The 288358-nt window shown below is 45.8% G+C and overlaps 3 protein-coding genes and 2 pseudogenes across 3 annotated transcripts in view; 1 reads left to right on the forward strand and 4 right to left on the reverse strand.

The window, feature by feature from the left end:
* Positions 1-7679: 7679 nt before the first annotated feature.
* Rbm20 (RNA binding motif protein 20) lies at positions 7680-177711 on the reverse strand. Its single transcript, XM_042689441.1, has 14 exons — positions 177527-177711; positions 59605-60694; positions 58275-58336; positions 56557-56651; positions 56130-56227; positions 41525-41665; positions 39419-39550; positions 30986-31065; positions 28726-29395; positions 22985-23089; positions 20812-21469; positions 19159-19293; positions 11685-11806; positions 7680-7991 (listed from the first exon to the last, which is right to left on the reverse strand). The coding sequence occupies exons 1-14, from the start codon at positions 177709-177711 to the stop codon at positions 7881-7883; spliced, it is 3684 nt and encodes a 1227-aa protein (XP_042545375.1). The 3' UTR covers positions 7680-7880.
* Positions 69166-69265, forward strand: LOC122116065 (annotated as a pseudogene).
* Positions 177712-204818: 27107 nt separating the features above from the next.
* Smc3 (structural maintenance of chromosomes 3) lies at positions 204819-248460 on the reverse strand. The gene is made up of 29 exons (XM_042689247.1): positions 248334-248460; positions 246480-246555; positions 241230-241268; positions 237341-237408; positions 235562-235633; positions 233262-233341; positions 232518-232596; positions 230957-231074; positions 229370-229545; positions 228123-228203; positions 227736-227900; positions 226814-226935; positions 225211-225424; positions 223982-224085; positions 223756-223855; positions 222633-222793; positions 221411-221552; positions 219278-219428; positions 218071-218223; positions 215724-215875; positions 214706-214864; positions 213278-213385; positions 210365-210473; positions 209343-209590; positions 209045-209257; positions 207858-208049; positions 207436-207613; positions 206657-206763; positions 204819-205223 (listed from the first exon to the last, which is right to left on the reverse strand). The coding sequence occupies exons 1-29, from the start codon at positions 248346-248348 to the stop codon at positions 205152-205154; spliced, it is 3654 nt and encodes a 1217-aa protein (XP_042545181.1). The 5' UTR covers positions 248349-248460; the 3' UTR covers positions 204819-205151.
* LOC122115745 lies at positions 242088-242556 on the reverse strand (annotated as a pseudogene).
* A 39137-nt stretch (positions 248461-287597) lies between the features above and the next one.
* Positions 287598-288358, reverse strand: part of Dusp5 (dual specificity phosphatase 5) — a 15428-nt gene continuing 14667 nt past the window's right edge. Inside the window, exon 4 of the mRNA XM_042689621.1 lies at positions 287598-288358. This exon is cut by the window's right edge and continues 60 nt beyond it. Within this exon, the coding sequence (XP_042545555.1) occupies positions 288012-288358 (347 nt within the window). The 3' untranslated portion in view covers positions 287598-288011.

Consider the following 288358-nt stretch of genomic DNA (forward strand, 5'->3'; position numbering starts at 1 on the left):
GTGTTGACACAACTGTCATAAACCCTGCTTTGTTCCCAGCTTAGCCTGGGAAGGTCCCAGGGAACTGGGTGGGCCAGGCTAGGTGGAGAAGCTGAGGAGAACATACAGGTTTGGGAAGCCAAGGAGATGAAGCTTACAGGAGGCCAGGCTCTGTGGCTAAGAAGAATCTGGCTAAGTTTGGGTCAACACAAGAAGAACTATCTAACTAATTGTGTCAGAGCCACCTCCCAGCCCTGGGTTCAATCAGAGGGCCAGGCAAAGCAAGAAAGGGGGTGGGTGGATGGGTGGGGTGCTCCTTGGCCCTGCTCTGAAGGCTTATCTTGCTTCTATAGCCAGGCAGTTAGGCCAGCCTGGTGATTGGACATTGTCCTGGGGCTCAGGCTCCTGTGGCTCCAGCATGTGTGGGGGATGAATAATGGGGTTGCTTAGTCCTCCAACTGTTCGTTCACCCTGGCCCAGTGGTGGGTGCACAGCAGCAGGACATGCTATCTGCCCTGGTAGACTCAATGACTGCTGGGGAGGCGCTTCTATAAACAAGTCACAGGGCCATATGAGGAGACCATAAAAGAGCCTCTGTATGCATGTCTGGAGTAGCCGGTAAAACCCCCTGGGACACAGTAGAAGAACAGAGACACTTGGGGGTGGGGGGCAGTCAGAGAGGATTTTCTGTTAGTTCTGTCTGCTCTCATCTGCCTGTGTTGTACCTTATCTGACTCCTTGGAAAGAGGTAGCAGGTAAAGACACAATCAAGTTTCACTCTGGAAGGAGAGATCAAAAGTACATAGCCAGCTAGGCACTGGTGATTCATGCCTGTAATCCTAGCTATTCAGGAGGCTGAGATCTAAGGATCATGGTTTGAAGCCAGCCTGGGCAGGAAAGTCAATGAGACTCTTATCTTCACTAACCTCCATAAAACCAGAAATAGTAGAGTGCTAGTCTTGACCCCCCCGCAAAAAACCTCAGGGACAGTGCCCAGGCCCTGAGTTCAAGCCCTATGACTGGCAAAAAGAAGTGCAAAGCACTGGCATTTAGGGCTATGATAAATCCCCTTTGATCATGCCCCTAGACCCCAAGCCCCCCAGAGAGCAAGGTGCTTTCCCTTTTCTCCCTTTCCCCCTGGAGATTCAGCTCCTTGGCTGAGTAGCAGGAAGTGCTCCTTTGCCCCCTTCTCCTTTGGCCTTCCTTCCTGTTTCCCCTGTGGGTGGGACCTTTTTTTTGTTTGTTTTTGATCTATTTTCTAGGAGACAAGGAATTACAAAGACTTATTTCTGGAATTCTTGGAGAGCTATGTTAGGCTACCCTTGGTGCACCCAGTAGCTAGAGGCAGAAACAAAGAATTACCCAGGACTGAACAAAGCAGGGCAGAGAAGTGAGTGGTTAGGAGCATGGTTTGAGTTATATGGACCCTGGTTTGAATACAGCCCTCCTGCTTATTGAGCAGCTCTTTCCATCTGAGTCTTAGCAAACCACTCTGAGCCTGACTTCCTCAGGTATGAATAGAGGCAGAAACGGCAGACCCTGACTCATAGCATTGTGAGGAGCCAAGGAACAGTGTCAATGCAGAGTACATCCAGGGGGTGGCTGGTGGTGGTCTCAGTTGTGGCTGATGGAGGGCAGAGAGAAAGTAGGTATGGACCCTCAGGTACCCTGACAATGGCATGGTACTAGTGACACCCCTATTCCCCATCCCTGCAGTCTCCCAGAGGACTGGTGGCTGTGCAGATCTCCGCATACAGGGATACAGTTTCATCTGTTCTTGAGGAGCCTTCCCAAGGACCATGAAATTCCATCCATTAATGAAAGCCAGCGAGGCAGCCCTAGAAGCCAAGACTTTGCCCAAGCAAATCCTGCCACCACATCCCTGCCCAACCCCAAATGAACCTCCTACCTCCCCAGCCATCTTCCACCGTCTCCATCTGCCATGAGGAGGTTGGTCCATTTTCTCTGTCTGTCAAACCTTGAGTCCCTTCTATCTTGAGTGCTTGAGACCATTTCTCTCTCCTGTAGGTACGCTCAGTAAAATAAACACCTGCTCAATTGTAGGAGTTGTTGTGGAAGGCCCCACTTGTCATCTAGGTAGTACTGCTCAGTGTGATCCATGTACACACCTATGTCGGATGCCCCAAAGGTTTGTTCAAATGCAGATGTCCAGGCCCTCCCAAGGCCCAGCTTCTCCATGGGAGGAAGCCAGGGATCTGTATTTCTTGTAAGTACTCTGGGTGATTCTGAGGCACACAGAGCAGGAAGAACAATGATTGGTCTTTTTTTTTTTTTTTTTTTACATTTCTTTTTTTTTTTTTTTGGTCCAGTCGTGGGGCCTGGGCGCTGTCCCTCAGCTCTTCAGCTCAAGGCTAGCGCTCTACCACTTGAGCCACAGCGCCACTTCCGGCTTTTTTCTTTTTGCTTATGTGGTGCTGAGGAATTGAACCCAGGGCCTCAGGCATGCAAGGCAAGCGCTCTACCACTGAGCTACCTTCTCAGCCCCAATGATTGGTCTTGATCCCCTTGCCAGGTACCAAACTTTAACTAAAACTACACCTGGATAATTCATGACCTAATCTAATTGAAGCAACTCCTCATATGGCCCTGGGATAGTGCCCAGCAGGTTTAGGGTAATAAGCTGGATTGCCTTCAGCAAGTCACTACCCTTCTCTGCTTTTTCTCTTGCAAAAGGAAGAATGAATCTAAGCACCAAGGCACAAGCCTATAGTCCCAGAATTCAAGAGGTTCAGGCAAAAGGATAGGCTTGAGCTTAGGAGTCTAAGGCCAGCCTGGGAAACAAAGTAACAGCTTGTCTTTTAAAATGAAGGATGGAGACTTGGAGGGTTCTGGGGATCATCCTATTCTTACAGGCTTGGATTTCTAATGGATGCAAGTACGTCCGTAGAGCCATCACAGTGCAGAAAGAGAATGTGGGTTCTGTCTGGATAAGCCCAGATGTCCCCACCTCTGCATAGGTAAACACCCACACTTGCTACTGATGTCCAAATAGGCATAGAGATGTTGGGCCAGAGTGGAGTCAAGGTCAATGTCCAAGTAGCCTGATCTGATTGGGCACCATGAGGAGCATCCCCAGTGTGGGTCATGGTAGATTCAGGCAGGGGCAGTCTTGAGCTGCCCCCTAGGAAGATGCCTGGGTCCAGGGAGGGTATCTGAAGGTCAGTGCTCCAACCCAGAGGACTGACTCAGAGCCAGGCTATGGGCTCCACAGGGCCAACAGAGAACAAACAGGAACATCCAGGAAAGGGGGAACAACTGTATCTCAGGGAAATCCCAGGCAGGCCCTCTCCACTGCACAGCAACTGGGGCTGCCAGCTTGCAGTGTGGGTGGTGTTTTCCAGGGTTGTGCTGCCTACATGTGCCCAACATGCTGGGACAGGGGATGCAGCATACATCCAGATTGCAGATGGCAGCTGTGGGAAAGGATGTTTCTCATCCTCTTGGATGGGAGCTGGAGACCTGAGCTCAACCTCATGATGGCCACCATGGGGTGGGGATTGGGGAGCGGTAACAGGCTCAACAGGAATTTCTTCACATCTATAATCTGTCTCTAGTAATTATAGACAGGCCAATTCTGCCCTCTAGGTCTAGCCTGCCCAGCCCCTCCTCATTACCAACAAGAGGATAGGGCCAGAAGAAGGTTCCAGGACATTCAAAGAACTGGCCAGCTGAGTCCAGGAGACAGACATTGTTTTGCTTGAAGAAACTCCCGCAGGGCTGGGAAGGTGGCTCAGTGGTAGAGTGCTTGCCTTGCATGTACGAGGCCCTGGGTTCGATTCCTCAGCACCACATAAGCAAAAAGAAAAAAGTCGGAAGTGGCGCTGTGGCTCAAGCGGTAGAGTGCTAGCCTTGAGCTGAAGAGCTGAGGGACAGTGCCCAGGGCCAGAGTTCAGGCCCCACGACCGGACCCCCCCCTCAAAAAAAAAGAAATTCCTGCAATGTGGAGGGCTGCTGCAGAGCACAGTTTGCAAGAACAGAGTTGGTGTTTTGCAACATGCCAAATGCACTCAGCAGCAGTTAACTCTGCAGGTGATGAATACCACAGCTCACTTTTATGTCCAAGAAAGCAGGCCTGAGGACAACAAGCTGCTAACAGGAACAAGGTTGGCTTCTGCTTGGACCTGCTGTGTCCAGCACAGCATCAGCCTATTCTAGATCTTCATGGTCACCAACAAGATAGACTGACCCTAGTATAAGACAACTGAGTTCAGTCACTAGAAGACCAGAGCGTAGAGAGCAAAGTTTGGGGGGTTCTAGGAAGCCTCCCTGGTCCAGTTCAAATATAATCTAACAGATCATTGCTTTGGACTGTCTTCGAATGGGAAATACTGATCCTAATGCTGCTGCTCACACTAACATCAAGTTTACCAAATTCTTTGGGAGTATAGACTGGATAGATTTGAAAAAGAAATCACTATTTTCTGTTGCCTGAAAGGGGCAACAGCCTTCACTTCTTCACTCTCATCCCAGAGCTACACCTGGAGAATCTCTGATTTCAGAACCAGAGTGGAAGCTGTGGAAGCTGTTTGGTTGTCTCTGGGCAACCCTACGGGGTGGGGAACATGCAGCCCTGGGGCCATAGAAGGCCTGAGGTATAATTTAGTACATGACGAGGCAGACACATCTGCTTCTCAGTGGCTTCCCACAGCCTGTCTGCCTGTATTGATCATTGATCATCTTGTTTGGCCCACACATGATGTTGTAAATATCTAAATGGCCTGTGGCAGAACAAAAAGCTTCCTCACCCTCAAGAGTCAGAGATGGATCGAATCCCAGTCTCTGGATTCTGATAACCCCTGGCCAAATGTTTAAAGACCCATGGCTGACACACGGCCACTCACTCACAAGTATTCAGATTGTCTTTATTAAAAATCTTTTTTTTTCCTTTTGTAAAAACAATTTGCAATCAGTTTACAGATCAGGAAAACGGGTGGCAATTTATGACAAATTCCAACACTTTACAAGTTCAGACTTAACTAGTATTTTTTTTTTTTTACTTTTCTCATAACCTTACAAAAAAAAATCTGGTCCAGTTCAAGTATAATCTAACAGATCACTGCCTCGGACCGTCCAAGAATGGGAAATCCTGACACTAATGGCTGCTGCTCACACCAACGTTGAGTTTACCGAATTCTCTGGGAGTACAGACTGGATAGATTTTAATACAGGTGTTTAAAATGAAAAGGAAATGACACAGCCTTCTGTTATAGTAACTCGGTACAAATGAATTTACTGTATAAGGTACCAACTGCTCTTGAGCAACTTTTTGGGGGAGATGCTTCGAAATAGCTGACAAAACTGAAAAAAATGCTTTAAAAAAAGAAATCAATATTTTCTGGGTTGTGTTTAATACTGCACTGTGTGTGAGACACACATAGGAATACAAAGTGCAAATCATGAGGTTGGTGAAGGGTCATGCCAATGGAATTATATAAAAATAAATATATATAAATATATATATGTACACATATACACACAGATATAGAATCTCAGATGAATTTTAAATGGAGGTTCACCAGAAAGCAGCCTCCTTTATCTCCCTCTTTGAGGGACTATCTCTGCTCTGGTTGTCCAGTTAAAGGCTACCAGTAAGGGCACCATTACTTTGCTTGGGAACTGGGCCATCTGGGTTTCCATGGAGACACTGCTGGGTGGGGTGGGGGTGGGGGGCCTGGGAGCGGCGATATGATCTGTTCCCACTTTGCTGAGGACTAAAGCTTCCGGCCTCTCTGATAATGGACAATTTCAGCCTCTGATGGAGAGGGCAGGATTTCCCCAGCAAGACCGAGTGAGGAGGCCAAACCGCCATTTCCAGAATTGTCTCCAATGGTAATAAAAACACCAAGGTCAAATTTTTCTAAGAAATAGAAGAAAGAAGACTTAGCTGGTGACCAGAATGCTGGGTTAAAACTTATAGGGTCCTCCATGGGGAGAGCCGAGGTTGGGTCATGATCTTCAGTCTTCTCTTTGAGATACAACCTTTCTGAAACCCTCTTACAATCTGCTGTGGGCTCAGGGGTCTTGCTTCTCCCAACCTTTCTTTGTGACACTTGTCCAAACTGGCCTGTCTTCATCTTCACAACTTGCTTTAACTCTTCTCTCTTGCAGGGTCTTGTCAGTTCTCTCCTCCTTGCTGGGGACCATGTACCTCAGGATATTCCTTCTGTACCTCAGTTTCCTCAGTGAAAAAAATGTCAGTGTTGATCTAGATAGTCTGTCTTTCTTCCATGAGTGAAGAGGCAAGAAGTGCAATATGAGCAGGGGGGGGAAAAAACCCAGTAACAAACCCACACGGTCCCTGCCCAGTCTACATGGCTGTGCTTAGAAACAACAGGTAGCTTTCAGGGGAGAGCTATCCACCTCCATCGGTTTAGTTCCCACAGCCTAAGTCATGGGCACCTTCAAGGAAGTATCTCAGCTCCCGTCTGACCTTCCTGGGCCCACTTCATGGCTTCAGCAGAGCCTATGTCTGCTGGCACCTTTGTTCCAAATTCGTCCCATGGAATATCAACCTGAGGCCCCCTAGAGCCCGTGTGGGGTCTGAAGGTACCTGCCTCATGGGGAATAAGGATTCTGTTCTTTACATCGTTTGACATTGATGTCTGCACATGTGGTCAGCTGGGGTGGCCCTCCATCGTCTGTGTGGTTGGAAAATGCCCACCTTCTCAAATGTCACTTCTCTCAACCCCACAGCCTCCTCTTCACTTCATTCCCCTGCCCCCCGCCCCCGACACACACACTGAGAGGGATCATTCTGAAACCGTCCCACTGTGAGTTCTACTGGACCCCAGCCTAGGGACATCAAGGGTGAGCTAGGTCAGATGTGGTTACAGTTCCTTGTGACGGAGTCTCTTGGGTCAATGTCTTGCATTCACCCTCAGCCCGCACCCGTGGCTGCTCTGGTTAGAGGAAGAAGTCATTGCTGTTCTCAATTTTATGTAAGGTGAATATACCAAAATCACCGCTCTGAATAGAACAAAGCCTGATACCTCCTGAAATCAAGAGGAAGAAAGGACTGTGGGAAAGCATTTATCAGAACTTCCACCATGAAATAGTCTTTCTTTTTTTTTCCTCCTCTCCACAAGATTAATTTGATAACTGAGAGGATGAAGGAGTTATTTTAAAACAGGGGCTCTTTGGCTGGAGATATGGCTCAGTGGTAGACTGTATGGGTAGCTTGTTCAGGGATCTAGGTTCAGTGCGTAGCACTATCAAAAAAATAAAAGCAACAAATGAAAGAATAAAGGACAAAAAGGAGAGGTCTGAAAGGTGGGGTACCACTGGAGGAAACTATTAAGGAAGCTATTCCTGCCTCTGCCGGTGTATTCTCTTTGATGGACCTTCTCAGGACTACAGGATCTGGCTCAGCTCCCCGGTGCACAACGTCCAGGGGACATGCAGACACTGTGCTGCTTCCTGTCTACTGTGTAGCTCTCCACACCCAGGGCTTTCCGTCAAACATTTCCTTATATGACTCAGCCAGGCCTGGCCTGCTATATCTCATCAAGAACTTAAACACTGTGAAAATCCCTGAGAAGTTGGATTTTATGAAATGAAAACGATCCATGGCACAGAAGGCAGGAGAGGGGGGAGGGTACAAGAAGAGAGGAGAACAAATTCAAAGATTATAGGAGGGGGAAAAAAAAACCCACAAAAAACAAAAACAAGCTCCAGGGAACTAAAGTTGGAGACCTTCATTCAGCTGAACATGCCAGGGTGACTTGACTCCTGGAGATACTTCAGGGGTATTTGAAAGTCTCTGGGAACAAACCCAAGCACTGCACCCTGCCTGGATTTTCTAGTTCTGTCCCTGGGGCTGGATGGGCCCCCACCTCAGCAGGCTTCCTCGCTACCTTCCAGTGACAGCAGGGACAGCAGCATCAGAGCTTTTTCCTTTCGAAATGTGGCACGATTCCGCTGTCCTCCGGCCTGGGGCTGCGGGCCCCCTCGGATTCCTTCAGACCCTCCTCGGCTAGCTGGGACAAGTACTTCTGTAGTGGAGAGAGGAACAAAGAAAGCAGAGAGATGTCAGTGGTGGCCTGGTGGGTAAAGAGAGCCACGGGGGATGCCTGAGTCCCCTCTCCTAATGCCTGCGCCCAGTGGGTGGGCACTCTCTACAGTCCTGGAGCTTCAGGACTCCCTTAGTTTACAGATAATATGGGTCTCTTGTAAAAAACAAATAACATACAGATGGCTCACAATAGCAACTACCTCCCCTCCCCCTTATTGGGCGCAAAGCTCTTCTTTAAGCGCCTGACTTACATAAGTTTAAGACAACTCTACCTGTGTTCCAGAAAGAGCTTGGTCTCTAGGCAGCATGTCCATGTGTAAAGGGCAGAGGGAGAGAGGCTGGAGGGCAGAAGGCCAGCACCAGCCCAGGGGGACATCAGAGGCCATTGGAGCGGGGTCCTAGAGGTCCCTCCAGGGGTGAAAAACGGGCCCGTTCCCCGTACAATTGGAAGCTGCCTTCACAACTCACACACACTGGTGGCTCAGGCTGGCCCCAGGGTATCTGGTGTCAACACAATGAGAGGGGACTAGGAAAGGCCTGGGCCCCAAACTGGGGTCCTTGGCTTGTCAGGGCCACAGGCAACAGAGCCGGAGTCCGAAGGGTTGGGTCCAGCCCTGTTGTTACGTGTACAAGCTCTGCCACCAGCTGACCTGGGTTCGAATCCCAGCGGTAAGTGAACTGAATAACCCTGGCCACCTGTGGAAGAAGGTGCCAGTGGAGCCCTGCGGGGCACTGCTGCGAAGCTGACAGCAAGCCGCTCAAAGCCTGGGCACAGACCCTGGCTCAGAACAAACACCTGGGGAATGGGGTCTTTCTCAGGAGCGGTGCCAGCCCTAGGCAGTGGAGGGAAGCCTCCCAACTGCTCTCAGCCTCCATTTTCGAATCTGGTCAATGGGGTCGAGCATGCCTTCCTCACCCCTTCCAAGATGAGGTCGTGGGAGGCTTTCAGGTGGGAGCAGCAAACTGGGAGAGGGGCCATGAGGATGTCTTGGGGCGAGGCTGCTGGGGGGAGGGCAGCGTGGCCTCTGCCTCTCTACTCAGGCAGGAGGGGAGAGCCAGTAGATGAGCATTTCCTTTTGGGCATTTCCTCTCCACCACCTACAACCAGGCAGGAGTCTACTTTCCTGTGCTTGCACCTGCTGTTCCAGATCACCCCGGGTGGGCTATCAGCACCTTGGCCACAGGCAGCCAGGCACAGCAGGGGTTGCATGGAGAGTCTGGAGAGGGGCCTTCCATCCGCTCTGCCTGCCAGGGTATCCTGACTCCCACCTCAGGGCCTCCTGGTGGGTGCTAACTTTACAAGTTGCCTGACTGGAGTCAGCCAGCACCTGCTGCTTGGGCTGAATTCCTGGCTTTTCACACGTGCAGTGTGGATGGAATGAGTGAGGCTGTGTGGACAGAGCTGTTCTGTCAGGGCCACCGACAGAAATCCTATCTGAGAATCCTGGGGTGGAGGCTCCTGGCTCCCCAACAGGTGTGCGAGGGAAACTTGACCTGGGCCTGGCTAGTGTGAGGGGCTTAGGCAATGTCTACACCCGATGTGTCTGGGGATCACAGGAGCGGTGCTGGGCTGGCTGGCTGTGAGGAGGGCACTCGGTCTGGGATTTGGTCCAGAGAACCAGAGCACAGTGCAGGACACAGCCCTGGAAAACAGACTGCTCTGGCGAGTCAGAACTCTTCCTGACCCTTGGTGTAGCGGTGACCTTGGTCTCCTTGGGGGCTGTACAATTTCACTAAGAATGCTGGGAAAGAGAAAAGAGGGTCTCAATGAAGTACTGGAACTTGTTTAAATACAGGTTCTTGGGCCCAGTCTAGAGAGAAGAAGTTTATAGATGGATTGTGTGTGTGTGTGTGTGTGGGGGGGGGAGGGTGTATCCAGGAAGCTGTTTCTTTTGTTGTTGTTTGTTTGTTTAGTTTTTTAAATGTGGCCGTGACAAAGCCAGTGATGAGTTAGGATTCCTTCCAGCTTGTTCTTCTATAGGCGATGATGTCTTCAGGCCAAACAGTTGTCCTCAGCTGGCTCTGTGGATCTCAGTCTGAACCCCTTGTTTCGGCCAAGTCAGACCTTCATCCCCCTCTACCCCCGCCCGCCCCCAAGGGCCTGTGGTTGCCAGGGTCACAGAACAGCTGCTCTCTAGAGGGAAATCTAGACGCTTAAATGACCTGAGTTTGGAAGCAGGCAGTGATAGCCTCTTACAAACGGTGACCCCGGCCATGTCATTATGGGTCTCAGTTTCCAAGACCAGCTTAGTGGAGTAAAAAGAGGCAAGTGATTAAGAATCAGGTGATCTGATCTGAGGCCGAGTAACTTACTATCTGCCTGGCCTTGGACCAATCAAACTGCTCTTCTCTGAGCCTCAGTTTCCTCAGTTATAAAACAAGAGAGTTTGTAAATTGATATGACAAATTGAAACCACTTTGTACAACCACTTAAAGACAAATTGCTGTTTAAATTTAAGAAAAAAAGTTAAATAAGAGAGTCATCCCATGTTTGAGTTTCTCAATTAGGGGTACACATTATAATCATGTAGAGAACTTTTCAAATTACATATTCTTACCCTCCCCACTCTACTAAGTATTTGACATGGTACATGTACTTCCAGAATGCTGAACAAGTATTTGTTCACATTCCTGGTTAAAACCACTCAAACAGTCACTCTAACAATTTAATTATAACATCAATGTCTGGCCTGCAATTGGGACATAGACACCACAGAGACTTGTTGAGTTGATCCATAGGATCAACATCTGGTTTGATTTTTATGTTTCCCCCTGGGCATCTGATCTACCTGCCCCTGTTAAGTTGCCTGTACCAGAAGTTAACCATGAAAACCATATTCAACCATACATTTTACAATTGATGGCACCTACTTTTCATTTCCAGAATTTGTTATCAAAAAATACTGTCAGCCGGGCACCAGTGGCTTACACCTGTAATCCTAGCTACTCAGGAGGGTGAGAGCTGAGGATCGCGGTTCAAAGCCAGCCTGGCCAGGAAATGCCATGAAACTCTTATCTCCAATAAAACTACCAAAAAATTGGATGTAGCACTGTGGCTCAAGGGGTAGAGTGCTAGCCTTGAGCTGAAGAGCTGAGGGACAGAGCTCAGGCCCAGAGTTCAAGCCCCATGACTGAGCCTACCCCAAAAGAATAGTATCATAGGTTGGAGATGTGGCTCAGCGGGAGAATGTATGTGTTTGGTATGCTTGAGTTTAATCCCAATCATGCCAAACATTAACAAAAATGAACATCCATTTATGAATGATGGCAACGTAGATTAGATGAATATAGTATACAACATTTTTTTTTCCTGATCCTGAGGCCCTGAATTCAGGGCCTGGATACTATCCCTGAGCCTCTTAGTGCTCAAGGCTAACACTCAGGCCACAGTGCCACTTCCAGCTTTTTCTGAGTAGTTTGTAGGAGAGAAGAGTCTCATGGACTTTTCTGTCTGGATGGCTTTGAACCACGACCCTGAGCCCACCAACAACGTATTTTTGTATGTGGTGTTTTATTATACCAAGCCACTTTATTATTTTATTTATTGCTTGTTGCCTATATTAGAATGGAAGCTAGAGTCACAGGCAAGTAAGACACCAGACTCTACATGTCTGGGGAGCCATGCAGGGTCAGCACGTTTAGGTCCACCCAAGTGAGGAAGGCTGACAGTTACCTGTAAGTTCCTGTAGTGGACAGCACTGCGACAATGGCTCACCTTCGCTGCCTCCTCACTGGTGTAGAACAGCCCACAGAGCTTGCAATAAAACCCAGTCCTGGGAACCACGAACTCCACACCTGGGGGGAGGAGGGATGAACAGGCAGTGTTACAGAGGCAGTGGGAGGCCCCTGTGGTCCAACCAGCCGGCAGAAGAGTTCCATCCCTCCCTGGCTGTTGACTTTGGCCAGGACCTAGCTTCTCCAAGCCTTACCTCAGTCTCCTCATTTGCACAACAGTCACAGAGATCAGTGGCTGCTTCATTCACAGGGGTAATTAGGAACGTAAAGGCTGTGCTCCGAGAGCAGGGCGGTGAGCACTTCATAATTAGATGTTCTGCCGTCAGAAAACAATTCGAATCTTGTTTGGAAACCCAGGTCCAGGCTCTCCTACCTCAACCTCAACTTCCAGGAAGAGGAGAAAAGTCAGGGCTTTCTTGTCCACCTGTCTTTGGGTTCCATTTCTCCATATCGTACCCCTCTCCGCAGTTTCGGTGATTAAGATTCTGGAAGCATTCTCTGATTTATTTTATAATTTCTTTCAGTAAAATAAAACTTGAAACTATATAAAATTGAGGAGAGAAAAAAAAAAAAAACCACCCAGAGCCACTGTAATCCAAATACTTCCTTCCAAAGAATATCTTGTGGGGCTCTCCTTATTTCTTGGCAGTTTTACTCATACCTTAAATGCTATTCCGTGTCCTTCCTTTTCCAGGTAATGATGTAGCATCCACGTGTCCCCGTCATCCTGCCCCCTGTATCTCTGGCCCATCACTTAGTAGCATTTCACTTATGATCTAGTGAATGTAACTCAGACTTCTAGGCCATTCTGATTCCAGGAGAGAGAAACAAGGCCTTCCGGACAGAGCGAGTTGGTGGTGACACAAAGCAGAGAGGAGAATTCATATCTGAAGCCACGGTGGCCAGGCCAGCCTCCACCAAGGTGTTTGGAAGGTTGGCTTAGGAAAGAACCTGGTCCTGAGAGGGTGTAGGTCAGATGCTAAGAACCTATATGATCTGGGAGTGACCCTCCAATGCACCCCCACCCCCCAGGATTTTCTTGCCTGAAAAATGGAGATACAAAGAACAAGTTCTCTGTATACAAGGTAGCTGGAAGTGATGAGAGAGGAGGGTGTGAGGGCCATGAAAGCCGGGCTGCCCTGGAGCTAAACCAGGGGAGTAAGGCCGAGATGCCCAGATCCCTCTTGCAAGTTGGGGGCATGCCCTGCATGGGTGTAGAGCACATTGGCTGGGTGGGGCTGCTCCCCTCTCCTGTAAGAGTAGGGGTGTGGGAACTCCTTGAAGGGCCTCTACCACAGAGGGAGGGCCCTGAGCTAGCCTGGGACCAAAGTCCTGGCTTCCGTCTCACCAGGAGCTTCATGCCTAGGAAACCCTGTCACGAGAAGCAGCCTAAACTTGTAATTAATAGTTGGATGGCTTCACTCTTTGCTCAGTGGCTCACGCCTGTAATCCTAGCTACTCAGGAGGCTGAGATCTGAGGATCAGGGTTCAAAGCCAACCCAAGCAGGAATGTCCCTGAGATTCTTATCTCCAATTAATCACCAGAAAACCAAAAGTGGCACTGTGGCTCAAAGAGATAAAGAGTACTAACCTTGAGTGAACGAGCTCAGGGACAGTGCCCAGGCCCTGAGTTCAAGCCTCATGACAAATATATATATATATATATACACACACATATATATGTATATATATATACATATACACACATACACACACACACACACATATACGTATACACACATACACACACATGTATATATTAATATGAAGAGGGATCTCTGAGGGAGGAACAGAGGCGGCCAGGAGGCCTGCCTGCAGCTACCACCACTGCACTGCGGTTTATGCCTAAGTGCCACAGAGCCTCCAGCAGTCCCCCAAAGTGAAAGTGTCTCACCCAGCAGAGGGGACCAGAGGGAGCAGAATGCCCTCCTCCTTCTCCCCCTCCTCCCACCTGACAGCCTCAGTCCCCTTTCTCACTGTTCCACAGGGAGCCCAGGCTACAACAACAACAAAAAAGCTCTGCAACTGAGCCCACCCACCAGAGAGAGGTGGGTGACTGAAGCCACATCCTCTCTCCTATACCAGACCTCGTAGTGTGAGAGCCCCAGAAGCCGAGCTGTAAGACAGGAAAGGATTGGGAGATTGGAAGGCCTTCTCTCAACATACTCTCAGAATGCTGAGAGTTTCCTGAAAACCTCAATCAGTCCCCGCTTGATAGGAATTCAGTTGGCAATTCTACCCCAAACTTTCTGGGAGCTTGGGGGACAGACAAAAGCCTATGCAAATGGTAAGTCATTTACAGCTTACCTCTACTTCCTAAGATAAGGAAGCCATTTATCACGAGAATAAGATTGTATCACATGATTGGTGCTTGTGACTTCAAGGATATTGATTAAGATTGTATCACATGATTGGTGCTGGTGACTTCCAGAATATTGATACCTGACTTTCTGTACTCTACTCAATAAATACTTGGAAAATGGACCTTGGGCACCTGAAGCTGGAGAAAGGCTTCAGGCACCTGGTGCTCTAACTTCAAGTCCATGGTCCGGTGTCCATTACTGCCTTGTCCCGGTGGCACTGGGTTGCGACACTGTAGGGTCAGCCAACTGATGGCACCAGGAATAAAACCCTGGGGTTTCCACTATTCTCCCAGACAAGGCCTCTTGGTCCCTGACCTGGGATCTCCCAACCACTCGTGGGGCACAGCTGCCTTAGGGGCGTCCACAATACAGGAAGCAGAGGCTGAGATTAGAGTTGTGGCCCGTTAGGACCAGAGCAGTTTAGTTCCCATTGATGGGCTTCAGGGAGAGATTTTTACATGAGTAAAGATCCCTGTTTCCATAACCAAAAGCTTGGGAAGTCAGGTGCTCAAGTCTTATGCCAGTAATCCTAGCTACTCAGGAGGCTGAGATCTGAGGATCATGCTTATCTAAAGATCATGGTTATCTAAGGATCATGGTTCAAAGCCAGCCTCAATTAACCACCAGAAATCCAGAAATGAAGTTGTGGTTCAAAGTGGTAGAATGCTACCCTTGAGCAAAAAAGAGCTCAGGGAAAATGCCCAGGCTCTGAGTTAAAAAAAAAAAAAAAAAAAAAAGCTTGGAAACCACAAGATACAGAAAAAATGGAACTTTAGGGTCAGCTATGTCTAGTGCTTTTATTTGTCATTTTATGTGTGTTTTCAAAAAATTTTTGTTTGGAAACCCATGTTTAATATGTCTTGACAGAAGCCAAGTGTGGGAGTGCTGGCTTTCTCTGCCTGCCGATCTCTCTCCAAGGCTGCCCCCAGAGAACCAGCTCCAACCTTTGGCAGCAAATCCACACACCCCCCCCCACCCCCCCAGTATCAGAAAACAAAAGCTTTGGAGAAAGAGAAGCAAAGGCAAGAAAATGCGCAAACAGCTCTTAACCCACACCAGAATACCTAGGGTTTGCTTCAGGCAGCCATGCCCACCATAGGGGTTTGGGGATGCCTCTAGAATGTGGGGACCTGGTTGGTGGCAGCATCCAGAATCACCATGCCAGTCTTAATGAGGCCAGAGACCCTCTCGTTTTCCAGCTTGTATTAAGTACAATCATTAAAGCTGCATTTGCCTACTAATAATAGCTCCTGGCCTGGGTAATTATGACTCTGTCATCTTAGTAAAGCCTGGGTGGGTAGGGGCGGGGGGTGGGGGTGGGGTGCACTCACTTTTTGCCAGCGAGGCTGTTTGGTTCTGGTAGGAACAGGCCTTGGCAGGTTCGTGTTGGCTAGGGTCACACAGAGCTGGCCTGAGTCACATGGGCAGTGCCCTTCCCCGGCCAGGCCCATTCCTAGTCCCCGAAAACAAGACTGGTATCCCTTTTCTCACAGTGAGGAGCCCAATCCTTAGCACCCGATTTTACCTCCCTACTCTTCACAGGGACAAAGCCGGAATATGGTCTCTGCCTCCTTGAAATCTGTCGGTAGTAACTGATTAGGAAGCATGAAAGCCATGGTGATAAGAAGCATCCTCAGTAAACATTCTGAGAACAACCAGTAAAAACAGACAACCCTCAGGAAGTACTCGTGACCGGAAGTCACCACAACTTCCCGCACACACATTCATTCCATCCTCAATAACCCTCCTGGGTCAGATTCTGTTACTCTCCCTGCCTTGTAGCAGAGATGAGATTTGAATCCATGGACTGAAGCCACAGCCTGTGCTCTTAACTTCGGCACTTTGGCACAAGAATTGTCTTTCTTGTGCTATGCTTCCGTCTGAATTCGGCAGAGTGGTCAGAATCTGACAGTGATCTTGAGAAATCTCTGGGCTTGAATTTGCTCACCTGGTAAACACAGGATAGAGCGGCACAGAGCACAGATTTTTCCTCCCAAGGGACCACTGAGCCAATAGTTCTCTGCCATAACTGAAGACGAGCTGATTTCAGTTGTAAACCACCTAAATGTCCCTCCCCAGGTAGATGACAGAATATGTGCTTCCCCAACCGCACAGTGAAGTACTAACAGTCAAAAGAATCAGACCATGCCTCTCAGTGAATGCTAAGCAGAAGTCAGGCAAAACCAGCACTACAGGATTCCCTTGCATATAAGATGCTAGAAAACACACAGAAAGACATCAGTGGCTACCTGGAGACTGAAGTGGAGGAAAGAAATCTGAGGAAACTGGGAAAGGGGCAATGAGCAAGGTTCACCATCTTGACGACCACTGCCGTCTTACAAAGATACACACACACATCAACACTGAACAAACGGCCCCTTTTAACTACGTGTATTCCAGGCTGGGAAGGTGGCTTAGTGGTAGAGTGCTTGACTAGCATGCATGAAGCCCTGGGTTCCATTCCTCAATACCACATACACAGAAAAAGCTAGAAGTGGCTCTATGGCTCAAATGGTGGAGAACTAGCCTTCCGCAAAAGGGCAGTGCCCAGGTCCTGAGGTCAAGCCCCAGGACTGGCAAAAATTTTTTTAAAAAAAACATGCATTTTATCATCAGATGGCTATGCCTTAGTGACACTGCTTAAAAAGCCAAAATGAGATGCCATTTTCCTCCTAACAGGTTGGCAAAGATGAAAATCCGATATCCTAAGTTGGCAAGGAGGTGAGGAATGGGAACTCCCTCTCAAGGTAGCAGTGAGGACTGCTAACATCATTTTGGAGTGCAATTTAGTAGCAATTATAAAGATTAAAAATGCAAATATATACAGTCCTGCAATACTGCATCCCCCTCCCCCAACCTGGCTAGCATCCTGTCTCACCAACACGCAATGGGAACTTAATAGACAAGCACCTGGGGAAGGAGCAGGGGACAGGGTGAGGACTGACTACCAGAATTTAAACCCAGACTCTAGTCTTTGGCAATCATTTGCTTGTGACTCTGCATCTCAGGTTTCTTTTCTGAAAAGCTGCCTGGTGCTGAGTGATAGTAAATGACAGTTCATCTGGTATGACATTTTCATAATGGAAAAGACAAATCAAGCTAACAACCTAAATCCTCACCAGGCGAGGAAAGGATCAACAAGTGTGGGTACAGGGTTTACGATGGGATATTTGCAGTGGTTGAAAGAGAACGTGTTCTCTGTGGGCTGACACAGCGAGCTCTTAAGAGTAGCCGTTAAGAAAGAAGTACTTACAGAAAATTAAAAATTAAAAGAAAAAAAGTACATCACAACAATATTCAGAGTGTGATCTTATTATTATTTTTTTTTTTTTGGAGGAGAGAAGCTCTCCCACATGACATGACAATGGCCATCTCTGGAGGCTGGGGTGGAGAGACAGACGAGGTACGACCTTCACTGAGTGTCTGTTTTTATTTGCACCTGGACTGAGCCCTAACTTAGAACCTTGCACTCTTGCTTGGCTTTTTCACTCAAGGCTGGTGTTCTACCTCTATACATATCTCCACTCCCAGTTTTTTTCTGGTTAATTGGAATAAGAGTCTCATGAATTTTTTCGGTTCCTGCTGGCATCATATTGTGATTCTCAGACTTCAGTGCCCGTGGTAGCTAGGATTACAGGTGTGAGTCACTAGCATCTGGCAATGACACCTTTCATATTGACTTTATATGACTCTTACTTTCTAAAGATTTCTTACAGTAATCTTTGACACTTTCTGTAATGGAACACAATACAAAAAGTCACAAATTACAAAGAAGCAGATTTCACTCTTAATTTCTGCTTGTGTCAATTAGATTCCAGGTTTTTGGAAGGCTGATACTTGTGTTATTATACTCCGCATTCTACCAGAATACTTAGCTCAGTGCTATGGGATTTAATAGATGCTCAATGACTAATCAAACGCACGAATGAACTGTTAATTCCTGGCTTCGCAATTCTGGTTTCAAAATGCCTATAGATGCCTCATAGTTCATTCCAAAATCGGTCTGTCTTTTCTCTTTTTTTCAATTTTTTTTATCTTGAAAGGTATAATACAGCAATTTGTCCCTTTAAAAAAAAATTGCAGCTCTCTAAATCTGACACTACAAATACCATACACTTGGACGAAAGAAACAGAACGGGTTTTGCTGTTGTTTTCAAAGGAGAAGGAAAAGACAAGAGAAACATGGTAGAAAGGGTAAGCCTCTCTTTGATTAGCTCTGTGAGTGGAGGCTCTGGGGTCAGCATGGCTGTGGGCTTGGCTTCTCACACTTCCTGTAACACTTCCCCAAGTGACACTCTCTGAAGCTCTCCCTGAGAGCAGCTTTGACCATTCCTTAATCTTGTTTTTTCCCAACCTTTAAGAGTCAATACAGAGATCAAAAGGTGGTATCAACTGGAATGAGAGTTGCTAGTCAGGTTAGTTAGTGGTGGTGGTTGAACTGGCCAGAAAACTTCCTTAAAAGTTCCTTTCCATGGTGCACTGAGACTCTGCTTCACTCTTCTGTCTGGAAGTGTGGGTGAGGCAGTGCTATTAGTGAACTCCCTCCCCAGTCCACTCTTAACACATCCGTCCTTGAAAAACCACTCATTGGGTCCAATTCTGTTTTACAGCTGAGAAGATTAAGGCTCAAGAAGGTATAATGATTTGGCTGAGGACATGTGGTCATCACGAATGGAATAAGAAGGACAAAGTCCCAGGTGTGTGTGTGTGTGTGTGTGTGTGTGTGTGTGTGTGTGTGTACTGATGCCTTTATCAACAGAGGTTGCAAAGCCTGCTGGGATCAGGGCTGGACTTAAAGTCTGTGTGGTCAGTAATCAGGCATTGGAGAGTGGCCAGCCTTTGTTTGCCTTGAGTCTAGTGTGGTTCAAGGTTTGTTTCCTTGAAGTATCTGGTCTATCCTGGGAAACTAAAATGACAAACTATAAAAATAGCCTCTTGCAAAATGACAACATTAAAAACAACAAACACAACGGAATGATGGAAAGCCTTCTCAAGCTCTGAGAAGTTGCTCGAGACCTGTAATTTCCTGGAGCTGAATATTTTACTTACCTAGAGGAATGCTAAGTTCACTGAACACATCCTCTGGCTCCCAGGAAGGCAAAGAAAGGGGTTCTTTAAGCTCCGCCTCAGTATATTCTGGTGATCTCACGCCCAGAGATTTCATTTCCGTGTACCTGGAGCTTTCTGCAAAACATGAACACCCCTCCCCCCGGGGGGAGGAAAAAAGGAAGAAGGAGAAGAATAATGAAGCACAGCATGTCTCAAAAGAGTCCCTGTAATTCTGTCCCCTGTACTGTGTGACTGGGACTTGTCCCTTGGACTGTTTAATCACATGGGGCTGGGGCTACCACTGCTAATTAGAACCAAAGCCCTATAATTAAAAGCATTTTCCACTGCCAAAAAAATGCCACACACAATAAAACTTGGCCCATCTTTGTACTTGGCCTGGGGGGGTTGGACAACTAATGCCTTCAGATGGGATGATCCACCCCTACTCTCCCAAACCGGTATCGCCCCATCTCTGCAGGCACAGAGATTGTTGAAGGGCAAAAATTGTGCTGACATCCACTGAGTCTGGCCAAGAAGACCATGCCATTCTCACCCCAGGCTCGCGGAGCGGGGTTATTAAATATGAACTCCAAACACTGGGTAAGCTAATAAACCACTAACACCAGCACATGTTGGGACCCATACTGCAAGACAGAAGGGGTTCCGTGAGAGCTAGGTGAAGATGGCGGGGATCCTTTCTTCTTGTCTGCTCCAGACAAGGCTGGACCTCAGGTATTACCCTACCCATGCCAGTCACCATGGAGATTCAGGTCCAGAGGGAATAACAGCTCAGGTCAGCTTGACATGGAGGAAACCCCAAGCCTCCAGGTCACTGCAGGCTTGGCTACCCCAAGGCTCTGGGTTGAGATGCTATTTTTTTTTTTCAGCCTTTTCTCTAGATGTTATGCCCCAGGACCTTTACTGCAACCTCAGTTTACGACACAAGCTTTCTATAAAATGAATCTCTAGTCCTTTTCACTGTGAGAATCATCAGAGCTACTCTCTCCCCTCCCTACACTAAGCCCTTGATGGATCTCAGATTCCACTTGGCAGAGAAGCCAGAGCTTAGCCTATTTTAAACTCTCTAGTTCATGATGTCACAGTACCCAGCATAGCCACAACATCACCTCCGGTGGAGGTGGAGTGGCTCCCGGGACAAGTCCCGTATCACTGTCAGACCCTGGAGAAAAATGGGACTGAGATGGTAAGAAGGGGAACAAGCCATTTTCCCCAGTGAGACCCTATAGTTTCCTTGCATGTACCCATTTTCCCCGACCTGATAAGGAAATAACCACCAGAGGGTCCCCTGCTGTCCAGGCCGGGGTGACTGCCTGATCCCAAGTTCTTTTGGCTGAAGCAAGAAGCTAATTGCAGTTGTCCGAGACCCTCAGAAAAGTCTATCCTTCGCTGAGTTTTGCTTCTCTGAATACATGCAGCTTCCTATCTGATTTCCTTCCCACCATTCCCTGAAAGCACAAAGAGCTTAGCCAGGCCGTTAGAGGCTGGCTTCCATGAATGCAGGACTTTCTGCATGGGCTTTCCACCAGTGGAAAACTCATGCATGCCTGTGCCAGTCTGCACATGCCCATACTTCTTCCTGGAAGCAGTGGTCCGATCCGCCCAGCCACCCCTGAGGAATGGGGAGGTAGTTACCCTCGGTCAACACGCCTTGGCAAGCCTGGCTTTGGAGGTTGCTTTCAGTGGGGGGGCCGGCTTTCTCCTCCACAGGACTGCCTTCACAAGCCCCATCTTCGGGAGACCCTCCGGCCTTGCAGTCATCGAGAAATGGGCTAGGCTGCCGAGCCCTCTCCTCTGCTGGCTGGGGGGAAGACATTTGCTGGGCTGCAGGGGCTAGGCGCACGTCTGAGCCCTCTGCTCCCTTTGCCTCCTTCTCGTAGCAATCTGAGTCCTCCAGTGAGAGGCCTGTCTCGCATTCAGCTGGCTTCCGCTCAGCATCCAGATTTAGGCCAGGCATCTCCACGTCCGTGTCACTGGGACAGCGCGTGGAAACAGAAGGCAGTTGTCCGGGCAGCTTGAGGCTGATGTCTGCAGTCCCATTCCCTATGGCCTCTCTCTCCTTGCTGAAAGCCTTGGGCAAGTCCAGGTCTAAGCTGGCCATCACACACGGACATATTTCCTGGCAGATTTTGTCTTTCTGGCTAATGGGCATAATTTCTTCCAGCTCTGGGATGTCTGGTTCCATGATAAAATCTTCTTCTTCTCCCACCTCATCCACTGTGACCAGCTCCTCCATGTTGGTGGGGTACCAACTCTCTCCTTCTGCCTCGCTTCCACTTTCCCAGTCTTGTTCCTGCATAAGAAGGCAGAAGGGATGTGAGAGGGTGGCCCAGAGCATTCGATCAGAGGCACACACCTACCCACAAAGAGCCCATGAAAGCAGAAGGATATTGACTGTTTTCTCTCTACCTGGGAAAGGTTTACTGGGTAACTAAAAGCTGTGAAGCATCTCAGCACCAGTGGCCTCACACCTATAATCCTAGCTACCCAGGTGGCTGAGATGTGAGGATTATGGGTCAAAACCAGCCTGGGCAGGAAAGTCTATGAGATTCTTTTTGTTTGTTTGTTTGTTTTTATTTTTGTTTTTGTCGGTTGTGGGGCCTGAACTCTGGGCCTGGGCGCTGTCCCTCAGCTCTTCAGCTCATGGCTAGCACTCTACTACTTGAGCCAAATGCCACTTCCAACTTTTTCTGCTTATGTGGTGCTCAGGAATCGAACCCAGCGCCTCATGCATGCAAGGCAAGCACTCTACCACTGAGCCACCTTCCCAGCCCTCTATGAGATTCTTATTTCTACTTAACCACCAAAATACCAGAAGTGGAACTGTGGCTTACATGGTTAGAGCATCAGAAAAAAAATTAAATATAAATTAAAAAAATAAAAGAGTTGTGAAGTCCCCAAGTCCCATATAATCAATTCATTGCCAGGGGGGTGTTCCAAAATGGCACAGGGTTTAGAATAATCCCTTAATGCTTAATCCACCATGTTTGAAATAGCTCAAAGAATTTTAAACTCTTGAGACATCACAGGTGTTCAATAAGTAGCTTTTGAGTGAATGAATGATCGAGTCACAAATGTGTACTTACTAGGGCAATTTCCTTGTATATGAAGGCATCAAAAGTCATAATGGCAAAATCCCTCACACAATACCTCCAAACACACTCCGCAGCAAGGGTGCAACTTTCAGCTTTACACCTGATCCCTCCAAAACTATCCCCTGGTGTTCCGGGCAGCTCTTCCGCTCAGCGGACACATCTAGATCAGCTTCTCCTGACCGGAAAGGCACGAAGCTGGCCGTGGTCCAAGGACATTTCTTTTTGCTGTAGAAGCCCAGCCTCGGAGAATGGTAGCTGCATTTTTCTTTTTTAATTAGGTATGGTGATCTTTATGAACACAGTACATGGCTTGTTAATCCTAGGGTCTGGGCTTGCTGAGGTCAGAGGCCCAGCTCAAGTACCGGAATCACTGCTCCCCACCCCCCTCAGGGACTGGCCTATTTTGGGAGCCTGGCTGAAGTCTGAGAGTTTTTCTGGGGGCACATGTTATGTCTTAGGAGCATAGCCAAGTTTGCTGGAGTGTGAGGCAGAGCCCAGACTTGTGGATCACCATCTCCCCAGCAGGGACTGTACACAGATCCCAGGCAAGGAAGTACTTGGGGTGGGGGAGGGCAGGGACCGCCCATTCATGGAACCCTGAGCAGACACCTTCCACACACAGTGGGTCAGAGCCAGGCAGGCTGAGGACACCTGTGACTTGGTTCCCCGACCGCTGAATGCGACAACACAGCTGGGGTGTGGAACCTGTTTACCTTCTGTGTCCTGGCGCCTTCTGGAAATGAGGACTCTGTCTCTTTCTCCTGATTGCCCACTGCTTGGGGACTTTCCTCTGTGCCTTCCCGTTGCTCTTTTCCAGCCTTACCAAAGGAAGAACAGAACAAACAACATCAAGAGTGAGCAGAGATAGAGAAGAGGGGAATGGCAGTGTCAAATGCATTTCTCACACATCATTTTCTTTTGTGTCCCAGGATCTCCGAGAGGGGCGGCTGCTGTGGCCACCCGCTTTACAAGTGGGAAAACTGGGGTTCAGAAGGTTAGGGAAGGCACTCATGGCTGCACACAGATGGAGGCATAGGCATGTCTTGAAAACTGGCTCAATGTCTCTAGAAATCCCTGGCCAAATGGGTATCTTTTGCAGTGAGGGTAGGTAGAGAAAACCAAGGGTGAACGCCCGGGGGCAGCCCATCATTCACATAGCCCCATCTTGACTATCGGGGGAAACATTAGTATTCTGGCTCTTTGTGGGTGGGAAGGGAGTTGTCACACAATCAGGGCCCTGCCACCCTCTCTTTTGCTCAGTCTCCATCCTAAAACACCAGCCTAGCTAGTACTCCATTTCTTCTCACCTTCCTTCTATTCTTCTACCAGTGAAGGACCCCAGGATAGTGCTCATGGCTGAGGAGCTGACCACCTGACAGCAGGTGTTGGTTAGAGACCCAGGGCTGCTCACCAGACTTAAAAACAGGGTGACCCATCTAATAGTCTGCAAGTCCTTCCTTGTGGCCTATTTTTGTAGTCTGTGAGCTAAGAATGCAATTCTGTAATTTTGAACAGTTAGATCTGAAATGTTTATATAAATACTGACCTCAAATGTTCAACTTTACCTCTTCCCTTATGTAGACTGAGTATTCTTCATCTGATCCTTTGTAGAAAAGGCTTGCCTGTCCCTGCTTTAGAAGTTTCTGGAATGTATGCTTCCATGACTTAAACTTCGATCATCAAACCAATGCCTCCCAGGTTTCCTTGGGGCAAGTTGCATTTTCCTGGCATTTTTGGCTGAAGTTGGTCTGAAGTAAAGGACACTAGTTCTAATTATCTATAAGCAGACACACCTCCTGACCAGACAAGCTTGCTGGAGTAGGAAGAAATCTGGAGCTAACTGGTTTAACTTGTTACTACTGGACAGAGACAGATAGTTCAAATCTTCTTTCCAGCTTCTAGATTCCACTGAAATGGAACACTTAGACATCAGAGGCTGTAGCTCCTACCATGCAGCCATCCACTTTGGTCTATTTTTAATCTTCCTGAACAAATGATCACTGTCCTCTTTTGTCAAAATAATCCATACCCACCAGGTACCTGTGGTTGATGCCTGTAATCCTTGCTACTTAGGCTGAGATTTGAGGATTGCGGTTCAAAGCCAACCTGGGTAAGAAAGTCTATGAGACTCTTATCTCCAGTTAACCACCAAAAAGCCAGATGGAGCTGTATGGCTCCAGTTAAGAGTGCCAACCTTGAATAGGAAAACCTAAGGGGCAGCACCCAGACCCTGAGTTCAAGCTCCAGTACCAGTGTGTACACCAGCACATGCACACACATGTGCACGCGCACGCGCACACACACACACACACACCCCACAAACAATTCCTGCAAACACATGCCTAGAGGAACACGATAAAAATATCTCCTATAGTTCAAGCTGGGAGAGGCAAGGACAATTTGGGGACCTGTCTGAAAGCTCTCCAACTAGGCAGAACTTTGCTTTTCCTCCCTGTAGCAAAGGAACAAGTATGTAACAGACAAATACAACAAAACACCCAACTCAGACTGTTTCAAGTAGGGCCTGGCCACAGCAAAACCTCCTCCTAACTGGTCTCTCCGGTCCCCACACATCTTTTTTCCTAAGGTGGTCAAAAGTGATCTTTCAAAACTATACAAACTATCCCATGCTTACTGTACTTTCCTGCTGAAACATTTCCTTTGCTTCCCCTTGCACCTAAGATACAGACAGGAAAGTCTTTAACCTGCCCACAAGGTCCTGCATGATGTAATACCTGTTGACAAATCAACCTCACCTTCCAACATGGGATGCTGGCTCTCTACTTCAGCTGCACTGGCTTCTAGCCATGTACAGGGCCTTTACACATGCTGTTCCTGCCATCTGATCTCCTTCCTTTCCACCCAGTAAATAGGTAAGCTTCCTTCAACTCTCAACCATGACAGACACTAACAGTGCCATACACCTTCCCTCTCTAGTTCATACAGATCTTCTATTGGAGAATGACTTGATTAGGACGTCTTTCCACTACAGTGTCAGACCAGAAACCCATTCAGTCTTACCTACAACTACTGCTGGTTGCTCCATGGATATTGTTCAATAAAATGGAATTGATCAGAGGGGATGGGGCTTGCTCCTGTCTCTGGCATGTGGGAACTCTGAGCTCAGAATCATATGCGTGCTGTATTTGGGGATTATTTTTCCTATTTCTTCCTCTTATGGGCTGTTTATACTAGGGGTTGCACCGTGTGGGCCCCTGGGCTGCATGGGACCCACAGACACAGTGTGGCCCAGTTTCTAAAGCAGATGATACCATACAGACCTGGGGTCTTGCTGTAGGAGGAGGGCAAACTGACAGCAGGGGACACATGTTCCCCTTCATCCCCACCACCCCTCACGTCGGGGCAAGATGGATGAGTACTTCTTTTCCATGTCTTCTTTATGCAATGACCTGACTTTTTTCCTGCTTCTCAGGGTGCTGTGGTCAGGGCTGGGCCTCCTGGATGGGCTTGGCTATTCTGAACACAGGGCAGCTCAGGAGCCTTTTGACCCTGACACTTCCTCCTGAGATCTCAGAGGGTCTCTAACAAGCACAGCTCACTAAAGTGCCACAGCTGCTAGATGGCCACACCCATTTCACAAATAAAAACATGCAGGCAGAGAACAGGGAGTGAGTGACACGATCGGAAGCCAGGCTCCTCAAGGGCAGAGGGTTTCCCCTGGAAGCCAGTAGGAGGCCCGCACCTCCCTGGCACCTTGGACATTTCAAAGTCCATAGGGCTGTAGGACTCCCTCGAATGCCAAATCTATAGCTGCTCAAGTCCCTCATATAACACAGCATGGTATTGTATATAATCTGTACACAACCTCTCAAACACTTTAGATCACCCATAGATAACGTGTAACACCCAATTACCACGTAGATGTTATACCATACTGTGTATTCCCCCTAATGAAGGCAACAAGAAACATCTATACATGTCCACTACAGATGTAATCTTTTTTCCCAACTATTTTCAATCCATGCTTAGTTGGCTCTAAAAACATGGAATCCATGGGTAGGGATGACTCTATCCACAGGCACATGTTTCTTAAAAACATCAACTGGGTCAGGTGCCAGTGGCTCACACCTGTAATTCTACTCAGGAGGCTGGAATTGGAGGATCATACCTCAAAGCCACCCAGAACAGGAATGTCTATGAGACTCTTATCTCCAATTAACCACAAAAAGCCACAAGGGGAGCTGTGGCTTAAGTGGTAGAGCACCAGCCTTGAGCACAAAAGCTCAGGGACAGGTGCAGAGTTCAAGTCCCAGGATTGGCCAAAAAAAAAAAAAATCTACTGGAAGTTGGGTGCTGATGGCTCGCTCATATCTATATATACTCCTAGCCACTTCAGAAGGCTAAGATCTGAGAATCACAGTTCAGAGCAGACAAATCCATGGAATTCCATGTAACCAGCAAACAAGCTGGAAGTGGAGTCATAGCTCAAGTGGCAGAATGCCAGCCATAAGTGAAAAAGCTGAATGAGAGTGCAAGACCCTCACTTCAGGCCCTAATACCAGAGGGGGTCCTCAGGGTCACATTTAAGTCTTTAGCAAGATCCGCAGGTCCTTCAGGAGCATCCCAGACCCCACTTCTGAATCTCATCTCCTGCTAGGCCAGTCAGGAAAATCAGGAGCAAAAGGGGCAAAAGATGACTAGGCATTCTTTCCATAGGAAGTCAGGCATTTGTGCTGTAGGCGCCTGTATCTTTCTGAACTGAGCTATTTTACAACTCTGTTATAAGCTGCAGAAAACTCACTGCTCATAAAGTAAATGATTCTTGTTCACAGAAGTGTAAATGAATTTTATTTGGTAGAAATGCAATGGTTTTCCTCAGGCATGGGCTGGGGGGGGGGGGGGCAGGGGGAGGCTGGGGGAAGGGAGGCCAGTTCTACAACCTTAGCAAATTCATCTCAGCATTCTTGGTTGCTTATGCAGCTTGTCTGCTCTTTGGAGTCTTTAAGTTCTTTTTACCATAATTACATCTTATAGTAGTAAGATGGAATTAATGAGTTGAATAAAATCTTTAACATTTTATTCACTATGTTCACACCAGTTGTAATTTTCCATTTTAAAAACATTATCCTTTACCCAGCCAGAGTGGCTCACTCATATAAACCCTAACTACTCAGGAGGCTGAGATCTAAGGATCTCAATTTGAAGACTCTTATCACCAATAAACTAACCCTTCTCCTCTGTCAGGAAAAAATTAAAAATCCAGAAGTAGAGCTGTGGCTCAAGTAACAAAGCACTAGCCTTGAGCAAAAGAAGCTCAGGGACAGCACCCAGGTCCTGAGTTCAGGCCCCAGGACTGGCACAAAAAAACAAAAACAAAAACAAAAGCAAAAACAAATGATCTTTTAATAAGCCCTAAAGATGCCCCCTTGTTGAGTATCTCCAGGTTCTTGAGTCTTTTGTTTTTGCTTTTGCCCTTGCTACTGCTTCTACCAAGAACCCCAACTGTCCTTTTCCAGCTCAAATGTGCACCCCCCCCCAGCTGTCTCCTCTGTTTAGACTCTGCACCCCTGGAGAAACTCATCTACTGCCAACTCCAACATGTTTCCATCTTAGTCCTGGGTCTGTGTAGTAACATGGGCTTGGTTTTCCATGTACCTAGTAAACTACCCTGCCAATTGTGACTTTACTCACGCATGTGGGTATAAAGGACATAGGAAGGACCGTGACTCTTCCAGGAAGAGAGTTCTGCTACTTCTTGAACTTTGTCATTGTCATCAACATCTGGGTCAGGCTACTAGAGGATCTGCATGGATTGTAGTTTCCTTATTTAGACCTCCCCATCTCCAAACCTTCACTAGCTCCTCCATACTTAAACATAAAGGCTTTGGCAAGAAGGAAGCAAAGCCCAGTTAGAAGACCAGGCTGGCACCAGGAATTCCACGGGCCACGCATCCTTTTAGACCCCGGTGTGCAAGGGCCAGCTGGCTGCCGTGTGTTATTATTAAAATGGAATGAAAGCCTGTGGGCACTATGTAGAGAAACACATCATGACTCTGTGTAACCTAGGGGGTGGGGCCCCTCTACTTTCCCACCTCTCGTGGGAGCTCTGGGATTGGTGGGTGCTTTTCACAGGAGGGGGGGCTGTGTGGCCCTCAGGTCTAATCTCCTTGGCAGACTCTGTGGGGTGCCACACCTCAGGGCCACTCCACCCTGGACAAACAGGACCAGGGAAGGCCTTCCCACCATGCCCTTCCCAGACATGTAGTAAAAGCAGCAAGGTGCCTTGGGATTTGAGGCTCTGCCATTTCCTGATCAGGTGTCCTCCAGCAAAGCTCGGTGCCTCAGTTTCCTCATCCGCTACAGTAACAGTGCCGGCCTTGTAAGATGTAAGTGACTCAGTGGGCACCTGGCACCTAGCCAACACGCAGCAAATGCTGAATAACGATTCAGCACCCGCCCCGCCGCAGCTGGGGAGAGGCCACTGGCGCATTACCTCATTCTCGGCCACTTTGCGGTCCTTTCTGCCATCAGCCCCTTCTTGGTCTGGGTCGGGCCTCTTGGTTTTGTTTTTCTCACTCTGCTTGGCCTTGCTGCCCTCGGGGGTCCTCGTGCCCTTGGGCGGCAGCTCCTCTTCTCTGCCCGAGTCGTCGGGGTGAGGGTGCCTGCTCTCCCGCATCCGGGCCTCGTCTTTCCTCCTGGACCTCCCAGGTACCTCCTGCTGCTGCTTCAGGTACTTGTCCAGCTTGGCTTTGGGCTCTTTCCGGTAGTAACCATCTTCTCGGCCCTTGTAGCCGGACACAGAGTGAAGGGGGCTGGGCGACCCGGGCCTCAGGTACTTTTCCCGGTGGCCCCTCCCTCCGTCCAGCCGCTCGTCCGACTCGGCCTTGTCCGTCTGTCGGGGGTAGTGCTTGCGATCGTGCCCCCACACGTCCATCCGGTCCCTCTTGTCCTCCCCGTTCTCTCTCCACGAGGCAGGGTCCCGCTCATCCTCCCTCCTGGCGTAAGGAGAGTGCTCCCATGAGTCCCGTCCGTTGCCCCAGTCGGCCCGGGAGGGGCCTGGAGGGCTGTGGGAAGAGCTGCAGGAGGTGAAGCTCGGAGTGTGGGACCTCGGGGACAGGGACCGGCTCACTGGGCTGCGAGACCGGGGCCGCTCCGGGCCGTATCTGCCAGGGAGCAAAGGAGCAGGGTTTAGAATGGACACCCCTGGGCATGCAACCCCGCACTGACACTCCCAGCCTCTCCTACAGATATGTGGGGCTGGACACTGCCATCACAACCAGCCAGAACACACGAGAGAGGTCTAGGCTGGGGGTCCGCCCTCCCCCCTGGCTCTGCTTCTAGAAACTTGGGAGAAGGACTGAATTGGTGTGGCTCTGCCTGGCCTTTCTTCCTGGAGGAAAGTAGCGCTCAGGCTTGGACTCTCCTCCTGTGGAGCTGTGGGGGTGGAGGTAGGGAGCTGTGGGGGAGGGGGGAGGGAGGGGTTTGGGTAGCCCTGGTTAGGCTGTTGAGTCCTAGGGTCCAATTTTTACCTCCTTACTTCTAAGACTTGAGGCTATTTCTTCACCTGGTCTCTATGAGAATATAGGGGACTACTTGCCCTCCAGTTCTCTCTCTCACTCGCTTCAGGTCTTAATCTGTGAAGAGCCTGGCCTGAGCAATGGGGGGGACAGGTGGGCAGGCTCAAAGACAAAGAAATCACCAAAACAATGGAAGACATTTAGACATTTAGGAAGACATTGAAGGGTTGGAAGAGACCTCAGAAATCTGACCTACTTAACCTTCAAAAAGCCCAGAGAAGAATTCTAACCTGTCTAAAGTTCAAGGTAAGATTCCCTAGTTCCCCCTCAGTATGGCCACCGCCAGGTGGAGGCCACTGAGCATCCCAATAACGATGATTTTAAAGAAACAAAAGACAAACAAAAATCCCCAAATTCCAGTCTCTCTGTCTGTCTTTGTCTCTGTCTCTGTCTCTCCCCCTCCCACAAAGGTCAGTTATTAGGCAGATCAAGTGATATCCTAAATCAACTGATTCCCTAAAATGAAGGGCATTTGCCTTTGGGCCTTAATCACAGAAAAATCATCTAGCCCTCAGGACCAAGAGATAGGGCTGTCTTCATAGTGAGGAACGGTCTGGCCTAGCCTCTCTACAGTAAGGTTAGAGCGCCCTCTGTGGCAGCCCTGGGGTAGAGTCACAGACTGGGGCCAGCAGCCCATTCCAGCTCTTTCCATCTTAGTGTTGCAGGACAGAGATCCTGGTCAACCTGTAGCCCCAGCTCTGCTGGGTCACAATCTTCATTTGGAAGAAGTTAAAAAAACTATTCAATGTTAAGAGTAAGTATTGAAATAACTTGGGTGGCTTTTTTTTTTTTTTTTTTTTTTTACCATTCATCCTACATTTACATTCAGCTTATAAAAACAGAAGAACTGGCTCTAAACAGAAACCAACCAGCCACACACACACACACACACACACACACACACACACACCCTTGTACACATGCATTTAGTAGAGGTAGACTTGCCCCAAAGAGCCAAACAGTAATCAGGTCTTTGTGCCTTTCCATGCTGAAGGAAAAGCCAGTTCCTGAGGTCAACCTGGGAACACTGCTGGACTGGGTGGGTGCCTCATTGGGAAATGGGGGGGAGGGGCACAGAGGTAAGTGCAGGGGATGGTGTGACATACATCCTCTGAGAATGAGAAATCACCAAGTGTTCAAACTGCCTAATACCTGCTCTGGACCCTAAAACCTCACCTGTCTGCTTCCCGGAACATGTCCCTCTCCCTCTGGGAATGGATGTCCTGGATGATGGCAGCCACAGTTTTCCCAGGTTTCTAGGCAAAGTCAGAGAGATCACCATCAGATCGAAGACAGCCTTGCAAACACCAGCTGCCACTTGGGTTCCCCACTGCCCCATCCACCAAGGAGGGAAAAGTGCCTTTTGCAGGGAGGGGGAAAAAAGTCTAATTCAAAGGATGAGAATTGTGGGCATAATGTGGGATAATGGAGGCCTGAGGGTCCAGAGAGAGGCACGCAGAGAGCTGGGTAAAAGCAGCAGCCTGGGCTCACCATGTGCTGAGGGTGAAGAGGGAGTTAGTCCCTCCCAACTTAAAAATAAATAGATAAAACATGTAAACCATGAAAAGAAGACAGGGAAGGAGGAAACGCAACAGACTTGGAAGGAGACTTGAAGGGCACTGAATTTGGTGTCCACCTTCCACAAGTGTATAAACAGACTCAGGGAGGCTGAGGCAGAGCTTCTGCCCTGTGTAACTCCAGCCATACTATGTTCCTACAGATGGAGACCTCTGAAGTTGTGCTGGATCCAAAGCCATAGGAATAGTGAAAGAGTGAGTACTGGAAGCCGTGGGTGGTAGTGTATGCTTACAATCCCAGCAGAAGACAAGAAGATGGGGGGTTTGAGAACAACGCTGGTAAAGTTAACAAGAGCCTAGCTCAAAAATATAACAAGCTGGGCACTAGTAGCTCATGCCTATAATCCTGTCTACTTAGGAGGCTGAGATCTGAAGATCACGGATGGAAGAAAGCTGGGGCAGGAAAGTCTGTGAGACTCTTATCTCCAATTAACCACCAGAAAACCAGAAGTGGAGCTGTGGCTCAAAGTGGTAGAGTGCTAGCCTTGAGCGAAAGAGCTCAGGAACAGTGCCCAGGCCCAGAGTTCAAGCCCCATGACCAACAAAAAAAAAAAAAGTTTTATGAACTCTGGAAAATAGAAACATGTTGCTGGAGGTATCATTTGTTTTTGCTTTTGTTGGTTTTTATGGGGGGAGGAAGTTGGTTATTGTTGCTGCTTTGAGTTAATCCCCAGCCCCCGGGTTGTTTTTTTTAATATTCTGAAAGCTTGTGCACATTGAACCTAGGATCAAGGTATGTTCTTCAGTCTTTGTTGTCCTAGCTAGTCTACCTGTTGCCACAGGTAGTGTGAGCCACAGCTAGCTATAGCTATGGGGCTCTGAGCTGGTCTCCTGAGTGATGTAAATCTCATCAAATGGACCTGATTCTTGATGGCTCCTGCTCAAAGAACTCACTGAATCCTAGTCGCTGCTATCGTATGACTCTGCAGATGGGGTCCGTGATGATGCCTAGCCATTGAATGACTCCTACGGTGTGAGGTTAATTTGTAAACTAAGTGGAAAAAAGCAAGGATAAAAAAGTGAAGAAATTTCTTTTTTTTTTGCGTCCAGTCGTGGGGCCTGAACTCTGGGCCTGGGCGCTGTCCCTCAGCTCTTCAGCTCAAGGCTAGCGCTCTACCACTTGAGCCATAGTGCCACATCCGGCTTTTTTCTTTTTGCTTATGTGGTGCTGGGGAATCGAACCCAGGGACTCAGGCATGCAAGGCAAGCGCTCTACCACTGAGCCACCTTCCCAGTCCCTGATTAAATTTCTTTTGCCTGCCTGCCTCTCTCCTTCCCTCCTGCCCTCCCTTCCCCTTTCTATCCCTTCATCTCTTTCCTTTGCTTACCCCTCTCTTCTCTGTCTCCATCTCCATCTCCATCTCCATCTCCGTCTCCGTCTCTGTCTCTGTCTCCATCTCCGTCTCCGTCTCCGTCTCCGTCTCCCTCTCCCCTTCTCCCCCTCGCCCCTCCCCTCTGGCTTGGAAAAAAAAAATCCCTGGGCTGAGAATGTGGCTTAATGGTAGAGTGCTTGCCTAGCATGCATGAAGCCCTGGGTTTGATTCCTCAGTACCACATAAACATAGAAAGCTGGAAATGGTGCTGTGGCTCAAGTGGTAGAGTGTTAGCCTTGAGCAGAAAAAAGCTCAAGGACAGTGCCCCGGCCCTGAGTTCAAGCCCCAGGACTGGCAAAAGGATTCCTTGATGTCTAGGTTCTGTCCTTCTAGAAAACTCTTATCCTCCTGATTGTTTCTTCTAGACCACACCCAGGAAAATCTGGGGTAAAAGGAAGAAGGTGACTTTCAGGGCCAAATGGAACAGATAACATTTTGCAGATCACCCAGCAAAGCCAATGTCAGGGCCAAAGGCATCCAAGAACACTTGGTCCTTTCTATACCTGTCATCACAGACACCTCCTCCAGGCCCACCCCTTTTGGGGTGCCCAGGAGTGGGGTAGAGCAGGCTCTCACCAGCCACCATAGATGAAAACATCCTCTAGTGACCTGCAAAAATTACAGCAATGCATTTAGAGGACTTTGGGGCCAGAAGAGACACTGCTTGGCTTAAACATCCCCCATTCCTTATTTCTTCAACACACAGCCTTCTCCTGGGGCCACTTCTAACCCAGTGCCATGTGAAGTTACTACTCTTCAGATCCAGGTGCCCATAGAGGTAGCCCTGGCACACTAATCTTCACACAGCCAGCACCCACACAGAGCCTTGCATAGAATGATACCTGTTCCAAGATGAATGGTGGTGAAATGGAGAGAGAACATTAACCTGCCGACAATCTGCAAGTATGACCTGCTACGGCTGGCGGGCTCAGACAGTGTCCCCTTCTCTAGATCACAGGGTCAATCTTCTCATTTCAGTGATGGTTGCAAATTATGTGGCACTCTATGGACCAAACACCCTGCTAGTTGTCATCTAAGGACAGGGTCAAAAGTGGCCAAAGATTTTTCAAAGTCCTAAGGAAAAAAAAATCCTATAATGTTAATGTTTATGATTCATGCTAATCCTGTAATATTAATGACAATGTTTCTGTCAGGCTAGCCTCTGCATCCTTCTGTTCATCTGTGTTGTTACGCAGATGTAAACCGAGTAGTGTGATGCTGACATTAGCTCAAAACCTAGGCTGGTGGCTGGGAAGGTGGCTCAGTGGTAAAGTGTTTGCCTTGCATACATGAGGCCCTGGGTTCGATTCCTCAGCACCACATAAGCAGAAAAAGCCAGAAGTGGCGCTGTGGCTCAAGTGGTAGAGTGCTAGCCTTGAGCTGAAGAGCTGAGGGACAGTGCCCAGGCCCAGAGCTCAGGCCCCATGACTGGCAAAAAAAAAAAAAAAAAAAAACCTAGGCTGGGTCTAGGATAAAATTTTGGGTGCCTTTAGTCACACAAAAGTGGAGCAAATGGTATACTCAACTCCATGAATGAATCCTTCAACAATTCTGCCCTGGCTTCTTGTATCTGCACCTCTACCTTCTTCCCCCACCCGCAAGACTATTTTGAGGCGAATCCCAGAGGCCATATCTTTTCACCCATTCTATGATGACATCGATGCTGCTCAACAACCACACAGGACCAGCCCAGCGCTCACTGCCAACACCTCCTGCTGCTTCTAAGACAGGGTGTGACTCGAAGCATCAAGGTGTCCTCAGAGAGGGAGGTACCAGGAGCTGAAATCTCAGCCCAGAAAGAGCAGCTCCACAACTGGCAGGGCCATCCAGGGTCAAGGCCTGTTGCCCGTGGGAGACTCACTTTCTCCACTTAAAGGTGGGATAATGATGCCCATCTGGCATGCCAGGGGACACGGCAGACTACGTAGCCGAAAAAGGAGCTGCTGAGGAATTTCATAGCCCATGACAGCTCTGCAGCTGCTGTGCATACCTCTAGAGTCTTAGAAAGATGCTACCTCTAGAGTCCTGGAGAGAAACTTTCCAGATGAGCCCAGAACTCAGAGCCAGGTGCTATCAAGGCATGCCCAATTGCTTCTGCCATTACCGAGGCTCCCAGCCTCTACATCTCCTCTCATCTGACTGCTTCCTGAAAACACCTTCTCTGTGATGCTATTTCTCCCTACCCCCCCAAAGCCCTGCTCAGAAATTCTCTGCCCTTACACTCCTGAGTCACATTCTTTTGCCACTGAACTTCTAGTAGCTCCCTTACTTAGGATATCATGTTTATATCTTCTAGGATTTTGCACAAAAGTAGCTTGTTTTTCAGTTGGATAGAGAACTCTCCTCAGAGGAGGGCCATGCATCGTATTCATCACAGCACTGATACCATGAGGTACACAATAGAAGACCCTCAACCATCCAATTTGCTGACTTAATCTTCCCAACTGAGAGCATCCCAGGACCAGAACAACCCTCTGCAGCTCGGAGGCTGGCCAGTCCAGTGGCCCAGAAACCAGGCCCTGTTCCTCGATCTTCATGTGAAGCTCTGAGCAGAAGAACCAGGAACATACCCCTAACAATTCCCTGGAGCAGTGGCTTAAATGTTAAAGACGTTACAGTGCTGTATGTATTGGAGAAGTCTCTATAAAACCACCCAGCAAATAGTCCAATCTTCTTGTCCAGTTTTGCAGGAAGGAAAACAATTATTTTTATTGCTCCCTCAGAGTTCTCTTCCTCATTCATTCTGCATGTTTACTGCACACCTATGATGTGAAAGGCTCTTCTCCAAGTGCTCTGAGGAACAGAATCCCGGACACAAAGACTAATGAGAGATATGCTATGGTCACAAGAATGGCAATCAAAAGGATGAAAAATGACATTAAAATCTACCCTCAGTCTGAACTTTGCCTGGTAAGGTTAGGGGAGAGAGGTGGTCAAACTTCTGCTCACCTCTGCCTATTCTACTCAGACAAGATGTGGTAGCCATTTGGTCCAGGTACACATATGAAGACAGTTTTTTGCCCTTCGCCTTTTCAGTAGCCATTTTTCTCTCTCCAGTAGCCATTCTCTCTCCTTCTAGTAGCAGCAGCTTCTCTCTCATCTTACTCAGCCACACCTTTGGCTGATTCTCCACCTCTAGCTCTGAGAATGGAGCAGGTGACACACGCTTAGCCAATCACAATGCAGCTTTCTCCTGGCTACTAAGATTGGCTCAGGGATGGGCACCTGTGTTAAGTTAGTCCAATCAGAATGATCTCTCAGAGATTCTATGAGAGCTACCAGGAAAAATCCTGGCTCTCTCTCATTGAAGGAGATGGAGACATGAGATTCCAGAACAACTGAAGAAACTGAAGATACCATGTCATCTAGAGAAGAGAACCTGGGGCTACTAAGGGCCATCCCAGGATCCCGCCCCCCCCCCCCAATAGCCAAGAGAGAAACCAAGTCTTAATGATCACTTTGTGTCCTGAATCCAGCCGTACCTGTAGCCAGAACGACTCCAGATTCCTCATTTATAATTGCCAATATTTTTTTTTTTTGCCTAAATCATTCGGCTTGAGATAAAATTCTATTACTTGGAGAATCAGGGATTATAAAGGATACATGTCTATGTAATTGATATATGCTGAAGGTCACAACTACACTGAGAGACAGTTTGAGAGCTTGGAGTGCAGAAAATTCCATAGCTACTAAAAATCAGAAAACAATGTGCTCTAAACCCTTGCTACTCAAAGTGTGCTTTAAGAACCAGAAGCACCAGCATTTCCTGGGAGCTTGTTAGAAATGCAGAATCACAGTCCTGCTCCAGACCTGCTGAATCAGAAAATAGGTTTTGACAAGAGCCTGGGGTGATGTACATGCACATTGAAGTTTGAGAAGCTCAGTTAGAATAGCATCTCTGCAGCTTCCTGCCTGGACCCAAGCAAATTACTTCATTTCTCTGCCCAATCCTTCCCTCCCCCACCTTTTTTTTTTCATGTGGTCAAAAAGATTCTAACAATGCAGTATAATGAAGGAGATGTAGTGCAAAAACCAACATAGTCACAGATTTTAATCTAGGCTCTTCTGGTAACCAGGACCTTGGGCAAGTTACTGAACTTCTATTAACTTCCATATCCTCATCTGTGAAACAGATAATAATACCTGTCAGACAGGACTGACGTCAAGATTAAAGTAGATAATGTATGTAAAGTGCTTGGGACATTACTTGTTCCAGAGTACCGGGACTCAATTAAAGGTACCAATTATTCCTGTACTCTCATAATTACTGTCATTATCACCCTACACACCTTTTGAGACCTAAAAGATATAGTATGAAAAAAATTGCTTAAATTGCTAAAGAACTGGAGCGATAGTGCTTAACTGATTGGTATGCTGAAGTTCACAGAGGTTAAGCAATGAAGCTCTCCCACAGAAAGGGGAGGGGATTGGGCTGCCACCACCAACCTTCCAATCTGGCACAAGTCACCTGGTTGTTGACAGTTCTTTGTTTACATGTCTCCTCTCGCCAGACGGTGCTTCTCACATGCTAGCTTTTTCTTTGTCTGTGAAACCCAGTCCACGGCCCACCTGCAGTGGCCAGGCACTCAGTGAACGTCTGTCTGCTGAATGCAAGCCTTGACCATTTGACCTCTTTAACCCATAGTTTTGCACCATCCCCGACTATCTCCATCGTAAGTAAGGCATTACCGTATCTTGGTGCTTTAAGAAACTGATTACTGCTGTTAATCCTAATTAGGATCTTAAAACAACATCCCATTTGAGAGACCAAAGCTCCACTGGGAACTCAGTGAAGAAATGCAATCCCAGCCCCAGGGGAGAATCCAGGAGAACAGGAATTGGCTGGGTATAGAATAGGGTGGGATCATCATTGGGAGGGGGAAAAAATGTCAGGGATCATTATCTTGCCCATGTAATTGTAACCCCTCTGTACAGTATTTTCACAATTAAAAAAAAGCAAAAAAAAGTCAGAGATTTTGAGGAAGAAGGAAAGAAAGAAAGAAAAAAAGAGAGAGGGGGGAGGGAAAGAAAGAAGGAAGGAAGGGAGTGAGGAAGGAAGGAAGGAAGGAAAGAGAGAAAGGAAGGAAAGGGAGGAGGAAAGAAAGAAAGAAAGAAAGAAAGAAAGAAAGAAAGAAAGAAAGAAAGAGGGAGGGAGGGAGGGAGGGAAGGAGGGAAGGAAGGAAGGAAGGAAGGAAGGAAGGAAGGAAGGAAGGAAGGAAGGAAGGCAGGCAGGCAGCCAGGCAGGCAGGCAGGCAGGCAGACTGGGAAGGTGGCTCAGTGATAGAGTGCTTATCTTGCATGCATGAGTCCCTGGGTTCGATTCCTCAGCACCACATAAAGGGAAAAAGCAGGAAGTGGCTCAAGTGGTAGAGTGCTAGCCTTGAGCTGAAGAGCTGAGGGACAGTGCCCAGGCCCAGAGTTCAAGCCCCATGACCGGGGAAGGAAGGAAGGAAGGAAGGAAGGAAGGAAGGAAGGAAAACTATGGTCCATATCTTTCTTCATCTGTGCCCTCCCTTCCTCCCTCAACAGCATGGATGAGCAATAGCAACTGAATGAGACAATAGCTAAATGAATGCTGAAAGTATTATTTCATCCTGTAAAGCTCAAAACCAGGCAAATCCCATTGTTTAGGGAGGTCTGAGTGAGAGGTGGAACCAGAGGAAAAGCATGGAAAGGGTTATCCTCAAATTCAGGAGAGTAAAGAGGAAAGGGTGGGGCATGAGGAGAGACTTTCAGAAGCTTCTGGATAATGGACATAGTTTATTTCTTTAGTGGTGGTTTTACAGGATGTGTGAGATCTCCCTCAATGTTACTTTTAAAGTTGTATAACTATTAACTAGTGTTCCAACTATTCTTTCTTTATAAAACAGAAAGAGAGAGAGGAGAGAGGGAGGGAGGAAAGGAAGGAAGGAAAGAAGGAAGGGAGGGAAAGATGGAGGGAGTAAGGAAAGGAGGGAAGGAGGGAGGGAGGGAGGAAGGAAAGAAGGGAGGAAGGAAAGAAGGGAGGAAGGAAAGAAGGGAGGAAGGAAAGAAGGGAGGAAGGAAGGAAGGGAGGAAGGAAGGAAGGAAGGAAGGAAGGAAGGAAGGAAGGCAGGCAGGCAGGCAGGCAAAAACAAAGTCCTGTTTTAATTATCTGAATTCATCTCTGAGTTCTAAGAGTGGTGAAGTCTGTTAAATGCTCCTTAGAAAGACTTGTATGTGGCTGAAGAGATAAATTGGAGGCGGGAGGAGTGAACAGGAGATCACAAGGGAAGGGAATGGAAGAAGAAAACATTATTGAAGGCCTGCATGGGTAGAAAAATTTTATGCTTAGAACTCTTCTCACGAGAAAGCAGCCACCTTTCTCTTTTTAATTCCTCCTTCAAAACTTCCCCTGTGAAATCCTCTCCTGTAAAAACCTTCCTGAGCAGCTCTTTGCATTTTTCATTCATTCAAACGAGGTATTTTCTTGTCATGTTGTAATAATTTGCCTTTCTAAGGGATAGACTCAAAGGCAGTAATTTTTTAAAATCGTTTTCTTTCCCCTTCCCCCCAAAGCAGTGATTTCTTAAAACTTTTCTTTTCCTCTTCCCAACAGTACTTAGGTCAGTGGCTGGCAAGTACAAGAACTCAGTGGAGGCCTTTTAAATGGCTGTTGAGTGAAGGAACACTTGCTTTACCTTCAGCTGCAATTCCTTGTATCTCTTGGACATCCTAATGAGCAGTTTCTCACCATTGATCACAGCAGATTTTTCTTGATAATACTGGACCATGGCCTGGGCAGCTTCTGTATAAGCCATCTCTAAAAAGGCCTAGGAAAGACAGGAAGAACATACATTAGACATGACATTAATGGTCGTTAACAAAATTCAGTACAAGTCATAATTCCATGTGGATGGAATCTCAAAGTTCAAGAGTAGGCAACACTAACTGATGGTGGCAGAAGTCGAGCTACCTTCAGGGGCTGGGGTGGGAAGCGGCATAAGGAAATCTGCTGCTGTTAAGGAAATGTCCTATATCATGACCTGGCTTTTAATTATATGGGTATATATTTGTAAAAAAAAATAATGGAGTTGTATCCCCAAGACTAGTGTACTTTATGCACTTGAGAGTATCTGGTTTATAACTCCATAAAAAGAAAAAAAAATCAGTACAAGGAAGAGCTCTCTTTGATCTCATCTGTTCAAAGAGACCTTTTTATTAACTTTGCCAAAAGAGCTCATTATAGGATGGCCCCTCTCTGGTCTCCATGGTTACCAAACATTATTCTTAATTATATATGTCCATCCTGGACTACATCATGCTATGCAAACTCCTCTGGGATGGGAGGATCCATTAACTCACAATTCCCAGGGTTGGGGGTAGGGGTGGGGACTCTTGCACTGTGGCCTTGGGCTGCTATTTGGTAGTGGTGACAGCAGGAGACACAGGCATATACCATAGTTATTTGAGCTCTCATCTGTCTTATAAAGAAAGAAATATATCAAAATTCTCAGGGACTCAAAAGCCATTAGGTTTGGAGGATGCCAGACTAAGAACTAGAGAAAGGAAACCCCTACTATATTTCCACAGCATTTGTCCTCCTTTTTTTAAATGTTCTGGCAAAACCCTTACATCATATATTGGATTTTCTGCTCTGTATGTCTAAAGAAGTTTCTTGGGTTTTTTTGTTGGTATTGTTTGTTTTTTTTGTTGTCGTGGGGCTTGAACTCTGGGCCTGGGCACTGTCCCTGTGCTCTTCAGCTCAAGGCGAGTGCTCTACTGCTTGAGCCACAGCACCACTTCTGATTTTCTAGTGGTTTATTGGAGAGAAGAGTCTCACGGACTTTCCTGCCCAGGCTGGCTTTGAACCACAATCCTCAGATCTCAGCCTCCTGAGTAGCTAGGATTACAGGCGTGAGCCACCGGCGCCCGGCTTTAAAGAAGTTTCTAAATAGACCGTTTTCGTCAGTTTCCCCAGTAGTTGTAGTGCTCAAGCCTTGGCAGTTCTTATGTCTTTGATTTGTCTGGCTTGCACTATACTGATGTGAACTGCTACTGGCCCTTCTGTGTTGAGAGGGAAAGTGACCTGGGACAGAGCAGCTCCCAGTGTGAGCCCTTCATTCTCCTTTTTCTTGAATGGAATGGACAAAGCTCACTATCCCTTCTCTCCTCCCATCTATTGGTTAATTTCATCTGCATGGTTTGTTTCCATATGGTCACAGTCATGTGACATGTGTTTAACTAAGAAGTCAATATTCTTTAGAATGGGGATTACCCAAGAGGCTGAAATCTGAGGGTTGAGAACCCAAGCAAAGCCAGGCAGGAAAGTCTGTGAGACTCTTATCTCCAATAACCACCAAAAAACTAGAAATGGAGCTGGCTCAAGTGGTGGAGCACTAGTCTTGGACCAAAAAAGCTCAAGGACAGTGCCTAGACCCTGAGTTCAAGCCCCAGATCTGAGTTCAAGCCCCAGTACCATCACCACCACCACCACAGTTCCCAGTTAGTTCTTGGCTAGCTCCAACCCAAAGCCATCAGGTGTGATAAATGAAGAAGAGAGACTACAGCAAGTTCAGGAGACCCTAATCCGTCGGGTTCTATTTTGGGGGTTAATTTCCTTCTCTATATTAATGAATACCTCATACCAAAGCGGCCCCCTCGCCTCAAGCAACTCACTCGACCTGTGCCCCGCTTACAAAGGGTAGAATGAAATGGGAGAAAACAAAAAACCGTTTGCCATGCCAACAAAAGCTATCTGTAGGTGATTGGACCTCTACCCCCTAGCTAAAAGATCCTAGACCTACCTGATTAGTTGACTTCATGAGGATGTAATTCGTGACCTTTCCAAAGGGCAGCCCCAGGTTAATGACGTCATTCTCTGTGCAGCTCCCTTCAGGGAGGTTGCAGATGTGTACCACGCGCCCGGCACCTTTCCGCTGTGCAAACTGATGGGACAGGGAACAGTGTCTGGTCAATAATGAGCGGAAAATCACCATACACAATATTGATGCAGGAAAGGATCCACTTTCAGATACCACAAAGTATCCATTTCATGCCATCTTTTTTTTTTTTGGTCAGTTGTGGGGCTTGAACTCTGGGCTTGGGTGTTGTCTCTCAGCTCTTCAGCTCAAGGCGAGTGCTCTACCACTTCAGCCACAGCGCCACTTCCAGTTTTCAAGTGGTTTATTGGAGATAAGAGTCTCACGGACTTTCCTGCCCAGGCTGGCTTAGAACCGCGGTCCTTAGATCTCAGCCTCCTGAGTAGCTAGGATTACAGGCGTGAGCCACCGGTGCCCGGCTCATGCCATCTTTTATGAAAAGAATTCACATTTCTAATGAGCAATGACATCCAGGGATGGAGAAGATGCAATGAATACGGCCTGTTTCTAAGCTGCTATGAAGAGTTCTGCTTTCTCAATATTAAATAAAGCTTAAAATACGCACAACCCATGGACCCGCCATTACACTTTTGGAAATCTACCTTACAGAACTAACATAACACCAATACATAAAGACTTGTATATAAAGACAATTATTGTATTACTTCATGGGATTCTAGAGACAGCCTATATTTCTAACAATAATGAAGCACTTGAGTAAACAATGGCTCAAGCGTACAATGGAAATCTTCATTAAAAGAAGCATTAAAGCCAGGTACCTCCATGGCTCTTGCCTGAAATGCTAGCTACTCAGGAGACTGAGATCTGAAGATTGAGGTTCAAAGCTAGTCTGGATAGGAAAGTCTGTGAGACTCCCATCTTCACTGAAAAAAAAAAACAGAAGTAGTGGTGTGGTTCAAGTGGTAGAACTCTAGCATTGAGCAAATCCAGCACTGAACAAAATATTCTAAAGGACACTGCCCACGCCCTGAGTTCAAGCCCTATTACCAAACAAACAAAAAACATTAAAAGAAGGAAACAAATATGCTTGTGCTGATTGGGGAGAATATTTAAGACAGACTAGTAAGTAAAAATCATGTTGCCAAGTCATTTTGAAACTATAAAATCTATGAGAAAGAGATAAACCAAGCATTATAAAAATTTTGACCTTAATGGAGGTAGGTGGCAGGTACCTTAGAGTTATATTAGCCTCTATAGTTTTGTGTGTTTCAATGTTTTGCTTTAGTAATGAAACATTTTAAAGGCTATGGGCACAGAGGAAAAAAGATGTGGACTATAGTTCTTTTCCTTCCTTCCTTCCTTCCTTCCTTCCTTCTTTTTCTTTCTTTCTTTCCTTCTTTCTTTCTTTCTTTCTTTCATTTCGTTGGTCATGGGGCTTGAACTCAGGGTCTGGGTGCTGTCCCTGAGCTCTTTTACTCAAGACTCGCACTCTATCACTTTGAGCCCCAGCTCCACTTCTAGTTTTTGAGTGGTTAATTGGAGATAAGAGTCTCATGGACTTTCCTACCCAGGCTGGCTTTGAACTGTGGTCCTCAGATCTCAGCCCCCTGAGTAAGTATGATTACAGGCATGATCCAGTGGTGCCCAGTAATTATAGTTCTTATCGGTCAGGGATAACTATTTTCACAGTACACAATAGAAAGGGAGCAAAAGGAGACACATTAAATCCATTTTGTATATATGTCATATAGTTTGGCTTATTTTTTTTTTTGGGGGGGGGGGGGATCCGGTTGTGGGGCCTGAACTCTAGGCCTGGGCGCTGTCCCTCAGCTCTTCAGCTCAATGCTAGCGCTTTATCGCTTGAGCCACAGCGCCACTTCTGGCTTTTTTCTTTTTGCTTATGTGGTGCTGAGGAATCAAACGCAGGGCCTCATGCATGCAAGGCAAGCGCTCTACCACTGAGCCACCTTCCCACCCCTGGCTTATTATTTTTTAAAATTCCAATAAACAAAAAAAGAGCATGGACATGTTTGTGGAAACCTAATACATATGCATAGATATTCATACCAAAGACCTATAGTTTAGAGATATAGGTTTGCCATTTTCTTAGTCTTGGAGCCCTGTTTTCCAAATCCAGCATGTTCAACAAATAAAAAAGAAGTTGTTCTGATCAAACTTTGGGGCCTGACGCGTGCTGCCATCCCCACAGGACAGTCTTGAAGAGATTTCTAAAGAACACAATTTGGAAGCCCAGACCAGGACCTAATCCTGGTCCTGGAGGAAGAAAGTATGGCCACTAGGTCTGGCCAAATGGTCATGGAATCTCCAGTCAGTTCAAGGATTAGTAACCAACTCAATGTGGGAAAGAAAGATGCAATTTTCTGAACCTGAAACTGATTCTAATAACATCATTCTAATAACATAGCCTACTTTTGCATAGTCACCATTTTCTACCCAAAATGACCTATACCATGTAATTATGGTTGATGTGGGTCTCATTCTGCTAAGGCCAAGAAGGGGCTGCCTGAGGTCTCCTCTCTAACAAGGGCTAGCATGTGGGCAACTCTACCACGAAAAGCCCTCATTTGTCTCCTCTGACTGAGAACAACGAGAGTCAAGAAGAATTTGTTTCCATGACTCAGCTCTGAATTGGAGAAATCCTGGGGCCTTTTTCAGGGGTCAAGTACTTTCTGGAAGGTGAATGTAGACCCAGTGTGGCTCGAGCAGAGCCTGCAACTGGAACCTCCACAGGCTGAGAGACTTGAGAGTCTGAGTCTCTGTAGGGAAGATGGAGCGGGGATGGAAGAGGTTCAAAGCCGGGCACTGGTGGCTCACACCTGTAATCCTATCCTAGGCTATTCAGGAGGCTGAGATCTGAGGATCACAGTTCAAAGCCAGCCCGGGCAGGAAAGTCTGTGAGACTCCAATTCACCAACAGAAAACCAGAAGTAGTGCTGTGGCTCAAAGTGGTAGAGCACTAGCCTTGAGCTGAAAAGCTCAGGGACAGAGCCCAGGCCCAGAGTTCAAGCCCCATGATCAGCCAAAAAAAAAAAAAAAAAAAAAGAGGCAGGATTTCTATCTCCCATGAGGGTGAGCTGTGCACATAAAAACACACAGCTGAGCTGTCAAACGCAGGGCAAAGCAGCTGGCTCTCTGCGTTGACTGCCCAGGCGGGCTGAGACTGGGCAATCTGCCTAGTCTCCTCTTAGTGTGACACGTTTCTATCCCATGTGACTTTGCTTGGTTGGTCTGGGTAACATGTGCTTGGACAACAGGGCAGACGCACAGGGCAGTTCTGAGCTGACCCCTCTCCTGGCCTGTCCAGTTACCCAGCTGCCAGGCACAAGGGCCCACACTTCTCTCATTGTCACCTCTAGCCTAAAAAGATGTCTCGGGGCCTTTATCTGAGCACAGCACAATAAACACAGCTGCCGAGTCACCAAAGAAGGAAATTATTCACACAGCAGACTTTGGTACCAGAGGTACTTCAAACTAATAGGTCCAAATCAAGGTTTCCACTCAAAATTTGGAGATATATTCCCAGAGCATCTTCCTTCCCCAGATTCTAGTCAGAAATAGAAGCTGACTTTTCTTTTCTTTCTTTCTTTCTTTTTTTGGGTCAGTCATGGGGCTAGAACTCTAGGTGTGGGCATTGTCCCTGAGCTTCTTCGGCTCAAGGTGAGTGCTCTACCACTTGAGCTACAGTGCCATTTCCAGTTTTTTGGTGGTTAACTGTAGATAAGTATCTAATGGACTTTCCCATTTGGGCTGTCTTTGAACCATGATCCCTCAGATCTCAGCCTCCTAAGTAGCTAGGATTACAGGTGTGAGTCACTGGTACCTGGCAGAAGCTGATTTTTATTGATTCCCTTGTCACCATTTATGAAGGTAACTGAGAATTTTAGTATTGTTCCACTTTGTTATCTTAATTTGGAGCTTACCAACTGGTGAACTGCAATTGGATTTTAGGTGTACCAAGATACAGATTCCTTGAGACTGGGGGCCAAGTACCTCCAGGCCCACAAGGGGCTTCTCCAGGGGCTCATTTTCTAAGTTAGTCATGCAATAAAAATCTTGGGGCTCACACATCATAAGAATCACTTGATTTGGGTTGGACCTGGCTTTAGGATATGTGGCAAATCCTACATCGTTTGAAAGAGAAGTGTTTTTTTAATGTGTTCAGTTCTTTTGCCAATATTTTTATTTGGGGAAGTTCAATCTAAATTCTTCCATCATTGCTCTGAAAATAGCCTTTTGTTGGGCTGGGAATGTGGCTTAGTGGTAGAGTGCTTGCCTAGCATGCATGAAGCCCTTGGTTCGATTCCTCAGTATCACATAAGCAGAAAAAGCTGGAAGAGTGTTGTGGCTTAAGTGGCAGAGTGCTAGCTTTGAGCAAAAGAAGCTAGCGGACAGTGCCCAGGCCCTGAGTTTAAGCCCCAGGACTGGCAAGAAAAAAAAAAACCAGACACACAAAAAGGAAATAGCCTTTTGTTGTTGAAGTCAATCAATACTCAAAACCATGTTTGAATCATAAAAGATGCAAAGTAATAGGTATTATCACTCTATTCTAGAAACAGCTTCCCTTATGTTCTTTGCCTATGTCTGTGCCTATTACCCTATGAGTACTGAATGAGGGAAAAGTTCTCTCCTTCCTCATTCAGGAGGGCAAGGAAGAGGGGAGGAGGGCACGGAGGAGGGGAGGGCATGGAGGAGGGGAGGAGGGCACGGAGGAGAGTGGAGGTTCGTGATGGAATATCTAAAGTTTGTTCCCAAGGCCCTGACAACACCTGAGTGCTTTTGAGAAATCAGTATGATGAGGACAAGACTACAGGGGTGTATAGCAGTGCCCAGCCTGAGGGCTGGCGGGGGAGGGGGGTGGGGGAGGGTAAGAGGAGTTACTCAAGTGACAGAGCATCAGCCTGGCATGTGCCTGGATTCTCTAACAAACCCAAAAGGTCTTTGAAGTTAATAATAAAGTGAGTCCCTTCTATGTGTAAGGAATATGTTCCAAGCCCCCAGTGAATGCCTGAAACCTCAAGGAGTTTCAAACCCTATCTATGCTATGCTTTTTTCTATGCATACCTACCTATGATAAAGTTCCATTTATGAATCAGGGACAATAAGAGATTAACAATAACTAGTCATAAGATAGAATAATTACAACACTAAATTGCTATAAACATTCTTTAGAGCATATCAAGCATTAGTTTCTGAAATTTTCCCTGTTAAAATGTTCAGACCTAAGTTGATCTGAAACTGCACAAGGCTATAAATTAGAGAGGAGATTGCTATATTGAAGTGGGCAGCCTGAACAATATTTTGGACATTCAAAAAGTTGAATGATATTATACTTCACTCCACTGATACGGTGTCAAATTACACCAAACATGGCCTAATGATGCTTCCATAATTTGAGTTCTTACAATTTAGTATGTACACAAATGGAAAGGCTAACTTAGGAGTATACTTTCGTAACAAATAGCTGACTCTTAGCCCATCATAGCAGGTGATTTTCAGTTCATCATAGGTAGCCAACTGATCAGACCCTTTGGAGCAGGGCAAACCTAAACCAATCCAACTATCCCTGCACCCCACTTCCTTGCCCAGTTCATAAATGCTACCTGGCCACATGGTGAACCATGGTTGGCTGTGTTCTGAAGGATGCCCAACGTATGAATCGTTCTTTTCTCAATTAAATTTAAGTCCTCTAAAGTTTTGCTTTGAATGTTGCTTAGCTCTCTTTGGTTGACCAGATGATCTGATGGAGGTGTCTGTGTCTTTGGCTAGTTAAAAATGGGTAGCTCATTAACTAGTCATTGATATAAATACTTTGGCAGATAACATCTTTCCAAACATTAAATGCTGGACAGTGGGTTCTTAAGGTAGGAGAAAATAATAGAGGAGAATTTGGACTATAAAAGCTTATAGCTTCCTGATGTAGTGGGAAGAACCTGAGCCAGTAAGTCAGAGGACCTGAGTTCAAATCCCAACCCAGCCACTGATTAGGTGCATACATAGTTTCTCTTTCTGGCTGTAGTTTTCCAATAGCTGGAATGAAGGAGGTAGCTGATGTGGCAAAAAGCTTTTATAGATAATAGAGTATTTGTCCTTATGTGGCATTAAGCTTTAAAATTCTACTCTTCCCAGAGGCCTTACCAAGCTAAACCCTAAGACATAGGAACAGCCATCATTGTCTCCAACTGTGCTCAGCTCACTAGGCATAAACAGGAAGCCTATGTCTTCCTACCCTTGACCCAGTGAGTTCTGTTTGCCCTTCCTCTCCATGATCTTCTGCTATACCCTCTACCTCCACAAGAACATTCACTTTTCAGAGTTTGGGTGGGATCTTATCTTTATAATGCCACAGGTAAACGCCAGAGTAAGCACTATGTTTATGAGCCACACTGCTCTCTGAGTGACCCTGCTGCCAGAAGAAGTTGAGATGGCAGATACATTGACGTGAACTGATGACACACAGGTCTGGAGACCTCTTGGAGGACAGACTCACATCCAAACCACAGGGACCAGAGCTATGGCAGAACTCAAACAGACTCAGCTCTATGCCCCTCCTCCCCAGTAGCTGGGTGTCCAATGCTCAGTTTCTCCAAGTCTGAGTTTGCTTGTCAGTAAGACCAGAAGAACAAAATCTGAGAAGATGCAATGGCACGTTGCAAGGTCAGCACTCTGGTACCATGTCTGGCATCCGGCAGTTTCCTATAAATAACTGCTCATCTCTTTCTTTCCAGAACAATTAAAGGACATGCTGTGGGGACCCTGGACTAGGAAAAACATTGGCAAGATTATGTAAGAGAAAGTCCATCTTAGGAACTTCTTGTTGAAATAGAGGTTAAAAACACAATGTCTTCAACCTATTCTAAAATAATGATTCAGGAACAGAATGACTAGATAGACAGATGGATATGGATAGATAGATGGACAAACAGGAGACACTGTGAAAGAATGATGAAATAAATAGAAAAGAATAGGTAATTCCCATATAGGAGTTTCTTATTCCTTTTTTGAGGTTTTGTTTTTTGTTTTGGCAACTTTTTCTACAGGTATGGGTGAATTATGTTAAAAGACATCAAAACTAAACTTTAAAAGATGTCCTCAGGGATGGAAAAGCAGTTGGATTTAAGCAGCATGGTAAGATCTCACCAACCTGAATTCTGACATGAGGCACTGATTGATGAGGTCAGCTCACACCTACCTGCCTGTCCTCCGGGGCTCTTGGCTTGGCCAGCAGAGCTCCCAGGAGTCACAACTGTGACAAGTGCACTTGAGACTTTCCAGCCCAAGGTCAGATCACTAAAAGAGCTAAGGTGTCAGGGTTGTAACCAAAGTCCTAATTACCAACCCAAAAGGAACTTTCTTTTCCTAGCTGGGGGGGGGGGGGGGGGGGGGGCGTACAGTCTCCCTGCAGGCCAGAACTAACCTCGAATGCCCCCTCGTGGGAGATCAGAGGCAGGGGATGCTCACTTAAAAACAGATGCTGCTTCTAATGGTTCATACGGTTGGGTCCCAGACCTCTCAACTCACCCACAAGTCTTTTATAGCTGGGTGGAAATATGAAAGGAGCAAACAGACTTGTCTATGAAGGTTTTCAGACCTTCCAGTGCCCTTTGGTGCTGGCTTTGTATATAACTTCAAAGAAGAGGCTGAGGTCAATAACGCAAGAGTTCTAGTAAGGATGTGGCTTAGGGCAACAGGCCTGCGGGTAAATGAGGTCTCAGCTACAGAGGGGAGACTTGATGGTCAGTAGACGATTTCTGTGCTCCAGCCTGACCTCTTTGGGTGACCTAATTTCACCTGGAAGAGCCTGTGAGCCTCTGCTGGCTGTAAGCTAGACACATCTAAGGACAGACATACGGCAAAGGTCTACTTCTGACAACGCTGATTCCAATCAATATGTAGATAGCAGATGCATGCAGATTCTAAAGCTAAGGATCTTGGATTGACTTGGAGAGCAGTCACAAAGATCCTTGTTGATGTTCTCAAATATTTGATAGAGCATATTAGTTTGACTTAAAAGTCAAGTAGCCACGCTCTTGTGGCTCACACCTGTAATCCTAGCTACTCAGGAGGCTGAGATTTGAAGGTCGTAGTTCAAAGCAAGCCTGGGCAGGAAAGTCCTTGAGATTCTTATCTCCAATAAACCACCAGAAAACAGGAAGTGGTGCTGTGGATCAAGTGGAAGAGTGCTTGGCTTGAGCTGAAGAGCTCAAGACAGTGCCCAGGCCCAGAGTTCAAGCCCTACGACTGACAAAAAAAAAAAAAAAAGTCAAGTATGACCTATGTCAAACTTGTGTGCAGATGGAGCTTTGGTGGCTCAATGCTGAGCAATTTTATCTCTGTAAACCTTATCCCTCGTGGAATGCTAAAACAGGAGCTCACAGGTATACATTCATCACTATAGATTATCTAAAGACACAGAAGTCCAGGAGGAAGACCATTGGTGGTTAATTAAGTTGTGGTCAATTTATGATTAAAAATCTGGTCTCACTGAAACAAATCTATTACAAACTTGATGGGTTGAGGTAAACACATATATGTTACAAAAATGAGACAGAGCTTTATGTTCTGATGTAGGAAGGTATCTAAAAGTCCATAAAAATATAAACAGAGAAAGCTAGCCATGTTTTCTACACTTGTTAATTCTAGCACTCAGGAGGCTGAGGCAAAAGGATCACAAGTTCTAGGCTCTTCTGAGCTCCCTAGAAAGACCTTGACTCAAAAAATAAAAGTCTGTATTGAGTGACCTTGTGTTAAGTGAAAACACTAAATTCCACAACAGATTAAGTGGCATTATCTTATTTTTACAAGTCATACATACATATATGTATACATGTATATATATGTAAGTCTTGTAAATACATTCAGTTTTCTCTACAAGGCAGAAATTTCCTACTTTTTATATCTGTTACTGTTAGAATAGTTTATACTGTGTGTGCATTACTTTTACAACAAGGAAGAAAATAATAAACAGTTGTAAAAAGAAAAAAATAAACCTCAAAAAATAAAATCCTTCCAGATGTTCTGTCTCTCCCTCTTTGAAACTTCAAAAGGCAGCTTCTTCTTAGGGCCAGCAGCAGTGAAAGAGGTAGAACCGTGCTGAGGAGAGGGAATAGACAACATCCAGCACATCAAAGACATCGGGAGACCAGAATGAATCCTCTGAGCCACGGACTCTAAAGGCCGGGTCAGACAGACAGATGTTCTAGAAACAGCTAGCTACTTATAACTTCGAACTCTGGCTCCCATAAGCATTGCTGTTACCCTGAGTCTCTGTTTCCTTATTGATACAAGTCCCTAAAGGTCCAGGGGAGTGCTGGGGAGAAAGAAACCACAAATACAATGAATAAACCTGGCACTTAGTGGCTTATACCTGCAAATCTGACCTACTCAGAAGGCTGAAATCTGAGGATCGTGGCTCAAAGCCTGCTTGGGCAGGAAAATTCATGAGATTCATTTCTCCAACTAACCACCAAAAGCCAGAGGTAGAGCTCTGGCTCAAGGGATACGGCACCAGCCTTGATCTTATAAGCTAAGTAGTGCCCAGTCCCTGCATTCGAGCCTCAGGGCTGCCCTCCCCCCACAAAAAAATAAACCACCACAAATGATGTGTATATCAGGCCAAACAGGCCCGATCTGTGGCATTGGAACTAAATAAACTCCTCAAAGGCTGTGAAAACAGCAAGGCGGTTTTTAGAGGGACAGTCACAGGCAAAGTGCACCTTAGGCAGGCACAAGGAAACTATTTACAGCCTGAGAAGGTCCCTAGGGGCCCTTCTAGAAACCTGACCACTCTGTTTATGACAAACCAGGCAGCCAAGGAGAAGCTGTCTGGACTCTGGCTAGTGACAGCAGCTTAAGTGAAAGGGAACACCCATCCCTGGGGACCCTGGGTGGGTTAGGTAGAAGGGTCTGGGGACACACGCAATTCATATACCGCTAGCAAACCTAGCACACAACTGTCGCTCCACCATGCCATCTCTGTTGGGAGAGGAAAGGCTCAGACTCCAGCAAAGACGAGGCAAGTTTAAATTTGACGCAGCTGTGGCCAGAAGGGGCTGATGGGGGTGACAGATGGCTTTTGTAGTCATTCCGGGGATGGTGGTCATTTGGGGTGTTGTTCTGCAGGCTCAGTTTCTGTGCCCTGAGGGGCTTGGTTCTCTGGCTTCAAAATAGGGTGCTTTTAACAGCAGTCAGGCTCCACAGACACCAGTGAGTGATCTCATGATGGTCCAGTCCTGACTGTGTCTGGTTTTCCTCCACAGAAATGTGCTGCTGAAGAGATGTTCATAAACGGGATCAGCCGGGAAAGGCCCTGGCAGGAGGCCAGAGCACGCTGGTGGAGGACTCACAGCAAAGCCCTCCATGGCGGGGAGATGCATTCTCCTCCTTTCGGATCTCTTTTCTGATTGAATTTTCACAAGTGCATGGTTTGTAAGCAGTCAAATGTATGCTACATCAACAAAGGGCATCGGAGCACACATCCACACATCGGCACCTGGCTACTCTCCTTTGGTAAGTAGCCAGCCCTTGGTGGATAGGACTGCACCTTGTAAGTCTGTATTTGTCCAGGGGATGGGGGGGGGGGGTGCATCAAAAAATGTCTCTGTGAGCTGGGCACTGGTGGCTCACACCTGTAATCCTAGCTACTCAGAAGGCTGAGATCTGAGGATCACAGTTCAAAGCCAGTCCAGCAGGAAAGTCCATGAGACTCTTATCTCCAATAAACCACTAGAAAACCAAAAGTGGCACTTGTGGCTCAAGTGGTAGAGTGCTTGCCTTGAGCTGAAGAGCTGAGGAACAGCAGAGTTCAGGCCCAGAGTTCAAGCCTCACAGCCGACAAAAAAAAAATGTTTCTGCAGGCCTCTCCCGCTGCTGATAGGGGCTTGTTAATAAGTTCTTCATTTCTCTGTCTCGAAGGACTTCAAATGGTTGCCAGGCATGAGTGGCTCACACCTGTAATCCTAGCAACTGAGGAGACTGAGATCTGAGGATTGAGGTTCAAAACCAGCCCAGGCAGAAAAATCTGTGAGACTCTTTATCTCCAATTAACTCCTAAAAGCTGGAAATGGAGCTGGGGGCTCAAGTGGTAGAGTTCCAGCCTTGAGCAAAATAAAGAGCAAAGACCAGGCTGAGTTCAAACTCCAGTACTGGAACCAAAACCAGACTTTGCGTGTCAATACTTTTGCATTTCAGGTTTTCCAAAGGAGAGATGTGCCTGCCTTCAACTCTATTTGTTAGAAATGGTGAACAGGACACCGAAACCTGAGAGGGAGAAGTGAATGAACAGGAAGCTGGGAACGGGTAAGGTAGGAGTTAGCAACAATGATCTCATGGTAGAAGAGTCAAGGCTTTGTCCTTAACCCCCAGATGCTCTGGGGCAGGTAGGTTCATGTGAGAAGAAAGACTTGACAAAACTTGTAATGATCAGCCCAGTCAAATGATCCATTTCCTATTCCACAGAATCTGGAGGAAATGCCCTCTAAGGGCTGAATTCATTTTGAAAGAGGCTATCCTGGTACAGAAGAAGGCCCATACCTGTGTGACTGGCCTTGTCCACTTGCTGTATGGTTGGAAAAGGTGAGGGAAGTCCCTGATGTTCTCAAGGAAGGCTCAGACCCTCCTCCTGGTGAGGGAGAAGGGACTAGAACTTGCTAAGGAGAAGCAGCCTATCAAGGAAGAGATCCCAGAAGTCTTCAAGGTGGGGTGACATGGCTCAATGTGGAGCCTGGCTGCCTGGGTTCAGATCTCCTCCATTCACCAGCTTTGTGACCTTAGGAATAGATTAAATCTCCCTAGCCCTCCCAATGGTATCCTGAGAATATTATCCACCTGATGGGGTTGATTCAATGAGCTAATAGGATACAAACATGCTAAGAACATAGTAAATATGGTAGACTTCCTAGCTATTATTATCATCCTATGATGCCTGCTAGCTCCCTGTGTACAGAGCTGAAGGTTTTTAACAATGTCTTCCAAAAATCCGCCCCTTCTGGCCATTTGGAGGAAGTAATGCTCAGAGCTTTTGGGTATTATTATGAATTGTCCCAGATGATCAATAACTTGCATCATCAAACGGCTAGTGCTTGTCTGGAACATACAAAGTTTGAAGTGCTTTCACAGGACTCTGATACAACTACAGAGACTAATAGATTCATGCACAAGTGCAACACTGACCCTGAGGCTCAGGCCCACGGTTAGCAGAAGAATCCAGCTTGGGCTGGAATGGATTTCCCCAGAACTCGCTGCAGCTAAAATGTCTAAAAGGCTCCATAACTCAGTAACAACCCCTGTAACTTCTATGGATGGAGACTGCTTACAAATCATTGTCCTTCACGTTGTCCATGTGATGCACAGAGGGGCAGGGCCACTCTGTGGTCCATCCTGAGCCTCACTCTCAGCCTCTGGTACTGGCCATTGAATCAGAAGACTGCCAGAAGACCACACAGATGCTCCGGAACTTTAAAACGTAATCAAAAAGGTAAGTGACGCATACCGGGTAAAGACCCAGTCATTTATCTTCCCAAAGTCCATTTTTCAGGAGTTATTCTCCCTGTGAAGTGAATGACCTGCCTGAGGCCACTCAGCATCCAGGCTCGAGAACTAGGACTTGAAGTTATGTGTCGTGACTCCAAGTCCAAGCACAGGGCCTCTGACTTGATGGTCAGCGCTGCAGGGAAGGGATGAGGTCTGGGATGGATTCCAGAGCTGTCCACCCCCTCCTCACCTGCCCCATCCAGTTCCTTGGTGCCAACGGTCATGTGCTGAGACCCCGGGAGCGAGTCTGTCCAAGCTCTGGCTGGGGCCATGCATCACGTGACGCTCAGGAGTCAAGCCTCCCTTATTTTAGTCATTGTCCCCTCCCCCTTACTGCTTAAAGGGTCCTTCCTCCTCCCCTCAAGATAGGGAACAAAAGCGCTCCAGGGTCCAAAGGGCCTGGAGACAGTGGGGAAGGGCTTGTGCCAGGAGATGAAAGGCAAGACATGAGGTCATGTCACTAGGGGCTCTGACCTTAAAAACAAAGGTCAGCCATTGTGCTCTCTTGGAATGGACCCAGGAACTGTTGTGGCCCTGGGCACAGCAGAGGGGGAACTCTTTCACCAACATAGGTGCTGCTAAACAGGTGTACTGTCTGTCTGTCTCTGTCTCTGTCTCTGTCTGTCTCTGTCTCTCTGTCTCTCTCTCTCAGCATTTCCACACAGTATGAGAGTGAACAGGCAGGAACTAGAAACCCAGGCTCCTGGTCCTTCCCCCTCCCCCCTCTCCCCTCCCCTCGCCCCAACTCTCTAGGACCTGGAAGCTACACTTTGCCAGCTTGCTTCTCCCCTCTCTGTGCACCCAGGCCCTGTGCATAGGGAGAGGACACAGCAGGAGAAGAGAGAAGGAGGTCACAGCTGATCTCAGCACACACGGGGAAAACACAGGCAGAGGCAGAAACACTCGAACAGGCAGGCGCCCCTGGCAGGGCTCAGTCCATGCAGTCCCAATAGTCAGGGCTGCCCAGTTCCCCTCCCACCTGCCTTCCCCCTACCTACAGGGTGGGAGGCTACAGACTGCAGGACTGAACACTGGAGAGAGAGAAAGGGAGTTGTTACAACTGGTGTAAAATGGGAGGGATGAGGCTTTAGGGCTGTGGAGGTCTAAAGTACATGCTAGATAGAGAAAAGAACAAAATGAAAAACAAAAACCAGTGCTGATTAGAAAGCACCAGCCATTTCCCAAAAGGACCAGCAACCTCTTTGTTGGCAAATACACTTTCATTCATTTTCTGGCTCTAGCTTCAGTATTAGCCTCTCACAGAAAGTGGTCCACTTCACCCAGCATGTTGGTTCACGTCTGTACTCTCAGCTACTAGGGAGGTAGACATTGGGAGGATCATGTTTCTAGGCCAGCCCAGGCAAACAAAACGAAACAAAAAACAAACAAACAAAAAAAACCAAGACCCTATTTTTAAAATATAGCTATAAGGGATGGGGGTATGGTTCCAGGGTAGAGCACCTGCCTAGCCAGCACGAAGGCCCTGAGTTCAAGCCCCAGTGGCACTAGTATAAGCAAAATGAAACAAAAATTTCAACAATACACCAAAAAAAATTTTAAGTAAAAGTTCAAAGATTAGAAAGCCAAAGATTAGAAAAAGCCAAAGATTAGAAAGTCAGTGTCTTCAATTTTAAGAATTTATGTCAATTCTCATCTGTTTCAAAACTAGTTAGACTACACAAAAGGACTTTTTTTTAAAAGTAGGGCTGGAACTGAAGGACCTTATACTCTCACTCAGCCTCCAGTCTGGCATTTTGCTGGTTAATTAGAGATGGAGTCTCATGGACTTTTCTTCCTAAAGTGGTTATGAATCAGTCCTTCAGGTCTCAGCCTGCTGAGCAGCCAGGATGATAGCCTTGAGCCACCTTACCCAGCTCTGAAACGATGCTTGACCTTTTCTAAATGACCCAAAGCCTGAGTTTTTTTTCCAAGTCTCCTCAGTCCCTCTCAGCCTGGACATACCAGGAATGCACAGGCTTTGGGGATGATAGAACATTGGAGGAAACACATTCATACTCACATTTGTCCCAGAGGAAGCCGAAGGAAATGTGGGATTCGACTGAGCAAAGGTCCTGGCTGGAATGGCTGCATACGATGTCCCAAGAGTCGAGGCATAATCTGAAGGGTAAGTGACACAGGCCAGGTGAGACGCCAGTCCTGAACTTTTCCTTGAGAGCTCAGGATTGGGATAGGGAAAGAGAGAACTGAAAAATTCTTCCGAACATATTTCTTCGTGATCGACACACTTCTACCTTGTGGCACACTGTGACGGGCAATGTTGTTTGGCTAAGGTGTCTCAGAGGACACTAAGGACAGACAGCAACGCCAAAGAACACGTGGGTGCCTGGTGACCATTTTGCCTTAGAAGGGCATGGGAGGGGCAAGGCCATAGAAGAAGTCCTGGGTTGGGGAAAGAGGACGGCCAGAGCCTGCGTGTCCTGACTCACCTTCATTCCCAGTGGGGCTGTAAAGAGCTGTGCTGTTGGGGGAGGTGCCCAGCGTCCCCTCTGCTGAAGAAGCGAGCACACACCGGATGCCAGCACTGGAGAGGGGAGAGACGCAGGAACCAGTGTCCCAGTAAGTTAAACCAAAAGAACGACTACAGGATTCAAAAGTTCCACCCCCAAGTACCCAGCCCAAATTAGTTGAAGACAGACATGCGCATGACTGCTCATCACCACACTATTCACTATGGCAAAAGGGGGAGACAACCTCCAAAGCCCATCAAAAGATGAACAGAGAAGCAAAGCGCATTATAAAGAAATAGTGGAATACTATTCAGCCATAAAAAGGTCACACATGCTACGGTGTAGGTTAAAAAAAACAAAAAACTCCAAGTAAAGCTTTTAAAAATGTAAATCATAAACGGCCACGTATTATATGATCCCACTTACATGACAAATTTATAAATAAACAAAAAGCAGATTGGTGGTTCCCAGGGGCTGGGGGAGGGGGATGGAGAGGCTGCTCAGTGAGGATGGGGTCTTCTCTGGAGGTGATTAAGAATGTTCTGGAACTAGGTACTATTTGTACAACCTTATGCCTGTATGACATACTACTAATTGTAAACTTTATCAAATGGTTGAAATGATGAGTGTTACATGAATTTTGCTACATAAAGGGGGGGGGGGAAGGGAAGCCTTTGTAATATATATATATATATATATATATATATATACATATATGCATGTATATATTTAACTGTGGTAAAATACAAATGCCATTAAATTTATCATCTTCACCACAGTATACAGTTCAGTGGCATTAGGTCTATTTTCACTGTGCAGCTATTGCCACTATCTGGCCTCAGAATTCTTCATCTTGCAAGACTGAACCTCTGTACCCATTGAACACCGGCCTCATCCAGCCTCCCAACTCCAGACATCCTTATTCTACTTCCTGTCTCTATGAGTTTGACCTCTGGAACTCCATTCCACAGGAATGGAATTATGTGCACCTTGTCCTTTTGGGACTGGCTTTATTTCACTTAACATGGTGGCCTGGAGGTTCAAGCATGTTGTGGTATGGCTCAGAGTTTCCTTCCTTTGGAAGTCTGAGTAGCTGTCTCTTAGGTGTTCTGACCATGTTCTGTTTAGCCATTCGCCTGTTGATGGTCCGTCTGTTGGCGCTTGTGAATAATGAGCGGAGGCCTTTTGAAGGCGCACATTTCAAAACATGGAGCCCTGGTTTTTTGTCACATCCCTGGGCTAGACCCTCTCTTCTCCAACTCCTCACTGGTCTTGGAGCCTGCCTTTGCCCCCTGTACCAGGGTCTTCTTCAGTGGGGCCTGACCAGATGGTTCCTTTGCTTGAGCCGGGAGTGGCTCCAGTCCCACTCCGAGTAACACTGTAAGTCTTCACAACAGAAGAGGGCCCGGGCCCTGGTGCTTCCAGGAGGCCCAGCCCCAGAGTGCATTCATTCACACACAGACTTCCTACCCTCATCCAGGGTGGCTTTCTGCTTAACATTTGCCACCAGAAATGCCATCTAGTTTACTCCTTGTGTGTGTGGTCTGTCACCCGCATTGAGTGCAAGCTCGGGGACTCTGCCTGTGTGGTTCTGTGGGGTTCCCACCTCCCGTGCAACACACATGGGTCACAAGGCAGCAGCTCTGGGGAAGCTGACTGTGCGCAGGCGTGGGCCTGTGCTCCGGGACAGCACTTACTTTTCAGAGAAGAGCAGGCATTTCTGAGTGTGCAGCTTCCCTTTCACGTGCAGCTCCCAGTCCTGGGTCAGGACAGAAAAGGAACCAAAGGAGAATGGAGTCCTTGGCGAGGCAGAGGATGGGGGCAGGGAGCCCAGGGCACCAAGGCCTGTTCCCACCCCCCCCCCGCCCCCCCCCCCCCCCCGCCACACACACCGCACCCAGCATTCCCCCTTTCCCTCTCCCTCCTCCACCTCCATCCCCCCACTCATTCCACCCATCCATCACCTGCACATCCTGTATGTCTTTGACAGCTGCCCAGACTTCAAAGTCCTTCTTCCCCCGTGAGGGGACCTCTGAGTCCAATTCCAACCTCCTGTCTCCCCCCCTCTTCTCCATGCTCTACCTACTTCTGTATCGAGTTCAGGTTCTGGATGGTGGACTCAAATGATTGTAAAACCTTATCAAAGGCTGGTGACAGACCTAGTTCCAGCCAGGCCGCACCGTGGGGTTCAGGTGTGGTGGTGTTCCCCACTGTGGGGCTACAGAGATGCTCCTGAACCAAGCACACCCATGGTATGACTCCCCTGAAGAAGAGGTTTTACTATGACTCTGGAACCATATGCGAGGGAAGGCAGGGCATCTCTCATAAGAGGATCAGAACCATGTTCGAATCTCTCCCCTGTCACTTTCTAGCCAGGTGGCCCAGCCCAACTCAGTGTATGCAGCTGGGCCTTCATTTTCTCACCTTCTAAGTGAGGTTAGTAACAGTATCTTCCTCCCAGAAGTGCTGTGAATTACTGCTAGCTGTTAAAAGGATAATTGCCTTGGAGTATTTCAGTGGTCACCCATACATTTCCAGGGGGACGTTATGCTCTGTTGGACTTGTGTTTGTAGCCGTGGGAAGCACTTTACAGACTTTGGGTAAAGGTGAGGTACCGTGAGGCCGGGCCTCCAAACTTCAGACCATGCAGCTGAAGCTTCTAGAATAATCTGTGTAGATCCCATGTCCTGGCCCTGACCCATGATCTCATGTCCTTCCCTCCCTGCATTTAAACTCAGTGTAACATACATGTTGGGAGGAACAGTAGCTCCTAGGGCTACAGCACAGGCAAAGCCTTCCCCAGGAGAGAGGAGACACGCTCCTGAGCCCCCTTCTCTGCCGATGAACCTCAATGCATTTCTCCAATGTAATACCTTTCACTGGGCTCGACTCCTTAGGATGGAAATCAGAGACTCTAATGGCAGAGTTCTGCTTCCTGCCCCACCCCCCAGTTTCAAGCACACAAGCAGTGAGAGTTGTTGGAGGGGGAGGCAAACTCAGCTCCGGGCCGGGCCTTGGATGACTCACCGTCAAGTCGAACACCTTCTTGTCGCAGAGGCTGCAGAGGTGCGGCAGGTGGGGCGGGGCCACGCCGTGGAAGTCGTTCAGTTCTTGAGCCTGCAGGGGCCCCACGGGGGGCAGCAGGGCCTGCTCCTCCTTGGCCCTCCGCCGGCCACCGCTGAAGCCTTGCTTGCTGTGGTTAAGCCGACCCCCGAAGGAGGGAGGGGTCCTGTCTGAAGTGGGCTCCTCGGGGTCATACAGTTCATAGGGCTGGCTGGAGGCTGGAGGCCACAGGTTGGGACCTGCTGTGAGATCGGGCGTGTTGGGACCAGGGAATCCGGGGGTGCTCTCCCACTGACTGTTTGCACCCCGTAGCAGCGCTCCTACCTCACCTTTCATGCCCGTGGGCTGCTCCCCTGGGAACCCACCTGCTAGGGGGGGCCCTTGGGCATTGGGTCCATAGAAGTCTTTGGAGAAGGCGGCTTGGCCATCTTGTCCGGGGTGGCTGTAGGGCCCTTCGTAGGCCACGCTGCCCGCGGCAGAGGCCGAGGCCGGCAGGAAGCCGGGCTGGCTGTCTGTCTCTGAGCCGTAAGCCTGGCTGGCGTTGGCTTTGCCATACTCATAGAACGCTGAGGGGGGCGGGGCGGGCCCAGCCTTGCCCATGCCCAGGATGACTGCCGGCTGGGCAGGGGTCTGAGGCATCACCCCGCTGAAAGGATGGACCACCACGGCGTTGGGGGGCTGGCTGGGGAGGCTCACAGAGGGTCCTGGGCCTCGTGGCTGGCTGGGAGGCGAAAAGGCGATGGCACTGGAAGGAAACCGAGCACTGGGGATGGTGGCAGCATGTTGGGGCACCCCGGCGTGGCTGTGGGGGCCGCTGAGCACAGACGGATGCCTCAGCTGGTTGAAGAGAGGCTGGGACATGGCCACTTTGGAGAGGACCTGGTTCAGGACGGTGGCGGCCGCAGTGTTGTTGGTGACCGCCGTCTGGGCCAACTTCAGCCGGTGGAGGGTGAGCTGGGCCTGCAGTTGGGCCAGCTGGAGGCTGGCAGGCGAAGGGAGCAGGGGGTTCGGGTTACTGACGGAGAAGGGGTTCTTGTCCAGGAGCTTGGCGGCACTGCAGGAAGACAAGAGGCCTAGATGCACCGCTGGTTTTCACTGTGGGGGGGGGTGGGGGGGGGGGGGGGGTAAGGGATTGCTTTCCTTTACCTGTGGCCCTCTCTCCTATACAAGGCCCTCCTACATGAGCTCTGCATCCAAGTGACTCACTCTGTAAACAGCTGTGCGCCTATATTTTTTTTTAAAAAAATCCAAAATTCTAGTAGAAAAATTATATGACAGGATGTTCAGGGGCTGGCCCTGATAATTAGGAATAAAAATTAAAACCATTACAAATAAGCATTTGCTTAGCAAAGTGGCCAATGTTAAAAACAACTGATAATGGCACTCCATGTTGGAGAACTCAAGTGGAAAAGACACACTGACAAGTAGCAGCCAGTGTTCCAATAGGCAGTCGAGCAACGAGCATTCATTGCAGCCAAGACTCTTGGACTCAAAAATTCAATTCTGCAAATCTATATTAAGCCAAAGTGCGATACCTGAAGACATTTAATACTACATTATCTAGGAGTCCAAAGATGAAAATATCCAAGAATGGGGAGCCAGGCTTGCTCTGAAGATTTATCATCTAAACAGATATCATCTAGTAACTGTTTACTATGGGTGCTTAAATTTTTGCTTCATTATGCAATTTATTGTTCACAAAAAGTATACCCAGCATGAAATCTAAGACCAAAAGAATCCCAACCTGCCAAAAATCTCCCCCTGGCTCTCTGCTCTTGCCACCTGACTCCAAGTCCTGGTTATAAAAGCAACCCCCCCCCAAAAAAAAAACACCAGAAAACAAAAAGTGAGCTATTTTAACAACATGAAATAATCCATCTGCTTCAAAGTTAAGCTTTACAAAAAAAGCAGGCTTCAAAACCCCACACTGACTGAATTGTATGTATATTTATGCCAAACACATTTTTGTCCTTGTCCTCATTTTACATCAAGAATAAAAAGCTTGCACAGACAAGCCGTGCAAGGGATAACTCATACAATTACAAATGAAGAAAAAATATCTAAAACTGGTCAGCTCTCATGGAATTTTATGGGCCTGTCATATGACTTGGGCTGGTTGGTTATGGTGCTTTCTCAACCAAATGAGAACACCTGGTCTGGAAAGTGCGACAGACTTTCCCAGAGAGTGGAGAGTATGTAGTTACCAGTTGAGGCCTTTGGGTAAGACCCTATTTTCTGGGTCTTAAGTTCCCGTTGGGGGAAGTGGGTATAATCAGGAAATGTGTGGGGGACATTGAAGAGCTACAAGTATCAGGTATTTGAATGGAGATTGGAACTGTGAAATTGGAAATGAGGAGTGCCATGCACCCTCAGTCTGCACCACCAGGGGGTGGGGTGGGGAAGTAAGGAGGAAAACACAGCTGGGACACTTTGCTTTCCGCTGTCACAAGCACTGAACAGTAAAAGGTCAACAAGAATGAAGAGAATGAGAGCCTGGAGGCAAGCTTGAGTGAGGAGGAGAGAAAGAAATGGGGAAAGTGCACGACAATGTGTCGCATACTTGTCCTGTCCCACTTTGGAGCTGCTTCGGGGAAAGAGTGCTTCAGCTGAGGTGCGCAGCAGGGAGGGGTGGCAGAGAGGCTAGGAAGGGAGCAGATCGACCGCTCACATTTGCTGCAGTGCGTCTGTGGGACAAGCTTGCTTAACCTGTGTTATCTCACTTGGTCTCCAGTGGCCTCCCGGGTGCAGTCATTTTCACCAGGACAGGAACCTCAGAGAGGTGCAGGTGACCTGCTTAATGGAAGTTTATTGTTGGTGAGCACAGGGGATCCAAACACCAGCCAGGCTTTGAAAAGAGAAGCAGCCTGGGGCGATGAAAGCAGGCAGCTTCTGGGCCCTTTTGAGTACATCCTCCTGGATGGCACGCCAGCACACCCACTCTCGGACACGTAAGAATGACTTTCTCAAAGGTGCAAGGCCTACGTGCCTCTGATCATATAAAACCACGTTTATCAAAATGAACCCCAGGAAATGGAAATAAGAGGTCTTTTCTTTGTTGTTGTTTTCTTTTTGTCTTGTTCGTCTTTGGGAGGGGCACAGAAATGGAGGGGCAAAGGGTGAACAAATGCAGCGGTGGTACTCACTAGACACTATGTGGGAAATGAACTCTACAACTTATGGGTGGAGATGGGAAGGAAAAACTGGGAGGGACATGAACTAAAAAGCATTACCTGACTTATATACATCAGCTTTATAATAACAATAATTTTTTAAAAAAAGAATGACGTCCTTACTCTTTCTCATTTATGTGAGAAATCAAGAACTTTGTAGGAGTCACTCAAGAGACAGCCAACAAGCTGAACTCCAGAACAGAGTAAGCTGGCTGAATGGTAAGGTACTGGGAAAGGAGAGGACCGTGGGCTAAAGATATGACAGGCATTGCTTGCTCTGGAGGACTGTGATGATAGCTAAGGCTTGGGGACCCTAGTGTGGCCGTAGGCCTGCAGAGGGAGGAGGCACTGACTACACAAGCAAAAATACAAAAGGAAGGGGAGGATGGTCCCATTCGCTGATAGAGTTCAACTTGGGTAGTATTAAGTAGCTGAGCTTTAGAAGGGCAATTAAGCTTAACTCAAAACCCTGCCCACACAGGGCCAACCCTTCCACCAGGTTTGTTCGCTGAGCAGACTGTCCTTACTAACAAGGCGATAATGAGGTGCCAATTTGGTGTCCATGACCAGAGTAAGACAAAGTCAGTTTTGTTTTCCCCAGAGAAGTCAGCTGTATTTTCTCAACTTGCCCTCTGGGCAGGAGGTTCTCTGGCTGGAGGTTCTCCTTCAGCTTTCGAAGCCCACACAAGGACGAGCCATCTTTCTAGCCAGGAAAAGCCAACCATGCTGGGTGTTTGTAGGTCAGTCATGGAAAACAAACGCTTTACAGGGTATGGCCAGGCTATAGAGGTTTTATTTATTCAGAGCCAGCATGACATAAGATGAATACCCAGATTTTCTTCCTGACATCCATTTTGCTGAGCAAATTCTTCTTGCCCCTCAACTTGATTCAAGCCTATGTAGAAGTCATTTCACATGAATCATCAAAGTTGAATAGCTCCTGTGAACCAGAATAAGGAGGAGGAAAAGGCCCACTCGCTTATTAAAGAAACAACAACGAAAAAACAGATTCTCAAATTCTTAGCCTTCAAGAGTTAATTCAGATGGAGATAGTGATCACATAGTACATCATCAGGGGCGATTTTCCTGTTTTGTTAGAAGTGAGTTCCCACACACCAAGCACACCCACACTCAAATCCAAGAACAAAACACATTTCAGAGCCAAATAAAAATGACTTTGCTACTCTTCCCGTTTGCATGAAAAGTCAAGCTCCACAAAAGTAGGGAGGCAACGTGAGTTTGTGTTTTTTCCACCAGCCTGCTTCTCACTTAAGGAGTACTTGAGGGACACTCATGAACAGAAGGAAGAAGGAAGTTAATGGCTTATCAGAATCCAGTGGTAGTGAAGTATGGACATCTCTTTCATGGATACACATTTCCATGGATAAGGGCCTTTGAACAATTCTAAAAAGAGACTCAAAATATGCCCAGAGAGCAAAAATATAGGTTTTGCTGTTGTATAGCTAAACATATAGAATAATTACCTAGCTAGGGTACCATCTATAATGCCCCATTCCAGTAGAGGAATTTCAATTTCTTCCTTTTCTTTTTTTCTCTTGTCAGTCATAGGGCTTGAACTCTGGGCCTGGGTGCTATCCTTGCACTCCTCAGCTCAAGGCCAGCCCTCTACCACTTGCGTCACAGCACCCCTTCTGGTTTTCTGATGGCTTCTTAGAGATAGAAGTCTCACAGACTTTCATGCCTGGGCTGGCTTTGAACCATGATCCTCAGATCTCAGCCTCCTGAGATCTAGGATTACAGGTGTGAGCCACCAGTACCTGGCTAGGAGTTTCAATTTCTTCTTCCTCTAGGTCTAGGCCTTAGAACTGAATAGATAATTGATCCACCAAAGGTGTCTAGGTATTCTCATCTGCAGAGTCTATGTTAACCTGGCAAGGAGGACTTTTCAGATGTGAGGACTTTTCAGATCTTGAGCTGCGAGGTTATCTACAATGTATGTAATCAGGTAGTCCCTATGTAATCATACCCATAGAGAGAAGCTGTAGGGATGGAAGTAGACTCTGGAGATGCTAGCTTGAAGACAGAGGAAGGGGGCAGTGCAGCCAATGGCATTGTAGGTAGCCTCTAGAAACTGATACAGCAAGAAACTGATCCCCCCACCCCCAGAGCTGTTAGAAAAACCACACTGTTGACACCTTCACTTTAGTCAAGTCAGACTGGTTTGGGGCTTATGGAACTATAAAGGAAAAAATTAGTGTTGACACAAGATACCGAACTTGTCGTGATTTGTTACAGCAGCAACAGGAAATAAATAGACTCCTCAGGGACATTAGATGCAAAAATTGCTTCTATTCAGAGAGGCAGTAATGAGAATGGGGCCTGGCTGGGTTTTGTGGTATGAACTGATCAGCCTCTAAGAGCTCTAGGGAGCACAGACCACCTGAAGAGCCCCGCCATGGAGGAGTTTAGAATGGCAGACTCCTGACAAATCAACTCATCCAACAGAGAGAAAATGATTCATCCCAAGCCACAAAGCAGGGTGGCAGCAAAAGGAGGATCCACACCATCCAATCCAACTTCCAGTGCCTGAGAAAACCACTTTGCCCCTGACAAGCACATCTCTCTCACCACTAAATGATCATGTCTACTCATATGGATTTGTGGTTCACCTCTCCATTCAGAGAGGTGGTAAATATGTTCAATGTGCAAGGCACTCATTGAACCCTAGGGAAACACTAAGGTGATGTTTCTTTCTAGAATCCCCTAAGCGGTAGAGGTGGTAACAGAAGAGATGCCCCTTGTTTAGGGAGGGGACAGGGGCAGGATCCTCTCCACCTCTCTTCTCCTAAACCACATGCAATGTGCTGTTTACAATCATGGAGTCAGAGCCGGGTTGGGGGGAGAAGGAAGAATAACGCAGTGTGTCACACAGCTGGGAACCCCACACAGAGAGAGAATATGGATCACACAGCTAATCTGAAGGTCCATCTGGGCTCACAGAAGGAACACCACACCCTGCGGGTGCTCTGATCGACCGAAGGCTCTCTGACTCAGGACTAACGTCTCAGCTCTGAGACATTGATTGTTACAAACAGTTCAGAGTATCATTCGATTACAAGCTGATTCTCCACTTGCTTCGTAAGTTTCCTTAACAAATTAAGGCAGTATTTAATCTCAGGAGTCTTGAAAACCTAAACTACAACTGGAAAGCGAACTTGTTATCTTCATAATGTTGGGAGATTTAAGGGCCACAGTTGAAAATGTGTCTAACGGTCGCATTCCATTGTGTGGAGAGGGTCAGGAATCTATTGTTCCCACTGGGAGAGCATGGCAGCTGCCCCAGTTTGATAGTGCTCACGGCTATTCATGTGCTTCAAGTGGGATGCAGTGATTGTCGGCCATAAGGAGTGGGGCAAAGTGGCTTTTGTTCACTTGGGGATGCTAGAAATGCAAAAATCATCCTGTCCCTAAAGGAAAGGGGTCTGTAGGGATCCCATCTCTGCTACAGAGACATTTCCCACACACACTTCGGGGTGGGGGGGCACCAAATGAGTGCTCAGGAATTTGTCTGTTCCACTCACATGGATGGAGCATCTGTCATAAGCTGTGGAAAGTCCAGGTGATAGGGACACCAGGATGGAAGGGGGGAAAAGAAATTACATGAGCCCATCGTGCTGTGTTCTGACCCCGGAGCTCACAACAGTGGGGCACAGCAGGAAGAGGTCACACTACAGGAGAGTTCAAGAAATGTGACAAATGACAAGAAAGACCACTCACGGGGTTCCCCCATCCTCTGGGCTTCTTAACCCAGCAGCAAATGGGCAAACGACTCAGCAGTGGGTGGCAGGTAGAGGATGAGCTGCTCTTACTGGATGTATGTGAGGCAGAGTGAGAAAGCTGCCTAAAGTTCCCACAGAATTTTTATCTGTAAAATGAAAATGGGAGCTGAGCACCGGGGCCTCATGCCTGTAAACCTAGAGACTCAGGAGATCCTCAGCTCTCAGCAGCCAGGGGAGGAAAGTTCCGTGAGATTCTTATCTCCAATTAACCACCCCTCCCCCCCCCCAATAAAAAGCCAGAAGTGGAGGTGTGGTTCCAGTGGTAGAGTGTCAGCCTTGGATGAAGACAGCAAAAGGACAGAGTCCAGGCCTGAGTTCAAGCACCAGTCCTGGCACACATGTGTACCCATGCACGTGCACTCCCATGCAGGGAAATAACAAACATCCAGGCAATGTGTCTCAGGCCCGGTCACAGTAATTGGATGAACGCTCCTTGGCATTCTGTTGGGGCTATCAGGACAGATATTCTGGGGCTATCATGTCCAGATGCTAAACAAGTTGTTAAAGTCACCACCTACCAAGAGGCTGCTTGAGAATAAAGCCAGCCGGAAGACACTGGCTTAGAGACAGACTCAGGCTGCTCCTGAGCATCTTGTGAGAGTACCCTGTGCCAGCTTCCCCTCTTCTGCACACAAACCAGTGTGTCTCCTTTATTCGCTTAGCAAAAAATAATAATGCTAAAAGAAGGCTGACCCACTTAAGCCATCTGCTTCTAATTCCCACAGCTCCTTGGTTCCCTGGTCTCCCCGCCCCCCCACCCATCCCCTCTGAAGCCTGAACACATTACAAGCACTGATTGTCAGGGGTCACTGCAGAAGAAACATGTACCTGCCCACCTGTTTCCTGTGCTCCTCCACCCACAAGGACACAAGGCCAGGGTGCACATGGGCATGGACACAGGGTGTGGACTGGGGCAACTGTTTGCTGGTTCTGGGATCCAGCTCTGGCCAAGCTGGTGTTCCCGTGAGCAGGAGAATTGGCACTTCGGCCTTTATAGGATGCAATTTCTATCCAACTGCACCACCTGGACACTTGATGATCCACTGATTATCTTCTCTAGGAGAAAGAGATCTTGATTGAAACTGAGAAGGCTCCTAGGCTCCTTTGCCTTCTCAGCAGGGGAAGGAGAAGGGCGGAGAGTGAGTAAGCGATGCCCATGGGCTGTGCGCTGCCCTGTAGGAATTCAGGGGGGGAACCAGGCTCCCTGGGTTGTGGGCTCAACCTGCTGCTGGTCAACTGTGTGACAGTGGATAAGAGACTTTGCCTCTCTGGGCATCTGTGGATCTATTTCTAAAAAGAAGTCACTACCTTCTCAGTTAGGGTATGAGTGTCACAGAAGAGCTGTCAAAATGCGCTGTAAACTACAAAGGTGCATTTTGCACAACGTTGTTGAAAAGAGGACATTTTCTGTGTGATCTGAACAAACACTCCCCTTTTAGAAAAAAGCCCTCTCCACACAAAGTGGCTTTTGGAGATAATCTCATTGCCATCGAGATTCAGGATAGAATGTACAATGCATGTGCAGCAGCTCAGTCATGCCAGCCGAGCACCCATCACAGTGATGTGATCGATGTGGTGATGATCGATCGTGTGCTGTGCTCCATAGATGGAGACTGTCCAGAGGCAGGGCTCTGGCTTCAGAGTTAGTACCAGTTTGGCCACTTATAAGCCAATGGCTGTGGGCCAATCCTCATCTTCTCTAGGCCTCAGGGTCCTCAGGAAGAAAGGTAGGGCAGCTGGATCTAAGGTCTAGACTTATCCCAAGAGTTGAGAGAGTGCATAATTATTCAGCCCAGTTCCAAGCACACAGGAAGCGGCCACTGCTACTATTACTGTTACCATGGGCATGATCATTGCCATTACATCACCCACATCACTGTCATCCACAGTGTGGGCTGCAGGGAGCTCTGCCAAGGCAGAAGAAGCTTCCTTAGAGATAGAGATAGATGATGACAGGAAACACAGAAATGTTAACAGGGAGAGAGAAGGAACAGAAGGTGAAAGGTGGACAATTACTGAGGGGAGGAAGCAGGCATAGAGTGGGGCTTTAGGAGAACAGATAGAGTGACAGTAGCTCCTGAGTGAATCATTTGAGTCAATACAGACTGAACAGTAAGCATGAAGGTCCACAGAATGAACGTGTGCAACTCAGCCACGGGCTCTTCCCTGGCAATCTTCAATCACCCCAAAGCAGAAGCCAAAAAGCCTAGAGCACCATAGTACCTGACCCTATCTAACCCAACCCAACTGAACATATTCACAATAGGCATAATGGCTTCCAAGATGACCAACTCAGGAATTTAAACCCACTCCCAGTTCAAGTCAGTTCACTTTTCAGGCTAAGTCATGAGTGTGCCATTTCTTCTTTTGTGCTAAGAAATAAAATGCAACCTAGGCAACAGGTCTCATGACCAGGCAGGTAAATGTTTTCCAGGTTGGGTTGTGCCTGCAAATAATGTGGCCAAATCAAATAGTGTGCAAAGCTCAGGGTCAGGTCTTTGCAGGTCCTGCTCAGGGAGCTGAATGATACCTAGATCATAAGTTCTCAACTCAATGTCATTTAGCAGCACATCTACAAACATTGGAATGATGCTGAGTTTAGCAGGGCCCCTGTGCAAAGAAGACATACTGATTCTTGAAGTATTTCATATTTTTTTTTAGCAATAGGGAGATAATAGTTCACTTTTTTTTTTCTATAATGGGGCTTGAACTCAGGACCTTGTGCTATTGCTTGGCTTTTTCACTCAAAGCTGTTACTCTACCACTTGAGCCACACTTTGATTTCTAGCTTTTTCCTAGTTAATTTGAGATAAGAGGTTCTAAGTTTCATCTGCCCAGGCTGGCTTTGAAGCTTAATCCTTGCATCTCAGCCTCTTGAGTAGCTAAGATGACAAGCGTGAGCCACTGACACCCAGTCACAATCTATTATTGAGACTCCACCTTACACCAGTTAGAATGTCCATAATCAAGAAATTTAACAGATGCTGGCTGGGATGTGACCAAAGGGGAACACTACTACACTGCTGGTAGGAGTACAAACTTGTTCAACCACTCTGGAAAGCAGTGTGGAGGTTCCTCAAAAGACTACACATAGAGCTCCCCTATGACCCAGCAATCCCACTTCTGGGAATCTACCCAAATGACCACAAACAAGGCTACACTAAAGCCACCAGTACGACCATGTTCATCGCAGCATTATTTGCCATAGCCAAGATATAGAATCAACCCAAATGTTCCTCAGTAGATGAATGGATCAAGAAAATCTTGTACAAATACACAATGGAATTCTATGCTTCCATCAGAAAAAATAATATGGTTCCATTCATAAGGAAGTGGAAAAACTTGGAAACAGTTATATTAACTGAAGTAAGCCAGACCCAAAGAAAAGCAAGTCGCATGATCTCCCTCATTTGTAAGAACTGGAATATGTATATGATATTCTTTTTTTAATATATATTTTATTATAAAGATACTGTACAGAGGGGCTACAGTTACATGAATAAGGTAATGAGTACATTTCTATTTTGGGTGGGGGGGGGGGGAGTTCCGGTCGTGGGGCCTGAACTCTGGGCCTGGGCGCTGTCCCTCAGCTCTTCAGCTCAAGGCTAGCGCTCTACCACTTGAGCCACAGCGCCACTTCTGGCTTTTTTCTTTTTGCTTATGTGGTGCTGAGGAATCGAACCCAGGGCCTCAGGCATGCAAGGCAAGCGCTATACCACTGAGCCACCTTCCCAGCCCTTTTTCTTTTTTGCTTATGTGGTGCTGAGGAATCGAACCCAGGGCCTCAGGCATGCAAGGCAAGCGCTCTACCACTGAGCCACCTTCCCAGCCCTATATGATATTCTTAACAGGGGATCTCAACAACCCAAGTACTTAGTGCAAGGGACTATATATAATAAAGTATATTAACGTAATCCGACTTATGGAAACAATAGGTTCTCATTAGACACTTTATATAGTTCGTTCTTTTTTCTCTAAAAAACAAAAGAACTAGAAGAAAGAGGCTTGAAGGCTACAAATACAAGATGATAGAAATAATTACCACAATTTGATCACTATACATTGTGCACATATACTGGACTATTACACTGTACTTCACCAATACAAACAATTATGTGTCTTAAATAAAGGGGGAAAAAAAACTCGTCTCAACTGTACCATAATGCTCTCAGAAGCTGGGTCAGGACACAAACCCCAGGGAGCAGTTCTTAGGCCAGGTTACAAAGATGCCAACGATGACCGAACTGCCATGTAGAGGCCGAAGTTCAAACCCTAGCTGGTTACCACAGATTTTAAGAGCAAGAAGGAGTTTTATAGATCATCCGACCCAATCATTCTACAGAAGGAAAAAAGAGAGTGCCAGGGAAGCTGATGGAAAAGGTACATCAACCCACACCTGGGCAGAGGAGACCTGAGCCTGGATCCTAGGCGGAGGAGACCTGAGCCTGGATCCTAGGCGGAGGAGACCTGAGCCTGGATCCTGGGCGGAGGAGACCTGAGCCTGGATCCTGGGCGGAGGAGACCTGAGCCTGGATCCTAGGCAGAGGAGACCTGAGCCTGGATCCTAGGCGGAGGAGACCTGAGCCTGGATCCTAGGCCTCTCAATCCCCAGAGCTGACGCAGTCACTGTCACGGAACATCCCACCAACATGCACCAGGGTGCTGCTCTCCCTGGAGGGCGGAAAGTGGTACGGCTCTTTCCGGGTGACAGTCATGCCACTGGAGCACCGCTGGCTGGTCCTCTGTGACTAATTTCGAGATGACTGGGTCAATGCCGCTAACCCGTGTTGGGCCTCCGCCATGACATTATCATAGGATGATTCATATTGCTGTGACAGCTCTTGAAATGATTCATTATAGCAATGATAATCCTGCCGTGTCTCTTTTGTTTCGTGTTTCTTGGTGGGTTATTAAGTGTTTTTACCTTATTACCTGGCTACCTGGTCTCCATACTGACAACATGGGAAGTAAAGTCAAATATGACTGCTTCCAGATTCTGTCACCAAGACTGAAACAGAGACCAGTGGGAGGAATGACCTGGGGTCATCCAGTGAATAAAGGCCTTCATGAAGAAGGTCTTTTAACTGTGGGGCCAATATTCTTGCCCCTCGTTATACAGTTGCTTAAAGGAGCTTCACAAACCAAATTCCTGGCCTTGCTTCCCATAGATAGGAGTGTGGTATCGCATCTGCAGCTCTGGGTGCTTGGTGCGCTGTACCACACCTACCAGGCAGGGTTTGATTATTGAGACCAAAAGAGACAGCGGGACAGCTAGTGGTTTTATAACTGACAAGCGGCAACCTGCCTTTCCTGCTAGAGCTGTTAGAAGGGCTCTGAATGTGCAAAAGAGAACCAGTAATGCTGCAAATGCAGAGATAGCATGTATCCCACGAGTGCCACAGTCTCTGAGTTCAACACCTTGTAACACCAAGTAGACCAACAGACAAAGCTTTTTGTTTTTTTTAAGGGCTGGAGGTATGGCTCAGGTAGAAGAGTGCTTGCCCACAATATTGAGACTAAAAGCACCAACTTCTACATCTAGAGCAAGGACCCTACACTCCTTTTCTTTCTTTGACCTTTCTTCTTTCCTTTTCCTTATTTTTTTTCAATGCTTAGGATAGAATCCAGGGCCTCATACATGGTAGGCAGGCACTCTACTACCTGAACCACACCCTCAACCCTTAAAAAAAATCTCTCTCCCTCTCCCTCTCCCCCATACTTGTTTCTAGGCCTTGAACACAGAGACTTGCACTTGCCAGCTCAAGCATTCCACCACGTAAGCCACTCTTCTAGTTCCTTTATTTTGTTAGTGAGAGAGAATCTCACTAACTTTGCCCAAGTTGGCCTCAAACTCATGATCCTCCTGCTTCTGCCTCCTGAGTAGCTACAACTACAGGTGTGTGCCACTATCCATTTTTCTTTAAAAAAAAAAAAAACCCTTTATTTTATAAAATGATGGTTCTAGAGGTTTAATTTTTTCCTTTTCCCATATTGTATTTCTTTTTTTAAATAAGTTTTTTATTGTGAAAATACTGTACAGAGAGGTTACAGTTACATGAGCAAGGTAATGAGTACATTTCTTATCCAGCATTGTTGCCTCCTCCTTTGTTTTTCCCCTCCCCTCCCTTCCTTCCCATCTCCACAATTACACTCCCCACCCCCACCTAAATTGTAAAGTTAGTTTTTCGACATAACATCTTGCACATTTCATTGTTGCAATGGATCATCCTGTATCCCTATTTAAACAATTTGTTTTTCCCTTCCCCTCCCCAAATTATACCAACATCAAATACAGAGAAAAAGGGGTTATACTATGGGGGGAGGGACATACAAAGCAACAACAACAAAAAATCACGTGGTTAGAGGTTTAAATTTGTTTTTAGTTATTTTTGTTATGAAGTTGAAGAATACAAAAATAGTACAAGAATAACAAATACCTACAAACTCATTGCCCCAAATGAACAAATGCTACTATGGTCATTTTTAACTCCGGTATTACTTCTCTCCTCTCTTCCCTCTTTTTTCCCTCTTATATATACATTCTCACATGCATATGATATATATATATATATCATATGCATATATATATGCACGCACACATACATAATTATACAGTCTTCTTTAAGATTCTATTCAGTCCACTTCTACGCTTAGCTCTCCAAAGAAATCTGTGTGTGATTTGTCTACCAATCTACACATCTGTGTGTATCTGATCCAATAGGTGAAAAGTATAAAAACAAGAGACTTTTTCTCTAGGGTGCATCCATAAAACAGCACATGGGGCTACTTTCAGCAGAGTTTCCCTAGAAGAGACAAAGGCCTGTCCTCCGGAGTGTCTTTCAGCACACCTAAGGACAGGAGGTGAGAGGCATCATTGATTAAATAAAATGTTGCTGAGCAAAATGAGACCAGCACTGGCCCAATGGCCATGATTTCTTCTCCGTGGGCCTGCAGGTCAGTTCTCTTCCCTGGATCTCAGGGAATTTTTTTTTTTTTTTTTTTGTAAAATGAGAAAGTTGGATGAAAGGCTTTCTGAGTGCCTCCTACCTTTGAAATCTGATGACGGTAAGGTTCAATTTCCTCCCGTGTCAGTCAAATGGAAATAGTGATGTCTGCTCTGCTCCCTACCAGTACAGGAGCTTTGCAAAGATCAAATGCCATGTACAGATGCTTTTCAAAGCATGTTAATAATTGTTAATAACAACTGTCATTATTATTATTACAAATCAAGCTACTTTTTAGCTTTGGGGGCTAGTTTTTAAAGACACTTGTTTTATGTGTATTGGGATGGGAGGGCTTGGTTTAAATGTCAGTCATGGTCCAGGCCAGCCAGAAGGAAGGAATTAATTTCTTCTACCCCTGCTGTCTTGGGCAGGCAGTTCTGCACAGACTCTAACACTATCCATGAAGATTTAGTGAGTGAACCACCAAAGCACCTCATTGTAAAAGATTCTCCCTGAGAAAGGTATTTCTAGACAAGCCCATGGCTTTCAGAGTGAAATGAGGCTAATTCCATGCAGGGCTGAAAACAGTTTGTCTGAAACCGAGATGTTCAGAATATCCCTATTGGTGAGAATTTCCCTGGGTTTGTTCAGGTTTCAGCTCTGGGGCTAGGGGTGTTTTTAGTGTGTGTGAGTGTGTGTGTGTGTGTACGTACGCACACATGTGCACACCTGTGCGTGTTTTCCATTTTCCCAGTAACATAAGATATGGTGACCTCTTAGCTAAGAACATTTTCTGTGGAACATTTGAGGCTTTTGAAATGGGAAAAGGGGAGCTTTTTTTGTATGTTTTTTATTGTAAAAATGCTGTACAGAGGGGTTACATGAGCAAGGTTATGAATATATTTTCTATTAAAAGGGGAGCTTTGTGAATCTTTTAAAAATGCCACACAAAGTTCTTTAGGAAGTCTAATTGCAATGTTTTAAACATACAACTGAATTATTTAGGAGGTCAACACTTCTTCCACTGGAAGATTGTATACACACAAACATGAATGTCTCTCCCTCTCCCTATACAACTTTCCCTAAAGGACTCCCGGCCTGCAAAATGCAGCAAATGTGCTCTCCTCCAGGAAGCCTTCTCTAACTCCTGCTCACCCAATGGGAGCTGGTATTCTCCTTTATGAGTTTCAGAATGCTCTGTTATTCTGCCAATCTCAACTCCACTCTCCCAACCCCTACAGTACCTTCTCACATAATTAGCTACATAATTGTTTGAATCCTCCCTTTTCCATGATCATTTGATCGTATAACTGGTAATACATAGACCCAGTAAGCACTGCTATCAGATACACCCTTGTTTCACATGTGCATATACAAATAGGACTTGTGTGTCACATTCTCAATTTGTTTCCCGGGCTAAATGGTTCATGTGTGAGTGTGTGTTGCTACAAAGCTTTGAAAGGTAAAGCTCTGAGGAGAATTCAGATTAGATTCAGTCTTTGAACATTGCTGAAATTATGTAAATAGTACCAACCACATCAAGTAGAAAATTCGAAAACATTCAACAAACAGACTTCTTGTCATATTTTTCCTTTTAACGAAATCTGGAGGGAAGCGCCACTTTAATGTGTGATCTCGGGAGACGTGACCAATCTACATGATTCTAAGAAGAAACACATGCGCCTAAACGGGCCCCTGTTCCCTGAACCCCTGCACAGTGTACTACTGACATTTATTTTACAGTAAATGCACAAGGATGGTTATAAAATCCAACTTAACTTCAATGCAAAGAAAACTACGATTTGAGAACAGACTTCTCAAGTTGGCTGGTCTTTTCCTCCAGGTGCTTGCTAACATGGGCTTTTTTTTCTTTTTTGGTCAGTCCTGGGGCTTGAACTCAGAGCTTGGGTGCTGTCCCTGAGCTTCTTTGTGCTCGAGGCTAGTGCTCTATACTTGACCTACAGTTCTACTTTTGGTGTTTTCTGAGTAGTTTGTTGAAGATAAGAGTCTCACAGACTTTCCTGCCAGGGCTGGCTTCCAACCACAACCCTCAGATCTCAGCCTCCTCAGTAGCTAGGATTACAAGTGTGAGTCACCCACACCCAGCTAATGTGGGCTTTTTAACTGATGTGAATGAGGCCAAATAAATACTAGGGAGAAGTCATGAAATTGAAGAGGCAGGACAGGACAATCATTGGGGTCCTACTCATCAGTAGAGCTGTTCCCCTCACCATTTAAGTGTTAATCTTCTCATCTGTAACATGAGAGGGTCGGACAAGACAATGTGTAAGGTTTCTTTAGGCCTTATTATTTCAGAATGATGAGTGTTTTCTTCAAGCAGTTATTTAGGACACCTCTAAAGGTTTGAATGATTTGGTACAGAGACAGATTTCAGAACTGAGAGGGCTCAGGGTCTGGGACCTGGGTGACTTTAGGGAGAAAAACATTCTACCTCCACAAAACTTAGCAGAACTGTTGTATATGGCAAAAGGAAACATGACAGTTGTAATTGTGGAGGGCACCGGAGACCTTCCTGGACCTTCCTAGACTAGGCTCATGCCTAGTTTCTGACCTAGGAGGACAAGGATAGAGTCTGAAATTCTGCATTCCCAACAGGTCCGGGTGATGCTGTTGCTGCACATTGAGAGCTGCTGGACCAGAACGTCTTGAGAATACTTTATGAAGGTGAGTTGGGAGGAATTTGGTCATATTCATTGGGTGTTTCCCCTTTTGCTTTAGTTATTTTTTTTGTAAATAATATTTCATGTTTATACCCATGTTGGTCTGGACCAATATTCTTACATTTATGCTTAGTTATATAGCTGGGGTGATGGGTATGTACCACCTTGCCAATTTTTTTTTTTTTGGTTGAGATGAGATCTTGTGAGCTTTTTTTGCTTCCAAATGGCGATAATCCTGATCTTTGTCTCCTGAGCAGCTCGGTTTACAGGCGTAACCAGCAACACCTGGGTTTTTAATGAGTACCTTCTGTCTATTAGCCACCATGTACACCAAAAGGGGGGGGGGTTCTCTTTCTATAGGGGTTTCAGACTCTACAAGAATAAGCTCAAAGTCGGGTGCCGGTGGCTCACGCCTGTAATCCTAGCTACTCAGGAGGCTGAGATCTGAGGATCATGGTTCAATGCCAGCCTGGGCAGGAAACTCTGTGAGACTCTTATCTCCAATAAACCACTAGAAAACTGGAAGTTTTCTTGCTTTGAGCTGAAGAGCGCAGGGAAAACGCCCAGGCCCAGAGTTCAAGCCCCACAACCAACAACAACAACAAAAAAAAGAATAAGCTTAAAGGATGCATAACCATGTTCCTTTATGAGCTGTAGTCAACATCTTCAACATCTGGGCTGGAATAAAAACGCTAAAGGTTCAGAAACCCTGAGGTAACTTGGCCAATTCACAGGCTCAGCATCATTTGATCAGGTTTGTTGGTGACTGCATCCACTCAGGCAGACAACAGGGGTCAGCCTCCAGAGGCTAAAGGGCCTATGTCTGAGCAACACCTCCATGATAAAAAACGTCAAGGCCCATAGTCATCCTACAAGGACTAGGATAGAAAGCAAACAACAGGTTTGTTTCTGTGTATTTTTTTAAGCCATCAGTATCACCAGATCTCAAACTCGGTGGCACTTTGGAAGTGTCTTCGGAAGTTTATTTTAAAAACCTGGAATCTTGGGGTTGGAGGCATGGTTCAGGTTGTAGAATGTCAGCCCATGAGCAAAAGCAAGTGTCAGAAACAAAGTTCTAGTCCTGATCTCAGACAAAAGAAAGAAGGAAAGAAAGAAAGAAAGAAAAAAAGAAAGAAAGGAAGAAAGGAAGAAAGATGGAAGGAAGGAAAGAAGGAAAGAAAGAAAGAAAGAAAGAAAGAAAGAAAGAAAGAAAGAAAGACAGAAAGAAGAAAGAAAGAAAGAAAGAAAGACAGAAAGAAAGAAAGGAAGGAAGGAAGGAAGGAAGGAAGGAAGAAAGAAAGAGAAAGGAAAAGAAAAGAAAAGAAAATCTTAGGCTTAGATCCTAACATAAACATTCTGAGCCAACATGATCACTGGAACAGCTCATAGGAGAACTATTGTGAAGCAAAGGCTGAGAATTACCCAGCCATAGAGGAATAGAATCAGTCTGGTGGGGGTTTGTTTTGTTTTGTTTTAATTTTGGGGTTTTGTTTCTTTGTGCCACTATTGGGGCTTGATCTCAGGATGAGTTCTGTCCCTTAGCTTTTTTGCTCAAGACTCTACCACTTGGAGCCCCAACGCCCACTACTAGCTTTTTTCTGATTAATTGGAAATAAAAATCTCATGGACTTTGCTGCCTGGAGAAGCTTTGAACTACAATCCTGAGATCTCAGCCTCCTGAGTAGCTGGGATTACTGGCGAGAGCTACGGGTGGCCACCTTGTTGTTTTTTTTTTTTTAATTTTTGATCCCACAAGCCATTTTTGTCACTCTATATGGCACAGCCATTTGTCTTAAATTATCCTTAAGAATAAACACTGAAATTTTTACAAGTTTGCCGAGGGTCACAGAGTAAGCAATCAATCAACATTTCTTAGTTATATCAATGGATGCTTCAAGAAATACAGTAAGATTTAGTGTGATTTTTTTTTTTTTTCTGGTGGCAACCCATTCCTACAGCACACATCTGCTTTCTGCTACAGAAAACCAGGTCAGGTTTGCTTTTGCCTTCTGAATTCTAATCATCTTAAGGCCCTCCTCCTCCTAACGTCTTTCAATTTCTCAGGCATCCAGCTAGCTCAATGCTGGGTAAATTTGGGGCACCGAAGGAGTACTTCATCCATGAACTTGAATGGATGAGTGTCTCTCTCCATGGGGAATGTAGACCTGGGCAGAAGGCAGTTTTGTAGAGAGAAGGAGCAGGTCGACCCTTGGCGGCATTGGGAATGTGTGCGGTGTAAATTCTTTACATTCCTAGGACTAAATGGGAACAACATCGAGGTTGGAACTTTATAAATAAGCCTTGTAATTTATTGTAAATAAGCCATTTGATTTATTGAGAACGTGTCCACTTTCCAAAGTGAGTGGAAGTTTCTGCTGCCTTAACACACACACCTTTCTGTGTTCTGCCAAAACAAAACCCAGGTGCCTGCAGGGCGGAGATTTCACAGGTTCTGGCTTTGCCTCTATCTTACAATGCTGTGGTCCTATGAAAACGACTGCAGAGTGGAGATTAAAAGAAAATAAAAAAATAAAAACAAGCAGCAACCGTTAGAGGGACAGGCCCAGCTCAGTGACAGTTGCACGTGCTGTTTGAGATATTTTCTCAGGATACCACAAAGTAAACCTGTGGTTAAGATCCAAGCAGACAGAGCACTGCCTTGGCAAAGGCCAGAATGGTTAAACCTTGAAGGCTGATTTTTTTTTCTACATAAAACTGTTCTTGGGTGTTTTTCCCTGCTACCCCATGCATTGCTAATTAGGAGCAGCCAAGGCTTGACATGTACACAGTCTTCTATGGTAAAATTGATTATTCTATTACTATGGAAAGTAAGGAAGTCATTTCGTTCAAAATATCAAATTCCACCAAAAAAAAAAATATCAGACATGGCAGCTGTTGGCGGATGGACGGTAGGGAGGGGCGGGTGTGTGTGAAAATACCAACTCTCTCCCCTTCAGTTTTCTGATATCTTTGCAAAAAATGTGCACAAATATCTGTTCAAAGGAAGAAAGGAAAATAAGGAAGGATTCTAATGCATACAAGGCAGAAACCAGTAGCCAAAGCTACATAATAACTTTTTAAGGTACTAAAAAAAAATTCCCCATGGTACATGATACATAGTGCAGGCCATTTTATGAGTAGGCTTGCTTTTGAACACTCACGGGCAGAAAGCTGCTATTCTTCTGAATTAATATCTCTGAATTAACATCAGATATAAAATGAGGTGAGCTGGGTCTGGTTGTTAGGAGATCGATCTAATTAAATATATCTTTGAACCTCACTCTAGCCTGGTTTATATGTTTACTTATCTCCTTGGAGACTATTAAAATTGTTTTGCTTAAAATAATAACAATAACATCAATCACCTTCCTTAGAGGTCCCTAACAGTTGCCAAAATCCACATCATGCCACCCCCAGAGGTACTTAGAAACAATTCAAAAGAGTTGTCCCTTGGTGAACTATGCCTGCCCGTGAATCTACCCCACGGCACTCTCCTCCCCACTCAGAATGAGACCCGAGAGGTCTCAGAAACACGTACATTCATTTTTCACCGTTCGCAAATCCCGTCAATTACATAGCCCCAAGCACCTCAACCGTAAGAGACCCCTATCGTTCGTTCATAAGGTCCGAGAGCGGCTCCTCACAGGCTCTCAGGTCTGGTGGCAATGCAAGCCGGTTTCCAGTGGCTAGCTACTCGACTTTTCTTTACAAAAGAGCTGAGTAGCCGGCGTAAAAAGCGCCATCTAGACTTCCTGACATTGGCTTCACCGATTTCACTGGGGTCACGAGGGGCTATTTTAGGTCACATGTTAAACTGCCCTTGGGAATCATGTATTAAAATTGTTTAAACAGGATGGGGGGGGGGTGGAGGTACCGACAAATCGCAGAATCATGCACAACCGTGAACCGCCAAGAAAGAAGGAGTGGTCAGAACTGCTGCCTGGACTGGAAGCCCCCTGCGCTCCCCCTCAGGCTGGGGAAAGGTAGGGTGATGTCATGCAGCCTTACCTTTCTGAAACAGACCAGGGCACCTGGCATGAGGCGCTGACCTACGGCCACCGAAGCCGGGAGTCATTTTGGGTGTTGCGCATGTGCCTTCCTAGAAAATTCCAACAACATTCTACCAGCTTTCTGCATGCCAATCATGACAAGCCTCCACTTAAACTCTGGAGTCTGGGAAGGGGTGGGGTGGAAGGGATGCAAGCAGGGAAGGGGGTAAGCGAAAGAGAAAGAGCGTCCGGCCACCGCATACCGGTCTGGAAGTGGGAGTCACATGGCGCCCAGAGCCATTCCTGCTGCATTACACATGCTGAGTGTAAATGGCAAACAATATCAGTCGATGTTTATGCCACATGTTCTCAGCCTCTTCACATATCAACACCCAGGCCAGCTCGGTAGAGAGAGGTCTCTTGAGAACACTTCTGAAGGAGGCAGTCTTAGGCTAATCTGGCCAGCCATTTCTAAGAAAATCCCAAAGCCTCCTAGCCTGGTTCCCCTTTTCTATTCCCGCCCCCAGTCCCCCTCTCACCCCAGTGGTGGTTGTTGGTGGTGATCGGTGTTTTATTTGCGCATGGTCTTTTTACTCTGAATTTCACAGGTGACAATTTGGTACCCAAGAACTAGTAGCGGCTCAGGCCTGAAATTCTAGCTATATTCTAGAGGCTGAGCTCTAAAGATGGCAGTTCAAAACCAGCCCAGGCAGAAATGTCTATGAGACTATGATCTCCAATTAAGCAGCAAAAACCTGCAAGTAGAGGTATGGCTCAAGTGGTAGAATACCAGTCTTGAGCAAAAGAGTCAAGTGAGAGAGAATACAAGGCCATGAGTCCAAGTCCTAGTACACACACACACACACACACACACACACACACACACACACACACACACACACACACACACACACACACACACACACAACCTTTAGTGTAGCTACATTCACTGATTCTCAGCCAGAGAGCTTCCTTACACTCCTGACTTTCTTTGCTGGCTTTTGTGGAACAGGAGGTAGGGTGAAAGGTTCCCTCACTTGTTTGCCCATAGTTAACCTCTCGGTGGGAAATAAAATAGATTCCCCTTTGCTCCTAGACTGCAGCTAGGGTGATATTGCCCCCCTAGGGAATGCTATAGACATTTTGTCAGAACTGAGGGGGAGGGGGTGACAACTAAAATCTAATGAGCAGAGACTAGATGTATCCAAAACAGCAACAATGCCACGATATGCTTGAAGACTAAGATTTCAACCAGTCTTGCAGAAAATACAACCCCCTCCTGAAGGAGAAGTCAGGAAGTTCCTCCCTGTGCAGACTTTACTGTGAAGACTTTCCTGGGGTTAAGGCATGGGTTAACCCCTTTGTATGATTTAATTGTGTACAGACCTTCTTCTTACTTTCCCAAGGGTCACTATTCTCTTGTCAATTCTTCACCCCCACTCCGCCCTCTTTTCAAGTTTCATACTTAATCCATCAAGCTAAATTAAATTTTCGTGAGAAATCCTAAATCAAAATACACCATCACCCAGAATACACTGCCAGGTGGCGTAAGGCAAATTTAGCATCCCAGTTTCGCTCATGTGGCCCAGTCTGACACTCATCTTCAATGTCTGGCGTTCACTATAACTCCCTCCAATGTGGTCAGTCAGGTGTATTTTCTATAAGCTCTCCTCCAAAGGGATTCTACATAGCTTAGTAATAAGCGCTTGTTGAGCTTGCTCTTTTAAAGGGAAGGAGGAAGGCACAGGCCATCTCCCCTCCCCGCCCCTCCCCGCCCCCCCGCCCCACACTGCCCATGTGTCCCCACATACAGGGCTCCCTCCTTGCTAGGACTGGCCTGGATTCAGTGTATAACATTTCTGCAACTCTCTAAAAAGTGGAAGCTAAAGCTTGTCTGCTGTCCCTGAACTGCCTGCTTCCAGTTGCCCACCAGAGACCCTGCCACCGCCTACCTGCCCCATGAGCTCCCAGGAGAGCCCAAGGCTCTGCTTCCTAATTTAGTCACAGCACACAGGCTGCCCCAAGCTCCCCTGGCTCTCAGCCACCACCCCAGCCCCAGACACCTAAAGGCGCCAGTCCCAGATCTCGACCCACGAGACTCAGCCAAGCTGGCCACAGTTGCATTTCTGCCTAGGCCTTGGGTCCCTCCCTGATCGATCAGGTTTCTCAGAGGAAAACGCAAGCTCGCTCTACTCATTGATGACATGTTTTGCTGTTTCTTAGTCTTTTCCTTGGGGGTGGGGCGGGATGGGGGGGTCTTTGTAATCTCCCTAAAGGGGGTGACTGGGGGGGTGCGGCCACAATGCCCACAGAAGTAAGATAACCAGCGCCTGGTTTGGAGTCTTACCTCTGCCTATCCAGTTCTGCAACAAAAACAGAAGGGGTTTGTTGTTGGTTGCTGGGTTTGGGAGGAGGTTGTTTTAGTTTTGTGAGACCCGATTTTATTATATAGTCCAGGCTGACTGGAACTTAGAATAAACACAGGACTGACCTTGACTTCTCAATCCTTCCTCCTCAGCCTCCCCAATGCTGGGATTGGATTATGGGAGAGAACCACCATGTTCAACTCTGAAGATTTTATGAATAAACATGATGTGGTAAGCTCTACAGAAGATTCTGAACTACAGAAGATTCTGAAGATGCTGAGGGGTTGTTTCCATTTGAAACATTTGCAACACGGCCCGGAGGCTTTCTTCGTTTCCTCCCCCAGCACTTTCCCCATGTATTCATAACAGAGAGTTTCCATTTTCTATGTCAAACACTGCATGGACATTGAAAAGGATTACATGCTGCGTTTTTATAGAGCAAGTCAGTAAATACAAGCACATGAAAGTAAAGGTTAAAGAGCTGAAACATGAAAAGTTGAAAAGAAGTATACTTCAATTGAAAAAGTTGTTTCTCTTGTTAGCCTGGTTAAGAACCAAGTCCTAGATGGGTGCTGGTGGCTCACGCCTGTAATCCTACTCAGGAGATTGAGATCTGAGGATCATGGTTCAAAGCCAGCCTGGGCAAGAAAAGTCTATGAGACTCTTATCTCTAATTAACCATCAGAAAAACAGATGTGGTGCTATGGGTCAAAGTGGTAGAAAGCTATCTTGAGCAAAAGATCTCAAGGACAGAACCAAGGCCCTGAGTTCAAGCCCCATGACCAACAAAAAAATGAAATAAAATCACTCCATGCACTGTTCATAGAGGCTCTAAATAAGTGAGTACCTCATCTGAAGAACCAGAGTTAGAGGGTGGAACATTTGAAACAAAGTTTGTTAGATTCCAAAGACTTTGTCTTTTCATTAAAACACCTCCCAATATACAAGGTAATTCATAAACAATATACTGACAGCAACACGAAATAATGGCTGTAGGTCGAGAGGTGCTCATAGTATAATGAAAGTAAGTCCAGTTGCTAGTCAAGCCCAGTGCAAAATGACAATGCAGGGCACTTATTTAAAACCTTCTGAGAATCCAAGATGGCTACAGCAGAGCATCAAACCAGTCAAGTACTGGGTCCTCATAAGTGTGAATCCTGGTATAACGTTGCATGCCTAGGCCAGACCTGAACGGAAAGGAAGAACTGAGCCAGGTTGAAGGGACCACCTACCTTTCTGGACAGTTACACTGAAACCCTGAGGCTGTCCACTGCATATTTAAGCCTATCTTGTTTCCTTTGGCAAGCTCTCTCTCATCTGCTCCAGAGCTACTATTAGGGCAGTAGCTGCAACTTGGGAGAAGCAGGAGGCACATCTTACAATGATGAATAGTACTATTTACTATGCTGTCACGATACAATAAAAGGAGATCATTCGGCCTCTACCCCGGGAACAGATTCTTCAGTACCTTCTGATATGATCTTCAATGGAAATGGAAAAGGATGTTAACTGCACCAAAATCACAGGGGTAAATGTGAAAGGGTGCCAGGAACCCGTGGCTTAGACCTATAATCCTAGCTACTCCGGAAGTGGAGGTCTGAGAATCAAAGTTCAAACCCAGCTTAGGCAGACAATTCCACAAGACTCTGATCTCTGTTTCACCAGGAAGAAGAAGAAGAAGAAGGAGGAGGAGGAGGAGGAGGAGGAGGAGGAGGAGGAGGAGGAGGGGGAGGAGGAGGGGGAGGAGGAGGAGGAGGAGGAGGAGGAGGAGGAGGAGGAGGAGGAGGAGGAGGAGGAGGAGGAGGAGGAAGAGGAAGAAGAAGAAGAAGAAGAAGAAGAAGAAGAAGAAGAAGAAGAAGAAGAAGAAGAAGAAGAAGCTGTAAGTGAAGGCAGGGCTCAAAGCATAGAGCACCAGCTATAAGCAGAAAGAAAAAAAAAAGCAAAAAACAAAAACCAGGCTGAGCAAGAGCCTGAGGCCTGAGTTCAAGCCCCAGTATGGGCACATGCACACACACACACACACACACACACACACACACACACACACACACACACACACACACACACGACACACACATGGAGGCCATGTGTGGGAGACAATGGCAAAGAAAGGTTGAACTAGTGCACATACTGGATGTACACCTTGGATATGAGCTGTGGGCAAGATTGGCTTCAGCGCCCTCACTGCATGCCCTCTAAACACCTACTGCTCAAAGCACTCAAGGCGCTAAGTCCACAGAACTTAAAGACACACTGTGCTGACACTGAAGAGTGATGTTTCCATCCTCTTACTATTTCCAGTTAAATTAAAACAGTGTGCACAATCTGAACACGTCTACATATATCCATGTGTGTCGCATATATGTGTGTATATGCATAGTACAGGCCTTTAAAAGGCAAAATACCCAATTGGTATGAAGAACACATTTTTAGAGAGCATATTTTTTTAAAAAGTGAACAGAAGCTGGATGCTAGTGGCCTGTGCCTGTCATCCTAGCTACTCAGGAGGCTGAGACCTGAAGATCATGGTTTGAAGCCAGCCTGGGCAGGAAATATCCATGAGACTCTTATCTCCAATTAACCACATAAAGCTGGAAGTGGAGTTGTGGCTCAAGTGGTAGGTAGAGCCCTAGCCTTGAGCACAAGCCTCAGGGACAGTGCCCAAGCCCAGATTTCAAACCTCAGGACCCAAACAAGGGGCGGGGGGGGGGGGGGGGGGGGAAGCCAGGCTCTAATGGCTCATGCACGCCTGTAAGCCTAGCTACTCAGGAGGCTGAGATCTGAAGATTGCAGGAAAAGTCCATGGCACTGTGGCTCAAGTGATAGAGCACTAGCCTTGAGCAAAAGGAGCGCCCAGGTTGAGTTCAAGCCCCAGGACTGTCAAAAAAAAAAAAAAAATGTGAACAGATAAAAAAGTGAACAGATAAGCTTCACACTTATGTTCCAAGAAGGCCTCAATGAAGGTACCAGAAACCGTACATTGCTCAGGTACATTTTATTACCTGACTTTAGCTTCCTGAGTCATGCCACCACATGGCATCTAGTTCCCCCCGCCCCCCCCCCAACCCCTTCCTTCCTGCTCTGGGTTGTAGGACTTGAACTTAGCCTAGGTACTGTCCCTGAACATTTTTTGCTCAAGACTTTGCATGCTCTACCGCTTTTAGCCTCAGCACTACTTCTGGTATTCTGGTGGTTAATTGGAGATGAGTCTCACAGACTTTCTTGCCTAGGATGGCTTTGAACTGAGATCCTTAGATCCCAGTCTCCTGAGTAGCTAGGATTACAGATGTGAACCACAAGCACTCGTCCTTCCTGCCTGCCTGCCTGCCTGCCTGCCTGCCTGCCTGCCTGCCTTCCTTCCTTCTTTTCTTCTTTCCTTATTTCCTTTCTGTCTTTATTTTTCAGTCCCTGTACTAGGCCTTGAAACCAGGGACTCTAGCTCTCACTTAGCTTTTTTGCTCAAGGCTGGCATTCTACCTCTTGACCCATACCTCCACTCCTGGCTTTTGGCTGGTTAATTGGAGGTAAGAGCCTCATAGACTTTTCTGCCTGGGGTGGCTTCAAACCTCGATCCTCAGATCTCAGCTTCTTAAGTAGCTAGGATTATAGGCGTGAGCCAGCAGCCCCAGCTGCCCTTTGCTCTTAACACCATCATCATCACTGGCCTGAATTAACTGCAACCATCAGCTAGTTCCAAAGGGGAAGGCAGGTTAACCACCCAACCCATGGAGGCAGGCTTAGCTATGTGGTCTCCAATTTAATATCTCAATCCTCTTCCCTCAGTTTCATATAACTTTGGGGGCAGTGCTGGGTAACTTGTTTTGTTTTTTTTCAAGTACAAAGGGAGTAGCAACTGAAGATGAAACCAGGCCAGTCCGGGATTAGAGGCTCTGTCGCTAGGCCTCCCCTAATCCCTACAACACTGAACCTCAGCACTGTTTTCTCCTGGGAATCTTCCAGGAGCTGAATTTCCACCCATGCTGGATGGAAAGGCTGGTCCAGGCCTTGGCTCTCTTTCTCCCTGGGCCAGTGGCAGTCTGAAATGGTCCAATCATTAGCTAAGAAATACAGAAGCTTCTCAGTCAGTGCATGTGTAACATATAAGGAAATCGCTGCAAGCATCCCTGGGACCTTTTTCTCCTTTTCTCTCCTCTTTTCTACTCAAGGGGAAACTCTCTTTAAACACCTGCTTCTCTTCAAAACCAGAGTCAACTATGTCATCTTACTGGGGTGATGGCCATTTTCTTTCAATTATGTTTTTATTATCTTTAAGTAGTTGTACAAAGGAGTTACCATCCAACACATCAGTTTATAAACATCTTTTCAGCATTCTCCCCCATCCATTCCAACTCAACCCTTCCCCTCAATTTTCCTAGTAACTATGTCCTCTTTAGCAATGGGAGGAAAAAGAAAAGTTAAATGAGGAAAGATGAGAGCTCAAGCCCTGAGATGGATGGGAGGCGGTAAAAGGAACACAAAGTGACTCTTGAAATGTGCCTCTACCATGGTCCAAGAAAATGCAAGTTAAGAACAAAGACAGGATTCATTCCCAGAATGAAAGTCTGTATCCTGAATGGACAAAGGCCAGCCACAACCAGGGAGGGGAGGAAACTAGTCTGGAGTGGTGAGTCAGACAATGTGGGCATGAGACCATTGTAGGAAAGGAAATGGGCTCTTTGTTGAGCAGGGCGTTTAATTCCCATCTGGCTAAGTGTTAGTGCTTTGTGGGTTCTCCTGGGGCCACAAAACAGAAGCAGGAAACATCAGTGAAGTTTGCAAACATAGATCTCACACTGGGTCTATAGCATGGCCATATCCTCAGGACCTTTGCACAACCTATTCTCTTTACTTGAGCTACACTTGCCAATAGGGAAGCTATCAAAACTGAACACAAGTTAAAACTCAAGTGTTCACACAGAAGTGTTCAAGAGCCACATGTGACTTGTGGCTACCATACTGGACAGCATGGAAGGAGACATCTTCAGCTTTTAGAGAAACCTGTGTCAGATCTTCATGTGACTGCCTCTTCCACTCAGCCCCCTCTGCTGCTTGTGGGCCACCTTGAATCTAGGAAGCTAAGATAGGACACATGCCACTCTCGTTTTCCTCTCCTTGTATAAACAAAACCAAGTCACATGATGGGATGGATCAATATTGGTGAATAAATGATTCACACTAGAGTTTATCTCATCTCTCTGGGGCTAGAGAGTACCAGCCATACCAAACAACTACAACTTATCTTCACACAGGCCACGGGCCTCGCAGGGAGAGCACATGTTGCAGGAGTGCTGAGGTAGGGCGGAGCTGGCCTAAAGCAACTCTGCCCCATTCTCCTCAGAACCCCACTGCCTTTCACACCCTCTATCCATCAGCCATCAGTGTGGTGTCCAGCATTTGGTGATCTGCCTTCCTTGATTCTGCAAAAACCAAGATGTCACCCTCCAGAGTAGTACACACACATACCAGCTTTCCTCCATCAGGCGTACAAAAGGAGGAATCTATGGGTAAGGTGTTGCTGTTTTAATACTTTGCAGACTCTGGGAGTTCTTTCTGGTGTCCTCAGACCTAGGAGATGAAGAGGAGGACCTACTCTAATAAGAGGTCCTACTTACTGTAGTAAAAATTTGAATGTCAGGAGTATGACCTTTGGATAAACCCCCATGGCCAAACACAAAGTATAAACATATACCACATGCCACCCATTACTGATCTTTCACAACAGGCTTAGTATAAAAGTCACCTTTGTTTGGGATCAAAACATTCAGCCACATAATCAGAGAACTAGAAAAGAGGGTGTGTTTGTAGAGGAGAATAAGAAGAAAGGGAGAGGGAGCGGGAGAGGGAGAAGAGGAGGCAGAATTCTGTGTTCTAGACCAATCTAGAAAGGAATTTTCTTTTTTTTTTTTTTTTTTGTCGGTCGTGGGGCTTGAACTCTGGGCCTGAGCGCTGTCCCTCAGCTCTTCAGCTCAAGGCAAGCGCTCTACCACTTGAGCTACAGCGCCACTTCCGGTTTTCTGGTGGTTTATTGGAGATAGGAGTCTCACGGTCTTTCCTGCCCGGGCTGGCTTTGAACCGCGATCCTCAGATCTCAGCCTCCTGAGTAGCTAGGATTACAGGCGTGAGCCACCAGCGCCCGGCTTTAGAAAGGAATTTTCATAGAGAACTTGGAGGCTGGGAGCTAACAGCTAACTTGTCAAGAAAAGGGTTAAGGGGGCAACTTGAAGAAGCTTTGACAGTATATCCTGTAATTCTTGCCAAGGAAAGCAATCTGATTCTAAGCTGTTTTCCCCTAAAGAATCTTTAGGACTTAACTGATCTTGTAGTGATATTAATGAAAGGAATAGGTGCCCAGACCTCATTTGCATACAAGCACCGAAGAACAATGAGTTTTGAGAGAACTGGCAAGGAGATTTGTCTTTCGTGCCAAAGCTTTATTAACTCAAATTCCAATATCCATCTTGAAACAATTTCTAGGAAACTGGGTCTGCTCCGATGCATACCTCCTCAATGAATCACAGGGTGAAGATGAAATCTGGGGTCAGGCAGCAGCATTGGTTCCCACTGCCAGGCTCTTTCCAGTGCATCTTCTGATGAACTCTGAAGGGGCACCTCCATCGGACCAAATGATGAGTCTTCCTGTGGGTGGAGAGCTCACCCTCACTGGCAGGGGCACAGATGTGGGAGAGATGAGCTTGAGGTTTGAGGAGAGAAGGCGCCGGCTATCCAGATCAGCCATGGGAAGGCAAGCATCACATCCGGGTTACACTCACCACCGGCCCCAGTAGCTCCTCTCATTATGACTTCCCAGCCCAGGGCAGACCAAGCATTCAAAGCACCACAATCCCCGCCGTGCTGCTTCCCGCCCTGAAGTCCCTGAAATGTCTTCTGAACCAACAACTGTTTCACAGACCTTCCTGGTGCTGATGATCACTTCAGGTGCTTCCTTCTAAATTTGGGATATAGGACCAAGCCGTCAGAAACTCATTAGCTGGGTCCTGGTGACTTATACCAATAATCCTAGCTACTTAGGAGGCTGAGATCCAAAGATCACCGTTCAAAGCCAGCCCAGGCATACAAATTTGTAAAATCTGTATCTCCAACTAGCCAGCAAAAAGCCAGCTGTTGAAATATGGCTCCATGGGCTGGGAAGGTGGCTCAGTGGTAGAGCGCTTGCCTTGCATGCATGAGGCCCTGAGTTCGATTCCTCATCACCACATGAGCAAAAAGAAAAAAGCCGGAAGTGGCCCTGTGGCTCAAGTGGTAGAATGCTAGCCTTGAGCTGAAGAGCTGAGGGACAGCGCCCAGGCCCAGAGTTCAGGCCCCACGACCGTACCCCCCCACCAAAAAAAAAAAAAAGAAAAAAGAAATATGGCTCCAATGGTAGAACTCCAGCCTTGGGCAGAAAAGCTAAGAACGAGCATAAGGCTCCAAGTTCAAGCCCCAGTGCATACATGAGAGACAGAGGGAGGGAGGAGAGAGGAGGTGGGGAGAGGAGGGGTGGGAGGGGAAGAGAGAGGAGAGAGGGGGAGAAGGGGAGAAGGAGAGAGTGGAAGGAAAAGAAGAGGAGAAGGGAGGAGGAAGGAGAGAGAAAAAGAGGGAGAAAAGAAGAATGAGGATGGGCAGGAGAGAGGGGAGGGGAGGAAGAGAGGAAGAGGGGAGGGGGAAGAGGGGAGGGGAAGAGGGAGGGAAGATGAACGGGAGAGGGGAGGAGAGAAGAGGGGAGAGGAGAGAAAAGGGGAGAAGAGAAGAGGGTAGAAAAGGAGGGAGGAGAAGAGGGGAAGGGAGGGAAGGGGAGGGGAGGGAAGGGAATTTGTTCTTGACATTTGGGATTTAACGTTTTAAAATCTGAACCCAGTACCAGCTGGCCAAAGCGTGATGTTCTGGGTAGGCCAAAGACTAGACTCACAAACCCAGGAGTGGCCCAGACTTATCCACTGGCATAGCCAAAGCCATGGGCCGAGTGGAGTCGCTGTCATTGTCACATCCCCACGTTGCAGTGTTAAGGATCTGAGCCCGGAGGAGACTGCTGACTAATGCTGTCGCTGCAGCCTGAAGCCGAGCCAGCTGCCCTCAGAGGCACCTTAGCCCCAGCAGGCTAGAGCTGGGCCACGTCAGAGAGGCTGAGGACCAGGCAAGGCTGGGAAGCCAGCATGAGGTGATTTTCCTTTGAGGTTACTTTTTTCAAGGCAAAGCCGAAAATGGCCACCCAACGAATTAGCTGCTCCTTGCAGAGAGGCTGAGCAGCCTCGTGTGAGCACTTTTCCATTTCATGTAAATGGTGAGCAGCAAAGGTCTCGGGTCTTTTCCCACCAACGTCTGCACCACGTGGTGACTAATCTAGAACAAGTAAGACTAAGAGCCCTACATGTCCTTGATCATTCTTCCCTGTAAGTTGCCGGACCTCCTAGGGACAAACACAGTTCAGTACACACGCATAAATTTACTCAGGAACTATGTCATCACTTCTTCTGTCAAGGGCTGGTTAACTGGGTTGGGTTTGTTGGATGCCTCTTCTTGCTGAAAACCACTCTGAAGGGGCTGGGGATACTTAGCTCAACGGCCAAATGCTTGCCCAGTATACACAGGGCTTGGCGATCGATCCCCAGTGATGCCCAGAAGAAAACCACTTTAGAGTCAAAGTGACAGCACGGTCCCTACCAGACCAGCGCGTGGGTGAAGTGAAAACCCAATGACTCTAGAAGAGGAGTTGATGCCAAAGCTATTTTTGACTTGGAGACATCGGAGAGGTGAGGATGACAGATGTCGCTGAGGTACCGAGCACGTCCAGTGTACAGGGGACAAGGGCGGCATTAAGCTGGACCCAAAGAGCTACCTCCGGGGCTTGAAAGCACCAGAATTCATCCGTCACTTCCAGCCCCTCCCCAGACCCAGGGTCCAAGGACAAACTGGAGTAGAGAAAGAGAAGCAAAGGAAAGCAGGGAAGAGCCGGGCACCAGTAGCTCACACCTGTAATCCTAGCTACTCAGGAGGCTGAGATCTGAGGATCATGGTTCAAAGCCAGCCTGGGCGGGAAAGTCCATGAGACTCTTATCTGCAATAAACCACCAGAAAACCGGAAGTGGCGCTGTAGCTCAAGTGGTAGAGCACTAGTCTTGAGCTGAAGAGCTGAGGGACAGCGCCCAGGCCCAGAGTTCAAACCCCACGACCGACACACACAAAAAAAGGGAGGGGGGTTAAAAAAAACAAACCACTCCTGGAAGACATGGCCAAAGGCTCATCCTCGAACTAATCTGTACCCCACGCATGTACAACACACATGGACAATGAAACTGGTTTGCAGTGACTCAAAAAAAAAAAAAAAAAAAAGGGGCTGGGAAGGTGGTTCAGTGGTAGACCGCTTGCCTTGCAGGCCTGAGGCCCTGGGTTCGATTCCTCAGCACTACATAAGCAAAAAGAAAAAAGCCGGAAGTGGCGCTGTGGCTCAAGTGGTAGAGCACTAGCCTTGAGCTGAAGAGCTGAAGGACAGCACCCAGGCCCAGAGTTCAGGCCCCACGACCGGATCCAAAAAAAAAAAAAAAGCCACCAGACAAAGAAGAGTATGTGTACACTAAGCGTTGGGAGATCTCCATAAATAATTTCTGAAGACCAATCACTAGCAGAATAAGAAAAGGAATCATCGGACATAGAAGGAAATAATACCAAATGAGTGAGAGCCAGTGTAAACAACAAAGGGCAGACTTAACTAGGTTTACACGTGCTAAGCACATGAAAAAGTAAACGATGAACTTGCAAATGTCCACAGGATACATGCCTATGGATGTGTGGGGAGGGAGTCTTGGAGGTGTAGTGAGACTCTGGGACCCCTGGGCATGGGAGCTCCCTGCTCATGGACACCTGGTGTTACTGCCTAGGTGTCTGCTTCATTTGTTAAACTCTGCACAGCTATGTGTTCTTACACACACACACACACACACACACACACACACATACACATATATCTCAGGTAAAATCATTTTTCAAAAACTGAAAGTTTATGCCCAAAGGAGTCTGGACATACACATACTTATCCAAACAAAAACCTGTGTGCTGGGAAGGTGGCTCAGTGGTAGAGCGCTTGCCTTGCATGCATGAGGCCCTGGGTTCAATTCCTAAGCACCATATAAGAAGAAATAGCTGGAAGTGGGTTGTGGCTCAAGTGGTAGAGAGCTAGCCTTGAGCTGAAGAGCTGAGGGACAGTGTCCAGGCCCAGAGATCAGGCCCCATGACCAGCAAAACAAACAAACAAAAAACCCTGTGTGGATGTTAATAGCAGTGTTATTAAGAATTGTAAAACCTGGAAGCAACTCAGATATCTTTCAGGAGGTGAATGGATACGTCTAACCAGAGGGCTGATATTTGGTTCTAACAAGAAAAGAGTGGCTGAGTCCTGGTGGCTCACAACTCCTACTTGGGAGGTGAAGAACAGGAGGTTGGTAGTTCAAAGCTAGCCTGGACAAAAGTTTGTAAGACCTTGATGCAAGCCCCAGCTAGTCCTGTCAGCTTCACTCCCTGGGAGGCCGAGAGACCTCATCTCAACAGAAAAGCCAAAAGGCTGGCCATGACGGTATGAATAGTGTGCCTGTCATCCTGGGTTCTGTGGGATATCTAAATAGGAGCACTGAAGTTCAGGCTGGCCCCAAGAAAGCAAGACCTGTCTCAAAAATAATCAGATCAAGGGGCTGGGATGTAGCTCAGTGGCAAAGCGCTTGCCTAGCAAGTGCAACGTCCTGGGTTTGATCCCAGTACCAAAAAAGAAAAAAAAAACAGATCAAAATGGGCTAGAAGTTTGGCTTAAGTGGTAGAGCACCTGCCTATGGTAAGCACAATGTCCTAAATTCAAGCCTCAAAAAAAGTAAAACAAAATTTAAAAAATTAATAAGAAAGTAATAGAAAGGAGTTATCAAGTGATGATAAGAATGGAAGGACTTTAAATGCGCATCACTAAGTGAAAGAAGCCACGTGGTTTATGGTTGCAATTCTGTAACATGCTGGAAAAGGCAACCCAAGGAGCTGAAATGATTTGTGTCTACCAGAGACTGGCAGAAAGAAAGGATAAGTAGGGGGCACAGAGATTACTTCATTTTTAGTTTTGTGCCAGTACTGAGGCTTGAACTCAGGGCCCCATGCTCTTACTGGGCTTTATTTACTCAGGGTTGGCACTCTACCACTTGAGCCACAGGTCTACTCCAGGCTCTTTGGTGGTTAATTAAAGATAAGAGTATCATGGATTTTTCTGCCTGGGCTGGCTTCAAACTGTGGTCCTCAAATCTCAGCTGCCTGAGGACCTAGGATTACAGGCCTGAGCCATCAACACCCACCTGTCTTAACAAAGAGGATTTTAGAGCAATGATATATTCCACCTGATTCTCTAATGATGAATAATTCAGTACTCATGTATCTAAAGCCAAAGATTGAACAAGAGTGAACCCTGGAATAAACCTGGTCTTGGGATGGTAATGGTGATGTGTCAGTGATGGCTCATCAATTCTGATAAATACATATGTCACTCTGCTTAGGGAAGGTTGGTGATGGAAGAAGCTATATGTTGTGGGGGGCAGGGGTGAGGAATCTCTCTACCTTTTCAGTTTTTGCTTCGAACCTAAAGATACTTTTTAAAAAAAAATAGTCTTTGAAGCCAGGCATCGGTGGCTCATGTTGTAATCCTAGCTACTCAGGAGGCTGATATCTGAAGATCGAAGTTCAAAGCCAGCCCAGGCAGAACCATCCATGGGATTCTTATCTCCAATTAACTACCAGAAAACGGGAAGTGGCACTATGGATCAAGTGCTAGCCTTGAGCTGAAGAGCTGAGGGACAGGCCCAGGCCTAGAGTTCAAGCCCCATGACCAACCAAAAATAAACAAAAACACTTGCTGTGGGAGAGCATTGGCTTACTCTGTCTCCCCTAATTTTCTTTCCAGAGTTCAACATCAATAGTTTCCCAGTTCTAACACTTCTACTCTATTAACTCTGTTTCCATTTAAACAACAGAAATCCACAGAAAGGTTCACTAGGGACTGCTTCATGTTAGAGCAACGGATATCTTCTATACGATTCTCTAATGACGAACACATCATTAGTCTACAGACAAGTATGTTATGAACCCATTCAATTTATAGGTGAGGCAACTGAAATCTAATGGAATTTAATGATTCGAGGCCACAAAGACTTTCTCTAGACAGTTAATTGGGAATAACCTTCCTGTTGATTCTTCAAAAAGAACAGGTTTGGTTTTTTTTTGTCCACCTCCCCCATTACCACCATCCTTCATGTATCACAATCACCTGAATGTTTTCTCAGTGTTGATGCAGTGACACAGCCCCAGAACCTCTGACTGCTTTGCCTATTTAAGAAAGACGCCAATGATCACACAGGGATTCGTGCCTGGAATCTGCAGTACTTTCCAGACACTTTCCTCTAAAACAGATGCCAGCCTGCAGTGGAAATGGCACCACAGTAGGGATTTTTAAAACGTGACCTGTAATTAGTTCTGGACTTGAGTGCTGCTTCACCATGAGATGCTTGTCCAAAAAGCAACGCTGCTAAAAAAATCAAAAACTTGTGTATCACACTAAGCAAGACAGAGAAGCACCCCACCCCCACCCCAGGCCACAGGACTGGGGAAAAATGAGGAGGAAGAGAGACATAAATAATAGCAGTAGGGCTGGGAAGTTGGCTTAGTGGTAGAGCGCTTGCCTTGCATGCCTGAGGCCCTGGGTTTGATTCCTCAGCACCACATAAGCAAAAAGAAAAAAGCCAGAAGTGGTGCTGTGGCTCAAGTGGTAGAGTGCTAGCCTTGAGCTGAAGAGCTGAGGGACAGTGCCCAGGCCCAGAGTTCAGGCCCCACGACCGGACCCAAAAACAAAACAAACAAAAAATAATAGCAGTAGTTGAAGACACAGACCTCCATTGGGTTTCCTAGAAACCAAATTTCCCTTCTTACATGTAATCTTAAAGAACCACTTAATTTATTGCTAATTTTCTGCATAATCTCCCAACAAGGTAAAACAACTGTCATAAGTACAAGGCTTGGTCACTGTGTCTAGCAAACGCTGGTGCTTTCCAAACCCTCCTGTTGATTTTTTGCTGTGCAGATCCCATTACTTCTGTGGTTTTGAAACTGAAGCCCCTCTCTTGGTGTATCTAAAGAATCCTTGTAATGGAATAAACAGTGGCAAAGTCACAAATGCATGAGCTGCATTTTGGGGTGACAGTTTTCAAAGAGTGTGGCCATTTTTATTACAAGTGTCCACATCATAAAGAATGACACTTTTTTTTTAACGTACCTCTACAACATACCTTACAAAACAATGAGTCACAGCAACATGAAAGACCTGAGTAATTTCTCAACTCAGTTTGCAGGGAGAAAAATCAGACAATAGACAGAGGAGATGGCTAAATAGGTGGGGGAAAACATCTCTTCTCCCAAGAAATGGAAAACAGAGGAAAAAATCAGTTTGCCATGATTGCTTGATGAGAGAAAGAGCGGAGTGGAGGAGTGGGTTGTGTTTCTGGGCCACAGAGAATGCCCTGCCTTCCTTCTCCCATTTCCTGGTTGTCCAGAAGACAGACTTAATTCACAGAGACATCCTGCACAGTTTGAAGAATCTGCACAAGCACAGCTACACACACACACACACACACACACACACACACACACACACACACACACACACACACACACACACACACACACACACACACACACACACACACACACACACACACACACACACACACACACACCATTTACCACAATGACAGAGACAACCCAGAACTTAGTTTTACACCCTGCTTGGACTCATAGCAGGAGAACTATAATTATACTCAGCCCCAGAGAATATAGTTTAAGAGACTCATCTGAAAATTTAATGTGAGGATCCGATTGGGGTGTAGAGAGCCTCTCTCTCAGGCCACCCTCCCCCCTCCTCTGTTATCAAAGCCATTCCAGCAGTTCCCTCCTTCACTCCGTTCCCACTGGGTCAGCCCAGATAAGAAAACTTGGTCAGGCAGGATTCTAAGACCTCTGTTTGCGAGAAGCATCTTGATCAAAACACTGGTAGCTCCCTAGAGACCCATCACCCCCATCCCCATCTTGCCAAACCCCAGTGTATTTCTTGGCTCCTTGTCAGCCCTCAGGACTCCACAGCAATCCAGGACAACAGTTGAGCTGGTTTTTCACCATCAGCAGACATAGTTCTAGCTAATTAAGAATCTCTGCTGAGCGGTTGTGAGTGTCCCTATCACGACAAAATGCCCAGATCTGCCTGACAAGGAAAAAAAGAGCAAAGTCTGGGACTTAAGTGAAGTCGGGCAGGGCTGGTTAAGTATTCAGTGCTTGATTACCTTCCTGAGCTTGGGAACTTTATGTTTGAGAAAGTGTACTTCCCTAGGCATCCTTCCTCCTCTGCTCCTCTAGCCATTGCACCTCTGCCACAGAGGGAGAAGGAAACAGGAGGCTCTGCAGGGAAGAGAACCTGCAGAGAGGCATGTGGGCCTGGGGGCGTGGCCATCTCCTCTCACAGCTGCATGGGCCGTCCCTGCACATGGGAGCGTGGCCATCTCCACTCACAGCTGCATGGGCCGTCCCTGCACATGGGGGCGTGGCCATCTCCACTCACACAGCTGCATGGGCCGTCCCTGCACATGGGGGCGTGGCCATCTCCACTCACAGCTGCATGGGCCGTCCCTGCACATGGGGGCGTGGCCATGTCCTCACACAGCTGCATGGGCCGACCCTGCACATGGGGGCGTGGCCATCTCCTCTCACAGCTGCATGGGCCGTCCCTGCACATGGGGGCGTGGCCATCTCCTCTCACAGCTGCATGGGCCGTCCCTGCACATGGGGGCGTGGCCATCTCCTCTCACAGCTGCATGGGCCGTCCCTACACATGGGGGCGTGGCCATCTCCACTCACACAGCTGCATGGGCCGTCCCTGCACATGGGGGCGTGGCCATCTCCTCTCACACAGCTGCATGGGCCGTCCCTGCACATGGGGGCGTGGCCATCTCCTCACACAGCTGCATGGGCCGTCCCTGCACACGGCCCGAGGGGTTGCTTTGTGTTTCCTTGAAAATAATTTTAAATACAAGAAAAACCAAAAATTAAAAAAATAAATAAGTTTAAATACAGGCCAGGGGTGTGACTCACTTGTAGAGCATTTGCCTAGCAGGTGCAAATACTTGGTGTTGATCCCCAAAATAATGAGTGAATAAAAATTAAAATTCATGTTTATAACAGGCACTCTTGTTCCCACCATCCAGAATCACCCAGTGTGGACGTTTTGCCATTTCTAGTACCCAAATGCTGTTTCCACCACTCAGATTCTCGCCTTGACTGTCCCTCTCCTTCTCCTCCATAGGCCAAGTGAACGCTGCTGGGTGGCGATCTTATACACTGCAGCTGAAATAATACTTTCACTTAGTTTTTAACTTACTTTAACCATCTTGTCACTTCTGAGTTGAGTTTTTCCATCCTTCCTTAACGAAGAGAAACATTTGTACTCTATTGTTAAACTTTGCATGGTTGTGTGTTTTTAATTGACACCCATTAGTTGTACACAAGGGGAGGGTTTCATTTTACTAAACCCTTTTGTGTACACAATGCATTCTGATCATAATCACCTTCTACCATTCTCCTTCCTCCACCTCTCAGTTCCCAACCCAGTCCCGTCTTCTACTTTCACACATGGATACAAAGCATTTTGTCTATATTCATTGACACTTCCTGCTTTGTTGACCTCATCAAATGTGGTAAGATTCTGGGGCAGCATTTGGGCAGATAGTTGTTTGACACGTGGTTTTTAAACCTCTGTGGGTGTCTATGTGCATGTGTGCATATGTATGCACACTTAACTTTATAGAGATGATAGCTTATTTAGCCAGCTCTGGGGTTTCAGAAGAAAAGCAGAAAGGTTCCAGCTTTTTCAAAAGTGCATTCTTTCAAGGAGGTGGGATGTGACTAGTCTCTGGAGACTCTTGAGCCTCTCGTGCCCGCCTTGTTTGTCTTGTAGGAGCAAGGACTGGCTGAGCAATTAATTGGCCCCCACATGAATCACTGAATTTTCTCAGCTATATCAGGAGCCGCTCCTTTGTGCAGAGCAGTGGCTCCAGAGGCGGGATACAGCGGCTGGCAGAGCCCGCATGGAAGGGCGCCACACACCCTGCCTCCCGCTTCTCCCAGGGAAGGCAATTCCTGGGAATGAGGCCAGCAAGGTCCCCAGGAGGCTGTGCACACAAACCCACCAGGCACTCCACTCAATCTAATGACAAAACGCCAGTCGGGGGGGGGGGGGGGGAGCAAGCCTCCAGCCCAGACTGGAGCCTTCTTATGCTCAAGGCTGCCCCATGACAGCTCCTGCTCCTGTGGCAGGGGCCCAGGACACTGGCTGAGCTGGGAATCGTGTTAACTGGCCAGTTTGGGGCACACTTGGCTGAGGTACACATTGGACAGATGGCTGGGGGGGCCATGGCTGGGAGGCACTGTCACCCCCACAAGAAGCTCTCCTCGGCCTTGTCCAAGCAAACAGCTGACGAAGCAGATACAGGAGCAATACTTTAGGGGAAAAATCTGAATGAGTGGAAGCAGTGACCCAACCCTCAACAGCACAGAGTGCAAAGGCCCAGCTGGGGGCACACACACCTTTCTTGAAGTCAGAAGACCTGGGCGCAAGCCTCGGTTTGGCCCTCGATTTCCTTATCATCATAAACAACCCTTTGATTTCTAAGCACCTCATCTGTCAAATGAGAATGTCTACTGCTGTCCTATGCCCATTCCTGTACAAGTCAAAGGATAAGGGACAATCTGGTAAGCTCCAGATTGAGAGGGGGAAAAAATCACAAAAAGCCAAAATCACTAATGCACGACATCGTAACTAGTCCAGAGATATACGGCTAGTAAGTGTGATTATAAATTTTTCACTAGAAATTTAAGAATCCATAGAGAACTACCCTCCACCTCTCATCGCGCCTAAATCCAGTAGACTCTGATACCTCCTTTGAGTGATCCAGGCCTCATGCCTTCCTTTTCTAGAAACATTCAGGGTACAAACGCCCTATGTCATCCTCCTCCTCCTTGGTACAGCTGGTTTTAACTCCTTGGCTGTCAAGCCTTCTCTGTCTTCAGGCAGGCTGACCCTGTGTGGAACCTGAAAATCACACTAGAGGCTGGCCATGCTTCTCAGTTTCCAGTTGTACCTTAGCTGAAGTGTTCCCATCTTCTGTGGATCAAGAAATCATAACAGTATCTGCTTTTGCTAGTTATTCAATCTCAGGAAGTGCCTTTTTTACCACAGAAAAACTAAACCTACAGCTACCCATTGTGTTCTTCTCATTGAAGAAAAAAAAAATAATCAAATAAAAATAGCAACCGGCATTTTCCCCATGTATTCATAACAGAAGGGTTCATTTCTCTACTTCAAACGCTGAATGGATATTGAAAGGTGTTACAAGCTGCATTTTAATAGAGCAAGTCAGTAAATACAAGCATGACAAGTTGAAGTGTTCTTCAGTTTAAAAGGTTTGTTTCTCTTGTCAGCCTGTTTAAGAATCAAGTCCTAGCCAGGTGCTGTGGCTCACACCTGTAATCGTAGCCACTCAGGAAGCTGAGATCTGAGGATTGCAGTTTGAAACCAGCCCAGGTAGGAAAGTCCATGAGACTCTTATCTACAATTAACCACCAGAAAACCAGAAGTGGAGCTGTGGCTCTTGAGCAAAAGAGCTCAGAGACAGTGTCCACGCCCTGAGTTCAAGCCCCACAACAGACACCCTCCCCCCAAAAAAGAATCAAGTCCTAGATTAAAAATCAAGTCCTGCCTTATAGCCTTGGATCCTGCCATCCTGAGTAATTTTCCTACATGTGGGAATGAAATTGCCTTCCTCCCAGACTTACAGTAAGGTGCAATCAAGGGGAAGTGCAGGAGAAACTTGGAACGGAGAAGAGGAAGGGAGTGGCATTCACAGGCACCTGCACTCTTGAGCGCCAGGCTCTGACACAGGGGAATGGCTGACCCAGCAGCTGCTCTGGGCCTAGAGGATCTGAAGAGGGTGAGAAGTCAGTGCCACTCATCCAGAAGAACCAGAGGGGGGAAAAGTTATTTTAAACCGAGGTTCAGCTCTCTTCTTCCAAATGATAGCACAAATACTAACAATAGGCGACTCGCTGGGTAGTATTTTTGAGGGCTTTTGGGGTAGGATTTTTTTTTTTTTTTTTTTGCTTACTATTCCAAAATAATTACAGGCTCACAAGAAGTCGCTGTGTTCTTATCATCCAGCTTTCCCTGATAGTTACACTTCATAAGATTCTCTCCTTTTTCTGCAATTTTGATGGCCATGATTTTAGTTGCCTGTGGTCAAGTGTGATCTGAAAATATTAGATAGAAAATTCCAGGAATGAAGCCGGGCGCTGGTGGCTCACGCCTGTAATCCTAGCTACTCAGGAGGCTGAGATCTGAGGATCGCGGTTCAAAGCCAGCCCGGGCAGGAAAAACCGTGAGACTCCTATCTCCAATAAACCACCAGAAAACCGGAAGTGGCGCTGTAGCTCAAGTGGTAGAGTGCTCGCCTTGAGCTGAAGAGCTGAGGGACAGCGCCCAGGCCCAGAGTTCAAGCCCCACGACCGACAAAAAAAAAAAAAAAGAAAGAAAATTCCAGGAATGAACAATTCATAAGTTGGGAACTGCACCATTCTGAGTGGCACAATGAAGTTTCCAAGCATCCTATTCCGTCTTGCCCAGAATGGGAATCAGCCTTTGGCCAACATAGCCACACTCTATGTACTACCTGTCCAGTAGTTCCCGGAAGCAGTCTCCTTTAGCAGCACTGTAGTATTCACATAACTCTTATTTGACTTAATAATGTCCCCAAAGCATAAAGACAGTGAGGCTGATTTATTTTTACTTTTTTGTCAGTCATGGGGCTTGAACTCTGGCTCTGTCCCTCTGCTCTTTGGCTCAGCATGAGCATTTTACCGTTCGAGCCACAGCACCACTTCTGGCTTTCTAGTGGTTTATTGCAGATAAGAGTCTCACGAACTTTCCTGCCTGGGCTGGCTTTGAACCGTGACCCTCAGATCTCAGCCTCCTGAGTAGCTAGGGCTACGGGCGTGAGCCACTGGCACCCAGCTTAATTTTTTTTTATTACAGTGTCTTCGATAACTGTTTCACTTTATTTCTAGTTATTATTGATCACAAGTAGGACAACATCATTTTGTTGCAACCAATATGTCATTTTTCCTTTCTCCTCCTTCCTCCTCCTCCTTTTCTTAAATGAGTTAGTTTAATATGAGGCGATACAGAATTCAGAGTAGCACACAGACCAAAGAGCAGACTGGTTGGGATTTACTTTAGATTCACAGAGGAGGGAGGAAAGGCTGTCAGACTACATACAATGAACTGCTGTATGATTCCCTTTTTTTTTTTTTTTTAAACAAACGTTTCTTCTTCATTGAACAATAGACTCCCGGACAACATCACTCTGTCTATGAGTAGGAGAAAAGTGTTGTGGCCTAGAATCCCGATGTTTAATGGGAATGGAATCAAGAGTCACTACCCATTCAGGCAGGGGTTACAGCTCACTTTTTGCCTGGTTTTGTAATCCCCCTGTGGCCAGGACACCTCCCTGTAGCCCCTGCACGTGCTTGCCCTTTGGCTTTTAACTGCTCAGGTTCTCTAGTGCTCCTCATTTTATCTCTGTTTGAAAACCTCCTCTTCCTCATCACCTCTGTGGCCACTTCTTGAGCTGTTTCGAGGCTTCCTCCTGCCAGACATGGGATGTGCCACCCCTTCCCCAGGCTTGATTCTCACAGCCAACATTTCTCTGTGACTGCTCCCGCCCACTGTGATGGGGTGACGGTAGGGGTAAAACCACAAATCCCTCTGGTGGTTTTAAGGACAGTTTCTGGTGGAACTTGGGGCTGGTCCTGAGCTACTCCAGGTCCACTGAGCAATGCCACCATCTGGTGGTCAAAGCAAGAACTGAAGAAAGCAGGGACAATGGGCTGCTCTTGGTGGGGGGTTGGAGTGATGAATTACCTTTTAAATCTACTCCAGGATGGGACACCTGCTTGGCTGTGAAACAGCACAGAAAGTGTGTTGGGTAACTTCTAAGCCAAAGGCCTTGGAGCTCCTGATGAGCAAGAGAGTAAGAGAGAATGAGAGAACAAAAGAGCAAGCAAGCAAGCAAACAAACGAGCAAGCGGGAGAAAAAGAGCACACACGTGTGTCATGAGAAGTAATAGTGAAGTCATTAAGTGGCAGGGTAGCTTGTAAGGCAGCAATTGTTAGCTCACAGACACCCTCAAATTTACATTTTTTAAAAGCTGCCCATGAGACCACAAGCTTTAAAGTTTACTATTACCATCTTTAGATTGAGGGAGGGCAGGGCATATATTAATCCTTCCTTCTGGCCACTGTTGACTAGTGCATGCACACTAAATGCTGCAGTCTGACTTCTCCGTGCATTTTCAGCCCTTGCCACATGCTCTCGTTCATTCATTCAGCAAACACTGGCTGAGCGTTTTGAAAGCGACAGTTACTAGAGCAGGTACTAAGGACTTGACATTGAATTCGCTATGACTACGCCAGAGAAGGTTGTGGCTGTTGGTGGTGCGTACATGAAAACCACCAAGTGGTGTCAGGTTTGAACAGAGGAGTGATTACCCCCGGGGCCAACGTCCTACATTAGTCAGGACCCAATGAAGGAAAGAGAAACCTCTCCAGACTTAGAACACAGGGATTTCATCTGTGGTGTCCATTGTACCAGTAAGGAGGCCATGGTACAAAGGTGGGGACATGAGCACAAGTACAGCCCTGCAAGATGCTTAGCCACGGATCTAAACCCAGAAGAGGAGAAGGATTCTAGCATCCTCCTTCCTCCACCTCCACACTCTAGCCAGCGTCGTATCTGCAGCCCTGCAGCAAAAGGCTTGCCTACTGAGGTAATGGGGAAACCAAGCATGGTGGGAGAGACAGGTCACTGCATGTCATCCTGCATTTCTCTGCCTTAGTTCCTCTACCCCCATCCCCATACTCAGAAGCAGGGCGATCCTTCATTCTGCTACAATTCTAGCTCTGCTGTATATAATATCAGAAGCCATCAGAGCACGGATGACATATCCCCATGGACCCTTCCCAAAGTAGAAGCTCAACAAACATAAATAAGAAATACTACTAGAGTGACGGGCAGAACACAAAAACAGAGCCCCTCCTGTGAATAGTAGAGTGAATAGATAGGGATTATGAGCTCCTCTGAGTCTTATGTTCTTAAAGGAGAGTCCTGAGTACCTAATCGTCACTGTGAGACTCAGAGATACTCTGCTGTACAATCGACAACCCAAAGGGTGTTGATTTCAAATCATTTCTACAGTCTTCCAAGCTCATCCCTCTTGCTTGCAGTCTTTGTTTCCTCATCTGTCAAATGGGGGTAATCATTTCTCATTTACAGTGTTGTTTAAGGATGAAGTTATACAATCCCCAGAGTCTCTGCTTGGGTGGTGTTAGCCATGGTTTACAAGGTGGTCAGAGCATTAGAACCACCTAGAAGCTTCATAGCGAGAACACAAGGAACCCTCAATAAATAGTAGCCACTGTTACTATTTTTACACCTTCAAGGAATAAGTCTGGAAATGAAAATGTTTCACACATTACCAACTGTTAATGTCATTGGAGATGTGTTGGAATTTGAGGGCATTTAAGGCTTTAAGTTCCAGGGCTGATGCTAAGTGGTTGGGGATTTGCTTAGCCACTTTACAGTCAGCTGAGACTCATCTCGCTGCCCAGATCGCCTCATGCTACTCAGGCCCTAGGCTGACCAGGGCTGTCACAGGGCTATCTGATCTTGACAAGATCTCTCTCCACACCTCAGAAGAATCTGGAAATTTCTCAAATAGGTTGAAGAGAAAAAAAGACAGAGGTTTTCAAGAGAGAAGAGAAAAGGGAAATAAGGCACATGCACGCACGTGTGTGCACACACAAACACACACACATACACGCTGAATACTAGAAGTTCTAGCTCCTCAGGAGGCTGAGATATAAGAATCACAGTTCAAAGCTATCCCAGGCAGACAAATCCAAGAAACCATTATCTCTAATTAACCAGCAAAAGAGCTGGAAATAGTCATTACTTAAGTGCTAGAGAACCAACCATGAGTGACAACGCTGAGCGAGAAGCCCTGAGTTCAAGCCCTGGTATTAGCGAAGGAAGGAAGGAAGGAAGGAGCAGCTCCCATGAGCTCAGACAGCTCAGCTGCCACTAGATGGGGGTATTTGGCTAAATCGGGTGGGAAACCTTGTAGATGTGTTTTGCAGTCACTATTTGGCCTTGTCCTAGAGAAAGGAAAGCGAAGGCCGAGGGATCCTTTTCAGCAACTGCTTGCCACACGAAGGTCAACAACAAGAGACGGGAACGGGGATGCTGGCACACTCAAGGAGGATGCGCAGATGTTCCTGAGGAGCAGAAATGAAGTATTCCCCTTGTTCCTCTGGGCCCTGGGAAGACAGGAAATGAAGGCTGAGTTTTCATTTCTCTTCACCGTCAGTTCTCTGGTCCACACCTTGGTCACTGGGTTCCACCATGAGAGAAGCAAAGGGCCAATGTGGAGGTATGGCTCTTCTTAGAGACATAACTGCACCTCCACATCAGACGGGCTCGTCTGCTCTGTTCTTGAGTGTACCTGGATTTCTTCCGCAATAGCTACATGTACATCGGTGAATTTGAAATGAAGTCAAACTGTTCCTTGGTTTGGTTTTGTTTAAAGCCTGGTCTACAAATTTCAGCAGGACCCAGGGTCACCATGCAACAGCTAGGATCCCCCGAGTTGCCACAAGTCTGCAGTAAGATCCAAGAATCTGCATTCCTAAACCGGGCACTGGTGGCTCACTCATGCCTGTAATCCTAGCTACTCAGGGCAGGAAGAGCCATGAGACTCTTATCTCCAATCAAATAAAATGAGGTTCACAGAGCTGTCCCCAGCTCGAGCTGCTCGGAGAGCAACGCTCGTGTGACAGCGAGAAGGTGGGTATCAAGCACCTCACACAGCAGCCCGTGACCACCCAGGCCTGTTCCCAGCTCATGCAGCCTCCCAGACCACTAGAAAGCCTAGCTTCCCCAGAGCTGGAAGTGAAGCACTATGATGAAGATGGAAATAAATACTTTGGGGCTTCAGTCCTTTGCTTAAGAACAGGTGGCTCATGTCTGTAATCCTAGCTACTCAGGAGGCTGATACCTAAGGATTGCAGTTTGAAGCCAGCCTGGGCAGGAAAGTCCATGAGACTTTCCTCCAATAAACCAGCAAAAAAAGCTTGAAAGTAGAGCTGTGACTCAAGTGATAGAGCACTAGCCTTGAGCAAAATACTTCAGGGACAGAATCCAGGCCCTGACTTCAAGCCCCAGGACTGCCCCCCCCCCCCTGGCCCCCGTCCCTCCCCAGAACCAGAAGAGTGTTTGCTTTCTGTAAGTTGAGCTTTGGGGCATTTTAAACATTTAGCAGAACCTCTACCACTACCCAGATGTTTCTCCAAGGATATTCTCCCAAGTTGAACCTAGCAGTCTTCTGTCTCCTGCTTCATAAGAGCTAATATGGCCAACCATTCATCTGTTAAACAATATCCCCTTAAGTGAATAACTTTAAGTTTCACACACATAAAGAGGTTATGCCTGTGCCCATCTTCCTAAGGAAGAAGATGAATGAAGGTAAGAAACAAGTAAGTCATCTTGGTCCAGGAGGAGGAGAAGGTTATAAACTCCCTCTCCCCACCCCAGTCAAGCCCTGGGTCAGGGGAGGGGTTTGGAGGGGACAGGCAGGGAACTGGGCTTACCTACTTTATATTTCATAGAATAGAAATAGAAATCTGCATTTATAGGTCTTGGAAATCTATAACCCAGCTCTGCAGGAAGGGTTTCCACTAGTTCTCCTCTGGATCTTGGCCAGCTTTCTCTTCCCAGATCTCGGCTTGACCAGAAGATCTTATGACCAAGCCAGTACTAACGCAGTCACCCAATCTGACCAATTATAATAATGGAGTTTGACTGATTTGAAACAAACAACCTCACAGGGGGCAGGGGGTGGGTAGTTTTCTCTCTACCAAACACACAAGCCTCATAATTGACAGGCCACAGTCCCACAAGAACCAAAAATATCCTAATCATCCATAATCAACATACTCCACTCCCACCCCAAAGCCAAGGCCATTAAACCCATTCCCACGAAACAGCTTTGTACAAAACTCTGAACAGCCTTCTGTCCAGCACGCTGGGGAGAGTCACAGCGGAGACTTCCTTCCTGCACCCTGGCCTTGCCCGTGAACCAGTGTCGGCTCAGCAGTTGCCCAGGAAATGCCAAGCTGCCTCAGCGTCCAAGTTCCCAGACAAGTCTGCGTTGCTGAGGATCAGGGGAGACTGGAAGCGGGTCAGGGCACTGGGAAGGGCGGGAGGGGAGACGCACAGCTGGGACTGGGAATGCCCGGAGAGACAGATGCCCAGCCCAGTGGGTGACGTGGCAGATGAATCATCCAGGGCACAAGGATCCTTGGGCTGCGACTGCTGTGACAGCCACACAGAACTCAGGCCAGGGTTCCATCTACTTGATCTCAGTTCGTTTTCACAATTCAGTTCTTCAGGTGATAATGATTCATCCCATTTTACAGATCAAAGTTGCCTAAAGTTATGGGGGGGGGTGGGGAGTGAGCAGCAGGAATGAATCTGCATCCGGATAAAGGAGGAGCCCTGGGGCTGGAGGAGGTGGGGACACTGGGTGTTTAGAGGAAAGCTGGTTGGTGCCACCCCCTTCTCCACAGGCCTGTCCATACTGCAGTCAGCACAAGGGCAGAGGGAGGACCGCTGGGAGTGGACCCCTGGACCGGCTAAGAGGCCTGGTTTTTACGTGTGCATCACTGGGGGCAGCGTGCGGTTGGCCCTGGAGTCTACCTGCAAGAGGCTCACGGTCCATCAGAAGAGATAGAGATTAACCACAACTGAGAAATGGGGAGTTGAAAAATGCTTCCAAGGACAGGGTGTGGAGTTCAACAGGAAGTTGCTGGGATCTGCAGGTAATATAGGCGTTTGCTAGATGAGGAAGGGCAGGAAGGGCGGAAGGTGGGGGCCGGCACCAGGGATTGAATGCAGACACTACGAGGCAGGAGAGAGCTTTGGGAATAATCAGTATCTCCTTGTAGACTATGTAGATGATTACTGGCAAGTCTCTAAAAAAGGATTGATGAGTATGCCTCACATGCCTTCTCTGTATTCCAGGTTCTGACTTTCTTACATACCTAAGCACAGCGCTGGCTGGAGACGTTGCTGGGTAGCTTCTGAGTAGCACAGGAGCAATAGTGAGCAGTGCTGGTACTAGCTCCAGCCGGTCCCCCCACCACCTGAACTATCAGGGCCCTGCCACATGCTTGATCTCAGGGGCGTCTGACAGCGGGCCTAGTAGGCAGCAGGACAGGGAAAGGATCTGCCCCCATCACCAGCCTGGGCGTGGCAAGGAACCACACTAACCAGGGATGGGGTCCAGCAGGCCCAAAGCTGACCACATCAACAGGGTGTCACTAAGGAGGTCAGCAGCAGCGGAAGAGGACTAAGAAGAACGGGAGGAGGAGGGATAGGAGGATGAAGAGGAGGAAAAGGAGGAGCAGGAGGAGAAGGAAAAGGAGGGGGATAGAGATGCCCAGGGCAGTGTCAGTCCTCAGCCCTGGCGACTCAGCCAGCCTCCTAGGACATTGCCTGCCTCACTGGTAAATTGGGATGATGACACTTGTCTTTATGAGGTTCAAGCAAGCCCACGTGAGCCTGACAGTTTAATGATACCCACAAATAAGCAGATTATCTGGCCAAAGCACCCTAATATTAGCTTCAAGCAGGCAACGTGATGGGCAATGCTGTCTTCCCAAGACACAGGCGTGAGTAGAGAGAGGAAGGAAGAAAACACAGAAGCCAGTCCCCTCCATCAGGGCAAGAAGTCCTGCTGTCTACCTCACAGCAGGTGCTTGCAGAAGCATCGTCCCTGTACCTGCGTGGGGAAGTGCCTCACCCCACCCAGACAGAGATCACAGCCTGACGTAAGCCAAGGGAAGGGATATGCCCACAATCCCAGGGCTTGAAGATCACCAGTCAGAGTTGAGGGGAGGGCAGTGGTGTTTACCTGGGTTATTTCTGAGGTAGGGTCTCGCTCTATATCTGGGCCAATCTGAGCTGCAATCTTCTTACTGGCGCTCCCCCTGAGGTGGGATAAAAGTGAAATAAGGATACTGGGTCTAACTGGCAACATGGTGAATGATCAGGAATTGGGTTTAACCAGTGCCATCTTGTCTTCTTGTCTTCTTAGTGGGTGAAGGTGAAATGTTCCCCACACACACATACACACATACACACACATACATGCTGCCCACAGGTGAATTCCTGGAGGCAGGGGCAGGGACTTAGACATTAGGTTACTGGACCTGTCAGTCCTGTGCTATGAATTCTGGCGACTCTGCCCCCTGACCTTAACTCTATTTAGTGCCCCCACGCCCACCCCCAGCTCAGCCACCATTTTGAACCATGCTTCATTCATGTCTCCTGGCTCTGCTCAGGTCACCATGGGGTGCCACTTCCACTCTCCAATGGAGCTGATCTGGTTTGTTGAGATTGTTTTCCTGCCTTTTCTTTGCTTTACTACCCTGGTGGCTCAGTTTTCTAACAGTGTTAAGTCTATTCCAGCCTGCAAGTTTTTTCTGGGGACATGTGATGGCTCATAGTCACTGGCCTTCTAATAAAGACTCCCAACTCAACCTCTCAAAATGTGGCTTCTCTGTGTCTTATATAATTAAATTCCCATGTAACAAAAGGTGTGTGCTACTGTGCTCAGCCATCGGCTGGGACTGGGTCTGGAGAACTTTTTGCCTTCTCCAGCCTCAAACTGTAATCCATTCATCTCTGCTTTCCTAGTAACTAAGATCCTTGGCTCCATTGTTTGTCAAACCTGAATTTGGTCTGTCTTTCTAGTAAATGGTATACCTGAGGGTGGCCGGGAGTTGGTGCTGGAGTAGAATAATTTGGGGAAGACTGAGGAGCTGAGAAAGGCCTTGCCAGACCGTGACCCCATCCCCAGCAGCACCCTGCAACGCTGGGGGCGCTGGCACCTGGGTTGTGACTCAGTGGCGCTAGCCTCATCTTCCAGGAGCCTCAGGCTGTCCTGAGACAGCGGAGGCAGGAGCAGAGGAGGCCCAGTTCCATGCACACTCCAGCCAGGGGAGGCCAGGGGAGCTCGCGAGTGCCAAGCAGGAGAGGTAGGACGTGCATGGGTGGATATGACATCTCGATCATGAGCAGCCACCCAGGACAGACACACAGCAGCTCCGAAACCCAAACCAGCCCCGGGGAGCAGGAGCCGGACTGCGGCGGCCCAGTGATGCAATACCTCTGGGACAGGACATTCCTCCGCGAGAGAGGCCTGCAGAGGGAGGAGAGGGAGGAGGGGCAGCCAACACACATCTGCCCCCAAGGCGGGGATGGTGTCTGCCCAGTGCCACCGCCTGCCAGGCCGGGCAGGAAGCAGGCAGCACACGCAGCAGATTCCGCTCCAGCCTCCCCACCAAGCTGTGGCTGTCAATCCCAGCACCCCCGTCCCCGGGAACCTCCTACACACACACCACCCCAGAACTGTGCCAGAAAACTAGAGGATTTAACACCCGCCCCCCCCCCCCCAAACCTGCCATGGGCTCTGTAGGCTCAGCGGCTCCCAATCACAGAGCCAAGGAAGGGAATACACCTAATATCCATGTTTATGTGCTTTGGTTGCATAATTTAAAAAACATAAGTCTGCTTCTATGTAACTGTTTTGTGGGGGTGGGGGGTTGCGCTGCCAGGATGTGAACTCAGGGTCTGTGTTTGGGAGATAGGCACTCTACCCCTTGAGCTATCCCCAACCCTTTTTTCAGTAGTAGTAGTAGTAGTAGATATTGTTGTTATCGTTGTTCATATTGGTAGTACCAGGGTTTGAACTCAGGGCCTCTTAACTCTTAGCTTGTTTGTCTGACTGGAGCTCTACCACATGAGCCACACCTCCAGCTTGGCTTTCTGCTGGTTATTTTGGAGATAGTCTCCCAGCCTTTCCTGCAGGGGCTGGCTTCAAACTGTAGTCCTCTGCATGTTAGCCTCCCAGTAACAGGGTTTTCTTTTTTTAAGGAAAGGTTTTTAACATCAAAATAACTGAGAAAACATAGTATTCTGAATATTAATAATCATGTGAGTTAATAGTAATATGAGTTCATCTGGCCCTCTTCAGGAAATAAGTTCTGAAGCCAGTTTTAATCATCTATGGATCATGCTGGGTGCTGGTGGCTCACACCTGTAATCCTAGCTACTCAAGAAGCTGAGATCTGAGGATCTCGGTTCAAAGCCAGCCCTGGCAGGAAACTCCATGAAACTCTCATCTCCAATAAACCACTCAGAAAACCAGAAGTGGTTTTCTGTGGTGCTGTGGTTCAAGTGGTAGAGCGCTTGCCTTGAGCTGAAGAGCTGAGGGACAGAGCCCAAGCCCAGAGTTCAGGCCCCACGACTGACAAGAGAAAAAAAAAAAAAATAGTAATCTATGGGTCCCTGCAAGGACTCACAGTTGGGTTTGCCACAGGTTCACCTGGCCTGGTGCTCCACATGTGTTTCTCAACCCATAGATTTTAATTGTATGGAGGACAGAGTCTGGGCCTAATTCCTAGCCATTCCTCCACCACCCCCACCTTGCCCTGCACACACTAGGAATACCATCAGGGGCTGCAAAGCCAAGTTCCCAAGGAGAATGCAGACAGCCAAGGTGGCCAGACCCTGCCCTGGTAAACCTGGTACACTTAGGTAGGTGCTTGACAAATGCTTTTTGGTGATAATGATGATCCTGCCGTCTGTGCCTGCTATTCTCACTCCTCAGATGATTCACACACAGCAAAAATATCTGCTTTGGCTACAAAGAAAGAATGTACCCTTGCTAAGTCTTCAAGTGCCGGACCGCTGGCAGGACAATAATGTGGCCCAGCACACCCAAGTCTGCAGGGGACTGCTGGGCACTTTGAGGTAGCTATTTGAAAGGAGAAGCCAAACATTCAAAGGAAGAACTGTGTGTGTGTGTGTGTGTGTGTGTGTGTGTGTGTGTGTGTGTGTGTGTGTGTGTGTGTGTGTGTGTGTGTGTGTGTGTGTGTACACACTGGGTTTTGAACTCAGGGCTGTGCTTATTCTTTTTTTTTTTTTTTTTTTGGGTCCAGTAGTGGGGCCTGAACTCTGGGCCTGGGCGCTGTCCCTCAGCTCTTCAGCTCAAGGCTAGTGCTCTACCACTTGAGCCACAGTGCCACTTCCAGCTTTTTTTTTTCTTTTTGCTTATGTGGTGCTGAGGAATCAAACCCAGGGCCTCATGCAAGGCAAGCACTCTACCACTGAGCCACCTTCCCAGCCCCTTATTCTTATTTTTTGATATAGAGTCTCCCTAACTTTTGGCCTCAAACCACAATCCCCTACCTGTGATCCTCCCATCTCCACCTCCCCTAAAGCAGGGATTACAGGTGTGAACCACCATCCATGCCCTCTTCTGATACTAGGCAACTGAATACCTTTTCTCCCCCTCACAGCTCTAAAAGGCTCCAATGATCCAGTGGTTCTGTGATCCCTCCTCTGCCTCCAACAGAATGGAAAAGATCCCAATAGGACTTGCAGCATAGCAGAAGCTAAGAGAGATGCAGCTCCAAAATACTTTCCAGCGCCCTTCTTCAACAAGCCACTTCTGCTTTTACAGCTCCAGCAACAAACAACTTCAGCTTGAACAGTCGGCACCCTGTGGGAGCTGTTGTTTTCCACGACGCCTGGGTGGTGATTTCTGAAACATGACTTCAGCTTTTGACCACTGCCACAGGAACAAAGGGACTCTGCACAAACACCAGAAAATGGGATCTATCTGTCTATCTGCCTGATCTCACCATATTTTTGGCAAAGAGGGGGAGAGAAGTCAGCTAACATGGCTTGGACCTTCCCTGTGTAACTTTGGCCTCATAATGCAACTTTCTCAGCCTCAGCTTCTGCAGAGTTGTTTAAAAGACTGCAAGTCTAGTATGTGCCAGATGCAAATTACTGGTGAGTTATGGTTTAGACACTGTAGAGGAGATAAATCTACAATTGAAACTTATCCCAATACTTGAGAAACATCAAAGAAAATATAGCTTTCTTGATGCCCACCTCAGAGGAAAGACCAGCATTTATACAATAGGGTAACAAACTCACTAGTAATCCATTCAAAAACATCTCTTCAAAGAAGACTTGAGAATGACCAATTAACCCACAAAAGATGCTCAACATCATTAGTCATTAGGGGAATACAAATTAAACTATACTGAAATTCTCCTTCATACAAGAATGGAGGGGGAAGAAAGAGAAGAGAGTGGAGAGGGAAAAGAGGAGAGAGACAGAGACTGAGACAGAGACAGAGACTGAGACAGAGAGACAGAAAAAGAGAGAAAGAACATTGCAGGAATAATAAACTAGAACCTTCCCTTTGCTAATGGCGTCCTGAGGGAGCAGCCACCTTGGAGAATGGTTTGGCTACCTCTGAAAACAGAGTTCCCCAATGACCCAGCAATCCCACTCCTAGGAATACACCCAAGAGAACGGAACATAAATCTTGCACATAAATGTCCAGAGCAGCATAATTCATTTGTATGAAATATCTAGATCAGGCAAAACCCTAGAGTCAGAGAAGAGAACTGTGATGATCAGGAAACAGAGGAAGGGCAGAAGAAAGGGACAGCTTATGCGTACACCATACCATGTGTGCGAATGATCTGGAAGTAGATAGTGACCCTCATGGGTCACTGCAGTTTAACAATCATGAGGAATATTGTCACTCTGCCAGGAGACATTGATAATAAAAGAGGCTGTGCACAAGGGGTGTGTGGAAAATCTGTGCATCCTCAGCTCTATTTTGCTATAAGCCTAAAAAATAAAGTCTACTACAAGTTAATTTTATTTATTTATTTTTTTTTGTCGGTTGTGGGGCTTGAACTCTGGGCCTGGGCGCTGTCCCTCAGCTCTTCAGCTCAAGGCGAGCACTCTACCACTTGAGCTACAGCGCCACTTCCGGTTTTCTGGTGGTTTATTGGAGATAGGAGTCTCACAGTCTCTCCTGCCCGGGCTGGCTTTGAACTGTGATCCTCAGATCTCAGCCTCCTGAGTAGCGAGGATTACAGGCATGAGCCACCAGCACCCAGCTACAAGTTAATTTTAAAGCTAGTTGTCAGTGGCTCATGCCAGTAATCCTACCTACTTGGGAAGCTGAGATCAGTAGATCACAGTTTGAGGGCAGCCCAGGCATACACTCAAGGTCCCTTCTCAACCGAAAGCTGGACACAGTGGTATATGCCTGTCAGCCTAGCTACAGGAAGAGTCTGAAATCAATAGGATCATGGTGCTAGGCCAGCCCCAGCAGACGAATAAAGAAGATCTATCTCAGCAGATGCTGGGCCTGATGACAAGCATCTATCATCCCAAGCTACAACAAGAAGCAAAAAAGCAGCAGATCATGGTCCAAGTTTGGGCCAAGGAAAGGAAAAAAGACCCTATCTCAAAAACAGCCAGCAAAAAGAAGGGTTAGAGAAATAGCTCAGCAATAGAGTATTTGCCTTGCAAGTTCAAGGCCCCAAATTCCTATGGGTGCAGCCCACTAAAGATGTCTTTTTTTTATTATTAATCTTATAGTAACAACTAAATTCTCTCAAAATACTGAGAGTCAAGAAGTTTCTAAAGAAGAAACACTGTCATCAAATGAAAGTTATTCTTGACACAATTAACTCCTCTAAATGATAACTTTACACATACACACATACACACACACATACACACACATACATTTCTCATGGAGGGTAGAGGGTGAGGCCTATCCAGCCCCACTCTCCCCCCCAACACGCCTCACCCCTACATAAAGGATCTGAGATTCATCGCCCTGAGCCTGCTCTCTGCTCCTGAGCTCGGGGTGGCAGGTGAGCAAAGAGGAGAGCTCGTAATCTGCTCATCACACCTATTTTTAGGTGTCCATTTTATGGCTTGGTGAAATGAGAAGACGGTGGGGAGAGTCAAATGCCAGGCTACATTAAGATGTTTCTTGAGCAGTAGAGAGATGCTTTCACAAGCAAAACCAGAGTCAGGAGCCGTGGGTTGTTTTTGAAGATGACACCAATTAGGGACGCTGCTGAAGAGCTTGCTGAGTTGTCCTTGCTGATCAGCCCGGGGATGACTGACAGCTGGGAGGACGCTGCCTGGACAGACCGAACTCAGACAGACAGTGACACACCCCGACCTGTGTGGGCCAAAGCAAACAGCTTTAATGAAAGAAGGCATCCACACTTCTCGCTCTGCAACTGAACCCGGCGGAGGTGGCAGAGATTCGAATATCAGGCTGGGCCTTCATCAGAAAAGGGCCATGTGTGACGTTGCTATACTCATTCAACAAACAAGAGAGTGACTTCTATATGTCAGCCATTGCACTAGGAGCTGGACGACACTTGGCAACTATCGAAACAGTTCCTCTTCTCACAGAAATCAGGGAAGAAAATATAATTGTATAATGGGTCAGGAAATGGTAAGCGCTAAGACAAACCCTGAAGAGGGAAAGGGGACCACGAAGTCCTGGGGGTCAGGAGGACTGCTGAAGACAGGGCCTGAGAAGGCCTGCGGCCCACGGAAGGAGCAGGCTCCCCACAACAGAAACAAAGGGCCCTGGGGCACCTGAGGAAGGGAGGTACCCAGGGAGAAGAGTACCAAAGAGAAGACAGGATACAGGGAGAAGGCCACAGCGGCCCTCACAGGCCACAGCACCAGCTCTGGACTATGTCTGAGTAATGTAAGAGGGTCCAGAGCAGTAAGAGCCCCTGAGAAGCCGGGAGCCAGAGGTTCACACCTGTAATCCTAGCTACTCAGGAGGCTGAGATCTGAGAATTGTGGTTCCAGCCTGGGCAGGAAAATCCATGAGACTCCAATTCACCACTAGAAAACCAGAAATGGTACTGGGACTCAAAGAGCGTTAGCCTCAAGCAAAAGAGCTCCCAGGCCGTGAGTTCAAGGCCCACAACCAAAAAGAAAAAGAGCCCATGAAAGAAATAGTTGGACCTGCAGTTTGGAAAAGTTACTCTGGCTGCCTGGCCGAGGTGATGGCAGGGGAGGTGTTGAGTTGAGTAGTCGTTGCATTCAGGAACCACTGAGATCCCCAGAGATGTGCAGATGGGCTGGATGTGGGAGAGAGGGGAGTAGCAGGATAACTCAGAGGTTGGGGGGAGGGGGGGCCTGTGGCCTTATGGTGAGTTCCACAGCTGTGCTGCCAAGTGTGGATAAGGCAGTGAGAGAGGGTAAGAAGAAGATGCCAGCAGTGGGGTGTGAAGTCTTAAACAGCCTCAGGAAGCAGCGGGTCACCTGATGGGAGCAAGCTAGACATAGGATTCTCAAACACGATGCCCAAACTCAGCACCAGAGACAGAGCCTGAAGGAGCTGTGGGGGTGAGGGGGTGGAGAGGAGGAACTCAAGTTGCAGAGTGCCAGCCCACCGAGTGCCAGCACACCGAGTGCAAAGCCCTGAGTTCAAACTCCAGGACCACTGATGCCTCCCAAACAAAAGACAAGACAAAATGAGAAAGAACTGTGAGGACCTGTATGAACAAAGCAGGCTCGCCCACACCACGAGTGGGAATGTGGGAGGCTTTTGTAGTCTGAATATTTGCATCCTCCAGGCCCTAAAATGTATGCTGCATCCTAGCCTTTGGGAGGTGACCACGTGATGAGTCTGTGCCCTTACGGAAGAGACACCAGACAGCTCCCTTCACGCCCCTCCAGAGACCAGGACCCCTGCAAGCCAGCAAGAGGATCCTCACTCCACATCAACTCTGCGAGAGCCTCTACCTGTGTGAAATAAATGTTGGTTGTTGACTAAGGCGCACACAGATAAGACAGAGAGTGAAGAGGAACTATACACACATATTCCCATAGACAAAAAAAAAAAAAAGACAAAACTAAAAGCAATATGTACAATAGCCTGGCATTGAGTTCTGTAATGTATAGTTTATTCAAGTCAATTAGAAAAAGACAACCACATTTTTGAAAAGCAAAGATTATGACTATGAATTAACAAAAGAGGAAATACAAGAGGTAGAGGCCCCCAAGAAGGACACCTCCTCCCCCCCTCCAGGCCTCCAGACAGAGGAACCCACAGACATGAACCCACAGACATGCACCCTCATGCTTTTCACTTTGGGATTCGAAAAGGAGTTTGCCTCCGGTGCAGGCAAGAGTATGGGAAAACAAACACTCCATGGACAGGAGTGCGAATCAGAGCAGGGAGACCACTTGGCAGAATCCATCAGTATGTTTTCTGTGTGTGTTGTGTGGTTCAGCCATTCTAATAAAGGCTCCACTCGTCTGTGACCTATGCCTCCATATGCATGCTAGAAAACACACACCCACTTCCTGCAGCGACACTGGTGAACAGAAACAAAGAGGCCGAGACCGCAAGTGTTGAAGCAAAGCTGCTCTCTCCTGGGCACACAGGAGAGATACATCCTGCCCCCCTTGGGTAAGGGGCACCTGGCATTGCTTCCAGCCAGAGCCCAGTGAGGGGAGGAGGCGCGCCTGGGGGCTGGAGGTATAGTTGCTGCTGTGACCCCCCTCCGTGCTCTTTGCCCTGTCTCCCAGTGTGAAAGGATCACATGAGCACATCTTATGCAGTTACATCCTGCGTCCCCCAGGGAATGCATGCAGCAGCTGCTCCAACATTCACCTCACCCATCTGTGGAGGAATGGGAACGAGGGAGAAATCATTTCTTATTAGATGATGAATCATGACTTCATAGGAAAGCTCTTAGTGAAGTGGCTACAAGGTGTATGGTGCACAAGGAAGTAACTGACTCAGCACTACAGGTGCTCCACCAATGCCTGGTGATACAATGTGTGAACAGCTGACACACACAAAAAAAAGTGCTGTGGTGGTGGCACCTGTCTGTAATCCCAGCTACTCCGGACACAGACACTTTGACACTAGGATCCCCCCCCCTATTCATTTCAATGAACAATCTGGACATGGTGGAAAGCATATGTGGTCCCAGCTATCAGGAAGCCTAAGTAGGGGGAGGGGGGGAGAAAGAAAAAAGAGGGCTGGAGGCATTGCTCAAACAGTACAGTACCTGCCTAGTAAGCACGTGGCCAAGTTCAAACTCCAATACTGTCAAAAATAAATAAAGGTGCTGCAGACAGCGAGGTGATAAGATGTGCAGATGATCCATTTGGGAGCTGATCAGCACAACACAATGGAACAAAGAAATATTAACACCATAATATATTTTTTGTTATTTAAGACCTTTATTAACAAGTGCTTACAGTTTGACTTAAAAAATCAAATTATAGACTTTAGGGTTAGGGTTAGGAAAAATGAAGTTCTTAAAAATCACAACTTGAGGGACTGGAAAGGTGGCTTAGGGGTAGAGTGCTTGCCTAGCATGCATGAAGCCCTGGGTTTCATTCCTCAGTACCACATACACAGAAAAAGCCAGAGGAAGCACTGTGGCTCATATGGTAGAGAGCTAGCCTTTGCAAAAGAAGCTCAGAGACAGTGCCCAGGCCCTGAGTTCAAGCCCCAAGACTGGCAAAAACAAAATCTCAACTTGAATATTAAAAAATTTTTAAATAAAAATCTCAATTTGACCAGACATGAAACCATTATATGGTGTATTGAGAAAAACTAGGCACACCATACTATCTTTTTAAAGTTGACTAGATGGCTGATAATTTCTTCAAGTTCATTAGGGAAGGTCCCTACAATAACCCTTTACTCTCCACTACCCCTCCACCAGAAACCAGAGTGGTCCCAACCAAGCCACCCAGAGCACCCAGCCTAGCAAGCTGGGAATCAATCCAGGTCAAGTGATGGGAAATGCTTCCTCTTTCTCTTCCCCAAGAAGCCCATTGGGAGATGGGCTGTGATGTCCCACTTCAACAGCCCACAGTTGGGCTGGGGACCACCAGGACGAACACCGGAGCCTGGCACTGTTAATCTGGTACACTGGTGCCTTCCACTTGGCTGGGCCACCCGCAGCTCCCTGCCGCTGCTCCTGCTCTCAGGGGGCTGCAGCTCCCCCAGACAGCTGCCAGCAGCTGCTCCCAGAAGCAGGCTGCCTCTCAACAAGCCCTGGGGGCCCAAGTTCCTGCTCTGAAGTAATCCGATCTTCCAGGGGTGCCTCACATCAGCAGCCTGGGGGATCCCCTGGAGTCTTGCAGGTCCTGAGGCCCTGGATGGCCACCCTGGCAAAGTTCAGCTTCAGACAGGGGGGAGCAGCACTGCCCCGGGGCCTTCTTTGTTGCTTCCAGGGTGTGGTGGACATCTGGCAAAGAACTCTTCTTTAGCAAAACCTGCCCGTGTCCATGGAAGACTGCAGCCATGGTTAGATTCTAGCTGCCCAGCACAGGCCCTGCCCCTCTTGAATTACAGAATACTTCTTTCCCTGGAGAGGATCTGCCATTCCTCAATCCCCAAATATGCCACAGCTCAAGTGTTCTTCTCAATGGGCTTGGCAGAGTTCCCACACTCTTCTTCCTGTGCACGATCTGTGCACAGGGTCGGGAGCGGACTCCAACCTGAGACAAGGCCTGCTGAACCAAATCCTCCCAGATAGAGGGGTTGCATCCCAATACCTTATGGGCTTGGGGGTGGGGGGAGGGGGGGAGGGCGGGGGTGGCAGGAATCCTGAGCCGCGTGCCTCGTTACAGCATCCATCTTCATGAGGAAGTGTTTCCATTCCCATTCCATTCCATTCCAGCGTGACAAGGCAGCCTTCGGAGTGCAAAAGGCTAACACAGAAATAATGAGCCCCAGGCTCTGGTTCTAGGCTTGCCCCTTAACTGCGGGGACACCCCAGATGCTGGGGAACCAGTCTCCATGAGGGATTTTGGAAAAAGGAAGCCCCATTTTTTTCCCCTAAAAGGGAAGAGGGAAGGTGGGATCAGCCTCTGCCTGAGAAAACTGCATTCTCCAAAATGTAAGCTCCTCAGCCCATCCGTGACAGAGGGGAAGGCTGGGGGGCTGGGGCTGAGGCGCAGAGAACAGAGAACTGAAAATGTGAAAACGGCTCTCACTGGGGCTACAACAGGGCAGTCCCGACATCCAGCTGTCCCCATCATCTGTGGATGGTAAGAATGCCCGTCTCATGGGGTGGTGAGGATGGACGAGTAAAGGCACTAGCTCACAGACCAGCACCAGGCTAAGAGCAGCCTGGGGGGGGGGGGGGGGGGGAGGGTGTTTTTGTTGGTTGTAGGGCTTGAACTCCAGGCCTAGGTGCTGTCCCTGAGGTATTTTTGCTCAAGGCTAGTGTTCTACCACTTTGAGCCATAGCACCACTTCAGGTTTTCTGGTGGTTAATTGGAGATAAGAGTTTCATGAACTTTCTTGCCCAGGCTGGCTTTGAACCACAATCCTCAGATCTCAGCTTCCTGAGTGGCTAGGATAGCAGGTGTGAGCCAATAGCTCCTGACTCTGGTTGTAGTTTTTTTTTAATTTAATTTTCTTTCTTTCTTTCTTTCCTTCTTTCTTTCTTTCTTTCCTTTCTTTTCTTTCTTTCTTTCTATATGGTACTAAGGAATCACACTCAGGGCCTCACGCATACATACATTCTACCTCTAAGCTGCATCCCCATCCCTCTGGTGCTAATTTAGTCTCACCTACATCTTCACAGTACTGGGACCCATGCTGCCCAGTACAACCACTCTGCCATACAAAAAACCACCTTCGATGCAAGAAGTCTTCACCATGTCAGAATCCGATCCAGCTGCTGGCATCTGTTTGTACTCAGCAGCTCATGATAGAGCTGAAGCAACCCCAGATGCCAAGGGGACCAAGCAGCACAGGAAGAATTTGGTCAACACCATGACTGTCCCACTTAAAACTTTGTAGCAATGATTCATTGAGACCCAAAATGTAATAGTGATGTGATGGAGGCTGGTTTGGGTGGGGGCTCGAGGAGACCCTCACCCTAGCCAGCTCTGCTACAGTAGTCACAGGAGTTGTAAGGGACTCAAGAGTGTTTGTTTGCTTGTTCATCTCTTAACTCAAAAGGATTTGACTGCTACTTTGAGTCTTTTAATTTTTGAGATTAATCTTCATCCTTAAAAATCATGTTTAAGATTTCCCAAGTAATGTTCATAGATGCACAGACCCACAGACAATGGCCACTGTGGGGCGGCCCTCTGGCAGGTAGACATTCAGTATCAAAATGCCAGGGGCGTCCCCTGGTTCTCTGACTCTTGGTCCCAGCGTTTAAATCCTGGCCATTTTACAAGCAGCAGGAGGGCATTAGTGGTGCCACATTGTCCAGCTGGGATGAGATGTCAACAAGGGTTTAAAATCTCAAGCTGTTTATCTCCCGTTGAACCTGACCCTGGCCTTGCGCTGGTTCAAAGGTGACTTGCTGGGTGAGCTGACAACAGAACATTTTTGGCCTGGCGTTGAAGTGTGAAGAAAGCATCCAAAAACCAAGAAGACAGAGAAGAAAAGAAAAAACTAAGCAAACAGCTATTGATAGCCAAGGACTTATGATGAAATAAAATTCCACCAGTGCCTCATCTAAACATTGGGTCCAGATTATCCCTAAACTTACAAACACTCACTGAAAGTTTCTGCCACCTGTAGCCCATCTTGCCCACCTTTGGGCACCCTGCAGCCCACTTCAAGTCCTTCTTGAACTTTACTAACTTTAATGGGACTTCCTTCAGGATCAGGAGTTTGCCAGCTCTCACGACCACCTCCTAAACTAAAGTCAGTTATGACAGTCTAGCTTGCCTGCCAGTGAAACACCAAATAAATGTTTATATTTTTTAAAGCTTCAAATCTATTGTCTTTGCCTTTAAAAGTCCTTACTCTGTTTTCTGAAAATGTTCGACTTTAGGGAAAAAATTGGCAGAATGGTAACAAGGCCAGGAAAACAAAACTTTTAAAGCAGTGTGTTTTCACTTGACCTTAATAAAGTTATATGTATATTGACATCTTTTTCAGTTGAAATGAATGGGCTGTGCAGCTAATATTGTAGAGACACAAAACATTCTAGAATATCAAGTTAGCAAAAATAAAATCTTAATTTCCAGATTGTTTGCAACATGAGATCCTTTCCCAGTATAGATTCATAATGTGCTTTCCAATTTTTAAATAAAATTTAAAAAGAAAACTGGACACCAGTGGCTCATGCCTGTAATCCTAGCTACTCTGGAGTCTGAGATCTGAGGGTCATGGTTCAAAGCCAGACTGGCCAGGAAAGTCTGTGAAACTCTTACCTCCAACTAACCACCAGAAAACTGGAAGTGGCACTGTGGCCGAAGTGGTAGAGAGCTCACCTTGAGCTAAAGAGCTCAGGGACAGCGCCCAGGCCCAGAATCCAAGCCCTACAACTGACAACAACAACAAAAAAGGAAGTACTTCTTTCTTGCCACTCCCCCCAAAAAATGTCATCACTAAACAGACTTCCCTTCAAATGGGAAAATAAAACCTTATCACTTGGCATCTTAAACTACAAAAAGTTAAGAATGTTCTTTTACCCCTTTATAACACAGATTTTATCCTAGAGCTCCCTTGAATCATTTAACATGATCTGCCTTGGACATAAGAATAGCTTGGTCTTTAAAACATGGTAAGAATACCAAGGATTCCTTCTCAACTGCTATAAAAGGCTCAGAAAGGCCACCAAAAGTCCTAGGCCACATTCCTTGGAAATTATCAGTGTGAGAAGGAAGCCAGGATTGGATAACAAAAGAGGGGAAAGTGGTCTATAAATGGCCCCTTCAACCAAAAGCGGTCTATCTATAAACAGCCTCCTTGATCACCATCAAACCTCTTTGATTAGGAGAAAACAGCTGCAGACCCCAGCACCAGCAGCCAAGAAAAGCCACTTGTATTTCTGGGTTTTCCCAAAACACTGGAATTCTTTACCCTTTCTTCCCAGGAGAGCCTAGACAGCTCTCTCCATCCTGAAGTTGAATAGATGGACACACTTCCTAGCTGTGCAGTTTGTACACCTTTTCTCTGGGGAACAATGCAGTCATTCAACAAATGAAGGCTGCCTTCAGGGAAATGTCAAACTTCCTAGGGAAGGTCTGTGTAACTGGCCAACTGGAGCTCCTCCTCAGGTGTGAAGCTAACCCCAGAGACGCACAGATGCCACTCATAGCAGATGAAGAAGGAATGGCACTCACATCTTTTAAGAACCTTCTGCCTGCAGATGGCTAGACCAGGTGCTTTGTGTGGCTATTATATATACTTACATTTTACAGATAGGGAGCCACATCTAGCCGTTCCAGGGTCGTAACTCAAAGGCACACAGTTACAAATTGGCAGGGTGAACTTCAAGTTTAGGTTCACTGAGTGCACCACGCCCAGCCCCTGGTCTCTGCACTTCCTTAGTAAGGGAACCCAGAGCAAGCAATCAGGCAGCGTCGTAGCTCAAGAGAAGGTTAAAATGGGAATGGACCAATACAAACTCTGCTTTCATTTTTTTAAATCATTAAGCGTCAGCAGTTCTAAACAAAAAAATTTAAATAGATGCATAGCTGAAATAACATGATGAAACACTTTTTTTTTTTTTTTTTTTTTTTTGCTTATGTGGTGCTGAGGAATCGAACCCAGGGCCTCTGGCATGCAAGGCATGCGCTCTACCACTGAGCCACCTTCCCAGCCCCATGATGAAACACTTTTGTACAATCAAAACATGGAAAAAGCAAGGAAGGAGAGGAAGGGGAGGGGAGGGGAAGGGAGGGGAGGGGAGGGAAGGGAAGGAGAGGGAAGGGAAGGGAAGGGAAGGGAAGGGAAGGGAAGGGAAGGGAAGGGAAGGGAAGGGAAGGGGTGGAGAGGGAAAGCAAGTATTAGCATGAGGAAAGGGCAAATGGTGGGTGAATGAGTATGAATATGATTGAGGTAGATTATCATATGAGAACAATACAGAGATTGAACAATTTTGTTCTACATATAGAACAGTAAACTCTGCTGAAATAGATTCAGAAGTGGGGAGTAAGATAAGGGAGCGTAATAGAGGAGATGATCAGGATACATTGTATGCACATATAAAATATCACAATGAACCCCCTCTATGTAAAATTAATGTACACTCATTTTTTTTCAGTCGTGGGACCTGAACTCTGGGCCTGGGTGCTGCCCCTCAGCTCTTCAGTGCAAGGTTAGCACTCTACCACTTGAGCCACAGCGCCATTGCCAGTTTTCTGGTGGTTAATTGGAGATAAAGAGTCTCATAGCTTTTCCTGCTCTGGCTGGCTTTGAACCGTGATCCTCGGCTCTCCAGTGCCCGGCTGTACACTCATTTTTTTTAAGTTTAAAAAGAACAAAAATTTTGTTGTCTTAGGTTCCATACAGCCATTGTAGCTATTACTCACCTTGAATAATAAATGTATGCTTCAAGTTAGTATTTTTCATGACTTCTTTTTTTTTTGGGGTCCGGTCGTGGGGCCTGAACTCTGGGCCTGGGCGCTGTCCCTCAGCTCTTCAGATCAAGGCTAGCGCTCTACCACTTGAGCCACAGTGCCACTTCCAGCTTTTTTTCTTTTTGCTTATGTGGTGCTGAGGAATCAAACCCAGGGCCTCATGCATGCAAGGCAAGCACTCTACCACTGAGCCACCTTCCCAGCCCTCATGACTTCTTTAGTAAGTATAGTATTTACATACAAGTTATTTCAAGAACTCCCAGCATTTCAGATTGGATTAAAGGGTAAGTTAATATTAGTTCAGAATCTTGATTCCACCTGGGATATAGTTTGCATCTCTCCCACCTGCAGTGCTCTCTTCAGGCCCTAAGTTCAAGTCCTGGTACCAAAAATAAAGAAAAGAAAGAACCAAAGCAAAGGGTTGGATGTTTGCTCAGGTGGTACAGCAACTTTCTACCTAGTGAGTGCAAGGCCATGAGTTCAAACCTGGATACAGTAACAGTAGAATCTTAGTGGTAATAGGTCTGTTGGTAGTGGTGGAAACATGAATCGATCCAGGAGATGAAACTGTGCAGGATGAAGCATGCAGGTACTATACAAGTGAGTCGCGAGAAAGTGGGAGGGATCCCCATTATCCTCCTAGCTGTGAGGCTGTGCCACAGCTTTGCCAAGTAACAACAGAAGGGGAGGTGGACACATGTATGTATGCATGCATGTATGTGTGCATGTGTGGATGCGTATATGTATGTATGCATTGAGTATGCATGTGTGTATGCACATATGTATATATGTATATATGTGTATGAATGCACGCATGTATGTGTGTGCATGCATGCATGTATGTATGTATGCATGTGTGTATGCATGTATGTGTGTATTATGTGTGTGTGCGTGTATATGTGCATGCATGTGCATGCGCATATGTGCGCGTATGTGTGTGTTCGTGTATGTGTGTGCATGTATGTATGAATGTATGTGTGCATGCATGCATGTGTGCGTGTATGCATGTATGTGTGCTGTATATATGCATGTGTGTATGTATGTGTGTATGCATGCATGTGTGTGTATGTATGCATGCATGCATGTGTGTATGTATGGGAGCTCTATTACTTCTGCAACTGAACCTGAACTGACAACCATCTCAGCAAAACAATCAATCAGAACCTAAGTAGTAAGCCAACGAAAATCACAAAAATACTTAAACTCTTTTTTTTTTTTTAATTTTATTTTATTTTATTTGAGAACATACTGTACAGAGGGGTTACAATTACATGGGCAGGATAATGCATACATTTATTACCAAGCATTGCAGCCTCCTCCTTTGTTTACCCTTCACCTCCCTTCCCAGCCTCCCCCCTCCCCCCAATACTTAAACTCTTAAGATGTGTTTACAACAACACAGTGCTTACCAATGCTTGAAGACCATTTTAAGTACTTAAATCATAATTCTTTGACTCCTATTAATAACCATACCTGGTGTGAACTGTTACTATTCCTATTTGTCCACATGAAGAGCCTGGGATACAGAGATGTTCACTAACTTGTCCAAAGGGGCCACAGCGAGTAGGTTAAGGGATGGATCTAACAGGAGGACCCATTGCAACAATGAGATGTACAAGTCATTATGTCGAAAAACGAACTTTACAACTTTGGTGGGGGAGGATGAAGGGGGGAGGATACGAAGGGACGGGAAGGGGAAACAAAGCAGGAGGCTACAATGCTTGATAAAAAATGTGTTCATTATCTTACCCACGTAATTGTAACCCCTTTGTACAGTATTTTCACAATAAAAATATATTAAAAATAAAAAAAAAGAAGTCTGGATCTAGATTTTTCTCTCTGAGCTGTATGCATTGCATCCTGAAGGAGACACATGAATGGAACTCAAAATCCTGGCAACAGCTCTTCTAGAAGGAAGGATCCCAAAGCATGACAAGCCAATGTTGAAGGAAATAAGGAGAATGACTGTCTTTCCTGTGGGAGGACGAATGCTTTGAACACTTGACAGCAACTTGCCACTTGTTGCCAGCAGAGGCTGGAGAAGAAAGAGAGAAGAGCTGGGCACATTTAGGGGCACATTTCACAGGGAAAGAGTACGGAGCCCTAAAAAGCAAAGGCATCTGGGAATGGATAATAGGGCAAGCCTGAGGCCGGCTGAAACAAGCCCGTTGCGATCGCGTCATGCCTCACACGCAATCATCCCAGCTCCACAGCCCTGTCACCTGCTGCCCTGTCACCGAGGGCCGAATCTCTCCTGGCACTCGGAACAGCCCTCCACCAGCTCTCTGCTTTATCCACTTCAAGCCCCACAGGCTCTTACAAACCCTTGCTGCTGGGGGCCCTGGAGATTGGAAGGCAGAGCCTTCGTGGCACTCCAGAGCGGGCCTATAGCAAAGCAGTCGGGCTCGGGAGATTTTCAGATTATGAAGTGGGGAAGGCAGGAATGTCACGGCCTCTATGGGTGGACATGAGGACATTCATCAAAGAGACAGCCACCATGAAATCAGTCTCTGTTTCCCAGTGGCGTGCAGCAAGGCTATGTGTGGATGCCTGTGTGTGTGCACACGTGCGTACAACCCAAAGCACCAGAGCTGCCCAAGACAGGGCAAAGAAGGGCTAGGCACACACTTCCCAAAAGACAAATTCCCAACCTGCAGGACACTGGGACTAACTCTAACAGTGTGAGCTGCGGCGGGAACGCCCACTACTGGGTAAGTGGTGTAGCTCTCATCCACCGTCTAGGCTGTTGCAAAACACAACTTGGGGAAAGAGGGAGTGGTTACCAGGAGCACGCACGGCCTTCAGTGGTTTCTACGGCAGGAATCTTAGGGATTCTCAGTTGAATTCTGGCTCGGCAAGTTGACGAAAATTAAACCCAACTGTGAACTCTGGGCTGGAGAAATCTAGCAGGAATAGCAGGAAATCTCTCTCTCTCTCTCTTTCTCTCTCGTTCGCTCGCTCTCTCGCTCTCCCCCCCCCAAATGTAGTTGAAAATACACAAGAGTTGTGAGGAAAAGGAGACTCAGTTCACTCTGTCACAGCTCAGAAGACTCAGGTCCCTGGTCATGATCCATATTTCAAAGGTGTTTTGTCTGTAACAAGGGTTCAAAATTTTCCAACCCCCCCCCATCTAAGGCAAAAAGAGCTTGTGTTTCCCATTCACCTACCCACCTTTAAACTTCCTGCTAAAGCAGGAAGTTCATGGCATGCAAGTGTTCCTTGCATGGGAAAGCAAAAAGTACTAGAACAAAAGCATCCTGGAGAGAGAGAGAGAGAGAGAGGAGACCCTGGTCCCTAAAAGCCTACCAAACCAAGCACAGGTCATCTTCCTCCAGAGTAGACGGTGCATTCCCCTCTGGTTGAAGCCACTGCTCATTGAGTTTTCTGTTGGAAGCCAAACATTTCTTATTCCATACAGCTCCTCCCCCACAGTGATTATGATATGACCCTATCATAGTCACCAGTCTCCCTAACTGGCCCAAAGCTGACACTTTGATTTTAAAAAAAAAAAAAAAAACCTTCATTCTTTTAGCCTATTATCTAAATCTGAGGCTCTTAAGTAAGAAAAAAATATATGTGGCACTTATTATAAACCCAGCCAAACTTGTCACCTGGTTGGTTGGTATTGATGCCAAAGACACCACAAATAAACACAAAAACACTAAACACAAAAACACCAAGATGACAAAACAGGAAGGAAACAATACAAGGACATAGAGGTAAGAAACAAACAAACAAACAAAACAAACAAACAAAAAAGAAAAAACCAGCTTTGAGGCTGGGTACCAGTGGCTCACATTTGTAATCCTAGCTACTTAGGAGGCTCAGACCCAGAAAATCACAGTCCAAGGCCAAACCAGGCAGAAAAAAAGAAAAAAAATCTGTTAAGACTCCATTCCTAGAATAACTAGCAAAAAAGTAGAGCTGGAGGTGTGGCTCAAGTGGTAGAGCACCAGCTGAGTGAGCAAGAGGACCTGAGTTTAAACTCCAATATCACCTCCCCATCCCACCCACCCCACCCCCCCCAAAAAAAAAGAATTCGGTGTTTTGCTTGATTTTAAGAGAAACAGTTAAGCTTTTCTAAATCAGCACATTCCTGGGTAAGAGGCCACTGTGTGCCGGGCCTCCGTCATTACAGAGCACTGGGAAGGCTGACAGTCATCGGCAGAACCCCTCCGCCACACGGAACAGACGTGTGAATGACCGATGGCTTCTTGCTTTGCCTGTGCGTGACTTGGCTGGGCGAGACATATTTTACATTAGCTTAGGTCCTGACATTCTATCATGTTCCCTGTCAAAGGGCCAAGTCGTTCTTGGAACCCTGCGCGCTAAGTGATATATAACAGAGCACTAGCAAATGAAGCGGCGCTTTGCCAAGCGCCCCTAAGGTGAACGCCTGCACCGCGGTGGTCTACCCCGACCTGGGCGGGGAGCAGAAATCTACCCAGGAAAGGTCACCATCCTTGGCCAGCACCAAAGGCCCCGGTGAAGGGGCCGTGTTTCAAGGTAACTGAGTTGCCTTGAGCCCTGGGGCTCACTGCGTCAGGAGCTAAAAGTGGGGCTGAACGGGGTGCCCCGGGCTCTGGAAGGCGTGTGGCTGAAGGCTAAGGAATGGCCATCAAAATGACACCTCCTTCACTAGCTCCAAGCGGTCTTCTGTGAACCTTCTATGGCCACCCCAAGAGACATTCTGTCAGGCTGTAAGGGGAGAACCTGAGCGCCACTTCACATGACACCGTCTGTCGGGCATGCCTGTGGCCACGGCTGGTAGGCCAGCCTTCCTCCTCCCAGGGAGTCACGCTCTCATGCCAGCCTCCCTCCTCCCCAGGGAGTCACGCTCTCGGGAGGATGCTGGGGCCTCAAGGGCAGGCAGGCTTCCACGGTGAGGGCCTCCCAGTGCCTCCTCTTTCAGGGCTCACTGCACCCCATCACCCGTATTTGTTGGATGTCTGCTGCCTACTCACAACTGACCGGACCATCACAGAACAAAGTCCAGAAGTCCAGGGTGACATCTTCCTATAGGGTATCTCTAGTTTAAGAAACACGGCCATCTTCACTGTGAGGGAATGAACGGCTGAGAGCTGACTGCAAGTGAGGACAGTATGCTGATAACAGTTCAGGGAAGCCAGGTGATCGCGGCTCACGCCTGGAATCCTAGTTACTCAGAAGGCTGAGATCTGAGGCTCAAGCGTCAAGCCAGCCCAGTCAGGCAAGACTGTGGGACTCTTATCTCTAATAAACTGCCAAAAAAGCTGGAGTGGAGCTGTGGCAAAAAAAAAAAAAAAAAAGGAGTTCAGAGGTTCAAGAGATAGGAAGTCTGATTTGCAAGCATAAAACCCTGAGTTCAAACCCCTATACCACCAAAAAAAAAGAAAAGGTGTGTGTTTGTATTCAAGTAAGGCAGAAATACAGAAATAGGATCTTGGTTCTTGGTTGGAGGTCAACCCAGCGAATGTTAGGCTCTATCTCAAAAACAAGACGGGGGGCTGGGAAGTTGGCTCAGTGGTAAAGCACTTGCCTTGCATGCATGAGGCCCTGGGTTCGATTCCTCAGCACTACATAAGCAGGAAAGAAAAGCCAGAAGTGGCGCTGTGGCTCAAGTGGTAGAGTGCTAGCCTTGAGCTGAAGAGCTGAGGGACAGAGCCCAGGCCCAGAGTTCAGGCCCCACGACCGGACCAAAAAAAAAACAAGACGGGTACAGGTGATTCATATCTGTAATCTCAGCCATGTGAGCGGCGCAGAGGTAGGAATATCTCAATCCAAGGCCAGTCCTAGGCAAAAGCACAAAGCCCTATTGAAAACAAACTAAAGTAAAAAGGGCTAAGGGTGTGGCTCAGGTTAGTAGAGTGCTGGCCTAGCAAACACGAGCCCCCAGTTCAAACCCCAATACCACCAAGAAAAAGCAAAACAAAACAAACACTTCAGAAGAGCAAGCAAGCAAGCAAGCAAGGGCTGGCCCTGGGGGCGACTTGGAAGAGGCAAATGAGGGCAGAATGCGGGCCAGGTAGAAGGAGGAAGGAGGATGGCAGAAGAGAGGAGAATGGGAACAGGCAGGTATAAGGGACAAGGTAGACTTGGGCCAGGAAAACACTAGCATGGTGGCTCCCAGGGGGTTATAGGAAGTGGATTTGGAGCTGGACTGAGACACATTCTGGCTCCCCGCATGGCAAGTTCATTTGCCCTGCAAACACCTCCATGTCCCAACACTTGGCTTGTGCCTGGCTCAGTTAGCATGTAATAATGAAAGGGGAGGGGAGGGAAAGGGGAAGGGCTGGGAAGGAGAGGGAGGAAGGGAGGGATCTTGCACCTTTGGCCTTGCTGGGACCCCAAGCCAAAACTGGAAACAGTATTCAAAGGCAGAAGCTACAAAGTCAAATGCCCACAGAGGCCTGGCAGGCTGGGTGCTGGCCATGGTGAGCAGCAAGGCGAGGCAGCCTTCAGGGACTACCTGAGCGCAGCCGGTGCTGCTATCAAGGGGGCACTGAGCCCAGTGTTATTTGAAGTCTTCTGAGTTTTTAAATGTTGACAATGACCTTTTAAAAAAAGAAAAAAAAAATTACTGATACTGGTGGCTCACACCTGTAATCCCATCTACTCAGAAGGCTGAGATCTGAGGATTGTGCTTCAAAGCCAGTCTAGGCAGAGAAGTCAATGAGACTCTTATCTCCAATTAGCCAGCAATAAGTCCAAAGTAGAGATGTAGCTCGTTTGGTAGAGCACTAGCCTTAAGCAAACAAAAAAGCTCAGGGACAGTGTCCCTGAGTTCAAGCCCCAGTACTGACAGGGGAAAAAAAATTACTAGATGGACCAAAAATACCACATAATCTGAAGTCTTACTCAATCTGTTTGCCATCTTTGGCTCTGCAGGATACATTTTTGGTTTAAGAAATGTATACTCGGAAAATATTCCCCAAGAAAAGTAATCTATGATGGTGGAGGCCTGAAGGAGGTAGAATAATGGGCCAGAGGGGTATCAGGAAGGACTGCACAGGACCCTATTTTGACCTGAGTGTTGGTTACAGGGATAAAGACACACTTAAAAATCCACCAAGCTGTAAAGTTAACAGTTGTACATTTATTAATTGTAGCTTCAAACTCCACTTAAGCAGTGAAAAGGTAAGTAACAGAGAGCAGCGCCAGTAGTTGAACAAATACTTTGTATAGTACGCTTCCAACAAGCTGCTCCTTGGGCCTCCAATCCCTTTCTGTCTCCCTGTGGCCTCCTTGTAAGCTACAGCCAGGCGGCGCTTCCTCCAGGGAGCCTCTGAGGCCCATCCATCCTAGCCCAGGTCTGCCCTTGGCCCATCTTCCAGATACAGCTCCATGAGTGCCACTCCAGCCCCAGCGGTCAACAAGGTGACCGTCCCTCTTTGTCCACCTTCTTCAGCACACCTGGGTTCCTGAGACAGGCCGCACTCTCCGCAGCCCAAGTCCAGCATGCATTAGATTGTGAGCAAATGTCTGACAGGCCAGAGAGGCCTCTTCTATTTGCAACCAGCAAATAGAAAAGTGTCTTCCACCCACATGCCATTGCTACGTCCTTAGAAGCAACGGAAAATCTAGAAATGAGCTCTGGAGGGGAAAAGACTCCTGAGATGTCATTGCTGAGGACCAGGGGAGGGGAGGGTGTGCATCTGAGGATTGAAAATGTAATCTTCCTGCTGCCGGCTGAGGGGAGGAAAGGAGTGTGTGGACACCATTCGTAAATCATCTCCCCTGGTCCAAGAAACTTGAGGCCAGCAGTAACCAAACTGCAGCAGGCATCAGTGGGTTTGTTAAAAAGGGATTCCTACCTGTTCATGCCAGTGGCTCACGCCTATAATCCTAGCTACTCAGGAGGCTGAGATCAGATGATCAGGACTCACAAACAGCCTGAGCAGACAAACCCATGAAATTCTTATCTCCAATGAGCCAGCAAAAAGCATGAAGTTGAGCTGTGGCTCAAGTGATAGAGCTCCAGCCTTGAGTAAAAAAAAAAAAAAGCCAAGTGAGAATCCAGGATCCTGAGACCAAGCTCCAGTACTGGCAAAAACAAACAAATAAACAACAACAATCACACACACACACACACACACACACACACACACACACACACACACACACACGAGATTCCTGGGCCTACCCTAGAAATTCAGGAAGGAGGTCAGGGAACAGACAGTTCACATTACCAAGTATTTCCCATGGGACACAGATGTGGCTGGTGGCACTCATCGGACAGGACCATACTCAGGAAGTACCAAGCATTGTGGTGGTGCGACGGTATTTTTCCATTCTCTCACTTAACAAACTTTTATTAGACTCGTGCCCTGCGCAAAGTCATGTGAGTGATGCGGACATAATTAGAGCCAATCATTGTGCGCTCATCCTTGGTCACCAGAAAATGGATTGCCGCCCTTCACCAGATTTGCTGCAGGAGCAGAAAATGACACCCATTTCCAGCCACTCCCCAAGGCTCACATGCTCTCAGGTTCAAATTCATGGCTGGGAGAATTAAGTTTGTAAAGTCCACTCCTATCCGCAAACTCATCAGCTTGCCCACACGTCTCCAGTTAAATGAGCCACGGGCCCAGGTCTGCCTTTGATAGATGGCTATAGAGTCTGTTGCAGTTTTTGTCTTTGGGAGGCAGGCAGATGAACTTTCGCAGAGGGCAGAGCGGGGAAAGGGTCTCAGCAGCGTCTGAAGGTGGAGGCAGCTTTCCAGCGGACACACAGGCGACTGAGCACACGGCTCTGAAACAGCAGCCTCCCCTGTCCCGGGCAGAAGGCGCGTTCTGACGTATTCAGTTACGAGGGAGTGCCTGGGCATTAAATCTAAATGGCCCATGATATGGAATGCCTGGGCAGACTGCTGTGGATTATTTATGCCCTCTGCACCTGTGGAAGCTGAGATTTAATTATTTATTTCGTGTTAAGTTTCCAATCCTGGGCTTCCAGTCTGCAAAGTAATAAAGCACCTCAGTGAAAGCGCAGGGGACTTTGGGTCACCGCTCGGCAGGGGCAGGAAAACTTTAGGACTTTGGCACCTGGGGTGCCATCTCACACACAGTCTAAGGACCTCCTAATAAAATTCAGTTGTGAAGCGTGCGAGAGCTTGATTTGAAAAACCCTTTGAAGAGACAACAGGTGAAAAATTCAACCCAGGCCTCGTGATAAAAACGTAACTCAAGAGAGTAAGGCTCACCCCAGGAAGATGGAGTAGACTCCTCCATCCTCTTGGCTAAGTTTCCACCCCGTCCCTGAGTCATCTAGGTGACTGGCACACCTGGAGGAAGTCACCTCCCTTCCTCTGAGGTCACATTCTGGGGCACCCCCAATCATGCTTCCCATCAGACCATAGGAGGCTCCCAGGCCCTGAGGTCACACCCTCTCCCCCTGCTCTTGGCCTAGAAAAGTCCTGGCCCAGGGGCGTGGTTGTCCCTTTCAGCCCTGTGCACTCTACCATGCATGGACACAGACAGGCAGCAGTTCAGAAATACAACTTCTCTTCCTGCCTCAGTACCGCGTGGTGTTCTCATTTACTGGCTACCTACTTTACCTTACAAAGAGGAGGATGCTCACTTCAGGACCACAGACTCCATCCTCAGCTAGTGCATACACACACACACACACACACACACACACACACACACACACACACACACACACACACACACACACACACACACACACACACACACACACACACACACACACACACACACACACACACACAGGGTTTGCTGTGATGTAGGCGGCTGCTGGTCTCTCACTCAGATCCCTTCCCAAATTCAAGTAGAGTGGGTCTCACTATTGTGAGCACTCTCTAGGCAAATGTCACTGGGCACATGTCATGGTGGTGTCTGATCAAGAAATACTAAAGGGCTGGGAAGTTGGCTCAGTGGTAGAGCGCTTGCCTTGCATGCCTGAGGCCCTGGGTTTGATTCCTCAGCACCACATAAGCGAAAAAGAAAAAAGCCGGAAGTGGCACTGTGGCTCAAGTGGTAGAGCGCTAGCCTTGAGCTGAAGAGCTGAGGGACAGCGCCCAGGCCCAGAGTTCAGGCCCCACGACCGGACCCCAAAAAAAAAAAAAAAAAAAAAAGAAATACTAAAAGAAGTTCTCCCACAACTAAACACCTTCTTATAGTAAAATTCACTGATGTCAACTCTGGAAATTATTATTTAAACTAAAACCGTCATCAGCAAAATTCTTCTGATTCAGTCTTGTTGTGATGCAATGGTTAGATTCTCATTCTGCCCTATTTTCTTTCTGAAGAGAACATGGGTTTTCACAAACAATTCTAGGAGTTTCTCAAGGCCCTGCACCAATTTACCTACTGCTTCATCACAGTCTGTGCCCCTTAGAGACAGCTACTCAGATCCCAACACAAGGACCAAACCACCCCCAGCCAGGTGCCAGCATCTGAGAATGGATTAATTTCACTCATGGGAATGAGATTAAAATGCCATGCACCTCATTGCTTTTGGGGTTTGGGTTACTTCCCAGGTTCTCCCAATGCAGAGGAAATTGCTAGTTTTGTGTGCTTAAGTTGCCTCATGGGTCTTGTATGGCTCCAGGGTGCTTGACACATGGTAGGTGCTTTGTGAATATTTGTTAATGAATGACTCTACCAGAAAATCACAAAGCTCTCCTGCCACATAGATGCCATGGTTTCTCCTAGCTGTCTGACCCAGTTACTAAAAAGAAACTTGAGAAATTTAAACTTGAGCCAAATATATCACTAGTTCATTCTGTTAAACGCATTAAATGGGTTAAAGTCCATCTGAAAACAAAGTCAGTTTACCCAGGGTGAAGATAATTATCAATAGATGACACTTTAACAAAAACTCCACAGAGGCTCTATACTCCAAGCTATGTCACTGGTGTGTTGAAATCATCTTTATGTAGCTGCTAATCTTATATACACTCTCTCACTTTTAATGGGTCACAAGTAACACAGTAATATATTTTACTAGTTGGCAAAAACCACAATCCATATCAGCAACAATCTATATAAGCAAAACTCTGGTGTTCCTTGGTACTTTACTTGGTAAAGAAATAACATACCATTTAAAATGAGAGTTTCATTCATAGACAAGAAAGTAATCAAATAAAACAAAGAATGATCCTAATTTACCAAAACAGTTCATTTTTAAGTTTTATGATTGGGGGTGGAAAGACAGCTAATTATTAGAACACTTACCAAGCATGAGAAGATCCCTGAGTTCAATTCTCCTTTTCTATAGAAAAGAAAGAGAGAAATAGGAGGTAGGGGAGAAAGAGAATGTGGGGGGGGGGGGGTTGCAGGAGAGAGAGGATGTAGGAAAAATGTACAGATGCCTAAAAACATATATCATCTACCAAAAACTCACCCATGAAGAAGTATAAAATACAGACAATAATAACCAAAGCCATTGAATCCATAATCAGAAACTTCCTCTTTATTAGGTAAATCCTATCAAATATTTTTTAAAGAATTAGCACAAATCCTTCTTGAGCTCTTTCAAAGTTTCCATGAGGATGGAACATTTTCCTCAAACTTTATGAGGCCACCAAATCCTGATATTAAAGACAGACAAAGATGACACAAGGAAACTATACAAGATCCCTTATGAACATGGTGCCCAAATCATCCATGAAGGACATGTAAATTGGATTCAGCAACATATTTTTAAAAACTGTATACTGTGACAAAGTTGGGTTTATCCAAGAATGCAAGGATAGTTCAATATAAATCACTAAAGGTAACCTACCACATTATATTATAAAGAAGAGAAAAACACAAGGTCATCTAATTAAAGACGAAAAAGAATTTAACAAAAAAATTTAACACTTTTTCATTATATACAGAAGAGAACTTTCTCAGCATGACAAAAGCCTTATATGAAATGCAAGGCTGAGAGCCAATCACTAGTAATCCTAGCTACTCAGGAGGCTGAGACATGGAGAAGCAGTTTGAAACCAGTTCAAACAGAAAAGTTCACTAAACTTCATTTCCAAAATAACCAGCAAAAAGCAGGGTTGGATGTATGACTCAAGTAGTAGAGTAACAGCCAAGTATACAAGCATGAGGCTCTGAGTTCAAAGCCCCAGTACTACCACCAGAAAAATAAAATAAAATTCAAGCCTAGTTTTACACTTACTCGTAAAAGAATGGAAGCTTTTTCTCCTAAGATTAGGAATGAGAAAAACCTATTTTCTCTATTCCTATTTAACATAAGACTAGAATTCTCACCAGAGCAATTAGGTAAGAAAAAAAAGTGTTCAAATTGCACTTTTCTCTTTCACACACACACATACACACACACACAACTACTGAATCTAATTTAAAAAATAGGTTGCAAGATATAAAACATATAAAATCATATGCATTTTTATGCAAAATTTATATATTCACATTCTGTATTAAGATCCCCAATATATAAATAAAATCTACAACTACACAATAAAAACCAAATTCAAAGAAGACAAGGGATATGAGGATATTTCTCCATATATATATACAAACAACCATATATGTACATATACAAACAACTATATGTATTATATATTAAGTACTTCTTGAGTAATCTCAACAATAATCAAATCAGTAACTAGAATGTCTATCTCCTCAAATATCGTAAATTTGGTGTGCTGGAAACCACTAACCTTCTGAAATTCTTCTGAAATGTATGAGAAATTGTAGCAAGCTATCATTGCCCTGCTATACTATAGAACATTAGAACTAAGTTCCTGACCTAACTGCCCTTTCATATCTGTTTCCCAAACTTTCTTAATTTCTCCTCTCCGCCTCTAGTGAACTCTTCTAAATTAACAAGGTCTATGGGTTTCCAAACAATGAGTATGAACATGCATTAGTCATTCTGCAAATGTTTCATGTTTTTAATCCTCAGGCTGGTTAGAAGAGTGAGCATTCAATGAGCTAGACATGTGTAATTTGTGCACTTTTCTATTTGCAGGTAAAGTGCATTTTTTTTTTTGGGTCCGGTCATGGGGCCAGAACTCTGGGCCTGGGCGCTGTCCCTCAGCTCTTCAGCTCAAGGCTAGCACTCTACCACTTGAGCCACAGCGCCACTTCCAGCTTTTTTCTTTTTGCTTATGTGTTGCTGAGGAATCGAACCCAGGGCCTCATGCATGCAAGGCAAGCGCTCTACCACTGAGCCACCTTCCCAGCCCCGTAAAGTGCATTTTTAAAGCAGCCATCATGTGATTAATTTAAAGGCAGATAATGTTAACATGACAAGAAAGTTCTCCCTGAAGATTCGTAACTGCAGCCTACGTTTCACGGCCCCACGGTGGGTGAGGTGACCTGCCCAAGGTCATGAGCAATGCTAGGGAAAGCAGGCTCTCAGCTCAGCTTCTCTTCTGCTATTCAAAAACATGAGATTTCTGTTTCAAACATTTGTTCTGTGATATGTGTTACTAATTAACTGGGAAAACTTGTAATACCATCACATTGGAGTTAATACTAAAACATTTTTTGCTCATTTGGATATATTTTCCCATGAAATTACTGAACTGATGTCTGGATCAGATATCTCCATTTAATTTGGTGTAACTATACTTCTCTCTAATAATGCGTAAAACCATCAATGACCATAAATATGATTTCAGTGTTTTGTCATATCATCTGACTTAATCATTCTGCTATAAATACATCACAGCTGATTTGCCTCACATAGATTGGGCTCATCACTAAAAATATATAAATCCTCTGGTTATGCAGAACATTTTAAAGATGGAAGAGGAGACAGGATTTAGGCTTCTTTGATTTATGTACTTTTAATATCTTCCCAGTTTGACCACAACTCAGATTTTTGCTTTTGTTTAGGTTATAGCCTTGCTTTTGACGGCTTGCCCTTGTGCAATGGGCATGTGGGCATGTGAGTATGAAGAAAAGTACAGGGCTTACACTAAGATCACAGCTTGATGATTTCTCTCACCACCACAGCAAGTGACCAAAAAGATGCACACAAACACATTCGAGCTTTATCGGGTAAAATTGTTATTTCCAGCCAAGAGTCCAGACTCAGGCCTGTCATCCTAGCAAATCAAGAGGATGCAAGTTGGAGGTCAGCCCAGGCAGACAGCAAGACATTATATCTCAAAAATAACCCAAAAAGGGCGGAAGCATGACCCAAGTGGTAGAGTACCTGCCTAGCCAACACAAGGCCCTGAGTTCAAAACCAACTACCATTAGATTATACCATTATATTATGTACCATTAATGTACTTAAAATCACATAATGTACTTAAAATCAAATAAGCCAAGTGCTGGCAGCTCATTGTCTGTAATTCTAATACCCAGCATGATCATGGTTTGAAGCCAGCCTGAGCAGAAAAAGTCCATGAGACTTATCACCAACTAACAAAAAAAAAAAAAAAACTGGATGTAAAGTTGTGGTTCAAATGACAGCCTTTGAGAAATCTAAGGGATTGCACTCAGGCCCTGAATTTAAGCCCTAGTACTAGAACACACACACACACACACACACACACACACATACACACACACATGCACACACGTACACGCACACACGCCCAGGTAAGAACTTCTGTTTATCTCTGTGTGTGTGTGTGTGTGTGTGTGTGTGTGTGTGTGTGTGTGTGTGCACATGTGGAGAGAATGGGGGTAAAACAAAGAATCACAGCAGCGTGAATAAATAGAAGAAAGTAAGGTCTGGGGTCTCGAGCAGTAAATCCATAATGAGCGACAGTGGGCAGCATTCAGCACTGTATATCCTGGCTCTCACCACAGGCCTTGAGACAGGCAGTAGTCCTGGCTCTATCCTGCAGATGAGACCGTAATGCTCATGACATTAAAGAATAAGCCAAAGCTCTACAGCTGTGAAACATGGACGACAAAGCTGGGAAAGCAGGCCGCATTTACACCTGCCACTGCAAGGGCCCTGGGCAGGGTTACAGGAGGTCCCGAGAGGACCTCCAGCCTCTCTCACAAGCTCTTCCATGCAGTCTAGCCTGCACCATTGTGCTTTTAACAGAAAGATACCACATCATGCCAAAACAGTATAGAAAGCCGAGTGCTGGGGGCTCATACCTGCAATCCTAGCTACTCAGGAAGCTGAGAGCTGAGCATCACAGTTCAAAGCCAGCCAACCTGGGCAGAAAAATCCATCTGTGACACTCTTATCTCCAATTAACCACCAGAAAACCAGAAAAAAAAATATAGAAACATGATGTTAAATACATGGATTTTCGGGGCTGGGAAGGTGGCTCAGTGGTAGAGTACTTGCCTTGCATGCATGAGGCCCTGGGTTTGATTCCTCAGCACCACATAAGCAAAAAGCAAAAAGCTGGAAGTGGCGCTGTAGCTCAAGTGGTAGAGCGCTAGCCTTGAGCTGAAGAGCTGAGGGACAGAGCCCAGGCCCAGAGTTCAGGCCCCACGACTGGACCAAAAAAAAAAAAAAACAATACATGGATTTTCATGTTCGGGGTTCTTTTATTATAGCTTACATTTTAAGCATGCAAAAAAAAAATGTTTTGTCCTTGAGTTCATTAGCTAAGTTGCTCATGTTAAATCCTTTATTTTCATCTTCCTCTCTAGCTACTAAAAGTCCTCAGCAATGGAAGGTCTTTCTTCTGCACCTTCTAATCCTGAAGGTAGGCATCCTTTCTGCCACTCCCTTATTCTGGACCACTAAGGACTGGCTAACCAAAATAGCAAAGAAAAACACATTCCACTGCGCCATTCCTAGCTGCTATCTAGGTGTTTTAATGCCAGAGCTATCTGTCAGCTACCCCATGACCATCCTTAACACAGAGGCAGCTGTCAACAAAAGAGCAGAGCACAAGAAAGCCCCAGTGAATCTGGCCTGACAGAAGACAGCCCAGTCACCAGTCTCCAAGTCAAAAATAGATCACCCACCACTCAAAAGGGCACAGGACACTTTTCCACCCTTATCTCAGTGGCCTCCGGCAGTTAGGTGAAACCCCGAGCACTTGATGGAATGAACTGGACAGTCAGCGATACGCTTTCAAAATAACTTCTTTCCCACAGGCCCGCTGAGGACAAACGATAATGAATCTTAAGGTCGTGGACGAAAGCGCTGAGCCTCCAGTGACCACAAACCCCCAGGAGGACAGCTAATGCTCACAAAATGACTTCCTGAACCAATCAAAAAGACTACTGAGGGCTGGGAAGGTGGCTCAGTGGTAGAGTGCTTGCCTTGCATACATGAGGCCCCGGGTTTGATTCCTCAGCACCACATAAGCAGAAAAAGCCGGAAGTGGCACTATGGCTCAAGTGGTATAGCATTAGCCTTGAACTGAAGAGCTGAGGGACACTGCCCAGGCTCAGAGTTCAGGCCCCACGACGGACAAAAAGAAAGAAAGAAAGAAAGAAAGAAAGAAAGAAAGAAAGAAAGAAAGAAAGAAAGAAAGAAAGAAAGAAAGAAAGAAAGAAAGAAAGAAAGAAAGAAAGAAAGAAAGAAAGAAAGAAAGAAAGAAAGAAGGAAGGAAGGAAGAAAGAAAGAAAGAAGGAAGGAAAGAAAGAAAGAAAGAAAGAAAGAACAGACTACTGAGGCCAGGTGCTAGAGGCTTACTTCTGTAATCCTAGCTACTCACGAGGCTGAGATCTGAGGTTCAAAGCCAGCCCAGGGAAAGAAAGTCCCCATGAGACTCTTTATCTCCAATAAATCACCAGGAAAAAAAAAATGGAAGTAGTGCTGTGGCTCAAAGTGATACAGAGCTAACCTTGAACAAAACAGCTCAGGGACAGCACCAAGGCCCCAAGTTCAGCCCAACAATTGACAAAAAGAAAAACAAAAAAAATCTATTGGGGGCTGAGAAGATGGCTCAGTGGTAGAGCGCTTGCCTTGCATGCCTGAGGCCCTGGGTTCGATTCCTCAGCACCACATAAGCTAAAAGAAAAAAAGCCGGAAGTGGTACTGTGGCTCAAGTGGTAGAGTGCTAGCCTTGAGCTGAAGAGCTGAGGGACAACGCCCAGGCCCAGAGTTCAGGCCCCACGACCGGACCCAAAAAAAAAAGATTATTGAAAGCTGGCAGTGGGGGCTCATGCTTATAATCCTAGATACTCAGGAAGCTGAGAGCTGAGGATCATGGTCTGGAGGCAGCTGGGCAGAAAAATCCATGAGACTCTTATTTCCAATTAACCACCAAACAGTTGGAAGTGGAATTATGGCTCAAATGTTAGAACTCTAGCGTGGAGCATAAAATCTCAGGGACAGCACCTGAGTTCAAGCCTAGGACTGACATGAAGGAAGGAAGGAAGGAAGGAAGGAAGGAAGGAAGGAAGGAAGGAAGGAAGGAAGGAAGGAGGGGGGGAGGAGGGGGGAGGAGGGGGAGGGAGGGAAAATGAGTGGAACAGAAAACTGCCACCAGTTAGGTAAGGGAGGGTAAAAGGCAAGCTTGGATGATGGATGCTAATGTGATGAAGAGAAACAGGATATTTGTATAATCCTACAGTCTCTCTCCAGAAATATTCTTAACTGCAAAGAAGAAAACAGCACTTTTAACTTTGGAGTTAACACTTCCTTAAGCAAGTGACACACCGAGAAAAGCACAACCTGGTTTTTTGTTTTGGGGTTTTTTTTTTTTTTTTTTGGTGGATGGGAAAAACAAGGATTGAACTCAGAGCCTCATTCCTACTGGGCAAATGCTTTACCACCTGAGCCACTCCTCCAGCTCTTTTGTTTTTAGTCTGTTTTTCATATAGGCTCTCCTAATTTTGTCTATTTTCTTGGTCTTCCTACCTCCACCTCCTAGCTACTTGGGTTTATAGGCAAGCCATTTTTTGGAGGGAGTCTAATAACCTTGAACTTCAATCCTCCTATTTCCTCCTCTCCAGTAGCTGGGATTACAGGCATGTACCACCAGGCTGACCCAGGACTTCATGCATGCAAGCAAGCATTCTACCTCTTGAGCCACGAATGTGGCCCTAAAATGGTTTCCAAATAAGAAGTTAAAAATAATTGTGATGAAATCCTCAGCCCGATCTGAGCTCAAGGTGGGGGTGCATCTGCAGCTGACAACTTTAGGCTATCCAACCTTCCAAGGTTTGTCTTTATGAGGCTTAAAAGCAACTGTAAACATAATTCCAATGTCCTCACCCCTTCAGGCCAGTACCCAGGAGGCAAAGAACCTCCCTGGCTGAGTCTGCCCAGCTTGCCTTGTAAAAATGCACAACAGTTGGGGATCCCTGTGTTTTTGTGGAACATTCTAAACAAGAGGATAAACCCAGATGTTTAACTCTCTCAAAAGCTAAATGTGTTTGAAGATGGGTGTGGGGGGGGGGGGAGAAAGGAGGGTACAGACCCCGTGCAAAGAGACAGCCTGACAGCAGAGGGAGACAGTGTGTCCTGGGGTGTTGGCCAAGTCTGTCACTAGCTGAGACCCGAGGGAATGAAATGCCCTCAGCAGATGTGTCCCCTCTTCCTCTGCTCAAAGGCTGTCCCCTGCCTGGTCAGCGAGGAATAGGCCACAAGAAGGTGCCAGTGTTTCTCTGCCAGCTGCCAGCATGACAGAAACGTGCCGTACTGACTCAAGACTTCCTGAGCACGCTAACAAATCACATCTAGAAGTATGACAGCGACTGCAGGAGGTGAAAGCAGAGGGATGCACAGGCCAGGGGATGGGGAGCACAGAGGAGGGGCAGAAGGGCGAGTGTGGGAGCAAGCTCTACCTCGCAAGGAGGGGCTGAGCCAGCTCCTCCTCAGCCTCACCATGTGGGGCGGAGCTGGGCACACCAGCCGGAGAACGTGGGCAGCAGCCGCCACCATCACGCACCCAGCCTCACCCAGGCTGGTTCATTGCGGGAGGCAGTCCCCCAGCTGGCCCAACTGCCCCGGCAGATCCTGGCTCACACTGAACACACCGTCCGGAGTGGCCGGGGCCATCTATCACACAGAGCCCAGGAGGCTTGGAGAAGGAGCCTTCTGCCCTGTTTGCTGAGCTGGCTCGTCCTCCCCCGTTGAGAGAACCAGGCCCTGAGGAGGGGACGGACCAGGCCATGGCTGGTGCCATCTGGAGAAGGAAGAGGAGGCGGTTTTATGAATGGACCATTTGGATCTCTCCCCACACTGGAAATTCCTTCAGCCCATCTGCTCCAAAGGAAGCAACACACCCAAAAAAACAAACCCACCACCCACTCCCCAGCTTCCGCCCCAGGGAGGACATTCCGGTGGCTCTGCCAAACCAACTAATTGCTCTTCCCCCCCCCTCGGCAGCCTTTGTGACAACAGGTGCTGGCTCTAACATCGGGGCTCAGGGTTTCTGGATTGTTCCTTGGCTTTTTATTAGCCTAAATAATTGTTGGTTTGCTTTCTCAAGTCACCTAGAAAGTGTTGCCCTACTATGTCCTTCACTAGAAATTTGAAAAAGGAGAATAAAAGTGGCAAGGCTGGTGTGAAGATGAAACCAACCTCTAATGGTCTGCCATCAGAGGGCATGACCTGTAAATGACAGACACCTGAATGACTGGTGCAAGGCCATCTACTCGCTGGGCCTGGCCTTTGCACCTGGTTAGGAAGCTCATGGACAGGTCCCTTGGTCTCAGCTGCAGGCATAGACCACTAGTGCTCTGCTTCCATGTACCACACCCTCCATCTGACTTTTCTGATCACACTTAGCTTTTGCAACTGTGCTCTGAGGTGGGCACCCTGACCAGGAAACAGGGGTTACCATGAGTGTGCTAATGAACAACCACACACGGAAGCTTTGATGCTTATCAGTAAGAAGAAAAGTGCCAGCTGGGCACTGCAGGCCAGGGTTGCAAGGAGAAAAAATAAGAAGAATCACCTTTAATACAAATAAAAGGATTTTGAAAATCATTATTTCACCAGGTATTTATTATCTGAAGACACACAACATGAGATACAATACCCAAAACCACCAGGGATGTGTTTAAGATCTCATGTTTGAGCCGGGTGCTGGTGGCTCACGCCTGTAATCCTAGCTACTCAGGAGGCTGAGATCTGAGGATCTCAGTTCAAAGCCAGCCCAGGCAGGAAAGACCGTGAGACTCCTATCTCCAATAAACCACCAGAAAACCAGAAGTGGTGCCGTAGCTCAAGTGGTAGAGCGCTCGCCTTGAGCTGAAGAACTGAGGGACAGCGCCCAGGCCGAGTTCAAGCCCCACAGCCGACCAAAAAAAAAAAAAAGATCTCATGTTTGAGTATGCCTATTAGAGCTAGAAGTATAGCTCAAGTGAAGAGAACCTGCCTAATAAGTATGAGGCCCTGAGTTCAAACCCCAGTACTTCCAAAATTTAATCAACTAGTTAATTAGTTCAATGTACCTATTGGGAAATTTGAAAGATTAAGCGATGGTAACACTCTTGTTTTCCCAAAATACAACTTAGCATCAAATACATTTATAAAATTGACCAATCTGATCTTTTAACCTTATTCGAAAACTTAGGAATTGAGCAGTAATTCTGAGATTTTAATAAAATTTCCAGGGGAAAAAAAGCTAGATATTATTAACTTTTGCTTATACCTCTTACATCTCCATATTCCAAAATCAATATTAAATTATCAGGAAAAAATACCAGCATTTGGTAGCTTCAATGAAGCTAGTTTGGTTATGTCAAGGATACAGAGACAAGAAAGAACAGACAGACTTATCACAACCAAGGAGATTGAAACCACAAAGGAAAAGAAATTGTTCTTCCCTATAGATACTTTGGCTGTGAATTTAGAAATTCTTGGATGAAGTAACATGAACCTTATAATCAGTGAATGCCATACCCATACAAATAGTCGGAGAAGTGCAGGGACTTGAAGTGTCCTTGGTCCTGGAATTCTGAGAGTGACATTTCTTCTTTTCTTTTTTGCTGGTCCTGGGATTTGAACTCTGGACCTGGGCACTGTCCTTGAGTTTTTGTGTTCAAGGTTAGCATTTAACCACTTGAGCCACAGCTCCACTTCTGGCTTTTTTTTTTTTTTTTTAAATACAGTTTAGTGGAGGTAAGAATCTCACACTTTCCTGCCCAGGCAGGCTTTGATCTGAGAGCCTCAGATCTCAGCCTCCTGAAGAGCTAGGATTATAGATGTGAGCCACTAGCCCTGGGCAAGAGTGATATTTCTAGCTAGCGTTTCATCATAGTTTTTCTTCCCTTGATTTTTGCCTCTGTTTTGTTTAAATGTCTCTGTCTTGGGAATAATCATTTCACGCATTGTTTAACTTTAAGACAAGTATACCATTTTCAAATATCCCTTCTCTCCACAAGATATCCTCATCTATGGTCAGTACCAAGAAGAATCTAGAACTGAACAATGGTAATTTTAGCTGATCCCCATTTCAGTCCCTGGATTGCACAACTGGCACCAGACCCCAGAGCCCCAATTCAGTTCCGCTGGCAGTGTCCTGGGTTTACCCTCCAAGACTTGGAAGACAAAGAGAAATGCATTCAGTTCTCTGAGCAACACAGAGCAATCTGGAATTTATAGTCCATTCCTGGGGCTCCAGAAGGAGTCCAGAACTAAGTATATCTGCTATCTGCATTGGCTAATTATTGTGGCTGTTTACCAACAAATTCTACCTTACATCCCTCCCATCGCCAGGAGCCTTATTAGAGCCCCACAGGTACGTGAGAAATGTAAGCCCATCCATGCACGCCAGCTATTCCTGCCTGCCAAGTCTTTTTTTTTTTTTGCCAGTCCTGGGGCTTGAACTCAGGGCCTAGGCACTGTCCCTGAGCTTCACTTGCTCAAGGCTGGTACTCTACCACTGGAGCCACAGCACCACTTCTGGCTTTTTCTGTTTATGTGGTACTAAGGAATCGAACCCAGAGCTTCATACATGCTAGGCAGGCATTCTACCACTAGGCCACATTCTCAGCCCCCTAAGTCATTTTATATAAAATCTCATTCACTCCTCACAACAACCTTATTATAAGCCCCTTTTATAGATGAGGAAATTGAGGCCGGAAATGGAAGCAAGATCATAGCTGGTAAGTCATTTATGAGGCCAGGCCTATGTGACTTAAAAGACTAGACTTCCCTAGAACCCAGAAGAGGACCAGGTTAATCTCACAAGGCCTCCTCAATGATTTCCAAGAAGCAGTATTATATACAGTGGGTGAAGAACAGGTTCTAGAAACCAGGTGTGTGCTCTACAGGCATGTCTGAGTGTGTGGGGACACATGAGTTCCCTAGCTAGCCCCGCCGCACATGAGTTAGAAGTTGCCTGACTTCTTTATGTTCAAGTTTCTCTACTACAAACACGGGCCTAACAGTCATCTTTTACATAAGGTTGCTTGAGGATTCAATAAGGCGACACATGCAAAGCACTTAGAACCACCCTATAAACACACCATTCATGTGGGCTGACAAGAACCCTGTTTGATGAGGATGGTGGGTGGGGTGGGGGAAGGGATGGTTGTCTCAAGCAAAGGCCTCTACTCCTGCCTTGAAGGCTCTTCCCAAACCCACCCAGCCATCATCCTATTTAACTCTCTGTTCATCACAATTCTATAACAAATGTTAATCTCTAAAACAGATTTGCTTCTCCCTGTTCCCACCATGCCTGCCTCTAGATGAACTTCAGCAACTTTACTACCACCTATCCATGACCTGCTCAGTCCTTCACAGCTCCTTTAAATCCCAAGACACTGAAGCCCACTGATCTTCTCCTTCCATATAAGTTGAGCCCTTCCCCAACATTGGCACATCATCAACAGCATACTTTGAATACAGAATCATTTCCTGCCTTAAAACATTCGTGAAATGTTTCAGCTTTGCCTTGGCCACACCACTTGGTTGCACAAGCTCCTGGTGAACAGTTTGTGTTTTGTTGTTTTTTGTGGGTTTTGTGTGTGTGTGTGTGTGTGTGTGCTCGTGCACGCGCGTGCGCACACACACACACACACACACACGCACACATGGCAGTCCTGGGGCTTGAACTCGGGACCCAAATGCTGTCTCTAAGCTTTTTTGCTCAAGGCTGGCACTCTGCCACTTGAGCCACAGCTCCACTGCCAGCTTTGGGGGGGAGTTAATTGGAGGTAAGAGTCATGGATTTTCCTTCCCTGGGCTGGCTGCACACTACCCTCCTCAGATCTCAGCCTCCTGAATAGTTAGGATTACAGGTGTGAGCCACTGGCACCTGGCCTCTGAGAGACAGTTTGTTAGACACTTCTGTGCCCACCCCTTCTGCCAGGCAATGATTCAGATCTACGGTACACACACACACACACACACACACACACACACACACACACACACACACACACACACGTTATATTTGATCTCCGAGACTGAGACTTAAGCAGTGATCAATCTTAATGCTTGCACTTATTACCAGCGTGTTAATATGCAGTTTTCTTAATGCAATTTAAATGATTTGGCTTAACCAGATTCAACAGCATTAATCCAGTGAGCTTCAAAATGATCCACAAAGAGCTCATAGAATTGAGCCTGTGTGGTCATGACAAAAATGTCCAACTACAGATTATGAACTTCTAGTCTGCTCTTCATCTGGAAATGGACTGGGAACTGAGGGTGATTGTAAGAAGTTGCTCACGGCTTTTTAAACCACAAGTCTGGACTACGAGAGTATCAGGGCAAATGCAACACTCCTGCTTTCCAGAAATGACTGTCAAAAGTAAGGCCCCAGCAGGGCCCCAGTGGCTCATGCCTGTAATCTTAGCTACTCAGGAGGCTGAGATCTGAGGATTGTGGTTCAAAGCCACCTGGGCAGGAAAGTCCATGATACCCTTAACTCCAATTAATCACCAGAAACTGGAAGAGGTGCTGTGGCTCAAGTGGGAGAATGCTAGCCTTGAGTGAAAAAGCTCAGGAACACCTGAATTCAAGCCCCAAGACTGACCAAAAAAAAAAGGAACTGAACCTATGAAGTGGGGATACAGACAGATCTCTAATGGATGTTTCAAAACAAAGGACTTATCTGTGATGGCTCAAACCTGCAGACTGCCTGACACAGTTCACTTCTCACTGAAGCCCAGCCAAGGACCGAAATACACCTTAAAGAAGGGTGTGCTCTCTCTCTCTCTCTCTCTCTCTCTCTCTCTCTCTCTCTCTCTCTCTCTCTCTCTCTCTCTCTCCAACAAGCTATTGCTATATGAAAGTCAGGACGGGTGCTCAGAGCAGCCTCAGGACTGCAGCTGCCTTCGGAGATACATCCTCACGCTGCTAGCCGTTGTGAATGGACCCTTCTGCCTCAAAATACAAAGGACCCCATCCCAAAAAAGTGTGGAAGTGTGTCATACTTAGAAAATGCTATTTTGGGGAGGGGGCGGTGCTTGCTCTGGGACTTGAACTTACGACCTGGGTGCTGTCCCTGAGCTTTTTTTTTGCTAAAGGTTAGCACTGTACCATTTAAGCCACAGCTCCACTTCCAACTTTTTTTGTCTAGTGATTAATTGGACATAAGAGTCTCACAAATTTTTCTGCCCCAGCTGGCTTTGAACCTTGATCCTTATATCTCAGCCTCCTGAGTGGCTAGGATAACAGATGTGAGCTGATACTTTTCATATGGCTCAAACTCATAGGTTACCAAGCCACAATATTTTAGCCGCTCTCTCCTTAAAACATGCCAAGTCCACCCAACTTCTAGAGCTACCTCAATCCTGCAAACAACTAAGCCTCATTTCCCCAATATAAACTCAACCTCATTTCCCCAGTTTCAGGATATACTAATATCCTCAAAGTGCAAAGCACTGGGAATCAACGCACGTCAGAATAAAGCTTTAGATTTCAAGCCACTGGATCAGATTAGAACCCCTCCTCCCCCAGGCTCGGCTCATCTGCAGCCTGGGGCTCTTGATCTTCATGGATTCTCTTGACAACTAGAATGAGGCAGAGAAAAGCAGCCTTGCAAAATTGGGGTCCTTCAGAACAACTATCTATTAAGAGAGGAAAGAGGGTCCCCTGAACACACCCTAAAATACCCACAGGTTAGTCCCACTCCAGTGTCAGCTTAATTCCTCAAATTGACACCATAATTTATCACTCAGCCCTTCCATCCCCACTGACTTACTGATATCAGACATGCTCTAAGGAGACAGGAAGGACTCTTTTAAAGCCTAAGGAAGCTGGACGCGGTGGCTCAGGCCTGTAATCCTAGCTACTCTGGAGGTTAAGATCTGCGGATCATGGTTCAAAGACAGCGGAGCAGGAAAATCCATGAGATCCTTATCTCCAATTAGCCACCAGAAAACTGGAAGTGGTGCTGTTACTCAAACTGGTTAAAGTGCTAACCTTGAGCAAAAGGAGCCCAAGAACAATACCCAAGCCCAGAGTTCAAGCCCCAAGACTGGCCATTAAAAAAAAAAAAAGCCTAAGAAAGAAATTCTAAGCAATAGGAATGATCACAAGAGAACAGATCTGCTATACACATTATATTCAGAAACTGACAGGTTGAATTGAAACCCCTTTGTACAACTACTTAAAACTAACATTAAAGAAAAAAAAAGAATAGGTCTGCTCTGTAAATTAACATTTAAATTTTTTGTCCTTTTCATAAAAAGAAACTTAAATAGGGTGTTCCTTGGAAACATTATGAGTAAAAAAATGTGTTACTTCTTTTTGTTTTTTATAATCTTGAACTAGGAAAATGTACTTCTTAGCAAGCTTATATATGGGTAGGCAGTGCTCTAGGTATTATAGCAAATATCTACTCGATTCTACTTAATAACTTTACAAAGTTGGGACTATAGTTAGCCCTATCCAAGTTAGTTTCCTCCTGCAATCAAAATACCTAAGGCTAGCTCTATTACAAAGAAGAGGTTTATTTAGATCACAGTTTTGGACACTAAAAGTCCAAGATAGATTGCCCTATAGGTCTGCCTCTGATAAAGGCTCTCGAGGCTAAACTAAAACATGGTGAGTTTATGTTGACACCAGCAGCTCCCACCTGTAATCCTAGCTACTCAGGAAGATAAGACCTAAGGATCATGATTCCATTCAAAACCAACCCAGGCAGGAAAGTCTGTAAAAGTCTTTTTTCCCCCCAGTCCTGGGGCTTGAACTCAAAGCCTGGGTGCTGTCCCCAAGCTTCTTTGTGTTCAAGACCATGCTCTACCACTTGAGCCACAGTACCACTTCCAGCTTTTTTGAGTAGTTGGTTGGAGATAAGAGTCTCACAGGGACTTTTCTGACTGAGTTGGCTTCAAATCACGATCCTCAAACCTCATCCTCCTTATGTAGCTAGGATTCAGACATGAGCCACCAGTGCCTGGCTTATAACATTCTTATCTCCAATTAACCACCAAAAAGCCAGAAGTGGAGCTGTAATTCAAGTAGTAGTTTGACTGCCAGCCTTGAGCAAAAAAAAAGCTAAGGGATAGCACCCAAGCCCTGAGTTCAAGCCCTTGTATGGATACACACACACACACACACACACACACACACACACACACACACACACACACACACACACACACACACACACACACACACGCTACGACATAGAAAGCCAGAGGGATTCAGGGGCCAGGCTTTCTTGTGAGAACCAAGTGGGATCCTATAAGAACTACATTAATCCTTCCAAGGCCAGTGCTCTCAAATTGCTATCATCTACCTCCTTCTCATCTTTAACCACTGACCACCTCTCAACATCCTTACACTGGGGACAATGCTTCCAGCCTATGAAACTTGGGGGGATGCATTCAAACCACATCTAAACCATAGCACCCCCATGTGACAGAGACATTAACTGGGGCATAGGGAGGTTCAATTATGACCCCACAATCACACGGCTAGGAAGCAGCAAGTGCAAGTCAAACCTGAGCATGGTGGCTCTGGGGACCACTAAGCTCTGGTGAAAGTAACACCCTCAAATGTTTCTGCTGGTGTCTTACGCTGGTACAACTTCACTGTAAAGCAAGATGGGAAATATATCAAGGGTTATAAAAAGAGGCATTCTCTTTGTCCTAGGAATCCCACTCCTGGAAAATATTCCAAACTTACATGCATGCGGATTTCCACGACGGTATGGATACGAGCAAGTGTCCATCTGTGGTAGGTGAATGAGCAGGTCCCTGCGCACAGCTCTGCTCAGCTCACTGCCAAGCAGTCATGGGAAATTAAGTTATGGTGAAGATGTCAATGCGGTGAAGATATAGACCAAATATAAGGTGAAACAAGCAAGCCAGATTGTAGAGTTGCATGGAGCACAGGGTTCCCCTTAGCTGCCTTTTTGCTTTCTGTAATTTCCATTGCCCACAGTCAACCATGGTCTGAAAATGTCACATAGAAAATTCCAGAAAAATTGAGCCATAAATTTTAAACTACTTTCTGTTCTGTGTAGCATGGTAAGATCTCTGTGCTGCCTCGAATGTGAATCTTCCTCCCTCTGTCTGGGTACCCACACTGTGTGTGCTGCCCGCCATTAGTCACCTAGTAGCTGTCTCAAAGATCAGACCACTGCTCTGGTCAAGGAATCCTTATCTCACTAGCAAAAGCCTCATATCACAGCAAAATGGGAATCTGAGGATTGGAGTTCAAAGTCAGCCTGGGCAAGAGAGTCTGAGATTCTCATCTCCAATTAACCAGCCAAAAGCTGAAAGTGGAGGTGTGGCTCAAGTGGTAGAGCACCAGCCTTACGTAAAAAAGCTACATACAAGCCAGGCACTGGTGGCTCACACCTGTAATCCTAGCTACTCAGGAGGGTGAGATCTGAGGTTTGAGGTTCAAAGCTAGCCTGTGCAGGAAAGTCTGAAACACTCATCTCCAATTAACCACCAGAACACCAGAAGTGGTTCTGTGGCTCAAGCGGTAGAGTACTGGCTTTGAGCTGAAGAGCTCAGGGACAGCACCCAGACCCAGAGTTCAAGCTCCAAGACAAACAACAACCAAAAAAAAGCTACCGTACAGCAGTCAGGCCCTGATAGTACTGGCACTAAATAAATACATAAATACATCATAAGATGAATTATTAGACTTCCCAAATAAAATAGAGTCATGGTAAAAATAAATAAAATAAAATAAAATATAGAAAGGGGAAAAAAAAAATAAAACAAAAAACAAAACAAAAAAGCCCTGGACCAGCTAAACAGAACAGAATGGAATGGTTCCAAAGAAATGGCATGGTATTTTCCTTTTAGCAACTCTTATCTGGTGTTTGTCTGTTGGCTAAACAGTCTCAAGACTTCCCCAGAAGCCAGCAGGGCATCTGTGTGTATTGTGTGCTTGAGGATTCCTTTTCCTAACTGGACAAACCCCCCACTGCCATTGGCTGAGAAAGCTTGCCTTACCCTGACAATGTACTGCCACTGAGTGAGGGTGTGAAGTTGGCAGACTGGAAAGCAATCTGCAGAGCCTACATGACTGTAATTCAATCCAAAGGTTTTCAGAAAGAAACATGAAAGTATGTAAGTAAGTGGTTTGTTGAACGCCAGACAAAAGCCCCAAAGAAAATTTTCAGACAGATGGTGGTTGCCTTTAAATACATTGCACTTCACTTTTGAGTGCTTTTAACAGAATATATGAATACTGTATGGAAAGAGCTGGTTGTTTAATCACTATTCCTACTCAAGGAAATACACTTGTAGCTTGCTCCCGTTCCTTCCCTCCATCCCCCCTTCTCCAGCACTCATTCACTTCGGTATCTGGAAATATTTTCCATATTTTTCCAGCAATAAACAGCCTTACTGAGGCAAGATAAATTAGGGAAAATAAGGCCTGGTGAAGGCAATTTAGAAATTAGGTATTTAAAAACATAGAAGCACTATCTTTGCTTCTAAGAGAAACAACAGGATACTTCCTTATCTCAAAAAAATAAGCATCTGTTTATGGAAGAAATGCCAAAAACATCCAGGAACAGGAGTTTGTTTGTTGGCTGTGCAGTCTCAAGACTTCTCCGGAAGCCAGCAGGGCATCCAGAAAGTGTAATACCAAGAGTAGAGCAAAGAGAAAACACTTATCTTTGCCTGATTTTAAAGTCTGACCCCTTGCCTTTACCACATAAACACATAACAGCCAAAGAGCTGTATGCTCTCTGTCTCCCTGGAGAGCACCCACACGCTGTTACAGTGTGCTCCCTCTTTTCTACTCATCTGTTTGTCTGCTTTTTGTCTGCTTGCCTGTTTACTTACTCACTCAAGAAAGCTCTTCCAAGTTTTCTCACCATTGTGGCTTGTCCAGAAATTCTTATTCTGCCATCAAAGACAAGAACCCTAAGTGAAGAGTCCCTACTTTCACAGAGAAACTGCACAAACCTTCACCTGCATCCAGTGACATTGCCATCAGATTAGTGAACATAACAGTCATTTTAAATTAATCTGTTTATCCTCCATGATGGCTTTGCTAACTATACAGAAATATGGAAGGAAGTTTTTTTTCTACAGTTATAAATGTAACGTCTGCCAGGTGCTGATGACTCACACCTGCACCCAGCAACTCAGGAGGCTGAGATCTGAGGATCACAGTTCAAAGGCAGCCCAGGCAGAAAAGCCTATGAGACTCTTATCTCCAATTAACCAGCAAAAAACTGAAAGCAGAGCTTTGGCTCAAGTGGTAGAGTGCCAGTTTTGAGTGAAAAAGTCAAATGAGAGTGTGAAGCCCAAGCCCAAATTCCAATATGGGCATATACATGCAAAAAAAAAAAAAAGTCTTACAAGGGTTTGGAACAACATGCATTAAATATGCATTACATAAATGTGCAAAAAAATTTAATAACACACTTTAGCCAACTCTCAATATTTTTGACAAAAGTCACCCTTCTAAAAATTTTTTTTTTTTTTTCAAAACAGAGGGCAAGAAAGAGAGAGAAAGCAAGCAAGCGCAGGATCCAGGTTTTCAGGTTTCAGTGTTGTTAGTATCCATCCCAGTACCAGGGGAGCACGGGGAGGCAGGAGGCACAGGAGAAAGCGGATTATAAGGTTTATTAGAGGGGCCCCTATCCAGGTGGTGGTTCTGGGGCTAGTAGGGGTGGGACACAGCACTCTGCGTGCTTGAGCAGGTGGGTCTGGGCGGAGAGTGGGAGCGGCCAGCTATCCTGGCAGGCACTCTAGGACAGGGAGGAGCTCAGGTGTGGATCGAGCTGCGGGCTGGAGGTGGGAAGAATGCTAACAAGTGTTTCATGGGGAAATGTCCCCTGGGACCTGTGCGAAGAAATTCACAGGGCAATCTTGTCATCCTTGCCTTCAAGTGAAACTTCAGGCCAAAGATCTCCAGAGTTAGTGTGAACTTTGCCCTCTCCCCTTCCTTCCCGCAGTCCTCTAAGAGCAGACCTGAATAAGTCCTCCAAAAGGGAACGGATGAGGGTTCTCCCCTCCTCCCCAGCACGCCCATCACTCATCACAAACTCTCAGCACAGGAATGAGACTTGCTAGGCTGGTTCTCTCCCTCCCTCCACCTGTCACCCCAGCCTCCCTCGGAATGCCAGGGCCAAGCTCTTCGTTCTCACTTTCTGCTTGAATGACAAGGTCTCCACTGGGATCCAATGTCGCTCCTTCAACCCAAGTGGCTGCTTCTTAAATCAGAGTCCTCTAGAAACATCTATCCCAATGGGCTACTTTGTAGCCAAATGTCACTGAATAGCCATAAATTGTCTTTCTCTCTCCCCCTCTCTTCCCCTCCATTATAATGCCTGGCTGGGATGTCGCTTTCCAAGGGGATGCGCAAAGGCACAAACTCATAGAGCAGGGGCCAGGCTAGTTTTTCCTAACTTCCCGAGGGGCCTCTTACTCAAGGTAGACTGCAGCTCTGGAATTCCAGGCCGGGATGCTTGGCGTAAGTCAGTAATTGAGTTAAGTGAGATCTAAAGAAAGACTTCACATTCACGTTCATATGCTAAACTCTGTTAAAAATAGACTGAGTAGGGCCTGACTTCACTTTTAATTTTAGCCGGGTGATGAGCCTGCCCTAAAGACAGAAAGTCACCAGGCAGTTTCCTGAGTGCAGTGATCTTCATATTTTTATAAAAAGGAAATGCAGCATGTTCTATTAATAAAAGTGCTGTGGCTTCAGTTAAATCTGGAGGGTTCGTAAATCAGGGCTCCTTCCGCCTTCACCTGCCCGGGACCGCCTTTCTCCCTCACCCAAGCCCCAGGCAGATCACATGCACCTTGGAGGGGAAATGGCCCAGAGATCAAAGGCCACATGTGATCACTTTGTGTTCCCAGTTCACAGAGAGGCACCTGTGGTCAGGTGACCAAATGACTCAACCAAGTACATCTGCCAGTGACTCTTAAAGGGCACAATTCCCACTGCCAGGACGGTGTCCTGTGGCATTAGATTCAGTGACAAAGTGGAGCTGGGTTATGATTGTTAAGAGGAAAACGAGGCAGAAAGGGGGAAGTTGGGGCACTTGCTCCAGAAACCACAAGCAGTTTGGCTGCCTCTTTCCAATCTTAAGGTGGCAAAGTCAGAGCTGACCTCCAGGGCTCCAGATGCTTCCCTTTCCATCAGGACAGAGAAGCCACAGTTTGAAGATCCAGTCGGGAGTCTTTATTGGAAAGCCTTGACTGCAAGGTAGATTCTTATCACAAAGACCTGCAGTTCCTCAATACAATTAACGTTGGGAGAAAACTGAGCCATGACAGTAGAAAAACAAGGAAAAAGAAGAAAAACAATACTAACAAACCAGATCAGCCCCAGTGGAGAGCTGAAGTGGGACATCATGGTGACCGGAGGAGAGCCAGGAGACACAAGACGAGAGGCATGGCATAATGACGCCTGTGCAGATCTGGGGCTAACTAGGGTCAGGTCAGGGGACAGGGTCACAGAAGCTTGAAGGTCATGACCCAAGATTGGCAGGTGCAGTCCAGGCCCTGCCTCTAGAAATTCAGGCACGCCCACCACCTGGGAGGCGGGACTTCACCTTCCTCCTGCATGAGACAAGTTGGTGCCGGTTAAACCCAATTCCCTACGCATCATGTGGCCAAGCTGGCGCAGGTTAGACCCTGTCTCCTTATTTCACCACCTCAGAAGGCACTTCTTCAGCCTGGCAAGACTCACGGGGAAACAAAAGGTGGCCAGAGTACAACATTTTAAGTTTTTTTAAAAACCCACTCCTGGAGCACTGGGCCTCTGGGTCAGCGCCCGCTAGGAAAATGGAGGAGAAAGAACAAACTGGACTCCTTCTGTTCACTGAGGCACAGTGAGGGGCAGCAACCTTCCCCCAGATTGGAGGTTGTGAGAGGGGGTGGGGCTGGGGTCAAGCTTATATTGGTCTTAAGGAGGAAACAGAAATAAGACAAAAACAAACACAGACTGTGGTCTTCTTAGGGGAGAAGGGCAGGTACTTCTGGTTAGGCCCAGAATGGAATGTTTCACCTGCAATGAGGGAACGTTCCTCCAGGCCTAGGTCAGACTGACCCGCGTGTGGTCAAACAAGTCCACAAGCATCTGGTGTTTTGCTTGACCTGGAGAAATAAGGCAGAGATCAATCCTTCAGTGCCCAGGCTAAATGATGATTCCACTACCCCAGGTGCCCAAGAGAGTGCTGTGGCCCCACTGCCAGGACACAAAGTACTTCCATTCCAAACACACCATCTCCACCTAGCTTTGGGACTCTTGAGATTTCCCTGAACCACGCTTTTCCTTTCTTTTCTAAATGAACATGTAAGCCTTGCGAGGCACTGGTTAAGCTTGGTATAGACAAATCTCATGCAAGAAACTGAGGCGCAGACAGTCCAGCCACTGCCTAGTAACCTAAGTCTCCAGGCCCAAAGCTCACCCTGGTGACAACAGAAACATCCCTGGGAGGCCAAGGTGAGAGTTATAGGATGAATTGCTAAGGTTGAATTTCCATCTCTCAAAGAAAGACCAACTGTCCTGTTTTGATTGAGGTTGTTGTTCTCATTTTGTTTTTGCCTCCCCCATATCCCCCTTATTGAGGATTGCAGCTAGTTTGTTAAAAAACAACAAAAAAAAAAAACCCTATAAACTCTTGATTGGAACAACTCCACAAGACTCTAAGCCTTCAGAAAAACACACATGCATAGCTAGAAGGAATCATGTTGAGCGAGGTAAGCCAAGAACGAAGAGACAAACGGTACATGGTCTCCCTCATAAGTGGATGCTAAATCCAAAAGGTTAGGTGATACGACAAAACTAACAGGACTTAAGAAACAAAGAACTCCCGCTCATCTGGTTGAACCACTACTAAATATCCTCATGCTGCTGATCACAAATATGGTATATAACATGTGAACACTGTTATATATTACAGACTGTGGTAGACAATTTGCTCCAGGGAAGTTAGAATGAACTTGTGACTTTGAAATTATGTAATCATTTAATCACAATCAAAAAAAAAAAAAAAGAACCTCGGGGAAGGGAGGGAGGGAGGGGATGGTAGGGGGAAAACAATGGAGGGGGTAACAATGTTCAAGAGGAAGTGTACTCATAACCTCACTCATGTAACTGTAACCCTCTGTATAGTAGCTTTACAATAAAAAAATAAAATAAAATAAAATAAAAAAAAGGGAAAAAAAAAAAAAAAGAAAACACTGGGAGCTAGGCACTGTGCTTACTGCTAATAAAAATAAATAAATAAATAAATAAACAAATAAAAAAAAAGAAAGAAAAACACACATGCAGAGACGGACAGAGGGAACCTGAGCTTTGGAGTGTGCTAAGTTAGAATCCCAGCCCTCCCATTAGCGGGCTGTGTGAGCAGAGAAGTCTGTCCCCTTACTCCAGCCCCAGACTCAGGGACATCTGAAGGCAGGACTGACCACTGACTCAGATGATATTTTAACTTTTAACTAAGTGCTACAAGTATGCCTCCCCACACCCAGCTCTCCTAACCCCACCCCTCCTATTTTGAAGTGAATTCCAGCCATATCATTCATCTATACTTACTTCAGTATACAGCTTGAGAGTATAACAATTTTAACGCAATTGCAACAGCATGCCAACTATGAATTCGTTTTTTAAAAAGGCATACATAATAGCTTGGCCCTAAAATCTAGTCTATTCAAGTTTCTTATGTTATATAGGGGTGTGTGTGTGTGTGTGTACATATTTGTGAGCCGAGGTCCCAACAAGAATTATAGACTATACTCAGAGGCTGAGATCTGAGAATCGAGGTTCAAAGCCAGCCCAGGCAGGAAAATCTATGAGATTCTTATCTCCAATAAACCACCAGAAAATCAGAAATGGCGCTGTGGCTCAAGTGGTACAGGGCTTGCCTTGAGCTGAAGAGCTGAAGGACAGCGCCCAGGCCCAGAGTTCAAGCCCCACAGTGGCAAAAACAAACAAACAGAAAAAGAATTATAGACTGCCTTTCACTGGTAACTACTTTAAGTTGCTTTTGATAAAGATAGCTCCATCCACCTGCTAATTTCATTGTTGTAATGTATTGGTTAAAAGATGTCAGGTCTTCTGGCCTGAAGATTTTTATCTTCCTAGGAACATTTTGAGCTGTTCTTCTGTCCCTTGTATTTTTGATAAACTGACAGCTACATCTGAAGCTGCTATGGATTCAGCCTCTAATTTGGAAGACATTATGGACATTCAAATGCATGACCTTAGCAGCCATGAAGTGCCAGGAAGTTCGAGTCCTTCTTTCCCTGACTGATGGACGAGTTTGAATGCTGGCAGCCTGGCCTGACCCATCTATCCTAAGCCCCCTCTCTGCCATTAACAAAATTTTTCTTCAATTAGATGCCTTATGTAATCAATAAACAGGGTTAAATACCTCATTCTTCCTTTCTTAGGTAGTATTTAATAACAGATTGGTTCCCAGTACCCTACTTTGAAAAGTGCTGGATTTTTTTTTAACTCATGGATCTTAAATATTGGATGCGTTCAATCCACTGATTTTTTTTTTTTATGTTCAAACAGTTTAATATTTGGGTGCCTGCCCAGCATGCACAAGGACCTGGATTCAAATCCCAATACTATCAAACAGAAAAGTATGTATGGGACTCCAAAGTCAAATCTACAAAACAAAATGCCTTCAGAAGTCTACCATTCTGCTTCATTTTACTCGTCCATTTCCTCCTTCCTCCTATAGGGAACCATTTGTACTGGTTTATTTTTTCCATTTATTTGTTTTTGTCAGTTGTGGGGCTTGAACTTGGGCCTAGCTGCTGTCCCTGAGCTTTGTTGCTCAAGGCTAGTGTTCTACCACTTGAACCACAGCTCCACTTCTTTAAATACTTATTACTTATTGTGTGTGCATACATGCAAATGCACCAGTCCTGGGACTTGAACTAGGGGCCTGAGTACTATCCCTCAGTGTTTTGTTGTTGTTGTTTCCTCTCTCAAGGCTAATGCTCTATCACTTGAAATACAGTTCCACGGCTAGCTTTTTGGTGGTTAGTTGGAAGTAAGAGTCTCATAGACCTTTCTGCTCAGGTTGGTTTCAAACTGAAATCTCCTCAGATCTCAGCTTCCTAAATAGCTAAAATTACAGGCATGAGCCACTTGTGCCCAGATTCTTCCATTTCTTTTAATTATAAACACACACACACAGACACAATTAAAGGCAGAATACTATCCAATCTTTTGCACTCTATCCTGAAGATAATCCCATAGCAGTGTGTGCAGATATCCTCAGATGCTACCTGGACCATCCTGTGGGACTGTGCCCTGCAGGCTGCCTTCTGGCTTACTCAACCAATGCCCTGTTTATTGATGGACATTTGGGGTTGTTTCCAGTCTTCTATTTTTACAAGCAGTGTCATGATAGAGAGCCTTGTGTGTCTGTGTGTATGTGTATAGACAAATATGTGTATATATTTATATACACATATTTTTTATATTTGCCTGTGTATCTTGGGGTATATCCTGTAAGATCCACTGGTCAAAAATGGACACAGGTGATCTTGTTAGCTATTGCTAACTTCTCTCCACCGAGGTTATATCATTTCACATTCCCATAATGATATACAATATTTTATGAGCTGGGTGTCAGTGGCTCACACCTAGATATATTACCTAGATATTCAGGGGGCTGATAGCTGAGGATTATAGTTTGAAGGCTGCCTGGGCAGAAAAGTCTGTGAAACCCTTAGCTCTAATTAACCAGCAAAAAAAACAAAAAACAAGCCAGAAATGGAGCTGTGGCTCAAGTGTTAGTATATATCAGCCTTGAGTGGAAAAAAGCTCAAGAGCTAGAGGCCCTGAATTAGAGCCACAGTACCACCATACACACACACACACACACACACACACACACACACACACACAACTATTTTACATGCTGATATTTTTTAATTTTTATGAAATTAGAGATCTTGAGGGGGATTTGAATTAAAGCAACTGAAGGCAGCAGTTCTCTGCATTTTGGACAAAAAGACTTTTCTTTAGAGAAAGAGCCAGGAGGTGCTCAAGGATCCACTTCTGTGCCCAGCCTTTCCAGACTGGCACCTATGATTCTCTCCTCTGAACACGTCAGAGAAGTCAGATCCAGTATTAAGTCTTCCACTGGAAAATACTATAGGTTAGTTTGGGGCTCTGAGAACTACAAATAGTTCCCTGAACTGGAGAAGGAAAGGTCGCTGGCCTGGGAGGGGTTTCTCGGGGCTTTCTCCTTCCTAATCCCCTTACATCCTTTCTAACAAAACACAGATTTGATTTGGAATTTAATGGCAGCACAGCCAAGTGCTGGCTCCTGTCCACACCACACCACTGAAGATCATCTTCCTCGAGCTCCCCTCTCCCCATGCCTCCTCCAGTGTCTGAAACCAAGCACCATGTCGGCTTTGCTCTTCCTGCTCAGCGCTACTTCCAGCGTCTCTCAAAGCTGGCCCCTCTGGCTGCAGAAGCAAACTGGGAGAATACATCCAGCTTTCTCTACCCTGCTTTCTTATAGGTAAGATAGCCTACTGTTTATCCTCTCTACACCCTGCTGTTTTCCCTTCATAATATATTCTTGCAGTTCTTCCACAGCCATACACAAAAATGGTCTGCCTAGTACTGGGGGGATGTGGCCAATTTTCCTTTTTGTGTTTGTTTTTTGTTTGTTTGGTGACAGTCCTGGGGCTTGAATTCAGAACCTAGATACTAGGCTAGTGCTCTAACACTTAAGCCACAGTTCAACTTCCAGCTTTTTGTGGGTTAATTGGAGATGTAAGTCTCATAGAGTCTGCTGCCCCAGCTGGCTTCAAACTCCCATCCTCAGATCTCAGCCTCCTGAGTAGCTAAAGTTACAGGTGAGAGCCACAGGGCACGCAGCCACGATTATTTGCTAGTCCTCTTTAGCTGGACATGCTATTGTTTTAGTCTTTTTTTTTTTTTTTTTTGTCTGTCCTGGGGCTTGAACTCTGGGCCTGGGCGCTGTCCCTCAGCTCTTCAGCTCAAGGCGAGTGCTCTACCACTTGAGCTACAGCGCCACTTCCAGTTTTCTACTGGTTTATTGGAGATAGGAGTCTCACGGTCTTTCCTGCCCGGGCTGGCTTTGAACCTCAATCCTCAGATCTCAGCCTCCGCATTAGCTAGGATTACGTGCGTGAGCCACCCGGCACCAAGCTTGTTTTAGTCTTTTTTGAGTTTCTCCTCCAAAGGACTGGGTCCAACCGTGTTACTCCCCATCTGCTGGAGAGATCCCAGCTCAAAGCAAGGTGCTGGTGACTCATATTTGTAATCCTAGCTACTTAGGAGGCTGAGATCTGAGATTCTCAGTTTGAAGCCAGTCCAAACAAGAAGGTTCTGTAAGACTCCTTTTCTCTAATTTTAACCACCACCAAAAAGCTGGAAGTGGAGCTGTGACTCAAATGCCAGCCTTGGGGGGGGGGGGGGGGGGAAGAAACCACAACTAAGAGACAGTACCCAGGCTGAGTACCCAAGCCCTCGTATGGCATTTTTTTTTTAAGTCTGTTATCCGGTTACAGGGGAAGCACAATGGCTGGGTGCAGTGCGCATGCCCACCTTCCCCAGCAACACAGGGAAGCACAAGCAGGAGGAGGATTACAACGCAAGCTGGCATGGGCAGCAAATAAGATCCTACCTCCAAAGTAGCCAACGCAAGTAAGGTAGGAAGCATGGTGCAGGCGGTGGCGTGCCAGCCTAGCAAGCTTGAGGCGCTGCCTATCAATCCCCATAACACCAAAATAAATTAAAACAAATAAATAAAAGTCAGGTTGCCCTAAGTCCCCCATCCTCACACATTCAATCACCTAGACACCAGGGACACCAGGAGTGCACCAAGACAGGTGCCCAAGACTGGGCAGGTCTCTAGAGGAGACAAAGGAAACAACACACAGCAGCTGGGGGGGGGGGGGGGGGGGCGGATACTGGGTGTCCCAGGAGTACCTAGCCCTTCTTCCTGCTTGGGATCCAGGAAAGCTCCTGGAAGCCATGAAGTCTACACAGAATCCACAAGGCCATCCAGCCTTTGCAGAAAAGGACGGAGGGGGACCGTGTGGGCAGGCAGAGGGAGCAGGAATCAGCCACGGGAGGGGTTGGCGAACTAGGCAGGAGCTGATCCACCCAGAACGGGTGGCCTGAGTAGTCTGAATCGTGACCTTCAGGCAGCCCGAAGTCAAGGCAAGTCTGGACAGAAAAGTTAATAGAGCCCAGGCCTGGCTGGAGGCAGAGGAAGAAGCTGAGGCCTAAGCTGTGCAGTAGCAGGGGAGAGGGTCTGAAAGAGAGGGAGGAGAGGGCACACATTGGGCCCCTGAGAAGGCCCGGCAGCGAGCCTGGGGACTCTGAGCCCGTTACCTAATCCCCACCTACGTCCAGGGGTAGTTGGGGACTTAGAAGGATAACTCAGGGGGAGACAAAGTGCCTGGGACAGGATGGCACTGCGCCCAGCCCAGGGCCCCCACTGGGGGCTGCGTGGCCAGGAGACTTCCAGTGACCCTCAGGGCACGGACCCTGTCCAGGCGCTGCCCGGCTGCTCTAAGACTTGAAGGCCTTGGGGTGACCCAGTCTCTTCCCCAGGCCTGACTCCCTTCTCCATTTCGCAGGGGAGCTCAGTCACATGACCCCAAGGTCCTTCTAGCTTCAAGTGTTGGGTTCTGTTGCCTAAACTATCCCAAGCCTAACTAGTATGGTAATATATATATATAGTGTCAGTAGTGGGGCTTGAACTCTGGGCCTGGGCACTGTCCTTCAGCTCTTCAGCTCTGCAAGGCAAGCGCTCTACCACTTGAGCCACACACACAGTGCCACATCTGGTTTTCTGGTGGTTTATTGGAGGTAAGAGTCTCACGGACTTTCCTGCCCAGGCTGGCTTTGAACCATGACCTTCAGATCTCAGCCTCCTGAATAGCTAAGATTACAGGTGTGAGCCACCAGGGCCCAGTTGGTAATACTTTTTTTTCCCCCAAGTGTAGAACTATTAAAGGAAGACTCATCAATAAAAGGAAAGGAAAACAAAACAAAACTCTAAACAACTGAGTGACTCATTCTGAAAAACAAGATGAAAAAAATGTGGGTTATTTATTTATTTATATTGTTAGACAGGTACTCTACCACTTAAGCCACACTCCTGGCTCTTTTTTGCTGAAGCTATTTTTCAGAAAGCGTACTGATGCCCTCATTGCATAGCTGGGATTGTGCACGTGTACCACCACACCCAGCTTGTTTGCTGACTTGGGCATCTTCATTCGTTTTTTTGCCCTTGCTGGCCTTGAATTATATGATACTGTTGATCTCTGCCTCCTGAGTAGCTGGGATTACAGATGACAGCCACCATGCCTGGCCCAAAAGTGTGTTCTTCAAATGCCTGTGGAGTTCCACTAACATGCTGCATAAAAGGCACAGTAATAAAATTCCAAGGAGGTTTCACACACACACACATATCTTTCTTCTTTTTTCAGCAGCTGTGGGGTTTGAACTCAGTGTTATCCTTGCATTCTTTTGCTCAAGGTTAGTGCTCTAGCACTTTGAGCCACAGTTCTACTAGTGGTTTTCTGATGGTTAACTTCATAGTGAGTAACGAAGATAGGTGTGGTACTATGCCTCTGTAATCCTAACACTCAAGTGACTCAAGCAGGAGAATCTCAAGATCAAAGCCAGCCTAGGCTAAATAGTGAGATCAGGTGAGCCTGAATTATATAGTGAGACGCTGACTCAAAAATAATAATAGTAATAATAATAATGAGAAGCTAAAGGAAGGAAAGAATGAGGGGAAGAGTGGGGAAGGAAGGAAGGAAGGAAGGAAAGAAGGAAGGAAGGGAGGGAGGGAAGAAGGAAGAAAGGGAGGAAGGAAGGAAGGAGGCAGGGAGGGAAGGAAGGAAGGAAGGAAGGAAGGAAGGAAGGAGGGAGGGAGGGAGGGAGGAAGAGAAGGAAGGAAGGAAGGAAGGAAGGAAGACAGGGGGAGAGAGAAAGGGAGGAAGGGAAGGAAGGAAAGGAGAAAAGAAGGAAGAAAGGGATGGAGGGCTGGCACAGATGTGAAAAAGTAGAATCGTCACTCACCACTAGAAGGAATGTAAAATGGTACCACACTTTGGAAAGTGGTTAGGAGATTCCTCAATAAATCAGACATCGAATACCCATATGGCTCAGCAATTCTACCCCAAAATATACTCAAAAGAAATGAAAATGGTGTTCAAATAACAACACACAAATGTTTACAGCAGCACTATTCACAGGAGTCAGAAGTGGAAACCACAAATGTGCACAAGTGGATAAATGCATAAAGATGTTATCTATCTGTACAAATCAATACCACTCAGTAATAACAAAGGAATGAAGTATGATACAATCCAGAAGAACCTGCTACATGAAACAAGTCCAGCACCAAAGATCACATACTATTTCATTCCATTTATATAAACTATCCACAACAGGCAAAGCCAGAGATGAAAAGGTGATTTGTGTTCTTGTGTCTTCAGCCTCTAGAACTGAGCAAAATAAATCTCTTCTCTGAATAAAGCACCTAGCCACTGGCATTTTGTTATAGCTACAGAAAATGGATACAGAAACATTGTATGCACTTTATCACAATTGTTTAAGCTTATTTTCAGAGAAAATGCTGAGTGGAAGAAGCTAGCAGCTACCCAAATAAACATACTTTGACTCAATTTTTCTAGAAAATTCAAAGTAATCTCTGGTGACAGTAAATGGGGGGGGGGGGGGGGGGGGCTCATGCCTGTAATCCTAGCTATTCAGAAGGCTGAGATCTGAGATCACAGTTCAAAGTCAGCAAAAAAGTCTGAGACTTTTATCTCCAATTAACTACTAAAAAAGCAGGAAGTGGAGCTGTGAGCCAAGTGGTAGAGTACTAGCCTTGAGCAAAAAAAGCTCAAGGACAAGAATCCAGGCCCTGAGTTCAAACTCCAGGACAGGCACACACACACACACACAAAAAGGCGCAAAGAAACTTAAAGTAATTTTTAAAAATACTATTATATCAATCAATCAGTTTAAATATGTACAGGTTAGTGGACTTCAATTTTATCTCTATAAAATTGGAAAAATAAGAATTCAGTAAGTTATCATTGCATGTCTGAATCAAAGAATTGTTTCATTGCTTTTTGAAATATACCAAGGGACATTCTTTCCATGATCCATTCTGTAAAATCCTTTTTTGGGTCAGAAGCAAACCATCCCTTCCTGATGTATTCCTTCTAAGTAAAAAGTGATCTTTACTCACCGTGGTTTCTGGCAGCAAAAGAATATGCGTAACAATGTCTCCAGCCACTCAAAAGCCCTGTCTCACAGAGACTAAGGGAGCTCTGTGGGGCCAGGTTTCACATCAGGAATTCCTTCTGCTATTAATAGGAGCCTGAGATACTTTAATCATTGCTGAATCTTGCTTTTTCTGAACTGGTTTGAAAATGGCCTGCCAGAACTTGGCCGAGACTCTCTCTTTGCAAATCAGACTGTCTTGTCTGTTATTATTTTAGCACCTGCTGGGAGAATTCTAAGTGTTTCCTTACTCCCTGGGAGCCTCCAAGGCGAGGCAGAGTCTCCCGTGCCAGCATGGGATTTGTTCCTGGAATTTAAATTGGGATACGGATTTCACATTAAACCAAAAGGCACACTTTAAAACTACAAAAAGAAAAGGGGATCCCCGCAGGGAGGCTTTTTATCTGCATTGCTCACTTTGTCACTAATGAAATTCAAACTACTTTGAAATTGATTTCAGATACATTTTTCCTACATCTTCCTAAATGATGCGGTCTTCTGCAAATTGTGTTAAGGACACAGATATTTCCATACACAGGATAGAATCATTTGAACTCACAACCCATTCATTCTCCATTTCCAGCCCCATTTTCCTCGTTCTTCCATACCTACTATTTTCTTAGCTTTGCTAAATATGGCTGTGTCTCTGTTTCCTTATCTGTAAAAGTGGGGAGAATACAGTGTTGGCCTCAGAGAATTATTGTTGGATTAATCAAATGATTAACACACACACAGAGTGCTGGGAGTGAGAGCAGATGGGCAGGAAGAACTCGATAAAAGCAAGCTGTGGTCTCCTTTATTTCTCTTCTCTTTCTCAGATGAGAATCAGAAGCTGGGGTTAGAAGTACAAAGTAGAGCCTAGAACACAGAGCCTGCCTTCTCTGTTTTCTTCCACAGCTCCCCACCCATACATATTTTCTGCATAAAACAAGAGTGCTAAAAGGGAACGAGCAAAAATAGACACACTTGTGACTTAAATGAGAAAGACTAGAACAGAATAGATGTCACCGACTAGTACAGCAACAGGGCACACCTGTGGGTCAACTTATTGGAGGTTTTAAAGCCCACTTCATGTGTTAGTTTTGAAGAGGGAGAGATGCTCACACCACGTCCAGAGGATGCCTGAAAAAAACCTTACAATCAGGCCCAGCACCAGTGGCTCACACCTGTAATCCTAGCTACTCAGGAGGCTGAGATCTGAGGATCACAGTTTGAAGTCCAGGCAGAAAAGTCCAGGAGACTCCTATCTCCAGTTAATCTCCCAAAAAAAGTGGAGCAGTGGCGCAAGTGGTAGAGTACTTGCCTTGAGCAAAAATGTTCAGGGACAGAGCCCTGAGTTCAGGCCCCAGGACATGCACAAAACACAAACAAAAATGACAACAACAAAAAGAAGTCAAATGTGGCTCATACCTGTAATCCTAGCTACTCAATAGGCTGAGTTCTAGGATCAAGGTTTGAAGCCAGCCTGTGCAGACAACTCCTCGAGATTCTTATCTCCAAATAATCAGCAAAAGGCCAAGAAAAGTAAAGATGTAGCTCAAGTGGTAGAGCACCAGCTTTAAGCAAAAAAAAAAAAAAACTGGCAAGAATGTGAGACCCTGAGTTCAAGCCCCATTATCAGCACAAAAAAGGTTAAAAAAAAAGAGAAGGAATCAAAAAAAGGATGGCAGTATACTTGATTAAAATAGAGAGGCCTCAAAGACAAATAGACTTGTGCACAAGAGATCTTAATACCAGCTAAATGAGACTTTTTCTGAAAACTACAGAAAGTTAAAAATCTAGTGCTTTATAGAAAAAAATTAAGACAAATTTCCTTAGACGTCGTAACAAGTGATATGCAACTTCGTTTTTACATAGTTCAAAGAGCGAGATGGAAGGGAAAGAACACAAAAACAAGCAAGAATACCAATGCAGAAAGTATATGTTTAGTAAAGTCAAAATCATACCCTTGCTTGAAACAAATGTGAAGCAGGATGAGGGACTGAGAGGCAGAAATAAGCATTCCTGTCATTGACTTAGTAGTGAGAAGTAAATCAGAGCTGGGGAAACATTTTTCTGCCAAAGGCTATTTGGGTATTTATAACATCATTCCAGGGCCTTAAAAAATTATCAGCACAGGCAGGCAAGAAGCTCAAGTGTCTGTCCTATAGGTACCAAATGCCTTCAAGGGCCTCCTACAGCTATGGCCCAAACATTCCCCACTCCTTTCATTTAAAGTTTAAACAAAAACATTGCTATGCTTTTAGATCTGAAAAGGTTCCTCTTTGCAGCCTAGCTCTAAGTGCCAAAAGGTAGTTGAAAGGTATGCTGGGAGTTAGATTTGTATTTCCTTATTAAAAATCCGATGATAAGGGGCTGAGAAGGTGGCTCTGTGGTAAAATGCTTGCCTTGCATGCATGAGGCCCTGGGTTCGATTCTTCAGCACCATGTAAGCAGAAAAATCTGGAAGTAGCGCTGTGGTTCAAGTAGTAGAGCACTAGCCTTGAGTTGAAGAGATGAGGGACAGCACCCAGGACCAGAGTCCAGGCCCCACAACCGACAAAAAAAAAAATCCAATAAATCACCTTATGTGGAAAGCCAGGAGGGTGGGCTAAGAAGTTTGCAGGTGCCAGAGGACAGTCGATTCTAAAAGACAATGCAGTACCATTACAGTACCTGTAATCCTAGTTATTCAGGAGGCTGACATCTGAGCATCAAAGTCAAGCCAGCTGGAAAAGAAAGTCTGTGAGACTCTTATCTCCAATTAACTACCAAAAAGCCAGAAGTGGAGGTGTTGCTCAAATGATAGAGCATCTGCTTTGAACAGAAAAGGCTAAGGGACAAAGGTCAGACCCTAAGGTTAAGCCCCAGTACTGACACAAAAAATTAAATAAAAATTGTTAATAAAAATAATTGATAGCCGAGCACCAGTTGCTCATGTCTGTAATCCTAGCTTCTAAGGAAGCTGAGATCTGAGGATCATGGTTCAAAGCCCGGGCAGGAACATCTATGAAATTCCTATCTCCAATTAACCACCAGAAAACCAGAAGTGGCGCTGTGTGGCTCAAGAGGCAGAGAGCTCGCCTTGAGCTGAAGAGCTCAGGGACAGTGCCCAGGCCCAGAGTTCAAGCCCCATGATCAACAACAACAAAAAATTAATAAAGTAACCTTGAACCAGGATAAGCAGAAAATCAAAGATGATGCCTGGCGTGTGTTTGGCAGAGATCAAGATGCCCTGGAGAGACCTCATCTCCCACAGCCTGCAAAAATTGCAGGCAGGGCCAGGAGACAAAACTTGGGCATGTGCAGAAGGGAGAAGGCGAGCAGACAAAGGTCACCGGGAAAGTGATTCGTTTTCCTCCTTTCCCAGCAGATGAAAGAGTAGCCTAGCAGAAATCACTACAGAGCAAGTGTGGGACATTCCCTTCCCAGCCCGACCACTACCTCACTGTGTGACCTTAAACAATTTGCTCACCCTCTCTGACTCTCATCACCTTATGTGGAAAGCCAGGAAGGTGGGCAAAGAAGTTCACAGGTGCCAGAGGACAGTCGGGTCAAAAAGACAATGCAGGGCTGGGAAGGTGGCTCAGTGGTAGGGCACTTGCTTGCATGCATGAGGCCCTGGGTTCGATTCCTCAGCACCACATAAGCAGAAAAAAACAGAAGTGGTGCTGTGGCTCAAGTGGCAGAGCACTAGCCTTGAGCTGAAGTGCTGAGGGGCAGTGCCCAGGCCCCAAGGTCAAGCCCCGCAACCGACCAAAAAAAAAAGTTGCTTGGTAGAGTTAGAGCTATTGTTACATCTTTCTGTTTAGATGTCTTTAGATGTTCTTTAGATGTCTTGCAGGCACTAACACAGACACAGACACAGACACAGACACAGACACACAGACACACACACAAACACACACACACACACACACACACACACACACACACACCACATCATGAATATTTTTCAACAACGAACATGAATCCTTATATATGTGTTTTTGTAAATTTTTTAGTTAACGATATAGAGGATTCTCATTTCTCATCAACAAAGGCAAGAAAACACATTATTCTAAGGGCCAAATGAAACATGTAGACAAACACATGATTGATTTTCCCACCTAAGCAATATTTAGGTGGTTTCCAGTTCTTTTATGGACAGTATTGCGATAAATATCCTTTCATTAACTTTCACTTCTATGTCTAAAAGGTATTTTTAAGATTTAATCACACAGCTCAATTCCCCTTGGGGCAAGGTTTAAAAAACATCTTTTCGTGCCAGGTACTGGTGGCTCAGACCTGTAATCCTAGATACACAGAAGGCTGAGATCTGAGGACTGCAGTTCAAAGCCAGCCCAGTCAGCAAAGTCTGTGAGATTCTTATCTCCAGTTAACCACCAAAAAGCCAGATATGGAGTTGTAGCTCAAGTGGTAGAAGGCTAGCCTTGAGAAAAGAAAAAGGAAAAAAGCTTAGGGATAGGGTCCACACCAGTTCAAACACCAGGACCCGCACAAAAAATAACAAATAATATATAGTTACATATATATCTTTTCAAATATCCTGTTGTTTCCCCACAGCTGCGGCCCCTGCTCCCCACATGCACAGAGCTTTGGCCAACTTGCCATGCCCTTTAGAAGCCCTGCAAACATTCCTTTGGTGTCTGGATTAGCAAAGTCAAACAGAAACCTGAGGCCCACCACTAGGACACCCATGATTTCTGCATGTCAGAGAAGTGTTTTCACAGCCGTGAGCTCCTGACAGGTCTGCAGCTCACATGACCGACTGATGTCTGCCACTGTTTATGGAGTCAGGGCTCTGAAGGCGCCTAGAAAATGTTGTTCAGGTCCTGCATCTCCGCTTCCCAACTCTAAAACCAATATGGTCACCAAATACCTTTTCACTTGCCCGTGTGAAAGACATTCAGCTTCGACACATGAAAGTTATTAGATTGGTCTACTGACTTGAAAATAGTATTTATTTTTTGTAAACTCAAGGATTTGCTTGAACTTTCCAAAATAATTAGTTTTGTAACACCCCATCCCCCACAATTTTAGTTAGCAAAGTAACACCTCCTGCTTCTCACTGACATTGACATCAGTGCTTCTGACTTAATGGCATCTCTGATCCAAGCATTCTTTGCAAATAAACGCTGGAGATAACATTGAGTTCCCTGGGTGCCGATTTCTAGGTGATCAATGTCACAAATGGGCACCTCAGATTTAGCTCATCTGGGACCTGGTCTCCACTAGGTGCAGGTGGGCCGTATAGAGGACTCAGTGGTCACTCACTTAAATTCTCTGGAGGATCGCTTAATTTGAATCCCAGAAGGAGCTGCTATTTATCAATGCCAGTCTCTAGGGAGACTGGTTGAGAAAGGTTAATTGGCTTGTCTGGAGTAACCACTCCCGGTCCAGGATTTTTCTCCTCCCTCCCATTCCTTATCAAAAACCCAGTAACTAATTTAAAGCAAAAACACTCATTTTATTATTACCAACATGAAGCAGATCCTAAATTGCTCAAAATAAGCCAAAAAGAGAGACTTAAAGAAATACATACATACACACACACATATAGATTAAACACATAAATGTACGCAAAAAGGAGGAGTTTCTGGACTGTTTTCTAATATTACATATAGATATATATAATCTATTATATATTATAACATTGGAACTCAGGCTCAAGGGTGCATCTAACCAAATTCAAAAATATATTTGGGACAAATGTATTTGCAGGCCAGTTGCAAAACTGAAGCATATTGAAGGCTGTCCAGACAGCCTTCAGTGAGGTTTTCTATAGTTTGGGCCAGAGCAGAAAGTGGAGCCTCGCGGTTGATGGGTCGTTAGTGTGATGGAGAGAAAGCAGGTGCAGGGAACAGGCAGAAGCAAATGGCCTTGCTGTATCCTCAAAGCAAATACCCACATTAAAGAAGTGAAAACTATCTTCCTGAAGTGAGAGCCGCCGCCCCCCCCCCTCCCCACCCCCTGCCAAGCACAGGCTTGACCCCTCGGCCTTTTGTCTCCGGACACATGGGAAGATTTATTCTATGAGCTACTTGCAGGTTATTCACCCGCCTCATGCCAGCGACTTCTCTGCTCACTCTCGTACCCGCAGAAGTGCAGTCCCATCAATATGTGCCATTGTCCCCCACAGACTCGCTGTCAGCAAGTTGGAAAAGTTGCCCTGTAAAGCATCAGGGGACTTATCTTATAAAACCCCACAGCAGGACTGAGATCAATCAACTCTACTGTAACTTTCTTATACTGTAGAGACTGTATCATAGTTGATGGATATTTGCAACATATCCAAAACACAGGAGTAAAAAGACTGGGGACAGAGGGGCAGGGGGATAAGGCTCTTCCCTTCATCGCCTCTTCAAATAGCTAGCAGGGATGTCTTGTCCCCAAATTGGCAGCATGGAAAAGTGAAGCCTCGGATGGCTCCTGGGTGGGGAGGGACTGATACGGTGACCACCCACGGAGCCACTCGAGCTCAAACTCACATTCCTGATTTCAAAATGTGCCTTCGCACCAGGCGCTTGTAAGCCCAGCTACTCAGGAGGCTGAAATCTGAGGACAGAAGTTCAAAGCCAGCCGGGGAAGAAAGCCCTTGAGACTCAACTCCAATTAACCACCAGAAAACCAGAAGTGGTACTATGGCTCAAAGTGGTAAAGTGCTAGCCTTGAGCTGAAGAGCTGAGGAATAGCACCCAGGCCCAGAGTTCAAGCCCCACAACCGACAAAAAAAAAAAAAAAAAAAAGAATCAGGATGGCTGTCTGCTTGGTGGGGAAGGAGATGGACAACATACAGCATTTAGTATAACAGATATTACAAAGATCAGCCAGTTTCCTTAAACAGAGAAGAATTGCTATGTGCTCAGTCCTACAAACCGTTTCCTACACACGCATTCTCCTCTTCACTCTAATGCTGGACTACTGATCTAGCACACACAGCTCCCGGTCCCTTACACCCACTAGAGATCCACAGGCAACTCTGGCTGCTAAAATGTACAAATCAGTATCAAATTCGATCATCCCAAACTACACTGTTAAATAAAGGTCAGATTGAGTGACGCTCCGTGGCCCAGGAGACTCCACCAAGCCCTCAAGTCTGGCTGGCAGGGACAGAGGGGTTGCTTTCCCAATTCTTCTTTGGACTTTCAGCTCCACTAGCTCACCCTTCTCCGTTCTTCACTTCCCTCCTTACTTCAGTCCATTTTCATTCATCTCTGTCTCTTGGTTATCCTAACCTTGTATTTTTTGTTGAGCAAAGCTGGGAACTGAACCACATTGGTTTGTGTACTTAAAAGGTTGGCTATATAAGGGGCTGGGAAGAAAAATTAGTTTAAACTAGAGTCAAGAAATCCCAAGCCACAGAAAAATAGTTCAGGGGGCGCGGGAAGGAGGTTGAGAGAAACTGGATAACACGGGGTCACTTCACTGAGAGTCGGTCCTGGTTGGGGGTTTTCTCCTCTGGTGACTGTCAGTTGAGGCAGAGACCTTAACACATGCCAAGGGACAGATTTCAGCTTTTTCAATTGTCAGGTTGATAAATGGCTAAGGAGCAGGCAGAAGATGACAGGGCTAGAAGAAACAAAGGGGGGGAAGTGACAAAAATTTTCTTCTTTCTTTTTCACCCCTCCCCTCTACCACCCGTTTCAAAACAGCTCTCTACACACCATATGCATCGCCACTTACTGTGACGAATAGGAATAATGTACATTTCGTAATGCTGATCTCCTGGGCAATTTGAAATACTTATACAGACTATCTAAAAATATTTATCGCTCCAGGACCATTTCTTACAAGAAAGGAATACCTTGAAGACGTTTTTATAAGAAAAAGAAAAAGCAAAAAAGCAAATCTGCCCTTTCTCCCACCCTGTTCCAACTATCGACTAATCCTCTCAGATGCTTTCCCTTACCGAATGCTTGTTTTACGTGCAGTTTAAGACGGTGTTTAAAATTTTCAACATTCCTTCTACAAGTGTGTTCCTATTTCAACAAAGCGGGTTTGAAGTGATGTTAGAAACCAGAACAGATGTTAGAAATTCCATCTTCCTTCTAGAAAAGGACCAAATATGACTGGGAGGTAATATCCCTCTCTCCGCCACCCCCGCTTTTTTTTTTTTTTTAAAGAAAATTCTTGTTTTCTTCCCCTTGATTCTGGATATAATTGTCTTCATGCCCGAAGTGGGTAGACACCACAAAGAATTTACCTGCATATCACCCCCTAAGAGTTCCATGAAGATCCTTCCAAGTACAAGATGTCTATAAAATGGTCTGCAATCAGAGTAGCTATGTTTAACATTTTGTTTTCTATTCTGCATCAGGGAACTGCTTAGCTCTACAAGTACAGCGAGCAGGCAGTCTAATTCTGTGATGGCAGAACACTAGAAACAAAAAATAAAAGCTGGGTTTACAACTTCACATACCACCCAAACTCACATACCAATGACTCTGGCAATCAAATGCTAAACCAAAGCTTCTAATTTGTTTGTCTATAAAAACATTATCTGGAAAGAAAAAGTCATCTCTACTCAAGTTGAAGATATAATATGAGGCCTCATATGAGTTCATCAGGAATATCTTGCTACAAATGAAACCATCCAGGAAAATCACCAGTGTGATTTGCTTCACGAAAAGGTATGTGTATTTGGTTAATTTTCTCCACCCTGTTAACATTTCACACAGAACTGAGTGATTCTTTTTCCATTCTGACAGGCATTTTAAAATCTGCAATCTAAAATTTAGATGTCTGATGTTCATCAAAGCTATTAAATAACTTCTTATAATCAAGGGTTGTGTTTGAATCTAAAGTACACAAGTCAAATAAAAAAAATTCAGCAAGATAATCCAAATGTCTGAGGAAAGAAAAAAAATTTTTTGAGGGGAGCTGTCTCTCAGCTCTTCAGCTCAAGCCTAGCACTCTACCACTTGAGCCACAGCACCACTTCTGCCTTTTTCTGCTTAAGTGGTGCTGAACAGTCGAACCCAGGGCCTCATGCATGCAAGGCACACACTCTGCCACTGAGCCACCTTCCCAGCCCCAAGAAATTCTTTTAGTCACTAACAAACACCAATGTTTTCTTCCTTCCACTAAGATGAAAATATGTATATCTTTTCTTTTAAGTCCTCAAATTACTCTGAGTATCCTAACTCTCCCCTACCCCCACCGAGTTTTTCTCTTATGGTGCTGTTTATATTTCTTGTCACCCACACAATTTAAGTGATGCTTTATTTTATATAGGAAGAAGTGTACATTGGCCCGCTCGTGGAATGCACATTTCAAGCAACAACAACAAAAAAATCTTTCAAGGTATTAGCTCTGATCTGGTTGATAATCCTTACAAGTAATGTGATACTGATGGGGACAGACAAGAGCAGAAAAGGTATTTGTGATCCTTAACTGACGCAAAAAAACACAATGACAAGAAAACTACACCTACTTGAGTAGAACAAAAGTCATCCACAGACATTAACTTAAAATGCAATGTACGGAGACCCTGGAAAAACAGCCTGATTCTTTACCAGTGTACCTCATGTGTTGAGCTACTTAAATGGAGCTACTTAAATGGCAGTTGTCTTAGAACCAGCATATAAAGCTCCTGAATAAGAGTCAGGTTTTACTACGATCGTTACCATGGTTTTATCAAAGTCATTGACTTCACCCAAAATGAAAACCATTACTAATAAAAATCAATAAACATGGACCTTAAGACACAAGAAGATTCTTGTCATCCTTAAATGCTATACCACGTTCAGATTGATTCCATCGTTTTGAAAGAGTTCTTCTCTTCTTACAAACTATATAATGACCTCATCAGAATAACAACCAAAGAATTAGAGGTTCCCTAATAATATTTGATATATGTTTCTCTACAGAAGAATTTCATCTACAGGTTTAGTCTCCTAATCAAAGATAGACAACTCAGCTTACGGCCAACGAGGAGCTCCCCGCTACATTCTCTCAAACATAGTTAATACAAATAGCACCTCATAACTACATAAAAATGGTTGCTCGGATTAAATTATGCAAACGTAGTTCCAAAATAACCTGCTCAAGTTTCAGCGCATTAAAGATGGACTTGCCATGTTGCGCCAGGTTCCAGCGGAATTTCAGTGGGGACCGTGGGGAGCCCAAACCCCAAATCATCCTTATAAAAAAGTCTCTGAAACCTAAGCGCTCGAACATCAAATCCCACGGGTACATTCAGTGGCCCTGGCTCTGTCCCTGAACAGCATCTATCAGCCACGCAAAGCAAGGCCATGGGTCGCGTCTTCAGGTCTCCATGCTGGCCTGCAAGCAGAAGGGGCCATCTTTGAAAAGTTCAGTTTTCATTTTTAAAATAATACATCTCAGAGGAGGAGTCTTCAAAATGGAGATATGTTGATAGCGTATATTGTTTAATACATGAAGCAATTAAAACATATTTTAAATGATTGATTACTACAAAGTGGTATTTATTTTCTAAACAGCAATATTTGTGACCAAATGCCCATCTACAAAGATTTTTCTGTAAAGATAAAGCTTCTAGTTTTTTCTACTTAAAACCAAATGATAGAAAAGCACAGAGTGATTACTATACCAAAGTAATATCTATAAGTTTAGCATGCAGTCTACTATCAAGGATCAAAACACTTGGCTTTGTGAAATACAACAGACATGTCCAAATTAATAATTGTTCAGATCTGATTTCTTCATAAATAAGCTTTACACTAAAATGGTTTTTTGTTGGTTTATGTTAAAGACTTAAGAGAAATTCTAATTCATTACCCAAACTGTCAGTCATATTTCCTATCAGCTGAAATAATTTTCACAACAGGAAAAAGAATGACAACACAAAATATTTTCATTTCCAAATAGTTGGAAATTGTTAAGTAGTTAAAAGTGACATAAAATGTCAAATATTAAAGCAAAACCTTTACAAAACAGAACTTTCATATTCCACCAGCCCATAGATAGGGAACCATTTTGTTCTGAAATATGAAACCAGCCTGATTGATACCAAACTTAAATGTTCACTCTCTTTCTGTTACATAACTCGGTCTGCAAAAACCAAAATATGGAACTGCGGTTTGCTTCCATTTACACCCCCGCCCCCGGTGAGTATTCCTCTTGCTACATTTTCACACGTTGACATAAACCCCGCATCCATCCGAGCAGCCCCGCCGGGCCCTGGAGACAGAGCTGCCTGCGCCTTCCCACAGCGTCGCGCGATCACGTGTTACCTCTGCCACTCTTCTTGCACTCGTTTTGTAGGGTTTTATCACAAGTGGATCAAACCTCGTGGAAAATAAAGATCCTTCCAACAGACCCACAGCCTAGGCCTTCAACGTTCCAAACAAAACCACGATTTCTCTGTGATACTCTCAAAAAAAAAAAAAAAAAAAGGCTAAAAGAGCTCCCGGGCCCCAGCTGAGCAGCCCGCCCTACCTTGCCCTGAAAAAGCAATAAAAATTCACACTCCAAGTCAAACCCTCCGCCCGGAGTCCCACGATGGGAACGTGAACGCACAACTGTCGAGCGGCCCAGCGGCCGAGCGCGCTGCGCTAGGGCCTTGCGGCAGAGTCTGCATCCTTGAGAGCCACGCAGAACGTGCTGCTCACGAGCCATCGTCTTCCTCCCTTTTCACCCCAGAGTCGCAGGTCCAGGGCTCCGGGAAAGGCGGTGTCGCGGCTCGTGACGGCCTTTCCCTTGCACACCCTCACACGCGCGCACACTCACGCGCCACTCCATACGTCCCAGCGCCTTTTGGAGGACCAGAAAGATGAAATAACCGTCTCTGGGTCACCCTCCCCCCCAAACTGAGCGATCTGAGGTCAACAGGGCCGGCCAGTCACCTCCCTGAAGGAGGTTTCCCTAAGGAAACACAAAATCATTTCTCCCAAGGAACTTCTCCCCAAACAGCCAGCGTGCCACCAGGTCAAGAAAACTTTAAACGCAAGGGGGCGAGTGAAGTTCAGCGGAGACTGGAGATGAAGCCACAGAGGGGGTGCTTCGGGGTGTACCCCAAGGCGCTCGCCCCCACCCCCCCCCCGCCCCCTTCTCCCTCCTCTTACTTTTGGATGATCTGGGGAAGGCCGGCCTGGGGCGGGGGCGGCGGGGCCGGCGGCGGCTGCTGCATCCCCCGTGGGCCCTGGGGCGCCGGGGGCGCCTGGGCACCGGCGACCACGCAGGCATCTCTGTCGGGCTGCTCGGGACCGCTGGGGTCCGCGTCCTGGCTCATGGCTGCGGCCAGCACCATGCGGGACGAGATCGGCCCGAGCTCGCGGCGACGCTGCGCGCGGGAGGGGCGCTCCCGGGGCACCGGCGCTCACTGGCCGGGGTCCCCGTGCCCAGTCCCCTTGTCCTTCTCGGTGGCGCGGGGAGGAGACGCGAGGGGCGGGGAGGAGGCAGTCCCGGCGGCGCCGCCTCCTCCGCCTCCAGCCGCGCGCGCCGGGCCGGCCTGGCCGAGCGGGGGCGGGGGACCGGGGACAGGGGGCGTCTCCCGGCCCGCGGGCGCTGCTCGGTGGCCCCGGGGCGCGCTGCCGGCCGATTCAGCCGGGGGCAGGGGGTGGGGAGGGTCGCGGCGTGCGCTCCCTCCGCCGCCGGGCGCCCTCAGGGTCCTGAACCCGAGCGCTCGGCGCCCCGCGTGAGCGGGCGAAACGTACGCCGGCCAGAGGCCGCTCGTCGCCGGGTCGCTTCTTCCCCGAGCCCGGAGGCCTCCCGCCGGCCCCCGGGGACGGAGCGCCGGGCCTCGTGCGGCTCGGGCCGAGCCGGGCGGACTGCGCGCACCCCGGGCGTCCGTGCCATCGCCGAGGCGAAGCACGTCGGTCTGGGCATCTTCCCGCGCTACTCTAGCATTTGAAGGGACCAGACCCCAGAATGGAAAAGCGGGGCCCCGAGCGTCCTTTCGGGCGGCGAGACTGGTAACTTCCAGTCTCAGCTGGCCAGGCCCGAGGGCCCTCCCGGGGGCAGCTCCAGCCGCTCGCTTCAGGGGCCCCCAGAAGCGGCCTGAGGAGCCGCCCTGGGTTCCTTCTTTTTTTCCTCCACTGCGAGCTCAGAGTCCCCTCTAAGCATACGTCGTGTTCGTGTCACTGGAAATACAAAGGGTGGAAAAATAAAAGCGTTTGCCCGCTCGGTGCCTTCGCCGTCTCCGCTCTGTTCATTGCCCCCGGGGCCACGTGCGCCCGGCCCTCCACCTGCTCACCCGGCTCCCGGCTGAGGGCGCTGACCTCGAGCGCGCCTTTGAAGGTCGACGAGACGCCGCGGGTGCGGGGAGTGGAGGGGGACTGAGCGGGGGAGGCGGAACAGCACCTGGTCCAACAGAAATGAACAGCAGCTGGGCGAAGATCAGGGACCTAGCTGCTCAGGAGCTCCTCTCCCCGTGTAAGTGCTGGCTCCTGCAGCCCAGAAAGCGGAGCAAAAGTGTACCTGCCTGAGTGTGTCTGTGTGTCTGTGTCTGTGATGGGAGCCAGGGCGCGTGCCAAACTGCTTAGAGTTTGTTCAAGTACCGGCTCGGCCTCCCCACCCCCGGTCTTCCTCCCACAACCACTGGAGGGAAAAATTCTGGAGATGGATTGAGATGTGGTAACGAACGAAATTCTCTAAACAATGGATTTCTTCCCTCCAGATGGTTGCCCTTAACTTTTCTTGGGAAACTAGGGTACCTGCCTGCGCCTCCCTTCATTTCTGGAGTCCTACCTGGGTATCCGCGTGGAGATCGCGCTGGCTCGCAGGCTCCCTCTCTCTCCTTCCTCCTTCCCTCACTTTTGTTCTCCTTGTATTCATAAAGATCGAATCATCGAAGCTCACAAAATCGAGTCTCACAAGCACGCACAGAAACCTAGATTGTCTAGAATACATGGCGAATGAAGAGGCTCTAGTCAAGAAGAGTCAGTCTAGAGTATCTGTCATCTTTAGTTTCTGTGCCTAAATTCCCTTTCATCCTTAAAAAGCATCTTCTATCCCTACTCCCACCTCAGCCTTTCTTGATGAAAAGGAATTACTGAAATCACATTGCAAGATTAAGATCTTTCCAGTGGAAATCTCCATCTGAGAGTCTCCAGAAACCCCCGTGGGAAGGGCTTCATAATCACAAACACAGACCTGAGGATGATGCATTCAGACTCTGCCTTCACCAAATTCGAAGTCAGTTGGGAGAGGTGAGCCTTGAAACTGGGGAAGAGGAATATTTGTTTCTTGTATATTGGGTAGAGGAAGTGTTCGTTGTGGCAGTTGTGAGCATAACTGTTTATATTCCAGAAGCCGAAGAGAACAAGGGATTAAAAATTTCAGATTATGTAAATGTAGCTTTTCACATAAAAATGATATTAGCATATGTACTAGCCTATATGATCAATTAAGAAATAAGGAGGTAATGGAGGTATTCACCAGGCTTTTCTTTTATCCTTTCTGTAAATTTGAAATTTATTAAAACAAAACTGGAGAAAAAGGAATGGCCCATAGGTGTTTTCAGCAATCCTATTTTGTAATTACAGCTTAATATAGTTGCATGTCATGTGAGATGTGAATTGGAGAAGATTTGAAGGGAACCTCTCCCCTTCAACACTGCAGTAAAAACGTAAGGCAAGTGGATGTTCAGATCTCCACATGTGTTTCAGGATGGCAGAGACCAAGTATTTCTAGTTCACAAATAAAAAATTATGTGTGTTAAACAGTACTAGTGTATGTGTGTGTGGGGGGGGGTTGGTTTTTAAAAATCTTTTCTCACTTCTTTTCCAGGAGAATCATGGGAAAGCATAAAGACACCCGTAGCAGGTTGCAGCCCTGCTTTGCCTGTCCGGTGCCTTCCCCAGCCCCCAAGGGTGTTCTTTGCTGTGACTGGATGAAGAGAAAGGCTGAGTCACCCAGTGCACAGTTGAAGTGTGACTGCCAGGGAGGGCTGCTAGCTCTATGTGTTCTACTCTGCAGAGCACCCTGGCCTTCCTTGACCTGCAGTGATCAGCCAGTGTAGGCCCTTTTTCTTAGGCATTTCTCATCAAATGTTGTTTTTGTTTTGTTTTGTTTTTGCCAGTCCTTGAATTCAGGGCCTGGACACTGTCCTTGAACTTCCTTTGCTCAAGGCTATCCCTCTACCACTTGAGCCACAGCACCACTTCTGGCTTTTTCTGTGTATGTGGTATAAGGAATCAAACCTAGGGCTTCATATATACTACACAAGCACCCTACCACTAAGCCACATTCCCAGCCCTTTTTTCCTTTATTACAGTAAAGAAGAATCTACTGCTAAGTGGTAGGTGTTAAGTACTATGAACATAGTAAGCCCATGAGGTAGCTACCATTTCTATGTTTTATTACTGAGGAAACTGAGTCTCAGACAACCATAAGAATTTGCTCAAGCTCGTCTCACTTTGAAGGAGCAGACACAGGCTCAAGGTAGGACAGTCTGTCCCAAAGTTCACCCCACCCCTCCTTCTATGGCTCAGCAGCCACGGAGCCAGAATCTCACCTTGCTCTTTTGGTTGAGATTCTGACTGCACCTTCCAGCAACTGTAAGACACCACCTGCACTGTGACTCAGTTTTGCCACTCAGGTCAGTAAGGGAAATCAGTAATAAGAAAGCGTGCAGAAATGAAGCATCCTGGAGGGAGATGGTAGGAAAGAATAGAAAAAAAGGACACATGCTTCTATTATTCTAGGGTCATTCTCAACCTTGCTGGGATTCTGGCTCTGTTTTATAACACTAATGAATGTTTGCTGGACTCCAGGAGCTGGTTCTAGAGGTGTTTTTATTTCTGTGTGTGTGTGTGTGTGTGTGTGTGTGTGTGCTTTATTTCACTCAATACCACTACATTGCAGGCAGAGAAATTTGAAGAACCCATCCAAGGTTACTGGGTGTTTCAACAGCAGAGAGAATGTTTAGTCCCTGTTCTGAGTCGCTATGAAGAGTCACTCTTCTACTCAAACATTGCCTACCTTTCAGAATAATTGTGAGCATCCTCCTGCAGGTAAAGCCATCTCAGGCACCATGCTCTTCCATCATGCATGATGCATAATGCATGCTCTGCATGCTAGCATACTGCAAAGTTCAATGATACCTAGAACTCCTGAAACCCTGAGTCAGAGACTGTCTCATACAGTCGCTGGAACCACTCTGGAAGTGAATTGGAATTGTCTATTAAAAGTACAAGGAGCCTGGTGCCAGTGGGCTTGTGCCTGTAATGCCAGCTTCTCAGAAGGCTGAGATCCAAAGGATGGTGGTTCAAGGCAGGCTGGGCAGAAAAGTCCACTAGAGTCTGTCTCCAAAATAGCCAACAAAAATCAGAGCTAGAAGAGTGACTCAAATGGTAGATCACCAATCAAGCAAGCAAATTGAAGAAGTACAAGGTTGTAAGTTCAAACCTTGAGCAGTATTGAAAGAAAATTGCCACAAGGGAAATAGCTTAGCAGTTAACTCTTCTAGGAATCTAGCCTATGGCCTTACTTGCAGCAATAATCAAAGTGCATCGTGTAAGGGAGTTAATAATAGCAAAAACTAGAAATAAAGCCATGAGGAGCAACTTGCGTAAAGATGGTCCCAATTTACAAAGAAATACAACTTAACTCTCAAAATGGAACAAGTAGATCTCTATTCACTGCACTGGAGAGGTTTCCTAGAGATATTATTATATCTGGAAAAAGGGTAGATAAGGTAACAGCACAGTAGTGTGGCTAAATTTGCATTAAAAACGAAGAGTAGGGCTAGGGATGTAGCCTAGTAGTGCAGTGCTTGCCTAGCATGCATGAAGCATGCATGAAGCCCTGGGTTCGATTCCTTAGTACTTCATAAGGAGAAAGAGCCAGAAGTGGCACTGTGGCTCAAGTTTATAAGAGTGTTAGCCTTGAGCCTTGTAGCCTTAGGACAGTGCCCAGGCCCTGAATTCAAGCCCCAGGACTGGCAAACAAAAAACAAACAAAAACAAAACCAACAAAGAGTAGAGACAGTTCCTGGAAAAAGCATGTAATTAATGTAAAAATTATGCAGTAATTAATGTAAAAAGTATGCAAGTAATTAATTTCAGTATTAAGTGCTTCTAGAAATTGGAAGAAGAAACTTTTCCTCTTATATCAGTTGCATATTTGATATAAAATGTAATGAAGTACATACTAGTTTAAATTTTTACTATGGACATTGTTCTTTTATTAACTAGTGACAGTAAAACTTGATGATTCATTTTCAACTCATAATTGTTAATTAGTACATAAACAGGACATTTATTTATATTTGTTTATGTCTGTATGTATTTATTTTGTGCTGACCCTAGAGATTAAACTCAGCGCTTGGGCACTGCTCTCTACCACTTGCGTCACAGCTCTATTTCTGGTTTTTTTGGAATTTTATTAGAGATAAGAGTCTCTCAGACTTTCCTGCCCAGGGCTGGCTTCAAACTGCGATCCTCAGCTTCCTGAGTAACTAGGATTACAGGCATGAGCCATCCAGAAAAAACAGAAATTCATTTGAAGGAATGAAGGACTGACCCTGGACAATGTGTTATCTAGATTTAAATTCTGCCCTTCAGATGTCCTAAGTACCCCCACAGACAGTTGAATAATTAAATCATTAAGTTAGTGTGGCTACAGTCACGTTGATACTCTAGTAGTTTGAGCATTAAGAATACATAGTAAGCTACCTACAATGTTAGCCTTGACATATTGACTGCTAATCTGTGTGTCTGTATGTTAATGATAGTTATTGTTTCTTGTTTTGTGTGTGTGTGAGAGACAGAGAGAGAGAGAGAGAGAGAGAGAGTGTGTCTAGGATTCAAACTTGGTACATGATGCTGTGTTCATTGGTTGGTGCTCTACCATGCTCCCGCCCCCTCTTTCTTTCCTCCTCTTCTCCCTAATACTGCAGCTTGAACTCGGAGCCTTGCGTTCTTCTTTGGCTTTCTTGGCTCAAGGCTGGTATTATACCATTTAAGCCATACTTCTACTTCCACTATTTTGCTGATTAATTGGAGATAAGAGTCTTGGATTTACCTGCTTTGAGCCATGATTCTCAGATCTCAGTCTCCTGAGTGGCTAGGATTACAGGCATGTGCCACTAGCACCGGGTAGTTATTATTTCTTGAGTTCACTGGAGCACACATGATATCTCCCTTCATTTTCACAGCCCTATTAGGATGTTGGCTATGCCCATTCACAAATAAGAGAACTTAGACTCAATGAAGCCAGGCAGTTTGTGAGTAGAACAGCTATGTATCTAGCCCCAGACTGTACTATTACGGTTCAGTTTTCAACTGCATGATATGTCTTGGTGAAATGGGGCTTCCAAGACTGGACCCCTCTTTAACTCCCCAAGCTTTGACCTACTCAAAGCTGTTTGCAACTGTCCCACCCTTGAGTTTCCCACCTCTCTGCCCCCTCCTGCCCCTTTTTGACCTCCTGATGGGAGATTTGTCTGTTCTAAGTGTTATCTATTCACCCATTCCTCTTTCAAAACAAGAATAGAATCCTCTCTTGGAACTCCGTACAATCCCTGAAGATATTTGAAAAACAATCAGAAAATAAAATCCATCCTGGCTTCACAAAGGAGCAGCACCTCTCAGAAAATCCAGAAGAGATAGTGGCTGAAGGATGCTGTTTAAAAATAATGTGGTTACTCATGGAACTGGATGCACATTTGAATTTGAAGGAGACAGTCAGGGAACTTTAGCTGAGGAAAAGTGAGGACATGTTCTGCCTAACAACTCAGAGATCTTCTCCCATTGGCTGTTGGAAAAAGTTTAGCCTCCATCTCTTTGGTCAGGAATTTATCAACCAGGTCCTTTGTCCTATAATAAACTACAAAGATACTGTATTGTGGCCAAAGTAACAGTTGGTTGGGAGTCAGGAAACCCAGTTTCTAGACCACTGGGTGATTCAATGTCTCCAAACAGAAAAGCACTTATTCCAGATCAGGAATGATACCAGCATTCGCCTCCTCCACTAGCAGCACCAACCTAAGCCACAGGGGACAGCGGTGCTGTCTTCCTACCACTTGTTCAGGATCTGGCAATACACCAATGGCAGAATGACTCTAGGATCCCAGTGGTTCAGAGAGGCAGAGGGCGGGGCCACCTAGGCCCGGTTTCCTGGAAAAGTTGAGTTCTAAGCAATGTTTGGATAAGCCAAAGAATGACTTGCGTCTCATTTCTTTGCTGTGTCCAAGAAAATCAAGGCAGAATGCAAAATGGGTCTGACGGGAATGTTCAGGAAAAAAGTTGCAACTGAATTTCCTTGCAGGGGGCTAGGAAGCCAGGGTGGTATGACATGAATGTGGAAGAAATGTTAGCCGGTGGCTAATTGCATGATTTAAGTTCCATAGGGCTCCGCACCCCCTGTGGAGACCCAGCTTCCACAGGACTTGCTTAATCCCTGGGGAATGTCACTGTCATTCAAAGGCTCCATGGTTTGATTCCCAGCCCCAGCCAAGCAAATCAGCACTTCTTAGAGACGGGGAGAGGAGGAAGAGGTTCCCCATCTGGTCCCTCCCCCACCTGTCCCCTCTGTCTTCTCTGATCACCACCCCGTCTCTCTGTCCAGCCAGTCAGAGCATAAACATCTCAGGCTATGTGCCCATCAGCTTCGGGATCAGGTGACCACTATGGAAGGCTACACCGGAGGCTTCCACCTGCCAGCTGTGACGCCAGGAACAGTGAGAGCCTGGGATGTGCTGACCTCACACAGCGGGCGGCCGTGCAGCTGGCCGGGAGCGAGGGCCACTCCCTGCTGTGGCCCCTTTGATCATCCCTGGGCCACCTGGCATGCACTCAATACCCTGCCCAGCTAGCTCCTTCTCAGCCCAGACTCAACCCCATGGTGCGTGACACTTGCTGTAGTTACCTCTGAGTCCCTGTGTCCCCTTCTGAAAAATAGGAATAATAAAACTGGCAGGATTAAATGTGAATCTCTTAGGGCTGTGTGGCCTATGACTGGGCTCAGCGCATCATTATTGTGGTTCTCAGACTTCCCGTGGGAGCAGAGTGGTCATCAAGGTACATCTGCTGAAGGACAAAGACTGCTGGGCGCTGATGGCTCACACCCGTCATCCTAGCTACTCAGGAGGCTGAGATCTGAGGATCACCGTTCAAAGCCAGCCCACGCAGGAGAGTCCATGAGACTCTTATCTCCAATTAACAAGCAAAGAGCTGGGAGTGGAGCTCTGGCTCAAGTGGTAGAGAGCCAAATTTGAGAAGGGATGGTACCCAGGCCATCTGTTTGGGCACCAATACTGCCTCCCTCCCCTGTAAAAAAGAAAAGAATGACAAGGGCAGCTCTAGGTCAGGGTGCCAGCCACTCTCTGCATGTACAAACCCTTGGGTGAAAAGATACAACCATAAGTACAGATAAATGGAGGGTGTTGTCAGAGGAACACTGTGTGGTAGAGTGCCAGCCAATGAGCAAAGGCATTAGATACTGAGTTCAAGTCCTGGTTGAGGGATGAGGGGGATAAAGACAGATCTGGGTTTGGGTCTCATTCTGCCCTAAACTACCCAGTGCTGTGAGCGTGTTGCACAAATGCTTGGCCCTTGGAGATGACAAATCATCCCTTCTGATTGCATAGGGAGGGCTGAGCTCAAGCCGGGCCCAGTGTCATGATGGCTGTCCCTGTCGCAGGACACCAGGAATTGCAGAAAACCTGAATCTCATGAGAGCAGGATGCCCAAAGCGTATGTGTGATACACATGTGCATGCATGCATGTGTGCGTGTGCACACGTGCACACACACGTGTTCATGCACACATGCTTGTCCGTGTGTACCTGCCAGAGACAGCTATGTTTCCTTTAGTTTTTCAGAGTATTCAGTAGGGGTGAAGAACTCCTGCTCCTTGAACTGTTTTCCTGAGGAACTTGGCTTCTGGTGGTTTGGAAAATGCCAAGGAAAACATGGTAGGATTGGGATGGGATGCGGGGCTTAGCCTATGCCCGCTTCACCCTGCTCAACCCAGGAGGTGGAAACCAGTGTGCCTTGGCTGTCTGAGGGAGTCCTGTGCATTGGACTATGTCCTCCCAAAACAAATCTTGAAACCCTAGTCCCTAATACATGCACATGTGCTCTTATTTGAAAATAGGGTGCATTGCAGATATAACCAAGTTAAGGCGTCACTTAGGTGGCCCTAATCTATCATAATGGCTATCTTCTTCTTTTACTTATTATTTTAGTAGTGAAGGGAGGTTTATAATTGGCCAAAGAATAGGGGAACAGGGAGACTCACAAATTCACTTCTCTGTACTTGGTACCTTCTGAGACACAGAACCACATAGGAGAGAGAGAGAGTATATGGTTTATGGTAGAAGCAGCTCCAAGCAAAAAGAAATGCCAGTGATTGGTGGCTACCACTACAAGCTAGGAAGAGGCCAGGAGGAATTCTCCCCATCTGTAAGGCACCATGGCCCAATGACACCTGGCCTTCTGGCTTCCAACCTTCAGAAGGCTGAAACAATAAACTTTTGCTGTTTTAAGACCCTGGCTACTCAGAAGGCTGAGATCTGAGGATCGTGGTTCAAAGCCAGCCTGGGCAGAAAAGTCTCCATGAGACTCTTATTTCCAATTAACCACTCAAAAACCGAAGTGGCACTGTGGCTCAAGTGGTAGAGTGCTAGCCTTGAGCACAAAGAGGCTCAGGAACAGCACTCAGGCCATGAGTTCAAGCCCCACAACCAACAGAAAGAAAAAAAAAAAAGACCCCTGGTTTGTGGTACCTGGCAGCAGCTGGAGCTAGAGGAAGGAATGCATCAAGACACCCCATCCTGTCCCCATCCCAAGAAGGTGAGAATCCCAGGGCTATCACACTTCCTCCTAAGGCAGGCCAAGTAAGACATGGTGGCAGAGGAGGGGCCTGGAGACCAAGATCCACATCTAAGCCTCCAAGGCCTCAACTTGATCCATGGTCAGAAGCTCTGCATCTGCCCACCTGCCTCCTTTCCAACACCTGCCTGGTTGAGCTCACTCAGCACCTCCCTCCCCAGACAGCATGTGACATCATGGTCAGCACATCTCCCTTGGCAGCTTTTGGGTACTGCCTGGTGAGTCACCTGCCTTTTTCTTTGACACTGTGGTTCCTTCTCCCAACTCTTTTTTTTTTTGTTAACCATTTCTTCACTGAGTTCCCCTATCAGACTTTGTTTCCCATGATATATCAGGAATGCCTGGACTGCAGAGACAGCCTTTCTTGCTTGCTTGCTTGCTTGCTTACTTGTTTGCTTGCTTTCTTCTCTTTCTTTCTTCCTTTGTCAGTCCTGGGGCTTGAACTCTGGGCCTGGGCATTGTCCCTGAGCTTCTTTTGCTCAAGGCTAACTCTACCACTAGAGCTACAGCACCATTCTGGCTTTTTCTGTTTATTTGGTACTGAGGAATCAAACCCAGAGCTTTGTGCATGCTAGACAAGCACTCTGCTGCTAAGCCACCTTCCCAGCCAATCCTGCCTTTCTTAGAAGGGTTCCCAGCATCACCAACCTCTGATACCCTGGCATGCACACTTATAGATTAGAGTATGCTTATAGCTCTTTTTTATCTTTTCATTTTCTTTTCTTTTCTTTTCTTTTTTTCTTTTGTCAGTCATGGGCTTGGACTCAGGGCCTGGGTGCTGTCCCTGGCCTCCAGTGGCCAGCTCCAACCCACTACTCTTTAACAGAAAAGGATGTTAGCAGATTGCCAGCCTCTGTACAGCAGGGCTCCTGAGCATGAAGGCGCTGTGCTAGGGAACATGACCAGCACGACAGCATGTTGGCCCACAGAGAGGTATTCAAAAAATGCTTGCTAAAAAAAAGAACCTAAGTAAGTAAACCAAGTATGCAGAAAAAGAAATAGTATGCACTGAATATCTTCAGAGTAAGGTGTTTTTTTCCTTTAAGTAGTTACACAAAGAAGTTTCAATTCAACATGTCAAGTTATGAGTACATGGATCCTGATCAATTTAATCCCTTCCTTGGAGTTTTGTTTGGAATTTTGTTGTTGTTGTTGTTTGCCCCCCTCCCCCCCCTCCCTGTAGCTGGTCCTGGGGCTTGAACTCAGAGTCTAGGCCCTGTCCCTGAGCCTCTTTGTGCTCAAGACTAGCAATCTACCAGTTGAGCATGAGCTCTACTTCTGGCTTTTTCTGAGTAGTTTATTGAAGATAAGAGTCTCACAGGGGCTGGGAGTGTGACTTAGTGTTAGAGTGTTAGCCTTGAGCAAAAGAAGCTAAGGGACAGTGCCTAGGCCTGAGTTCAAGCCCCAGGACTGGGGGGAAAAACAGTCTCACAGACTTTCCTCGCCCATGACTTCAAAGCTTGATCCTCAGATCTCAGCTTCCTGAATAGCTAGGATTACAGGTGTGAGCTACCAGTCCTTGGCTCAGATGAACTTTTTTTGGGGGGGGGAGGGAGGAGAGGTTGGTCATGGGGCCTGAACTCTGGGCCTGAGCGCTGTCCTTGATCTCTTCAGCCCAAGGCTAGCACTCTACCACTTGAGCCACAGCACCACTTCGGGCTTTTTCTGCTTATGTGTGCTGAGGAATTGAACCCAGGGCCTCATACATGCAAGGCAAGCGCTCTACCACTGAGCCTTCCCAGCCCCTCAGATGGAATTTTAAGCTTAGGCCTGAAGAGGCTTCAGGCTGCTGGCATGTTCTGCCTATACAACTCCAAGGTGGTTTCAGATCTGTGTTCACTCTGTGGAGATTCATCAGGCTATGTCTAATATCTATATCTATATCATACATTATATATATGTATATATATACATACACATATATAATATACATTATATATATGTATATATATACATATATGCATCCTCTCCTGGAAGTATATTACACTTTAATACAAAGAAACTTCTTTCCTAACTAAAGAACAAAAAAGATAAATCTCATATTGCCTAGGCATGCATAATAAGATTGCAAATTCTTTCCTCATGTTCTAATTGTTTCTTTCTGTCTTTAATCTTGGACAACTTCCAGTTTCCATCGCTGGGTGTTTATTGCCCACAGAACCATTTCGACAAGGTTGGTATTCATGATAGTTCAGTGTCAGCCTCCCCAGCACCAACCGTTAAGAGTTAGATTTCTCAACAGAGGAAGCTCATTGGTGAGTTAAGCCTGTGAAAATGAGTACTTCAAGCACGCAAGTAACCAGGTTGATTTTCTGAGCTACTTGAAAGTAACATTGTACATGCCAGGATGGTTCATCTTTAACTAACAAAAGGCTGTCTTCCATAGCCAAACACCATTAACACACACTTAACATGGATTAAATAAAGTATCATTTCACATTGATTAATAATGTATCATTTTCTACTCCTTATTATCTAATTTCTAATTAGATAATAATTCTAATTTCTTTGTTTGCTTAGATCAGAGAGATACATTATATAAATTACATTTGTTCATAATTCTCTCTACCTTACTTTCTAAAGTAATTAATTAATTTTAAATTTTATTTATTTACTTGTTCTGGGACTTGAACTCAGGGCCTGGGTGCTATCACCTGAGATTTTTTGCTCAAGGCTAGCATTCTACCACTTGAGCCACACCTCCACTTCTTGTTTTGTTTTGTGGATCATGGGGCTTGAACTCTGGGATTGGGCGCTATCCCTCAGCTCTCCAGCTCAAGGCAAGCACTCTACCACTTGAGCCACAGTGCCACTTCCACACCTCCACTTCCTTAGTGGTTAACTGGACGTAAGAGTTTCAGGGACTTTCCTGCGGAGGCTGGCTTTGGTCTGTGACCCTCTCTGCCTCCTGAGAAGCTAGGATTGCATGTGTGAGCCACTGGTGCTTGGCTTTTGTTGACTTTTTTTTTTTTTTTTGGTCAGGTAGGGGTTGAACTCTGGGCCTGGGCGTTGTCCCTCAGCTCTTCAGCTCAAGGCTAGCACCCTACCACTTGAGCCACAGCCCCATTTCCAGCTTTTTTCTGCTTATGTGGGACTGAGGAATCAAACCCAGGGCCTCATGCATGGAAGGCAAGCACTCTACCACTGAGCCAACTCCCCAGCCCCTCTTGGCCATTTTTAATGACTAAATAATTTTAGGCAAAATATTATTAATATTATATTATATATAATGTAACAATATGTTATATAATATACATTATATCATATATATTATATGATATAATGTACGTTATATATTACATAATATATAATTTCTTATACAGTTTTTCTTTTTCTTTTTCTTGAGCCACAGAGCCACTTCTGGCTTTTTCTCTTATGTGGTACTGAGGAATTGAACCCAGGGCCTCATGAATGCAAAGCAAGCACTTTACCACTGAGCCACCTTCCTAGACCTATAATACAACTTTTTCTTTCTTTTGGCAGTCGTGGGGCTTGAACTCTGGGCCTGAGTGCTGTCCTTCATTCAGCTCTTCAGCTCAAGGCTAGTGCTCTACCACTTGAGATACAGCGCCACTTCTGGTTTTCTGGTGGTTTATTGGAGATAAGAATTTCACAGACTTTCTTGCCCGGGCTGGCTTTGAACCGCGATCCTCAGATCTCAGCCTCTTGAGTAGCTAGGATTACAGGCATGAGCCACCAGCGCCCGGCTAACAGCTTTTATATAATAAATTTTATATAATTTTATATAACTTCTTCTAGAAATGTTGACTGGGGCTATTTAAAAAAAACAAATATGCAAGAATAGCTAGAACATCCACCTAGAACAGAACTGAGAGAAAGTAGGCTTGTCAGATAATAAATTATATTATAAAGAGTCTATAATTAAAACTAGTAAATCAACAGTCTATTAGAATAAAATGGAAAGTCCAGAATTAGACCCAAGTATGCATGGAAATTCAGCCTATGATAAAGATGGCCTCTCAGTCCTTGAAAGAAAAGTTGATCCTTTTAATAAACGGCATCAGGACAACTGGATGGCATTTGAAGAAAGATAAAACAGGACCGCTGCCGCATACCACAATCAACTCCAAATGGAGCCTACATCTTCATGCAGTGCAAACAATAAAATCAGAGACATTAGGGAAAAACAGGAAAAACTTTAAAGATAATTTCAGTGCAAGGAAACTTTCTAGCTTGGATGCAAAATCCAGATGCAACACAAAGCTTAGTAAAATTCACTACATATAATAAAGCAACCATAAACAGAGTCGAAAGAAAACCTGGGGAGAGGCACCGTCATCCACATCAGTTATACAGGCCTACAATGCATAATATAGAGAGATCAGGCCAGCCAGCCCTGGAGGGGAGCAGGAGGCTCTGGATGGCACAGAAAGAATCTGGACATGAGTAAGAACTGGAGACAAAGTCACCATGCTGGATCCTGGATCTGGAAGGGCAGGATGTCAAAATAACATCCAGACCCTGGGCTCTTAACAATGCTGGAAGAAGCACCCTTTGATCCTAAAGCAAGTGCCCCACCCGAAACTCGAATCTCTAACACACCTCAGATAGTTATTGTCCCTGGCTAGCTGAGTCCGAATCTCTATTCCCTACGTGAGAAACACATGGGTCCTGCCTAGCTCATTTCTGCCAGTTTTCTACTCACAAGCAGTCAGTACCAAGAAGATTCCCCTGTTGCTGGCCTTGTCAGTTGTGGCTCCAGAAATAACACACATTCCTGCCTCTGTGCTCTGCCCACTCCCGCTGAGAACACAGACAGGGCTGGATTAAGGCACCACTCTCGAGCTAAATGTAAACACTTGTGTATACTCGGGATCAATTTGTTTTCAAAGTCCAGCAGCCTCCATTGCGGAGTATATCGACTTCCTCCATGTCCCTGGCTGCATGAACCAACGCATCCTTTTCGATTACGAAGTCAAGAGTTCTTGAGAAGCCCGCCAGCCACTTTGACTTCATCCTTGCACAAACTCTACAAAAGTATTGTTATGTTCCTTTGAGGGAGGAGAGAGATGAGTCTCCAAAAACTTGGAGGAAAGCAGGTACCCAAAGCAGACCCCTATCAACCTAACTACACAGGAGACCAAGATCTGGATGAATTGTACTTCAAAGCCAGTCCCGGCAGGAGAGTCTGTAAGATCCCATCTCCAAAATAGCAAGCAAAAAAGCCAGAAGTAGAGGTGTGGCTCAAGTGGTAGAGTGCCAGCTGAGCAACACAAGCTAAATAAGGCCCTAAGTTCAAGTCCCAGTACCAGCTTCCCCACCCCCATCCCCCAAAAAAATCTTAGAGAAAAGTCACATTGCAGGCTAGGCTGAGAACCTGGTTCCTTGAGATGCCAGTAGAAGCGTGGGACACTACAGCTAAAAGATTGTTCTGTAAGTCAGGCACCAGTGGCTCACATCTATAATCCTAGCCACTCAGGAGGCTGAGATCTAAGGATCTAGCGAGCTTTCTTTGATGATCCTAATAAAATGTTCCAATAGCATTTTGGGAAGGCATTAATTAAGAACTTCTACTTGAAGGCAATGTAAGGACAGCCCTGCTCAGCCCGAGGATGACACTCAGGACTGAAGCTCCGGCTCTCTGCCCAGTGCCCAGTCGCTGACCTCCTGATTAGGTGCTAGGCATGGCTCCTTCACCCCCAGCTGAGATCTGCTTATGCCACAGTGCCAGCACACAGCAACCTCCCACATATCCACACACCCAGCGTGCTAAAACCTCAGGGAGTGCTGAATTCTAGACATACTAGATTTTCCCCTGCACATACAAGCCTATGATAAAATTTGGTCTGTAAGGTAAGTAAAGTGAGAGACGGATACCAATAACTAATAGTAATAGACAATTGCAGCAATGGAAGGATGTAGGATGAAAGCATGTGATTCCTGTCTACTTGTCTTGTTGGTCTGCACTCCTCTTCTTCCTCCTGTTCCTCTTCTTCCTCCTCTTCCTTTTCATCTTTTGGTAGGTGTTGGTCCTGGGGCTTGAACTCAGGGCCTGAGCACTGTTCCCAAGCTTTTTTGTTCAAGGCCAACACTCTCTCACTTGAGCCACAACTCTACTTCTAGCTTTTTGCTGGTTTATTGGACATGAGTCTCACAGCAGGCTGGTTTTGAACTGCGATGCTCAGATCTGAGCATTTGAGTAGCTAGGATTACAAGCTTGAGTCACTGGTGTCCAGCTGCATTGCCTTTCTAGCAACAATAGGAGCTGGAGGTTTAACGCAAGCTTGGGGTGCCTCTGCTGCCACCCAGTGGACGTGTTTTCTATTAATGTCTTACCCCTGCCCCCAGGGTCATACCTTTCCCATTTTAAATACTTAGTACACACTGGGGTTCTAACTTTTGCAGCTTGAGATGTGGCAGAAAAACTAACACATTTCTTTTTTCTTTTTCACCACTTCATGCATAAAAGGTTCATTCTTACCTCCGTATATGTAGTTTTTCTTTTTTTTTCATTTTTTTAGTCAGTCATGGGGCTTGAACTCTGGGCTTGGGCGCTATCCCTCAGCTCTTCAGCTCAAGGAGAGCGCTCTACCGCTTAAGACACAAATCCACTTCTGGTTTTCTAGTGGTTTATTGGAGATAAGAGTCTCATAGAATTTCCTGCCTGGGCTGGCTTTGAACCGAGATCCTCAGATCTCAGCCTCCTGAGTAGCTAGGATTACAGGCGTGAGCCACCAGCGCCCGGCTATATAGTTTTTCTTTCTTCATGGAGTTGAGAACCTTCCACCCTTCATTTCAAAGCAGTACTTTAAAGGCTTCTCTTTGGTATAACCAAACTGCCAGCATCCATACTCTACTGTAATGGAACTATGATCAAGTACACAAAATCTGATGTGATAACCATGGCTACTAAGTAACTAACAGGCAGGTAGTGTATACAGAGTGGAAACTCTGGACAAGGGGTGAGATTTTTATCACGTTACTCAGAAGAGTATGTAATTTCCAAGCATGGAACCCTGAAAAAACAGTGGGTAAAGAACAACTGTGTGAGCCAGGTGCTGGTGGCTCATGCCTGTAATCCTGGCTATTCAAGAGGCTGAGATCTGAGGATTGCAGTGCAAAGCCAGCCTGGGCAGGAAAGTCCATGAGACTCTTAACTCCAATAAACTACTCAGAAAAAGCTGGAAGTGGTGCTGTGGCTCAAGTGGTAGAGTGCTAGCCTTGAGACAGAGGCTCAGGGACAGCACCCAGGTGGCAAAAAAATAAAAATAAAATAATAAAAAATTACTGTGTGGTGAGCCTATTCAGGCACGTGGAAGATGGGCAGTAGTTACCATGGTTTTCTTCTACATTCTCCAAAGACTTGTTATGTGCACTGGTTTTTGTCAAGTACCTGTTAAAGCCCATCATATATTTAAAAACTAAAATTGGATTGTCTGTATTTTCCTGATTAGATTGGAAGCTAAAGTCTGTATTCACTTTGTAAATGAGATTGGACATATTTTGTTTTGTTTCATGTTCATTTGTATTTCTTTTTCTGAGAATGATCTTTATCCTTTCCCTTTGTGTGTGTGTGTGTGTGTGTGTGTGTGTGTGTGTGTGTGAGTGTGTGTGTGTGTGTGTGTGTGTGTGTGTGTGCTGGCTGAAGGCCCTAGCATTGTCCTTGAGCTCTCTACCACTTGAGCCACAGTGTCACTTCTGATATTTTATGGTCAATTGGAGATAAGAGCCTCACATGGACTTTTCTGCCCAATGCTGGCTTAGAACTGTGATCCTCAGATCTCAGCCTCCTGAGTAGCTAGGATTACAGGTGTGAGCTACTGGTGCCTGGCTGACATTCACTTTTTAAGTCTGTGTCAGGTTCTAAAGAGAAAGGTGACATGAAGTAAAGTCCAGCCATGTTGCACAGAGCCTATGGAAGGGCCTGGACTGGTGGGAAGGGAACAGGGACTCAGATTCTTTTTCTCTGCTACTTTTTAGCCATGTATCTTTGGGCAGGTTGATTACCTCCCCTTACCTATCCCAAAAAATAGGGATAATGGGACCTATCTTAAAGAGTTATTATCAGAGTTAAATAAGATAGTGCATGAAAAGTTCCTAACCCAGAATATGAGCTCTCCATAAAAAATAGTTCTCCCTCTCTCTTTTTGTGTTTCTGTCTCTGTCTCTCTTATCTCTCTAAGTGCAGTGTGCAGGTGTGTGTGTGTGTGGTATGTGCAACAGGTGTAAATGTGTGTGAGTTGGAAGAGGCAGGGCCCAGCTGTGGTGCAGGTGTGTGTGTGTGCAAAACAGGTGTAAATGTGTGTGCGTGCGTGTGTACATGAGTGGGAGGAGGTGGGGCCCGGCTGTGGGATACAGCCCACAGTTGGCTCAATTACTCATGGCCTCAAAATAAAAAAGCTGCTTGAGGTATTTACAGGCCCCAGGGTGGCTGTAAATCCCACAGGCTTGGCTCTCCGCCAGAACCATCCTTGCTCACCCTCCCCTGCTTTCTACACTGGTGGCCAGTGCCTGGCTGCTTCCCTCCCGCCCCAGGGTACCCTGGCCCAGGGATGCCCAGATAACAGAGACTCTGGGTGGTCTTAATGGAAACCTGTGGGTCTGCGGGGTTTTCTGAAGACCCCCATCTGGATTGCTCCCCTGCTCTGGGGATCAGTCCAGGTGAAGAGTCTGGTCTGGAACTGGGGAGTGGAGGAATGCAAGGCTCAGGCAAGAGTTCAAATCCCAAGCCTCTTGCCCACTGGAGTTCACAGAGCAAGGGGGCTTAGGCTTCCTTATTCCTGAGAAACATTAATTCTTGTTCCTGCATACCCATTCCTGATCTTGGGCTCCAGGAAAGCTGGCTATTCAAAGTCCTGCTGTGAATTTATTTCTAAACAGGCCACCTGCATCTTCCTCCAATGAGAGAAGAAGAGGGGAGAGGAGGAGAGAAGAGAGGCTAGCACTCTACCCTCTGAGCGACAGCACCACTTCCAGTTTTCTGGTGGCTAATCGGAGATAAGAATCTCCTGGATTTTCCTGCTGGGGCTGGCTTTGAACTGCAACCCTCAGATCTCAGCCTCCTGAGTAGCTAGGATTATAGATGTGAGCCACCAGCACCTGTGCTCCTGGGTTTTATACACTTTTAAAGCATGGATCATTCATTCTTCATTTAATTTTGAGATGGGATTTTACGATGTTACCCTGGCTGGTCTTGAATTCTTGAGCTCAAGTGACCTTCTTGCCTTAATTTGTAAAAATGTTTTAATCCAATATCAACTGGTTCCACTTTATTCTCATACATACATATATAGTGCTTTACCCTATTCACCCACACTGTTCATAAGAATACTGCCTTGCATCCTACAGACCAACTCCTGGTGCGGGCACTCGGCCACCTTCTCAGATCACCTTTCCAGATGTTTTCCTGTGATGTCTCTGTTTTCCCGTTTTCCCGGAAAGGAAATGGAGATGAAGGTCATTAAAGTTGGTTTAACCACAGGACTGAGGAGTCACAGAACTGAGATTCAAACCCCTGCCCTGTGCCATCCACAGGAACTGTCTAGGTAGGATGACCTCGCTGCCTGTGGCACAACACAGGGAAGGCTGCGCGGGTGGCAGGAGAGGCTCTGACATAGATGCTAACGTGAGGGCAGCGCCCCAGGAAAGGGCCTCCGGGAAGACAAATGAGGACAAACCCAGCCCAGACTCTCCTCCTCCCCATACAAACCTTGTCCTCAGGCACCTCCACAGCTGTCACCATCAGGGTCTCTGATCCAATTACAGATCCAGCGTCTTGGCCGCAGCCGCCGCCTCCTCCCCCCTCCCCTCCAACTCCCCCTCCCCCTCCTCTTCTGCAGGGGCAGGGACCTGGCTTCCTGGGAACAGCTCTGAAGCTTTAGAAGCAGAACTCTGTCTGCCAGCTGCCAACATCCTTGTGCCCGCCCTCCTCAGGGCTCATTCCCTGGGGTCTAAGGTAGCTGGTGCCTAAGAAGGACAGGAATGAGGTCCCTGCAGCCAGGATGTGTGGAATCCCACAGTTGGCTTTGTTTAGATGAATAATGCCACACAGCAGGCCTGGGCTCTGCACCTGCTGCTGGAGGAAGTCTCCACCTACTTCTGACCCAGTGGGCATGCGTGTGCGCACACACACACACACACACACACACACACACACACACACACACACACTTTCCTACCCAGTGTGTGCCTCTCACAGTGTTACTTCCAACTTTGCGCGCACACACACACACACACACACTCCCCGCACACAGTGTCAGACCACACTTTCTCTCAGGCCTCACATGCACTAGGCCTGGGAGACACAGGCCTGGACTAATTCGAGGCTTCATAAGTTAGTTTGGTGGCTCCATTTATCAATAATCTAAGCCTTGATTTTCTTATCCAAAAATTTGGTTAATAGCTGGATGCCAGCGGCTCACACCTGTAATCCTAGTTACTCAGGAGACTGAGGATCGCAGTTCAAAGCCAGCCTGGGCAGGAAAGTCTGTGAGACTCCTATCTCCAATAAACCTTCAAAAAAGCCAGAAAAGGAAGTGGCTCTGTGGCTCAAGTGGTAGAGCGCTCGCCTTGAGCTGAAGAGCTGAGGGACAACGCCTAGGCCCAGAGTTCAAGACCCACAACTGACAAAAAAAAAAGTCAGAAGAGGAGTTATTGCTCAAATGGTAGAGTACTAGCCTTGAACCCAGCCCCAGGATCCACACACACACACACACACACACACACACAACTTGTGTTAACATATCGCCTAATTCAAAGTATAAGATTTATATCCCAGAACCTTGATAAATGACTTGGCTGAAAGCAGACCCTGCTCCCCCATTCCGCCCCACCCTGGGGGCACCCCCTTCCTATGGTGCCCCTACCGGCACTCTCCTCCCCAGCCCACATGTACTGGCCAGATGGCCAGAGGAGCTATGTACCCTGGCTCCTCCCCACTCACCCCGAAGGCCCAGGAGCTCCATCCTCAGGGCCACACTAATGGGAACAGAGACCGAGAAGCTTCCTGAGTTTGGAAAACGTTTCCACCACTGCATATTCACCCCTCCAATGCCACACTCGCTGCAGGCTCCAACAGGCCTTACAAGGGCTGTCTGGCTTTTTGATGAGGGCAACTATTTGGCCTTTTTGACTCTGGCAAATGAGGAACAGAGGATCAGTCCTGGGGCTTGAACCTGAGGCCTGGGCATTTTTGTTCATGACTAGCACTCTTGAGCCACAGCTCCACTTGTGGCTTTTTTGATAGTTAATTGGAGACAAGAGTCTCACAGACTTTCCTGCCCAGGCTAGCTTTGACCTGCGATCCTCAGCTCCCATGCTAGAGTTACAGGAATGAGCTACCAATATCCAGCCATTTCAACTCTTTTGAAAATTAAGTTGCAACATGGCTCTCACATTTGGGAGGAGGCCAGAGTTGGGGAGGGAGGAAGGAGGCAAAGTCATGGAGGAGGCTGATGGGCTGGAGGATGTGCAACGCAGGCCTGAGCACCGGGCGGGGAGGCACAGCACACCTGTGTCCTGACTCAATGATTGTAGGACTCCGGGGTAGTGAGTGGCAGGGTAGAGGGTGTGTCTGAGGACGTAGAGTGTGTATGTATGTGGTGCAGGAATGTAAGGAGTTAGGGAGTGGGTATGTTTTGGGGTATAGCAGGTGTAGCACTCTACCACTTTTGAGTCAGCTCCATTTCCAGGTTTCTGGTGGTTAACTGGAGATAAGAGTCTCTCAGACTTCCTTGCCCAGGCTGACTTCAAACCACAATCCTCAGATCTCAGCCTCCTGAGTAGCTAGGATTACAGGCGTGAGCCACCAGTGCCCAGCCCATCAGACACCACTCTTAAAGCCAAGAGAGCATCCTGGTTCACAGGTCTCACCTGTTGTCCCCCCACCCCCATGCTCTGGGGGACATGACACTTCACCACCACGGCAAGTGAGTCTGCTGAGAGGAGGACCCAGATGAGCCGCCCCGTTGCTCACAGCATTGGTTACGGGGTCCTGCCTACATTTCTGGGCAAAGTCCTGGCAGAGCTATGCTAGAAGCCAGGTGGCCGCTGTGTGCATTGCTCACATTCATTCCCCATTCCTACTTCAAGAGAAGCAAAGCCATGACAGGAAGTTTGTGGGAGGAGCACCAGGAAAAGAGGTTCAGGAGTTCTGGGAGCTGGCTCACCCGGGGTGCAGGTTCCTTCGCTGAAAAGCACCCCAAGCCTGTGGACCTCAGCTATGGGCCAGGTCTGCATGCACATGTGAATTTTACCATTGGAGCTTTGGGCCCTGGTGTGTAGTAACCACTTTGGGGTTCAATTCCTTTCTTTGGAAAATGGGAAGAACACCAGGTTCACAGCTGGTGAAAGACTTCCCCCGCCACAAACACAGAACCTGGCACCTAGAAGGGACTCCTAGTATTACCAGTCACCTAGTCATTCAACAAACTGGATTGAAGAAATGACCCAGACGAATAAGAATATTCACACAGGGTCCTCCCCACACATAGAGCTTACAAGATAGGTTGTAAAGAATATTGGAAGATGGGGCTGGGAAGGTGGCTCAATGGTAGAGCGCTTGCCTTGCATGCCTGAGGCCCTGGGTTCCATTCCTCAGCACCACATAAAGAAAAAAAAAAAGAATATTGGAAGAAAAGAAAGTTTTTGTCTTTCAAGCTACTAAGGAGGACTGCGATTCGATTTCTTGGTACCACATATACAAACCAAAAAAAAAAAAAAATCATTAAAGAAATCACAACTTAAAGTCCCCGAGGAGAAGGCATAGGTTTGCTCAGATGTAAAGTCTGTCCTTACCCTTTCTTTAGACCCTCTCTGTTGGCCCAGGAGATGTCTTGAAGGACACAGCTCAGCCCCTGCCCTGGCAGTGATACTCTTTGCCGGGTCAAGTTCTATACTCGCACCCAACCTCAATCAAATGCTCGACGTGTGTGGTTACAAGAAGGGCAGCGAGAAAGCCCGAACGGGGTGTCCCTCACCCAGCTAAGCCCCCCTGGTGGGGCTCCCCAGGCTTACCTCCCCGGCCAGGAGCCTGCAATCGATGATGATGCCAGAGGAGCTCAGGTGAATTCCAGGGGATGGGGTCCCGCCGTGCGTGCTGGACGCCTGCGGGGAAGTTGAGGCTCGGGCTATGGGCACAGCAGCATGCATGCGGTCCCCCTTCCCCCCGCCCACCCCAGGACGATCCCCAGGGGAGTAGACAGCGTGGAAGAAGGCCTTCTCGGAAGGAAATCAACCCGCCCCGCAGAGCACGGGGACAGGCCTCTGAGTGGTCAGCGCGCAGGGGATTAGGCAGGTGAAGTTGTTCAATGAGAAAGGAGGGAGATCAGGGCAATCCTTCCCTCGGGAAGCACGGGCAACGACCGCTGCTGTGGGGAGGAACCAGCGGGGTTGTGGTCAGGGAGGCCATTTGGTTAAGAGATCCGACTGAACAGCGGCTGTGTGGCTTCCAACGCGGCCATGCAACCTGCGGCAAAGAGCTACCTTTTACTAAAAGCATCCAGTTTGTGACTGAGCTGCAAGACATTAACACGTAGCTCATAAACGGCTGCAGCGGAAATCACGCAAATATCACACCTTGATCTTCTCATTCCTGCTGCAGCTCGCTTGAGAAATTAGACCCAAAACTAGAACAATCGTTCACATGTGCCAAGGGCCCCCTCTTGTGGTGGTAGATAAAATGGCCTGGGGATTTGGGATACTGGGAGGAAAAAGTATAGCACACAGACAGCTGAAGAAACCCTTAACCTTACCAACCTTTGTGTGCAGCCGCCAATTTCTTTTAATTCTTTTGTGCCAGTCCTGGGGTTGAACTCAGGGTCTCATGCTCTCCATCAGCTTCTTTTTCTTTTTGTTGCTGGTCCTGGAGCTTAAATTCAGGGCCTGAGCACTATCCTTGAACTTTTGTGCTCAAAGCTTAACACTTGAGCTACAGCTCCACTTCTGGCTTTTTGGTGGTTAATTAGAGATCAGTCTCCTGGGCTTTCTTGCTGGGGCTGGCTTCAAACTGCAATCCCCAGTTCTCAGCATCCTGAGTAGTTAGGATTACAGGAATGAGCCACCAGCCACCAGCTTGAATCAGCTTTGTTCACAGCTGGCACTCTTAACCTAAGCCGTGCCTCCAGTCCTGCATTTTGTTAATTAATTGGAGATGGAGACATAGACTTTTCCACCCAGGCTGGCTTTGGACCTAGTCCTCCAAGTCTCAGCTTTCTGATGAGCTAGGATTACAGGTGTGAGCCATGGGCGCCCTGGTTTGCAGCCATTTCAAACTGAGGTAGCATGATTGAGCTTAAACAAATCTCTCAAAATCAATTGTCTATGGTATTTTTTTCTCTCACCTATGCATACTTTAATGTTTCCAGTCTTCTTCTTCCTCCTTATCCTCCCTCCCACCCTTCCCTTTCCTCTCCCTTCCCTCCTCCTCCTTCTTTTGTGCCAGTCTGGGGCTTAAAACTTAGGGCCTGGTGGCTGTCCCTGAGATTTTTTGCTCAAGGCTAGCATTCTAACACCTGAGCCATACCTCCACTTCTTTTGTGATTAACTGGAGATAAAAGTCCCAGGGACTTTTCTGCCAGGGCTGGCTTTGATCTCCAACCCTCTATGCCTCCTGAGTAGCTAGGATTACATGTGTGAGCCACTGGTTCTGGCTTAATTGGCCATGTTTAATGGCTGAATAATTTTAGGCAAAGCAAGACTTGCTATCACTAAACATTTTGATATGTTAATCATCTTGCCAGGGACTCAACTATATAATACATAAAATATTCAAATGTTAATGTCTCTACAACAGACATCTACCAACCCATGTGATGACTTGGGAGAGTAAATATATCTATGTTCTCTCTGCAAGCCTAATCTTCATGCTGCCCCTTATCCCTGTGCAGCTAACTACTGGCTGCCACAAGAGTTCTTACACCCAGAAGACTCTGTCTCTAAGAAGGGGAGACCGAAAGCCACATGTCAGAAGATTTATGGGGCCACACTGGCATCTTCCATGCAAGAGACTGGCAGCCAGGAGTAACCCAGTCCCCCAGAGTACCTAAATATGTTAAGATCAAAAGAAAATAGGCATAGGGAAAGATGTCATGTGTAGGCCAATCAACATCATACAAACTGGAGGCCTCTTCACCCGATATTAGCTAACACAAGAGAAAGTAAAAGCTAAAGACTCACATTTGCTCAACCAAGGCAGGAGAGCGAGTTTTGGTTCTGGCTTTGTCAGTTCCTAAGTGTGCCCTGATCCGACCTTCAACTGTTCTCATCTGTAAAATTAAAAGCATTCAATTGAAATTTAAAAACTTTCATCTCTGGATCTAAATATATCCTAACTACAAGGTCCTGTTATTTTTAACTTAGACCAAGTGTAAACAAGCCATCTTTTAAGAGGATGTACTCTGCCAGACCTGGGTTCCTGCCAAACTTCCTTCCAGAAGTGTTCATCCCAAGGCCCACTTTATCAAGAATTAATCTGACAAATTAGGGGTTAGCACTCAGGGGGATAAGGGCATCAGTGTGAGAATTAGACATAATTCAGTCCACAGTAGGAATTTGCCAGTTATATTAATGGAGGCAATAGGAGTGAAAAACATATTACCAAATTAAAGGCCTACCTAACACTTCTATGTGTTAGATGAATATTTTTGTTGGTATTTTTTTTTTTTTTTGGTGGGTTGTGGTGCTTGAACTCTGAGCCTGGGCGTTGTTCCTCAGCTCTTCAGCTCAAGGCTAGTGCTCTACCACTTGAACCATAGTGCCACTTCTGCTTTCCTTGTGGTTTATTGGAGGTAAGAGTCTCACAAACTTTACTGCCCAGGCTGGCTTTGAACCGTAATCCTCAGATCTCAGCCTCCTGAGTAGCTAGGATTACAGGCGTGAGCCACTGGCGCCCAGCTGGTATTATTTTTTCTTTTGTGTTGGTACTGGGGCTTGAACTCAGCCTGGAAGCTGTCTTTTGATTTTTTTTTTCTTTTTTCTCAAGGATGTCACTACTACTTAAGCCACAGCCCTACTTCTGGCTTTTTGGTGGTTAATTTAAGTCTCCTGGACTTTCCTGCCTGGGCCAGCTTTGAACTATGATCCTCAGATCTCTGCCTTCTGAATAGCTAGGATTATAGGTGTGAACCACCAGTGCCTGGCAGGTTTTTTCCCAGAGGGAAAAAAAATTAGTTATTTCTCACGAAAGAAGCATAAAGCCAAAGAAAATGGGCATTTCTACCTAGCTACCTATATATACAAGTCTCGAGGCAGAAGGAAGACAGGCCTACCACACAGGGGGTAGGTTAACCTTTCACTGCTCCAACTTGGAGCTGCACCAGCGCAGCTGGTTGCCTAGTATACCACCCTCAGTGTAAAAGACAGAAGCTTGAATTGTTTCAGCTCCAGAACAAGGAAGGAGCAATGACTGAATAAAAGATGACAGAAGAATAGGCATATTATTTCTAGGCCGGGTGCAGAGGCTCATGCTTGTAACCCTAGCTACAGAGGATGCAGAGACTGGGGCAGAAAGCAATCATGCTAACTCATGATAGCATGGATGAATCTTGAAAACACCATGCTAAGCAAAGAAACCAGTCACCAAGTACTACCTACACCGTACAAAACAACCAGAATTGCAGACCTACGGCATCAAGAGAGAAAGTCAATTTGTGTTGCCAGGAGCTGAAGAGGGAGTCAACTGCTAACTAGTAGTTTATTTTGATGGCAGTAAAAAACTAGTCTAAAATTAGACTGCAGGAATGGGTGTATAATTATGTGAATAGACCAACAAACGTCGAATTGTACAGGTGCACATGGGTGAATTTTATGGCATGTGAACTTATAGCTCAAGCCATTTAAAAACAGAAAAAGCCCCAGAGGAGAGGGGAGTAATGACTCTTCAGAAATTACTTATTCAGGGGAAAAGAAAAAAAATTGGGGAGGGGAGGTAGGTGTCTAATGCTCTGCATTTATCACACTAGAAACCGCCTTCCCAAGCCACACATTCTAATAAATACACCACCATCTTAAATTAAGAATGAGTTTCAAAGGGCTGCTGTACTGAGCTCAAACCTCACTGACACTCAGATCACTGGGGGCTTGGGCAGCAGTGACCAGGCCACCACATTTCTCCTTGCAGTTCTAAGAACCCAGCATGGGCTGGGAAGTTGGATCAGTGGTAGAGTGCTTGCCTTGCATGCCTGAGGCCCTGGGTTCAATTCCTCAGCACCACATAAGCAAAAAGAAAAAAGCTGGAAGTGGCGCTGTGGCTCAAGCGGTAGAGCACTAGCCTTGAGCTGAAGAGCTGAGGGACAGCGCCCAGGCCCAGAATTCAGGCCCATGACCGGACCCAAAAAAAAGAACCCAGCAGTGTCCTAAGCTTTAGAAGTTACCCATGACTGAGCGTGGACTGAAAATCACTGCAAAAAGTGAAATATGGAACTGAATTTATCTCCTTTCAAGTGAAAGTCACACCTTTTTCTTAGGCAAAATTACAAGTATTCCTGCTAATTTATCTCACCAAAGAATTTGAAGGTTAAAGACAGCAGAAGCGCTAGATTGCCCACCGAATGGAAGTGAATAAAAAGTAGACATTTGAGAAAAACTAATTATTTCAATAACAAATAAAAACACATAAAACAAGTCATAAAACCAATTATTTATTTAAAGCTATAAAAAGAGGCAGATAGTTGATAAAATAATTAGGAAAGGATATTTAGAATGATTCACAAGATTTAACATAGGAGGATGATACTTTACAAAACGCCATGAGGGGAATAAAAGTCAAACTCTAAGTAAAAATGCCACATTACAGAGTATTTTATAAAATACAAAGACGAAGATATAAAAGGACTATGTATATTCTAAATCTAAAAATGAGTAATCGCGACTAAATATTAGGTTTAAATTTACAGTTCCTGGGCATGAGAGCCACGAAACTATACACATCTCCGGAAGCGTGCGCAGACGTCTGCTCAGCCATGTGTGGTGTCATCTTCTACAAAGTCCTTGGCCATCTCTGCCGTGATCACGTCAATGTGGCTAACCTGAAGAACAAGTGTGAACCACAAAACCTGTTAGGCCCCAAATAAACATCCCAGTGTCTGCAGTGCAAAGGGAAAGCCATCACTACAAGTTTTACTTAGCACATCAAACAATTTCTGAAACACAGGTGAAACCTTTGTCTGAGCGGCACCTCAACGTATGGACGCGTGGAAGGTGTCAAGAAGTGCTTACATCTTTTGGTGCAGTTTACACTACTTTGCTATTTCATCTAAGGATCTTCAAGCTGTAAGTTACCAAGAGTTATGTGGTTCAGCCAAGAATTGTTAATAAAGAAGCACTGAAGCCAGGCGTCAGTGATTTATGCCCATAATCCTAGCTACTCAAGAGGCTGAGATCTGAGGAATATGGTACAAAGCCATCCCAGGGAGTAAAGTCCATGAGACTTTTTTTTTTTTTGCCAGTTCTCGGTCTTGAACTCAGGGCCTGGATGCTATTCCCAGAGCCTCTGTGCTCTACCACTTGAGCCACAGCGCCACTTCCAACTTTTTCTGGTGGTTTACTAGAGATAAGAGTCTCACAGACTTTGGGGCTGAGAAGATGGCTCAATGGTAGAGCGCTTGCCTTGCATGCATGAGGCCCTGGGTTCGATTCCTCAGCACCACATAAGCAAAAAGAAAAAAAGCCCCAAGTGGCGCTGTGGCTCAAGTGGTAGGGTGCTAGCCTTGAGCTGAAGAGCTGAGGAACAGCGCCCAGGCCCAGAGTTCAGGCCCCACGACCGGACCCCCCCCCCCCCCCCAAAAAAAAAAGAGTCTCACAGACTTTCTAGCCCAGGCTGGCTTTGAACTGTAATCCTCAAATCTCAGCCTCCTGAGTAGCCAGGATTACAGGTGTGAGCCACCATGAGATTCTTCTCTGTAGTTAAGCACAAAAAAAGCCAAAAGGAGAGCTGTGGTTAAAGTGGTAGAGCCAAAGAGCTCAGGGATACCATCCAGGCCAAGTTCACGCCCCAGGACTGGAACAACAACAAAAGCATTGAATAGACAGAAAGATAAAGAAAATCAAGATGTTATAAAAACAATTGCTGGGCTGGGAAGGTGGCTCAGTGGTAGAGTGCTTGCCTTGCATGCATGAGGCCCTGAGTTCGATTCCTCAGCACCACATAAGCAGAAAAAGCCACAAGTGGCACAGTGGCTCAAATGGTAGAGTGCTAGCTTTGAGATGAAGAGCTGAGGGACAGCGCCCAGGCCCAGAGTTCAGGCCCCATGACTGGCAAAAACAAAAACAACAACAACAAAAAAAACAATTGCTAAGCCACCATAGGTACTAAAAAAAAGTTTCTCCTTTAGAAAGATGTCAGATAAGCAGTGACTTTCCAAGTCTTCTTTCACTATTTAGGTAGCATTAAAAAAAAAAAAAAAAAAAAAACTCAATGACTTCAATCCTAGCAAACAAACTCCAAGTAAAATAAAATTACCTTGTTTCTGAATTTTACACCATAGAATTTGTCAGCCGACTCAAGTAGCTCAGGCCGAAAAGTAGTTGTAATGAATTGAGCATGTACAGCAAGTTCCATAATCATATCTGTGAAAAGTAGTCATTTAGATTGGAAAAAAAATCAGTTTTTCCTCTTACCTAGAGTTCAAAACTATTAAAAGCACTATTGAACATATATCTGCATAATTACATACATATAAAAATTACCAACCTGACTTTTTAAAAAACAAATCTTTTAACCTCTATCTTAAAGCTACAGAATAGTTTTTAATATAAAGAAATTTTTAATATAGTATTAAAAATGTCACAGCAAAGTTTACACACACACACACACACACACACACTTTAACAAGCATGTTAATTCTGCATTTAGACAATCTAGCAGGCATTGATAGTCAGCCTATAATCCTAACTGCTTAGGAAGTGAAAAGGCAGAGATCTGGAGGATAGTGGTTCAAGGTTAACCTCAACAGAAAAGCTCACTAGACCCTATCTCTAAAGTAACCAGCAAAAAACAGGGGTAGGGTCATGGTTCAAATGGTAGAGCAATATCTTTATAAACATAAAGCTTTGAGTTCAAACCTAAATAGAGCCAAAAACAATAAAACAAAAAGACTAATCTAATTCTAACCTTACAAACCGAAAGAGGGATTAGTTCTCTGCATGCATGATAGACTTGCCTCTGTCCTGTCTAGTCCCTCCACTACAACAGAGGGAAGCTATCACCTTGAAGGGCTAGAAAACAAAACGAAGCTGTACCTGATACGGCCTTCCTGTGCTGCGCGTCCAGAGCCTGGTCGATCTCATCAAACAAGTAAAAAGGAGCTGGGTCACACTTCTGAATGGCAAAAATCAGAGCAAGAGCTACCAAAGATTTCTGCCCCCCGGAAAGCTGCTGCATCTCCCTCATTTCTCCTTGTTTTCCTGTGAAAGACACCTAAGACAACACATCGATACGGTAGTATCAGAACGGGCATCGTCACTTTTCTTACATTTTTATCAGCCCGTATCAGTTGTACGGGGATTACTATGACTGGACTTTGAGTATTTCTAGAGTACTCAGTCCTTCCACCATCACTTTTTAAATTGCTCTGCACAGTGTTACAACTCAGAATTGCACATGCATCTACCAACTGTACTACGGCAATGCGGTGAGGAGGAAAGAAGTGATGCTTCTTTACCCTAATGCCAACTCCAGTGAACTGGTCGACCGACGGGACACTGCTCTGTGATCCGGAGCCCCTCTCGCTTTCCCCGCTCCCTTCTCCTTCGTCCTGGGACTGGCTGCCCTCCACATCGCCTTTCTTCATCACCAAAGTAGCTTTGCCACCAGGAACAAGCTTCTGGAATACCTCACTGAAGTTCTTTGATACCTTCAAGAAAAGCATCAATTCAAATACAAATTTTGCTTAGCTGGAGTTACATGTATTACTGCTTGACACAGGATACATTTTAAAGCAATCCCAAGTATATTTGTGTGTGTACTTTTTGTTTTTGTATTTTGTTGTTGTTGTTTTAAAGCTGAGGACTGAACTCAAGCCCTACTCTTCCACTGACTAAATCCCCAACACCACAAGTATGTTTTAATGTTATGAACAAGAATAACTCCTGGACACAATTATTCATGCCTGTTATCCTAGCTATAAGGAGGGTAAGGTTAGGAAAAATGTGAAGGCCAGCCCAGGCAAAAAAGTTCACAAGACCCTATTTCAACGGACTGGGGGGTAGGCAGGGAGGCTGAATGTGTTGGCACATGCCTGTAATCCCAGCTACAATGGGAAGCATAAATAGAAGACTAAAGTCCAGGCAGACTGTGAAAAAGTGACACCCTATCCCCAAAATAACCAGAGCAAAAAAAGGCCAGAGGCATAGTTTAAGCAATAGAGCACCTACCTAAGCAAGCATGAAGCTGAGTTCAAACCAGTACTGCCAAATAACAACAACAATAATCATACACAGAAGCAGCAGCTGCTATTGCCATTATATGCAGTGGCACATACTTGTTATCTCAGCATGTGGGGAGGTTTACACAGAAAGACTGAAAGTTTGAGTCAGTCTGAGCTACGTAAAGTTTAAGGCCAGCGTGAGCCACATGGCAAAACCTTATGTCAAAAGCCAAGTGCCGAGGATGCAGCTGAGTGGATAAGCAAGGTGCAGGACTCTGCCTCTTGGGTTCCACCTTCAGCTTCACAGCCCTTCCCCGCACTTAACAAAGACTATCACTGAATTCTTCTCAAAACTGTGTACAACATTTAGGTTAATAAACATGTCAGGGATCTATCAGCTGGATTTGTTCATATGTTTTAGATCCACCTTACAGAGTGAGCACGGAGCCTTTTTCCTAGTTTATCTATAAACAGAAACATACCTGTTTAAAAGTTAACTGAATGGCTTCGTATTTTCGAAGTTCAAGTACATTCATCAGTTCCATAATGGATTTATACCCTCTATCCAACTCTTCTTGTCGCTTTATTAATTTTTCCTTCTGCTCAGAGAAATTTACAAACTGATCTAAAGCCTTTTTGTTTACATGGCTGTACTTCTTTAGTTCTGTGTTACACTGTTCGAGTTTCCGAAACAACTACAAAGAGAAAATAAAGCATAAATGAAAGCGTGAACTCTTGGGAGATTTGTGTAGGTACTTCCAATTTTAAAATAAGATTTACCTGTTTGAGGCTCAGTGTCTGGTACTTTTCAAAAGCTTCCTGGGGAAGTGATCCAAGTTCTCGAATTTTCTTCATACATTCTTCTTTTTTCTTTAACAGCATGCCCTGCCGATTTGTCATCTTTTCCAGTTCTTTAGTATCATGGTTTATAGCATCCATGTGTTCTTTTTCCATATTTTTCCAGCGCTCCATACTTTTTTGAAGCTCCTTAATTCCAGCCTCTGTTTTATCAATGGAATTGTCCAAATCTATGACGGGGAGAGGAGAGACAAAATTAATCTGTTAAGATAGCCAGAACAAAGAATTTGTCACAGAACAAACATTGTCATAGCTCCCAAAATAAGCGTTTAGGTTTTTCGAGTGTGTAAATTTTACTGTAAAAATTCACAAGCCAATTAAATCTGAACAAAATTTGTTGGAGTGTATATGAGCAATCATCCTGACACTGACTGCCTATTAAATATTTTTTATTGTTTAATGTTCACGTTTTGATTTAAAAAATGGAAGTTTTTCTTTGTAACAACTAAATGCTAGGAATTACGATTCAAAAAAGTTTTTTTTGGTGACAGTATTAAGGCTTAGGCAGTGTCCCTTAGCTTTTTTGCTTAAGGCTGTCACTCTACAACCTGAGCCACAGCTCTGCTTCTAGCTTTTGTGATGGTTAACTGGAGAAGACAGTCTCTTTCTGCCCAGGTGTTGAACCACTATCCTCAGATCTCAGCTTCCTAAGCAGCTAGTATTACAAGAGCCACTAGCATCTAGCTGAGATGTTTTATCCTTTGTTAAAAAGATGCTATAGTCATTTGGTATAAAGTTGTCGGAAACATTTCAGCAAACTAAAAGCTATAATTTATGATTACCCTACTAAACTCAATTCACTGTCATTTATGATGAATAACACAAAAAAATCTTAGTATGTGCTTTTACCTATTTGGATATTTTATCATGTAGTAAACAGCTGTATAGATCAAATAAGCTCCATTTTACCAAGTATCAAAAAATATGAGTACATAGAAATGTACCTTCAGAGCGTGCCATGGTGTCTTTTACTCTTTTGTTGATGGCTTCGAGTTCAGATGTGGTGGCAGTCAGTACTGTGCCTCCCTCTGTCTCCCTCAGTTCATTAAGTTCCTGCCACACAAAAGGACCGTGAACACTAAGCCACAAAACACGAACTGTGTTAAGTTACAAAACATGAAGACTGCCAAGAATGGCTGCTGTCAAATATGAACACCCCAAACAAAATTATATGTACTTCATATACCGTCAAATAATTGAAGTACCTGTTAAAGGGGGGAAAAGGTAATGACAAAATTACTGGAAACTTTCATCTCACTACTCCTGAGAAAGCATTAACAGCACCTACAAAGTACTGAGATTGTGCCAGGACAGGGGTCAAGGCAGGTACTGAGGCCAGATGTATTCTCAGACATGCTAGAAATTGCACACTAGGTGGCAGTACTAACACTCAACCAGGCCTGTAGTCAAGATGGCTGGTCTCAGTGTTTCCAAAGCCCAGGTTTTCAAACAGAGCTCTCATACGCTTTCTTTTTCTTTTTTCTTTCTTTCTTTTTTTTTTTTTTTGAGGGGGGGGGGGGGTCTGGTCATGGGGCCTGAACTCTGGGCCTGGGCACTGTCCCTCAGCTCTTCAGCTCAAGGCTAGCGCTCTACCACTTGAGCCACAGTGCCACTTCCGGCTTTTTTCTTTTTGCTTATGTGGTGCTGAGGAATCGAACCCAGGACCTCAGGCATGCAAGGCAAGCACTCTACCACTGAGCCAACTTCCCAGCCCCCAACACTCTTTTTCTTAATCTTTAGAGAGTACTTTGTTAATTTCTATAATAAAACCCCATAGGTAAGACCTTCATATTTAAGTGTCACTACTGTACTCACTTAAAAAATCAAATTTAACATTTCTAGACCAATATGACTATTCATTTTTATATAGTGCCAACAAACACAGTAAACTGAGATACTTTTTTCCAACGCTGAAGTTCCTAAAAATTCAAATTATAAATGTGTATTTTTATAAAAGAGCAATAATGGAGGTATATGGTACATCAACAGCAGCACCTGCCTTTCCAGTTTCTGTAGTCACCCCAAGCAAATTATAGAAAAGAAACTAGCCAAGTTACTGGTACTGCTATGGGATCCAACACCATTTTTAACTAGCTTTTTCTATCACCATCTGGAACAAAAACCTTCTCTAGCAATAGCGTTAAAATCAGCAGATAAAGCAGTCACCGCTAGCTACTCATCATAAAGAAGGTACAGGCATCACCTTTACAAAGGCGAGATATAAAGCTACAGGACACAATTAAAAGGCAGTATTTAAGACTTGAGTCTACTTTCTCAGCAAGAAAGGATGGTGTAACAGCTCTGTAAGGAAATGTGCTGTCTTATACAGGATTTCATCAGCTGCACACTTTAAAGCACTCTCTTTATGAACTTCAGCTAAAACACAAAATCAGGGAAACACCTCAAACCAAAAATTTTAAATAATAATTACAAAATCCCCCAAACCACTGGGTCCAAAGATGACTAAAGGAAGGTATACAAAATCCAACCTCACAGTATTTTACCCATCTGTCATGTTTCAATGCTGAGAGCTCCAGAGAAGATGCCATGTAGCACCGAAAGCTTCTTCGGACCACAACCAAAACACGGCTTCATTTCAAACAGAAGCAAGTGGCCAATGCTGCGTATGTGGATATGTTTAAAGGTGCTACAAGTTAATCCTCAGCTCCCTCATCAAGGAAGGGGAGCTCAGTTATTACTGTACTGTAATTGTGTTCAACCCAATCACCGGATTAGAGAAGTGGAAAGCTTCCCTACTAAATTAAATCAGGCTTCTCTACTCAGCACCAGTTATCCTGCATTTACCCAAGTCTACAAATGCCATAACCATATCCAAAGTGCAAGGAAGAAACTGCATCTGATGTGCTATCTGGAAACACTGCCTTGTTCAGGCTAAGCCCTTCCTCTGTGGTAAACTTCTTTATCTCTGATGTTTCCTCGCATAAAAATTTTTAGATCTACAGTGCATGCACTTTAAAGAATACATGCACAAATGCTGACAATGCATGCCCTCAGATGAAGTGAATGTTATGACAGGTGAGGGCCACAAAGCCTCAGTGAACGGGGACAGCAGCTGTGTGTCAAGTGTGACTGCTTCAACGTCCCTTGTGCCTCTCCAAGCTCAACAGCATAATGGCAGCAACCATATAACCTTCATAGCTGCTGTCATCTGACTTTATTCTCCCTATTTCCCTCCTCTCTCCCTCAATGTCCTGCAACAAACCACAGCCTTTCAGATTTTCTCTTCAGTTCCGATCGCCTGGAGGTTTGATGGCTGTGGGAGCGCAGTGGGTGGCATCTCTTCTGCTTTCTCCTGACAGAAGAGGCCATGGGTCTGTGTTTCAGATTCACTTGAATCTCTGCCCACTTTCTGGGCTTTGTCTGTGTCCTTGCTGTGGAGGGAACTGGCACATGGCTTTAAGGATGAATGCATCCTGCTTTGTCTGGGGGTGGTGCAAACTGTGTACATGGTCCTGCTGTGTCACTCTCACACACACAGGCAACAAGAACTGCTTCTGATAGAGGCTGCTGCTCATTCTGTGGACTAGCTGTGTGGCCGGTCCAGGTAGTGGGACAGCACTCCTAGCTTCCTACCCCTAGTGGTGCTGGTGTGTTTTCCATTACTGCCAGAGGTATGCCTAGTGTTAAATCAATGGCACTTCCAAAGGCCTTTAGTTTCATTTCAGACATTGTTCCTGAGGTTGCAATCATGCTGCGCTATATTCCAACAGGGGTTTAATCCTCAAAGGCTGTTGTGTCTGTGCAGGACAGTTCAGGCTTTGGACTTTGAGCCTGTGCTTCATACAGCCACTTTTAGTATGGTTTAGGCACCAAGGAACCCCCCAAAACGAACATACCTGTTCTACTTGATCCAAGCGTTTTCTCAGATTCTCATTGAGGTAAGTCTCTACTCGAGTGATAATGCCTTCTAATTTAATTCTTTCATTTAGCAACTGTCTGTTTTCCTATAATTAAGAAAAGAAAAATCAGTTGTCTGTATAAGCATGAACTTTCTCAGAAATGTTCATCTGTTGTCCTTTCCATTACCTGGACACTAATGAGCTGAAAGGCAGTTTTATTTCATTTTCTTTGGGGAGGGAGGGTCAATAGGGTTTGAACTTGAGGCCTGAGCACTTCACCTTAGCTTTTTTGGGCAAAACTAGCATTCTACCCCTTTAGTCACAGCTCCATATCCAGCTTTTTGGTGATTAATTATGGATATTGGTCTCATAGACTTTCCTGCCTGGGTTAGCTTTGAATTGTTACCCTCAGCTTTCAGCCTCCTAAGTAACTAGGATTACAAGTGTGAGCCAGCAGTACCCAAGAGAAATGTTTTCTACCCTTTCACAAGGCGCTACCCTTCCTTTACTTTCTCTCTCTTCCTTATTCAGCAGAATGTTGACTTTCAGCCAGGTATGGTTTTGCACATCTGTAAAACCAGCACTCAGGAGGCTGAGAAAGAGGATCCAAGTCTGGGCTATATACAAGACTCAAATAAAGTTAATTTTTGTGCCTAGTTCTTTTTCTAAGGTTTGCTGCTGAAAAGAATTTCCTTTTCCTACTTTTCTTGTTTTGGGTTCAGTATTAATGGCTTACACATAGGCATTTTTTTTTTTTACAGTCAGCATCAGGAAGGCTGAGTATCTTAAGCGCCAGCCTAGGATAGTTTTTCAAGTCTAGGGAAGACCCTGGCTCAAAAACAAATAAGCCTATCAACAATAACAAAAATTAAAGCATTACTAAATATGTTAGTGGTCAGAAAAAAATGCATCTTTATCCATCTTTATCTATGTGTGTATATGCGTGTATATATATATAGATATATATAAATATAAGCTCAATCTTACTAATAATACACATGCATTAAGATGGAAGTTTTTTTTTATAATCCAAATATACACAACACTTTAAAAATCTTACTAAAACCTTATTTATTCTCACAGATAGAAAAAATTCAAGTCTCTAAGTTTTTCAATTTGCTTTTTCAGATTCTTTTTCTTTTTGTCAGTTGTGGGGCTTGAACTTGCCTGGGCGCTGTCCCTCAGCTCAAGGATAGCACTCTACCACTTGAGCCACAGCGCCACTTCTGGTTTTCTGGTGGTTTACTGGAGATGAGTCTCACTCATACCCAGGCTGGCTCTGAACCGCCATCCTCAGATCTCAGCCTCCTGAGTAGCTAGGCATGAGCCACTGGCACTCAGCTTTCAGATTCTTAGATATTCCAAGTGAGGGACTTTTCACAACAGCCAATTACCAATCATCTTTTCCTTTTTAGGTGTACTTGCCTGCTGAAGTTGCCGAATCTCATCATTCAGTGCATCCACTCTTTTCTGATCTTCCAGACTAAGTTGAGAAAGCAAATCGGTCCCCAGCTCTGCTTTCAGTGATTCTCTGGTGGACTCCATGGCATGCAAACTTGCCTCCAAACTCTGTAAGCTTCGTTGCTACATAACAAGTTGATTTCCCACTTATTAATAAGGGCTTTAATCATTATACTGCTTACAATAAAAAAAAAAGGATACAAGCCATATATATGAGCCTAAATAACCACATAGCTCAGTTAACTACTAAGTACTATAATGTGTTGCAAAACTATATTTTTCAGTAGGCGAATACATTGAATGTACTTTCAACTTGTGATATTCTCAACTTATGGAGGATTTATTGGGAAATAATCCCACAGTAATGAGCATCTGTATTGATTTTTTTTTTTAAGTTTCGCTGAGACTTTATTACAGGGGCAAAGCAGGAAGGTCTTTTTTGTTGTTGTTGTTTTGGGGGAAGTTTCTGGCCAGTCTTGAGGCCTCAACTCTACCACTCAAGCCATGATGCCACTTGCAGCTTTTTTGAGTACTTCATTAGAGATAAAAGTCTCCAGGGACTTTTCTACCCGGGCTGGCTTCAGATCTCAGCCTACTGAGTAGCTAGGATTGCAGAAGGAAGCCACCAGCACCCGGCACTATTGATATATTTAATAAAGCTTTTTACCAAAACTGCTTCAAGTTTATGCGACAATAATAAACTATTTGTAGCCATTTTAGCACAATCAAATCAAAACACAATACTGAAATAACTGTAATATTGTCAGACAATACTACTACGCTATAGCCAAAATGCCTACTTTTCCAATTAAAGTGGAAGCTGGAATGCAACCTAAAATAAGCAGAGACCTGGTGACAGGAGTGTAAGTATGGGACAGAGATACAGGCCCAAACAAAAACAGAACTCATAAGCTTCAGTGAATCACAAAGCACACTCCAACTTCAGACAGTTTAAATCTGTAATAAACACATACTCACAGACCTTAGGCATGAAGGTTTTCTCTGACTGCTGCCTCTTCTCTTTAAGCATCTTCATTTCTGATAATATGCTGTCTCTGGATGCTTTAAATTTTCTTTGTTGAGTCTCAATCTGCTGCATTTGGTTCATCAACTGATCAATTTCATTATTAATTCATATACAAAGCTAAGGAAAATTATCTCCAGGTTATAGAAATACCCTATGTTCAAAGTTCTCTTCAGTTCTTATGAGTACTTTGCTTTACTTTTCTTCAACTTTACTACAAAGTAAGTTATTTTTGCAAATTTATGGACTATGCATCATTGAACTAAATACCGACACTAAATTTTTCTAATCTTAAAAGAAGCTAAAGGATTGGGGATTTAGATTCAGTTCAGTGGAAGAGCACTTGCCTATCAAGTGCAAGGCCCTGAGTTCAAACCTCAATACTGAAAAAAGAAAAAAAAAAGGCTCATAACATTTTTATCCCCACATTCTACTCTCCAAATCACAAGCAAACTTACTTTACTAATAGCTTATGCCCAAAACAAAAACCAACAGAAGAAACGCTCAGGAGTTTCTAAAGGAACTTAAGCAAAATCTATCAGGATGATATATTTTTAAATGTCTTTTCATCCAAAAGTATTTGTTGTGTAATCAATTATGCTTAAGCCACTTCTACGGAGTTAGGTATAACAGTAACTCTTGCTCCATGTGGAGGAAGAATTCAGTGTAATGATCAAATACAGGAGCTGGCAGCTGCTCTCAACATTCCTTTTCTTAACATTTGCCCATACTTTGTGCTAACACACCTGTCAAGTCTAGGCAGTTCTCCCAAGCATTGTATGCAGACTCTTCCAAGGTAAAAGCTTATGATTTTTTTCTACGTGCTGTTGTTTGTACTGATGGCACAAATAAAAAGATAAATAAAAATGACCAGTTTCACTATGAATGCCCTTAAAGAAGTGAAAATTAACTTTATTCCTGATGCACAAGTACCTGCACCGTTAGTACCATGTGGCAAAATGAAAAGCACACAACAGGTACTTCTGCCTTCTACCAAAGCACCAAGGTCATTTTAAAAAATGCAATGGAGGGCTGGGAAGGTGGCTCAGTGGTAGAGCACTTGCCTTGCATGCCTGAGGCCCTGGGTTCCATTCCTCAGTCACCACATAAACAGAAAAAAAAAAAGGCGGAAGTGGCACTGTGGCTCAAGTGATGGAGTGCTAGCCTTGAGCTGAAGAGCTGAGGGACAGTGCCCAGGCCCAGAGTTCAGGCCCCACGATCGGACCCAAAAAAAAAAAAAAATGCAATGGACGCCGGGCGCCAGTGGCTCACACCTGTAATCCTAGTTACTCAGGAGGCTGAGATCTGAGGATCGCGGTTCAAAGCCAGCCCGGGCAGGAAACTCCATGAAACTCTCATCTCCAATAAACCACTCAAAAAACAAGAAGTGGCGCTGTGGCTCAAGTGGTAAAGCACTAGCCTTGAGCTGAAGAGCTGACGGACAGCACCCAGGCCCCAAGTTCAAGCCCCAAGACTGACCAAAAAAAAAAAAAAAATGCAACAAACAACTATTTCAGTAGTGAGGTGAACTGGCCACTCTTCATGTAGCACTATTTTTTTTTGGGGGGGGGGGGGGGAGGGCTTTGTATTTTCATGGGTTTTGTACTTAGGACCTGGGTGCTGTCCCTAAGCTTTTGTGGCCAAGGGTAGTGCTCTCCTACTTGAGTCACAGTTCCATTTCCAGATGGTGATGTCATGGACCTTTCTGCCCCGGCTGTCTTTGAACTGCAATCCTCAGATCTTGGCCTCCTTAAGTAGACAGAATTGCAGGATTACATAAGCACATGGTGGGGAACACTGTTATCTCAAAGAACTACAATTACTCAGATCTGGGTATTAGCTGGCCATTTCCTCCACTAACAGCAAATCTGCACTGAATGGCCTCTAGATAGTAACAAGCATTTTCTAATCCAAATGTATTTGACAGGTATGCATGTTCCTCCTCTCCTCCTTGGGACAATGCCCAGGATTCCCTTCTACAAGTCACTGACTAATTCTGTTTCCTCTCTGCCTTACTGCCTTATATTCTGCTGTCCCTCAGGTTCTTTTCCTTCAAAATTAGACTCATCAGTATTAACTACTTAACAATTATACCAATATTAAGAGTAGTTTTAGTTTTTTCCCTTAGTCTTCAGAAGGTAAATAGGCAAAAACATAAGCTCCTATGGTTAAATAAAAGCCAAAGTAAAACACATGGACTATTTGCCCATGGACTTTTACTGACATGAGAAAATATACAATATCAAAAATTTAAATGTTATTTTTTCCGACAGTAACAATAATTAAACACAAAACAAAAAGATATTTTCAATATTTCTACGCAGGTTTTCATTGAGTTTTGCTTCAAGTTCCCCTAGTTCTTCTTCTGCTTTTCTAACATCTTTCTGTAATTCAAGTCGAGACTTTCTTGTGTCATAATAACCTCCAGTTAAAGCCCCTCGGTGACTGACCTGGTCACCTATGAACAAAACAGAAAGGTAGTATTCTGTACAACATTTTTTATACTTAATGACAAAACAATATAATGGAATCCTAACTTTAACTACACTATGAAAACTAAAAGGAAAAGAATTTAAACCACTCTGTAAATAATACACAGGATCCAGCTTCGAATTACGGCTAACTGAATCTGGGAAACTTGATCATCCAAAACAATAGCACAGAGCTTGGCATCAGTGGCTCATGCCTGTAATTCTAGCTACTCAACATAATTGGTTCCTTTGTAATCCTAAATTCTTTTTTTTTTTCCTGCCAGTCCAGGGGCTTAATAAGACTCAGCGCCTGGCCTCTGTCCCTGAGCCTCTCTGTGCTCAAGGCTAAACACTCTACCATAATACCACTTCCGGGTTTCTGTTTATGGGGTACTGAGGAATCGAACCCAGGGCTTCATGCATGCTAAGCAAGCACTCTACCATTAAGCCACATTCTTAGCCGATCCTAAAATCTTTGAGAAAAGATCCACAGGTTTCAAACAGCCAAGGGAAGTGCAAAAAAGATTAAGCATACTTGCTAAAGACCAAATGTTTATATCAACTAAACATCAAATATGGAATCTGTTTGTAATCTTACTTGAACACACAACTATTTAAAACTGATAGCTAGGTGCCGGTGGCTCACATCTATATCCTAGGTACTCAGGAGAGGCTGAGATCTGATGATCACATTTGAAGCCAGCCTGGACAGGAAAATCCGTGAGACTCTTAACTCCAATAAGCTACTCAGAAAAGGTCGGAAGTGGTGCTGTGACTCTAGTGACTCTAGTCTTGGGCACAAAGAAACTCAGACAGTGCCCAGATCCTAAGTTCAAGCCCAGGACTGGCAATAAAAAAAAAAAAAAAAAACTGATAAAATAATTGGACATGAATTTGTCAATTATATACTACTAACACTATGATTCTAACATACAGTTTATGTTTATAAGACATGTACACTGCTCAAGTGATATATTACACTAACTATGCATTAAATCTTTTATTAGAATTTGTTCAAAGCTAGGAATTATTATTACAAACCTTCCAAAGTAATGCAGTCCATAGTGAAAGCGCGGGCCAGTTGGGTTGAAACTTCCATGCTACGACAAATTAGTGTCTTGCCAAATACATGTTTGAAAGCCTTGTCAAATCGGGGATTGTATCTCAGCTTACTGATCATAGGAATAGCATCCTAAAAACAAGGATCTCATTAACAAAGCCCCAATACAGTTCATTAAAAACTGTGCAGAATTATGATCTGCATCTTTTTGACATGCAAATAAACACAAATGCCCTTACGTATAGCTTTTTTTGGTTAATGTATGCAAACACTTAACATAGGATCTGTCACTGAAGACTTAATAAATGTGAAACTAATAGTATTTCCTCAAAATATTTTAATTTTATACATCGGATATCGACATTCAGAAAAATTCTTTTTCAGACAAAAACCTCCATTTTAACTCCTAAGTTGCCAGGACAAGGTTTCTGTAACTGCTTAAAAAGTTTCAAATATATTCTACATAGAAAGATGTTATACATGTAAGTTTAGCTTAGATTAAGAATCATAAAGAGAACACTAATATAACATCACGCAGCATCAGGAACAGAACACACTGATGGCAATTTAGAAGTCCTGAGTGCCCCTTTTCTAATTACACAATGGTCACCCACAGTGGCTACCTGAGAGGGAGGACCATCATCTAGACTTCCTCCAAACTCCTAGTTCTATCTTCTATGGTTTGGGGTTTTTTTTTATTGCTATATTAAGTATAACCACACTAAATGCAATTTTTTGTCTTGTTTCATTCTTTCACCATGTAGGTAATTTGTAGATTGGAAAGTAGGAAAAAAAAAAAGCCCTTTTGCAGCTTATCAATACTCTTGAGGCAGGTGCCAGTGGCTCATGACTGTAGGAGGCTGAAATCTGAGGATAGGAATCCCAAGCCACCAGCCCAGGCAGGAAAGTTTGTGACTCTTATCTCGAATTAACTATCAAAAAGCCAGAAGTGGAGCTGTGGCACAAAAGGTAGAGTACTAGCTCTAGAGCAGCTCAGGGATAGTGCCCTGAGTTCAAGCCCCACGACCAACCAAAAAATAATTCTTTTTTTTTTTTTTGGGGGGGGGGGGGGGTTCCGGTCGTGGGGCTTGAACTCTGGGCCTGGGCGCTGTCCCTCAGCTTTTCAGCTCAAGGCTAGCACTCTACCACTTGAGCCACAGCGCCACTTCCGGCTTTTTTTTCTTTTTGCTTATGTGGTGCTGAGGAATCGAACCCAGGGCCTCAGGCATGCAAGGCAAGCGCTCTACCACTGAGCCACCTTCCCAGCCCCCAAAAAATAATTCTTGACATTACACTTCTGTTGATTACTCTAAGATGGTTTCAGTCTTCATCTTAGAGGATGATAAGAGTTGCTGCTGCCACCCAGATTCTGAAGTCGAAGACCTCAAAGCAGTTTCTCAAGGATGGTGTCTGAAGACTACTTTTAATCCACTTAAAATGGACAAGCTAGTAACAAAAGCAACCAGATTTCAGTCTATCATCATGCTAGCCACTATTTTTCTTTTTACATTAGCTTACATTAATTGTACGATGGAGTTTCACTGAACATATTAGTTTATAAACTATTTTAAAAATGTATACAGATGGGGCTGGGCATGTGGCTTAGTGGTAGAGTGCTTGCCTAGCATGCATGAAGCTGTGGGTTCGATTCCTCAGCATCACATAAACAGAAAAAGCCAGAAGTGGTACTGTGGCTCAAGTGGTAGAGTGTTAGGTTTCCCTTGAGCAAAAAGAAAATCAAGGACAGTGCTCAGGTCCTGAGTTCAAGCCCCAAGACTGGCAAAAACAAACAAACAAACAAACAAAAAACTTATTTAGAAAACTTGACACGTTACCCTTTAAATAACAGTTGCTTGGCAAATTCTTCCCCAACTCTATAACCTCCTCTGTCTTCCTGAAGATCATACATTTACAATGATTTGTTTCATGTCTTGGCTATTATCTGTTTCCCTCCTCAACCCCACCCAGCGAAGCTATACTCCATTCAGACAGCATGTTTACCTTTACAGGCCAGTGAATCCCAATATATAATGCCTGAGCACTAGCATGAATTAAGTAAATACTATGACAAGAAGTAATTTCAAAAAGGTAGATCTTAATACACACTGACTCACATTGGTTTCAGGATAAGCAGTGTCCCTGACGTCTAACTTGTTAAGAGGCAGAAAAGTGACCTCTCCAGGAAGATTCATCTTATTAAACTCCATTAAAATCTTTGTACTGACTTCATCTGAATCAACAATGTGATAAAATAACCTATGAATAAACAGAAACAGAAAACATCTTTATTACTAGTGTTATAAGTAACCTTCAAACTCACATTTTTCCTGTAAAATCCAATTTGAATGGAAAAAAAAAAACTCTAGAAAAGTCCAATAGCAACAAGGTACAATCAGTCACATATATTATCCTACCTACATACTCACACCTGTAATCAGAAGGAAGTAGGGTTCGAAAGGATAACAGTTCTAGGATAACCCGGGTAATCTTCTCAAGATCTTATTACAACTAATAGCTGTATGCAGTGGCACACACCTGGTCCCAATTATGGCAAAAAACATACACAAGATCATGGTTCAAACAAGAGGGGCAAAAATTAAGAATCCACCTAAAAAATAACCCAATCAGCTGGGTGCTAGTAGTTTATGCCTATAATCTAGCTACTCAGAAGGCTGAGATCTGAGGACTGCAGTTCAAAGCCAGCTAGGAAGGAAAGTCCATGAGGCTCTTATCTCCAATTAACCACCAGAAACTGGAGGTGGTGCTGTGGCTCAAGTGGTAGAGCACTTGACTTAAGCTGAAGAGCTCAGGGGCAGCACCCAGGCCAAGAGTTCAAGCCCCATGACTGACAAAAATAAAATAAAAAATAAACTACATCTCTCTGTTTAGAGCTGTAAAATTCTAGTTTCTACAATTAGTAATACTTAGTATCTAATTCTTTTTTTTTTTTTTTTGGGTCGGTCGTGGGGCTTGAACGCTGGGCCTGGGTGCTGTCCCTCAGCTCTTCAGCTCAAAGCAAGCGCTCTACCACTTGACCTACAGCGCCACTTCCGGTTTTCTGGTGGTTTATTGGAGATAGGAGTCTCATGGTCTCTCCTGCCCGGGCTGGCTTTGAACCGCGATCCTCAGATCTCAGCCTCCTGAGTAGCTAGGATTACAAGCGTGAGCCACCAGCGCCCGGCTCTAATTCTTTAATTAAAAAATTAAATGTAGAACTGAAGATTAAAGATGATAAATTGTTCTCAACTACAAAAAGCTGCGTTTTTGTTTTAAAGATTATTCTTACTCCCTCTTTCCCCTTAAAACCCTATAATCAAATCAAGCAACCCATCTCACCTGTTCCCAGCAGTAACCTCTACACACGTGTAGAAGGCGGGCTCACATTCAAAGTTGTTCATCACAATGCCATGATAGCCGTTCTGAACATGCTGGTTTATTCCTTTTCGACGAAAGTGGTCCAGCACTTTGTTTATGCTGTCTATTCCATTTAGGATGGCCTATAAATTGTTCAATGGAAAACAGTAAGATCACTCCAGCTAGTTAAGGAATGAGTGCATCTGCTGGGCTTGGAGGGTCACGCCTGTAATCCTAGTTCTTGGGAAGCTGAGACAAAATTGTGAGCCCTACCCCAGCCAGCCGGCCTGGGCTCCATAAGATCTTATCTCAAATAAACAAAAAGCACATTATGCCATATTTTAAATATAAGCCAGAGACTTTAACATACTCTCCAACAAACAAATCATCCTCTTGAAATAAGCCACTTATATCTAACACTATGCTAATGTTAAAGAGGCGTCTGAAAATTGAAAGTATTCTGTTAATAACATGGGTGGCAAGCACGAGCGGTAGTGCAAGCCTGAAGCCCCAGCACTCAGGAGCTGAGGTGGTAAGATTACAAGTTCCAGGCCAACATAATGAGACTATGTATCACAAAAGCAAATAACATAATAGGAGTAGCAGTAAATAATAATAACAGTAACAACAATAATAATAGCAGCCAGGCACCAGTGGCTCATGTCTGTAATCCTCTATTCAAGAGGCTGAGATCTGAGGATCAAAGTTTGAAGCCAGCTCGGGAAAAAATGTCCATGAGACTCTTATCTCCAAATAGCCATCAAAAAGTCAGAGGTACAGCTATAGTTCAAGTGGCAGTGTTGCCAGCCTTAAGTAATAAAGCTAAGGGACCTGGGAGGAAGGACATGCCCCAAGGTGACCTTTCTCAGCCCATGTCCTAAACCCCAATAAAGAAATTAACAACAAAAAAAAAAGCTAAGGGACAGCACTCAAGTCCTGAGTTCAAGCCCCAATACCAGTACTACCACCACACCAAAGAAACTAAATACCATGAGTGATAGTCTCTACTACCACTTAAAAATCCAACTATTTCGTACTTATAATTGATTTGGACTCTATCCTCATATTACCAGAACTAATGGCGGTAGTGAAAGAAGCTGCCCACCTTTCCTGTGGCTGCACGAAGGAGTTGCTGCTTCTTCTCAAGGTCTTCTCTTTTTGCAGCAAGTGCCTGCTGTTCTGCATTCTCCTCTCTCCACAAGTAACTAACCAATAAAAATTAGAAGGCCTTTAATTTTAAACACGCAAGATATACTTTAGAACAAAATACTGAAATCAAGTCTGAACAATAAGAACCACATAATTCATGTATATTTTAGTCTATCACTAACTTTCTTTCACTTTGTAATTCATCTTTTTTATTTTTTACTTCGTAATATTTTCTGTCCAGTTCTTCTACTCGAGCTTTGACTTCATTGAGATCCTGGTCCAGTTTCTGTGGAAATAAAAACAATTCCAATTTAAAATTCAATTCTCCCACTTCAATCTATAGCAAAGCCAAGGAGGCCACTGGCTGAAAACAATGGCAAGACGCAGAAGGAAAGAGGGGAAGGAAGACATCATCCAGCGATACCGAAATGTGTCTGGATGAAGAACATGTTCATTATCTAACTATGGTTATGAATTTATGTGTACATGGTTTGACAAAGTGCATAAAATGATATTTTAAGTATGTCCAACTTCTTTTACCTCAACGAACTACTAAAAAATTCCGGCTTTAGGCAGATCTGAGGATCGCAGTTCAAAGCCAGCCTAGGCAGGAAAGGCTGTGAAATTCTTATCTCTAATAAACTACCAGAAAACCAGAAGTGGCAGTGTCGCTCAAGTGGTAGGTAGAACGCTAGCCTTGAGCTGAAGAGCTGAGGGACAGCGTTCAGGCCCAGAGGTCAAGCTCCATGACCGATTAAAAAAAAAAAAAAAAAGGGGGGGGGGGATGCCATATACACATTAAATTTTGCTGTCCTTCTCTAAATAAGTATATGTTCTGTACATTTTAAGAACAACAGGCAACTGCTTAAATACATAAAATTGAAAAACGACGTTTATATCCTCTAAAAGATTTTTACAAGGCCATTATAAAAGTTCTTACAAGCTGGATGCCTATGGCTCACGCCTGTAATCCTAGCTACTCAGGAAGCTGAGATCTGAGGATCACTATTCAGAGCCACCTATGAGATTCATCTCCAATTAACCACCAGAAAACCGGAAGTGGTGCTGTAGTTCAAGTGGTAGAGCACTGGCCTTGAATTGAAGAGCTCAAGGACAGCGCCCAGGCCCAGAGTTCAAGCCCCAACCAACCGAGGAAAAAAAAAAAGCCGGGCGCCAGTGGCTCACGCCTGTAATCCTAGCTACTCAAGAGGCTGCGACCTGAGAATTGCGATTCAAAGCCAGCCCGGGCAGGAAAGTCTGTGAGACTCTTATCTCCAATAAACCACTAGAAAACTGGAAGTAACGCTGTGGCTCAAGTGGTAGAGCGCTCACCTTGAGCTGAAGAGCACAGGGACAGCGCCCAAGCCCACAGTTCAAGCCCCACGACCGACAAAAAAAAAAAAGTTCTTACATTATACTGCTCCAGATTTTTCTCTTTATTTGCCTCAGTGTCCTCCAAATCCTTATGTATAGCGGCAATCTGTCTCTTCTTGTCATTAATAGCTTGATCTAAAGACTTGAGCTCCTTCTTTATCCACTTATCCCTTTCTTCTTTTGATGTAAACTGGCTTCCTCGACCCTGCTTTGCATAAAGGTCTGTTCTTTCCTGGGTAGCTTGAGCCAACCTAGAGTAAATAGGGGGAAAAATGCATTGAAAATAACAATTGCGGGGCTAGGAAGGTGGCTCAGTGGTAGAGCGCTTGCCTTGCATGCATGAGGCCCTGGGTTCGATTCCTCAGCACTACATAAGCAAAAAGAAAAAAGCTGGAAGTGGCACTGTGGCTCAAGTGGTAGAGCACTAGCCTTGAGCTGAAGAGCTGAGGGACAGCGCCCAGGCCCAGAGTTCAGGCCCCACAACCAGACCCTCCCCCCCCCCCCCAAAAAAGGAAAGAAAATAGCAATTGCAAACAGCACCAACTGTACACAGAAACCATTTTAATTTGTAATTACAAAAATACCTTCAAATCTGCTCCAACTATACTTTATACATTCTAAAGATACAAATTAAGATACTTATACTATATGAATATCATTGTCCAGATTATATCAAACATTTCTGTAGAACAGTGAAGGGGGAAAACCTTTGGGGAAAAAATGGGCAAAGAAGATATAAATAGGTAAGTTCACTGAAACAAATGTAAAGTGGTATAATAACAATACACAAGAGCTAGGAGTGTGGCTCAGAGCAGAGCACTCACTGAATATGCAATGGAAAAAATATAATGTAAACCAGGTGCCAGGAGTTCACACCTGTAATCCTACTCAAGAAGCTGATATCTGAGGATCCTGGGCAGTAAAGACTGTGAGACTCCTATCTCTCTAATTAACCACCAGAAAGCTGAAGTGAAGCTGTGGCTCAAGTACTAGAGAGCTAGCCTTGAACAAAACAGCTCAGGGACAGTACCTAGACTACAAGCTGAAATCAGCGAGCACTGGTAAGTCCAAACTATACAGATTCTATAATGTCTACAATTTAATGTGAAAAAAATGTCAAGAGCTTTCTAGTAGTAGTAATGTAGGCAGTGTGTACAAAACCACATCACCGTATCAGGCATAGCAGTAATCTTAGCACTCCCAAGCTAAGATTTCAAGTTTCAAGGCCAGCTTAAACTACAGTGAGACTCTTGTCTTAAAAACTCAAAAAAAACAAGCAATCATTGGCTCAGGCTTATAATCCAAACTACTTAGGAAGCTGCTATCTGGAGGCTCACAGCTCAAAGCCAGTCCAGACATTAATTAAAGTCCATGAGTATCTATCTCCAATTAACCAGAAAAAAGTTAGGCTGGAGGCATGGCTCAAATGGTAGAGGGCCAGCCATGAGCAAGCAAACTGAGAAAGCACAAATGTGAGGCTCTGTGATTTCAAACTCTGGTTAAAAAAAAGTTGACTCATGGCAGCTGCAGAACACTGGCTATTGAAGTGAGCGTTTGCCCTTAGTTGCCATGCTAATACTTTAACCTACAACTGTGTACATTTTATAGAAATATCACAGTGTTAGTAAAAATACCCATACCTAGCAATTCCTCGCTCTTCTTTTTCTTTTACACTGTTGAATTTAGGTTCTGTCTCTGCCAGTTCTTTCTGCTTTTCTTCTATTTTTTCAAGCAGCTTCTGCCTCTCTTTCAATAAACGTTTCTGCAAATAAAGCAAAATAAGAAAATATTCAATCGGCTTAAATTTTTTGCTTAACCATCTAGCAAGAGATGTCTTCTCCTCACTCAGAGTGTAGCTCAGTGGCAGAGAGCTTATCCAGCATGTACAAGAACCGAGCAGACAAACCAGGCGCTGGTAGCTCATGCCTGGAATCCTAGCTACTCAGGAGGCTGAGATTTGAGGGTCACGGTTCAAAGCCAGCTCGACCAGGGAAGACTACAAGGCTCTTACCTCCAATTATCCACCAAAAATTCAGAAGTGGTGCTGTGGCTTAACATGGTAGAGCACTGGCTTTGAATGAAAAAGCTCAAGGGGACAGGGTACCCAGACTCTGCATTCAAGCCTACAACCAACAGCAACAAAAAAAGAACCTAGCACAGCAAAAAATAAAGTTTTCTCAAAGTAACCCATTAGAAAAACAACACTATAGCATAAAACTATTTCTTTTAATGTAAAAAATAAGGATGTTAAGCTGGGCGCTGGTGGCTCACGCCTGTAATCCTAGCTACTCAGGAGGCTGAGATCTGAGGATATGGCACTGAAGTTCAAACAGTAGAGGGCTGCTTTGAGCTAAAGAGCGCAGGGACAGCACCCAAGCCCTGAGTTCAAGCCCCATGACAGACAAAAAAAGAAAATAAAAATAAGGAGGTTAAAGTTGCTACAGCACTGAAAATTAACATGGCTAAGCTTTTATAAAAGAAACCCAAGCATGCACAGGGTCAGAGAAAGGCCTCTTCTACAGCTCTCACTTCAACACTGTCATTTTTAGCATCTGAACTTACCCGTTGTTCACTATTGCCTGCCAATTCATCTTGTAAATCCTTGGCTTTAAGCTCCAACTTAGTCCTCTGCTTAATTTGTTCTTGTCTTTCAGCACTGAGCTGTTCCTTTTCTTCTTTCATAGCTGAAATTTTTGTTTTCAATTCTCTAACTTGGCGCTCAATGTCCTGTTTACAAAGGATCAGACAGAAAATGAGTCACACACAATCAGAGGTCCCATGGCAGAAGGGTGATACCATTAATTCTCTTCTCTTTCACTTAAGCTTTTAGTATGACTTTATCTTCCCAGTTCTGAATCTCTGACTCCCTCTTGTGGTAATAATTCAAGTACAAAAGCATTTGCTATAGTCAAAAATGTAAATAAACCCGAACCTTATTTCCAGTCTCACCTCCATTTTATCTCTTGCATCTTGCTGGGCATCTCTTAATTGTCTGGATTTTTCTCCGCTAGTTTCTCGCTTAGCAGAAAGCTGGATGGGGAAAAAAAAGCTATCACTTCAAACTCATTTTTTAATCTATTTTTTTTTCAACAATAGAGTAAGTAAAATTTCTTCTAACAGTTAAAGCAAACCAATGGCAACCATTCACTGTATTTTACAATGTCAGACTTGGTGTAACACACCAGTAATCCTAGCTACTCCAGAGGTAGAAACCTGGAAAATTACAGTTTGAGGCCAGCCCAGGCCTAAAACCCTGGTACAACCAAAGTAAAAAACAAAACAAAAGGGGCTGGCTCAGTGGTAGAGCACTTGCCTTGCATGCCTGAGGCCCTGGGTTCGATTCCTCAGCACCACATAAGCAAAAAAGAAAAAAGCCGGAAGTGGTGCTGTGGCTCAGGTGGTAGAGCACTAGCCTTGAGCTGAAGAGCTGAGGGACAGTGCCCACGCCCAGCGTTCAGGCCCCACAACCAGACCCAAAAAAAAATCCCAAAAACCAAAACAAAACCAAAAAACATCCCCTGATGTCTTCTTTTAATTCTTCAGGGATTATCTAAGCTGTGATGAACACATGCCTGGCATGCACAATGTGGCCTGAGTGCAAACCTCAGGGCTGCCAAAAAAAATTCCTAAACAGCTGGGCACCGGCAGCTCACGCCTGTCATCCTAGCTACTCAAGAGGCTGAGATCTGAGGATCGCAGTTCAAAGCCAGCCTGGGCAGGAAAGTCCGAGAGACTCTTATCTCCAATAAACCACTAGAAAACTGGAAGTGGCGCTGTGGCTCAAGCAGTAGAGTGCTGGCCTTGAGCTGAAGAGCTGAGGGACAGCACCCAGGCCCACAGTTCAAAAAACAAATTTTCATGCAAAATGTCAGCAATGTTAATTTACATTCTAAAATGCCTGTAAGGAAACTCATAAAGGAAGCTTTTAAAGGGAGTTTCCTCTTTCCTCTCGCTGGTTTACCTTCATCTCACTACACCGCAGATACAACTAGAACAAGGACAATATGGCGGTAGGCATTTTCCTTCTGTAGAAAACTGGTGACTGATAAATTTGTAAGTTTTTAGCCAGGAGTGGTGATACAACCTGTAACTCCAATGTGGAGGCAGAGACAGGAGGATCTTGAGTTTTAGCCCAGCCTGACAGCCTAGGCTACACAGTAAAATGCTGGCTTAAGTGATTGTTTCAAGCATTTTACCTCATCAAGTTTAGCACGGGTTTCATTAAGTTCCTGATTATAAATAGTATACTCCAGGGCTCGTCTCATTTTATCCCATTTCTGATACTGAGCAAGTTCTTCCTTTTCTTCCTCTAAAGTATGTAATCTCTCTTCAATGTACTTTAACAGCTCATTGATTTTTTCCCGCTTGCCCTCTTTAAAAACAAAACACAAACAGGAAAGAGTTAGAGGAGTTAGATAAAATTTTCATGTAATATCATTTCTCAAATACACCATGAATTAAAATTACTCTTAAGAACTATAGCACTGCCAGGCACTAGTGGCTCACATTTGTATTCCTACCTACTCAGGAGACTGAGAGCTGAGGATTCAGGTTCAAAGCCAGCTTGGACAGACAAATCTGAGACTTTTCTCCAATTAACCACCAAAGAAGCCAAAGTAAAAGTTTGGTTCAAATGGCAGAGTGTCGGCCTTAAGCAAAAGAGCCAAACAAGCAAAGGCCCAGAGTTCAAGCCCCAGTAACAAGTTGCACAGGCACACAAAGGACTACAATATCTTTGGTATCATGTGGTAACCAAATCTAAGATATTGCAGTGGCAATTAAGAGGCTTTTTCAGGAGAAGCATCAAAGAACTAATTTGCACATAGTATTATTGATTACTATTACATGTACTGTGAGGGCCTCCTTTTAAGCTTCCTTTTTAAAGGTCAATGTTCCTTTCCACAACATTAACAACAATCCCCCGAAACTAACTTCACTTGTGCCACTAATTCTCAGTTCTCTTACTGATGGCTTTATCTCCAGCTACCATACAGTTGACACCAATTACACTTCTCTTCTCAATTACAATCTACACAACCTAACTTTACAGACGGGAAGCTCTGGGCCAGAAAGATCAAGAAGTCATGATGTCAGTTTATTATTTTGTGAACCTAGGACTATTTCAATCTAAGCTATGATATAACAGAGCACTTGAAAAGCAAAGTAGAATTTTCATAATCAGTGTCCTAGCTAAGACTCCCAAGTTCAAAGTTTCACATCTTCTTGTTTCTGAACAATTTAAAATCTAATACCAACTATTACTCCAGTCTGGAAGGGAGAGCAATGCACCCAAATCTGCTGTCCTAATCATGATGAGTAAGCTAGAATCAAAAGCAGTTGGCTTACAAAAGCCCCAAAGAGATGAATTACTGGAAATCTCAAAACTTAAAAGTGCCTCATACAGCCGGGCGCTGGTGGCTCACGCCTGTAATCCTAGCTACTCAGGAGGCTGAGATCTGAGGATCGCGGTTCAAAGCCAGCCCGGGCAGGAGAGACTGTGAGACTCCTATCTCCAATAAACCACCAAAAAACCGGAAGTGGCACTGTAGCTCAAGTGGTAGAGCGCTCGCCTTGAGCTGAAGAGCTGAGGGACAGCGCCCAGGCCCAGAGTTCAAGCCCCACGACCGACAAAAAAAAAAAAAGAGTAAAAAAAAAAAAAAAAAAGTGCCTCATACTAATTTTCTCTCTTTTCAGTACAAAATCTTATATGACATATTTCTAAGAACATCTCTCTCTCTCTTTTTTTTTTGGCAACAAGAAGGGCAGTACCACAATTATTTTACCTGTTTCTTTCATTAAGGAGATGCTTTCTTCTTTCCTTTCATCATACACTCTAGTACCAGCCACTTCTCTTAATAGCTTAAGTCTCTGAGAATCAGGTGCTGTTGCCATCTGGTTGATCTAAAATTTTTAGAAAAATAATCATTTCATAGCGGCAAACTGCTCTGGAACTATTAACTATCTTGAGGGATAGAGAACCAAAGAGGGGGTGGGGGTGACGGGATACAGTGTATGCATGTATGGAAATAGCACAAAACTTCTCTTGTACAATCAAGAAATTGTTTTTAAAAAATGATTTGGGGAGGGGAGGGGAGCGCATATCAGTCCTGGAACTTGAACGCAGAGCCTGGGCACTGGCCCTGAGCTTTTAGCTCAAGGATAATGCTCTGCCACTTGAGCCACAGCTCCACTTGTAGGTTTTTGGTGGTTAATTGGAGGTAAGAATCTCACGAATTTTCTTGCCTAGGCTGGCTTTGTACCTTGATCCATAGATCTCAGCCTTCTGAGTACCTAGGATTGCAGGCAAAAACCACTTGGTCACCACTCTGAGGAAGAGGGGCCATGCTGGTCTGGAACCCTTAAGATCCTCATGTCTCCATGTCCTGTATACTAAAATTACAGGCATGCATCACCATGCCCTGTGCACTAAAGGGGTTTTCATTTTCTATTTTTGTAGTGCTGGGACTCAAACCCAGGGCCTACTGCATGTTAAGTACCTATTCTACCAGTGAACTACACCCTAAGCCCTGAATGATTTTTAATACATAGGGTTCATATACTAAGTTTTTATAGCAGGTTGACTTAGTCAATAATATTTATCAACATTTCTCTTTTTTATTTAAGTGGAACTTACCAAATAAAAACATTCGCCAGTCTCTTTCATGAATAATAAATACCATCTTATAAACAAGAGTAATTTTTTCACAGTCACACAGTACAATTTAAATGATTAAGTTCCACTGTTGAAAAAGTATGTTAAGACAAATAGCCCTTACTGACATGATTTTTTAAGTTACAGTAACAAGAGCCAGGTACTAAAGAATCACTCCTGTAATCCTAGCTATTCAGGAGGCTGAGATTTGAGGATCACAGTTCAAAGCCAGCCCAGGCAGTAAAGTCCATGAGACTCTTATCTCCAATAAACCACTTGAAAACTGGAAGTGGCACAGTGGCTCAAGTGGTAGAGCTTTCGCCTTGAGCTGAAGAGCTTAGGGACAAAAGTCTAGGCCCAGAGTTCAAGCCCCACGACCGACAAAAAAATTTTAAAAAGTAGTATGCATTATTATTGAGAATATGTCTTTTTATACCATGAAATAGTTATCTTGAATGATGTTTGAAACTCCCTCCTCCCCCTTATTTTTTTTGAACAATACATGTTAAGGAATGAAAAAAAAAGCAGTATGCTTAAATATGGGTTGGTAGTACTACACAGGGGACCGTTCAACTTAATAAGCATCACTTATTTTTGTTCCAGCTTAACAATTAGAACCAATAAACTAAATTCAATGGAAGAATATAATTAGAAAAAAATTCTATTTAAAAAAAGACATATAATTGTTTTACCTTTCCTTGTTTAACAATATAGTAAGGATTGCTTCGTGAAAAACCAGCACTTTCAAGGAGGTTCATCACATCATTTTTCCTGTTGATAAACATTGAAATAATTTTCAGATAAACAATTTGAAACGCTTACTAATGAAGAATAGCTAGCTTCTGAATTAAACAGTATTAAGAAATAAAGACTAGTCATGCTAGGTACTCACTGGTGGCTCACGCCTTAAAATCCTAGCTACTCAGAAGGCTGAGATCTGAAGTCCATGAGACTCATTCCTCTAATTAACCATCAGAAAATTGGAAGTGGAGCTGTGGCTCAAAGTGGAAGAGAGCTAGCCTTAAGCAAGAGCTCAGGGACAGCACTCAGGCCCTGAGTTAAAACCAAAAAAAAAAAAAAAGCCAGGCACTGGTGGCTCACACCAGTAATCGTAGCCACTCAGGAGGCTGAGACCTGAGGATCACAGTTCAAAGCCAGCCCGGGCAAGGGCAAGAAACTCCGCGAAACTCTTATCTCCAATAAACCACTAGAAAACCAGAAGTGGCTCAAGTGGTAGACCTCTCGCCTTGGATGACGAGCTGAGGGACAGCGGCCAAGCCCAGAGTTCCAGCCCCAGAACCAACAAAAAGTCCTAAGACCACTTGTCATCAGACACTTCTCTGACTTCTTACTTACATTCTATATACTGATTTGTTAAGAGGCAAATATACCTCATATGAGAAAAGTAAAGTGTAAATGTAAAGAGAAATGCTTACGTGACCATCTTCTTATCTAAGAAATATTGATCTTTTTTGGCACCAATAACTCTCCGAAGTGAAACCTCCTCTTTATCAATCTGAGAAAAAAAATGAAAGTCTAAAGTTCATTTAATAGTTTAATTTAATAATATTTTTCAGATAAGAATTCATTGTAAAGTCTTTGACCATGACTATTTAAAATGCCAATTATCTCAACAAAGATGATATATAAACACTCATGACAGCTTATATAATCCCATTTGTTACTTACCAGAATGCTCATTAATTACAACTTTTATATGGAATGTAAACTAATACAGCCATACTGGATGGCAGTTTGGAGGTTCCTCAAAAAACTAAACATAGATTTCCATATGACCCAGGAATACCACTCTTGAGCTGTACCCAGAACATTACAAGTCAGGATATTGTAAAGACAATTGCACATCCATGTTCATTGTTACACTATTCACAATAGTCAAATTATAAATAGCCAGGTGCTTTCTAAGAGTAGATCAAAAATATGTGATACTTGGGGCTGGGAAGGTGGCTTAATGGTAGAGCACTTGCCTTGCATGCATGAGGCCCTGGGTTCGATTCCTCAGCACCACATAAACAAAAAGAAAAAAGCCGGAAGTGGCGCTGTGGCTCAAGTGGTAGAGCACTAGCCTTGAGCTGAAGAACTGAGGGACAGTGCCCAGGCCTAGAGTTCAGGCCCGACGACTGGACCCCCCAAAAAAAAAAAAGTGATACTTATACACAATGGAACTTTACCCATCCATTAGAAAACGATTATGTTGCCAGAGTGACTGTGGCTCATGCCTGTAATCCTAGCTACTCAGAAGGCTGAGATCTGAGAAGGACACGGTTCAAAGCCAGTGTGGACAGGAAAGTCAGTGAGATTGTTATCTCCAATAAACCCACTAGCAAACCAGAAGTGGCGCTGTGGTTCAAGTGATAGAACGCTAGCCTTGAGCTGAAAAGCTGAGGGACAGCGCCCAGCCCAGAGTTCAAGCCTCATAACCAAAAAAAAAAAAAAAAACCGGAAAAAGAAAAGAAAAAAAAAAAAAAAGAAAAAGATTATTCCATTTGCAGAGAAATGGATGGACCTAGAACAAATTATGGTAAGTGAGGTAAGCCATGCTCAGAGAGATACTGATAAAAATAAGTTCATTAACTAATTCTAGAAATGCAATTTTTTTTTTTTTTGTCAGTCATGGGGCTTGCACTCTGGACTTGGGTACTGTCCCTGTGCTCTTCAGCTCAAGGCGAGCACTCTACTGCTTGAGCCACAGTGCCACTCCTGGTTTTCTTTTCTTTTTCTTTCTTTTTTTTTTTGGGTCCGGTCGTGGGACCTGAACTCTGGGCCTGGGCGCTATCCCTCAGCTCTTCAGCTCAAGGCTAGCGCTCTATCACTTGAGCCACAGCACCACTTCCGGCTTTTTTCTTTTTGCTTATGTGGTGCTGAGGAATCGAACCCAGGGCCTCAGGCATGCAAGGCAAGCGCTCTACCACTGAGCCAACTTCCCAGCCCCCACTTCTGGTTTTCTGGTGGCTTACTGGAGATAAGAGTCTCACATACTTCCCTGCCAAGGTTGGCTTTGAACCATTATCCTCAGATCCTCCTGAGTAGCTCCGATTATAGGCGTGAGCCAGCCGTGAGCCACCCAGTGGAAACAGAAGTAGAATTTTTGTTGTTGTTGGTGGTGATGGTAGTGTTTCTGTTTTGTGTTGTTTAGTTTTGTTTTGTTTGTCCTTTGGGGGAGCTGCAGAAATAAAAGGAGGATGAACAAATGCAGGCATGGTTCTTAGTACACATTATGTGGAAGATGAACTATGCAACTTGTGGACAAGGACAAGAAGGGGAAAACAAAAGGAAATCGAAGGAAGGGGTGACATTGTCTCAAAAGAAATGCACTCATAAAGCCAGGCACCTGTGGCTTACAGGCTTACGCCTGTAATCCAAGCTACTCAGGAGGCTGAAATCTGAAGATTGTGGCTCAAAACCAGCCTGTCAGGTAAGTTTGTGAGACTCTTATCTCCAATCAACCACCAGAAAACCAGAAGTGGCACTGTGGCTCAAAGTGGTAGAGCACCAGCCTTGAGTGCAGAGACTCAGGGACAGTGCCCAGGCCCTAAGTTCAAGCGCCAGGACTGGCAAAAAAAAAACAAAAAAAAAACACCCTCATTATCTGACTTATGAAACGGTAACCCTTCTCTGTACAACACCTTAATAACAACAATAAAATTATATAGTTCTTTAAATTACCTGTATCAAAATTCTCAAAATTATTACTGAAAAGATAACAGTTACTTACTGGCAACCGGTTGTCTGAATTATCAAAAATAATTTCCACAAAAGCAGAAATAACACGAGGACCAGTACCCTCCTGAAATGAGAAAAATGGGAAATCTGTCATTTACATTGTATTTTCACATACATCAAACACTTTTTTAAAGCCTAATACATGGTCACAAGCCTAATGAAAGGAGAAAAATTTTATCAGCCTAGACTATATCCCTCTCCTGGCAAATTATTAAACATTAGATCAGGAAAACAAAACTCAAGTAAATGTCTTTAATTCTGAATAAAAAACTAAGAGCAATAGAAATGTCAACGTTAGATTAATGCTATGGCTTAACTATGAAAAGTCCCCCAAAGGCTCAAGTACTGAAGGTCTGATCCCTAGCCGCTGGTGCTATTCTGGGCAATTCTAGCAACTTCAGGAGGTAGGACCTAGCTGGAAGTAGGATGGCTGCAGTTGTGTCTTTGAGGGCCCTCTCTCATCCGTCTCTGCTTCCTATCTGCCTCTGCCTGCCACATGCTCCTGCCACCATCCTGTTTTGCCTCACCACAGACCCAGAAGCAAGAGAGCCAGGAACTGCAGACAGAAATTTCTGAAACTGATACAAAATCATTCAACCCTTAAGTTGTGTCATGTATTCTGTCACAGCAATAAAAACAAACACAGGGCTGCGAATGTGGCTTAGTGTTAAGAGTGCTTGCCTAGCATGCAAGAAGCCCTGGGTTTGATTCCTCAGCACCACATAAATAGAAAAAGCAGGAAGTGGTGCTGTGGCTCAAGCAGCAGAGGTCTAGCCTTGAGGTGAAGAGCTGAGGGACAGCGCCAGGGCCAGAGTTCAAGCCCCACGACCGACAAAAAAAAGTAAAATAAAATAAATTTAAAAAAGGAAAAAATAAGTTAAAACAATTTCCTGTAAGAAACAGGGGTAAGACATATTAAAGTATTGCACTACTTGGCCTTAATTATAAAATAAGCTGTGGTGTTTTCTATAGCCTATTCTAATTTTTTATACTAATGAACTACTCAGTTTGTTAAACATACAATTTTTGTTTTGTTTCTAGTCCTGGATGGCACCCAGGACCTCACACATGCCAGACAAGCACTCTACTACTGAACTACATCCCCAGAAGGATATACACTATATACTACTAGTTTGCATACCAGAAAACAACCTAAATAGAAATAAAGGTTTTATTTTGTTTGCAGTGTTATTTCTCTACACCCTTAGAGCTAAAGTTCCTAACCCACAATCTGAACTCTTCTTTCTCCTCAACAAACCTTGCCAGTTTACATCCTTTGAAGTTGAGATATAGCTGACAGTGGAGGCTCACGCCTGTTAGCCAGCAGTAGGAAGGAGGCAAAAGGATCTTGAGTTTAAGGTCAGCCTGAGTTAGAGTTCTAAGCTAGCTTAGAAGACCTTGTCTCAAAATAAAAGCAATTTGTGTGGAAGACCTATCCATCTATAAGCAAATCCTGCAACTTTCTATTAACCATTATACAAAAATTAGGCTTTTCTCTGGCACTGATAGGTGAGCTAAGTTTCATAACAGAGTATACACACTGTCAAGAGATAAGACTGGTGGGGACAGCAGGGAAAAACTGGAAGAGAGCAAGGAAGGAGTGACACTGTCCAAAAAAGAAATTCACTCTTTACCTGACTTATGTAACTGTAACTCCTCTGTATATCACCTTTATAATAACCATTTAAAAAAAGAAGTAAGACTGTGTAAAGACTTGAACGTAAGTTGAAAATGCATTTTTAAACATATATAGCAGTTATGTCCCACTCACGTGCAACAAAGCCAGTCGCTGCTCTGGACGAAGATGACTAAACTCATCACTGAGGACAAACTGGATGGCTAGAATAAAAGAACATAACTATTAGCTCAGTCTGAGAGGATTTATGACATAAATTTTTGTCTTAGTAGAACAGACTATAGTATATCAGACAATAAACACTGCTTATAAAGTATGTTATTGACAAAATGGAGAAAAATTTTCCACTTAGACAAATTGGGGAAGAAATTATATGACAAATATTTTAAGAAGTTTTTATCAAAATACATTCATAGACAACATACAAGAAGGGCTGGGAAGATGGCTCAGTGGTAAGAGCGCTTGCCTTGCATGCATGAGGCCTGGGTTCGATTCCTCAGCACCACATAAGCAAAAAGAAAAAAAGCCGGAAGTGGTGCTCTGGCTCAAGTGGTAGAGCGCTAGCCTTGAGCTGAAGAGCTGAGGGACAGCGCCCAGGCCCAGAGTTCAGGCCCCAGAACCGGACCCAAAAAACAAAAAAACAAAACAAAAAACAAACAAAAAAGACAACATACAAGAAGCAACAAGAAGACTTAAACCTACCTCTTCATAAAGTATCCACTGACTGGCTAACACTACACTCTTGCACTCCACAAGGACACACCACACAGTTGACTGTGGTCCCATAAGATTATCACAGAGCTGAAAACAATCCTACTGACACCACAGCTGGTGTACAGCTGTGATACAACTTCTCAACGCTAAGGAAATAAATATAGCGAAATGTTTCCAATTCTCCTTCTATTGCACTGCCTTTACCACTTGCACCTTCTGTGAAGAGGCATTCTTATCTTCTACAGAGTACCTAAATGCACAGACCACTATGCTAAGATATGGACCTCTTTTTTTTTTTTTTTGGAGGGGGGGGGGGGAGTCCGGTTGTGGGGCCTGAACTCTGGGCCTGATCGCTGTCCCTCAGCTCTTCAGCTCAAGGCTAGCGCTCTACCACTTGAGCCAGAGCACCACTTCCAGCTTTTTAACTTTTTGCTTATGTGGTGCTGAGGAATCGAACCCAGGGCCTCGAGCATGCAAGGCAAGCGCTCTACCACTGAGCCACCTTCCCAGCCCCATGGGCCTCTTTTTTTTTTTTTTGGTCAGTCATGGGGCTTGAACTCTGGGCCTGGGCCCTGTGCCTCGCTCTTCAAATCAAGGCAAGCATCTACCACTTGAGCCACAATGCCACTTCTGGCTTTCTGGTGGTTAATTAGAGATAAAGAATCTCACAAACTTTCCTGCCCAGGCTGGCTTTGAACCTCGACCTTTGATCTCAGGCTCGTGAGTAGCTAGGATTACAGGCGTGAGCCACTGGCGCCTGGCAATATGGACCTCTCTACTCAGCTCTCTTGATCCTGGTCTTCCCAAGAGACATAACACCTGTGGGAGTGTGAGAACAAGGTGGAGGAAGGGAACTGTCTCACATTAAGGTATATGCTTGGGATGGAGACTAACTGTTTCTCATAGTCAACTGGGAAGAGTAGGCCTCAAACTGTCCTTACTCCTCTGTGGGCCAGAAACACACAGTTCCTCTTCAACCTGTTCTCCTGTCATTACCCAACTGCAACCACCACAGAACACCCAGGTGGCCTCTTGTGTGCACAGAAGAGAGGACTCTCCTCTTACTGTGTAGGCTCTTTTCATAGCACTACTCAACTATGAGTTCAGATCATTCCTGAAAACATAATTCTATTAAAATGTTTCACTCCCCAAAGGATTTGACAGAACCCTATCATACCTCAATAGATGTTTATCTTTAGAAAGAATTTTCAAAGCTCACTATCTTCAAACTGGCAAAAGTACTTAAATCTCAAGCTTTTAATCCTTCATAAAAATGCCTGGTTTAGAAAATGTTGTTTTAAAAGGTAAAACAGAAGGACGAACTATTTCCAAAATATATTAACAATGCTATTGTATTTAGACTTTTTTTTTAGATCTTTTTTTTGTTGATCCTGGGGCTTGAACTCTGGGCCTGGACACTGTCCCTCAGGCTCAAGGCTAGCATTCCACCACTTGAGCCCCAGCACCACTTCAGTTTTCTGGTAGTTAATTGGAGATAAGACTATCAAGGACTTTCCTGCCCAGACTGGCTTTGAACTGAGATCCTTAAATCTTAGCCTCCTGAGTAGCTAGGGTTACAGGCGTCAGCCACCAGTGCCTGGCCATACGTATGTTTTACACATGTACTTATGATACTTATATACCACTTCCAAGTTTAAGAAGTATTCTTTGTCAGGCATTAGTGACTTACACATGAAATATAAGTAAGAAGGCTGAGACCTGAAGATCACAGTTCAAAACCAGCCTGGGCAGGAAAATCCTTGAGACTTTTTTTTATTTTTTGGGTCCGGTTGTGGGGCCTGAACTCTGGGCCTGGGCGCTGTTCCTCAGCTCTTCAGCTCAAGGCTAGCGCTCTACCACTTGAACCACAGCGCCACTTCCGGCTTTTTTCTTTTTGCTTATGTGGTCCTGAGGAATTGAACCCAGGGCCTCATGCATGCAAGGCAAGTGCTCCACCACTGAGCCACCTTCCCAGCCCACTTTTTTTTTTTTTTTTTTTTGCCAGTCCTAGGGCTTGAACTTAGGGCCTGGGCTCTGTCCCTGAGCCTATCAGTGTTCAAGGCTAGCACTCTACCACTTGCACCAGAGTCACATCCGCCCTTTTCTGCTAATGGGGTACTGGGGAATCAAACCCAGGGCTTCATGCATGTTAGGCAAGCTCTCTAACACTAAGCCACATTCCCAGTCCTCCAATAAACCATACACCCACACACAAAGCTGGAAGTGGAGCTACAGCTTAAATGGCAGAGCACTAGCCTTGAGAAGGAAAAAAAAAGGCTGGGAAGGTGGCTCAGTGGTAGAGTGCTTGCCTTGCATGCATGAGGCCCTAGGTTCAATTCCTAAGCACCACATAAGCAGAAAAAGCCAGAAGTGGCACTGTGGCTCAAGTGGTAAAGTGCTAGCCTTGAGCTGAAGAGCTAAAGGACAGTGCCCAGGCCCAGAGTTCAGGCCCATGACCGACAAAAAAAAAAAAGTCAGAGTCATGGACAGTGCCCAAGGCTGCTGGTTCCAGGGTGGTCAATGAAAAATTTCCCACGCTTATATTAAATAAGCAACAATACCACCAAGGAATGAGGAAGGGGTAAACCAACAGACAAGGAAAAACTGAAGATCTTTCCCCAACCTCCATTTCGATAGGTTCAGACTGTCCCCAGGCTAGCTTAATGGCGTTATGGGAAAATAAACAAAAAGGCGTATCCCAAGAGGCAGATAACAAAAAATTAGGAAGTACCAGGAATTAGTGAGGTAAGTACAAACAAGGACTCATTTTGACAGGATTACTGCAGATGGTACTCAGATACAATCAGGTCATCTACCAGTTAAATCTCTAGCCGCCAATCTCAATCCCCACAAGCCCCAGGACCATCACCAAAAAAAAAAAAAAAATTCCCTCATACTATCTCCTTAGATTCTTACAATCCAATTACGCAACACCTCCATCTTTATACAGTATTTCTTGGATTTTATGCAGACATAATCTCAGAAAACTAACGAGTTTAGAAAATTTCCTTAAGTTATCTGTCTCAATATATTTAGAATTTAAAAAAAAAGAAGTATTACCCAATATAGGTGGCTCATACCTATAATCCTAACTTCTCAAGAGGTTGAGATGTGAGGATTGCAGTTTAGTGCCAGCCATGGGAGGAAAGTCTGTGATACTAAGAGCATCTCCAATTACCACCAAAAAAGCCAGAAGAAGAGCTATGGATCAAGTAGTAGGGTGCTAGCCCTGAGTGGAAAAGCTCAGGGACAGTTATTGAGGCCAAGTGCAAGCCCCGGACCAGCATAAAATAATAATAATAATACTTACCATAAAAGAAGTTACTTTTTCCAGATCCATTTCTGCCCACTATAAAATTTCATAAAAACAAAAACAAAACAAAAAAAAAACAACAAGTTATTTTGTACAAAACTCAGTACAATTAAAGTTATCAAATATACACATAAACATGAACTGCAATTCTCTAACAAAATACCTTGGTATTTGAAGTTAAATACAAACAAAAAAAAGAAACCAATAATGCAAACATCTATAATCTCCAAATGAGTGTACTTTTTGTAGACTTCAAATCATTTTTCTAAATGGCAATTTGACTTTTTGTTCTTCGCCAGTGGTTTAAAATCAAGAGGAACTACATGACATAGATAATTTATAATAGAAACAATGGATGAAAATTCTACTCTAATTATATATAACATTAAATTCACATATTACTAATATTCTAAAATGCTTAATCATTTAAGCTCAAATTTTCCCATGTTGAACAATGTATATGTGTATACACGTATAAATGTATGTCACATATATTCATGGAATAGCCAAAGTGTAGACAATCTGAATTTTTTCCCTAGAATTCATATATAAGAAATTTTATAAATAAAAAGATATTAAATCTCTTATTTTTTTTCTTGTATGGGGCTTGAACTCAGGACCTAATACTTGTTCTGCTGGAACTCTACCACTTGAGCCAAGTTCAGCCCAGCCTTTACTGGTTATTTTGGAGATGAAGTCCAATGGACTTTTCTGCCTGCGTTGGCTTCTAACCTCCACCTTTTAAGTGCAGCCTCCTGAGTAGTTTGGATTACAGGTGTGACAGTGTAGGCTACCAGCACCCAGCTCAAATCTTTTTTATTTTTTTTAAATAGATTTTATTTCAAAGTCTGAACTCCCAAACTACAGCTTTCCACCACCTTGGGGAACAGAAACTTTCACAGGCTTCACAATCTTTTGCTTAGGTGTAGTCTTTGTGAGAGCCTTAGCAGCAGCCATTGTTGCGTTCTTGGATGCTTGCTGAGCCATTTTGGCTTTCCTGGCAGCCCTGAAAGCTTGCTCTTGCTCAAGCTAACTTCTGGTTTTTGATTCCTTTTTGCCATTATATCAAGAGAGGCACCAGTGATGGCCTTTGGAATTTGACTGCATGTTGGGTTCTTTTCTTTTGAATTTCTTCCAACTATCCCTTTTTGTGCTTTCTTCTGTAGACAAGAGTCCAGTTATCTGTTGAAGAATCCTCTTGGAAAGGAAGGCTGACTTGCATTTTGCATTAAGAAATTAGAAAACCTTCCCATTGGTGCTGGCATAGTGACTCCTATGCCTGAGGTGGATCTTGTACCTGCTAAAACTAGAGTTCAACTTTCATTGTGGCAGAGGCCCGAAGAGAAGAAAGATGGTAGAGAGGGTCAAATCTTTTGATTTAAGAAGTTTGTTTAGTATCTCAGTGCAGTTCTGATTGGGACACATTTGCTGTAAAGCTGAAAATTATTTCTAAATAAAAGCTAAACATAATTTATCATTAAGTGAATAGTTTAAATCATAAACATTCCTAAGTAATGGAAAATAAATTAAATTTCCTATAAAGTAAAACAATATTTAGAAATGTTAAAGGATAGTGAATAAATAAGGAAAGCCATTCAAGTGTTATTCTGAGCGAGGCATGGTGGTACATGCTTGAAATCCCAGGAAAAAAGCTTGAGTTTGAGGCTAGCCTGGTCTAAAAAGAAAAAAAGCCAGGGGATAGTGGCTCATGACTCTAATCCCAGACACTGAGGAAGCTGAGATCTGAAAATTAAGATCCAAAGCAAGCCAGGGCAGAAAAGCCAGTGAGATTCTTATCTCCGATTAACCACTACCCAGAAAAAAAAAAGATCCACAAGTAGAGGGGTGGCTCAAGTAGTGGAGGGCTAGCTTTGAAACTATATTAAAATTGCTATACTACTCTAAAGGCACTGGTGGCTCACACATGTAATTCTTAACTACTCAGGAAGCTCAAGTCTGAGGACTGCAGTTCAAAGCCAGCCTGGGCAGAAAAGTCTCAGACTCTTATCTCCAAAAGCAGGAAGTGGAGCTGTAACTCTCGCAAAGTGCCAACTTGGAGCAAAACTGTTAAGAGACAGCACCCAGGCCCTAAGTTCAAGGCCCAGAGAGAAGGGGGAAAGGTGAAGAAGGCCAAAGAAAGGAGAGGTGGGTCAGGGCCTTACGAAGACAATCAGGGCTAAATATGGTCATGAAGTTATGGGCCAGATGAGCACCTAGCAAGACATGAACTATTAGCCAGCAAGGAGCTTCACCAGTGCTCAGTCCTGCTGGTATTTTTGATCATGGACTTCTAGCCTCCAAAACCTTATTATGGCTACCCTATCAACTAATATACCTGGAAAAGCAGTCAATGTAAAAGCAAAATTGTGTAACACTGCCTTCCTGGTATCTATAGCATTCATTTTGCCCAGGCTTTAAATATTAAGCAGCATGTCAGAAAACATTTCTGTTAGCTCTAACAACAAAAGGAGCTTACAGTTCAAGAGCCTATAATAGCTAAATATTTAATGGCAATCACCTTACCTATACCTTTTCATTCAATCTTCCAAACAGAAAAGTAATCTTGGCAATCTACTTAGCTAAGATCTGCAAAGATTGTAGTTCAAAACCAGCCCAAGTAGAAAAGTCTGCAAGACTCCATTTCCAATAGTAGTCAACAAAAAGTCTCCAGGTGGGGGCTGGGAAGGTGGCTCAGTGGTAGAGCACTTGCCTTGCATGCATGAGGCCCTGGGTTCGATTCCTCAGTACCACATAAGCAAAAAGAAAAAAGCCGGAAGTGGCGCTGTGGCTCAAGTGGTAGAGCGCTAGCCTTGAGCTGAAGAGCTGAGGGACAGCGCCAAGGCCCAGAGTTCAGGCCCCATGACCGGACCCAAAAAAAAACAAAACAAAAAAACAAAAAAGAAGAAAAAAGAAAAAAGCCGGAAATGGCGCTGTGGCTCAAGTGGTAGAGCGCTAGCCTTGAGCTGAAGAGCTGAGGGACAGCGCCCAGGCCTAGAGTTCAGGCCCCATGACTGGACCCAAAAAAAAAAAGTCTCCAAGTGTGGCTTAAGTAGTATAGCACAGGCCAGTCAGCAAGTTCAAATCCCAGTAAAAAAAAAACAAAAAAAATTCCTCTGGGCACTGATGACTCACGACTGTTTAATCCTACCTACTCAGGAGGCTGAGGATCACAGTTCAAAACCAGCCGGAGCAAGAAGTCCATGAGACTCTTATCTCCAATAAACCACCAGAAAACTGGAAGTGGCACTGTGGCTCAAGAGGTAGGGAGCTCACCTTGTGAGGGACAGCTCCCAGGCCCAGAGTTCAAGCCCCCACAACCAAAACAAAAAAAAAATCCATTTAGTGAAAAACAGCATACTATCAATTTTTTTTTTTTTTGGTGCCAGTCCTAGAGCTTTGAACTCAGGGTCTGGGTGCTGAGTTTTTGCTCAAGGTTAGTACTCTACCACCTGAGCCACAATTCCACTTCTGACTTTTTGGTAGTTAATTCAAGAAAGAGTCTCATAATTCCCTGCCTGGGCTGGCAAGGAAGCACAAATTCTCAGATCTCAGCCTCCTGAGTAGCTAGGGTTACAGGCATGAGCCACCAGCGCCCAGGTTCAAGTTTCACTTAATAATATGTAATACAGATATATACAACTAGCAGGATACTGAGGTATCCTGTTTATGTGTCACCAATTCACCTGCTCAATCCAGGTATTGCTGCCTCTAAAATGTTTGTGTTTCAGCCTATTCTCAGGGTGCCACTCAAGTCTGAGAAGTCCTGGAGGAAGACCTAACTCACTGAGTAATTCAGGGGTTAGTCCCCAGAGCAACATATTCCTAAACATGGAGAAATTAATGTTCTATGTAGTAAAATTTTGACCAATGAAGACAGGTTCTAGCAGACAATTCCCTCTCCATTCCTTTACCATCTGCCCTAAAGCATGAAAGTCCAAATTCCAACATGACAACAAACCAGCTGTCTTCTTCATAAAGCTGTGACCCGCTTTCCCTCACTCTTGCCTACAGACTATACTTTCCACTAAATCATTAGCAGCTAAGCCTGCCTGTTCTGTTTTCTAGGAAAGCAGGGCCCAAACAGATCACATTCTGGTATATACTCCAAGGTTTATGCTTTTCTAACCAAGCTTCATCGTGGGAGGCATTGATAAGGAAAATAAAATCTGGCAATTTAATGTGAATAAAAAAAAAAGATCTTAAATAAGGATGTGACATACCAAGTTCAAATGCTAAAATAAATAGCATTCAGTATAAACTGAAAGCTATTAAAACATACCCTTGGGCTAGGAAAGTGGCTTAGAGGTAAAATGCTTGCCCAGCATATATGAAGCCCTTGGTTCCTTTTCTTAGTATCACATAAACAGAAAAAGCTAGAAGTGGCACTGTGGCTCAAGTGGTAGAGGGCTAGCCTTGAGCAAAAGAAGCTGGGGGACAGTGCCCAGGCCCTGGGTTCAAGCCCCAGAACTGGTGAGAGGAAAACAACAACAAAAAACTATACCCTCAGCCAGGTGCACCTCAGGAAGCTGAAATCTAAGAATTAAGAAGCCAATCAGGATAGATAAATCCAGAAGAATCTTACTACCCTCATCTCCAATTAACCAGCAAAAATCTGCAAGTAGAGGTGTGACTCAAATGATAGTGAGCTAAAAAGCCTAACAGCATAAGGCCCAAGGTTGACGTCCAAGACTAATGTGTGTGCACACACACAAAAAGTTCTCAAATAAAAATGAATAGTTCTTGGGCTGGGAAGGTGGCTCAGTGGTAGAGCACTTGCCTTGCATGCCTGAGGCCCTGGGTTCGATTCCTCAGCACCACATTAGCAAAAAGAAAAAAGCCGGAAGTGGCGCTGTGGCTCAAGTGGTAGAGGGCTAGCCTTAAGCTGAAGAGCTGAGGGAAGAGTTCAGGCCCCACGACCGGACCCCCCCACCCCCAAAAAAGAATAAATAGCTCTCTTCTCTCCCTTCCAGAGGACTTAACCCAGGGCCTTGCACATGCAAGGCAAGCCCTCCTCCCACTGAGCTATGCCACCAGTCCCCAAATGAATAACTTATGATTGAGTAACTCAGACATCCTAAATGTACAAAATAAGCAATTCATCAGTGCAAAGTGATTTCGTACATACTTATATAAAGCTACTTAAAGACATTCAAAGACAACTATTGTCTCCTTAAGCTTATGTACAGATGGACAGAATGTACATCTCCGTACGTCATGAACCTGACCCAATAAACCATGAACACTTACCAATAACATTATGCTTTGAACTGAAGGGATCTACAATTGTTTGATCTCTGTAACTTCGAAACCCTTGGATAATCACCTAAATAAGAACACACATAAAAAGAAAAACCTTCCGCATCAATATCTTTTTTTTCTCTGGAGGGGGGCACTTCTTTCTAGTTTCTCATTTAATGTAAAAAACTTTCAACTTCACAGAAAAAAACAAACCCAGCATTTTCGAAGGTGAAGATGAACAATCCACTGAAATCGATGTCAATCTGTAAACTCTGCCAAGGCGGCTGACTTTTACAAGTCACAACAGCAACCTGCTAAGAAACTCTCAAAATGAAGAACCCTGTGTAAAGCCAAGTGGAGACGAATCGCTGCGGCACCAGAGGTAGGAAGCTACCAAGGGGGTCAGGCACATCCGCCAGCCCAGAGTCAACTTTCCAAAGGGGTGAGGGGCGCCTCAAATGCCCAATAGAAAAACAGTCCCAAACTGGATGAACGGGTGGACTCGCGCGGGAAGATCGTTTTAGCAGAGGAAAGCTCTCACAGGGATCGCTTCTCCCATGGAGGAGGACCGAAGGAGGACCCTTGCCACCTGGCGGGTAAAATCCAACAGGGGAAAGGAGTCGGGGGACACCGGCTGCGCCGGGCGGGGCGGGGTTCTTCTCCTGTTTTTGTTTATATTTTTGTCTGCATTCGTCTCCTGCAAATGGCCTGGGGGCCTCGCCGGCAGGAAGACCCAGCCCGACCCTCCCCAAGCGGCACCCCCCCACCCGCAGGTGCCCGCCCGCACCCCTCCCAGCCTCCCCCCCCCCCCCCCCCCCCCCCCGCACACGCCCCGCCCCCACCCCCGAGGCCTGCTCCCCCTGCACACGCCTCCACACACTCACCAGCCCGCCCCCACCCCGCACACGCCCCTCCCGCACCCCTCCCCCCGCGCACGCCTCCACACACTCGCGCCCCCCCCCCCGCCCCGCGCACGCCCCTCCCGCACCCCTCCCTCCGCGCACGCCCCTCCCGCACCTCTCCCTCAGCACACGCCTCCACACACTCGCGGGCCCCCGCCCGCACCCCCCCCCCGCGGCCTGCCCCCCCCCCCCGCACGCCTCCACACACTCGCCGGCCCCCCCCCGCCCCGCGCACGCCCCCTCCCGCACCCCTCCCTCCGCACACGCCTCCACACACTTCGCCGGTCCCTCCCCCCCCCCCGCACCCCCTCCCGCACCACTCCCCCCCGCACCCCCCTCCCGCACCCCTCCCCCCCGCACCCCCTCCCGCACCCCTCCCTCCGCGCACGCCCCTCCCGCACCCCTCCCTCCGCGCACGCCCCTCCCGCACCCCTCCCTCCGCACACGCCTCCACACACTTCGCCGGTCCCTCCCCCCCGCACCCCCTCCCGCACCCCTCCCCCCGCGCACGCCCCTCCCGCACCCCTCCCCCCCGCACCCCTCCCTCCGCGCACGCCCCTCCCGCACCCCTCCCTCCGCGCACGCCCCTCCCGCACCCCTCCCTCCGCGCACGCCCCTCCCGCACCCCTCCCTCCGCGCACGCCCCTCCCGCACCCCTCCCTCCGCGCACGCCTCCACACACTCGCCGGCCCCCGCCCGCAGCCCGCGGCCCGGGAAAGCCGGGCCCGGCCAGCAGCCCGCTCCCCCACGCCGTCGGAGACCCCGCCTCCCGCCCGAGCTGCAGAGAGACCCCGATTCCGGGGGCCGTCGGGGAGCGCGCAGCCGGGGCAGACCCCTCCCCCAGGAGCCCAACCCGCCCCGCGGGGAGGGGCAGGGGCCGCGGATCGAGCCCCCACCCGGCGCTAACCCCTCCGCCTCGGGACCGGCCGTCACCTCCCGAGGAGCACGGGCCAGGCCTCACCTGCTTTATGTACATGGCTCCGCGCCCCGAGCCGGGGGAGGCCGCGCAGGAACAGCCCGGCGGACCGGGTGGGGGGAAGCGCCGGAGAGACCCCTCCCACAAGGCACCGCGCGCTCCCCTTCCAGCCAAACAAGATGGCGGCGCGCCGGGGGGCGGAGCCAGCCTCTTGGACGAAACCACTCCAAAGCCCCGCAGAACGCAGGGGAGGCCATCCCGAGCCTGTTCTTTCTTTTCGGCAGCGTCAGAGCCGTGGCGCACTCTACGAGGGGGAGCGTCTAATTGTTAGGCTCTTAGCTTACTGTTTTTTCTGGTAATTAGTTGGAAGGCTCATTTGGAAACGTATTGACCGCGAGGCTAGGATACACTCCCTCCATGGTGCAGGAAAATGGTAGCGTCCACAAGGTGGACGGCAAATTGGGCGCCAAAGCCTGGAATGAGCTGCGAGCCAATGGCGTTGCGGGCTGGAAGCCACGTGGTTCCCCAGCGGTTCAAAATCGCCGACCTGAGCAAACACTGTCTCACAGCGGTGGGAGGCTGGTGTCAGCTCCGTCCTGCCTCCATTCTCTCAGGCCCTAGGCCCTTTTACTTGTCATCGAGCGCCTCCCACTGGCTCGGAGTTGTTCATCAACCCCGCAGAGACTGGCCGAGACTAGGGGATTTGTTTTGAGTTTGTAATCTTTGATATCCTGGAGGCTTTTACTAGGAAGACCTGTCTATACAATCTCCACAAAGAACTTTGCTTCTCTGATGGGGGACGATGTTGGGAGACACCTTGTATTCATATACTGTGTTGTAGAATGGGAACTTCTTTGTACAATTACTTAAGATAATAATCTTAAGAAATGTAAAAAAATAAACTTGCTTCTCCTCACCCCCCCCCTTTCTTTTAAACAGTCTGAAAATAATAGGTACTAGTCACAACCTCAAATATATCTGATTTGTTTAAAAATTGGATCTCTGGGACGCTCTAAAATTACCTACTGATAATTTAAATTAGGTTTTTAAATTTATGTTTATATTTTGAAAGTGTTCGTTACAAAAGGTTGGGAAATAATAGTCCCACAAAGCCATGAACACTCCAGCGTACTTTAGACCTCTCTGATCTCATCTCTTTCCACCCTCCTCTATTCCTAGCCACATTAAAGTGAAATAAGGAGACTGTGTCTAAGTAACATTGCCTTGTTCTCACAAACATCCTAGTGCCTTGCTGGGTGGAAGAGCCTCTCCACCCAGCTCTGAAAAAGCTTGAGGTAAGAGAGGCCATTCATTGAATTACAGATGTCATGCTATTCAGCCTTAGAACTTTTGCTAAGGAAAATGCTCTTCCTTGATTATTTCCCTAAATGGTTTGATTCACTTGCCTCTAAGTATCCCCTTGTAGGAAAAGTTTGAGGTGTATCCTCTTCCTCCTCCCCACCAAATGGAAAATTTAAGCTGACCCCTGAGCTACTTCCCTAGATAGAAAGTTCTGCTGGTACCTGAGCATTTCCCTATATGGTCTGTTTATGTTGGATTTGGACCTGGACCCCAACCATGTGGTTTTTGTCTTTACATGCTTTGTTCAAGCTTGATTCTGGGCTGTAGGTCTTTGAAACAGGAGTCCACCTGCAGTCACCAGCTCTCCAAGAAAGACTTCCAATTTGACCTCTCAAAATGTGGCTTCTGGTCTGGGAAGGTGGCTCAGTGGTAGAGCGCTTGCCTTGCATGCATGAGGCCCTGGGTTCGATTCCTCAGCACCACATAAACAAGAAGAAAAAAGCCGGAAGTGGCGCTGTGGCTCAAGTGGTAGAGCACTAGCCTTGAGCTGAAGAGCTGAGGGACAGCGCCCAGGCCCAGAGCTCAGGCCCCATGACCGGACCAAAAAAAAAAAAAAAAAAAAAGTGGCTTCTCTGTTTTCTTGCAACTGAATTCCTAGACCAAAAAAAAGAAAGAAAGAAAGAAAAAAAAGACACAAGGGGTCGCTCAGGCAATGCCTGAAATTTTCTTCTCTCCTTGCTGTAGTTTGCACCTGGAATGCCCCCTAAATGCATGTGTGTTAAAGCCTTGGTCCTCTGAGCAGTGCAACTTTTAAGTAGGTGGAAGACCCTCAGGTCACTGGGGGCATGTTCTTGAAGGAGAAGGAGACAGTGATGAGACCCCAACCCCATCCTCTTCCTCTCTTACATTTCCAATGAGATACATTTTGGCTTTGCCACATGCTCCCATCATGTTGGATTGCTCTCCCAGACCAATGTGCCAACTGTTAGGTTTTTAAAAAGAGGTGGCCGAGTAAAAACTGCACCAGCATGCACGTGGTATTCAGGTAAGGGGTAGGTTTATTCAGTAGACCTGCTGGGACCAGGCAAGGTTGGCACTCCACGTGGCTGGGAAAGAGAGAGGAAAGAGCTAGAGCAGAGAGAGAGAGCTAGAAAAGAAGAGCAAGAGCGAGAGCTAGAAACGAACAGAGAGAGAAAAGAGAGAGTCTGGGCCTAGGCTAGGCCTTATGTAGGGTATGGGCGGGGAAAGGTGTGGCCACATCAAATTCAGATGTGACCTCAGTGGATGCAGATGTGACCTCTTCCAGGTGTTCCAGTTGCCTAGGTAACGCAGGTACTGGGTGGAGACTTTGCTGCGAGGAGGGTGGAGTCTGCTCGCCATCCAGGAGTGAACCTTACATTCCAGCCTTTTAATAATCATGAAATAGGGCGAGGATTCTCTCTGGCTACTTCCTGCTGACAAGGGGCGTTGACAATAGGGGTAAAAGGCTGGAATTTGGTCTCCTCCCAGAGAAGGCAGTGAGCAGCAGCTGTCCCTTGGTGGCGTGAGTCCTTAGGTGAAGTCTGGAGAAGTCTCATGAGCATTGAGGGGCTGGAAAAAAATACTAGAGAGCAAATAAATGGCAAGAGGAAGGACTTGGGCTGAAAATGTTGTTAGAAATGTCCCTAGCTACTTCTGACATCTGGCTACTAGGTAGAGAAGTCAGGTGACAAAGGCAAGAATATAAATTCCTGTTCAGTTAATAGCTACACAGGTATAGACATTAGCTGGGTAGGCTTCTTACTTCCACTGACCTCCCGGCTCTGGTTAATTTTGAAAGGGCAGGCACAAAGTAGCTGATGTGACATCATCTCCTCTTACTCCTTTCCACGTTCCCTTGTTCCCCAGACTGGCTTGAGTCTAGGTGCTCGTTGCTGGGATGGCTTGTCCCAGTTGGTATTCAAGATTTGAACTCAAGGCCTGGGTACTGTCCCTGAGCACTTCTGCTCAAGGCTAGCACTGAACCACTTTGAGTTACAGTACCACTAATATTCAAGGAGGTTTGAACTCAAGGCCTGGGCACTGTCCCTGAGCACTTCTGCTCAAGGCTAGTGCTCTACCACATTGAGTTACAATAGCACTTCCAGTATTTGGCTGGTTAGAGATAAGAGTCTTGAGCCATGCTTCCAGCCTGGCTCTTTGCAGGTTAGTTGGGAGATGGAGTCTTAGGGATTTTTCAGCCTGGACTGGCTTTGAACCGAAATCTTTGCCACAAAAGCCCTTTATTATTTCCAATTAAAGCAACAAGGAGATCAAGTAGAATAAGTAGAGCTTACCTGGTTCTTATCAAGAATTGACCAACAAATATTCTGAAATAACAAAACTCATTAGATGTGATGAGAATTTTAGCATAGGTATGCCCAGTATTTTAGTACCATGTAGTCAGTAGTAGAATACACAACACAGAACAAAAAAGGCAAAACTTAAAACCTAAAATTTCGACAACATTTAGACATCTTTGCTAACAAAGCATATCAGCTGGTTGGGCCTCCATTACCAGGGCCTGTGAAAAGAGCTACTTGTTAGCAAGGCACCTTAGAATAGATGGAGTAGTAAACTTAGTGGAAGGTTAAGGGTCAGATGGGGCCAAACCCTTAACCCACCACGTGACCAAGATGGCGAATTCAAGATGGCGAATTTCTGAAAGAATGCAAAGAAAGCCTGAACAAATAGATCAAGCCTACATTGGCTAGCCTTTGAGAGGGAACCTAGAGGGGGGTCCCTGGGACCCAGCCTGCGTCGCACTCTTCAGGGCACAAGCCAAAAAGTTGTAGAAAAAAAGGGTAGAAAGTTGCACATGAATGGCAGAGAGAGAGCAAAGAGAGCCCGAAAGTAAACAGACTTCTGATCATTTACCATTGCAGTAGCAAAAACTGTACTTCTGAGAATGGCATAAAAATGAGGCTCTCTGGCTTTCCAGGGAGCGCAGGAGACATTTAAAAGGGGTTTCACGGCTCAGGCGTGATTCGTAGCACCCCATTAAATGAGTAGAATCAGTCTGGTGAGTGAAGGAGAGCTGACCAGGCAGAAGCGGCGTCCCGACTTCCCCCAGAGCCCTCTAGAGAGAAATGGCCAAGCCCCCAAAGCCAAGCGTCCTCGGCTTCAGAGGTGACCGGCCTTTCAGCTAAAGGCCGTAGGAGCTCTCTGGCGTGGCGCCACGTCTGGACAGAGACTGAGTAACAGAGAGCCGTAGAGTAGTTTCACTCACCAGAGTAGAGAAGTGGTGTGGACGTGGATGTGAAGGCAGCAATGGTATCGATGCGCTGATTCCGCCGCAGACAGACTGGTTCGCAAAAGGCCGTCAGAACTGTGGGTATTCCTCAGAGCAAAAAGGGAAGAACAAAAAAAGAAAAAAGAGGAAAAAAAAACAGAGAAATCCCAGCTTTCCTGACTATAAGCCTTTATCCGAGTCACGGCACCATTTATGTTAGGTTTTTAAAAAGAGGTGGCCGAGTAAAAACTGCACCAGCATGCACGTGGTATTCAGGTAAGGGGTAGGTTTATTCAGTAGACCTGCTGGGACCAGGCAAGGTTGGCACTCCACGTGGCTGGGAAAGAGAGAGGAAAGAGCTAGAGCAGAGAGAGAGAGCTAGAAAAGAAGAGCAAGAGCGAGAGCTAGAAACGAACAGAGAGAGAAAAGAGAGAGTCTGGGCCTAGGCTAGGCCTTATGTAGGGTATGGGCGGGGAAAGGTGTGGCCACATCAAATTCAGATGTGACCTCAGTGGATGCAGATGTGACCTCTTCCAGGTGTTCCAGTTGCCTAGGTAACGCAGGTACTGGGTGGAGACTTTGCTGCGAGGAGGGTGGAGTCTGCTCGCCATCCAGGAGTGAACCTTACACCAACCAGTTATGAGTGAGCCAAAATAACCTTTGACTCCTTACCAATTGATTTATTTCAGGTATTGGTTATAGTGACAGAAAGCTGACTAGCAGATTCATATTTATTTGACTTTCTTCTTTCACTTTTTGTGAAGGCAGCATCCTAAGATGACTCTTAAGATTTCTCTCCCCAAACTAGCCCTCTGTAGCTCACACCTGTAATTCTAGATACTAAGGATGTTGAGCTCTGAGGATTGAGGTTTGAAGCTAGCTCCGACAGACAAGTCAGAAAGACTCTTACCATCAATTAGCCAGCAAAAAGAAGAAGGAGGAGGAGGAGGAGGAGAAGAAGGAGAAGAAGCTAGAAGTGACAGTGTGGTTCAAGTGGTAGAGCATAGCCTTGAGGTTAAAAGCTAAATTAGAGCATGAGACCCTAAGTTTAAGCCCCAGTACTGACTACAAAAAAAAAAATCTCCCCAACTATTGAGCATTGCCTAGGTAATTTTCCTTTGAGTGAGAATGGGACTGGTGACTATAATGCTGTGTCTGCCCTAAGTGAAGTTGAATTCAATGGCCAAGGTAAAGAGACTTTAATTCAAATTCACTTTGTAATTCAGATTCACTTTGCATTTATAAAAGGGAGATTTTTGCCTGTAAAAGAGACCATCAAAAAGAAAGTCAGGTTAGACATTCACAGAGATAGAAAATCACCTCTTGGGTACAGGCTTGGGACATGAGCCTGTCCTCGTAGCTACTCAGGAGGCTGAGGCTGCAGGGTAGCTTTAGCTCAGAACCTTAAGACCTACTGGGCAGCCAAGGAAGGGAGGGAAAGAAGAAGGAGGAGGAAGAGGAGGAGAGGAAGGAAGGAAGGAAGGAAGAAAGAAAGAAAGGAAGGAAGAAAGGAAGAAAAGGAGGGAGGGAAGGAGGGAAGAAAGCTGCCATGTCATACAACTGCAAGGAACTGATCCTGTCAAAAGTAAGCCTGAAAGCAGCCCCTGGGGTTCAGAAGAATGAGCACTATTTGGTGCAGCCCAGCTAACCCTTGATCAGTGATGATACCAGCAGCCAGCCCAATACTCTGTGCCCAGACTTCGAACCGTACTCCAAGATATTCTGAGGTTATAGACCTAGTCTTAGTGCAGTTCAAAATAGTTTATGGTATCAAGAGCAACAAAGACTCCAAGTACAGGGTCAAGCACACATAGAATAAGACCCTTAATGTCATGGTTTCTCTCTCCTTATTTTCCCTCTACTACTAAGAGTTCCATGGTAAAACTCCAGCTGTAAGCAGATTTTTCTTTTCATAAGTGTTTTATCATCTCAGAAAGGGATCACAGGCTGACTTTATCCACCCAACTCCCCCACCTCCCCCCGCCCCCGTGTGTGCTATGATTTTTCATTCCTATGAGACACAGATTTTCTAAGAGGGTTTCCCAGTACAGTGATTATAAAGCAGATAGCTCATTATTGCTTAGTGCCTGTTTAACTCTTAGGGTCCCCAAGAGAAGAAACTGGCATGCCAGAAATGTTTCCAAATCACAGCTTTATCATAGTGAGGCTTAGAACTATCAAATCCCAAAGCACCCTCAAGAGAAAAGTGTAGGCAGTTCCTCCCATTCCTGACAGGGTGGAAGCATTGCATCATGGGAAAATTAGACTTAGAAAAGAAAGACAAAGTCTAATATTGGATCCCCCAAACATATGTAGGACATGTGGAAAGACTTTTAAGGAAATTAGGGGGGAAACAAAAAACAGGAAGAAGTCTTTTCAGGGATCTGTAACAGTTTCCAAAACCTAAAACCCAAGCCTTATGTGTCACAGGAAATACCAGCCCTTGTCCCTCACCTACATGACATTAGGAAGATTATAGTAAGAGGGGGAAAAGTTCATTCCAAATGCAAGTGCCTGATAAACTCTTAACATTTTTCTAACCTGCTTAAAATTATCTTTATGCTACCACGATCTTCAAAATTTTATTTTAAAAGAAAACAAAACCTCAGTTCTTGGCCAGAGCCAAAGCTCAAGTGGTAGAAGGCTTCCTTAGCCTGTACAAGGCCCTAAGTTTATTTTCCAGTACTTCCTGAAAAAAAAAGATTACATGACAGGGTGGATATGGATAAGGATGGATTTTACTCATATCCTGGCATGGTGAATTGTAACCTCTTTGTACAGCTACTTAAACATAATAAAAACATAATTTAAAAATCTGACATTAACGTGTCAAAGTTCATTTTATTCATTCATGTAAAAAAAAAAAAAAAGAAGTGGAGGTGTGGCTCAAGTGGTAAAGCGGTCACCAGCTTTGAGGGGAAAAGCAAAGCAAGAACACAGGGCCCTGAGTTCAAGCCCCAATACTAACACACACACACACACACACACACACACACACACACACACACACACACACACAAAAAGAACAGACTTGATTTGGAAAAAAATTACAATGATAAAACTGATTGAAAAATAAGCCATTTGAAACAGAAAATTATATAATCATTGGAAGAAAGAATGTTGAAATAGTCTTGTTATGTCAGATGAAAAATTGGCACGTGTTCTATAAGGTGATAAACTAGATTATTTGGGGGGGGAGGCGATCAGTCATGGGGTTTGAACTCAGGGTATAGGCTCTGTTTCTGAGCTTTTTTGCTCAAGGCTAAAGCTCTACCACTTTAAGCCACAGCGCCACTTCAGATTTACTGGTGGTTCATTGGAGATAAGAGTCGCACCGACTTTCTTGCCCAGGCTGGCTTTGAATGGTAATATTCAGATCTCAGCCTCCTGAGTAGCAAGGATTACAACTGTGAGCCACTGGCACCCAGCTAAACTAATATCATAAAGGTTATCTTTCCTACCAGTTAAAAGCAATTCATACTATCAGCTTTCTCATAGGTTTTACAGAATTGTAAACCATCTAGATTTTAATAAAATGTGAATGTGAAGTCATTACATTAAAAGTTACTGAATCTTTTCCCACTGTTTGACATCATTTTCTGGAAAAGGATCTTGAGGGGGAAAGAAAACAGGTAAATTTGTGGGTACCATAAACATTGCCTAAGAGCTAGAAACCAAACCTTCAGACCTTAGAACAATACAGATACTGTCTGCCCACAAAATCATCACATTGGAAAATTGCAAACATTATGAAAAACCTAGTCATTGGGAAATGAATTGCCTGAATAAACTTTGTTAATCCTTTTGTACTAAATAGAATCATGTACTATGTGGCCTTTGTGTCTGGCTTTGTTCACTTAGCATGATATTTTTGAGGTTCATACAAGCCATAGCATGACACCCTCGCCTACAAAACATTCTTCTTGCAGGATATTAAATACACACATACTCCCAACAGGAGGATTAATTTGGTGACTTGATTATAGTGAGGAGATTAATTTTTTCAGCTTCACTGATACCAAACACAACTTTGTGTGTGTGTGTGTGTGTGTGTGTGTGTGTGTGTGTGTGTGTGTGTGTGTGTGTGCTGGTACTGCCTCTTGAACTCAAAGCCTGGGCTCTGACCCTTAGCTTTTTCCACTCAAGTCTATTGCTCTACCCCTATAGCCACACCTCCACTTCCAGCTTATTGTTGGTTAATTGGAAACAAGTCACAGAATTTATCTGTCCAGGCTGGCTTGAACAATAATCCTCAGATCTTACCTCTTGAGTAGCTAGTATTACAGGTGTAAGCCACTGCTACTTGGATATTTGGGGGATTTTTAATGATCCTATATTTCCACAAAAGGAGAAGATAAAGTGTGAATTTTGATGGCAGCTAAGATGGAAGAGCAAAAAGGAAAGCAGGAAGACTTGAAAGAGTAGTTTCCACATAGTTATAAAATGTCCCATATGGGGCTGGGAAGGTGGCTCAGTGGTAGAGCGCTTGCTTTTCATGCATGAGGCCCTGGGTTCGATTCCTCAGCACCACATAAGCAAAAAGAAAAAAGCTGGAAGTGGCGCTGTGACTCAAGTGGTAGAGCACTAGCCTTGAGCTGAAGAGCTGAGGGACAGCGCCCAGGCCCAGAGTTCAGGCCCTATGATCGGACCCCCCCTCCAAAAAAAAGTCCCATAACTTGACAACTGAAGTAGAGATGAGCTTGATTGAGAAAAGTCATAGCCAAATGCCTTATAGATGTGACAGAACCAGTTAAATTTGATTTCCATTCAAAGAAGAGCAATGGCTGGGGTATGGCTCAAGTGGTAGGTACAACACACTTGCCAAGACTCTGAGTTCAAACCCCACTGCTGCATATATGGCTATTCATTTATGTATAAAGAGAAGAGGTAATATTTATATTAACATGTTAAAAGTCTTATATGGAAAGCCGGGTGCCGGTGGCTCATGCCTGTAATACTAGCTACTCAGGAGGCTGAGATCTGCTGATGACGGTTCAAAGCCAGCCTGGGCAGGAAACTCCATGAGACTCTTAGCTCCAATAAACCACTAGAAATCTGGAAGTGGTGCTGTGGCTCAAGTGGTAGAGAGCTCCCCTTGAGTTGAAGAGGGATAGCACCCAAGCCCAGAGTTCAAACCCCAGAACGGACAAAAAAAATTAAAATTAAAATAAATAAATAAAAGTCTTATATGGAAGATTCGAGGCTCACATCATTTTTTTTAAAGGGCAATTTTCAGTACCTGGAAAGGCAATGTTCTGAGTTTTGCTTTTCATCATTGCCACTAGATGGCAGTCAAAAAACACTTATAATGGTGAGATATATCATAAAAGCGGAACTACTCAAACACGAGATTGAAGAAAAATAGAGCAAGATCACATACCCAGGAAACATTTGTAGAGCACCAATGCTATCTTCCGCCACAATAAGGCCCAATAAAGAGTTCAAAACCCAAATGACTATTAATAAAATCCAAGAAGGTAGGTAAAAAATGAAATGAATACAAAATTAACAGCTTTGTCCAATTAAAGAGTCCTGGGTATTGGTTACACAATAATATAAATATGTTTAACACTATCGAACTGTACGTGTACAAATGGCTAAGATGGCACATTTTGATGTTATACATGTACACATGTGTATGTGTGTAAGAGAGAGTGAGAGAGAACAGAAGGAAGGAGAGGGGAGGGGAGAAAGAAGAGAAGGAAAGACAGGAGAGAAAAGAGGAGAGGAGAGAAAGGTAGCCCATGCCACTACTTGCCAGTCCACTCATCCATCCGTCCATTCATTCAGCATTTACTAAGCACTTCATACGTACCAAGACATTTGTAAATTACTCAAGTACAGTGATGAAGGGACAGGTAGCTTTGCCATTAAGCTGTTTAGAGAACATAGCCCTTTCTGGTGAAGGCTTCAAAGGCTTTAGGAACCATTTTTATTTCAAAGCAGCATTTCCTGTATCATTCACAAATAGGCCTTTGAGAGCTGCTCTCTGGTGTTCACCCACCCACCCAGTGCGCTCTCTCTCTCTCTCTCTCTCTCTCTCTCTCTCTCTCTCTCTCTCTCTCTCTCTCTCTCTCCCTCCCCCACCCCTCTCTGTTTTTCGTTGTTCTTGGTGATGGTAGTCATGGGGCTTGAATTCAGAGCCTGGGTGCTGTCCCTGAGCTTTTTTGCTCAAGGCTAGCTCTCTACCACTTTGAGCCACAGCACGATTTCTGGTGGATGTAATTGGTGGATATAAAAGTCTTGTGAACTTTCCTGCCCCTGCTGGCTTTGAATTGTGATCCTCAAATCTCAGCCTCTTGAGTAGCTAGGACTACAGATGTGATCTTGTTGAATGATTAGAATAAACTGTTCCCATTGGACCTGATTAAGGATACTGAACTCAGGACCAGACCTGGGGGGCCATACCGGTAGCCTCTGGCTACCCCAGCTAGTTTCCCAGCTTTTTACCATGTGGGTGGTTTTCCAATCCTAGAGATAGGGCCAGCGTGAAGCCTTCAATACAGGGTTCATTTTGCTATCCCAATGGAAAGGAAAGGCAAGATGGTTAGAAAGATGACATGATGAGCCAGTGATAGCCACCCACTGAAGGTCCCTCAACAGGTAATCCAATAGTGTGACGTCAGCTAATGAGGCACCAAAATAAGGATGCTCAGGACTGGCAGTATGTTTAAGCACTAAAGTGGTCATGATGGGAAAAATCAGAATGTGATGGCGTTTCCTTGTACTTGTCTTTAGGATTTAATTTGATTTTTTTTTAATTTAGTTTTTTTGGGTGAGTCGTGGCGCTTGAACTGTGGGCATGGGCGCCGTCCCTCTGCTATTCAGCTCAAGACAAGCACTCTACCACTTGAGCCACAGCGCCACTTCCGGTTTTCAGGTAGTTAATTGGAGATAAGAGTGTCAAGGACTTTCCTGCCCCGGCTGGCTTTGAGCGGAGATCCTTGGCTCTCAGCCTCCTGAGTAGCTACGATGACAGGCGGGAGCCACAGGTGTGAGTCACTGGCACCCGCCTTTAGTTTGATTTTGTATTCTCTATGAGGATGGCTGGGAGGCAAGAAATTCCATCACCTTTAGAACTTCTAGACTTTAAGAGATCTCAGTACAGCCCTGAGGTCCTAGATTCAGCTTGTTTGCACTTACCCAGGGCACATGGCTCCCTAGATGGGCCTCAAGGAGCTGGAATTCATGTTTAGAGGTACTATGTCAGCTGCTAGGAAGCCCTTTCTGACCAAATGGATGAGGGTTGGGGTTTACCACAAACATCCCTTGTCATTTGTCTTTGCCCTCGTCCATGTGATAGAGATAAGAGCCAGAAAATAACTGATCAATGGCTACCTCCTTTACTCCATGGTCCCCTCATCTCTAGATCATCCATCGAGAGAGACAGATATGGGACAGTGAGGATCTTATCCCTCCTAGAACAACTGGGCGTCCCAGCCGGCCTGGAGCAGCGGTGTGAGAGGGCATCAACGCTGAGTCAGCGCCTCCCTCTGGGCCCACGGATGAGAGGTTGGAAGGGCTGACTAAGCCTCCAGAGCCATCCAGGGCCCACCACCAGTGTGGCACATATTACTAAGTAGCAGAATCAGGACTCTGCAGAGCAGGGGATCCTGAAAAGGAATAGGAAGTGGTCACTGTGATTCAACCACAGAGCTTTCCCTGAGTGACACAGCCATTGGGAAAGGGAAAGAGAAAGTCACTGTGTTGAGGCAGGGGTGTGGGTGGGTGGGGGAAAACTAGGCAGAGAACCCAGGAAGGAGCTCAGCCTCCAGTACACTCCACAGGGGCCAGACTCAGCCACAGACAAAATTGCTTCTTCAAAGAGAGGTTTGGTTCCCAGGAGACAGCCCCTCTCTCTGCTTCCTGAATCAAAGATTCTACTTATTAGCCAGGCACCTGAGGCTCACACCTATAATCCTAGCTATTCAAGGGACTGAGATCTAGGGATCATGGTTTGAAGTCAACCCAAATAAAGAAGTACATGATGGGCTGGGAAGGTGGCTCAGCGGTAGAGTTGTATTGCATGTATGAGGCCCTGGGTTCGATTCCTCAACACGACATCAGCAGAAAAAGCCAGAAGTGGTGCTGTGGCTCAAGTGGTAGAGCACTAGCTTTGAGCAAAAGAAGCTCAGGGACAGCACCCAGGCCCAGAGTTCAAGCACCAGGACTGGCAAAAAAAAAAAAAAAAAAGGCCAGGCGCTGGTGGCTCATGCCTGTAATCCTAGCTACTCAGGAGGCTGAGATCTGAGGATTGTGGTTCAAAGCCAGCCTGGGCAGGAAAGTCCCTGAGACTCTTATCTCCAATAACCACTCAGAAAACCAGAAATGGCGCTTTGGCTTAAGTGGTAGAGTGCTCGCCTTGAGCTGAAGAGCTGAGGAACAGTGCCCAAGCCCAGAGTTCAAGACCCACGACTGACCAAAAAAAAAAAAAGGTACATGAGATTGGTCTCTAATTAAAGAGCAAGAAGGGCTGGGAAGGTTGCTCAGTGGTAGAGCACTTGCCTTGCATGCCTGTGGCCCTGGGTTCAATTCCTCAGCACCACATAAGCAAAAAGAAAAAAAGCCAGAAGTGGTGCTGTGGCTCAAGTGGTAGAGTGCTAGCCTTGAGCTGAAGAGCTGAAGGACAGCGCCCAGGCCCAGAGTTCAAGCCCCATGACCAGGCCCCCCCTCACACAAAAAAAGAGCAAAAAGCTGGAAGTGGAGGTGTGGCTCAAGTGGTGGAGCAAAAAAAAAAAAGCCAAGTGAAAGTGTGAGGCCCTGAATTCAAGCCCTAGTACAAAAAAAAAGGTGGGGATGGGCTGGAGGTTTAACTTAGCAATAGAGTGTTTGTCTCACATGCTCAATGTCCTAGGTTCAATTCCTAGCACCACATTTAATCAACAAAAAAAAAATTTTTTTTTTGGTCCAGTCGTGGGGCCTGAACTCTGGGCCTGGGCGCTGTCCCTCAGCTCTTCAGCTCAAGGCTAGCACTCTACCACTTAAGCCACAGTGCCACTTCCGGCTTTTTTCTTTTTTTGCTTATGTGGTGCTGAGGAATCAAACCCAGGGCCTCAGGCATGCAAGGCAAGCGCTCTACCACTGAGCCACCTTCCCAGCCCAACAAATTATTATTATTATTATTATTTGGGTCCGGTCATGGGGCCTGAACTCTGGGCCTGGGCGCTGTCCCTCAGCTCTTAAGCTCAAGGCTAGCGCTCTACCACTTGAGCCACAGCACCACTTCCGGCTTTTTTCTTTTTGCTTATGTGGTGCTGAGGAATCGAACCCAGGGCCTCATGCATGCAAGGCAAGCGCTCTACCACTGAGCCACCTTCCCAGCCCAACAAATCATTTTTTTTAAGAGTCTACTGACAGAGGTATCATCTGGACAAGTTTGTATTTCCTTATCAGCACAACAGAGTTCATTAATAAGGCTGTACATTTTTTTTAAAGATGTTATGCGTACATGACTTAGAAGATAGAAGGTAAATGGCAATACAAATGACAGCAAATATTTTACATTATTATAGTGAGAGATTTTTCATAGGACACTTATTTTCAGGAAAAGAAAGCTGGAGTATTGAGGGTACAATACCTCCAAGGTCTCAGGTTAGCTAACCAGATGCACAGCTGTGCATTGGACTGGGGTCTCCATTTCTCCACACTTTTCCTTCTTGCCCATCATCAGCTCTTCTCTGGGTCCTTGCTATAGACAAACCATGGGAAAGCATGTGACAGAGCATGAGAGATGAGAGCAACATATTCCCATCTTTCCAATGACATACCACTTAGAATCCTTCTTTAGAAAACTACCTTCAGCTGGACACAGTAGCTCATACCTGTAATTCCAGCTACTCAGGAGGCTGAGAGAAGAGGTCCCCAAGCACAAGGTCAGCTTGGGCAGCATTAGGAGACCCTTATCTCAAAAACAAAAATCAAAGCCAAAAAACATGAGAAAGCCAATTCTTTCTTTGCCTATTCCTGAAGTCCTCCTGTTACCCCCTCACATAGTTGCTAATTCCTCAAGAAACAAAAACAAAAACCAAAAAACCCGTCTTCTTGTGTATTCACCCACAGCCTTATGAACATATGGGGAAGGGAACCATGTTCTTCAAACGTGTAAAAGGATCTTCTAAAATCAGTGCTTTCAAAAATTTATAAAAGGTACTTTAAAACTTAAAGGTGGAATTGCTGTCATACTTTTTTTTTCTGTCCAATGTGGGACTTGAACTCAGGGTCTGGGCGCTGTCCCTGAGCTCTTTTGCTCAAGGCTAGCTCTACTACTTTGAACCACAGATCTACTTCTGCTTTTGTTTCTTTTGTTGTTTGTTTTTGTTTCTGTTTTTTTTTCTTTTGAGTGGTTAATTACCTTGATCCTCAGATCTTGGCCTCTTGAGTATCAAGGATTACAGGTGTGAGCCAAACACTCAGCTGCTCTCATACTCTTTTTTTTTTTTTTGGTCAGTTGTGGGGCTTGAACTCTGGGCCTGGGAGCTGTGCTCAGCTCTTCAGCGCAAGGCGAGCCCTCTACCACTAGAGCCATAGCTCTACTTCCTGTTTTCTGGTGGTTTATTGGAGATTAAAAAAAAAAAAAGCCGGGCTGGCTTTGAACAATGCTCCTCAGATCTCAGCTTCCTGAGTAGTTGGTGGCGGTGAGCCACCAGTGTGCCTGACTTGCTCTCATACTTTTTAAAGACTAGGTGCAACTGGGCTGGATGCATGGCTCAAGTGGTAAAGCACCTGCTTAGCAAATTCAAACACAGGTGTTAGGCTGTCATGACTTCACCCCTAACTGCACACTGCACTAACTAGCTGTGTGTCCTTTGGGAGAGTTACTTAACTCCTCTCAGCCTTGTTTCTTGCTCTGCTGAGTAGGAATGACAGCTAACGCCCCCTCCCATTGTTGCCTGAGCCTTGAAAACTGAAATTTGGGGTACCCTTGACAGCTCCCAACACGTGGGGCGCGGAGCTCTCCCCCCCTCCCACACTCCACCCTAACTCCCAACCAATGAGAGGATTCAGCATCAGGGGAGGCTGAACTTTTCAGAAGCAGCCAAGCCTTAAAGTAAGAGAACTTGGGGTGGAGTGTGATGGGGGGGGGGGGAGGTCAATTCGAGATTGTCACGGAATCTGAACCATTTCCTTTCTCGGTTTTCATCCCCACAAGATGAGGGGCAGGGCAGTCCCAGTCCTGGGCCCCCTGCAAGTTTCCAGTGGCTGAGGGGGGGAGGGGGAGGGTGTGGAGGACGGGGGGGGGGGGGGGGGCCGGTGCCCCACCCATCGGCTGGGCCCAGGCCGAGCCCTGCTCCGCGGGAATGCGGGCCAGGCAGGTCCCACGGGGCTCCCCGCTCTGGGTGGGACCCCGGGGTGGAGACACTCCCCCCCCCCCCTTCTTCCCTCTGCCTTGGTGGAGTGATCAGAATGACACCTGGCAAAATATTAATTATGGTTGTTTGGCCCTGCCCAGGAAGTGCAAATAATCTGCATCGCTGGCATTTTAGTCACCCCTGTGGGGAGTCGGCCACCTGGTGTCCTGGCGGTGGCCTGCGACCCGCCAGGCTGGCCTGGGGGGGGGGGGGGCGTGTCAGGGCGCCCAGAAGAAACAAAAAGCAGAAAAACTTGCCATCTTGTACATTCAAGCCGGCTCTCTCTAATCCCAGGAGATAGACGACGAGTCTTCATGAACAAAACAGGATTGAGAAATGGAAGAAAATTGCCCCAAGTCCCAAGCTGGCAAGAGGCTGAGCTGGGACACTTTGTGTCCCTTATTAATAGCAGGTAATTTCAGAGACAGGAAAAACCACCCCAACTTAATCAGTGCTTGAGCAGATTGGGAACGTGAGAAACCAGTGGGCAGACTAGTTAGTGCCAGAATGACTGACTGACACAGACGGACTGCAGACTCCAGCTCTCTCTGGGTGGCATGAAAATAACTCCCTGGGCTAAAATGAGGTTCAGGCATCCAGGTACGTGGCATCCCTATCCCACCCCAACCCAGCCTGAAGCAGAAATGTGGAAATGTTGGCAAACAGCTTCCTGCGCACCCTTAGGAACAAAGTACTTGACTTCCATGTCAATTAAACATCAATTGGTATTTCAGAGAAACTATGGGAAAGGGTTTGGGGGGGAAAATGCTCATAATTACAAATACATATCATCTCCTCTCCAAACATCCCTTACAGCTAGCTGTTTAGTAATACTTAGGAAGTTTTTGATAATACAAGGCATGATTGTGTTTTGTGTATTGCAAATACATAAGCTGAAAGGTTACACAATGGCCATCACTGATGTTCAGAAGAGGAATGAGGGGGTGGGAACGTGGCTTAGTGGTAGAGCGCTTGCCTAGCATGCATGAAGCCCTGGGTTCGATTCCTCAGCACCACATAAAGAGGAAAAAGCTGGAGGTAGTGCTGAGACTTGTGGTAGAAGGCTAGCCTTGAGCAAAAGAAGCTCAGGGACAGTGCCTAGACCCTGAGTTCAAGCCCCAGTACTGGCAAAAAAAAAAAAAAAACAAGGAAATGAAACTGGATGCCTGTGGCTCACACCTGTAATCCTGACTACTCAGGAGGCTGAGATCTGAGGAGTATGGTTCAAAGCCAGCCCAGGCAGGAAAGTCTGTGACATTCTTACCTCATTCTTATCTCCAAATAGCCAGCAAAAAGCCAGAGGGATGCTAACCTTGAGTAGAGAAAGCTAAGGGACAGTATCCCCGCCCTGAGGGCAAGTCCTAGACTTACAAAAGAAAATAAAAAAGGAGAGGAGGAGGGAGAGGAAGAAAGAAGGAACAAAAACCCCAAACAATATCTAGAAACTAGAATCAACTAGACTGGTAGAATACCAAATGTGGGCAGTAGTTTCTGTGGATGGTGATTTCTTTTTCTTCTTTCAAGTTTTCTATACATAGCATTATTACTAATAACGTAAAAACTATGTATTTTACACTAAAGAAAGTGGATGGTAATAGTAACAACCACACAGGAGTTGAATGACATTTACTGAGTGCCTGGCACTGTGCTAAACACTTGACTTAAAAAAAATCCTCAGCTGAGCACTGGTGGCTCACTCCCATAATCCTAGCTACTCAAGAGGCTGAGATCTGAGGATGGAAGTTTGAAGCCAGACTGGACAGACAAACCCAAGAGACTCTTCCAATTAATCAGCAAAAAGCTGGAAGTGGAGGTATGGCTCAAGTGGTAGAGCTCCAACCTTGAACAACAACAAGTGAGAATGTAAGATCCTGAGTTCAAGTCCCAGTACTGGCACACATATACACAAGAAAATCCTCATAGCAATCCTGTATGGTTTACATTATTAGTGTATCTGTTTTACAAAGGCCTTTATATGTTAGGGCATGCCTTGGAAATCGAAGTAAGGCCTCCTGTCTAGTACCTGGGTATGGGAAAATGGAACCTCTCCCTCCTCCCACTCAGGATCAAGGGCAGATTGGTTCCCTCCTCACTTCCTGCAGTGGGTGTGGGCTCATGCCAAGGCCCAAGCAGTGACCAAAGCCTGGTTTTTGGATACTTGAGCTCCCTTAAGCTGCAACCCTGTGAACAGTGCTTTCTGGCGTATTGTCTGGATGCCATTCTTCAGGCCCGATGATGGTTTTATGCGTGTGCTGTTCTGGGCCTTTTGTAGCTGCCCATCTGCTCCCTTTCCCTCCCCTTTCTCAAACAGTTCCTTTCTCAGAGCCCCTCCAATCCCACTTCAGTAGACCCTGTTTTTATTTAAGATAGCGTTTCTTTCAGTGGCTTCACGCCCTGAGCCCTGACCCCTATCAGATGTCCGGGAGCAGGTGGAAGAAAAACTCCCATGTGAATGTGTCCACTAGACCTCAGGCATTTACCCAGCTCCCCCACCCACCCACCACCTACACTTCCACCAAAGGTTGAGGGACATTTCCTGAATTTCTAGACAATAAACTGGAAATCTTTTGAAAATATTCTCAGAAGCTAGTGGTCTGCCACCCACGCAATTGCTGTGGGAACCTGGAGTCATGTTGTAAAGGGCAGGAAGCTCAGGGTAATCCTAGGACAGAAGAAGCCAAGCTAGGCCTCCAAGGAGCAGAGGAGGGCACAGACAGACCCTGGGAGGAGAGAGGTACAAGGCAGATTGGAGGCATCGAAGTCTCAGCCTTCCTGGTTCTTCCTGCCTGGTGCCAGAGGCCTGACTCTGGGCGGGCCTCCTCCTCTAGGAAGCCCTCCTTGACCGGGAGAGAAAACACTGGTTGGACGCGTATTGCATTTTGCATGTTCTTGTTCCACAATGGGTGGTGAGTGTTTGTTTCCATGTCTACCCCCACCCCCATGCTACTGTGAATTTCTAGAAGATGAGAACTGAGTCTTTTCTACCTTGAGTCTCTGATGCCCAACAGAGTGCATGAGAAAATGAATGAATGAATCCATCTCCAGCCAGGAAGTGTGCCACCATAAATCCTGGCACTTCTTTTTTTTTTTGTCAGTCATGAGACCTGAACTCTGGGCCTGGGCGCTGTCCCTCAGCTCTTCAGCCCAAGGCTAGCGCTCTACCCTTGAGCCACAGCGCCACTTCTGGCTTTTTCTGCTTATGTGGTGCTGAAGAACGGAACCCAGGGCCTCATGCATGCAAGGCAAGCCCTCTACCACTGAGCCACCTTCCCAGCCCCAAACCTGGCACTTCTCCAGAATGTCTTGGCAAGATAGAACAGGCATGGTTTTGGGAGTCAGTAACCTTTCTTCAGACCCTGACTCTCTGACCTACAGGCAAATTCCTCCTTAACTTGAGTATGCCTTGGTTTCCTCATCCAGAGGGTGGGGTAGTGCCTAACTTTCATACCAAATGCTTGAGAAACTGTGAAAGTGGTTGGCCCCCAGCAGGCCCTCAGTTCAACCTGGCTTGCTTCCTCCTCCCAACACGTCACTCTGACTCAATGCCTTCTCTCTGACCCTCACCTGAGTAAAAGTCCAACAATAGGGAAAAGGTTAACTAAGCTACAGCACAACAATAAGATAAAGAGGTTGGTCAATTGGTAAAAATGGTTTACTGGTGGTTATTTTTTGTTTAATTAGCTTGCTTGCTTGCTTGCTATCTTTCTTTCTTTTTTGAAATAGTATCTTTTACTACAGATGACAGGCTGACATCAAATTTACCCTCCCCCTGCCTTCACCTTCTGAGTTCTGGAATTATAAGGGCCACCAAGCCCAGTTTAACCAGCAATTTAAAAATTATTATACAAATAATGGGTTTCATTAGGACATTTCTACATGTGTAATGGACTGGACTTCAATTATTTTATTTTTGTGCCAGTCCTGGGGATTGAATACAGGCCCGAGTTGGCACTGTCCCTTAGCTTTTTTTTTTTGTCAGTTGTGGGGCTTGAACTCAGGGCCTGGGCACTGAACCTGAGCTCTTTTGCTCAGGGCTAGCACTCTACCACTTTGAGCCACAGTGCCACTTCTTGTTTTTGAATGGTTAATGAGAGATAAGAGTCTCATGGAGACTTTCCTGCCCAGGCTGGCTTCAAAACTGTAATCCTCAGATCTCAGCCTCCTCAGTAACTAGGATTACAAGTGCAAGCCACCAGTGTTTAGCCAGACTTTGATTTTATTAACCCACTCATAGCCTTCTCTTGTTTTTCTCCTCCTTATTACTGTCTCTTCTCCCCAAATAGCCCTCCTTTTAGTTTCCTGTCTTTAAGGTATTAGTGTTTGTGGGTCTAGAGAAAACATGTGGTATTTGTCATTTTGAGTCTGACTTATTCATTTAATATGGTCATCTTAAGCTCCATCCATTTTCCTGGAAATGACATAATTTCATTCTTTATAGCTGAATAACACTTCATGATGTATATATAGCACATTTTTCTTTATTCATTCATCTGGTGATGAGAACCTAGGCTGATTCAATAACCTGTATGGGTATCAACAGGTGATTTTAAGGTAGGAAATATTCCTGTATTCATATTACATGGAAGAAAGGCTAAATTATTTGTACCATAGGACCTCAGCTACATAAAAGTATGCCTATGCATGTTTGTACACGCAGTAGACAATATCTGGAAGAAGGTAGAAGAAACTCTCAATGGTGGTTTTCTTCTGACTGACAGTAGGAAGTTGGAGCGAATGTTGACTTTTTACTTAGTAGCCTTCTGTTCTATTTCTGTATGTATAATTGTGCTTTGCCATATGCCTATATTCATACTTAAGAGAAAACCAAAAAACCAACATCTGGGTGTGGTGGTACATGCTTATAATTCCAGCTTTTAGGAGGCTGAGGCCACACAGTGAGACCCTGTCTCAAAAACAAAATTATAAAGCTATATATACACATACATACACGTAAAGAAACATAAAAAGATTTCAGCAGTGGTTATTTTTTGAAATAGTGAAACTATGGAATGATTAAAATGCTTCTTTTTAAAAATATTTTCTATGCTTTCTTATGAAGAGTTTATAGTTCTACTATTATGACAGTTGGGTTAAATGCTGGTAGTTGGTGGCTCAATGATTGTAATCCTAGCTACTCATGAGGCTGAAATCTGAGGATCATGGTTCAAAGCCATCCTGGGCAGGAGAGTCCATGAGATTCTTTTTTTTTTTTTTGTCGGTCGTGGGGCTTGAACTCTGGGCCTGGGCGTTGTCCCTCAGCTCTTCAGCTCAAGGCGAGCGCTCTACCACTTGAGCTACAGCGCCACTTCCGGTTTTCTGGTGGTTTATTGGAGATAGGAGTCTCATGGTCTCTCCTGCCCGGGCTGGCTTTGAACCGCTATCCTCAGATCTCAGCCTCCTGAGTAGCTAGGATTACAGGCGTGAGCCACCAGCGCCCGGCTCCATGAGATTCTTATCTCCAATTAATCATCCAAAAGCAGTAAGTGGAGGTGCAGCTCAAGTGGTAGAAGGCCAGCCTTGAATGAAACAGCTAAGGGGAAGTACCTAGCCCCTGAATTTAAGCCCCAGTGGAAAACCACCTATGTAACTTATGGTCAGGGGTAGGAGTAGAAACTGGGAGAAAGTGAAGGAAAGGGTGGCATTGTCCAAAAGATAAAGAAATGTATGCTCAGCTGGGCTCTAATGGCTCATACCTGTAATCCTAGCTACTCAGGAGACTGAGATCTGAGGACCCATGGTTCAGGGCCAGCCCAGGCAGGAAAGTCCGTGGAACTCTTATATCCAATTAATGACCAGAATTGGATCTGTGACTCAAAGTGGTAGAGTGCTATCCTTGAGCTCAGGGACAGCTGCCAGGCATGTGAGTTCAAGCCCCGTACCTGACAAAAAAGAAGGAAGGAAGGAAGGAAGGAAGGAAGGAGGGAGGGAGGGAGGGAGGGTGGGAGGGAGGGAGGAAGAAAAGAGAAAAGTACTCATTACCTTCCTTATGAAGTGGCAACCCCACTGTACAACACCTTAATAATAACAATAAAATGATATTTAAAAACATATTTCAAGCACCTCTGCTCAGGGCAGGGGTGAGGGAGGAGCACATGGCTGCGATCCAAGGTGGACAGGGGCAGCCATACTTCGAGCCACGTGGTTGTTGCTGAGTCAATGAACTCCTTCTTTGGTCCTAGCCTGCTGGTGGAGGCAGGAAATACTCCCACTCCTGCCTGGGTCACTCTTAGTCACCCTGTAGGACAGGGCAGGGGCAGGGGCAGGAGCAGGAGGCTACTTGAGGCGCTTGCCCTCAGGCCCTGGCCCTTCTGAGCAGAGAGATCCTGGGAAGGACTCTGAAGGCCAGGCTTCTACCCGGCCTGGCAAGGTGCCCTTGGGGCTGGTAGTGACAGGACACAGTGGGGAGGAATAAGGAGAGATTACCTTCCCCCGCCACTTGGCCTTTGGCTGCCACCATCCTCCAGTGGAAGCCGTTGTGAAAATGTAATTACCGTTTATCTGGGGCTTTGAGATTGCCCAGATGAAAGGCTAGCCGGAGGAGAGTCACCATGAATATGTGTTTACAGTACTGACTTTTATCCCCAACACCGGCCAATGCAAGCACGTGTGGTGCCCTCCACCTGCCCCCCTCCACACCTCCCACTGCCCCGGACATCCTGGCCTCAAAGCACCAGCGTTGAGTCTCCGGACGGAAGCTAGCTGAAGGGGGAAGAGGGAAGGGATGGACAGGGGACAGGTCATATCCCCCTCCTCCTGCATTTCAGATGGGCCAAAGATATGTCATTCCCCTTCAGCTTAGAAGCAGGAACTGGTGACATGACCAGAGAACAGAGGAAAGAGTTCTAGATTCATCTGAGCCAATCTGTACCACCATCCCAGATCCCAAGACTCTGCTTCTCTTTAGGACTGGGAGGAGTTCTAGAGCTTTCTGGCTCAGGCCATGCCAGGGCCAGGCAGGTATATCTCTATATGCTCAAAGAATGTGGAGTCCATCCTAATTTCTCATTCCTTCAGCAAACTGCAGGGATTCTTTCTGAACACTTTTTTTTTTTTTGCTGGTCGTGGGGCCTGAACTTTGGGCCTGGGCACTGTCCCTCAGCTCTTCAGCTCAAGGCTAATACTCTACCACTTGTGCCACAGCACCACTTCCGGCTTTTTTTTCTGCTTATGTGGTGCTGAAGAATCAAACCCAGGGCCTCAGGCATGTAAGGCAAGCGCTCTACCATTGAGCCGCCTTCCCAGCCCTTCTGAACACTTTTGACTACAGCTCTATAAGAACCCTTGGGTTTTCTAGATTCTTCTCATTTTGTCTTCCCTTCTGCCTCCCCCACAAGATGAGAGTTGATCTGTAAAGCACTTAAGAACAAATCCAATAGGTAGAGAGAGGATCTAGAAAGTACCAGTCTTGTCCTCCATGGGGAGATTAACCTTGCTTCTAAGATACTGAAACAATCCAAGGGGGCAGGCAGGCAGAGAAAAGGCCCCAGGAAGTGGGTCACCCGTGGACTGGAGAGCTCAAGAGACTTTCCTGGGACCCAATGAAGGAACAGAGGGACAGGGGCTCAGCAGAAGTAAAGAGAGTGATGAATCTAATGCAGTCAAAATGGAAGGATCGCTCGAGGATGGGGGCAGGCTGGCAGGCAGCAGGACAAGACTGTGAAGCCTGCAAGGCCAAGGTAAAAAATGGGGCCAGGGGGCTGGGAAGGTGGCTCAGTGGTAGAGCACTTGCTTTGCATGCATGTGGCCCTGGGTTCGATTCCTCAGTACCACATAAGCAGAAAAGGCCGGAAGTGGCGCTGTGGCTCAAGTGGTAGAGCGCTAGCCTTGAGCTGAAGAGCTGAGGGACAGCGCCCAGGCCGAGAGTTCAGGCCCCATGACTGGGGCCCCCCCCCCAAAAAAAAAAATGGGGCCGGGCACTAGTGGCTCACACCTGTAATCCTAACTATTCAGGAAGCTGAGATCTGATGATTATGGTTCAAAGCCAGCCTGGACAGGAAAATCCACAATACTCTAATCTCCAATTAATCAGCAAATATAAGCCAGAAGTATAGCTGAGGCTCAAGTGGTAGAACTCCAGGCTTGAGTAAAAATGCTAAAGGGATGGTGCCCAGCCCTGCTTAAGCCCTAGTACAATCTCTCTACACATACTCTCTCTCTCCTCCCTTCATTCCGCTTTCCTGCTCTCTCTCTCTTTCTCTCTCCCTCTCTCTCTTTCTCTCTCTCCCTCACACACACATACACACACACACACATATGCACACACACACACACACACACACACACAAGAACTGGGATTTTTAGCTACTCAAGAGACTGAAATCTGGTAGGCCATGAGCAGAAAAGTTGATGGATTGCCATTTCCAAAGTAACCAGCAAAAATCCAGACTGGAGGCATGGCTCAACCAGTAAAGCACCAGCTCCAAGCATGAATGCCTAGTGAGAGTGGGAGACCCTGAGTTCAAGCTCTAGTACCAGCACAAAAAAAAAAGGGAAAGGAGGGAGGGAAGGAGGGAGGGAGGGAAGAAGGAAGGAAGGAAGGAAGGAAGGAAGGAAGGAAGGAAGGAAGGAAGGAAGGGAGGAAGGAAGGATGGATTGGGATTTCCCTCTTCCCTCCCGTGCTGCAAAAATAACGAAATGCACTGAAAGGTTCTGTGCCAGAGAGGGATAGGATGTCAAGTCTGAGAGGTAGGCAAACTATTAGGCTAGGAGGTACATGTTAGCATCTCTGAATCAGCAGCTCTAGCAGAGAATTCATCCCCTTCCTCCTCAAACCAGCCCCTCACTTCTATTTCAGCTCGTGACACATCAGCACCCGTGTCACCTCCCTCTGACACACTGGCCAGGTTTAGTTTCTTCCTGTGGCACTTTTCACCCCTGGAACTGGAAATGATTGTTGACGTACGTGTTTATTTCCTTTTCCTCTCTCTTCCATAGAAGGCAAGCAAATGGGACAGGTGGGGATCCTTATCTGGTTTTGTTCACAGTTGCATCTCTGCACCTGCGACAGTGTCAGATACTTGGTGACGATTTGGGGAACGAATGAATGGATAGATTGATAACCGGAGTGATGGCACCACTATTTCTGTCCCCAGGGCCCAAGCCCTGTGGTCTCTGTGGTCTGTTCATTTGCAGTCTAGGGCCATACCTGTGCTTTCCTCTCTGCCCTCCCCTTAAACTCTTCCATCCACATTCCTTGGGGGACCCCCCCACCCCCGCCATTGGAGTTCCAGGGCCTAATCTGGACAGTCCCCACTGATTCAGTCTTTATGGTTTTCCAGGATTTTCCTGCCTCATCCTGGTATACCTAGAGCAGATTCAGAACTTGAAACCTAGTCCTCGACTCTAACAACGTGGAACCGCGAAGTGGGAAGAGCAACTAGGGAATTGTTGGTCTGAAGTGACCCAAAGGGAAGCAAATGATAGGAAACCAAATGTATGGGGAGAGGGACAAGGGACTGGGGAACAGGTGAAGCTGGGGCATTGGAGGCTGGCTCCTGCAGAGGTTAGACTGTCTTGTCCAACATGCCCATTCTCTTCTCCTGCCCTCCCTTCCGTCCCCTTCCATCCCATTGCCTTGTGAGTAAGACAGCCGGAGGAGACGATGTCAGACACAAAGTTAAATGAAATCAAGATTCTTAATCCAAAGGACATGTATTAACTGATTAACAACCTTATTATTTCTTTTTTTTTTTTTTTTTGGTCGGTTGTGGGACTTGAACTCTGTGCTTGGGCGCTGTCCCTGCGCTCTTCAGCTCAAGGTGAGCGCTGTACCATTTGAGCCACAGCGCCACTTCCTTTCTTTTTTCTCTTTCTTTTTCTTTTTTGTCAGTCTTGGGGCCTGAACTCTGGGCCTGGGCGCTGTCCCTCAGCTCTTCAGCTCAAGGCTAGCTCTCTACCGCTTGAGCCACAGCACCACTTCTGGCTTTTTCTGCTTATGTGGTGCTGAGGAATCGAACCCAGGGCCTCATGCATGCAAAGCAAGCACTCTACCACTGAGCCACCTTGCCAGCCCCATGACCTTATTATTTCTAAAATATTACGAAGGAAATAATAAAATAAGGAGAGAAAAAGGGGAAAGCGGGATGAAAAGAAAAAAGCAAAAAATAAAAAAAATCAGCCTGTAATCCCAGCTATTCAGGAGGCTGAACTGTAGCGATCACTTGAGCTCATGAATTGGAAGCCAGTCTGACCAATACTGTAAGATCAGTCTTACAAAGAAAAAGACAACAAACTTTTTTAAAATAAAAGAAAGAAGAAAGTTAACAAATAAGCAAAATGAAATCAGTGCTTTCACCATTTAGAAAAGGCCATTCTGACATCTGATGTCAAGCATTTCCAATAATACATACGTAATCCTAAACACAGATGCTAATTTAAGAATTATATTAACATCAAAAAATTTAACCTATACTGGTATACATAATAAACAGTGCATATCCTCTGTATGTCTAAGCACATTTGTTGTTAATAAACCGGGATCCACGGTTTTGTAACCTGTTACTGCTCATTTAATAACATGTGGTAAGCACAAAGGAGACTTTATAAGCCCAAGGGCAGTTTGGAAAGATAACCTTGGGGATAAACAGGAAGCCAGCAAAGATGTATGGGCATAAAGTGAGCAGCTAAGCTCCATGGTTTTGATAAATTTTGATATTTCTAAAGTAAATAAAACTTAGCTGCCCTGCCAGGTTAAGTAATTATTAGTCCTCTTGCAGCAAGGTCACTAATTCAGAGATTCCCAAGCTGTGTCTTTGAGGTTATTTAATTCAATCCCTTTGCCTTCCTACTGAGACACATGATTTAAGCCCAGGAGCATTAAATAACATGGCTAAAGAGAGTTGACTTAGCACAAAGCTGGACTGAAAACAAAAGCCCTTGACTCCCAGATCAATGTTCTCATAGAAAAACCACACTGAACGAATGTGACTATGTTCTGTGTATACATCTCAACCATACACACTGATGTGCAGAATGGAAATAGGCCAGGTAAGGCCCGATCCTAGTGGATCCCCCAGAGAAGAATATTAGACAGACAGACAGACAGTACCACATAAACAGAAAAAGCAGAACGTAGCACTGTGGCTCAAGTGGTAGAGTACTAACCTTGAGGGGGAAAAAAAAAAGATAAAAGAAAAAAGATAGTAAGATTCACAAAAAGTAAAAAAACTAATATGACAAATAGTTTATTTGAAGGTAATCAGCAGATGCTTTGCCAAAGAAGACAATATGAATGAATGACCTGCCAGCAGATGAGAACTTTGTTTTTTGTTTTTGCTAGTCCTGAGGCTTGAACTCTGGACTTGGGCACTGTCCCTGGCTTCTTTTGCTCAAGGCTAGAACTCTACCACTTGAGCCACAGAGCCACTTCCGGTTTTCTAGTAATTAATTGGAAATAAGACTATCACAGACTTTCTTGCCAGGACTGGCTTTGAACAGCTATCCTCAGATCTCAGCCTCCTGAGTAGATGGGATTACAGGCGTGAGCTACCAGCACCCAGCAGACAACAATGAAATGTAAACTTCAGAAAAATCCATGGAGGTACCACTACTAGATTCCTAGCCTGGATAAACTCGAAACACCCAGTAATCCAGTGCGGGTAATGATATGGACCAAACACAACTCTGCTTCATTACTTGAGGGAATGCAAAATGGTGTAACCATTTTGAGAATCATGGGCAGTTTCTTTTTTTTTTGGGGGGGGGGGGGTCCGGTTGTGGGGCCTGAACTCTGGGCCTGGGCGGTGTCCCTCAGCTCTTCAGCTCAAGGCTAGCACTCTACCACTTGAACCACAGCGCCACTTCCAGCTTTTTTTTTTCTTTTTGCTTATGTGGTGCTGAGGAATCGAACCCAGGGCCTCATGCATGCAAGGCAAGCGCTCTACCACTGAGCCACCTTCCCAGCCCTCATGGGCAGTTTCTTATAAAGTCAGAATACTCTTTTTATGCCAGAAGTATACCCATGAATATTCATAGCAAATGCTTTAAAAAAAAAAAAAAAAAAGCCCGAAGAACATAAAAATTCTTGCTGAGCAGCAGTTGCTCACACTCGTAATCCTAGCTGCTCAGGAGGCTGAGATCTGAGGATTGTAGTTTAAAACCAGCTGGGCAGGAAGGTCTGTGAAACTCTTATCTCTAATTAATCATAGAAAAAGCCAGAAGTGGAGCTGTAGCTCAAGTGGTAGAATGTTAGCTTTGAGCAAAAGGAGCTGAGGGACAGTGCCCAGGCCCAGGAGTTCAAGCCTTTTGACCAACAACAACAACAACAAAAGAAATAGAAAAAAGAAAAAAAAGAAAGAAGAAGAAGGAGGAGGAGAAAGAGGAGGAAAAGATTTCTCATCACAAATATTAATCAATAAATAAATGCTGATCCAGCTTAACATGAAACACACTATTACAGTAATGTTTAAAAAGGGGGAGGATAATTTATTAATATTTATGACAACATGGATGAATCTCAACAAACCAAGTTCAAAACGCTACATCCTGTATGATCTCACTTATGTAAAATTCTAGAAAAGACAGAATTAGAATGAAGGAAACAGGCCGGGTGCCGGTAGCTCATGCCTGTAATCCTAGCTACTCAGGAGGCTGAGACCTGAGGATCGCCATTCAAAGCCAGCCCGGGCAGGAAAGTCCTTGACACTCTTATCTCCAATAAACCACTAGAAAACCAGATGTGGCTCTGTGGCTCAAGTGGTAGAGCACTCACCTTGAGCTGAAGAGCACGGGGACAGAGCCCAAGCCCAGAGTTCAAGCCCCACGACCGACCAAAAAAAAGAAAAAAGAAAGAAAGAAAAAATAGCATGATTGTTTATACTCTTTAATAAAATATCAGTGAACAACTTAAAGTAGGTGAATTTTTACTGTGCGTAACTTATATCTCAGTAAAGCGGATTTTAAAATAAATGAGACACTCTCATTTAATTCCTGTTGGGATAGTATTCTGAAGGAAAGGTATAAGTACTAGAATAATATTTAATCTGGAACCCTGAAAAGGCTTCTCTGAAGAAGGAAAATCCTGAGTGAGGTCCAAAAGAGGCCCATAAATTAGCAAAATAAAGAAGGAAAAGGGGTGTGACAGGGGACTGGTGTGTGTGCAAAGGCCCTGGGTTTGAATTCTTTCTACCACAGTCTTTCAATAGAAATCCCACGTGGCCTTGCCCAACCCTCACTCTACTAAAGCAATTATCCTAGGTGATAATTACAACCCACCATGCCTTAAGGACTTTGATCTCACATTAGGCAATTATTTTCATCACATTTACTCTTCAAAATTGTACCCACAGCTGGGCATGGTAGTGCACATATGTAAGCCCAGCACTTGGGAGGGTACAGCAAGAGGGTTGTGAGTTGGGCTACATAGCTCTCTTGCTCTCAAAAAATAAAATAAAATACAACAAAATAGGGAAGACCATATGAAAAGCATCTGATGTAGAGCCTGTCCACAAGTAAGTGCTCAATAAACTGTCATCTCTTGCCTCTATTGTTCGATAGCAAATGGGTCATTCTGGGCTAGTTGGAGGGGTGTGTTCTGAAGTAAGAGGCAAAACTACATATTTGAAATAGTTTCCAGCTTGGCAGGTCTAGAAGATTGTCCCATTCACACACATGCTACTTTTGGGACATTTCTTTTAGGTACTAGGCCGAGAGTACCCCTGGGGTCTGGCAGCTCCTGTCATATTTGCTTATTCTAAGGCATCTTCCAACCATAGCAAGAGATCCAAGGCATTTCTCTCTGGGACCCTTGTTAGATGCAGAAGTCCAGACAGAGGAAGGCACAGAAGCTTAGAGTCTGCTTTCAGGCACCATTTGGTGGCTTCTTGATATCCGTAAGCTTTATGAGTACATGTGGTATGGGGAACAAAGGAAAGGCTCTAACTTGCTACTACAAAATAAGCCAGGATTTAAAATTAAGCCAGGCTCCAGTGGCTTGCAGCCTCAATCCAAGCTACTCAGGAGGCTGAGATCTGAGAATCAAAGTTCAAAGCCCACCTGGGCAGAAACGTCTAACAAGACACTTTATCTCCAATTAACTCCAAAAAGCTAGAAGTGGAGCTGTGGCCCAAGTAGGAGAGTTAAGCCAGGCACTAGTGACTAAGTCTGTAATTTTAGCTACTCAGGAGACTGAGATCTGAGGATCAAAGCCAGCCTGAACAGGAAAGCAAGCCTGGGCAGGAAAATCTGAAATTCTTATCTCTAGCCACCGAAGAGTTGAAGTGGAGCTGTGGTTCAAGTGGCAGAACGCCAGACTTGTGCAAAACAGCTAAGCTAATGTCCCATTATTAGCACAAAAAATAAAAAACAAAATTAGGCTACTGGGCTAGGGGTGTAGCTCAGTGGTTGAGCATGTGGTTAACATGTGCAACATCCTGAGTTCCATCTTCAGTACAAGAAAACAAAACCGGAGACATAATTAAAGAAATTAAATTAGATTACCATGATTGATCACCGTGGATAAGATGGGTAAAGGCTGGACTGGCTCTAACCTCCCAGACTTCCCTGTGGGACATCTGAACATGGGCCATCAATCGAGCGTTTTACCTGGCCTACACAGTTAGTTTTTGGTGGCAGGTGGAGCTTTTTCGATGAAACCTGCCTTCAGCCACAGCAACTGCACAGGGAGTCCTGGTAATGCCATATGCTGAATTTAGAAGAAAATGCCTAAAGGAAGCCCCACCCATGGGCTGACTTGTGACCAATGAGGAGATATGGTGCCATGCCATATGACCAATCAGGTAGCAGCAATTAAATCTATGTCCAATTAAATCTATTTGAACTAAATCTAATCTTTCCTCTAGGATTGGGGGGGGGGGGGGGGGTCACTGGGGGTAAAGAAAGTCTGTGCTGAGGACTCCCTGGCTCTGAGAATTGGCAAAGTGCAGCTTCAGGTTTGCACAACTCTTTATTGTCACATATTCACCCCTTACCAGTTCTTATTGGTAAATTAGATCCTATGCTGGGTTACTTGTGAAATCCCACATGATTCCTGCTTTCCTGGGGCTTGCAGAAGAGAGATGATGGACATTAAAATAGCCACAGATATATGAATCTCTGTGTGTGTGTGTGTGTGTGTGTGTGTGTGTTTCTTTTTGCCAGTCCTGTCCTGGGGCTTGAACTCAGAGCCTGGGCACTATCCCCGAGCTTTTTTTTTTTTTCTTTTTGTCAGTTTGGGGCCTGAACTCAGCCTGGGCACTGTCCCTCAGCTCTTCAGCTCAAGGCTAGCACTCTACCACTTGAGCCACAGTGCCACTTCTGGCTTTTTCTGTTTATGTGGTACTGAGGAATTGAACCCAGGGCCTCAGGCATGCAAGGCAAGCACTGTACCACTGAACCACCTTCCCAGCCCCTCCCTGAGCTTCTAAGGTTAGCACTCTACCAGGAGAGCCACAGTGGCACTTCCAGACTTTTCTGTTTATGCAGTACTAAGGAATTGAACCCAGGACTTCATGCATGCTAGGCAAGCATTCTTCCACTAAGCCACATTCCCAGCCCATGAATCATTTTTAACTTTGACAAAATATGGGGGGTGGGGAAATGTGGGAATTATTAAGATCCAACAGGGACATCTGACCTAGTCTGGGAATCAGGGAGTTGAAGATTGAACTGGCAAGTGAAGGACCATAGGAGTTGGTCAATTAATTTAGAGGGAAAAAGTGTTTCAAATGGACCAGCATGTGTAAAAGTCCTGAGGTAGGAGGGAAAAAGGGATTGCCAGAAAATCAGTGAGGTTGAATGGAGTATAACAGGTCATTAAAAGCCTCTTGTATCCATCTATAAATTTTTTTCCCCTAATATGGCTGGGAAGAGGCTCTCTTCATTGCAAAATGATTAGCAGCACCTATTATATAGCCCAGGTATCCAGACTGATATACATACAATCAGTAAAGAAGCTAGGTACCAGTGGCTCACACCTGTACTCCTAGCTACTCAGGAGACTGAGACTCAGAGGATCATGGTTCAAAACTAGCCTGGACAGAAAAGTTTCCAAAGTAACCAGCAAAAAGCTGGAAGAGAAGCATAGTTCAAGTATCTACTGAACGAGCAAAACAAGTATGAGGCCCTGAGTTCAAACCCTGATACTATCAGAAAGAAAAAAGAAAAGAAAGGAAGGAAGGAAGGAAGAAAGGAAGGAAGGAAGGAAGGAAAGAAGGAAGGAAGAAGGAGCAAGCTGGGTGCTGATGGCTCACTACCTATAATCCTAGCAACTCAGGAGGCTGAGCTCTGAGAATCTTGGATCAAAGCTAGTCCTGGTAGGAAAGTCCATGAGACTCTTATCTCCAATTAACCACCATAAAAACTAACAAACTTGAAGTGGAGCTGTGGCTCAAAGTGGTAGTGTGTTAGCTTTGAGCAAAAGAGCTCAGGGACTATGCTCAGGCTGTGAGTTCAAGCCCTATAACCAACAACAACAACAAAAAAAAAAAAAAAAGGAAGAAAGAAAGAAAGAGAATGAAAGGTAATTTCAAATATCTTCATTCTCACTCTTCATCCCGTGTAAACTTCGGTCAGTTACCTAGTGTCTTTGAGGTTGTTTTGCATACCTACAAATGGAGATAGTAAAGCATCTATCTGGGGCTCTGATGAGAATTCGAGATGATGCTTGTACCTACCTTGCTGGCTTGTGGCATATAATAAATGATAAACACACGTTCAATAGTAGCCACATGCTAAGATCAAAGGGGCTAGTTCTCGGTAAGAACGCCCTTCGTTGTGCATCCCAATGAGGGTTGGAAATGATGGCAAGACTAATGCAAAATTTATAAAACGTTCAGGAACCAATAAGAGAAACCAAGAGCTGAGCCAATGAGGGGCTGGTGGTGTTGGCATAGCCGACGCAGTCATACCTGTAGGCTGGCCTAGGAAGTGACCATGGAGCTGGAGGCTGGGAGAAGAGTGGTCTGGGGACAGGTCCAGACACAGAGGCCATCATGAATCCACGAGGGTCGGGCCATGGGTGCATTCCTCCCTGAATCCCAGGCTCCAGCACCTGCTCAGGGGCTAATGGGTGGGAAGATGGTGGTTATTTGCACACAGGAATCACATCCATCACATGCAGCCAATGAAAGTCAAAGGGGCTGTGTTGCAGCACTCAGCAACCTGTCCATCCATGCCAGGGCACCCCACAGAAGGCAGGGGCAGTGGAATACAAGGCAAATGTAGAGGGTGGTGCTGGAGGCTCTGAGGAAGGAGTCAGGGGTCTCGGCCATGGAACAGGGTGCTGGACAGAATCTGCTGCAGAAAGAAATACAGAACTTAGCCCATCCATGATGCCAAAGGGACCCAGACCCGCAGCAAATCACTGAATACAATGGAAAGCAAAAACACACAGGTTTCCAAGTATTTCTGCTTCTCCATTCCATAAAGATTGTCTGGTATATTTTATCTTCAAATAGGGTTTAAAGGGTTTGCTGTTGCATTTTCTTTTAAGTCTCTAAGGAAATAGAAGTAAAATTATCATCATCATCATCATCATTTTTAAAAAAGAGAGGGGGAAGGGAAAGCAAAAGATGAAGGGTGAAGAATGTCATTCAGTCAGGTGCCAGTGGCTCACGCCTGTAATCCTAGCTACTCAGGAGGCTGAGTTCTGAGGTTCAAAGCCAGCCTGGGCAGGAAAGTCCATGAGACTTTTATCTCCAATAAATCACTAGAAAACCGGAAGTGGCTCAAGCAGTAGAGCGCTCACCTTGAGCTGAAGAGTGCAGGGACAGTGCCCAAGCCCAGAGTTCAAGCTCCATGATAACCACCACCAACAACAACAAAAAAGAAGAGGTAGTGAGAATAGCAAAGACTATTAGAGGAGGTGAAGTTAATGAACTATTACAAGGACACCCTCCTTCCCTTGTACAATTAATCCATGCTAATAAATATCTTTAAAAAGATATAATGGGGGACATTCATGAAACCAAGGTATAGTTGTTACTAAAATTACATACTATTTGCCGGCATAGTGATATCTGTAATCTCAGCCCTCCTTGGGAGGCTGAAGCAGGAGGCTTATGAATTCAAGGCCAGCCATACATGCATAATTAACCCTATCAAAAAAATGAAAATAGCAACAAAAACACATACTATAAACTCATAAAACTGCCAGGGGTGGATGAAGGTGTTAGTTCTGAGTTGCCTAGTGGCCTGAGCAAAGAGGTAAACAAGATGGTTATGAGGGGCTGGGAAGGTGGCTCAGCGTTAGAGTGCTTGCCTTGCATGCATGAGGCCCTGGGTTCGATTCATCAGCACCACATAAACAGTAAAAAAGGGCTGGAAGTAGCACTGTGGGTAGCATGCAAGCCTTGAGCTGAAGAGCTCAGGGACAATATCCAGGCCTAGAGTTCAAGCCCCACAAGTGACCAAAAAAAAAAAAAAAGAATGGTTATGAATCTCACAGTATTCAGAAGACAAATCGCTAGTAACTGAGAGGTGTGGCTATTCAGGGTGTTAAAAGTTGGGGAGAAGAACCAGGTGCCAGTGGCTCAGGCCTGTAATCCTAGCTACTCAGGAGGCTAAGATCTGAGAATAACAGTTCAAAGCCAGCCTGGGTAGGAAAGTCCATGAGATTCTTATCTCCAATAAACCACCAGAAAACTGGAAGTGGTGCTGTTGCTGAACTGGTAGAGTGCTTGCCTTGAGCTGAAGAGCGGAGGGGCAGCACCCAGGCCCAGAGTGCAAGCCCCACAACCGACAAAAAGGAAAAGAAAAGAAAGTTGGAGAGACATTTTCCCCAGGAGTCTCAGACAAGGGAGACCCCATGGGTGCATAGAGGCACCAGCATGTGGGATACTGGGTTGAAGGGGTTCATATGTCTCCTGTCCCCATCAGGCCCAACTCAGAGGATGGAACTGAGAGGGCTGATGCACAGATATAGCTAGAAAAATGGCATAGGGGAGAACTAACAGCTCTATTCTCTACGGGTCAGGATGCCGGAAACCAGAAGAAGGGTCTCTTCAAAGTGGGTGAAGGAACTGAATACCACCAGCTTGAATTCCCACTTGGCACTGGAAGCCAATGTCAAGTTGATCCTGGCAAAACATGGAGGTGCAAGGAATGACTGAAGAGACTATTAAGTGGAGTGAGAGTTCCAGAGCCTTCCCCAGCTGTGAGGCTTCACTTGGCTGACCCCCAGTGACTCACTGCTGTATGAATAATGCTCATGCGCCTGATTCTGAGCACTTACTCACCCTTCAGAGAAAGACTTTAATGCAATAAAGCGGATGTCAGCAAGTGGGACCCAGCTTAGCATATCACCCAGCCTGACCCCTGATCCCTGCTCCAGGCCCCCGGCAAGCCACTCAGTACCCAGATAGCTGTATGTCAAGGCTCTGGATCATACTCCAGGCCCGGTTAGGGGCTCGGGGGTGTGAAAACCAGAGAGATCAGTCATCACCCAGGGGCAGGTAGCCTTTTCCATGCAAGGACTATTTGGATATTTTAGTATCGTTCACAAGCCAAACAGAATTATCAACAAAGGTAGATGGCCAATGAGAAGCATATGGCAGAGCTCCAGTGGCTCATGACTGTAATCCTAGCCTCTCAGGAGGCTGAGGTTTGAAACCAGCCCCAGGCAGGAAAATCCATGAGACTCCTCTCCAAAAAGCTGGGACTTGTAGCTCAAGTGATAGAGTGCTAGCTAAGTTGAGACAGCACCTAGGTCTTGAGTTTAAGCCCTAATACTGCCACAAAAAGGATGAAGAAGAGGAGGAGGAAACTGGGTGCTAGTTGGCTCACATCTGTAATCCTAGTTACTCAGGAGCCTGAGAGCTGAGGATCATGGTTCAAGGCCAGCTTGAGCAGGGAAGTCCATGAGACTCTTATTTTCAATGAACCCACCTCTCCCGCCTGCCCTCCCTCCCCTCCCTCCCCCTGAAAACTGGAAATGGCACTGTGGCTCAAAATGGTAGAGCACTAGCTTTGAGCAAAACAGCTCAGGGACAGTGAACAGGCTCTGAGTTCAACCTCCAAAACCGATAAAAAAAAAAAGTGGAGGAGGAGGAACTCACTTGTTTATACATTGTGTACCAAATAAATGATTTTACAAGTCTTTTTTTTTTTTTTTGGGGGGGGGGTCAGGTCGTGGGACCTGAACTCTGGGCTTGGGGGCTGTCTCTGAGCTCTTCAGCTCAAGGCTAGCGCTCTACCACTTGAGCCACAGCACCACTTCTGGCTTTTTTCTTTTTGCTTATGTGGTGCTGAGGAATCAAACCCAGGGCCTCATGCATGCAAGGCAAGCGCTCTACCACTGAGCCACCTTCCCAGCCCCTTTACAAGTCTTATATAGCCCACAGCCAGATGTTCTCCATCTGGATTCAAGACCAGGCTCTAAGTCTGATCCATGAAAGTCTAGAGAGTGACTCCAAAACACTGGAGTGAGAGGCAGGTGAGGGCCAGCTGGGACTTCTCACTGCAGCCCACCGCTGTCATCTGTGGGCTTTGCAGGCAAACAGTGGAAGACAATTTGAGGAAAAGCAAAGGGGTGCAGGGAGTGACGTCTTCAGCACAGACTTTGATATGAGATGTCCAGACAGTAGATCACCTAAGCTCTGCCACTACCTACTTGCCAACAAGGAACATACTGGAGGTGCTGAAGGCTAGAGGTGCTAGAGTCTCCATGGACTGCAATTTCCCCAGGGTTAAGGAAGCACCATCCAAGGGTGAAGTCCATACCACCTCTTCCTCACCCCATCAATGCAGAGGAAATTACTCTAGTGAAGCCTACATTGGAGTTAAGCCCACACATCAAGATTTACTAGGTTAACACCTGAGAGAATTTTCTGGAAGAATGCACTGCAAAGGCAAAGGGAGATGTAAACTCTTGAGGGGAACCTTTTCACCTACTCCACATTTCCATTCCTTGGCTATCTCCATCTAGCCTTTTTGGAGTCTGCCCCATGCCAGGCTGGCAGGGAGGCTAGCCACAGACGTGGCACTCAGGTTTGCAGGAATCAAGGGCCTTGTGAATCTGAGAACTTTCAGAATCTCAGGACCATCTCACCTCATTGAACAGATGAGAAGCCCAGACTCAACCTGAACTCTGCCTCGAGTGATGGGAGCAAAGAGCAAGCACGCGCAGATAGTCTGGCCACCTTCCAGTGAGCCTGCACCCAGGGACTTGGCTTGCTTGAGAAGTCACCTAGTAGGAAAGCAACGTTCTCTATCCTTGTTATTGAACACTTTAGAGATGGGTGAGGAGGCACAAGGCTTGTAACCCTAGCTACTTGGGAGGTGAAGATCAGAGATGATGGTTTGAGACTTGCCTGGGCAAAAGGTCCTAAGATGACATTACAATCAATGGTGGTGGTGCCCACCTGTTACAAGTATGGGAAGCACAAAGGCTGGGCACAGTGGTGCACAACTGTCATACCCACTGATAACAGGAAGCACAATTCAAGGATCACAGCTCAATCTGACTTATGAATAAGGGGAGACTCCGATGATAACCAATGCAAAAAGGTGCTTAAGCAATAGAGCGCTTGATCAGTAAGTACAAGGCCCTGAGTTCAATACCTGGTGCTTACAAAGGATCTTTTTTCCTTAAAGGAAGAAAATAAGAACACTGATTTGTAACTTGATGCAGGTGGCTGAGAAGGCAGAGATTTGTGAACTTAACAACTCAAGGCCAACCTGAGCAAAAAGTTCACAAGACCCCATTACAAAAGAAGCTGGATTGTGGTTGGGCCTGCCTATCATCCCAACTATTTGAGCTAAGTAAATAGGTTTGCAGTCCAGGCAATGCTTGGTATTGAGACACTATCTCAGAAATAACAGGACAAACTGGGCGTTGGTAGTTCTTTCCTATAACCCAAACTACTCAGAAGGTTGAGATCTGAGAATCACAGTTCAAAGCCAACCCAAAAGTCCATGAAATTCTTTATCTCCAACTAACCAGATAAAAGCAGGAAGTGAATGGGCTGGGGAGGTGGCTCAGTGGTAGAGCGCTTGCCTTGCATGCATGAAGCCCTGGGTTCAATTCCCCAGCACCACATAAGCAAAATTTTAGAAAAAAGCCGGAAGTGGTGCTGTGGCTCAAGTGGTAGAGCGCTAGCCTTGAGCTAAAAGAGCTGAGGGACAGCGCTCAGGCCCAGAAGTTCAGATCCCACGACCGGACCCTAAAAAAAAAAAAAAAAAAAGCAGGAAGTGAAGCTGGACACTGGTGGCCCACGTGAGTAATCCTAGCTACTCAAGAGGCTGAGATCTGAGGATTGTGGCTCAAAGCCAGTCCCAGAAGGAAAGTCCACGAGACTCTTATCTCCAGTTAAGCACCAGAAAACTGGAAGTGGTGCTGTGACTCAAGTGGTAGAGCGCTTACCTTGAACTGAAGAGCTGAGGAACAGCATCCAGGCCCAGAGTTCAAGCCCCCCACGACAAAAAAAAAAAAGCAGGAAGTAAAAAAAGCTCAAGGGGTAGAGAGCAATCCTTGAGGAAAAAAACTAAGGGACAGTGCTTAGGCCCTGAATATAAGCCCCAGTCACAGGACTTTCTTAAAAAAAAAAAAAACAACAAACCAAAAAGACTGGAGGTATGTCTCAAGCAGAATGCCTTCCCTACAAGTATAAAGCCCTGAGTTAAACAGTACCAGTCCCCCCCCAAAAAAGAAAAAAGAAAACCAAAATTGATTGCTGAGTTGTGGACAGACACAGCCTCACCCTACAGTTCAACTGGAATTAAAACCGAGTAGAACAGACCAGGTATCTGCCCAAAGGTGTGCCTCCCCTTCCCAGTTCACGAATAACACAAAGAATGCTTTCATCTTTTGCTATTTTTATTTTACATTATAAAAAACAACCAATAACATACTGCTTTTTTTTCACATTCACATGGGTTTTAGGAAATTATTGCCTTTTCCCCTGGAGAAATAACCTACAGAAAGAAAATCAGCAGTACCACTTTGCAAAATCTGTAAATCCCGCAAGTCAGTAGCCTGATGACAATCCCCAGGGCTGGGAGGGAACAGGTGTCACAGGAGACGGGAGACAAGCACACAGGACAGCAGGCTGAGAGAGTGATGGGTTTCCGTGCCACCAACTCAGAATACAGCAGGAGTCCTCTTTCTGTGGCCCTCATGGCCACTTCCTCAAAAGGATCATTTTCTTGGCTTATGGTTTGAAACTCTTTTCGAATGACACCAGAGCTCCTGTGAGGAGGGAGATGAGACGGGTTCAAGTATGAATAAGTCATGCCAAAGTCCAAGGTCAGGGAGGAACCACAGCAGAAAAGAAACCCAGAAACCCAGTCAATGGCTAGCTCCTTCCACCATCTGGCTCCATCAGAGCCATAAGAGAATCTCCAAAACCAGTCCAGGCTCAAACGGGCCGGTCCATCACATGCCTAGATGCCCAACAGGGTGACCTTTCTAAGTGGGGACCAGCTTAGGCCCTGAAGCGACAGAAACAGAAAGAAACAGAAACTGGAAAATTTCCAAAAGAAGATGGAAATTGTGCTTTCTTCAAAATGGATCGGCTTCCCGGCTGCCTTTTCTCCTGGCCTGACCAGCAGCTTCTGGCTTCCACAGCACTGCAGGGACTTATTGCCTTATGCTTGAAATGAAAAGGCCAACTCTGAAGTGAGGACTGGGCGGGCCTGAGGGCAGGGGTCTGGAAGTACAGTAGTCAGCACAGTGTGCTCTCCTAATGGCTTGGCCTTCCTTCAGTCCCCAGAACCCATCCTCGAGGTCAGTGTGAAGTTGTTTGCAAGCCTGGTGACCCCTTCACTAGCTCCCTGGGCCGGTGCGACAGAGGTCTTCAGTATTGCACAGGTATGAAATGTCCACGAGTTTTAAAAAACAAAATCACAGTTTCTCTTGAGGCTGGGCTGGCACCCATCCCTTCCTGAGTCTCAGCAGGATGTGGCTGTGGCCGCCGGGCTCCTGTGGAACTCTGTGACGGCGGAGTGGGGGGGCATAGATGTCAGCACTGAGGTAGGGAATGTGCAGTAGGCACCCTGCATGTCAGGGCCCAGTGTCTGCAAATGGTCTCTAAATGAGGAGCCTGCAGCCTCTCCCTGGCAGGAGGGGGTCTGGGGATTGGGCGTGGAAGGCAGGATCTCAGATTCGTACTGCAGGAGCTGGCCCATGAAGCCAAAGTTAGGGGAGATCACACTCCTCCTCTGCTTCATGTAATCGAAAGCTTCCTTCAGGCGGAGCTGCTTGGTCTTCATGAGGTAAGCCATGCAGATGGTGGGGG

The sequence above is a fragment of the Dipodomys spectabilis genome, unplaced genomic scaffold (assembly GCF_019054845.1).
Source record: "Dipodomys spectabilis isolate Male_0828 unplaced genomic scaffold, ASM1905484v1 ptg000125l, whole genome shotgun sequence".
Taxonomy (NCBI): domain Eukaryota; kingdom Metazoa; phylum Chordata; class Mammalia; order Rodentia; family Heteromyidae; genus Dipodomys; species Dipodomys spectabilis.

What these genes read in the sequence shown, in the direction of transcription:
- Smc3 (XM_042689247.1), bottom strand. An exon ending in AAAATCTGGAGCAGTATAAT is followed by an intron (nt 224,086 to 225,210) that starts GTAAGAACTTTT and finishes TTATTTCCACAG; the next exon opens with AAACTGGACCAGGATCTCAA. An exon ending in TTCAGTTAACTTTTAAACAG is followed by an intron (nt 208,050 to 209,044) that starts GTATGTTTCTGT and finishes CTTTTCTTGAAG; the next exon opens with GTATCAAAGAACTTCAGTGA.
- Rbm20 (XM_042689441.1), bottom strand. Translation starts at nt 177,711, where the DNA reads ATGGTGCTGGCCGCAGCCATGAGCCAGGACGCGGACCCCAGCGGTCCC. An exon ending in CTTCCCCAGATCATCCAAAA is followed by an intron (nt 60,695 to 177,526) that starts GTAAGAGGAGGG and finishes GTCTTCCTGCAG; the next exon opens with TGCCGCCAAGCTCCTGGACA. An exon ending in AAGGCGCCAGGACACAGAAG is followed by an intron (nt 21,470 to 22,984) that starts GTAAACAGGTTC and finishes CTTCTTATGCAG; the next exon opens with GAACAAGACTGGGAAAGTGG.